This window comes from Tiliqua scincoides, chromosome 7 (genome assembly GCF_035046505.1).
Source record: "Tiliqua scincoides isolate rTilSci1 chromosome 7, rTilSci1.hap2, whole genome shotgun sequence".
Classification (NCBI taxonomy): Eukaryota; Metazoa; Chordata; class Lepidosauria; order Squamata; family Scincidae; genus Tiliqua; species Tiliqua scincoides.
Genome location: NC_089827.1, coordinates 59,799,094 through 60,022,470, shown reverse-complemented (window position 1 = coordinate 60,022,470; position 223,377 = coordinate 59,799,094). Strand labels below are relative to the sequence as shown.

The following is a 223,377-nucleotide window of genomic DNA, read 5'->3' as shown; positions in this document are numbered from 1 at the left end:
AAATCAGTTTCAAAATAGGTTCAACATGAGGCTATGTTTTTGAAAAAGCATGGTATTTAACAGCTTCCATTTTGCAATCCTTAAATTAAAACCTGGGGAAGGAGTGTGCAGTAGTCACCTTGTTAATCAGGACCCTAATGTTTAACACTGTACTTAAGATACAGTTTCTTGTCAAAGAAGTGAAAGGCGCATATTCAGAAGTGTTTCTTTGGCAAAGAAAAAAAGAATATCATTCTATAAAACGTGATTTCTGCTACTTTTTTGTATCTTTGGCTATAATAACAGTTTTCTATGTGCTTGAATTTGGCAACAGTTCTTAGTGCTTGACAATGGATTTAATAGCTCAATAATTTAATCACATTTGCAAGTAAATCAAGAAGAGTATGGTCCTATTTTCAGCTTGCTTTTTTATTTTGAGTCCAAATGAGGTGACAGTTAAATACATGATTCTATGACAATCCATATTCTATTACATTTCTGTTAGTCAAGCCCTGACACCAATCGAGTAGAAGGGAATAGGATGGTCACAAGCATTCCAGCTCTTCAGGGAATAAAGCTAGCAGGATGTTTTCAGTCTGGTTTCTGTGGGGGAAGGGAAAATTGTAGTTGCCTGAGATACTCATGATAATGCACTGTCCCCAATAACATAGCTATAGGGGGTGCAAAACACTAAATTTTGCATATCGCCTCACTGCAGCGTGCAAGCAGCCCCTCCCCCTCCCCTTTGGAGCCATACTGGACCACTAGAGTGAATGCTGTAGTGGCCCAGAATGGCTCTGAAGAAGAGTGGCTGCTTGCATGCTGCGATGAGGCACCAGGCAAAACTTAATGTTTTTCACCCCTATAGCTATGCTACTGGCTGTCCCCATGGGGAGTAGCTTTGTTGGGCAAATCGAGGATTGGGAAAAGGCTCCAAGAAATAGGAAAGCTATGGAACAGAGAGCTCTGGTGCAGGAGGTCCCAAACCAAGGATGCAGAATACACTGAGAACCAGGAACCTCAGAAAGGTTAGTTGGCATGGAAGATTTGAAGTAGCAGGTAGAGGAGACAGGAGTTTACTGCACAAGCGTATGCATTGACTCAGAAGTAAGTCCCGCTGAAATTCAGTGGGGCTTACTCCAAGGTAAGTGTGTATAGGATTTCAGCCTTGGTAAAGGAGAGGTTAATTAGCAAAAAAGGGGACAAACAAGAGGGTCTGAAGCAGGAGCTAGGCCTTGTAAAGTTGCTAGCATAATATAGAGTGTCAACCCTGACAGGGTAACTGTCATTTAACACTGGAGCAGAAAGGAAGTTTTGTCAATTGTGATTTCTGCTGTCATGGGAACATATTGAACATTTAATACACACTGCCTTTTTGAACTGCTATTTCCTACTGTGTTTATAATATATAAACCTTTGCTTGACTTCCATGCTTATCTCTGTTTGGTAAAATTTCCCCTTTTTGCTGTTCTCCACTTGTAATAAATTAAGTCCCTGAAAAATATTGCATGCCACATAAAGAAGTTAATTAATCACTCTAAGTGCAGGATCCGGGAGATAATGCAGGCAATAATAATATGTACTGGCAATAGCAGGAACCATAGCTTAATGTCAACCTTCTGTTTTTCTTTTATTCTTTATTTGTTATGTCAGCATAACTTTAAAAATCCTTTTAAAAAGACGGGCAGCCCAATCCTGAGCTGCCCGCAGTGCCCAGGCTTGGCAGCTCCATGGAGGGCTGCCACTGGATCCTGTGCCTCCCTCACTACCGCGGAAGGCACCTTGGGAGAAGGGGATGTTCATCCCCTTCCCCCAGTAAGGGAAGCAGCCCTGCAATGGGGCTGCTCTCTTTAACGCCAACCAAAAGGTTGGCACTAAAGTAAAGGCACTCATGTAGGACGCGCAGCCCTCCACAAACGCCGTGGATCCTGCAGAGCTCAGCTCTGCAGATCTGCCTCTCTCCCTCCCCCCCAACACGCCTCCCGCCCGCCCCCTGGCATGCCTCTCCCCTCCCCGGAACGCCCCTGGCCACGCCCCTGCCTCCTGTTCTGCAGCCCGGGCGGTCCAGGAGATCGCCGAGCCACGGAACCTGGGTGGCCGCAGCACACTAGCCCAGCTCTGGCCGGCGCTGGGCTAGCTCCAGCAGGAGCCTGGTGGTGAGCCCCACAAATGTGCCTTACGGCATGTTTGCAACTGTGGTCCATGGCACGGAGCCATGCTGCGGACCACAGGATTGGGCTCTTAGTTTTCATTTGTATTTGTGTTATTTTAATGCATTCTGTTTTTTTCTTTCACCAATAAAGGATCAAAAAGATTTAGTTTTCATTTTTTACACACACGGAACACAACTGGAACCAATTCAACACAAAAAGGAAACTTCCAGATGTGCTCCTTGTGGTTCCAGGACGCAATCCTGAACACTTCCAGTGCCAGTGCTGAGCCCTAGTGCTGGTACTGGGTGCTGTAAATGTGCCGTAAAGCATGTTTACCACACAAGGAGAGTAGGGACCACTGGTGCTGAGCCCGCACCAGTCAGGCACTGGGCCCATGAATGCATCAGGAGGCTCTCAAAATAGATATAAGGCTATATAATAATAATAATAATAATAATAATAATAATAATAATAATAATAATAATAATAAACAACTTTATTTGTATCCCGCCCTTCTCCCTAAAAGGGACCCAGGGCGGCTAACATGTAAAAACAGATTTTTACTATACTGCAGTCTAGTATGGGGTCAGGCTGTCAGCTGCAGTGGGGTAAAAGACTGAAGTGCCAAAGGGGGCCCTAAATACCTGAAAGCCTAGGGGTCTGGCTATGGATTAATACTGCCCCACCTATTAGAAGTACCACTAGAAGTAACAGGTGATTACACAGGCCTACAAAATTGAGGGTCAGAAAAGTTTTCCCCAAACTTTATGGCGATTTGATATGAATTTGGGGTGCTGATTCCAAAAATGGCATCTGTTTTGCCATATCACATCTAGTTTTGGAGATATAGTATAGCCTCATTAGTGAATGGTTCAAGCAGCTTCGTCGTGAGGAAGCCATGGTGTAGGCTTCACCATTCACTAAAGAGGCTATGCCTATGCCGTGTCTCCAAAACTAGACGTGATAGGGCAAAACAGATGCCATTTTTGGAATCAGCACCCCAAATATACCCAGGAATTGGTGTAACGTTTAAGGAAGCAAAATGTGTGTCGGCCTGTGTGATTAGTCCAATCCTATGCCTAAAGTAAGTTCCATTATATTCAATGGGGCTTACTTCCAGGAAAGTGTGTTTAGGATTGCAGCCAATGTCACCACTCATTATTTCTGCATTTGGAGGTCAGATACAACATGACAAACACCAGTAAGAAGCTCCAGGTGGGTGGGAGAGGATCTTCTGAGCTTGTGAAAAGCACACGCTGGAGCTCTGCCCACTGAGCAAAGTCTCCCACTGCTGCTTGTCGCGATGCACTGCTGGTCTTGCTGCCAGGTGGTGGGGGTCTGAGGGTCATGCATGTCCCACCAGACACCACCTCAAGTACCGCCAGTACCACTGGCAGTACTTGAGGTGGTGTCTGGTGGTACATGTGGGACCCCCACCACCCGGCAGGGAGACCAGCAATGCAACTGGTACCACTGGTTGAGAACCACTGGCCTCATCCATGTCATGCCTCAAGTAATCCATAAGAACAAAGAAGAAGAAGGGAAGAGTGCTGGAAATAATCATAGGCCACGCCTGCGAGGGAATCAAATCTTCCACATTCAAGCAACAATCCTCCGGGCAGGCTGTGCAGGTGCCTTGGAGCCCAATCCTATGCATGTCTACTCAGAAGTAAGTCCCATTATAGTCAATCCCAGGAAAGTGTGGTTAGAATTGCAGCCTAAGAGCCCAATCCTAGGCAAGTCTACTCAGAAGTAAGTCTCATTATACTCAATGCAGCTTATTCCTAGGAAAGTGTGGAAAGGATGGCAGCCTGAGAGCCCGACCCTATGCATGTCTACTCAGGAGTCAGTCCCATTCTAGTCACAAGGCTGCACCTGCTCTGCAACAGTTCTCAGGCTCCTCCCCCGCAGGCCCCGCCCCCACTGCGTCACTGGCGGGCTCAGGCTTGAGGAGCTCAGCAGGGCGCGGGCGGCATCTGCGCCGGAACTGTGAGTGCGGGTGGCGGTTGCTGCCCGGTCAGGGTTCGATGCCTCCCTCGAGAGTCCCTCTCCCTAACAACCTCCCTCCCCCGCCCCGTTGCCAGGCAACGGAGTCCTTGGCGGGGCGGCGGCGGCTCCGGCCTGCGGGCGAGATGGTAGGGCTGGGAAAGGCGGGGCTGGCGCTCCGAGGGGCGGCCGGCGGGTCCCGCGCCTCACCCTCTCTCCCCCCTGCAGATGCTCTCACGGCTCAAGCCCGCCGTCGGAGGCGCCCCGCAGCCCGCGGACAAGCGCAAGAAGAAGGGCAGGCGCATCCCGCAGCTAGAGGAGCTGCTCGGCCAGCGGGACTTCACCGGCGCCATCGCCCTCCTGGAGGTGCTGGGGGTGGGCTGGCGCGAGGGGGCAAGCTCGCCCTGCTTCCTAAGAGGGTTGCTTCTCGACCGAAGGGGTTGCCCCAGGGACGTGGGGAGGCAGGGGAGGCGCAGCCTCCCTCAGGAGTCCTGGGGTGGAGCCGCCCACAACGCATGCGCAGGGAGGTAGGTGAGGCAGAGCCTCCCTCCAGGAGTCCTTGGGAGGAGCCGCCCACAACCCATGTGCAGGGAGGGGGTGGGCGGGTAGGTGAGGTAGAGCCTCCCCACTGCAGGAGTTTGAAAAGCACTGTGCGTCGCCTAAGCACCTACAACCCATGTGCAGAGTCATGGGTTGAGCCACCCACAATGCATGTGCAGGATCATGCACTGGGTGGTGAGGCAGAGCCTCCCCACTGGTGTCCTTTGAAAAGCCCCACCGTGTGAGGCACCCACCCTCAACCCATGCACAGAGTGAGGAGGGAGGGAGAGCAGAGCGCATGTGTTGTGGTTGCTTGGGTGCAGCAGCGCTTTTCAAAGAACTCCAGTGCAAAGGTTCTGCCTCACCTACCTCCCCGCCCACAGCACATCTAGGTTAAACAGAAGGGAAATTCAAAGTTGACTACCTGCCCCCTTTCTCAGGTCTTCAGGCTGGACATTGGTTATGGGGGCACCGCTGCTTCCTAATCTCCAGCCTGCTCATGCTGATTATTATAACCTGCTTTATGTGGTATCCAAGATTCTGAGCTCCCCTTGGTCTCCAGTCACCTTCAAATTTCTTTTATTCTAATGGGTACCACCAATGGTACTTGAGATGGTATCTGGTGGTACATGTGAGACCCCTGCCGCCCAGCAGTGAGACCTGGAATGTGATGCAATAAACAGCTGTAGGAGGCTCGGCTTGGTGGGCAAAACTCTACAGCATACTTTTCTGTACTTGAAAAACCCTTCCACTGAGCCTCTTACTGATGTTGGTCACATCACAACTGGCTTACCAACCCAGAAGTAACCGGCAGTTCTTCTTCCTGAAAATATTAAATTGATATTGTGCTTTATGGCTTCAGTCTTCAAAGTTGTTGTCATAAAATTAATTTTTGAAATCTCTTATGAGAGTATCTACAATTGAGCATCTTTTTATTTTTACTCTTCTCTCCCCCCCACCCCAGTTTAAGCGTCATGTTGGGGCACAAGATGAAGATACAGACCTCTGGATTGGATATTGTGCTTTCCACTTAGGTGACTACAAACGAGCACTGGAGGTGAGAGAAAATCTTTCTCCCTCTTTAGAGGAAGGGGACTGCTGTCCTCATGTAAACAGTAAAGAGAGGGTGGAGGTTTTATTGTGCAAAATGAAGAGTGCAAGCTTTAAATTTTGTGCATATTGTTGCACTATGGAGTAATATATTTCATCTAGCTTAGAAATAGAATTAGAGTGTATTGGTCTTTTTTGCCACTGCTGTTTTCCAAAACCCTTTGTCTGTATGAAAAAAAAAATGTCTGCAGGTATATGAGTGAGCTGGGAAAATGTGGTATGAATCTGCCCATGGCCTGTCTCCCTAAGCCTAGTGCTTTGCTGCATAGTGTCAGTAAAACAAGGAATTAAATGCCAAACTTTTGTTCAGAAATATGGAAACAAAGTAAATTTTGATGTTAAATTCCTCCATTTAAAATAGTTGTGTATCTGTTTGAAGTATTTCAAGGAAATAAGAAAACAATGGTAGTGCAAATTAGTTGATTGACCTCCAAGTTTGTCTTCAGTTTATGTAAATTAATAGAACTTTAGAATATTGAATATCTCCTTTGTCTGTGAGTTAATCTGATTGCAAAAGATCTTTTTAGGATTACTAGAAGAAATAGAATAGACTGGGAGCTATAAAAGCATTCCCACTTATGTGTTTTTTGCCACCAGGTGGCGGGCTTGATTTGAATTATTGGGTCAAAATTTAGTGTGCAAAGGAAGTCCTGTATCTCAAATCTTGCATTTTCAGCTTAGTTCCAGGTAGTACTGGTCCAGGATTTACTGGTGGGCACTGAAAATGTATGTGATGTAGTGGTTGAGAACCTGAGCTATGACTGAGAAAGTTTAACGGTTGAAACCTAAGTTAAAGCATGAATGCACTGGGTTGGATTAATCAAGCTGCTATCTCTCTGCTTTACTTTTCCATATGTAATATAGGATTAATAATATTGATCTGCTTTCCAGCATTGTTATAATTTCTGAGAAGAAAAGTGAAGCACTTACTATTTAGGAAAAGGCCATATAAATATTATTATTGGATCCTGACTGATAAAACATAATAATATGTTATAATAATAATAATAATAATAATAATAATAATATATTATTATTATTATTATTATTATTATTAATAATAATAATAATAATAATAATAATAACAACAGTATTTATATACCGCTTTTCAACTAAAAGTTCACAAAGCGGTTTACAGAGAAAATCAAATAATTAAATGACTAAAACATGTGCAGATAATGGCAGAAAACAATGTTCAGTGGTTTTAGGACAAGTGTGTCAAGTGTTCTTTGTTTCAGGAGTATGAAGCTTTGACTAAGCGGCCTGATTGCAATACTGATGTCTGGGTGAATCTGGCTTGTACTTACTTCTTCTTGGGGATGTATTCTCAAGCTGAAGAGGGAGCCTTGAAAGGTGAGGTGGATGACTGAGGATGCAGTCTAAAGCAGCCACTGAGCTAGTGCATGCCCTCCAAGCCAGCTCCCGAGGTTTGCAAATGTAACATAAGGCATGTTTGTGCCGAGTCCGGAGTTGGCTGGGCCAGTTAGAGGTTTGTGCTGGTGCAGGAGGACCAAATCCAGCCCTTGTGCTGGACGGATGGGGTAAGTTTACACCAGGCAGCGCAGGGGATGGGAGAGGGTGGCAGACGGGCATTCCAGGGGCGGGGCGCTGATCTCTCTTGGGAGAGGGCAGAATGGGAGGTGGATTGGGGCCAGGAGGGGGGGTGGGAAAATTGGCGACAGCATGCCCAAATCCTAACCCCCCCCCATTCCTAGACTAGTCAACCTTTCACAGACTGCTTGGATTTTGTGCCAGCTAAATAGCTGGTGAAGATCAGAGTAGCCCCATAGGGGTGACTGGGGCTTGACACGGGGTGAGGGGAAAATTATCCCCTTATCCTGAGGTGACCTCCAGCTGCCTCCTAACCTTTGCTGGGTACAGTGTAGGCCACTGTGGCCTGCTTGTTGCAGTGCATGTTAGAATTGGGCTGCCTGGAAGGTATACGTGAGCAATTAATAACAAGTAACTTGTTGTTGGCAACCTTCAGTCTCGAAAAACGATGGTATCATGCTCTGAATGGTGGTTCTGGAACAGCGTCTAGTGTGGCTGAAAAGGCCAATTCAGGAGTGACAATCCCTTCCACACTGGGAGCAAGTGCAGTCTGTCCCTGCTCTGTCTCAGTGGCTATGGGCCTTCCTTCTTTGCCTCTTAGCCTCAGACTGTTGGCCAAGTGTCTCTTCAAACTGGGAAAGGCCATGCTGCACAGCCTGCCTCCAAGTGGGCTGCTCAGAGGCCAGGGTTTCCCACTTGTTGAGGTCCACTCCTAACTACTTTCCAGTAAAAGAAAGAAGCAAATTAGTAAATAGTCTAAATAACATAGGCATGACATTTGGAAACACTGAACTACTTCCTATGTAAGCAGAAGATTTTTTAATATTCTGGATTTTGCTTTCAGCTCCCAAAAGTAGACTTCAGAATCGTCTGTTATTTCATCTAGCTCACAAGGTAGGCATGCTTTGTGATTACTAAAACAATAGTTGTAATTCGGAATCAAGTGTGCATAGTGCATCTTTTTTTGTTTTTCCCCTAAGAACCTGTGCCCTCATTCTCACCCCTTCAGTTTGGTGGTTGTTAGGAGTGCAGAACTGAGGTGTTGAGCAGGCACAGAGATTGACACCAAGTAGTGAGTGGTAAGATGAAAGGGAATTAAAGGGTCGGTGACCCATGGTTATGGGGACTGAACAGGGAAGTAGGATCTAAGGTAAAGACAAAGTAGAGGAGGTAGAAGCCTGAAGAAAATATGCATGGAGAATAAGTACAGAATGATCAATTAATTTGTTTGTGTGTGTGCATGAAGTTATTTTAAATGGTGTTGGTCTATTTTTCTGCCATTTAGGTCTTTAGCATGTTTGAACAAAATTGTTTTTGGTCTCAGTGGTGCATATTTTCACTCTTAGATTTTCTGTCCTAGAAAACCAATAGATTCATTTGCTAAACTTGATGTATGCGCCAGTGGGCCTTTGTGGCCCTCTAGCATTGCCTTAGCAGTGGTAACAGAACAATGAGCAAGTTCTCCCTGGAAGCACTTGTGTCCCCAGAAAAGCCTGAAAACAGAGCACATAACAGTGTCTGAATTGGAGTAGCTGCTGGCACACAGTTTTGCCCACAAGCTTGCTTGAGGGTTTGTACAGTGTATTGGGCACCAGTATAACATATTCTTTCTGATTATTTTTCCCTTTTAGTTTGGTGATGAGAAGAAACTGATGAGTTTTCACCAGAATCTTCAGGACATCACAGAGGATCAACTTAGCCTTGCATCTATTCACTATATGCGATCTCATTACCAGGAAGCTATTGATATATACAAACGCATACTTCTGGATAACAGGTTGAGTCATCTTTTCTGTCCCCAATTTGCCATTGTGTATACTTGCTTAACATTTTATTGGTACTAGTATTTAATAGAAGGGCTCTTTCACTTCTGCCAGTGCTGTGAATACATGCTTGCCAAGTGTCAGTGTATAGTTGTTACCTCCAAATTTCAGTACAATACACCTCCAAACAGTTCACGTGAAATGTGAGCGCCTAAAGAAAATGCACATAAGGGCTGCATTCCTAAACATACTTTTAGAAAGTATGTTTCTTCTAGAAAGTATGTTTTCATTGAATTTGCTGGAATTTACTTCCAAGTAAGCATTTTTGGACCAGACTGCAGCTTTAATGTATGTGTTGCATCAGTTTTTTTAATGAGATTTTGGTAGCCCAAATGTATGTGAGCTTGGACACTGGGCTGTATTTTAATTGGCTTCTTGATCCAGAGGTTTAGACGTAAAGCAGAGGAGAAACAGATATCTGCACTGATGTTTTCAAGATTTTCTCCATAACTATGTTGTTGTAACTTCCTTTTTTAAAATATAGAAAATAATACCCTCAGATCCTTGAAAAACACTTTATTTCTCTAAAATAAACAACTTGGGTTGTTTGGAAAGCACTTTTCTAACCTGCCTTTGCACATGTTATTTTTTGCTGCAAAAGGGCTCTAAGTAATGCTTTGTAATTTTGGGACAGACTACGACTGACTGGTTGCTAAAGGAACTTAATGCATGAAATGTTACTTGCGTTTGCATCTTCATTTTTAGGAACCCTCTGCTTTTTCTATTACAGAGAAAGCCCTGCAGGATCTGGCCAAATGCCCGTCTAATCCAGCATCCTGTCTTCCATAGTAGCCTACCAGTTGTTTCTGCAAAGTATACTTCTCTCCTGCCATTGCTCCCTTACAGCTGGTGTTCAGAGACATACTGTCATAAGAAATGCTTTTTGTTATTTGAAAACACATCAATGTCTTGCCTTCTTTTTAAAAATTCTGCAGAGAATTTCTGGCCCTCAATGTATATGTGGCCTTGTGCTACTACAAGCTGGACTACTATGATGTGTCACAAGAGGTGCTAGCTGTTTATCTTCAGCAAGTTCCTGACAGTACCATCGCTCTTAACTTAAAGGCTTGTAATCATTTCCGACTCTACAACGGGAAGGCTGCTGAGGTATTAGAATGTGCTTCTTACTCATATCACTCTCCCTTGCAAGTTTCAATTTAGATGTGAAATTCTTGTGTCTGTGCTTGTGGTATTCTAACAACATACAATCTTAACTACCTGAGCTGTTCATTTAACCAACTGTATTTATCTTGTCATGTATATGAGTTAGATCCTGATTGGGGCCTTGTGTTTCTGAAACTTGTGTTCCAGTAGTGCAAGGCCCTTTAAGGTGGTGAAGAAGCTGGTCTATCCTTGTATGCTCCCAGGCCATTGCCACAAATGAGCAGTGTCACGACACATGTAGCAGTGGCTCTAGAGGCCTCTGTTGATGTCAGTAAGTTGGTGATAGAGGTCTGTTGTAGGTAGGGAGAGCAAGGGGAGTTTCAGGGCAGAGGTGGGAGAAGGCAGGGAGTGGCGAGTGACAGCACTGGCATGCACTAGACCAGGGGTGTCAAATTCATTTCATACAGCTGGCTAAATAGCATTCATGATGCCTGCTGAGTGCTGGAAGTGATGTCATTAAACATTTCATAACCAAAAATAAGCACTTTTCTCTCTTGGGAACTCATTAGCTGCAAATGACAGAAGAAAAATATGCAAATCTTGATCATATTTAAAGTTATGGGACAGCCCAATTTTCATGTTGACTGCCCTTTCAGCAGTAACCCCTTAGCACTGCTCAGCAGCTGAGAGCCTGACGGCTGGATAAAAAGTTTCCATGTACTGTATCTGGTCCCCAGGCCTTATGTTTGGCAGTCCTGTACTAGATCCTATCTTCTCTTTCCCATGTTGAACAGTTTCTTTTCTCTTTTTGGACATATGTCAGCAAAATGACTGGCATATGTCTGAGAAGACCCTTAGGCAATTGGGCAACCTATCAGGGGGCAAGTAAAAATATTTCTTCCTGCTGGCTGTCTGATTGTCCCTCCCCCATTGGTTGCAGCGTTAACTCCACTAGCATGGCTGCATCAGCATCCATGGTGAGGGATAAGATTGGGCTGTTAGTCATATAATACAGGAATTCTGAAAACAAGGATCATGCCCCACTTTTGGGGGTGGTGGTGTTGCAAGCATCTTGGAAGAAGGCTGCACAGGTCTGAAGAAAAAGATTCAATTCCTGAAGTCTCCAGGTAGAGCTGGGGCAGACCCCTCTCTGAAAGTCTAGAAAACCACTTTCAGTAAGTACAGGAAACACAGAGATGGACCAGCTGTTTTACTCCAAAGGTTTTTAAATGTGGATTGCAACTGCTTAATAGCAGGGGGGAGGGGTCAAATAAATTTATATATTTCTGCAGTAACATATAGTTTGCGAACTTCTGAGGTTGTAGGTACCATGTACAAAATAAATTGCTTCACCATATGGCTTCCCTTGATTACCCCAATTGATTGATGAACTTATTATTTGCTTTTCAAAACTTTTTTCAACTTGAAGGCAGAGCTGAAGAGTCTGATGGACAGTGCCTCGACCTCATTTGAGTTTGCTAAAGAACTAATTAAGCACAATCTGGTAAGTAGCAACTATGAAAGCAAATAGCTTGTCTAGTGTAGCTAGTGGTGCTCTTCAGAACAAAGACTGTGCTAGAAAGAGGCAAGTGAAAGTGTTTGCTTGTGTTTACCCAGCCTTGCCTGCTGATAGGCTAACACAGTGGTGGTTTTCTGCTGCAGGTGGTATTCCGAGGAGGGGAAGGTGCTCTCCAAGTATTACCTCCTCTGGTTGATGTCATTCCCGAAGCTAGATTGAATTTAGTCATTTACTACCTCCGGCAAGGTGAGTGAATCTTCTGACTTTTCTGTTAGCAAACCTCCACTTAACCCAAGAGTTCCAAACCCATATTCAGTAGCCACCCCTCCCAATATCCACAGACTTGGTTTCCATGGTTTCATTTATCCACAGTTCACATCTCCCCACCTCACTCATGACTTATCTTTTGCTAACTGGAAGCAGATGGTGAGAACGCTTTAGCCTGAGGACAGATGTGGGGGGACAACTGTATAGGGTGAAGAAACTCCTGTTTGACGGTGACAATCCTGCTTTATGTTTTATATGCCAGAATCCCAGCCTGCCCCAGGAGGGAGAGAAATAAAAACCTTGGTTCCATATCACCTCAACCTGGCTGCCTACTTAGACCACAGCAATGTCCCCAAGTAACCCCCTTGAGGTGGTGCTGCCCCCTGGTGCAAGGAGGAAGAAACCTATGCTCGCAATAGGAACAACTCTCCTTTTCTTGAGTTTTGCTTTATTTAGTGCTTATTCTTTAAAAAATAAAGTATTTTTCTGTGATAGTCACAGTCCCTCTTTTGGTTCTATCCTCAAAGGATGGATAATTGTGGAAGAGAAGAATATGTAAAGGAATTATTATTTTGACCTTGTGTTTTGCAGACATTTGCTGGGTTATGTAATAAAGAAATGCACTAGCAACATGATACAGATTTACTCCAACTTGCAGTTCCTTTTCACCCATTTCCTTTAAGTGCTTTGTTTGGAAGGGGGGTAATTATGGTGAACATAGTCCTCTATAGTATGTCATGCACGGTAATTTTATTTCAGATGATGTGCAGGAAGCTTACAACCTGATTAAAGACCTGGAATCTACTACCCCACAGGTAAGGGAAAATGTATTGTTTAAGGCAGAAGTTATTATGGGGTAGAGACTGTTGTAACTGCAGGGCAGATCTAACCTGCTGTGTATGAAAGACCATTAGTTCACTTTTACAACTTCAAGGCATCTCATGCTGACTCTTAAGCAGAACAATAGAAACCCCCTCCTAATCTACAGTATTTGAATTCTGGAATTGTGTTTATTTGCTTATTTAACTATTTGAATCTTATCTTTTTTCAAGGAGTATATCCTCAAGGGAGTGGTGAATGCAGTCCTTGGTCAGGAAATGGGTTCGGTGAGTAGGATACTCTTTCTCAATAGCAATAATTTATTAGGGGTAAACCTGGAAGCATTGTATTTCAGCTGAAAAATTAAGGTTGTAAAGGTGCTAAATCTTCTTCATTCAATGAATAGATTTACAGATTCTCAGCTACATTTGAAAGTAGCTTAACAAATCATCTGCTTTGTATTTGCCATTCCTGTATCTGGAATGAGCTAATAATTTTCCTCCTTCCATATTAAATTTGTCCATTTGGAGCTAAAACTAGGCATTGCATGCAGATGTATGTAATGTTTTGTTTGGAACCAGTAAAACTCATGGACAATCAAACTGTAGTTGGAACTCAATGCAGTATTTTATTTTTATTTGAAAAATTTATGTCCCACCTTTCTTATACTGAGAAATTAAGAAAAGAACTTAAGAAATTAAGAAAAGAATAATGTGAAGTGGGGAAATAGTAGTTCCCACCTGCTGCTTCTTTGATGCCAGGCATCTCCCTGAAAGTAGCTTTTTTAGTTCAGAATGTACCTTCAGCATAATGTTACGCAGTTTTGTGTGTATCATTTAATTTTGCTTCAGTAGGTATACTTCAGTCATCCCACCCCCCTCCTCCAGGTTCACACTTGCTCTGCCCTTAGAGCTTGCCCAGCTCCTTGCAGTATATTTCATGTCTTTTCTTTTTTTCTCCTGTTCCCAGCGAGACCATTTGAAAATTGCTCAGCAGTTTTTCCAGCTGGTAGGCGGATCAGCCAGTGAATGTGGTATGTCTTTAAATTACCGGTACATGTGTTCTTTTTTTCTTCAGATGCCACTAGTTAATGATACCAATGAATGCAAACATTTGCTAATTCTTGTATTACCACAGAACTGCTTCTAATAAAATATTTAATAATATCTTTACCTCTGTGGCAGAACTATATATTATGTACTATGGGCACAAAAAAAAGCAGTCACATGTTTAGTTCTATTTCTTCACCCCCCAAACAACTTGCTTGGATTTTGATGCAACATTATTATATTTCCCTCTCACCTCTGTATATCATTGGCTGCTGTTGGTAGGGAATAGGGAAGCACAGAACATTGAGAGTATTTTACTAGTGGAAGAATGATGTTCTGAATAGGAAGGAATTAGGCATATAGCAGTCATTTTCTGTGGGAACTGTGTGTGTATTGTCTAGTTCCAACATAAGTGTGGATCCCAATCTAAGCAGAGATTCTGGCCTACAGAAGCTCATGCCACACTTGTTAAGGTGCTGTCAGAGGCTACTACTTTTGGAATGTTTTCCATGCAGTATGTGGAAAGTCTTGCTACTTCCACCCGCCCCTTTTTGACCTTTGGTTCAACCATATACAAGACTATTTTTACATTGGAATGTTTTCTTGTGTAGTGGAAGTACTCCAGGACTTAATTGGGATGCAGATGAAACTACTGAAGCCAACTTGGCTGTCCATACACTAGTGATATTTGTGAGTTCTAGTGATAGTGTTCCAGATATTAAAAATCACCCTCAAATTTTGTGCTATTCATTTGTGACAAGCAAAGCAAATAACCAGCTATTTAGTATGTGTTGTATCCAAATCCTGTCAAACAAGAGAAGGAGGGTGCAATTGTTTGTAATTCCCCCTTCTGTCTGCACTCTCTGAAAATCAGGCTGGGGGGACCCTTGGGAACAAGGTAGTATGTAGGATGGGAGCTGGAAAAGGGAATTGTTGAAGATTACACCCCTCCCCTTTCTCATGATCATGAGACAGTGCTTGTGCAACAGAGGATTTGGCTATAAGCCAGTATCTAGCAACAATTTTTCAACATAAAAATTCTTATAACAGTTCACATGGCAGAATGAGAAGTTTTGACTCTCCTTTGGGACAGTAAACCATCTAAAAATGTAACATGGGGGATACATGAGCAAAGAGCACTGTTGAGATGAACAAGAATAGCTGCTCTCCTCCTGCTAAGAATAAGAGAAATACCATTTTGCCCAATTGTTAGGGCATTCATCTAGTTTCCTATTTCTGATATAATGTGCAAAGCCAGAATTTCAAAACCTTGCCCTGGTTGACATCTTTTGCTTTTAGATTTCATTTACTGTAGTACCTTTGTGTAATGTAATGGTTATTTGCATATATTGTGTTGCTCTCTAGTAGCCATGGTGTATAGTATTTCTGGGCTAATACAGAGTGAGAAGTTAGAAAATATGATCCCTCAGCTCAGTCTTAACTAATTCCTATGCAGCTGCGTTGGCGCAGGCTCCACTCCATCCTGTGGTAGAACTTTGGCTGCTGGAGGTTTTCTTGGGGTAAGGAGACATTTGTCCCATTGCCCCAGGGTAAGCCCTAGCAGGTTCAATGGGTCAGTTCTGATCTGTGCCAGCAATATCAATGGTGCAAGTCCAAGTTGATCCATGCAGGCAAATCAGGCCCAGGAATGGATAGATACAAAACATACTGGCACTGCCAGTCCTGCTGCCTTCCAGGGCCCAATCTGCCCACCCCTGCCCTGTCACCATTATCCTGTTTCACCCCCTCTCTACCCTACCCCTGGACTTACCTGGTCTAGTGGGTGTCCCTTTGCTGGCGCATGCAGGAAGGTTTTAGTCTTTCCGTACACTTAAAATACTTGCTCATCCCTTCTGTTCTACAGATACAATTCCAGGGCGGCAGTGTATGGCATCCTGTTTCTTTCTGCTCAGACAGTTTGATGATGTCCTGATTTACCTCAATTCGGTGAAGGTCAGTACATTTTACTAGGGCTGGGCTAACGAGTAGCAACCCTTACCCTCACCTGTGAACTTTTTCAATGACACGATATCTAGCTTCTCATTGTACTGCAGCATGTGCTGACACTGTGAGCATCCTACTGTGGTCTCAGTGTCTTTTTCTATGTACCCTGCAGTGCAATTCTGTGCAGACTTACTAAGAAGCAAGTTCCACTGTGTTCAGTGCAGCTTACTCCCATGAAAATCTGTATAGGGCTTTAGCATTACCATATCACTATGCATGAGAAGTCAGGATTGTTTATCCTTCTGTGTATCACTTTATAATTTCGTTGAACATCATTTGCCATTGTGTTGGGCAAGCAACCACCTTGGATGAAAATTTTAGAGTTCTTTATGTCAGACTTTACCATTCTGAATAATTTTCTGCAAATTTGGCTGTTCTGCTCTTCAGAGGTGATTCCACATATTTCAGTTACTACGTTAAATAGTATTGGTCCTAAGGGCTTGGTTCCTGCCTCCTGCTAGTAATGGAGTCATAAGAAGACTCTTTGCTCATGAGCACTAAATTTGTTTAGGGTACTTACAGATCCCATCCATCACCTACATTGTCTTGCACTGATTCAGTTTGTCTGCTCCATGAAGGCCACAGGTGCTGTGCAGATGTCAGTACTGATCACTGCCAGTCCAAATGGCATGTTGGCTCCAGATTTGCTGTGGGAAATCTGCGGTCAGATCAAAGCCTTTAGAAGACTTTATCAAAAGCATTTTGAAAATCTACTGGATCTCACATATCTGTATGTTTTCATAAAATATATATCAGTAATCATATCAGCAGTATTTATTTCAGTATCAAATCTCATGAGTTACTGTTTTTAAACGTGTACAGAATTAGAAGAAATTGCATAATTTATCTTCTGCAGGATCAGGTTTTTATTTTTAGCATAGAATACTATTGGCCCAATATTGCTAAATTTATCAACGTCAAAAGTACCTGGTTGAATAATATCTAACAGCCCAATCCTGAGCTGCCCAGAGCTGCGGGACCTGGTGGCTCCACAATGGGCTCCCGCTGGATCCAGAGCCCCCTGCGCTGTTGCGGGAGGCTCCTCCGGAAAAGGGGACGTTTGTCCCCTTCCCCTGCGTAAGGGAAGCAGCCCCGCAATGGGACTACTCACTTTAGCAGTGACTGCTTGGTCGTTGCTAAAGAGAAGGCGCTTGTGTAGGGCAAGCAGCCCTGCCCGAGCACCCTGGATGCTGCGGCGCTTGGCTCCGCAGACCCGCTTCTCCCCTGCCCCAAGTTCATTAACCATGAAAAAAATATTTCTTTACCCATAATTAATCTGTGGAACTCTTTGCCGTAGAATGTTGAGATGGTCCCTGGCCTAGATCCCTTTAAAAGAGAATTGGACAGATTTATGAAGGAAAAGTCCATCACATGTTACAAGCCATAAACTATGTGAGCCTCCGGGTTTTAGACGTAACCTATCTCTGAATACCAGATGCAAGGGAGAGGCAACAGGATACAGGTATCTTGTGTGTTCCCATCTGTTGGGCCACTGTGAGATACAGAAAGCTGGACTTCATGGGCACTTAGCCTGATCCAGCAGGGCTCTACTTATGTTAAGCCTCATTAGGATTCAGACCTCCTGATGTCTGTCTGTCTGTCCTCATCATAAATTCTAGTCCAGCTTTTTTGCAAATCCAATCCCCTTTTGAAGTTTTCTGTTTGAGGACTGTTGCCTTGAGTTCAGCAAGAGAATGTCCATGTTTATTGAAATGCTGCTTCACAGACTTCAGTATGTTCCTATTTCTGATGTCAAATTTGTTTGTTGCAGGGTCTGGTTCATGTGTTTGTGTCTGTTATATAATTTGACATTGCTGTTGCATAGTGCCTTAAGCTTAGGGTCTGCTTTTAAGAAAGGACAGGCTTGTCCTCAAGGGACAAAAATATACACAAGTATGTGTCTGTCAAGGGTTTGGACAAAGCACAGAGCTGTAATTTAACTAACAACGGTTACTCCCTCACAGCCTTGTGCTGCCAGAAAGAGGAAGTATGTGGGCTCAGAGCACTTTTCATTTCTTGAACTATAAACACAAGTGTAGATTGTTGATTGTCTGAACTGGGCCATAAACTCACTCACCTGGGCATATAATTTGGAGTACACAAGTATTACATCTCAGTGGTAAAATGATCTACTTTTGTGTAGGACTTTCATACTCCTCTCAGTAGAGGGCAGCATATATGTGTTCAGTACAATCATACTTACCCTTCAGTGTATTCACTAGGCCTGTATTTGATATTTATATTTTCCACATATAACATTTGGAATAACTGTAGGAAAGCATTAGAGAGATGAAAACAGAAGCAAACTAGAAAACTGAAGGCATACAAAAACATTTTGCAAAAGAAAGCAGTGGGTAGGCTGTAGAACTGACCAAAATAAAAGTGTTGGGGTAAGCGACGGGTGAGGCGTATGTGAAGACTGATGGCACTGTACAAAGCCTGTTTCATAACCTGATAATGCAATTAATGTAGTGCTTAAACATTCCCTTCTGCATGAGGCTTAATGTCAGTTGGCATCCTGCCACTCTGTGTTGCAAACCAGTGTGCCTGGGTAATGCTTTGTTCTTCCTACATAGCAAAGAATTTCACCACAAAGGAGCTGTGATTCTCTTGCAATTGGAAGGGAAAGGGGCTTCTCTTTCTGGGCAAAGAATTGGCATTAATGTGGGCAAAACTATGTTCCATTCACACTTGTACAAAAGAGGCTGCTGTTTTGTAACTATTTTGCAATTTTTCATAGGTGCGGTCATCTTGGCCATGTTTATGTAACTGCAGAATCACATACTCTTTACATCCATGGGGGGAAAAAATCTAGGGGATTGTCCCAGAAAGGGACAATTGGAGTATTTTCTGATTTACTGGATACACTGTGCAAGTGCAGAAATCTGTATTGGGTATAGAGCATCCTGAGATGCTCTGTTTTAATTTTTTCAAAGGCAAAGCTTCTAGCTTTATGGTAGTGAAATGACTTGAAAATGCATGGGCAACTCTTGCTGGAGTCTTGGGAGTGGCTGAGAAGGATTTCTAGTTCTCTAGGAGCCAATTGGCTTCAGTGTATCATCTGACTCTTTGCTGTGCCTTGTTACTAGCAAAAAGAATTATAAATTTATATTGGGTGCATCAATTATTAATTTGAATAATTAATAATCCATTTAAAAATGGAAAGTTAAAAAATTGGTAAAAAGACAAGTGTAGAGTTCTAGAATTTTTAAAAATAGCAACTTGTTCAAAATAGACTTGAAGTTTTAGAAATATATATCTTTTGTATTTTTAATTAGGTTTTGTTGATGCTATTTTGAATTGCTTTATAGTAAGTTGCTTTGAAGGCTGCATGCAGTGAAAAGCAGCCTATAATTAGAAGCTAATACACATTTCAGAATCCATCTTCACTGGTTGCAGAATACGAGGGAGATTTTTTTTAAAAGCTCAAAGTAGATAGTCTCTGATATTAAAAAAATGCCAATTAACAGCATCTGTGACTATTTTATTATAAAATATTTACATACTGATTTTAAAACACACACCCCTGAAAACCCCCCACTTTGTCAACTTACCTAGCAAAAGAAGTTTTGAAAAGTTGCCCTGGCCCAGAGGGCTTGCAACCAAAAAAAAGACACCAGTGAAGGGCCACTGCACAAGATTTTTGCTGGGGAGAACTGGGACAGTTGCTATCCTCCTGTCAAATAACATTAAACCAGTTAAAATGTGCCACTTAGCTCCAATTAGCAGGGGCACTCTGGCTTGTCCCAAGACATGGAGCATGTGAGAGGGGGAAAAGGGTTTACCAAGCAGTATACACAGTGTTACTATTTCATATTTCAAAAATGCCTGCTTAAAAAACCTGGTGTCTTGTACAAGAAAGGTAAACATTGGATCAGACTTCACAGATGTATCCTCCTTGAGATTTCAGCAGCCCATTTATTTATGTTAAGAGATTTGAATCTTGTCTCTTTAATTCAAATAAGCGTTCAAGGCAACTAACATCAGTATTAAATGCCACCCCTTCATTTAAAGCTTTTATCCCCATCCCCAGAAATACCATATTATGGTACATTTATAGCCCAATCCTGTGGGCTTGTAGTGCTGGTGCAATTAGCATTCCGCCAGTGCTGCCTCCTTTATGGCTGCTGTAAAATATATGCCAACAGAGCACGAAGAAGGGCGCACCAGAGCCAGAGCTTTCTGTGCCTGTTGGAGGAGCGTGCAGGACCTGCCAAGGCAGGTAAGACATTGGAGGAGGGGGGAGGGGGAGAACAGAACAGAATCTCACTTTCTAGGAGAAACTGTTTCACTAGAAACATTTGATAGCTTACCCAAGTTATTTTTATGAATACTTGGTACAATACTGTATAGTAATGCTAAAGTTGGATATAAAACAGAGCTATTCCTCATTCAAAAATGAGGAGATGAGTGAAGCTCTGGAGAAGGAGGTGGCTATGTCATAGCAGGATTTAACATGCCCAGCAAGAAAAACAAACCAAAGAAAGCTGCCACCCTGCAATTTCTGACTTGGAACTTTCCCCAAATCCATTGTGGCTAATGCCATGGAATGTTTGAGCTATGTATGCAATCACAAACTCTAGCTGAAAAGGCCACTCTAATGACTGTTTGTAAAAGACTTGATGTTTTTTTTCTTCTATTATCTAATAAGGCTGACACAGATTTTGATTCTTTTTTTGTAAGTTTATGCTGCTTATTTTGTGCATAACTTATTTTCCAGAGTTACTTCTACAATGATGACACTTTTAACTTTAACTATGCCCAAGCCAAAGCTGCCACTGGCAATACTAGTGAGGCTGAAGAGGTATGTACCATTACCTTTAAACACCACCAGCAAAGAAAATATTTCCTACTTCTTTCAGTGTCACCTGAGTTCTTCATATCTGCAAGATAATTGAGGATGGTTGTAATCATCGCAGACTTGTAACTTATGTCCCATCTAGTTGTCATTTTGTTACTTGGTGTCTCTTATCACCAGTTGGCTCCCTCTGAAATGGGAACGCATGATTAAAGCAAATGAGTGGAGAGAAAAGATATCGGACTTTACAGAGGGGGAAAAACTATTCCAGGTTAACTGTAGTGAACACAGTGGATGATCAGTTTGGATGATCTCATGAATCTTGTTCAGGCTTGTTGGATCATCAACAGACTTATGAAGGCAAACAGCTGTGCTGCTTGGAGATAAGGATGATGTGGTTTTCTATTCCCACCCTGTTTGATTAGAAGTGCTTACCCTCCAAAAGACTTCTTTTTTTTTAAAGGGTCATGAAATAAAACAGACAGGGGAGGGGAAATTTGCTCCAGGGGATAGCATTTTTGCATTTCTCAATTTCTAAAACACATATAGTAGATGAAAATTTCCATAGAGATATTTTATAGAAGGGGAGTTCACAGCCTCACTCAATTTTAAAACCTTTTGAAAAGTTTTTGATAGTTTGGACATGAGGAGAGTTGTGCTTTTTACTCTTGTAGTCACAAATAATATCCAGTATCTGCTCTGGACATCTGCCCAATCACATTCCTCATAGTACTTTACTTGCTTTCAAAGACAATTATTCTGGAGAAACAATTCTTCTTTCAAATTATTGCACTTGGAAAATGTGATATCTCAGCAGCAACACTGTCTCTGCAGGAGAAAAGCAGTGTGTGTCTTGTCATAACAAATGTGCATGAATTGCCCAAAAAACAGTTCAAACTGAAAACATGAACCGTGCCTTTCAGATATCAGCTGGGGGCCAGAGTTTCACTGTACTCTCTGCATTCTAGGATCATTCTCAGGTGGCTATTTACTTTGGCCTTTACTTCACCCCATCTTTCTTTGTGCTTGGCTTGTTTAGCACCTACACCTGCTGCCAGCTGCGTACAGTGAGCCACTCCCTCCCCAATCATCCTTTTGCATTTTAGAGATGTTTTGATAACACAACTTACTACATCAGTTATCTTCCTGTTTTACAGTAATGTTCCTTGTATATGGCACTTTCACACACTAAACTTTTTGTATCCTCCTACTATTTAGTGTTGTCTTGCCTGAGATTTAGCTGTATGTTGGACTGAGGACATGTTTATGGAAGGTACTGCAGAGCAAGGATTAATGCAAACAAAAGCTTGTTTTTTTTGCTTTTCCCTCTCCAGGTGTTCCTCTTGATTCAGAGTGAGAAAATAAAGAATGATTTTGTTTACCTCAGCTGGCTAGCTCGCTGCTGTGAGTCAATGTGTTTTGGAATGTGAATCTTTCTCTGTTGCATCATCCTTGGCAATTGCCTCAAATTTATTTAACTCTGTAGGTAGATTTAATATTTTCTCTTTTTTGTTTTAAGATATAGTATAACATTTCTCCATAGCCAGGAGATGCTGGGAGTTTCTGCTTGAGGACTAGGCAGTGCCTTAGTATCATCTGCAAAGCATTTCAGTAGAACAAGAACTGGTAAACTTGTTCTGCTGTTTTTTTCAGACAAAGTGCTGTTGAAACAACTGCACTGCAATTAAAATTTCAAAACACTTGTCTACTCCCAGCCCTAACTGCCTTAATTGAATCTGAAGATATGATTACCTTTTGATGCCAAATAAGGTGACCCACTTGGTTTGTTAGAAAAGTCCTCTCTCAGCCACCTTGACAAAAGCCGCAGCATGGAAGTCAGCCAACTGGGCTCTTGCCAACTAAAGAGTCCTTGCAATATTTGGCTCTGTTTTTATAAAAGTTATTAGGGTAGCTGTGGGATTTAAAGTTATTTTGCATACAGGTGCAAAAATAGGCATGAGGAGATTAGAGCATTTCTTCCATAGGCTTCCAAAGCTCTGGGCAGGTAGCCCATATGGATATCCCAGGAGTCCCAAAGTTAAGGGGCACCCAAGAGACACATCCCCATCCAAAACATGGGAAGAGGTATGCCTGGATCTCCCAGCAGGAAGATGCATGTTTTGGATTACTCACAAGCAGCTGGAATTTTCCAGAAAAAGCAATTAGGAGCAGATTAGCTACATGTCACCTGTTCTCTTGGTAATGAAGTCAGTCAGGTACAGGCAGGCCTGTCCTCTTCTGATATGGTTGCTGTAATAAAGTGGATTATCCAGGGCACATGCATAGATTGATGTAAGAAGAGCTCTTGAGAGTAGCACAAAACTAGGAAATGTGCTCTAGATGCTATAGGTTTGACTCTGTTTATTTGAAATTGAAAAAAGTGACTGGTCAAAATAAAGGTAGTAACATGGCATCATAGCATATTTTGGATAGGAGGACCAAAAGAAGTGAACTGCAACCCATCATGGGTTTTCTGAGTTTTGATCGCCTGAAAAGTAAGGGATATTTGATGACTAGTTCACACATTGTATCTTCTGGCTTATTTACACAAAACTGCCCACCTAAGTGATGTACTCATTATTATTACTATTTGGCAACCTTCAGTCTCGAAAGACTATGGTATCGCACTCTGAAAAGTGGTTCTGGCACAGCGTCTAGTGTGGCTGAAAAGGCCAATCCGGGAGTGACAATCCCTTCCACAACGGGAGCAAGTGCAGTCTGTCCCTGGTCTGTCTCCCTGGCTATGGGCCTTCCTTCTTTGCCTCTTAGCCTCAGACTGTTGGCCAAGTGTCTCTTCAAACTGGGAAAGGCCATGCTGCACAGCCTGCCTCCAAGCGGGCCGCTCAGAGGCCAGGGTTTCCCACTTGTTGAGGTCCATCCCTAAGGCCTTCAGATCCCTCTTGCAGATGTCCTTGTATCGCAGCTGTGGTACTCATAAGCAGTATAATATTGTGGTTCTTTGATTACTTGTTGCATAAATATACTCACAGATGTTGCAGTGGTGGCTAGGAGCACTGGGGATGCAAAAATTCCTCCTGTTGCACAGAAGTTGCTGTTACAGATTTCATGAGGATCCTACTTGAAGATGCTCTTGCTTTTATGAGCAGTTATTTCACTTGACTCTGAATTCAACCATTTTATTCTTATTGTCATCTGCTGAAAGCATAACCAATACTACTGAACAGTTTGTGAACTTATTGTTTTCTCTTACTGGGACTATAATAACCCAGCAGGATAAGTACTCTGTTTCTCAGAGTCCCCTTAATATGCGCAATAGCTTTACATAATCCCCAAAGAGGAAAGAGAGGCTCTGAGTTGTTCTGCATTTTCCTTTTTCCTGTGGCAATTTTTTCCCCACAATATAATAAAAGTAGTTAATATAGTACTACTGCTGTTCCCCAAGGGCAGATGTGAACTCTTCCCCAAGTTTTCTTTTTTTTCAGACCCTTGCCAAGCTGCGTAAACTAAATAGTTGAAGGCTAGCAACTTGTATAAATCTGGAGTATATTTGGCAATTTCCCTTTCTGATCCATCATGCCTAGATTCCTGGATAAGAGTGCAGTTGGTTGCTTCTTTGAGATGATGATTGTGTGACTGTGGAACTGTCAACAACCCGGAGCTCTAGAAAGGAGAATAACTGCCAGACTGATTATGCTGACACCTTCTAGAGAATATTATCATCATAGCAAAATACTACAGGGGTACCAGTCACTGCTTTTTGGCAAAAGTACAGAGCTATTAGCTGCTGCAGCTTATACATATTTATCCATCTGAGATCTGGCTGTGCCTCTATGTTGGCTGCAACCTAAGACAAAGCTATGCTTTCTAAAAAACTTACAAAATGTGTAGCACCCACAATGTGCCTGTAGGTAGAGCCTATTTAGCCGTGATAGTTCCATTCCACTACTTTGTGCGATTAACAAAAAACGCGTTGTGCTGAGTCTATAGAGTTAGAGTCCTTAGAGCAAATAGGCTGCAGCCTGACACTACTGGTTGGAAGGAAACTAAGGCAGCTGTTCTCAATTCCCTCCCCTCTGTACTCAGCCCCCCTGTTACCAGCTATCCTGCTCCTTTCACAGTTGTACTGGTGAGCTTGTTTGGGAAGCCTCTGTGTCCCAAGTGGCCTCCCAACAGCACCATGGAAACTCCTCTGCCCTGGACCATTCTGGGACTTGTAGTCTGGCTCTGCTCACCTTCACCTGTCTCTTGAAGGTTTTCCAAGAGCCTGCATCATTGGGGGGGGGGGAGAAGAGGATTCTGCAAACACTCCCTGGGTTCTTTAAAACAATCCCCTCTTCCCTTTTAAAGCAATCCCCTCTGTTGCTACGGCACTTGCGAGTGAGTGAGTGAGCTCCACCTCGCTGCACATGTTCTGGCTACAAAGGTTCTGGCCCCCCCCTTCCCCTCTTCAGCTGGCTCAGGGGCTCCAGGAATGTTACTGTTCCTTTGCAAGGGGAACCTCTTCCAGGGCTATTCCCTGTCTGGGCGAGGTGGAGCCTTTTTGCAGTGTTTTGGGCTGCCTGGAAAGGGAGCTAGATGCCAACACAGGGCAAAGGAGGGAAAGGTGTGTGTGACATTAAGTACCCCACCCCATTCTCGTTGAGACAAATCCTCAGATAAAAAATTTGTGGATAAATAGGCTGCACCTGTATTTATCTGTACATGTTATTCCTAAAGCACAGTGGATTCATCTTTCTTTTGAAGAACACAATTGCAGTCTGTCCTGCACCATTACCTCAGGGAACGTCATAAGCAAAACCATTAAATTGAGCTGTAACGCTGTAAAATTACATATACCAAACTGGTGCTTATGCTAAGTTGCATATAGTGCATATACACAACTAAATGTGTATAGACATATGCAACTAAACGTGAACATAACTGATGTTATATGTATTTACATGATCTATAACTTAGGCAAGGGAAAACTAATGCCACCAGTTATGTTTGCTCAGAGTACATGTACTGTACACATTCCATAAGCACTGTAACTCTTTTATAGGTACTACAGATGGGGAAAATGTCAGTGGAGGAAGACAAGTAATTGCACATTTTTATGGGTCCCCACTTGTAGGTGGACAACCTGCCACCATTTGAGAACTGCTACGTGCTCAGTTGATAGTAGCATGATATATCTGCCATCATGGAAATTTCCTCCTAGTATAGTCTGGTTGCTAAATTTTCTTTTTTTAGTGCAGCATTATAGACCCAGTGGTTCTTCTATGGAAACTAAGACAATAGCACTTTAAAATAATGTTTTAACACTGTTTCTGAGGCAGAATAGACAAATCAGTGGAATGCTTCAGATGGAAACTGAATCCAGTTTAAATAGATAACTGTTCTGTTCAACTGTATCACCAATATGTTTGAACAGAGCAGTGGTAATGTGCTAATGCCACATGGCATGGCTTTCTCCCAGTTCTCCGATGGATATTCTTTGAACGGTGGGTGTGATTGGTATGGCTACAATACTATTGCATTATTATCCGGGCTGCACAAAGAACTGTTCTGCTGATTAGACTGTTTATCCGGGTTTTAGGGAGAACTGCATAGTAACATGTCTCCACTAGCTCTAGCTTTCTGTTAATTGCAGACATCATGAATAAGAAGCCAAGACTAGCCTGGGAGTTGTACCTGAAGATGGAAACCTCAGCAGAGTCCTTTAGCCTTTTGCAGCTAATTGCAAATGACTGCTACAAAGTGAGCCCCTGCTTCTTTCTACTCCCAAAGTTATTACTATCAATTATAAACCCTCCCTGCAAGATACTTTATCTGCAACTTTTTACCAACTGATTTCCACCCATTGCTGCTCCTTATGTAGCTCTGTGACGACTGGTAACAATAGCAACATCAGCAAGCCACACAAAACCTGTTTGAATTTTTCCAGCATATGATCTGGTTACAAAATGCACACATGAAAATGTCAATGTGTTGCATCTGTATGGTAGCATTTCACATATTTTTATAACCCAGGATGGGATTCTTTATATACTGTCTGTACTTTATATTCCACAGTTGAGAACAGGTGGTAAACAACTTGCTAAAACTGGGGAAAAAACTGATGACCTCTTTTTTTGCCTGTTATTTTAGGACACATCTAAGCTACAGGGTGAGCTTGAATTGGTTTACCTCATGCCTAATTGGCAAGTTGGTTAATTCACCTTGCTTAACATTAACTCAAGCATTAGGTGAGATGTTTAAGAGTGCAGAAGTAAGTTCCACTAAGTTTAATGAGAGTTACTCCCCAGTGAAGTGCTCATAGTATTGTAACGTAGGAAACATATTGTCTGTCAATGTTCCCCATTCCTTCCTGTTGAGTTAGTGAGGAACTGAGGTGAGATTTACCTCTTTTTTTTCTGCGTGAGACTTTTTGCCAGCATTGTAGTTGTAGATCTTTGGATGAAAATTTGGGTTTCTGTGTTTTCCTTAAACATATGCACACAGGACTATTCATTCTATTACATATGCAACACAATGCTGTGCATATTTACTAAAAAATAAGCACCATTGAGTTCAGTGGGAGTTATTTCTCAGTTAAGCATGTACTGGTCAGTGACCATAATAAATGATTGATCTCAGTTAAGCAAGTGTAGGATTGCAATCTGTTTGCATAAACGTTAGCTCTAAAATTCCACAAACACCTATAATTGCATCCATTCAAAAGCAGTCCTTATTCATCTACATCAGGGGTGCCCAAACTTTTTGGTAGGAGGGCCACATCATCTCTCTGACACTGTGTCAGGGGCCAGGGAAAAAAAATTAATTTAGATTTCAAATTTGAATAAATGAATATATCAGAGATTGAACTTATATGAATGAATGATAGTCTTGCAATAGCTCAAGGCCTATAAAAGGCCTTGCACACAGCAAGGCCATAATTTCTTTCACTGCTGTTGCTGCATTACAGACATGAAACAGCAAGTGGCGGAGGGAGCCCTCGTCTCACAGCTCATGCGAGAGGTCAAACAGTCACCCTCATGCTGAGAGGAGTTGTATTGGGTCAGTGTGGGCCCGAATTAGGAGGGCCAGAGGCTCACTGAAGACTGGGGGCTCCCTGAGGGCCGGATTGGGAGACCCCAAGGGCTGCAAGTGGCCCCCGGGCTAGGGTTTGGGCACCCCTGATCTACATGTATAGGTACTTCCTTATATACTTGAGAGGCAAGTATGCAAATAAAGCACATTAATAGAGATAGTTAAAGGACTGTCTCCTACATAAAATCCATTATGGGGTACAAGCCATGATGTGTATGCGCAACCTCCTGATTTTAGGAATGGGTTAAGTCAGAATGCCAGATGTAGGGGAGAGCACCAGGATGAGGTCTCTTGTTATCTGGTGTGCTCCCTGGGGCATTTGGTGGGCCGCTGTGAGATACAGGAAGCTGGACTAGATGGGCCTATGGCCTGATCCAGTGGGGCTGTTCTTATGTTAACCTAAAATGAACAAGTCAAACACTGGAAAAATCAGGATCTTCTTTTGACCCCGTAATTTGTTCCTCTTGTAAATGACTTGTATATTCTTTCAGCATGCAGTGCTGGTGCCTCAGACATGTTAACTTTCTCTCTTTTACAGATGGGCCAGTTTTACTACTCTGCCAAAGCTTTTGATGTCCTGGAAAGACTGGATCCTAACCCTGAATACTGGGAAGGCAAAAGGGGTGCCTGTGTGGGTATCTTCCAGATGATTATAGCTGGCAGAGAACCAAAGTATGTAAATTCAGTTTCTTCTACTCTTAAGCTGCAGTCTTATACACTCACCTAAAAGTCCCATTGAATTCAGTGGAATTATTTCTGAGTAAACATGCATAGGATTGTGCTTTGTGGTTAGTGCCTTGGTCCATATATGCTGTTGTTGCACCACTGTGTTCACTAATGCTAAATGCCTATAGAAACACCATGTTAATATCCTAAGGCAGCAATCTCCAAACCACATCCTGTGGCATGCTGGGAATATCAATCTGGGTGTGGTGGTGGAAGGCCTTACTGTTCCACCCTGCAGCCACCGTTCTTCATGCCGGATTGTTGCAGATCATAGCACCAGGGAAGCCGTTTCTGCTGCATGTCGCCTCAGAAGGCTCTGTGCCCTAATTTCCTGGGGGAAGTGGCTCCCTAGCATGAGTTTCTGCAACGATCAGGCACAACAAACAGTGGTTGTGGCGCAAAACAGTAAGACCTTGCCACTGCTGCACCATGCCCGTACTGATAATCCCTGCAGACTAGAGTTTGGAGGCCCATAGGCAAAGGTTCCTAAGCTTTTGTGCCTCATGCAATCTGAGGATGGTTTCAAACTGCTCACACCTCCTCAAAATTTTATTTCAATTATTATTTACTATTTTCCTGAAATTGCTTTGAACCTACATACAGAACAGACTTTAAAAATTACTTTTCAGTCATAGGAGAAAAATGTGTTCCTGGAATTTGAAGTCATTAAAACAACTAATGAGAAAAATTGAGAGGACCAGAAACAATATTGTGGTCAATAAAAAACATATTATTGACTTTTGATCCACAGTAGTCAGTTCCACACTCAAACCAAATTGAAAATGTTTTTATTAATTATCTAGACAAACATGTATCAAGGCAACTTTTTTTTCTTAACCGATTTCTGCCCAGCCCACAGTATGCGATGTTGGGCAAAAATGGCTTAATTCTGGGCATACATCACACATCCCCTGAAGCCCCTTTAGACATTCCCTAAGGATGCAGGCCCCACAGTTCAAGAACTTCTGCCTTAAGGGAAGATCCTTTTCAGTTCACATGAATCATAACTGATGGATTGAGGATGATGTTTATCTGCTTCATCTTCCCTTTGGTATTTAAAGGGAAGGATTTCTGAGAAATATAGGCATATTTACTCTGTACAGTAAATGAGAAACTTATTTCTTTCTGAAAACAGTACTGTGTTCAAGATCAGCGTGAGTTTAATTTTGATTAAGGGAAGTAGCTGCTGTTTGTGGTCTCTATGCAGTCACAGTTAATGGAAACCTGAATGTGCACAGAACTGGAAACTTCCAGAGCTTTGCTAAGCATTCTGCTCTTGCACCCAAGTAAGGGCCCAATTCTAATCTGGTTCAGTGTCGGTGCTGAGCCCTAGCTCTGGTGCTGGGTGCCATAAAGCACATTTACAACACCTGGCAAGTAAAGAGCACTGACACTGGGCCAGCAGAACGAGGGTGGGGGGAAGGCATTGGGATAGGAGGGGGGAGAAATCCATGTCGTGCAAAAAGGCCCAACATGGAGTCTTTCAAATCTGCACCAGCAAAATAGCTGGTGCAGACTTGAGAAGCCCCGTTGCAGGACTTGGGGCTTCCCTGGGGGAATGAGACCTCTGGCTGCTTCCTGGCACTCACTGGATATGGTGATAGCCACTTTGGTGCCACTTCTCCAGTGGGCACTAGGAAGCTCAGGATTGGGCTAACCAGAAATCCCATACACAGCTGTGTGCCTTGAGTGCAGGTAGAATATGCAATCCCCTAGTTCTTTTTCAACAACTGCTGAAGGATCACCACAAGGAACAATTTTCTTTATCTCTCCTAATTGAAGATAACTCTTATTACAGTTTTTGCCTTTATTGTAAATATTCTTGTTAGCAATTTTACAAAAATAAAAATGTTAAGTAGGTTCCTTAACCTTGCCTTATCATAGGGTGAGCAGGTTAACTTTGAAGAAGTGTGTGGGATAAATATCCCCTCCACTGTGGGCATGACACTTGTCTTCTGTGCCTGGGAGAGAACACTCCTGCATCCTTTGTAAAATTCTCCAGCCAGACAAGGAGTAATGGTGAACCTGGTTTCAAATCTGCGCTCTGGGAGATGGTTCTCATTCCTAATGACAGCCATGCTGGTGCCCACTGCAATCTCATCTATTTCTCCACAATTGCTAGAGAGGATATACCATGCATAAATCCTTATCAGAGATCTGTCAGGGCTGAGGCAATGCTGACAAGGGCCACAGCAAATGACATTAGCCCCACTCTGGGCTGGTACCTTACATCCCCCTAAAAAGAGGACATTGGTCAGAAGTCAAATCAGCAGGTAAGCCTTCTGAGCCCCCAACATAGTGGCACAGCTGTCAACACTGATGCAACCCTTGGACTCAAAGGCTGCATGTATCAGTGATTAGACTTTGGAATAAATCCACCAAGAGGAATTCAGAAGGCACCGCAGTTGGATTCCTCTCTGGATTGGACATTTTTAAGGTTCACATAATATCCCAAGGAGAGACCAAGAAGATATATAGATGCTTGTCTTCCTCTTCCTACCACTGAGCCTCAGCATGAAAGATGTAATGAGAGATGATGACATCTTTATGCAAACCAAAATATTCCATATGGTCTCTTTTACTGTGTGTCATGTGATTTGCAGTGCAGTCTGATGCATATATACTCAAAGGCAAGTTTCTCATATTGATGCCCTGTTGGGACTTTTTAAAAAATATACTCTTTCAAACGAGTGTGCTAATTTTGTCAATGTACAGGCTTGTTCTGTCTTCTAGTTGAATTACCATTTGAAAGTAATGTTGCTGTCCAGAAACATCCTGTTTTTAGTAAGGTGCAATAGTATATTACATTTGTAGTGAATTTTACTTTTTAAAACCTTTCCTTTTTACTCTCTTGTAGTTTTTAAGTGGTGTCTGATTCTAGCAATAGGATGAGTGCGTTTGGAACTAAACTTGACTGAAAATTAGCAATATGTTCTGGTTTATACAATTTTTCTTTAAATCTTTGTGCTTTTTTTCTCTTCAGAGATACCCTAAGAGAGGTGCTGCATCTCCTGAGAAGTACTGGTAACCCCCAAGTTGAATACATTGTCCGTATCATGAAGAAGTGGGCCAAAGAGAACAGAGTCCCCCTCTAAACCAGCATCACCAAGAGAAATAAGCTGCCATCACCGCTCCAGAATGTGAACATCACTCTGTGTTGTGCCTGGCTGGAAAAATGTGGACTGTTCCTACCTAATGCCAGCATTGAGTAGAATATAACAATATAAAATTGTAAGAAGAGATCTATTTTATTAATGACTCCTTTTTAATGAAAGCCATCTGTATGTCATGTATGTGCAAAGAGTGTTTTGTTAAAACAACTCAGGCTCCATTTTATTTTTTATTTCCTAGTATTCACATTGGCTTCAGTCCTCAGGGTTTTTAAATTGTGTACACTTCAGCAGTGCTTGTACTAATGAGGCACTTTTGAGAACTGGACTATCCAGATGAGCCTTAACCTCTCTTGTACCAGTTTCCACAGCAGAACATGATTACATTTAGTTCAGGGATTACATTTAGCATATTACAGCAAAACTGTTGACCATTAGAAAGATTTTTCTGAATCATAACAAAACACTTTTTTGTATTGGCAACCTTCAGTCTCGAAAGACTATGGTATCGCGCTCTGATAGTGTTTTGTCTGTAGAACAAAACACTAGAGAGCATGATATGAAGACGGTGACCTCATATGTGCTTTTAACTTCTGTGGCCCAAAGCACATGGGAAGAGGAGAACAGTCTCCTTATAGTTGTGTTATAACTATTCATGTCTTCCTCTGGTTCCACAAGCATTGCCTTTTGACTAATCTAAGGGCAAAATCCTAACCAGGTCTACTCAGAAGTAAGTCCTATTTTGTTCAGTGGGGCTTACTCTCAGGAAAGTGTGGTTAGGATTGCAGTCTAAGCCCAATCCTATGCATGTCTACTCAGAAGTAAGTCCCATTAGAGTCAGAGGGGCTTATTCCCAGGAAAGAGTGGATAGGATTGGGCTGTAAGTCATTAAGCAACTGTAGGTTCAGGGCCTCTACAGTTAGACTGAAAGATGTCTTCTAGGTTACTTTACCTTGCTCTTGAAAATGCATGTTAGCACTTTGAGAAAAAAGGAGAGTTCCTTTCAGGGAATACCATTTGTTAATTCTTAAAAGATAAATTGAAATTGTGAAAGCAGAACAACATGTATTAAAACATACTGTAGAATATGCTGTACATACTTGTACAGTTTTTATATAGATAGCTCAAAATGATTTTCACACTATTGAACTTTTTAAAAAATGTTTGTAACCTGTCCTAGGTTTAAAAGCTAAGGTAGAATAAACGCCTAAAAAAATAAACACTTAAAAAGTAAATAGTGTCAGCCCACATCTTTTGCAAGAGTTATGTTCCAAGGCCAGCATGTAAAATCAAAATTTCATACAGCTGAAGCTTTCTTAAAGCCAACACATACAGTATGTACTATCCCTTAAAAAAAACTAAATGCACAGTCAAGGGATACAGTGGATAGCAGCTTCGTTCTCCTGTTTCAGACTTGCTCAGGATCATAAACAGAGTAAGTGCACAGTCCTAACCAGGTCTACTCAGAAGTCCTATTTTGTTCAATGGGGCTTACTCTCAGGAAAGTGTGGTTAGGATTGCAGCCTAAGTGGAATAGTGGGTAGAGTTGCCTGTACTATTTAAACTGTTAATTTTTCTCTGTCCTGGGGGGGGGGCAGAGCATGTAGATTTGAATTTGCACAAGCCTATTGCACATTAGAGGTGAGCCAACTGTGTCTCACTGTACAGTATGTTTCTCCTTTACAAAAGTACAGTAAACTCATCCTCCAAGTTGTGTACTTGACTAATGAATATTGAATTGTCATGCATTGTGAATTCTTTCTTAAATACAGAGCTTTAACATGATGGAATAGAATCAGCATAAAATTAGAAACATATAGTTAAAGATAAAAATAGCTTGCCTCCACTATTTGCCTCCAATATTACAAATAAAATTTTATTATCAACATGAAAAAGGTAAAGGGAACTTGAAGACTTATGCTTCCAGCTTGCCTTATTTATTTATGGTACGTGTATCTCATCTTTCTTCCACACCAAAGAGGACTCAAGGCGGCAAATAACAGGTAACAAAAATACAATAAAAGCAATTAAAACATTAAAAACACCCAAGATCATGGCAATTAAAAATCATTAATTTTTGAATAACTATCTCCACCCACTTTTTTTTTGTAGCAAAAACAGTTAACACTTCAGTATTGTTAATTCTGCATCTTTTAGGTACAGTCAGACCCCAGTATCCATGCATTTGACTTACGATGGATGAAAGCAGATACTGGGGTCCAAATTTAAATAACTTTAAAACCCTTAATGGCTACAAGGTGGCTAAGAGATGAAGGTGTAAATCAGGCTTTCCTCAATTTGAATTTCACCTCTGCTAAATGTGATCCTAGACAGACAGAGCAACCCATTCATTACACGTACTTGTGGGTTCTTTGAAAATAATATTTCAAAACAAAACTTCAGGAGAGCACCCCAGGCTGACACCTCCTGCATCAAGGATGTCAGGCAGACTCAATAGAAGACCAAGAGCCCCATCCTGTACCTACCTACTCAGAAGCAAGTCCCACTGTAGTCAATGAGGCTTACTCCCAGGTGTGTACAGGCTTGCAGCCTTAGAGTTTCAGCCCACGCATGTCTACTCAGGACTAAGTCCCATTAGAGTCAGTGGGCTTACTCCCCGGGAAGTGGCTGGGCTTGCAGCCTTGCTAGCCAGGAGCCTGCAACCCTTCCCCAGCGGCCCTTGGGCTGACCTGTCAGCAGCGGCCCTGCGCGCGCCCCTCCTCCGGCTCGCAGGCGTCCGGCGCGAGCCAAGAGCGGAGGGCTCGATCTGGGACAGCCCACCTCCAGCATTCCGAGGGGGCGGTCTTTCCCGGGCCCTTTAAAAAGCGACCCGTGGGGGAGCGTGCGTATTGCCAAGGCAACTGCGGGCGTGGGCGCGGCGCGGTGACGTGCGGGGATCCTGAGCAATAACAACGCTGACGCGCGACGGTGCGTCCGTGGCGCCTGTGCTACGCATGCGCGCCCAGTGGCCTGCTTCTATTTACGTGGGGGGGCTCCAAGATGGCGGCGGCGTTAGCGGCGAGGAGAGCCTAGTGGGGAGGGAGCCGCTCTGACCCGTGGAGGGGGGTGGAGGGGCTGAGGGCGGCGCCGGAGGGGCCGGACGATGGCGGAGCCGCGCCGGGTGCCGTTCATTAGTCTGTCACCCGTGAGGCGACGCGAAGGCGAGGCGCCGGAGCCCGGAGTGGGTCGCGAGGCGGAGCCGCCGCCGGCGCCGGCGCGCGAGGCCCTCAGGCTGCCGGAGCCGCCGCACCACGACGTCGCCCGGGCGGAGCCGCTGCCCTGTCCCCAGCCCCCGAGGCCGCCCCCGCCGCCGCCTCTTCCTCAGAGGGAGCCCCCCAGGCCGGAGCTGCTGCTGCCCCCACCGCCTCACCAGCAGTCCCCGCGCGAGAGCAGCCGCCAGGAGTCGCCGCCGCCGCCGCGGCCCCCGCCGCCGAGGCAGACGGTCCGCCTGGAGCTGGTGCTGAAGGACCCCACCGAGGAGAGCTGCGTGGAGTTCAGCTACCCCGAGCTGCTGCTGTGTGGCGAGCCTCGGGTACGGGATCTGCGCCCCCCACTGCCCCGCTCCTCTCCTCTCCTCCAGCACCGTCCGTGGCCAGGGGAGTGGGGGCCGGGGGACCAGCCCTGGCGCTGGGGCAGGTGGTGTCTGCACCCCCAGGTGATAGCTCTGCTCCTGGGATGCCCCTGAAGGCCCTCTGAGTCAGTCCCTCTGGTGGTTCTCAACCAACCCTGCTGGCACCACCGGTGGTGCTTGAGGTGTGTGGTGGTGCCCGCAGGACACCTGCTGCCTGTGCTGATGCCAGGATGCAGTAGACAGCGGTAGGAGGCTGGCCTCGGCCTGCACAGCTCCAAAGCATGCTCGCCAAAGCCCTCCCGTGCACCCCAAGCCTCTTATGGGTGTTTGTCGTGTTGATCTGGCCTCCCAACCCAGAAGTAACTGGAGATGATGTCATTGCCAGTTACTTCTGGTGGTTCCAAATAGTTGGGCTGTGCAAAGTGGTATGGCAAAGGTCAGACCTTGAAAAACACTGATCTCCTCCAGTCAGATGAGAGAATTGTTGTCCCTTGCCTTCTGTGTATAAGGGAGGGAGAGAAAGAAGTTCAGGATTAGGGCCTGCTGGGTGGGAGGGAGATATTCTTGTCTCAGTTCTAGTAGCTCTAGAACGATTTTCTCCTATACAGATGAGAATTCTGCTTCTTTGTGGGTATTTGTTTGGCTGTCTGGAACATTCATTCAGTACACCTTGCAGACTGCATAGTGTAATGTCCAGCTGGTTCAGATGGTGGTGCAGAGAATCAACATCGGGAGGGCTGGTACTGTACCTCTTTATAGGCAGTGGTTCGCACACTTCAGATTGTGTTTCAATCAGAATCTTAGAGGGTGTTCTCTAAGAGGAGCTTCCCAAGAGGAGGATATCCTCTTAGAAGAGGCAGAACAAAGCTGGTGCAGATTTGTGAGAGGGGCCAGTTTGCCAAAACTGGTTGTAAATTGCTGTCAGACTGAAAATGTGTGGTTTGCAGTCAAAGGAAGTCAATCTGTTGAGGCCATTTACTTTATTGTTGCTGTTAACAGAGTGATCTTCACCAATGGATTTTAGTTTTCTTCAAAGTTCTACAGCAGTAGCTGTGCTAGTTCGTAGCACCAAAATCAATAAGGAGCATTGTGGCAACTTAAAGATCAACAACCTTATTGTAGCATACTCTTACTGTACAGTCTACTTCATTAGATGCATTAAATGAAATCTAAGTAGGCTGGGGTGCATGAGCGTGAGCACATACAGGCATAGCAAAAAGAAATTGAATTTAGGAGTGACGGGATGGGAGGAAATGAAAGTCGCTTAGTCTTGCATCAAGCTTAATAGTATGCATGCTAACATGGTGACAAAACACAATTGGTGATAACCTCATATAAGTGCTAATTATAAGTGTTAATTATCTATGTTAAGACCCCATATCTACGAGGGCAGTGTCAATACAGGGCCCAGTAATGTGAGCCACATGATTGGGAGCTCATTCCATGGTCAACTTTCAATCATCATGTTGGCAACCTTCAGTCTCGAAAGACTATGGTATCGCGCTCTGAAAGGTGGTTCTGGTACCATATGATATATGGTATTCTCAGTCTGCAGTGTGGTCTAGTGCTTGCATGGGACAAATGGTTCTCTTTCCAAAAAGATAAATCTGACACAAATCTGATCTCAGAAATGACAGAAACTATTGGGATAATATTTTGGCTCACCTGGGCTTTCTGCTGCAAATGTTAGGTAACAGTTATTCAATTTTTGAGCTGGTCTGTGACCAAAATAAAGTTTTATCTTTCTATCAATTATTCAGCAGAGAAACTTCAAGGGGAGATTAGATAGGCTCAGTTAGAGTTTATAACAGGCGTTGGTACCTTCCCAGAAGGCCTTGGGTTCAATTTTTTGTTGTTGTTGCCACATAGGATTAATTAGCTTAGCATTGCTATATCACCAGTTCTAATCTTGCATTTCATGTTTGACTGAGTTTGGTCAGGTAGTGGTGTGGAAGGTTGGCCATGGATCTGGGAAGCTGCCTTGCTAAGAAAGAGAAACAGAGACTTGAGAATAACCTAAAAAAAAATGTAGAGCTCTCATATATGACAGACTGGTCCTTTAAAATATTTTGGATTCTGCTCTTTTCTGAACTTTAGAAGGGAACAGAATCCCAAGATCTCTTTCAGCACTGGTGGAAAGATTTCAGAGTAGTTGGTGGAAATACTGAGTGAAAAAGTTGCATATAATACAGACAGCAATAATAGATTGAATAGCCAGCATAAATATCATGGAATTGTGTAACTAAAGTCAAATTTAAGCTATTTAAATAGCTAATTTACACTTTGCTGTATATTATCTGTGAAGTATTTTAGTTGCTACACCAGATTGAGTAATAGTCTAGATCGGTTTCTCAAACTGTGGGTCAGGACCCACTAGGTGGGTCATGAGCCAATTTCAGGTGGGTCCTCATTCATTTTGATATTTATTTTTAATATTTTAGACTTGATGCTACCATGATATGTGACTGTATTTGGGGAAATGTTACAGATCTGTTCTTTTAACAGGTTATTGTGTATATGATAGTAAATGGGACTTACTCTTGGGTAGGATTGCAGTTAAAAATTTTCCTGCTTGATGATGTCACTTCCAGTGGGTCCTGACAAATTCACATTCTAAAAATGGGATCCCATTGTTAAAAGTTTGAGAATCACTGGTCTAGAACAGTACTTCCCAAATTCCTACAAAGAAGTTGGGAGCAACGTAAGTGTGTGTGGGGAGGGGCAATGGCATCAATGCAATCCCCAGGATTGCGCTGTTGCAGGAGGGGGTGTTTCCACCTTACTTGAGGGAGTGCTGGCCTACGGGGGGGGGGGGTGTGGGGAGCCCTGCAGATGCCTTTGGAGAGCTCTCCAAGCCTCTGTAAAAGTGAAAAAAAGCAATTTAGAACCACTTCCTGTTTTTGATTGAAAACTGGAAGTGGTTTTAATTGCTTTTTTAAACTGTTAACAGAAGATTGGGGAGCCCTGCAGAGGCATCTACAGGGCTCCCCTACACACATACACAGACACACCCCCTGGAGGCCAACACTCCTTCGGGTAAGGTGAAACCCCCCTGGCAGTAGTATGATCTTGGGAATTGCATTGTTGCTTTTCCTTCCTCCCACCCTTAAAGGGGCAGGAACAAGTGCTTCCCTGGCTGGCGGGTCATGACCCACCAGTTTGGGAACCACTGGTCTAGAATAATAAACTCTAGGGGTGATATTATAATCAAATCCCTAAAAATTGTGAGTTTATGTAGTTCCTCTGTGAAACGGAATTTCACCCAGTCCCTTTTATGTTGAGTGTCTACAGTGGAAAGGAAAATGAAACTGTAGAGATCTAAATTTCTATGTTAAGTTATACTGTTTGCATAGACTTCATTCTTTGAGTAAAGAAGTCAGGAGTACAAATGCTTTCAGGAAGTATTACTAAAGGTATGAGATGTGGTAACTCTTGAATGCTGATTGACTACTGTGTTTGTTCATTCTATTGCTGTTTCCAAAATTATCTTGTACTATTCTGTGTGCATTCCATTACTAGAAAGGACAAGCCACTCTTTCCAGGTTCTTTCAGTTTACTCTTTTACAGGTACTAAGGATGGTTTATGCAATTTTTACAGGTATAGCCCACTGTATTATGAAGTGTGTCCAACAACTAGTTTTTTAAAAAATAATTCAAGCTTACAGAAAACAGATTAAATTGCAGCACTGAAACCGTTTTTTGCATATGTTTCACTTGGATGCCTTGCCAAAAAACATGTGTTTGTGTGAATATTGCAAGTTTTTTAAAGATACAGCATGCCTAAATGGTTAGAAGCATGGACCATCTTCTTAATGAGGAAATGCAACAACTTTGAGAGCTTTTTAACTGGGGAGGGGTCATGTTTGAGACTTGTATAATTATGCATGGCGTACAGAGAGGTTTTTCCCCCTCTCTGATGATACTAGAACCAATGCAACAAAACCAATTGGCAGGAGTTTAGGGTGGACCAAAGAAGCTACTTCACAAAACACATAATTCTTCTGGAATTTGTTGCTACATAATGTGGTGATGGCCAATAGTTTGGATGGCTGTAAAAAGTGACTGGTCAAATTCATGGAGGACAGGACTGTCAGTGGCTACCTGTCCTAATGACCACATGCTACTTCCAGACAGTGGATTCTTTTGAATTCGTGTGAATTTACCCTCCTTGCCTACAATGCTGAAATTACAGCAACTGCAGTAGGAGGCTGTTGATATGTAAATAGTTCCATTATCCTTGCATTCATGGAATTGCATCATGTAGATGTTGACTGGTAGCTTTTCATTTTTAGTGTAGTATCCTTAATGAATGCTTACTTACCAAAAGTGGGAATCTGTTAAGTAGTTATAAATGAGAATGTTAAGGAAGAAAAAAAGAGTGTTTTTTCCTTTCTTCCTGTAGGAATATTGATGAAACAGATTAATTCCCATTTTATCCTTGCAATAGCTTCTGTGTAGTTATTTAGGCTGAGAAACAATGAGTGGCCCAAGCTCTATCCAGTGAGCTACAGGATTTTGAACCCAAGTCTACCATGATCCAAATCCAGCACCCTTATCTGTTGTACCACACTGGCTCAAACTACCAACCGAGTTAAGAGCTGCTTATTACAGTATTGCAACTAAAAAAAACAAAACAGGGTAGGCTTGCTACTTTTAATCCATTCACCTGAGTTTCTGTCCCACTAGGAAAGGGAACTAAGCAGCCAGAAAACCATGCTGCATTTGCCTACCTTCATGAACTTGGTTTTTGTTTTTCTTGTCTCTTCCTAGGTGTACCTGGGCTTATCCCTCACACTTTTGCCTCTGCCAATGCATGGAATTGATCTCTTGGTCATTGTCCTGGGCCCAATACAAAAATGGTGGTGGTCTCAGGCTTGGTTAGCAAACTTCAAAAGTTTAGGCCCTCACAAATGCCAGATGTTGCTAGGTCCAAACACTGAATTTTTCCAGGAGACAGTGAAAGCCGTTGACCTACAACATATTTATTTAATTCTAAGGAAGTGGAATTCAGCATTCATTTTATTTACAGAAGCCGCTGTGACAGATTACTGCAGAGAGCTGTTTAGTTTGTAAATAACTTTGCCTCCTACACTTACAAGGAGTTTCCCTGCAGCTGTGTCCTAGAAATCTAGTATTGCACAATAAGTTGAAGAACATAGCAACCATCTTGCTATAACGGATGGGTCTGAATGCAACTCAGGAGAGAAATTCCTAAAGCCTGTTGATAGTACAAGTGATAAAGGAGCTTCTCTATTTATAAATATAGCAAAGATATACTTTCTATTGGTATTTAGAATTAACCTGAATATTTTAGCAAGACTTTTCCACATATGTTTTAGGCTGTAGGATTGAGTATTAGGTTGTCTATTACTAATTTTGGTATCTTGCAAAGAACTTAACATTCAAATAAGAAGTGTTTATTGCATGTGTGTTGCATACAAGATGAAACCTGACAGAATATTAAGATGACTACCATTCAGTTTGTAGGAAGGGGATCTTACCTTGATTAATCAGTAATATACCTGACTCATCATCTCAGTTTTGTAGCTCAACTTGTTCTGCCTGCTTTACAGAACTAGAATTAAAATTGTTACTTCATGGGGGAAAGCCTGGCTTCTTTTAGAATTATGGCTCACAGTCCAGCTTGATGATTTTGAACTGAAAATAATTCCCATTGATTTTTGGTAAAGAATAAGAGTCTGCAAATAGCTGCAATGTTTAGGAATGCCACATAGGATATTAGTCTGCATATTTAAGACTACTCCAGATAACTCTGTATTTGCAATGGTGGCACAATTATGCATCTGTTGTGTGATATCCAGAGTTTTCATCTAGTGATTGTTTACTGAGCAAACATTTTTCTCCAAGGTAGCAATTTTTTTGTGGGGAAATCTCATTTTGCCATTGCTTACACCTCAACTTCAATTCTATGAAAACATGAGATCGCAATCCAACAAGTGTCTTTGTTACTGTTTGGAGATCTGTGTAAAATATGATTTCCTGTATTTCATATATATATGTTGACTAGTACCTATGGCTGCACTAAGGTTCTTTCTCTTCCCTTCCCTAGCTATGCAGGCACCATTCAGATATTAATAAGACTTAGTATCCCTTTGTTGTACCATACAAGCTATCCTTGTCATGTTTTGTCATGCAATAAAACTTCTTATGTCTTGTAATTGTTTGGAAAATTTCAGCTCATTGTGGACTACATATCTTCTCTATTTAAAAAACAAAATGGGTGAATGACTGTGCCCTGCAGTTAGTCTTCTCACTCTGCAGCACACTACCACCCCCACAGGCCATTATGTTGGCCAGAATAAACTGTTGCTTCTGCATTTAATAGCCCCATTCCCTACCTATAGTAATCTGTCCCACTGCAACAGGAACCAAATGTGTAAACTTTGTGGGCCAGGCAAAAATGGACATGCCCGATCTTGCCTGGTTAGTACTGGGGTGGGAGACCGCTTGGGAATACTGGGTGCTGTAGGCTTATACCATAGACTTTCAAGACTGAAGGTTGCCAACCAACCTATATTCTCTTTGTGCACATACGCATGGACGCACATGAGATTCACAACTTACCCCTGTCCTGTTCTGAGAGAACAAGCTTCCATGATATTCCTGTATAATGTTAATTTCCCTAGGCCCAGCTTAATCTATCTTCCTGCCTTTTTTCCTTTACATAATCTAATTTCAGTATTGTAAAATAAGATTTAAATATATCAAAAGCTTAAATACCTGAAAATATATCAAACAGTTTCCCAAGTACTCATCAAAATTATTCGTTCCCCTTTTAGAAAACTGCTCATAGCACAATGGGCTAATCATAGCAAGAAGTTGGTTGTGAATTTCTATAGAAGTGTTGGTGACTAAGGATTCTGCTGGTTTCTGCTTCCTTCCAGTAACAGTGATTAGTACCAATAGAAGGATTATATGAATGTTTACCCTTAGAAATAATAGTTGTATAATTCAAAATATGTTGGGTTATCTGTTCTATGATTGGTCATAAAACACTTCAGAGCAGAGTGACTTGCTGTTTCACACTTGTCTACCTCAATTTGTAGAGAAATTATTTTAGATTGTGCAACTTTCTTAAGTCTAAGAAATTAGAGAGGGACTGTAGCTCAGTAGAGGTCCCAAGTTCAATCCCTGGAATCACCAGATACGGCAGGAAGAAATCTCTGACTGAAACCCTGATGAGCTGCTGCTGGTACAAGACAGTACTGATGTGGATGAACCAGTGGACTGACTCTATAGAAGACAACTTCTTGTGTTCCCTTTAAGACATAAACTGCAAACTGAAAAGAATATATTGCTGCATAGTTTTAAAAATATACTTTCTTGAGCCTTTGTGAGAGTTTATTATGGTAATATTTATGTACTGCTTTTCAACAAAAAGTAGGTCAAAAAGTCATTTATAGAATTTTGTTTCTGTAGCTATGTTATAGAATGTAAATGAATGCTGGACTGTTTTTAAAAAAAATCTCATGTTGACAAAGTTTAATAATGAAGTGGAAATACCTTATTTTCTTGATACTGGTATTATATTAGCATAACTAGATCACTCCCTTGTTTAACATTCTAGGCTGCTTTTAACATGTGTCCTTGAGCTGCTGTGTACAGAGTTGGGAAGGGTTCTTAGTTATGCTGACACCTTGATGTTATACATACATCTGAAGGCAATAATTCCATTGGGATTTACTTTAAAGCTGGGGTTCTTGATCTAGATTCATGGATAGGCTTCACGTCTGAACTGAACACAAAAAATTATTGTGTGTTAATGCATTTTCATGGAGAAAGGGGTCTTTCACTCTCAACAGACTCTCAAAGGGTCTGTGATGCGCAAGAACCACTTCTTCAAAGTAAGTTTCCTAGTAACGATATGTGAGATGTTAAACCAAATTTGTAACGTAGATGCTGCTTCCTGGCCAAAGCTGCAATTATCAAAACAGCACAGTGATAGCGATTTGTTTCCTCATTTGTGTATTGCATATTTCCTATAATAGTGACAATATAACTTAAAGATTTTTCTCTTTTCAGAAAAAATCCACTCTCCCTGAAGACCCCTTTAATGATGAAGAGCGTCAGCAGCAGGAAGTAGAAATGCTGGCTAAGAAGTTTGAAGCAAAATATGTGAGTAACAGTTGCTCTTGCTACAGGTGTGCATCTTGATGTTTTAAAAGTGTTATCACTGATATCACTTGACAGCTAAATCCTTATGAATGGAATCCACTTTTTTCAGACATTGTTCATGGTGGCACATTATTACAAAGGAGATTTTGACTGTAATCCTGATATCTTGAGAGCAAGATGAGAAAGAATGCCTCAGAACTCTAGTGAAACCCCCACATTGGGTCTACTGCATCTGTGCTGAGAATAGGACCATTCAAGGAAAACAAAGTTTCAGAGCACCTAGGGATTCTCTCTTCCCTAACCATAATACAATGGCTGTGTGGTTGTACAGGTATGAAGCCATGCATAGGGGCCTGGAAGAAGATGGGCTAATGCATACTACAAAGGTGGACTGCTGGGAGACCTAGATTGTTAGCAGTCTGGTGGGTTGTATCTTGCTTAGCATAACAGTGATATGCTTGTGGAGGGAATGTTACATTGACATCATATGAGGAGGGAAGTTGTAGCAGGGCCAATATTCAGTGTGTAAAAAGTGTAGTGCATATATTAATACAGGTCCAGCCTATTTATACACGGATTTTTTACACACAGATTTGACTCAACACAAATGGCCACTGCAAATGAGAAGGAATGTGCTGATCCCTGGAGAAGGGGAAAAATGCATCCCTTTAAAATCAGTTTAAAAAACTGAATAGTCCTTTAACAATAGCCTCCTTAATGAGAGAGAGAGTGGGGGCAGCTGGCTGACAATCCATCAATCCTTCTCTCTCCAGGAGACCCCACCCTTCCCCGAGCAGTGAAAGAAAGGTGATCACTTTGCATTGGTAAAGGGAGGGGCTGAGTGAAGCCTTTGGAGGAGGACTGATTGATGGATTTTCTTCTTAATGAGTCTTACCTTGCATCGCAAAGGTCAGGAAGGCTGTTTTTAAATCACCAGAGCAAAGAAACTTTGTTTTTTAAATTGATTTGCTATAGTGCATTTTTTTGCCATCCACATGAGTGCTTGGAATGGAACCCACTGCAAATAATGAGGCTCAACCTGTACAGACCATACCCTGAGTACTATATGTGATGTCCCCAGTGGCTGGGAAGCTTGAAACCTCAAGTCTGTCTTCCTGGAACCTAGTGTTGCTGTCCATTACTCACTCACAAATCCAGATAGTTTATTGCATGTTAATCCTTAATTAATGGTATCTGTCAGTTTCTGTGAATTCAGCTTCTCCTTTGGGGAATAAATTTATTCAATATTTTGATCCTCTAATAAACTTTATAACAAGTTGTTGGAGTTGCATAACTTCAACTGTGGAATTGTGGAAGTTGCATAACTATACTTGTGTGTTATGGTCTAGACAATCATCTGATCTAAGAGAAATGGGGAAAGCATGTGTAAGCAACAATGTGTTTGTATATCAATTTGCAGAATATTTAACATTTTGCTATACATTGGAAGCAAAATGTTTCAGGGGGGAAAAAGCTGTAACCAGTTTTCCAGGTTGGGTAACTACCATAAAAAATGTAAATGACAATTCCCGTAGTAAATCTTATAAGCAGCAGACAAAGAATATATTCTCATATAGCATTAGACTTCACTGATATGCAGGTGAAATGTGCCGCTGTTTTTCTATCTGATTTTCAACCAGACTAACAGTTATATGGAGGACTTCTTAGAAACATTTATTAGGGTAAATGATGTCCAAGAATCATTTTCCGATTGTATAGTATCTATCCTGCAACTTGTGTCCATCTCAGTATAGTTTTCCTAAAAACATCTGTACTCATCATGGTTGTGCTGTAATCTTTTCTGTTATGCTGAATTTTTCATTTAGGCTGAAACTGTTGGAATCTTATCTGCAACAGAATTATCTTGCAAGTTCTCAATGTGAGATTAATGTATCATACCAAATTTATATCTGATTCTAAACAGTGTACTAGAGTATTCAAGTCCTTATTAAATGGGAAGTTTAACTTTTTAGAACTAGTTTCTCTGACCTTAACCCCTAACATGTCATACTCTTTCATAGGTTAAAGATCTATAGAGTAATATTCAGTGGTCCCACTGAGCCATGTCACCAGAATCGGAGCCCTGGCCAGTTTCCTTTATGCTGTTGTGGAGCTTGGTGATGATGTCATCACCAAGAACTCCAGAGTTGCCCCCATGCAGCTCCATTAGAGCTCTGTGCAGTCCCTGTAATTTTTACAGGGAACAGTGTTGATATTACATCATTATTTGGTGATTATGTTTTTTGGGTTGTTAATCTTGGGAGAGATTACTGCTGCATTATAGTCCACAATCATACAAAAAATACAGGTGTGAAAATTTATATTAGATGTTCTTAAATATCTAGTATAAATTTTTACACCTGTATTTTTTGAATGATTGTGGACTATATGGACTCTAATATAGCTGTCAGCTCTCTTTGAACAAGTGAAATGGTCTTCTGCTTTAGTGTTAGGCCAATCTTGAAGCATTCTCAAAAATGCTCCTTTTTAATTTGGAATTAAAGACCCATTTGACTTAATCTCACTATGGTTAGCACTAATAGAGATTCAAAATTTTAAAATATTATTTTGCAGGGTGGAAAGACGCACAAGCATCGGAAGGACCGTGTTCAGGATCTGATTGATATAGGTTATGGCTATGATGAAACCGATCCTTTCATCGATAATTCAGAAGCTGTGAGTAAACTTTGTTACTCTTGTATGCTGCTCTTCTCCAAGCACTCAAAGCAGTACACACAGGGTTCTCACTTGGCCTCCCTTCTAGGTACTAGCCATGTGTAGACCATCTCGACTTTAGAGATGGAACCACATGAAATACCTTCACGCTATTTTACAGGTTAGTGATACAAACTGTCTTTCTTAAAGAGGAAAAAGATATTTCCTATATTGGCCCTTATAATCAGCAGATCAAGTCTTAATTTGTATGCTATAAATGCTCTAAAAGCAGGACCTTTTCTATTGTGATTTCTAGACTTTGGAACAACCTGCTAGCAGAAGTCAGGAAGTGTTCTTTGTTTTTCTTAAGGGTTATAAGATCTTTTTATTTTGGCACATGTTTTTCTTAAGGGTTATAAGATCTTTTTATTTTGGCACATGTTTGGCTGGTCATATTTTGTGAAATGTGGCTATGCTTTATTTGTGCAGGTTTTTGTCGTAATTCTTATTCTGTATTTTTGTGTTACTGTCATATGAAAATATAGCTATTTGGATCATGTTTTATGAGCAAGTTTCCTGGGCTTAGCAGTAAGCTCAAAGGACAAAATACATGATGTTTCCAAAACTGGTATACTACGAGTCTTGGTAAGTGTTAACATTTACTTGCAGAGAACTGGAAATAAGGGAGTTATACAATCATGACTTAAAATTAAATGCCAGGAGCAGTAGCCATGAGGCTTGTTGGCTGTTTGCCAAAGCAATCTGGTAACTGTTGACATTGGAACATTGGCTAGAGTTCCTTAAGAAGATCTTAAGAAAGCCACCTTATATAGAGTCAGACCATTGATTCATTTAAATCAGAAGTCAGTATGGTCAGGACGGCCTGGCAGTAGCTCTTCAAGGCTTCAAACATGAATTTTTTTTCCATTCTACCTAGAGAATGTTAAGGATTGAACCTGAGACCTTCCACATGTAAAGCAATGCTCTCCTACTGAGCTGTTTTCACTTCCCAAAGCACGTGATTTGCATTTTTTATGCTTTCTAACTGGCTTTACAAAACCTTGGTCATTGATAAGTACCAGCTCACAGTTCTGACATCTGTCCTATTATTATTATTAACAGTATTTATATACCGTTTTTCAACTAAAAGTTCACAAAGCGGTTTACAGAGAAAAATCAAATAACTAAATGGCTCCCTGTCCCAAAAGGGCTCATAATCTAAAAAGATGCAAAAAGAACACCAGCAGACAGCCACTAGAACAGACAGTGCTGGGGTGAGGTGGGCCAGTTACTCTCCCCCTGCTACAAAAAAAGAGCACTCACTTGAAAAAGTGCCTCTTACCAATTAGCAGGGGTAATTATTATTAGTATTTATATTCCGCTTTTCAACAGAAACTTCACAAAGCGGTTTACAGAGAGAATCAAACAAACTACTAATAGCTCCCTGTCCCAAAAGGGCTCACAATCTAAAAGGATGTAAAAGAACACCAGCAGGAAGCCACTAGAAAAGCAGTGCTGGGGTGAGGAGGGCCAGTTACTCTCCCCCTGCTAAATAAAAGAAGAGCACCCACTTAAATAGTGCCTCTTACCCAGTTGGCTAATAGTTGCACATTATGTCATAGCTCTGCTGTGTTACTACCAGTGCACTGGTAGTAGATTTTGGTAGGGATTGTATGGGAGACTGCAGGGTAGGTTGTATATGTATATGGGTGAAAGAATGTGTTTCTATGTAGTACCTTGTACAGCCCTTTCAATGTTTTTCCGCTCTAAGTTGGTGTACTCATTCTACATATTCAGTTCTACATATTAAGGCTTGATATTTTGTTCACTGCTGCATTGCAGCATGGCAAATGCATTATTTCATGTTATTAAAACAGCAACTATTGCCAAAAGTCAAAGATTGTTTATTGTATTAGCTAATAGCCATTACAATAAGATAAAACATGTAAATCCAAAAATACATCAAATACAAACAGTGATAAAATGATAAAATTAGGTCAAAATCAAGCACAAAAGGCACCTACACCCATCATATTAAGGAATCTCCTTTACAATCTACCCCTATTTCCACCAGGTAGTTGGCACAAATAGTTCTGGCAGCTTTAGCAAACAACGCCACACTATAGGTGACCGATGGGTCACAATCAGAAAGTAACCAGTACAATTTCGTAAGTGTGTTCTCCCCTTGATGGGTAGCCAAAATAGGCTCCAAAAATCTTACCCTAGGATTTTGATAAAGCTGACAATGAAGCAGGTAATGTACAATATCTTCAATCTGTCCTGCTCCGCAAATACAAAGCCTCAGATGCCTGGGAATGGACATATACCGTATTTTTCGCTCCATAAGACGCACCTGACCATAAGACGCACCTAGTTTTTAGAGGAGAAAAACAAGGAAAAAAATATTCTGAACCAAATAGTGTAATAAAATATTTAATAAACTATAACAGAATAACATTTGAACCATGTAAAGTGAACAGCAGTCAACAGTGGCATTAAGAACCATTATCACTGTCATTAACAAATGGAGAGACTTAAAGGTTTGAGCACTCTAGTTTTCTGGAAACACCAAGAACTCATCGCTAGAGTCAGAATTTATGAAGCTCACAAAAGCAGGTGCACACAAATAGGGGATCACATTATCTTTCTGCTACAATGATCACCAGTGCAGCAAGCAAAAGTGAGTCCAGTTCCAGTCCACAGATGCCAAGTAAATCAGTCCCATCAATCAGAGTTACCAAATCAGAGTCCAGAGCCAATAAGCCAAATTGCAGTCCAAGGTCAGGTTCCATGTAGGTCAGTTAAATCCATCAGGGTATCCAAGTCCAGTCACAATCCACAGTCAGATTCCAAATTCAATAAACCCAGTCTCCTCCCCTACCTCCAACCTGTACTCCTTCAAAACCCACAAACCCTTTCTGCCTCTGGTACTCCTTATATCCCTGAGGGCCCTATTGCCTTCCAGTGGCTGCAGCTGTGCAGCATACTCTGCTGGATGACCAGGCCTTACCCTTAAAGGGGCCACTGCTGACACCACATCTACCTCCTCACCAGATCTTCCTGGATTCCAATACAAGGGGGGGGGAGCAGATCTCTATACAGACCAGTGCAAAAACAGGGGAAAGGTGTGGGGGAGGGAAGATCTCTGTATAGGCATCACAGCAAGACCATTGCAAAACCCCTTGCACACAGAACCAACAGATGGAAGTGGGCGGGGGGTGCAGATCTCCATACATAGCAGTGCAAAAGCAGGGGAAAAGTGTGGGGCAGGTAAGATCTCTGTATAGGCATCACAGCAAGACCAGTGCAAAACCCCTTGCACACAGAACCAACAGATGGAAGTGGGGGGGGGCAGATCTCCATACATACCAGTGCAAAAGCAGGGGAAAGGTGTGGGGGAGATAAGATCTCTGTATAGGTATCACAGCAAGACCATTGCAAAACCCCTTGCACACAGAACCAACAGATGGAAGTGGGGGGGGGGGGCGCAGATCTCCATACATACCAGTGCAAAAGCAGGGGAAAAGTGTGGGGCAGGTAAGATCTCTGTATAGGCATCACAGCAAGACCATTGCAAAACCCCTTGCACACAGAACCAACAGATGGAAGTGGGGGGGGGCGCAGATCTCCATACATACCAGTGCAAAAGCAGGGGAAAGGTAAGTCAGCCCCAGTAGAGCCAATGGGGTTCACTCCCAGGGATGAGTGGACGGGAGAAAAGCCTGCCAGCGGCTCCTCTCCCAGGGAGGAGCCCGTCTTAGTCCCTGGACTCCCTGGACTCACTCCCTAGGCTCGCTCCCTGGGCTCACAAGCCTGCCAGGGGCTCACTCCTAGGGATGCGTGGACAGGAGAGAAGCCCGCGATTGACTCATTTCGCCTGGAGATGGACTGGTAGCTCGAGGATCGACATAATGAGCACCCCTGCTCTAGGGGCTTGCTCAGCAAGACTGCCATCCCACCCACGCTTTCCTGGGAGTGAGCCCCAGTGACTCTAAGACTTACTTCTGAGTAGACACGTGGGCTTTCTCAGCGAGCCTGCCACCCCCCCCTTTCCTGGGAGTGAGTCCCAGTGACTCTGAGACTTACTTCTGAGTAGACACATGGGCTTTCGCAGCGAGCCTGCCATCCCACCCACCCACCCCCGCTTTCCTGGGAGTGAGCCCCAGTGACTCTGAGACTTACTTCTGAGTAGACACGCGGCCTTGCTCAGCAAGACTGCCATCCCACCCACACTTTCCTGGGAAGCCGAGCAGAGCGGGCAGGGGACGGGGCCAGGGGCGGAGTTAGTTTCCCCCCCCCCACTTTTTGGGGGGAAAAGTGCGTCTTATAGAGCGAAAAATATGGTATCTGCCATCTAGAACTGCAGTTGGCATAGTTTGAAAACGCAGTTCAGTGAACGCCTTTCTCAAGGAGGCAAAGGTAAGTGAATATAAATATTGCACTATTGAGTGACTTGGTTTCAGGAAACAATACAGCTGGGAAAAATTTGAAGATCTTACTATATCTAAGTCCTGATCATTATCCAGTTTAAACATCCATTCCCTTAGCATTTGTTTTATTTCAGAAAAGACAAAAATGTCAGTAGAAAGAGCTTTAGATTTTAGAAGCATTTGCACCAGAGTGGCCCAGCCTCCTCTTCTCCACTGCTTGGCCAAACAGAGTTTAGGAAGACGATTTTCCGGCATGTCCAGGACTCTCTTGTAATAAGAAATTATAGCTACGGCAGCCCTGGCCTTAATAGATACCATACCTGTCTCCATTCTAAGAAAAGCTGCCGGAGTAGATAGTGGAACAGCTAAAATGTGCCTCAAAAATTTATTTTGGGCAACTTCGGGAATAAGCAACTATTGTTTAACTTGTGTCTTCTGTTTCCTTTCCAGTATGATGAACTGGTTCCTGCATCCTTGACTACTAAATATGGAGGTTTTTACATAAATACTGGAACTCTGCAGTTCCGCCAAGCATCTGACACTGAAGAGGAAGATTTTATAGAAGGCAAAAAGCATAGACCATCTAAAGTAAGTACTCCTAGTTTTTCCAAGACTCATATACAGCACCTACAACAATCACCCAATGCCATCCTTTTCGCTAAAGTAAACTTACTGTTCAGTACACAAATACTGCAGTATGCATGTTCTTTTAATTTGGTGGTTTCTTCATGCCCCTGCTGTTGGCAATTGGATGGTCAAGAAGGTCTTATTGCGTGTATGAAACTGACTCTGTATGAGCTCGCTCTGTTCAGCTAGCTCCATACTATCTGATTAGCAAGGGTCTTTCCCTGCTGATTCCTGAGGTACAGAAAGATTCTTGTTCAGTGGATTCAATCCCCACCTAAAGTATTGGGAAGAGATAGAGAGAGACCTTTGCCTGAGACCCTGCTGCCAGTGAAAAGTAGCTAATGCTGGACTGGATGAGCTAATCATTTGATGGTATAAAGCAGCCTCATATGTAGTGTTAACTGAAGATGCCAGGGATTGAACCTGCAACTTTTTGTATGCAAAGGTGTAGCCCCTCCCCAGTTGATCAACCATGATTGTAAAAAGAGGGCATGTGATCTCTGAGGCATGCAATTAAACAATTAGAGGCTGTATAAGTCAAAAACAGCACTTTGAATTGTGCCAGAAAAGACAGTAGGGAGCTGGTGCAGATGCTGCAGCACTGTTGTAATACAGTCTCTGCAACCTTTCCAAATGTAATTAAATCTGACTACAGATTGTTTATAAAATGATTGTATAAAATGAAGGTGTTTCTCTTGTCACTGATTCTATAATGGAATGCTATTTCATTCACTTGAGATAACTGCTCTGTTTGTTACTTTCTCCCCTCCCCACCCCTTTCACCTTTAGGTAACTAAACTGAAGGATGGTGAGGAACATGGAATGAAGAAGCGCAGACGGAAAGAAGAAGAGACAGAGAAAGAGAAAAAGCCTCGGAAGATGAAAGTTTCCAAGCAACTTGGGTAGGCTTTATTTATGTGTTTCTAGAACAGAGTGATCGATGTTGGTGAATGAGCTGAAAACAAATGTTGAATGACAGCCCAATCCTGTGCTCAGCAGCACGGCTCCGTGCTGCTGAGCACTGTTTCAAACATGCCATAAGGCACGTTTGCGAGCCTCACCGCCGGGCTCCCACCCACGCTAGCTCAGCGCTGGCCGGTGCTGGGTTAGCACGAGGCGGTCGCCCAGTTTCCGTGGCTCGGCGGTATCCTGGACTGCTGAGCCACGGCACAGTAGGCTGGGGGGGAGGAGGTGTTCCGGGGAGGGGGGAGGCTGGCGGAGGGGGGGGCAGGAGGCATGCCAGGGGGAGGGAGGGAGGCGGGTCCACGGAGCTCCGCTCTGCAGGATCCAAAGCGTTCATGTGGGGTTCGGTGCCCTACCCAAATGCTTTTACCTTAATGCTAAGCTTTTGGTTGGCGGTAAAGTGAGTAACCCCATTGCGGGGCTGCTTACCTTACTCGGGGGAAGGGGTTGAATGTCCCCTTCTCCCGAGGCGCCTCCTGCTGTAGCCCGGGAGGTGCAGGATCTGGCGGCAGCCCTTCTTGGTGCCCCCTAGCCTGGGCACCCTGGGCAGCTCAGGACTGGGCTGTTAGCTGATAAAAATTTCCCCTTCCCCCGTGGAGATCTCTAGTGGTTGCTGAGGTACTGCAGGATGCAGTGGTAGTTGCTTTGGCACTGCTGTACCCAGCGGCATGCCTTTAGGATTGGGTTGATAATTATTCCTAAATATGTACATGATTTTTTTTTTTGCAGTGTAATGGCCTTAAATTCACACAAATCTGAAAAGAAAAGAAAGAAGCTGTACAAAGACTCTTTTTCTCTGGCTGCTATGATCCGGAAATTCCAGAAGGAGAAGGACGCTTTTAAGAAGAAAGAATCTAACCTGAATCCCACAGTAGCAGTTGGCTCTGTACCTAATAAGCTTCCAGCTGCTCCTGTCACTGCTATAAATGATGTGTCTGACTTGAACCTCAGTGCCACAGATCCAGTCCTGTCCCTTTTTAGCAGCACAAGTGAGCGTGAACTCCTTCAGGAAACTGAAAGTGCCCTGGAGATGCTGTCAGACTTTGACTTTGATAGGTTGCTTGATGGCACTTCCAATGGCAGTCCGGTGTCTGAGCCATCAGGGGAGAATGGTAGTGCCACGCAGCCCTCCCATGCTTCTGAAGTCTTGGCACTGAAGCAGGTGCCTGCCCTCCCAGAAGGCCTGCCACCACATCTAGAAAAGCGCATAGAAGATCTTAGAGTTGTAAGTAATACACTTCTGGTGCTGCTTTTTGACAAAGAGTGGTTACTATGCAAATTATATATCATGAAGAAGGACAATGTGTTTAGAATTGAGAGTTACATTGGAAACATTGCAGCTGAAGGCAGTACCAGACTTGTTCACTTCTAAAGTTATGTAAAATGAACACAAGTTGTATCAAACTTATAAATGTTGCACTTCCCCATTAAGGCTGCAATCCTGTACACGCTTTCCTGGGAGTAAACCTCACTGAACACAATGGGACCTACTTCTGACTAAACATGCATGGGATTATGTTGGAATGTTATTTGTGTTTTAGTCTACTATCTGTAGTCTGTCATATGAATCTGCTTACACTAATCAAAGAATGCATGTAATTAGAAATATATGTACTACTAAAGAAAATTTAAAATTCAATATATGTAACTCATCTGTCTTTACTAGTGAAACATTAGTCCTTGTGAAACATTAGTCCTTTGCAGATACCTTCTTCTGAACATCTGTAACTAGAGCCTGGTGAAGTCATACTTTCAATTCAACAACAATCTCATCCAATGGAAGAGTTTAAACTAAAGTCTGATCTGCACATGCAGAATATATTGCTTGAAATATCATCATTTGGTGATTTGCTGTTGAATGTGTGAACTATTTAAAAATATGATGTGTTTGATAAGAAATGTATGTGCTGTTTAATTTCACACTTGCAACTTGAAGTTGCCTTTGCCTGATGTGCATATGTGTTGACAATATACCCTGCAGGACATCTCTTGCACTCTCTCTGCATGGCTTTTTGGAAGTATCTTGGCATGCTAGAGAATGCGACAGCTCTTTTACCAAATCATAGCACAATCCTAAACACTGACTCAGCAATTATTGCTATTCTGGCCAAGGGTGTCACAAACACACCATAAAGTGTGTTTGCTGCACCTGAAGAGCAAGCAGTTGAAGTGCGAGGTGGTGGGAGCATGGAATGGAGGAGGGCAGGGGGTGTGGTGGAATGGGGGCAGATCAAACCTGGGGCAGGATCAGCAGGCCTCCACTGTATCTTGTTGTCCCTCTAGGACAGCCATTTTCAACCACTGTGCCGTGGCACACTGGTGTGCCGTAAACGGTCCCTAGGTGTGCCACGGGAATTTAGGAGAGGGTCATTTATTAGTAGGGCCAGTTGGGCCATGAGCCCCCCATTGACAGCACAGTGTGCCTTGTCAATTGTCAAAAAACCGATGGTGTGCCTTGACCATTTTAATACCTTGCCAGTGTGCCATGAAATGAAAAAGGTTGAAAATCACTGCTCTAGGACCTGAAAGAGCTACATGGGGCAGCTCAGATTTGTGCCAGCAAATTGGCTGGCAGAGGTCTGAGTAGCCCCATTAGGCAGGCTGGAGCATTAATTGAGGTAAGGGAACAAATATCTCCTTGCCTCAAGGAGACCTCCAGCCTACTCCCAATGAGTGCTGGATACAGTGGAGGCTGTGCAGTCCCACTGCACCAGCACTAATTAGGATTGAGCTGTCGGCTACCTGACACAGTTCCCAATTGTAGAGGATATGAGATTTGAAAATGTACTTTGCTTTTTTATTCCCCTTCAAAACAATTTAGGGCAAGTTTTCATTTTTACATATTGTAGAGACCTAGAAAGGTTTTGCTAAAACAAAAGTGCAGTCTACAGGGCTTCAAAGAACGTATATTTCGTACTAGAATGGGTTTGATAAGAAACAAATGACACAAACAGTGTAAAAGTGCGCATACTTGACTTGAATTTTATTTACCAACATATAGTAAATCAGATGTGGAGAACACTTCTGAGTGAGGAGGAAGTAAATAGCTATAGGGAATTCTGATTTAAGCAGCTGGCACACGCATAACAATATATAATCTTTTTAAACAGTGTTGTGGTTAAGTCTTATGATTACAAATCTGTAGAAACTTATGATTACAAGTCTGTACACACTGGAGGAAGTGCATGTTGTAAATAGTATATATGTTAAATGTCTCTGGGATGATTTACTAAAGGTATCTGGGTTTTATTACTCTTTCTAGGCTGCCAAGCTCTTTGATAAAGAGGGTAGAAAGAAATTCTTCACACAAGACATGAACAATATCTTGCTGGAGTAAGTGCTCATCCTTTTCTCAATGAAAGCATTCAGCTTAGTGAAGGGTATATATAGCCAGTGAAAACTTGATGACTTTTTAAGCAGTTTTTAACCCATGAAACTTACACATTCTTTGCAGCTGCTATAATAGTTCACTTGCTTATCTTTTCAAATTGAAAAGAACTTGCATATTCCTGATGTGCAACTCTGACAACTCATGTGGTCATACTGTAACTGATATTTTTATAGTGATTGTCGGGCCCCTGGAGCAGGTGTGGGTGTCCCTCTCCATGGGGGGGGGGGGTGCTGGTGGTGGTGGTTGTGGTTAGGGGTTATAGGCGGGGTTCTCTGAGCCATGAGGGAAGCTTCAAACTTCTCAGGGGCAGGGGGTTACAGCACCCAAGTCGTCCTACCTGGCCTTGCTGCTAGCCACCGGGTCACAGGCAGGCGGCTGTTCCCTTCCCAGCCTCCCACCTCGCCATGCAGGCCCCGTGTCGTCATGGGCCTCTGGACACGGACCCCACCCAGCTCCTCCCCTTCCCCTTGGGAGAGGACAAAAGGGATCCCTCTGCCGGCCCTTGCAGCCTTCCCTGGTGTCTAGCGCCACCCTCTGGACTGCCCCCGCCGCTCCCTGCTCTCCTCCTGCCTGCCGCATCACCCAGTGCTCTAAGAACTTAAGAAGAGCCCCGCTGGATCAGGCCAAAGGCCCATCTGGTCCAACTTCCTGTATCTTCCACTAAATGCCCCAGGGAGCACACAAGACAACAGACACAACCTGTGGCCTAATGCCCTCTTCTGCATCTGGCAATCGGAGGCAGCCTGCTTCTAAAACCAAGAGCTTGCACATACCTATTATGGCTTGTAACCCGTAATGAACTTTGAACTCCAGAAATTTGTCCAATCCCCTCTTAAAGGCATCAGGCAAGATGCCATAACTACTTCTTGTGGCAAAGAGTTTCACAAACTGATTACACGCTGACTAAAGAAATATTTCTTCTGTCTGTCCTAACTCCCCAACACTCAACTTTCGTGGATGTCCGCTGGTTCTGGTATTATGCGAGAGGCACCAACTGCTGACACTCATGCCAGGGGCTTTCCATCATCCCCCAGGCACTCAGGGCCAGGCAGCCTGAGCCACTGCACCTTGCTCAGACCCAGCCGACTGAGGACAGGCAGCCTCATGCCAGCTGGAGCGTGGGTGGTTACCTCACCTCAACTGGAGTCCCGGATTGGGGGGGCAGGCCTTGGCCGGGTGCCATTGCCTCATGGCTTCTTGGCCCCAGCTGGACCAGTAGGAGGCTGGACAAGGGAATTATCCCCCTTCCTGTGGGTACTCACCTGCCTCCCAACCCCTGGTGTCCGAATCTGCCATTCCCAGGATCCTGCCCACCGATAAGTCGGGGCTCTAGGGGGATCAGTGATCTTTGTAAAATTTTCATATTCTAGTTTGTAGTATTTGGGGACATTTATATAGTTTCACAAAGGAAAAAGGGGTCTCTGCCCCAGAGAGCATAATAACTTAAAATTTGACCATGGACAAGATACCAAAGTAATGAAACTTGAAGTGTCAATGTGTGACTGATGTATAGTACCTAGACAGTCTAGTCACCTTAACAAGTGTTGGAAAAGGGGTGAATTCAATCATAGTTGGGGTAAATACGTGAACAGTGGGAAGTTGTTCATATCTTCAGAAGGGTCAGTGAGGTTCCCCTTTTATCAGATTAATTCCCACACTTCTGCCTCTTCCAGGGATTCTGACTGTTCTGTCAGAGGATGAAAGAAAATGATTATAGTCAAATTAAATCATGTAGAAAAATGTTCTAGAATTTTAGTTCCTTACTACAGAACTAAAATGTGAAATACCCTTATGGAATGTCCAGTAAACAGAAGCCTTGCATGGCCACTTACTTATTTAAAATGTTTCCACCTTTCCTATGCTCAAGGCTTCTCATGAATTGTGAATTTGTTTTCTATTTGTCAGTATTGAACTGCAGTTACAGGAACTGAGTCCTAGCATTCGCACTGGTGTGTACTCCCATCTTGAGGCTTTTGTGCCATGCAACAAGGACACACTGATAAAGCGTCTGAAGAAACTTCACCTCAATATACAGGTAAAAGTGCCTTTAGCAGTGGCATGCGTTCTTCAGAGTCATCTGTAGAATTTAGATCAGAGTAGGTTCCCTGGAGAATGAAACCTTTTGAGTCCTTTGATAATGGTCAGATTCAGGCATAATTAATAACTATGGTTTCCCCACCATAAGTGGTGGGGAGATGCCTGGGAGAAGTGATCCAAACCAGAATATTAAACCAAAGCCATTGACATAAACTCTAAATTTCAGAGTTGTTTAACTGATGACGACACAATAACAGGAAAGGGGCCAACCTAAACTCTCTCAGTAGGCAGTTGCATGTAATAGGCACTGCCACAGAAAATACTTTCTCTCTTGTTTCTGTCAACTATGCTTCTGACAGTAGTGGGATATGCCAGTGTCTTGCTTTTGTTTTTGTTTTTTTCACCGGCAAGGAGGGGGGCCTTCAGGAATTTAAGACATGATATTTAGGGCTTCAAGAGTAATAGCCTGTATATTGCATTGCACTCAGACTGGCAGGCATTGCAGTTGGTATAATAAAACCATTGCATGATGGTAACACCTGGCATTAGTTGGTGCCAATGGCTAAATCATCAAGCAGACGTTCTTTTGCACCGCCTTCTGGGGGAACCCTCCAGAAAATCGTTGAGCTGCTGCAGAACAGTGCCCCTAGTGGAGGGGGGGGAAGCACAAGAGAAATATGGATTACAGATGTCACAACTTTATTAGTTCATTGCAGCTTACAGAGAATAATAACACAACAGGCATCCTAGAGGGTAGCAATCCCCTCAAAGTCCCAGTTCAGTTACAGTGTATACAAACTAGCAGTACAAATGTAAAAGCAACTATTCTAACCAGTTAATAGCAATCACTATAAAAAGCACAGGCTCGGGGCCTTACAGGTTACAACTTAAGCCGGGCCGCCCAATGCCTTATAAGGCATTAAAACATCATTTCTGGTTTCATGGAGAAACTGGAAGTGACTTTTTTTAGCTCTAGGGCTCGGTCTGAGCCTGGTAGAGGCCACGGATGGACATCCATGGCTTCTGCTGGGCTCAGAGGATCCTCCGGAGGTTTGTGGAGCTGAGCTCCCCTGTGCTCTAGAACAGGGGTGTCCAAACCTTTTGGCGGGGGGGGCACATCATCTCTCTGTGTTGGGGGCCAGGAAAAAAAAGAACTAATTTATATTTCAAAATTGAATAAATTTACATAAATGAATATATTAAAGATGGAACTTTTATGAATGAATGAAGGTCTTGCAATAGCTCAAGGCCTATAAAAGACCTTGCACAAAGCAAGGCCAGCCTTTCCTTTGCTCCTTCTGCAGCATCACAAGATGTGAAACAGCAAGCAGAGGAGGGAGCCCTTGTCCCACAGCTCACGCAAGAGGTCGAATAGTTGGCCGTCACATTGAGAACAGTTGCATCAGGCCAGCATGGGCTGCAGCAAATCTCCAGAGCGCCAGAGTCTCACTGGAGACTGGGGACTCCCCACGGGCCAGATTGGGAGTCCCCGAGGGCCGCAAGTGGCCCCAGGGCTGGGGTTTGGGCACCCTTGCTCTGGATGGTGAGGGATCAGGCATTTGCCTGTATCCATGGTTTCAGTTAACCATGAGGAGTTCTGGAACAGAACACCTGCAGATACAGTAACATGCCTGTAGATGCATTCCCTGGACCACCTGTTAGCCATCCGTAGAGTTGATGGCTTGAAAGCCATCTTTCAGCCCTGTGACTCTAAACTTAATGTAGCTATGAGAAGTGTGACGTGTATTTAACCTTTCAGTAACATGCTCTTACTGCTGATAAACAGTGTGTGGATATGCAGGTTCACTAAAAATTAAATTCCAGTGGGCCCAATGTGGCTTATCCAAGTGTTTATTTGAATTGTATACTCAGCAAGCTAATTTTTATTCTGGATGAAAGCAGAGATACAAGTTGCTATTTTGATAGCAGCAAAAGCTATCTTAGAAGTAGTTGAAAGGGATAAGGCTATTCAGGGAGAAGTAGTGCTTACCAGTCAGTGTCTGAGAAGCAGTATATAAATCATTTGGCTAGAATGGTTTCATTTCTGTCTTAATGGTTTGTGTCTTCTCAGGATGATCGCTTGAAGGAACCATTGCAAAAATTAAAGTTGGCTGTCAGCAATGTCATGCCTGAACAATTATTCAAGTATCAGGAGGACTGCCAGGCACACAGCCAGGCCAAGAATGCAAAGTATGTACTTAACCCAAGAAGGGTGTGTTTGGTTATCATGGAAGAGAGCAGGAATATGAAAGTGCAGACACTTGAGTCCACTGACTGCCTTTGGTAGTTGTTTTGTGGTCACTCTTTTGCAACTGACTCTACTAACTGAACAAAATTATGGATGTTAGAAATAATAGAAAATACAGTTGAAGGACTTTAAGGGGGAAGGAGGCTACAAAATCATTGTTTTGTAGCCCTTTTTTTACTCATCATGGCTTCTCTGTACAGTTTTGCACAACACAGACTGGGAATGGCCAACCACCACCTTTATATATCACTTACTGTTACTTTTGTTCAGTTCTGTAAGGCTTTTTAAAGAGGATGAAAAGTATTGTAGGCAGGGGCTCCCAAACTCCTTATCTTGGCAACCAACGGCATTGTCCACAGTGAATTGGGTGCCTGCTGTGGCTAGGATTCTGCAGGGTACAAAAGCAGATTATCCAGAAGTTGCTTCTAGGAGTGCAATTTTGGCTGCATCATGCCTTATTTCCCAAACTGTCATTGCCTGCCTCATGCTGCATTTCTCAAACTGTGTGTGACAAGTTCCAGGTTGTCTGCCATTTTACCCTGCAGCATTTTGGCCTCAGTGGGCCTGAAATCCACCAGTTTGGGAATCACTGCTGTAGGATAGAAAGGGATAGAAGTTAGGAAAAAGGATAGAAGCTATTTTTGTGCTGTTTGGAATGGGCTACAGTCCTTAGGTAGGAAGGTTAAACTTGCATAACATTTTAGGGAAAGATGTGGAATACACCTTATGATCTCTGGATAGCCATATTTATGTGGTATGTGTGTGCTGAGAGCAAATTCTGGGGCAGTTTTTTAGAGCTCCTTTCAGGGAGCTGTCACACATAATCCCTCCCTTCAAAAGGACATTTTATGTATCTGCCCATGACTTTAACAGAATTAAAGTCTACTACTTTAGAGTCTTCTACTCCCTTTTCTGTGAAAAAGCACTGATAGACAACTTCCACAAATATTGTTAAGATAGCAAAGCAACCAGTTGTCAAGGGTCACTCACCTAGAAGTATGGCCACCTTCTCTTTTTCTCAAGAGGCTTTTCTGTTGCTGACTTGCATAAAGCTGCGCTGTGGTTGGTGCCTTCCACTTTTGTAAAACGTTATGCTCTTGCTCTGTATATACATATGTGGATGGATAGTTTTTGGTGGTGCAGTGCTGCCTATTTTGTTTTCTTGAGGACATCAGCACCTAGCTCAAGGTATATCAGTTAACCAGCAGTATTGAGACATGAAGAAAAGCAGGCTATTTACCTGTAACAATGAAGCCCAGCCTTCTTGCCCACTGAAGGTGTCTCTTGCATCTTTCTTTTGGTGTTCTTCATGGCAGTTGCAAAGGAACTAAGGGCAAGGATACTTACCCTGTTGCCCAGGGTATAGATGCTCTAAATCTCCTTTTAAGGTGAGGGTGTGTAAACACTAGCAACCTGACTGGAGTTCTAGAATGACTTTTTCTCATCTGGCATCTGATTAATGGAAAGTAACAATGGGAAGTCTGTGCTTTTTCTTTTGTCAATAAGGTAACTTCTCTATTTTAGACTGCAAGCAGAAGATGAGCGAGACAAAAATGGCTCAGAGGATGATGATGATGAAAAGCCAGGAAAGAGGGTTGCAGGACCAAGAAAGAAATTTCACTGGGATGATACAGTGAGGTACAGTGAGATATTATTCATCATGTTGAAAGAGGATTTTTAAGTGGGTTGTTGTCAGCACATTCTAGCACAACCTTCTTCAGACCCTGACTGTCAAGAAATGTTTCTTAATCTTTTTTCCAAAGTGTGCAAAATAATTTGGTGGTAGTCACACCATTTATACCTATGTATACCTAATTAAAGCAGTGCAACTCTTGAATAGAAAACTGCATGAAGGCGTAATATTGAAAGTTGTATTGATGTTCGCTAATAATATGCAAGTGTTAACTCTACCTTGTCGAATAACGAGGTGGATGTCTTCTTAATAGGTTTTTTCAAAATACTTTCCAGATGCTATGCAGTTTCCCCTTATAATGCCCACCCTCCCCATTGAGTGGTGCTGTCCTTGTTATGGCAGCATTGTGAATTCTAAAATGGTTTCTTTCCTCGAGGTCATGTAGCAGCCCTTTGGATCTTTGTGCTGCATCTTTTATGCTTCTTGGGGAAAAACGGGATCAGGGGAGTTCTCATACTGTGGCTATGAACCACATTCAATCAACCTGCACGTTTTGATCAATTCACTGAGCCCAGTGGCATTGTACTTGCATGGAGGGGGATTCCTCTTCTCCTCCCCCCACCTACCAGCACATACCACCTTCTTCCTGCTGGATAAGTGATTTCTGGATTGTGTTCCACTTGCAGAGAGATGTAAGCAATCCTGCAGCTGCAAATACAGGTGTGTGCCACTTAAAGACAGGGATACAGTCTCCAATTCCCATTGTTATGCGATTAGGTCATTAAGTGAACATTCAGTTCAGGCTGTCGCCTTTGTTATGTAAACAGGCACTCCCTGCCAGACACTAGCTGGCTGCCCAGGCCACTGGAGATGCATTGCCTATTCTTTGCATTAAGAGCCTCTCTGTTGTGTAAACAGACACTCTGCTGCAGGCTATGGGAGATGCAATTGCCTTATTAATAGCATCTTTATTGTGCTTTGACCAGCATCATATGCAATTTGTCTTTGAGCGAAGGTTTGTTAAGCGGAGCATACCTGTACTTTACAAACATTTTTTTCCTACTGTGACCATTGTTAGAATTATGTATGCACTTTCTGATTGACCTGCTCTGGCTAACAATTAGAGCAGCTATTTACGACCAGTGTGCCATGGCGCCTTGGTGTGCTGCAAATGGTCCACAGGTGAGCTGTTGGAGTTTGGGGGAGGGTAATTTGTTAGTGGGGCCATTGGGGATGCAAGTCCCTTGCTGTCAGTGTGGTGTGCCTTGTCAGTTGTCCAAAAACTGATAGTGTTCCTTGACCATTTTAGCGCCTTGTCAGTGTGTCATGAGATGAAAAAGGTTGAAAATCACTGGATTAGAGCATAACTGCATGATCTGGTGCTGATAGCTGAAAGTTTAGCGACCCCTGGCTTGGTTGTTGACAAGTTACAGCTCTCCCTAACAGTTTAACTTGAGTTGGTTTCTGTCCCTGTGATATCTTGCTGCTTACCAAAATACAGGCATAACTAATGTAAAGCAAGCTGCAGTGCACTATCGTTTGTTCTGGCTTTCCTACTATGGTGAAGCAATAAATCTGAAATCATTCAATATAGAGAAGAATCTCTGATCCTTTGGCTCTTGACGACTGCTGTGATTAGGTAATTGTCTCCATTTGATCATTCAGCAGCACTGAATTTACAAAGTTAATAGTAATCTGCTCTCCCCCTGCCCCTTTCTACTTTCATACAATTTCATGTCTTAGTGCCATATTCAGTGTCTCCATTTCCTAACCATTGCATCTTATCAGTTTCCACAGCAAGGTCCTTTTAAGGTGAGGGTTTGTAAACACCAGCAAGCTGTCTGGAGTTCTAGAATCATTCTGGACTTTGTTCTTCAAGCACACAGAAATACAGACAAGGAAATCATAATGTATTCTTAGACCACGTGGAATTTATATCTACCTTTGATAGGTTTTTTGGGATAACCTGGAAATGCACCTTCTGAATTTTAGAAACATGATTCCAGCCTTGCAAAACTGAAATGTCAGAGTTTATATAATGTGGAGTAGAACAGTTTAAGTTAAGCTGTACTTGCGTTAAGCCTCTTTAAGGAAGACAGAATATAAGACTTGGTGCTGCCCGGCCTGGGTGGACCTGGGCCCCCTGCCGGACTTGGTGCTGCCCAGCCCAGGTAGACCAGGGCTCCCTAGGGGAGCACTGACTTCAGGAGCCCAGTTCCACCGAGCACCAGGCCAGAGAACCCTGGGCTGGCTGTCCTGGGGTGCTGAAGACCCCATCTCCATATCCCCGGGAGGGCACGTCCAAGTGGGGTGTGCCATCTGGACATCTGGGGTCCGGCCCCTGGATCTGCCCAGCCTCCTGGAACTGCTTCCTGGGCACACGCATCAAATTCGACCCCATCAGGACTTCTGTGCCTATTCTTACAATGGGTAGACCAGGGCTCCCTGCGGGACACGGTGCTGCCCTGCGCAGGTGGACCTGGACTCCCTGTCGGACTTGGTGCTGCCCGGCCCGGGTAGTCCAGGGCTCCCCAGGGGAGCGCTGACTTCAGGAGCCCAGGTCCACCGAGCACCAGGCCGGGGAATCCTGGCCCAGCTCTCCAGGGGTGCCGAAGACACCGTCTCCATATACCTGGGAGGGCACGCCCGAGTGGAGTGTGTTATCCGGGGTCCGGCCCCTGGATCTGCCCAACCTCCTGGAACCGCTTCCTGGGCATGCGCGTCAAATTTGACCCCATCGGGACTTCCGTGCCTATACTTACAAAGGGTAGACCAGGGTTCCCTGAGGGACTTTGCTTCCACAGAGCCCAGGTCTACCTGGCTATACTTACAATGGGTAGACCTGTGCTTCCTCAGGGACTTTGCCTCCAGGGAACCCAGGTCTACCCATTGTAAGTATAGCCGGGTAGACCTGGGCTCTCTGGAGGCAAAGTCCCCACGGGAGCAGCAGTAATAGGGTGGGTTTCCAGGCCTAGAAGGATGTACAGAGATAGCTTAGATGCACTGATGGTGAAGTTTGTTAGACATAAGGATTAAGTTCATCTCTTCTTTCTCAACAGGACTTTGCTGTGTAATCTTGTCAAGATAAAACTGGGCTGTTATGAGCTGGAGCCAAATAAAAGCCAGTCTGCAGAAGATTATCTCAAGACCTTTATGGAGACAGAGGTGAAGCCACTATGGCCAAAAGGCTGGATGCAAGCTAGGTATGGTTCCTGCTTAGATTCAAATACTACTTATTCATTCTTCTTAGGCTGAATTAAATGGGCATGACTAATTTAGCTGTGTAAACTACAGTAACTTCAATTAGTCCCTTTATGACCCATTGTTAAGATCTAGGATACTTTGCAATTCAAAAGTAGCATATAAAACATCCAATCAAACAAGAGTAAAATCATACCATTAAACACTTAACCCTAGCCCAAAAAAAGTAGGGTCAAATGAAAAGTTCCTTAACATTTCTTGGACTTTGAGAATTCTAAGGGAACGGTGTATGTATTTCGTTTAGTATGTAGATGAAATAAGCAAACACCATTCTTGGCTGATCTGAAATAACTTAATAGGATATAAGAAAAGAAACTCTTGAGTGTACATGTGAAATTGAGGTAAATTACTATAGGCCCAACACAGCAGCCTGCAGGTCCAGGCATGGCAATGGATCTAAGAGCACCTTAAGACTAAAGCTAAGCAAACAGGAGAGGCTGACCCACATTAATTAAATAATTTTGTGCCCTGCTTTTCTAAAAAAGTATGTCCAAAATCACTTACAGTAAGGTTATGTGAATCTAGTTTCTCAAATCGTAGAATCAGCTGACTAAAACTATGTTTCCAAGCAATTTTGTTTTGGATTTGACCTTGGCTGGCTCTTGCAAACCTTTTCCAGTGAGAGTGAATTTTGGAATACTTATGATGCCATTTGCATATGCACCATATGCTAAATGTCTACACAGACATTTTCTACACTTGTTTTGTGTCCACATATACGTGCAGAAGTGGATGGAACAGTGTGGGATTCAATAGAGTTTCAGTAGCAATTGCTCATCACCACATTTTAGGACTACCCTTCCAGAAAAGGGCAAAGCCACTTGATTGTTTCAGAACACCCTCTTTTCATATTCCGTAGTCTGGGCATTGGCATATCTTGATCGGTGTACCAGAAAGATAATACAAGGAGACTGTTTCAGTGTCTAGATTTCAGTATTCTGTCTTGGCCAAAGGCAAACAAAGTTTTCCAGTTGCATCCAGGTCAACCTAAAGCTGCTGAGCAGCCGCTATCTGCGTAGACCTTGCTTTCTACAGGAGGCTAGAGCAGTGGTTCTCACACATTTAGCACTGGGACCCACTTTTTAGAATGAGAATCTGTCAACTCACCAGAAGTGATGTCATGACCAAAAGTGACATCATCAAGCAGGAAAATTTTTAACAATCCTAGGCTGCAATCCTATCCACATCTATCCAGGAATAAGTCCCATTTACTATCATTGTTAAAAGAATATGCATAGTAGCTTGTTAAAAGTACAGGTCTGTAGCATTTCCCCAAATACAGTCACATCCCAGAGTAGCATCAAGTCTAATATATTAGAAATAAAATACTGAAATGAATGGGGACCCACCTGAAATTGGCTCGCGACCCACCAGTGAGTCTCTTGCACCTCAAATCTTGACAATAAGTCAATTAAATTATAGATAATCTTGCCTCTCTGGGAAACTTTGCACTGGGCAGAAGATGACTTAAATCCCAGGTGGAGATTTAAGATGACTTAAATCTCAGGTAACCTAGGCTTACCAAGCCATTTATTATCCAGAACACCTGTGCTGGATACAGTATTGCTTTTGAACTTCTGGGTCATAGTTGAAGTTGATTATCCCAGTGCTTTCGTCTATTCTCCCATTTTACCTACTTCAAGTCCTCTAGAACAGGGGTGCCCAAACCTCGGCCCGGGGGCCACTTGTGGTCCTCAGGGGCTCCCAATCAGGCCCTTGGTGAGCCCCCAGTCTCCAATGAGCCTCTGGCCCTCCAGAGACTTGCTGGAGCCAATGCTGGCCCGATTCAACTGCTCTCAGCATGAGGACAACTGTTCGACCTCTCACCTGAGCTGTGGGACGAGGGCTCCCTCCACTACTTGCTGTTTCACATCTGTGATGCAGCAGTAGCAGAAAAGGAAAGGCTGGTCTTGCTTTGTGCAAGGCCTTGAGCTACTGCAAGACCTTCATTTATTCATATAAGTTCCATCTCTAATAAATTCATTTATGTAAATTTATTCAAATTTTAAATGTAAATTAATTCTTTTTTTCCCTGGCCCCGACACAGTGTCAGAGAGATTATGTGGCCCACCTGCCAAAATGTTTGGACACCCCTGCTCTAGAAGATAGAAAATCAGTGCTGATGAAATAGCCAGAGACACTGACTCTGTTATAGTTATAGTTTATTTGCTTATTTCTTATTTGTTATTTCTACTGTTTGTTGTCCTTACTGTCAGTTCATCAATGACTTTCAGAGTCTTTGGAAGTGGAGCAATGTTGGAATTCCAGCACTTCAGTGGAAATTGAGCACATCTGTAATATTTGCATTCAAATGCTATCTAATTATGCCAATAGGTGTAAATATCACATGCAAAATATCAGGTTCAAGGCGTGTTGAACTAGACCATGTGAAACAGCATCATGGTTGCTTTGAAGTTCAGAATCCTGAAGTGTCTTAAAAAAAATGTATACAGGCACACTCCTGTATCTATGGTTTCAATTTATCAGCAGATACGGGCCCCCCGTATCCTTTAGTTTTAAAGCCTTAACTGGGCGACAGTGTGCTTGGTTATACAAATTGCTATAAAACTTCAGGCTTATAGTGCACTGCAGGCTGCCTCCTGGCAGCCAGAACACCTGAAAAAAACTCTGAGGTCAACAGGAAGCAAAGTTACCATTTCCTGTTGACCTCAGAGTTTTTAAGTGTTCCAACTGCCAAGAGGCAGCTACAAGAGGAAATGTATAACCAAGCACATTTTTGCCCTGATAAGGCTTTAAAACACTTTAGGGGGTGTGCAGGTGGTGTCCCTGTATCTGCGGTTTCTGTATGCATAGGGGGGAGGTCAATGGAACAGATCCCCCATGAATATGGAGGCATGCCTGTATGTTGAAGAAATAGGGAGTAAATCCGGGTGTCCCAGATATCATGATTTGGGACAAAGTTCACCATCTTATTTGGGGAACTGTTGTGTAGCTGATTTATAACTTTCCAGGTTTCTGGGAATACACATTTTATGTTGGGCAACTTAAACAACATTGCTGCTGTTCTTGGTGTAGTGTGCCATCCATTTTGGACTAACACTTCTGGTTAGTTTCATGTCTGTTTAGTAGATTCAAATAATTATTGCATTACTGGACTATGAACAAAATGCCAAATTTAAAGTACAGTTCTCCCTTGCCATCCGTGGTCTTTACCATGGATACCATGACTTTGGCATCTCGGATTTGTCTGTGGATGGTGGTGTGGGGGACAGTCTCTAACACTTCTGGAAGCCACTTCTGGCTCATGCCAAGGCCTTTGACTCCCCTCCCTTTGCCCAGGCATGACTCGGAATGCATTACGGAAGCATTTAGGATACACTTCCATGATTAATTCTGAGGCATGCCAGGGCCAAAAGAGAGGGCCATGGGCCTCAGAGTTTGATGAATACAACTATCCTTGACGCTTGAGCCCACCATCTGTAATAAGGACCTGTTTCACAGGGCTTTTGAAAGGATTGCTGTGTGTGTGTATAAAGTGCTTTGAAGAGCTGAAATGCATTTATATGCCAGCTGGTAGTATAGATCCTCTTGGTGAATGTTGAAGAATGTGAAGCTACTCATAACAGAGGCTGATGTTTCTATTCTTCCTCTCAAACTAGTAAGTAAGTAGTAGTTTCACTAACTGTGTTCATAGCACTTTGGCAGTTTTGATGCAGATTGGAAAACTAGGACCTTGGTGGAAGTTTGGCACTATGATCAATTATATGGCATCATAAGAAAGGTCCTGCTGAATTAGACCAAAAGCCAGTTTAGCATTCTGTAACCCACAATGGCTCATCAGCTTCCCCTGGCAAACCTAAAAGAAAGGTATACTTTGCTTCTCTCCATTGCTCCCCTGCAACTGGTACTCAGAGACATGCTGCCACTTGACCTAGTACAAAACCACCATGACTAGTAACCACTGATACCTGTGCTTCATGAATTTATTCAATCTCCTTTTATAGCCAACCAAGCTAGTGGCTATCGCATCTTGTGGCAATGAATTCCACAGACTGTGTGCTGTATAAATAAATACCTACTTTTTTCTTATTCTGCCACCAGTCATTTTCTTTGGATAATCCCTGATTCTAGAGTTGCAAGGGAGATAATATAATATCCACACAACACTGCACAACATGTTAGTCTACCTATTTGAGAATTTATAGCACATACTTCTAGTGAGGGTTTAGGTGGTTCCTAGAAGCTGATTGACATGTCTTTTAGGAAAGTTGCTAGACTCTTAAGAATAAATGTTGGAGGAATTTGGAAGATGTAGGGGGATACAAAAGATAATAAAATATGAGCTTGATAAGCCCACCCATCCACACCCATAAATAAAAGCATTTCTTAAAAGTGATTCAGATACGTAGCAGAAAGGGGAGCTCTAGGGGTCCATTTGGAACAGTTGCCTAACTTAAAGATATAATTTGCACTAGTTTTGTAGTTTTGAAAGGAAGTTAGCAGTAACAAATACAACTGAAGTGAATATTAATTTGTAATAAGGCTTTGTGTTGTATGCATATTCTTGTACTCACTGAAACCACTTTCAACATATTGAGGCTTTTATTTCCATCAAGTGCTTTATTTTGGTCTAGCTCAAAACTATCTGTAATTAACTGATGTTTATGCAGTTTGCCTTGTGTTATTTAGTTCGCAGCTTGTCTTGTTCCAGGAAGTCTGACTGAATTCATTTTTAACCTTCACCATAAAACGGATTCACCCCCCCCCCCGTGGTATGTGGTATGCTAGTTTGAATAAAGTCAGCTTCCTGAGAGTTTGAAAAAAGATTGTTACTACAAATTAAGGATGGCTGCTAATTCAGAAGCTATTCAAACTTCCAAACAAATGTGGTGTTAAATAGTTTGGTCACAATGGCATGATTATTACTAAGTATTAATGTGTATATAGTGCTGTAAATATACCTGGCTCTTTATGAACAGTGACACTCCTTTCCTGCCTTGAAGAGTTTGCAATCTAAGATAGACAAGACAAAGACAAGCCACAGGACTTCAGCTTAGGTAAGAGAGGATGTGAAGAGTTTGAGGAGAGATAATTAGCAGCCTCGGTATGAGGGCATCCTTAAGATTATCAATCAGATTTTCCAAATGAAACATTGTTCTATTGACTTTCTGTAGGCAAAGGACAGGTTTGTTTTATTGTCAACAAATGATCTTGCACAGGGTAGATAAAGATGAGTAGCCTCTAATTATTAATCATACTGTTTTCTTAGGATTAAAGTCAAGCACCCCAATTCAGCAAGAGATCCATGTGCTTTTAGCAGCTTTTGCAGATGTACATCCTATACCTGTCTGCATTTTTGATGCTCATCCCAGCCCCACTGAACTGGCTGGATGCATCTTTTGTCGTGAATGAATGCATCTGTGGTCAACAAAGTGTAATTATTCTAACTACTGTAGTTGTCCTTGGATTCGGGCCAAAGTGTGTTCAAACAGCAGTTTTATAACACTGCATCCAGAAAAGATATGTAGAGTTGTAACTGTCTGTGCAAAAAAGTCAACAATGCTGACATGCTCTTTCTGCCTGGATTTCATATATATGTTGAAAAAAAAAAACAGCATATTCGTATTATATACTATATCAAATGGTGGTGGGGTTACTAGGACAGCCTTCAGGTGGGATGTTTTGTTGTAGTAATTGCTCACATTCTTTTTTCCTTAAAGTTTTGTTTTATTGCTGTGGTGTGTCCTGTCCTATAAATCACTTTGGGTTTTCTCTATTACAAAGGCAGAATATATGTTTTAAAATTCCTCACAAGTTGCTTATGGACAACTTCAGAAGCTCAGTGAAGTAATATTGAAAGGTGAAGATAATGAGAGACTTCATTATTTGTATCAGATACAAAATAGATAGACTTTTTGTTGCTGTATTCCAGGAAAATGCTGGAGCTATATGACTTGTCCCATTTAACAATTGAACTTTATGAGATTGTACTGGCACTGTTGTCAGACTCAGATACTATGATCTAAGCCAGCCATTTTCAATCTTTTTCAGCTCACGGCACACTGTCAAGGCACTAAAATTGTCAAGGCACACTCCCAGTTTTTTTTACTTACATTAAATTACATTAAATCACTACATTACAATTAATTTTTAATTAATCTAATTAATACAAATCATTGCATGACAAAGGGCACAATCCTAACCAGGTCTACTCAGAAGTAAGTCCTATTTTGTTCAGTGGGGCTTACTCTCAGGAAAGTGTGGTTAGGATTGCAGCCGAAGACTAGGGGGGACATTGGAGAGGAATGTGCCTGTGGGTCTTACTTCTGAGTAGACATGCCTAGGATTGGGCTTTTGGTTGCACTCTTTTTTCTCAAATACAGGAGCAGGCAATTGGCACTTCTCTCTCCTCCTCTTCCCCACCCACCCCCTCTCACAGGGACATTCCTCCCTCCTCTCATAATTGCAGTTAGCACCTCTCCTACTGTCCCTCCCCTCACTCATCCCCACCTTCCCACCTTTCGCTTTGGGGAGCTGCAGGCAACTGTGGCAAGGAGAAGGGACTTTCCTGGCCCCTGAGCCAAGCCAGCCCATTCTTAGGCTGGTGGCCTCAGCAGATGCTGGCTTCCTACCTGCTTGCATCCCCCTGGCTCCCTCCTCACTCACTCTGCCCAGACCTCCTCCAGGCTCCTTTGGCTGCCCAGTTGGCAGGCAACAAGGGTCTTCATACCCAATCCTAGGCGTGTCTACTCAGAAGTAAGCCCCGTAATAGTCAACGGGACTTACTTCCAGGTAAATGAAGATCGGGTTGCAGCCTTCCTCTTGCTCACAGCAGGAAATGCAAAGCAGCCTCGGCTGCTCCTTTTTCAACACTGCATGAGGGTCAAAGCAGCCGCTTCTCCCGCGCTCAGCTGCTGCCTGCCTCCTCTGAGGCTGCCTAGTGTGCCATGGCACAGCCGTTGAAAACACTGATCTAAGCTAATAGAAATAGAGTATATATGCATGTTTGCATTTCCACCTACTTACATGCAAGATAAAAGTGGAGGTTGTGTTGGTTTTCAACCCTGTTAATATGCTTGACAGTGCAAGCATATCAAGCAAATCACCCTTGCTTGATATGCTTGCACTCTCCCAAAGATGCGATACTTGGGTTCCAGTGCTGCCCTTAGATGTTATCAGCAGTAACCAGGAGTGCCTCTTACCAGCTCCTGTTGATTTGCCAGCTGTGACCCTATCTAGAGAAACTGAATCCAGCCTTGGAAATCCAAGCTCTTACGTTCAGACTTGACTGTGATAGTGTGCTTTATGTGGGTTTGCCCTTGAACTCTCTGGAAGCTTTAAGGGGTATAAAATACATCTTCTAACCACTGTGAGTCATTATGAATGCATACACCAATACTGACATCTGTATCAATTACTAGTTTGCTGCTGGACCCAATTCAGGGTTCTAGTTATTGCCTTTAAAGCCCTATGCAATCTGAGCCCAGGTTACCTGAAGGATCTCCTGCACCAGTATTTCCTGCCTGAACTTTAAGATCATGTTACAATTCATATACTCTAGGCTGCTGGAAGTTTTTCTGTTGATATGTTTGTGGGATTTTTTTTATTGTAAGCAGCTTTATTTGGAAAGGCTGTATAAACATCTAATATTCAAGAGGGTTCTCAGTCACAGTGTCTGTATTGGTTGCTTGTTGCCTTTAGCGACAGTTTTGGCAAGCAGTCAGATCTCAAATTGTTCACTTATCTGTTCTGTGGCAGAATTGTTAAATTTTCATATTTAGTTTCAGGGCAGTTCATGGCATCTTGAATAATGTCTATATAAATCCTGCTTGTCTCTTAAAAAAAACATTTGTGAGTTGTGTCTTATGTTTTGAGCTGTAGTGCGTTCTTTGTGCCTTTTAAACTATCTTCAGGAAGCATATAGTCTGATAAAATGTTAATGTGAGATTATTTTTCACCTGCCTATCTCCTGCCTATCTCCAGGTGAGTGCACTCAAGATGCATATTTAAAACAATTAGTATAAATAAAAACAATAAAACATAAAAAACAGACACTCGGACTTCAGAGAATGAAGATGAGCAGCACTGAATGTTTTGTGGAAAACCACACAGTAGTTTAGAAGGCCTGGTTTTACAATTGTAATATGTTGTTAAAAAGATAAGAAATAGCTTAACTTGGGTTGAGGCACTATTTGTTTTTTCAACAGTAACTATTGCATTTTTTTTGCTATTAGCACCCATACATTTTAAAACAAATGTCCCTTTATGTTCTTCAGGAACATTAAAAATGTCTGGGCAGTTATGATGTTGCCGTCTCAGGGGGTGTGTCTTGCATGCTGAGAGGTTTCTTCTCCGCAGCCCAGTTCTCCTCTTCCATCTGCCATAGTCCTTCTGTTTCTTCCCTGTCTCTCCTGCATCTGGCTCTTTAATCTCCTTGCTCTTCCCCTCCTTTCTGCCATTTCTCTTCTTTCCCTCTAATGTGCATCTTCCATCCCTAGGTCTAACATGCATACTTTAAAATGTTACCAAATCTTCTCCCCTCCCAGCTTACAAAGCTGACTAGAATGGCATGCAAACAGGTGTGAGTTTTCTACACTTGGAGGCTGGAAAGGGGAAGAACTGTTGCCACCCTGCCAACAATGCAGAGAGCACCTGAGAACAAGCCAGATTGATTAGTGAAGTGGAAGAAGGAGGAGGAAGTGCCCACAGTTCCCTGACTGCCCCCATCCAGTTGAACTTGCTGATGGCTGTTGGCTGCAACAAAGTCACAGAAGCTTCTAAAGTAGTAAGAAGCTAAAATCACATGATTCTACATTTTCTTCCTATTTTTCATAAGCAGCCACAACTTGTGTAGCAGCTCCCTGGGGCAGGCTGTGTGAGTACTGGCCCTGCAATACCCCATGTTTGGCACTGCCCCTTAGAATAGGAGTACAAAGGCTGAAAGTCCTGACTGAAAACTTGTAGGATTTATATGAATGGTGCCTAAAAGTTCATCAAGTAGAACTAAGGAGTAGTGAAATTGGAAGTTGCTTATACAAGATGTGTACAGATTTGTTCTTTTATCCAAAGAATGTCTGTGCCTACAGCTCAGAGAAATTATGGTGATTTTGATATTTCAATAGCACATTTTTTTCATGTACTACTGTAGAGTGAAAATTGAGTCCTGCTAATTAGGGTAAAGTGACATGATTAATGACTAGAGGTGGTTGAAGTTGCCAAGACTCTAATGCAATGCTTCCCAAACTTTTTAGCACTGGGACCCATTTTTTAAAATGACAGTAATTTGCAACCCACTAGACAAAAGAATCTAGAAAGAAATATTTTATTAATGATAAATAAATTATTGATTAATAATAATTAGGGTCCTGTGCTTCTGAGGTTGCCAGAAACCTTATGTATATATTTTGTGTGTGTGCGTGTGGGTGTGCGCACATGTGTAGACATTAATTCCCTAGAAATGTCCTTAGGACTGTTTCCCCCAAACCTTTACAGTCATTCCAGGGTACCCAAATCCTGAACTGGATGGCAAGATGTGCAGTTAGGGATTTCCAGGCCAGACAAAAGGCTGAAACTGGGTTCACATGTGATCAACAGCACTCCAATTACTAGAGAAAATCAGAAAATGTGACATTTTAATTTGGGGGTCTGAAGATTATCTCATACTACAACACTGCAATATTGCCTCTGCAATACCTCATGTAGTTCCTGCTAACAGTTTTTGTCTGCAAACTGGGCAAGGGTGCTTGCAAAGTGTGCATTTTTTAAATGTTTCAAAAACTTTTTGCAACCCACCAAAAATTGACTCTCCACCCACTGGTGAGTTTGGGAAACACCCATTAGTTTGGGAAACATTGCTCTAATGTGAACACAGCATCTGATAAAAGCTTGGTTGGCCAGCCACTTTGTTTCCTTGAACTCTAGGGCTGGTGTCACAATGCAGTTCCATGTCTTCCTCCTTAGTATGTTACATACTGCATTCCAGTTGAGGAAGTCTGTGTCCTCAAGTCTTGCAGTACAAGTGACTCCTGAAAGCAGGTTCCTACTACAATGTTTGGATCCTGCTTAGAGCAAAAACAACTGTTCTACATGCTGCAACACATCAAGGACTCCTCTAATTGATGGGGGGCTTTCCTACTCATTACTGCTATTCTATCCCAGTTGCCCCATATTCCAGCCCATTCCATGTATGTTCTTTATCCATTTTCACTCTGACACAGCAGAGCATGAAGGGAACTGGGCTGAGCAGTGCATCTTTTGACATAAGCCCCCAGTAGAAACCCCACCAAGCTCATTCACAGGATAAGTTACTCTGTGTCTGTACCTGACGCAGCCTGTAGTGGAGGAACCCATTATCGCACATTAGGCCAGTAGGAAGTAGTGTCACCGTGTACAGAAGATCATGATGTTTGGAGCTGTTTCGGACCTCCTGTCCCTCCTGAGGGACCTTTGTAAAGATCTGCAGTGCCAGGATGTCTGTAGTGTTGATTTGCTGTGCTTAGTTTTGATAAGATGCTTTAGTAAGTAATACGGCTGTAGTATAGCAATTACCTGTACTGAAAATGCATATTGTTGTTTCTCATAATGGTTGTTCCTTTCCATCTTGCTCTGCTGAGTTACTGGTTTAGGGCACAATCCTAACCAGGTCTACTCAGAAGTAAGTCCTATTGTGTTCAATGGGACTTACACCCAGGAAAGTGAGGTTAGGATTGCAGCCTTATTTGCACAATTGACTTGGTGACTTGATTCCATTACCACATACCCTCTATTTGAATCTAGTTCTGGATAAATTATTTGTAATTAACAGCATTTATATACCGCTTTTCAACAAAAAGTTCACAAAGCGGTTTACAGAGAAAAATTAAATAACTAATGGCTTCCTGTCCCAAAAGGGCTCATAATCTAAGAAGATGCAAAAGAACACCAGCAGACAGCCACTAGAAAAGACACTGCTGGGGTGAGGAGGGCCAGTTACTCTCCCCCTGCTAAATAAAAAAAGAAGTACCCACTTGAAAAAGTGCCTCTTACCCAGTTAGCAGGGATTACTGGTAAACTTCTTATCATGTGTGATCAAGTAGAATCCTCTCTCCCTTCACAGGATGCTCTTTAAAGAAAGCCGAAGTGTTCATAATCATCTCACATCTGCTCCGTGAGTATAACACATATTCTTCTTTTCCCTGATAGTTTCTGCCTCAAACTCCAAATGATTTGTGTTTATTAGAACAGCTGATCTGCCAACACTTGTTTCTCCTGTTCGTGATGAGATCTAGAGTGCCCCCATACACAAAGGATATCAAAGGGAGAATTTGTGGGAATGTGATGTTGAAATTCTTTACTTAGGCCAGGGTGGCCACCTGTCAGTCAGTCTGGCCCCTGGCAGCCCTATGATATGTTAATCATGATGATGACGGTAAAATAGTTGCCTCTAGTTTCCATCATAAGGAAAAGAGAAAATGTTATCAAGTTGTAAGAAAAGGTTCTCCACATATTTTCATGTCTGCTATTCTTTGAACGTTGCACGATTATGTACACATGCATATTTCTACCATCTTTATAATGGATCGTAAATGTTCCCTGGTCAATCTGAATTGCAATATACGAGCTGGGAGTGGTGGAGTGCCTAATTTGCATGCCAGTAGTCCCAGTTTTCTTGGCCAGGAAGAATAGGTATTGGATGATTTGGAAAGTTGTCTCTTTGGAGTAACTTATGCCTACAAGCAGAACTTTTCAATGCTGAATATTGAAAACGTTTGTTAGGCATTAACTATCTAGGTCTTGGGAGGTGGTGGTGTTGGAATGAAAAGTGTGAAAAGTCAGGACACATTCCATTTGTGTGTAAATGGAATGTAGAGACACTGTTTTCAGATATCTGTGGCAACTTCATATGTGTGTGTGCACTTCCCAGCATTTTGGTTCATGAAGTTTACTGGTGGCCAAGTTCTGCAACTTCAAATTATGTAAGATTTTACAGGAATACATTACTACTTCACAGACTGTAGAGTAAGCTTGTTATAGCCTGCTCTTAAATTTAGTTCTGTTACAATTTTAAAGTCATAAACAGAATGCCAAACTGCTAGAAAATTCATAGAGACTAAAAACTAGTAACACTGACTTTCAAACCAGCGTATTGCTTGATATGTACATGTAGACACTTTTTATGCACATTTACAATTTGAGCAATGGAATTGCTAATAAATACAGTTAAACATAAAAAGAGTTTTGCCAGAGTATGAGCAAAGGAACTGTTATACTGTTTTGCAAAGAACTGTATGGGTATTCTGGATGTTAGATTTCAAATAGAACAGCTTTGCAAGGGAAAGCTGCCAACCAGTCATTATTGCTTGCAGTGTTTTGCAAAATCTCAAGAGAAGGGTCATGACCCTTCTGACCACATTCATGATCCTTGGGTGCACCTGATTTCTCTCAATTTCATTCTCAGAAGATGCCCCTCTCTCTCTGAAAAAAACCCTGAACTTCGAAAAAGTTTTGGAATTATAGTGTGAACTTCTAAAATTTGAGTTTAAAAATCAAATTGTGGGTTCTGTTGGAATTTATTTTGTAGGAAAAAAACATTGACTGCACTCTGTGTGTGTGTGTGTGTGTGTGTGCGCGCGCACGCACGCACGCACGCTTGTCAGAACTCTTCTGGATTTCATTAAAGAAGTTTTCACACTGTTTTCCCTTGAAAATTGTCTGCTCCATGCTCACGTCCTGTATGTTTGCCCAGTACACTTACCATTGGAACTGAGGCATCTGGTGGTAATGTTGGAACATCGTTTCAGTTAAAAATGATTTGGCCTCTAACTGCAGATCTCTGCCTTCTGTCATAGGGCAAAGAAAAAGGTGATTTTGGCACCTAAACCCAAAGTGAAGGTATGTAATGGAATTGCAAAAAAAGTCTAATAGCAATTCAGCTTCAAGATGCAGGCTTTGATTTAATACCACATGGCAACTATGCTTTTTATTTATAATGCTTATATTGCACCAGAGGAGCTCAGCACAGTGTATATGAAGTTGTCACTTTTAGCACAACCATCTTGTGAGATGTGTTAGGCTAAAAGTAGAATGATGTGCCCAAGGATATTTTGTCATCAAATGGAAAAGATTGAGTATCTGTGACTTCTGCAACAAGCGTTTCATGATGCGATTGCCACCTAGCTTTTAAATTATGAGAAGTTAATTCAGAACAGAATGTTGACTTCTTTCTTGCCAGTGGGGAAAACAAAACTTTTGCTTTGTGCTGTATGGTTATGGTACATGTTTTCATGAGCACTGTAGGAAGGAGTGTCATAGTTTTCTTCTCCATTCAATACAATTTATGTTCTTAGACCTAAACTTATGTCGTCATGGGAGATCCAGCTCTGTAGATGTCATTGAATTAGGTCCACTTTTAAGGCACCAAGAAATGTGTGGTGAATTATCACTGCAGGTTCTTTCCCAGGCATTTTTCTCCCAACTAGGCTTACTTTTGTATCTGATTGGGATGGGAGAGAAGTCTTTGGGGGATAGATTGATAGTATAAAAATTGAAGGGAGATTTTGTTGTCCCTGCTAGCATTCCTTCTGAATTATATTCCTACCCCACTATATAAGTTCTGATGGGGACAGACCCATCTTTAAATACATAGTCTGTTGATATGACTTGTAGTTTTGGCCTTCTTTTCTTAATGGAAAAATTGATGCTACTAACAACTTTGAAACTGTAATGTGTACTCTTATATAAAGTGTACTCATAGCAATATATACCAATAAAACTTAAAACAAACTGAGATTTGAACAAGTAGAATTAATTTTTAAAACAAAGACTTAGCCTAGTCTCTAAAAGAATACAGGTTCATGTTCTGGGAGCACGTTCCTTTTCCACAACAGAGAAGTTCTTATTTAGGCTGTTATTCAATTTATTGTTTGTGTAAATGGTAACTAGATCATGGCATCTGCATTGTATTGGGTGCAGAATTCGTTCATGAGTAGGTACTCTCTTGCTTTACACAAATCGGTATCCTGCTATTTACAATGCAATTTTGTGTGTTTTTTGTAATTTTATTTTTCTTTTAAGTGTGCCCATATTTTGCAGTTAACAAAACTTGAATGGTAAGCGACTGAATATGTATTTGCACCTTTATCAAATACTGAAATTCTCTTAAAGAAAAACTGATTTACTCATTACTGCAAGCATGTAAAATGCATGCTTTCCTTGAAAGTTCTGCCTCCCTGTTTTCAGAAGGGCATTTTAACTCTTCTTTTTTTCCCCTCATTCAAGGACTCTAGTCCAAAGAAGGAGCAGAGAGCCTGTACCCCTTTTACTTCAACTTGTGTTCCTGCTTCAAGTACCAGCACCCCTATCAGCACCCTAGCTAGTTCTAGCTGTAATCCAATTCCAGAGACGATCTGCCTGGATGACTCACTGGATGAAGATCTCTCCTTCAATCCTCCTTCATTGGATTCTGTTTCTGAGGTTCTAGCTGTTATTAACAGTGGAGCCAAGAGTTCTTCTGTAGGGCCCTCTTTAGAGACACCAACTTCAAGACCTCGGCCTGGTCTCAGAGAAGAGAAGTTAGCAAGTATAATGAGCAAGTTACCTCTGTCATCCTCAAAAAAGGTAGAGGCTGTTCAGACATCACATTCATCAAGTCTTATTGCTGGGCACACAGGTCCAGTACCAAAGAAATCCCAGGATTTGCTTCAGACCGGCATCTCTTCAGGCCTTATTGCTGGATCTTCAATTCAAAACCCCAAGGTTTCCTTGGAGCCCCTGCCAGCCAAGCTTCTGCAACAAGGATTACAGAGGTCAAGCCAAATTCAAGCTGCTTCCTCTTCACAAACCCATATTTCTTCGTGTAAGGTCCAAGCCGCTGCTTCCCCCACTTTGCAGAGGTCAAAAGAGACAGCTGTCCTTGTCACTTCTTCAGAAGCCCAGGTTTGCAGCTCTTCAACATTACAAGCAACAAAGGTGCACCAACAATCAGCTGCCCAACAAAAATACGTGTCTCCTCTACAAGCAACAATTAGTAAATCTCAGACTAACCCTGTGGTGAAACTAAGTAGCAATCCCAAACTCTCTTGTTCTTCCCCAGTTACTAAAACTTCAGATAAATCAGTAGTATACCGCCTTCCTTTGCCTAATACCACCTCTGGGAATAGTTCCCAAATGGCTCACCCACTTGTATCTCGGACCACACCTAGCACCTCTACCTCTAGTAACTATTTAGCCAAGGCCATGGTATCACAGGTTTCTGCCCAGGGTTTCAAGCCTCCTTTCTCCATGGCTTCCTCTCCCAAACCTGCTGCCTCTCCCAAGCTCACAGCATCCAAGCCTTCTGTAACACCCAAGCCTATTGCATCACCGAAACTGTCCTCTAAGTCCACCTCAATATCCAAATCCATATCTCCTAGTTCTTCCAATTCAAGTGCACTAATATCCCAGAGTAGTCACTCCAGCAGCAACAATTCCCTTCATAAACAACCCAGTGGCATAAATGTCAGCAGGCAGTCTCCTACAATTAATTTACTGCCCTCTAATCGCACCTCAGGCCTTCAACCAGCAAAGAACCCTCAGGCCCCTTCAAAGTTGTCCAACTCTTCTGCCTCTGGAACTATTGGTAAAAATAATATGAGTGGAGTTGGAATGAATGTACCCATCAACAGGGGCAGCAACCTTAATTCAACTGGAGCTAGTAGAACTAATATGTCTGGGGCAACAGGAAGTGGAACACAGGGTGCTACAAAACAATTGTCAACTCCACATAGGCCATCTTCTGCCTCAGGGTCTACTGTTATACCAGCCAGTGTGCAGGTATGTATTGAATGTGAAATTTCAGTTACAGGCTTAACATGAGACTTACTAAGTTTTGGATATTTATCTGTCCTATTTGAAATATGTGAAATATTTGTTGAATTTGACACAAATGAGATTGAGAAGGGACAAAGCCTGCCCCCTGAGGGAGAACTGTCTGTTTTTGCAGCTGATTGTCTCAAGTAGCCACTTCCACTGGGAAATAGGGGGCAGAGCCTTGTGGGGTGATGGGAAACAGAAGTGGCTCCCTGGTGTGAATTTCTGAGACAATCAGCTGCAAAAACAGAGGGCTGCGGCATGGATCAGAAAGCCTTCACCACCACTGTGCCTGGACAAGTAATTCGGAGACACATCAGGCTGCAATTTGGAGACCACTGTTGTATGTGATCCAAAAACTCACTCTGCCTTAACTGTCATATTTTTCTCCTACTGCCATTTCTTTGTGGTTTCGCATTGTATCTCATGCCATAAATTATCTTCCAAAGGTTTTCTGAATTGTGTAAATTCACATATTTCTACTTCCTTCCTTGACCAGTTTTAATTTTTTTCTTCAATTATGAGCTTGGACTCCCCTGCCAAGAGATGTTTCACATACCTCACTTTTCTCCTATTAAATACAGGGGTGCCATGCCATGCAGGTTGTACTCCCCTCACATATCTGCTAGCAGCCTCTGCAGGTCCCAGAATGGCCTTTAGGCTGAAAAAAAATCACATCTGCTTTTACAAATAAACCAGAAGTGATTTTTTCTGCCTCAGCAGCCATTCTGAAGCCTGTAGAGGCCATGGGCAGATGCACACAGCCTCTGAGGAGCTCAAAAGACCTGAAGGCGTGGGGAGCCTCTGCAGGGCTCAAAAGACCCAAAGGTGAGGGTTTGGTGCACCCCCAGTATCCAGTTTCAGCTGACCATGATGTGTGTGTGTGTTCCAGAACAGAATCTCCACAGATACCAGGGCATGCCTGTACTATATTTTGAAAACTGCTGAAAATGTAATTAAGCTTCTGATAGACTTTGACTATGGAATAGTTCAGAATGTTTATAAAGCAAGAAATGTATTGAATTGGCAAAAGGACAAGTTAAATACCCATGTTATTTACACAGCATGTGCACCATCAGGCATTAATGAGAGATTATTGTTTAGAATATTTTATATATGGTTTTTCAGCAGAAGCAATTCTCAAAGTGGGTAATAATATACTCTAAAACAGTGATTCTCAAACTTTTTAGCATTGTGACCCACTTTTTAGAATGACACTGTTGTCCCACCAGAAAGCATGTCATTAACCTGGAAGCAATGTCATGGCCAGAAGTGACATCATTAAGCAGGAAAAAATTTTTTATTCCTTTTTTTATTTTCCAAAATAAAAACAAACAACAAATATAAACAAACACATAACAAACCCAAATTCAATACACAACACACACAAAAACACACTGTTGGAAGGTGCAGGCAATCATATCAATACATCTAATCTTGTTCCTCTTCTAGTTTAGCCTCTTAATATCATTTATCATTTCATATCCTGTATAATATATCATGTATACAATACATTCACCTAAATGCCCTATCTTATACATCTACAACTTCATTTTCAACCAAGCATAAAATAGTCTCCATTGCTCTATCTGTGTTGGTTTGTGCTGTTGATCCAAAATCTCTAAGTCTATCCATTTCCACCACGTTCATTATTTTCTCTATTAATTCATCTTTCGTTGGAATTTTAATATCTTTCCAGTATCTAGCATATAAAATCCTTGCAGCAGTTAATATCATAATAACTAAATACACATCATTTTCTTTATCTTTATCTAAGGTAATATTAAGCAAAAATAACTGGTTTCAGCGGTATCGTAAATCCAAAAATCTCTTGTATTAGATTCTTTACCATTTTCCAATATACTTGCATTTTTTTACATGTCCACCACATATGATAAAACGTCCACGTTTACACTTCCAACAATTTTTTGATATGTTCTGATTCATTTTTACCAGTTTTACTGGTGTCATGTACCATCGATAAAACATTTTATATACATTTTCTTTAAAATTTATTGCTCTAGTAAATTTTATATTTCCAAATCTGTTCCCATTGTTCTAATGTAATAACATGGCCTGTATTTTGCGCCCATTTTATCATACATTCTTTTATTGTTTCTTCATGCATCTCAAAATCCAATAGGAGCATATACATTCTTTTGATATATTTTTCTTTTCTATCTAAGAGTATTCTATGAAATGGCATCTGTTCTGAATAGAATCCTTCTTGTTTCTTTCCCAAATTTTGAATCAAGTTGCAAGCGAGTCCACGAATCCATCACCACGTCTTGTCTTAACAGTTCTTCTTTTGTCTTTAATTGCCCATCTTTCTTAAATAAACTTTCATATCTAAGCATTTTTGTTGTGTCTAGTAAATTCGGCTGGGTACATGCTTCTAGCGGCACCACCCATCAGGGGATTTTGGTATACATCTGTCTTTGTATTTTAGCCCAGATCCATAATAAAGATTTCCTTAATATATGATTATTGAATTGCTTATATTCGTTTGATTTTCCATACCAAACAAATGTATGCCACCCCCATTCAAGATCATGTCCCTCCAGTTTTAGTATTCTTTGATCTTCTAATATATATTGGCAACCTTCAGTCTCGAAAGACTATGGTATCGCGCTCTGAAAGGTGGTTCTGGCACAGCGTCTAGTGTGGCTGAAAAGGCCAATCCGGGAGTGACAATCCCTTCCACACCAGGAGCAAGTGCAGTCTGTCCCTGGTCTGTCTCCCTGGCTATGGGCCTTCCTTCTTTGCCTCAGACTGTTGGCCAAGTGTCTCTTCAAACTGGGAAAGGCCATGCTGCACAGCCTGCCTCCAAGCGGGCCGCTCAGAGGCCAGGGTTTCCCACTTGTTGAGGTCCATCCCTAAGGCCTTCAGATCCCTCTTGCAGATGTCCTTGTATCGCAGCTGTGGTCTACCTGTAGGGCGCTTTCCTTGCACGAGTTCTCCATAGAGGAGATCCTTAGGGGGAGGAGGAGATCTCCTCCATAGAGGAGGAGGAGGAGGAGATCTCCATGGAGGAGATCTCCTCCATAGAGGAGATTCTAATATAATCCACTCTTTAATCCATAGTAGCGCTGCGGCCTTATAATATAAAAACCAATCAGGAAGCCCCATGTCTCCTCTTAGTTTCATATCTTCCCCCTTCTGTTCTGGTACATTTTGTTTTCTCACTACTCAAGCTGCACTTTCCATCTGAATTTCCATTAAAGTTGCCTCTCCATCATATTGGTTTTGTTCTATCTCCAGTATTCTAGATTGAGATTTCATTGTCTTTTTTCTAATTTTCTAATCTTTTGTGTATTCTCATCTGCTTGGCCTTTAGAAGCTTTCAGTTGCACATTAAAATCATTTAGTTGTGTAGTTAAAACATCCAGACTAACTTGAACCTGCAGAAATTGATTTGCGTGCTGCTGTCCCATCGCCACTAATTTTTCTATATTATCTTGTATTGTCTGCTTCCAATCTTTCTCTTTCGGTTCCTCTTGTGTTAGTTTTCCCAAGTTTGACTCCAGGGCGGGAGAGCCCCTAACTTTCGCTCCTTTTCCTGTCATCCTTTTTCTTCTTTCTTATATCTTCTTTCCTGTAAAACTCAAATATCTGTTATCACATATACCACTATCAGTTACCCATATATCACATCATATCATCAAGAAATCAACTGTTCACCCATAAAAACCAACACAAGGAAGTTTTAAGTCAAATAAACCTTTGCCTTGCAATATTTTTAATGCCACTAGATCGTCCTCCTTACTTCACTTGTCAAGTCCTGTTCTTATCCTTGCAATGTCTTTTTATATCCACTAGATGTCCCCGATGTTCTGTTCTGTTATTCTATTGTTTTGATTCTATTGCTTATGTTTGTTGCAATATCAACTGCATTCTGTTCCAGGAGATAGTCAAGGAATTCAAAACAATGAAACCACTTTTGCAAAACAAAGAAATGCAGATCTCCAGCCCTCTCCACAGGCACTCCAAGATCTCCACAGGAAAACGAAATTGAGCGTTTCAAAGCAAAGTTTATATTCCAAAATGATTAATTTGTAATCCAACAAATTTTAGATTAGTAAAGTTAGAGCTATGTTCTCATATTTCTATAACAAGCTCAGCAGGTCTCCTCTAAAGCTTCTTCTCACACAAGCAAACAAATGAGTGGAGAAAGCCTCCCCCCTCTTTAAGCAAGAAAATATTTAACGCCCCCATACAACAAAATCAAATTAAGTAAATTGAAAGTTCCCAATAAGAACAAGTTGAAAAAATATATTTAAAATAAAGAACCGTCCTAACCCTTCCAATCAGTTGTTGATCTGTTTAAAAAAAAAAAAAATTCCCAAATATCTCAGACTGCAATCCTATCCACATTTACCTGGGAGTAAGACCCTTTGACTAGCATTGTTAAAATCATACACACAGTAACCTGTTGAAGTACAGATCTGTAACATTTCCCCAAATGCGTTCACAAACCATGGTAGCATCAAGTCTAATACTAAAAATAAAATACACTTTGAAATGAATGGGGACCCATTCATTGGCTTGTGAAATTGGCTTGTGACCCACCTAGGGGGTCCCAACCCACAGTTTGAAAAGTTGGCATCCTTCAGTCTCGGAAGACTATGGTGTCACGCTCTGAATGGTGGTTCCGGAACACAGTGTCCTCTCCAGTGAGCGAAGCCTGGGTAAAGTAGGTATGGAGGATAGGCTGTTACCCATGCAGCAAATCCTCCCTCTCCACGTCGCTGAAATGGTCCAATGGAAAGGCAGAAGCCAATATTGTTGGTTCCAGCGGCGTCGCAGGAATTGCAGAACGTGACTGTGTTCAGCCATGAACTGCCTCAGGGACTCCGGCTCCAGATTTTGCCTCGAGGTTGACTCCTGAAGCCTTTTCCATAACTGGATGTAGCCACAAGGCAGTGGAGGTTTGGGATCAGAGTTTTCCTTCTCTCAGATGAGCTGCCTTCCCAGGCTATCGAGTCCCATCTACCCGGTGGCTGTTTAGTTGCCTCTTACGACAAGCACAGCCAAACTGAGGGCCTATTCTTATCCCCAGCCCCCAGGGGATAGTTTGAAAAACACTGCTCTAAAAAAGATTCTTTCTATAGGTGTCATACAGAATGTTCTGATAATTAGTTTCTTGGCTTCCTGTGCATAACTGTCTGAAATTCAGAGAGGAAAAGCTGAACTATTGTGCTCAAAATGTTTCTGACCAATGAACTGTTTTTCACATTTTTATACTGTCCTTCCTCTAAGCAGCTCAGGGTAGTATACATTGTTCTCCTCCTTCTCACAGTAACCTTGGGAGGTAGGTGAGGCTGAGAGATAATGACTGGCCCAAGGTCACCTAAAGAGCATCTTGGCTGAGCAGAGATTTGAATCTGGATTTTCCAGGTGTAAGTTCAATTCCTGAACCACTACACCATCCTGGCCCTTACATATCCCTTTGAATATGCGTGAGAGTGATGCTAAAAGTGTATTGAAAGGGGGGTTCTTATGCATAGCTTGGCAAGTGCACTTATGTTGAAATTGATACTCTTTTGTGTGTACACTACAGTTAGTATCCTGAGAACTGCGAAGTCTTGTCCATCTTATAAGCACTTTTACATTTTAGTCAGTAGTCAATTAGGGTTCTGTGAACATGTGATCAGAGAATAATATATTGGTCCAACAGTGGTGTGCAGGCTTTGTGAACCACACTGGGTGATACATTCAGGGGAGGTGACACCACTACTGACCAAAATTGTGAAAATCTTGGTATTTTTGAATAATACCATCATGTTATATATCATTTGATGAGTAATTTAACGCATAACACATGCCCAATCTCGTCTGATCTCGGAAGCTAAGCAGGATCAGGCCTGGTTAGTACTTGGATGGGAGACCGCCTGAGAATACTGGGTACTGTAGGCTTATACCATAGTCTTTCGAGACTGAAGGTTGCCAACCAATGCAATGAAACTTCGTTGAAAAATCTGTATCCTATCAAATATTATAGCCCAATAATCAGAAACTGAAAACACAATTATGTAACAAAAAGTTGATTTCTTTGATTACTCAAGACTGATTGTTCTGAGAGCCAATAAGGGGTTGTTAGGACACAGCAGGGAACCAATAAAATGTTAGTATGAGTTGTGTGAATGTAACTTATACTGTTATATATTAAAACAAATAAAGTTAATGGGGGTGACACCAACCCTAGTGATGCCACTGCATTTAGTTTATGCATATGATATTGTAGTTCCGTATGGTTTGGTACTGGAGGAGGTCCATCATGGGGGGATGCAATGAGCTCTTGGGCTGGGTGACGCAAACCTTAGTTTCTCCAGTGGGATCTCCATTTCCCCCCCCCCCCTTGTAATAAGCTGCAAAACTGCCTCTTCTGAAAAAGTAAAAGATTAGGCTTTCACTATGTGGCAGATAGTTGGTTATCATTTAGGATGTAATATCAAAGTATAAAAAAGCACCCTACAACTAAACATGTAGTTGTATGGACCATTGGATGCATGCCAATAAATGTAGTTATGCTTCAGATCAATTGAAATTGGTGAAATGTGAGAATTGAGGTAGACATACCAAACCTATTCTAGATTCTACCCCATGTGTTCTGTATTATCAGCATTTTGTCTCAGCCTACTAAGTGTGTTCTGTATGCTTGAGTTACTTTTGAGAAATGCCTAAAGCAATTTTGGAACAACTGTTCAATACTTGAAAGCTGTATCTAATCAAGAAACATTTGTTTTCAGTGTGCAGTTTCAAGTTACCATGCAGTTGAATATGGCCTTCTATTAACAGAAATGATCCTTGGGTTTGAATCAGTAGGGCTTGTTACCGCAGGGGGTCCTGGGAGCAGGCTGTGGCTGCTACACAAGTCATGGCAACCTAGAACTGGTGGTTATGACATTGTATATTTGCACTCTGTTTTCATAATGGATAATTCTGGTAGTTCTGACTTGCTCTGTTCTGGGAGGCTGATCATCCCCATGTGGGCACCTGTATAGGGATGAGCCATGGAATGTGCCCTGTGTGTGGCACCACTGTTGATTCTGAATATTTTCTTCCACAACCAGAAGAAAGGAGAAGAAACAATTTTTACTTATATTCCCCCCCCCCCGCTACAGTCCCTTCCCATGCCACAGGCAGAGGATCCCCTAACTATGGGAGCATATTTTCAGGGTACTGCAGAGGGAAGGGAAACCGGTGAAAATTCCCTGCCCCCACTCTGGTAGTATCTTCAGTTCACAGAAGAAATACCTGAAATCCAACTCCTTGTTTTAAATCTGCTGAGTTAAAGCATGCACCTGGAGGAATAATGTGGGAAGAAGCAGCTGTAGGGGATGCAGAAGATTTAAAGCATTATGAAAGCTGTTAAATTGGGTGTGTGTGGACATACCGGACAATTATGGGAACAAGTAATTTACACTGATGGCACAAAAAAGAGCATAGTGCAGTGGACCTTCACTTTTCAATCAAATAACTTTACAGTGAATTCTTTATAGTAAAAATAAAGTTCACTGTACAATAAGTTAGTCACTTTACAGTGTGCTCTCAACTGTCCTCAACAAGACCTTATGGATAAGTCAATCAGCAATGCAAATACAAGCATTTGGTAGCTTCAAAGTCCATAGGGCATTTTTAGCATCATGGCTGTGTGTACAGAGGGAAGGATATAGCTGATACAAACTCCTGGTTCTAGAAGTAGGCTATATCTGAATGCCAGGTGCAAGGGAATGGCAACAGGATGCAGGTATTTTGTTGTCTTGTGCTCCATGCAGCATCTGGTGGGCCGCTATGAGATGCAAGAAGCTGTAGATGGGCCTTTGGCCTGAGCCAAACACAAACCTTCTAGATAGCATCTCAGCCAATAACCATGTTCTTAACATCACAGCTGCATGTATTGAGGGAAGGAAACAGCCTTATAATTTGCCTTTTATAATTGCAATGTTGTGTCAACTAATAAACATGGCCTCTAAAGAGCACAGTAGGCCTCTTTTTAAATAATCTTCCAAGCTCTTGGAACAAGCTACCAAAAAGCAAAACAAAAATGCATTATTGGGTCCATGTTACAATATTTGCACAATAACAGTGGTGTCTCTGGAATGGATTACCATTGTAAAATGAGAGATCCACTATAGTTGTCATTACCTCAGTTTCTGATAAGTTGAATCAAGAGCTCTGTTGCAAATAATATGGAGGAATGCTTGAGCTTTGTTTACCAAATGTTTAAAACTTAATGTTGGTGAAAGTAAGATTTAAGGCATTTAAATGCTTAATTCATTGAGTGTGTGTCAGGAAAAGCTATGAACAGATTCAAAAATAACATGTGTCTATACAGTCAACAACAGGTGCATCATTACTGGCAAATGCTTCACCTTTGACTCTCATGGCATCACCCCTGTCTGTAACCAGTCAGAATGTGACACCTACTCCACTGCCTCCTTTTGGAATGCTGGGTAGCCTTGTTCCTGTGACCATGCCCTTTCAGTTTCCATTGGAGCTACTTGGCTTTGGAACAGACACTGCTGGCGTGACAACCTCCTCAGGATCTACCTCAGCGGCTTTCCATCACAGCCTTGCTCAGAGTAAGTAGGAGTAGATCTTTTCCATATTACAGCACAATCCTATGCATATCTACTCAGAAGTAACTCCCATTATCTTCAGTGAAGCTTACTCCTAGGAAAGAGTGTATAGAATTGTAGCCTTAATTATTTTCATGTGAATGTTGTATTTTGAAAGAGAAATGGCAGGATTGTGTATATAGTTGTGTTGCTTAGTGACAGGGATGCCAACCTCAAGTGAGGTTTGACGCTATATGAAGCCTCTAAAGACAAGGGGAAGATGCGCTCCCCTCGCCTCTGGAGCCTTTCTGAATCTGAGGCTTCTCTGAGGCTCAGAATGCCCAAATCGTGTAAGAGATATGACTTCAAGGAAACCAGAAGTCACATATCTTGCACGATTTGGGCATTCTGAGCCTTCGGAGATAAGAGGAGTTTTGGCGGCTGGGGGGCATGTGTGCAGGGCCCATCAGCAGTGTTGCATATGCAGGCCGTCGCTGGTCTGAGCATTGCTTTGCAATGCTCACCTGTAATACTTTGTAGGCAAGGATTTTTAATGGCTATTTTCCTTGATGTTAGTGTCTTGCAGCTGTGTGAGTGAGTTTGTATCTATGTTGATTTTTGTATGTCTTATTTTCATTTTGCAGTTTGTGCATTATAGTAATCTTCATATGAAAAAATGTGTAATAAAGATTAGCATCTACAGGTGGGACCTCAGTATCCACTGATCTGACTCATCACTAATACCAAGGTCCACCTTGAAATGCCTTCTAACAAGGAAAATAAGCACCAGAATCCAATTTCCTACCTTCATGTTGTTAAATAATTTCATTCCATTATTCACCCCATCTAGTGGCTGAATGCAGTATAGTGTCTACCAGTGCATTCTGGGATGACATAGAGGAACAAGAAGCCTGTAATGGAATCCCAGTGAATGAGTCATGATCTGTATTTCAGTTCTTATTCAGATGAACAGCACATCCTTTGCATGTGATGGGATCTGAACTTTGCTTTTCATACCACATTTCATTTCTTTTGGAAGAGGTTGTTCTGTCTGTAAGCTCCAGATTTTATGCAACTGTATGCAGATAGTAATGATAGGGCGCAGTCCTACCCTGTGCTGGAACAGACAAGCCAGGAGGCTTGTGCTGTATACAGCACAGGATAAGGGTCAAAAGCAACTCAGCCAGAGGCAAGGGGAAACTTTTCCTCTTACCTCTGGGACAGGCGCCCTTTCCCCTATGGGTCTGTTTTGCCAGATTCCCAATCCAAGCTCTGCCTGGAGAACCTATGCCCACATTTAGCTAATTAGCACCCCTTTTTTACCCAGGAATGGCCCTAATTCTGCCTTGCAGTCCTGCTGGACCCCACCACCGGGGTAGCTCGCCTGTTCAATCTGCAGAGGTCCACTCTCCTGCCAGCAGCCTCCCGCCACTACAGCAGCCCCTTGGTCCTCAGCAAGTCTTGGGCACAGCAACCACACACAAAACTCCAGTGTCTCCAGCAGTCTGTGCTCCAGCAGTCTCCAAAGTCCATTAGTCTGCTCCAAAGACCATCAGCAGTTCCGTAGTTCCAGTTGTCCTCAGAAGTCTGTCAGCCATTAGTTTCTCAGTCCATCAGTCTCCAGTCTGTCCTCAAGCTTTCCTCCTTCTGCTACCCACACCAAACTCTCCCTTCTTCAGGTGCTTTTATGCCTGAGGGCCCTATTGTCTTTAAGTGGCTGCAGCTGTGCAGCACACTACCTGCTGAATGCCCAGGCCTTCACCCTTAAAGGGGCCACTGCTGACACCACATCCTACCTTCTCGCCAGATCTTCCGCAATGCCAATACAGGGTCTCCTATTGAGGTGGCGCAAGTCTGAGGAGAGTGAAGCAGCTTGAAGCCACTCTGTTCTCCCCAGGAATGGGGGTTGGGATCCAGCATAACTGCCAGATCCCAGCTCCGCCTAGGAACACCTCTCTCCCGCCCCCACCCCGCCTTCCTCAGAACCTTGCATCGGCGCAGCAGAGCCAACACAAGACTTGGAGCCTCCGTCGGCATGGAGGCTTGTTGCAGCCTCTGCAGGCCAGTGTGCCTCTGTGTGCCAGCCTAGCCAACTCCTGAGGCAACTCCAGACCCTCCTGGGCTGGCACAAGGGACTTGTTCCAGCTCAAGTCAAGGGCTGAATTGTACCCATAGTTTCTTATACTGGTTTTTGTGAAGTTGATATTAAAACTGGTACTACTTGCTGACCCACCTTATTAAATTGTATGGTCAGATTGCATCATATGTGTGTTTTACTTGCGCCAAATTCAAGTAGACGTTCTTGGCAACGAGAGAGAGAGAGAAAGTTAAAATAGTGCAGGCGGTTCTATATGCCCGAGTGAGCATGAGATGGGAGAATGAATCTGCTGCCCCATAGTTGTTCCGGTTACTATATGTGACTCTCTTGTTGTGGTGTTTTAGTTTTTAAAAGAGACAGTAGGTATTTTGGGGATTTAAGGTAGTTTCAGTGATATGCAATTTTCCCCTTACATGCTGACCCTAGAACCCAACCCTCAAATGCAACCTGACTGTATTTCTTGCTCCACCAGAATTAATTTTCCTAGAAACAAAACCAGTACCACAATCCGTTCCTTAGTTACTTCAAAATGCTATGCATGTCAGTAATATATCCATTATTGTGTAGGTGATCAGTCTTGAAGATTGTTTGCACCATCTCTGTATATTGGAAAAATACGAATAAATTGCTGTCTGTACTTAAGGCAGATGGTTTGCATTTGTTGTATCTTAATTCTTATGTTTTTTTTCCCTCCAGCTGTCTATGCCACTTCAGATTTACTGAAGGGTTTACAGCCAGGAGCTCCACATGCAGCAACTCTATCCCATGCACCTCTGCCTGCTCACTTGCAACAAGCGTATTCAGGTAAAGAAAGTTTGTTTTCTTTGAGAGTGCGGAAGGGCAGTTTTCTGTCTTGGCTTCTGTTTTGTAATTCTAAAGTGGTGAACATTTTTAAAAAATGGAATATTTTACCAGATTTTTCTGAAAGTTGCTGAACTGCTTCTGGGACTTGCCTATTCGTTCGTTACATTCTGATGAGAATTCTCATCCTGGGATGACTCCTGGCCTTTTGCATGCCCCTTCCCTGTTACTGTCGGGAGAAAGTACTGTAACACGCGAACTGGCCTAAATTGTGTTAATTTTGAATTTGGCATCTGGAATGGAAGAAACTGGAATGAAATGTTGACGAAACAGAAATTGTGTTACTGCTTGGGGCAGCTGGATTTTGAATGTCTTTTCAATATACCGTCCTCCTTTCCTTCCCTAACATTTTTATATCAATTTTCAAGACTTTTTTCCCAGGCGTAACCCAGAAGTAAGTGCCAGTGACATCATCGCGTCACATCATCAGCATTTACTTCCGGGTTCCGCAACAGGCACTGTCAGAGGAAGGGCTTTGCAGGTAAGTTTGGGGACCACTGCTATAATGGCTGCTGAAAGAATGCTGGGTTCATAGCATTCCCTCTACTACCCACTAGGAAGCGGTGAGGATGGCACTAGATGCCAAGGGAGTGAGGAAAGCCCCCAACTCCTGCCCGCTTCCCTTTCTTCTCCCCAGTGTTCAGTGCTGCTGGTGTCCAGTGCACTGCTGCTGCTTCCTCCAATGGCTGCAGAGGGAATGCTGGGCGCCTGGCATTCCCTTCTCTGGCCACTAGAGGAGCTGCAAAGCAATAGCAGCACCAGATGCCAAGGGAGAGAGGTAAACCCTCCCATCCTCCTCTTATAAGCTAACACTCGAGAAGAGGATGGAGTTGGTCCAGACTCTATGAAGCCAGGTGGCTGGGGAAGGTAGTGGATGAGCATTCGGTACCCCTGCCAGTTTGCCACCTGTTGCTTGATGGATGAATAACCCTGTGGGGCAGGGGTGTTACTGGTTTATACATGTTCAGGAATGCATTCCACTCTGCATCCCTACCTTATTCTGTTATTCTGAGAAAATTCCCCTCTATGTCCCTGTCCTACACTGGATGCAGCCTGATTAACCCTAATCTATGTTTTCTTATTGGGGGGGGGGGAAATTAGGCGTACCTATCTGGTCTTTGACTTATAAAGGGACACTCCACTCCACCCCCATCTCATTCATGAATATAGCTTGCAAAAGTATGAAAACTTGTCTTTTATACTTCTTGTATTCTCTTTATCCTCACTCCAGATGGAGGCCAAAGTAAAGGGGACACTAAGTTACAGAGGAAAACCCAGTGATATCCTGATGAGCATGGGAGTTAAAGTGCTTCTGCTTTGCTGATGGAGACTAATTGGTTTGGAAAGTGCTTACATGGACACAGAGCTGCTGTTTGTCAATGTTTACATATTCTGATCCCAAGCACTGTGGTGAGAGGAAGAAGAATAAGAAAACAATACTTGATCAAAGAGAGAAGGAAAAGGAGGAAGGTTTTCATGTTAAAAACAACTCCTAGTTTGATATCACTTAAAGAATTCCCAAAGCCTTTTATCCTTTCTGAGTGGCTCAGAGAGGGTTGGCCAGATAGGTTCAGTTGTCAAACCTACAGCAGCACAAACCTTTCAGGCTGATACCTATAAAAGGATCTGTGAAAGGAAGCCAAAATAGATTTCTCCATCCATCATGCAAGTGAGGTCCTCTTACTGGCACACTGAGGGTTCCAGGGTCTACAATATATGTGAGGAACATTCTGCTCAACTCTGAATAATGTGTAGTACAGACTAGAAATAGTGATTGTGTAGAAATTGAAAGGAAGAACGGTTTTTCTCATTACAAAACCAAGGCCACTTATCCATTATTTCTTAAAGATTACATATGTCTGCTGGTGGGAGTCTGAAGCCATAGATAAGTGTCACTAACCAGAATGTTCACGTTTGTTCTTTCTCAAGGAAAAGTTGTAGGGTTTTCTGTAACTGACTTTAAACCCCACATTTTCAAATAGTACTTAAATTGGACACTATTAACTTCAAATAGTTAATTGTAATTTGACTTCATCAGACCAAACCTTTAAATATCTCCTGAAGAAAAGTGGTTTTGGTTTTTGTCCTTAGGTTTGCTGTACTACTTCAGAGTTGCCTTGTGTTTTAACAGAATCCTCCAGTTTCCATCCTTTGTGAAGATAGTCTTGTCTCGGGTTCTTCTCCTGATAGCTCTGAAAAGTCGCACACTGTATTGACTTCCTAGCTAACAAGAATTACATGTAGCTTGCTTCTGTGCACAATCTTGCCGTTTTTCAGTACTGTTCAAAGCTTTCTCCAAAGAGCGGTTGAGGTGCCTTCTGCCTAGACTTAAAATTCATATCTCCAGCATTTCTAATACCTGCGCAGTGGTGAGGTGTAAAACCTGAACCCTGTATAGTAACACACAGGCCTGGCTGAGACCAGACAGGCACCTGAAGTGGTACCAGAATTTCATGCCCTTGCCCTGCCCCCCTATTTCTCCACAATTTTTGGTAGCAGCCCTGGAGGAAAAGAAACTGTGCCCCCATTCTCCAAAGAGGAAGAAGGGGATGGGCCAGCCGGTGGGGGAGGCTAATAGGTAGGCATGGAGCGTGGAGCACCCACCTGCCAGCTCATTATCTTCCCCAGCCACCACTTGAGCTGCTACATCACCCTGTCTCATAGGTGACTGGCCCTGGTAACAATTTTGAGACGGACTTTGTTTTTGATAGCAATATGTTAGATGTTTGGCAAGTAAATGTAAGAAACAGTATTTTACTGTAATCCATAAAATAGTGCAAAAGGAATAAGTGGGTCAAAATATAATTAAGTCATATTTTTGTAAAATCAAGAAGGTAAGACACTGTTGTAAAATCTTTCATGATTTTCCAAACTAGAAACCAGAACCCTCGTCTGAAGCCTTTTCTCTAATTTAAATCGGATATATGTCATGTTAATATAATTTTACTAGGTGCTTTCAGTTTTTCCCACGAAGGTCATGATCATACAAAGGTATATGCAAGTGCAGGAGAACATGTACAGCTGGACACTTCCTGGAAACTTCTGCTGCAACCACTTGCTGAAGAACAAGCCACCTTTTAAATGCAGAGGGAATGAGTGACTACAGTAGAAAGTTCAGAAAATTATCTGGCTTTGTGTACAGTTCTGCTCAACTTGCATATTTTTTTATGGCATAATGGCCAAATATCACAGTTCTGTTGTCTTTGTTGAACACTTAGTTTTTTAGAAAGGTATGGTATTTCATCTTATCCAGATAAACTTCTTTACTACTTATAAATCTGATCATAAATGTAAAAATATACATATATTTAAATAATATATAACAGTAACTGAATGTTGGGTTGAGACTGTTAATAAAGTATTTTGCACAAAACTGTGGAAGAAAAAACTCAATTTAAATCTAGATATTGATCTCAGTTACAAGGCAAACTAAGGGCTTTTCTGATAAAATTTTTGTAGTTTGGTTAGAGGAAACTACAAGGTTAAATAGCCACACAGCTGAAAAGATCCTGGCTTTTTGTTTGGTGCATTATTCAAAGCCTTAGATTCCCTTCCCCCCATATATATATTTGATTTCTCTTTTCCTCAACTCTATTGCCCATACAAGTTTATCTTTCATGCATAAATAGACAAATTCTTCCTTTCTTGAGTATGATGCAACATTTTCAGCTGTTGCCTTGTGGCAGCATATAGCCTGGGTTACCAATTAAATTTATGTTTTAGATGGTGGATATTGGTTCGAAACAGGCTCAATAAAATCATAAATGTTATGGATAAGGCTTGCAACAGAGAAGTGTATTTGCAAGCCATAATTGGAATGCAATAAAACACAAAGTTATGTCTGCTGACTTTATACAAGAAAATCTGGCACACTGTGAGCCTGCCTTTCAGGTTGTTTTATGAAAACTAAAACTTAGGTATGCGATTGCCACTTTCTCTTTCTTACCATTTCTTACAAACAAAGGTCTGATAGGGCAATTGTCTTTTGGCAGAGGCTTCACTTTATCAGAAATCATGCACCAGGCAGATTAAAAATATTGAAGCCAGCACAGAATGCTATTTGGAAAAATTCAACCTCCCCCTGAGAGTTCCATACTTCAGGATGAAATTTCTTGTCAATTCTTCCATATTTTTAAATAAAACAATGTGTTCTGGTGCAAAAGTTTGCTGTGTTTTAAGATACTGGAGAATTAAACTTTTTCCCTTGGAACAATATAGCACCAGTTGTCTTCTCCTGCCCTAGGTACTGTTATCGGTACTATAGTATATTACAGGGGTGTCGAAACTGTGGCTCATGAACCATGTTTGGCTCTTCAGCATATAATGTGTGGCTCTCAGAAATATGTTGGCTGAGCTCCTTTTTGCATCACAATTAATATAAAAGGTAAAAAAAATTGAGCTTTATAATTTACCGTGTATTAACCAAGAGCCACTGGATTAAAACATTAAAGTTCATGTGTGTAAACACATTTAAGAATTTAAATGCTTCTTAAATATTGATGCTTTCAAACATCTCTCTTGTGGCTCTCAACTGAAGTTTATCATGCTCTTACGTATGTAGTTCATGTAGTTCTTACATTAAGCAAGTTTGGCCACCCCTGAAATATTAATTCTATGACTAGGGTGATTGGGCATGCCCCACAATTCAACTGGCTAAATTGGAATGTTCTTGGCATGTGATATGAACTCAATCCAGTTCTCATCAACAACCAGCTTGGAAATATCTGACAACATTGTGGAACTAGTCAGATAATGATGGGTGTCACCTCTTCCTATGTGCTCTATAAATCAAGAACTCTGAGATTGGAATGAATCTAACATAGTGATTCCCAGTGCTTTAAAGGCCTGGGGACTCATGAGGTGGCTAGAAAGGGATAGGGAGTATTTCAATGCAAAATTTTAATTTAGTGTGCTTCCTTCACAGCAACTCTTCATTTTGGCAGTATTTTCCAAGAGTCATACTTTTTCTTTTAAAAATCTTTCAAAATTTTAAACAGCATATAAACCCTCACCTCCTCAGTATTCATAAGCAATAAGAGTCGGTTGTCATATTGAGCAGCTGGGCTGACCTAATTTTTGGGAACTGTGAGTTAAAGTGGCAGACTCGCACTCAGTCTCAAGTGGAAGCAATAATTTTCAAATACAGGTTTTGAAGTTAAACCTTTAAATTATGCCTTCTATGTGTGTTTAACCCTATTAGGACATAGTAGCAATTTCTAGGTTTTCTGATATTTCCACCAAGCATGGAGGAAAGGATGTAGGCATTGAGAACAATAAGATGGAAACTTCAGTTGACTTAAACAGTGCATTGCTTTCCTCTGTCCCTGAAAGAGGAGTTAGTCTAACCCATTCATTTGTGCTCAGCTTTCTTATTATCTTATCTCTAGGAAGATGGATGGGAATGCTAAGTCAGTCCCAGGAGCGGGTGCTGTGGGTTTGACATCTGTTTTCATTAAATCAAAAGTTACTGTACTTCTGATTTATCCAATAGACTGTGAGCAGGGCAAGCAACCAAATATGTGCCCTTCTATTCATCTTATGACTGATCCATTTTCCACATAATCTCTCCTCTTGGTCCAAAGCAGTTGACATGAAAGTACAGAGATTCTGCAACTCCCGAGCGAATGTCAGTTCTACTGAACCATAATAATCTAAGGGATTAATCTCTTAGGACTCCCACTTTATCATGTTTGCTGCTACAGTCATGAAAATAATTTTTGGCTATATTTATAAGAAAATTTAAAAATATAGTTTACAGATTGGTTTTGGAGTTCTTTGCCCACAGGGGGATTAGATACTAAGGGTGTTTTGTCTTGTTTTCTCAGAGTGCATCAGCAAAAGAGATAGTAAATTATCTTTTTATTTTTGGACATTTCAGGATAGTATTGCAGGAAAATAAAACAAAACCTGCAATCAGGCTAAACTTTGGAAGGATTTCACCCGTCTCCAGACCACCAGTGCTTTCCATGTTGGAGGTCATTGTAGAGTCACTTGCTTGTTCGCTTTTTTTCCAAAATCTAAGCTGAAAGTAAATAACTGGTTAATCAACAGTTTATGCAATTATAATTTTACAGCAATATTCAAACATTTTAATATAATTTACTTCTGTCTCTGAATGAATGGTGTTGCCCCTCCAAATTACTTGATTCAGGCCTTGTCCTTTGTTTAAGTGCCTTTTCTTTGTTTTGTTCCCTACTTTCCCCACAAAGTATACTCAGAAATCCTAAAGTGCTAGGAGGCATTTGGGAGAACCTTGAACCTGCCAAGATGACTTTATGCTGTTAAATTGTTTCTTTTCTGTAATTAATGTTAAATGTGTGTAATGTTATAGCTGCTATACCATGGCATTCATTCTTATGTGCTTGCTTTCATGCAAAACAGTGATCCCAAGAGTCCTAATGTTCTATCTGTTTTCTGTAGCTTTGTCTACTTATGAAGGTGAGCATTGACACAGGTGACTATATAGTAATTTAGTTGTATTTGAGCAACTCTAAGGAAGTTATTAGTGGGTACCAATTGAGCCTTTCCCATTGGAATTTTAAGTTGTAAATGAAATTAATATGATAGCTCCAGCGTGTTAATGTGTAAACACTTTGAATAACTTCCAACAGGTCATCCTAAAATTTGGCATAACTCCTTACAAACAAGAACAGAAAATAGAACTACATAAAATTTCCACAGGCTGTAGGTTACACAAAGAAAGCAAGTACAACCATTTTCGCTGTGGTAGCACAAACAATGGCTTTCATTGTTTTAATGAACAAAAAATCCTTTATATTTGGCTCTGCCATGCCAGAGACATCTACTACCTATGTAACTCCTTTTTATTTGGAAAGTCATGTGCCTACTTATGGCTCTTCTGAGTTTTGTAGGACTGCATGCAGCAGGGCCATCATTTTAGGCTTGTATTTTCCCAGTTTCTATTGTCCATTCACCCCTGCACTGAGACAACTGAGCCATAGCAGGTAGAAGAGAGGAGAAAGCAACAGCACTATTAACTTCTATACAATTTCAGCAAAGTCCAAGTTCTAGTGTAAATGTACCTGCATTGTCTCTATGCTAGAGCTGGGATATTTATGCTTACTATCTTAGGCGCTTTGTGCCTGTTCAGTTGCTCAAAGAATTAGATCACTAAATAGCTGCCTAGTGACTGAATCTTTTAAGTGTAACCAAAGTTGTAGTTTCCCATGTCTCAAATACAGCGAGAGCTTCCTTGCATTGCTCAGATACATTTCGTAAAATCTTTGTCAGAACTGGGCCTTCTTCAAATGTTATCCCCTCTGTGTACAGCCAACATGGCAGGGCGGGGAAGCACACAGCTAGCCACACACCCCATGCTGAAATGCTTTCTGGTTATACCTCCCAGGCCTTTGCATGTTTGGATGCCAAGGCCAGCAAATGCATTGGCACGGGGCATGGCTAGCAGTTGCAATCCATGCTTCCCACCATGTGTTTGTAATACATGGCAGGCATGACGTCTGTATAAGGCTTTAGTCACAACAGAATTTTGCTATAAGTAGCAAACTTGCTAAATAGTAGCAAAATGGTTTTATGCAAAGAATCGCAGCAAGAGTTCACTTCTTTGTCAAGACTTCTTTACAAAGCCTACTACTGTAAGTTAATGAACTGTGAGAATGGGAAGGATGCAAACTAGCAATCAAAATAAGTGATCATGTATTTCAAAGCTTGTTATATATTTGCAAGTTTTTAATCTGGCTTTCTTTTAACAGTGTACTATTTAACATGGTTCTACTATATCTTGATTTGAAACAAAACAAATTAAGTTGCATTCTGTCTGTCTAAAATCAATCTTGAATGGATGACTGGGCACTCTATCTAAAATGACTATCTTGTTGTTCAAGCGAATGGTGTTCAGATGAAGTGTGGCTGAGGGAGTTTCTTCTAGTTGACATTGTTCTGGTGGTGGTGCAAATATGAGAAGGGATTGTCCTACCTCCAGCCAAGAACATGTTTTAATACATTTCCATTTAGCAAGGAAAAGTGTGTTCAAGGAAGGAAAACACAAGTTGTCATGCTGTGGTTTGGGGGGGGGGGGCAGCCAGAGCTGTGGCCTAAACCTGACTTTTAAGGGCTTCAAATTATTTGGAAAGAATGAGCACACTTTTTGCTAAATCTTATCAGTTCAAAGAAGCCCCCAAAGATCATATTCTCTGTGGGGTGGAGGTGGTAGGAAAATTTTATTATATAGAACCAGTGTGATAGTCCATAAATAACCATTCCCCTTTCCTGAATCTCTCTCAGGACCCTTTTGCACAATTTTTGCCTCTAATGGCTTCTGTCACCCTTTGGTGGTTGAAGAAACTTTGAGACTAAGCTTAGGGAAGCAGCTGGACTCCACCTGCTCCAGGAAATGCGAAGTCTATGTTCAGACTGTCTCCAAACTGTTCCCCTAACTGAATTATGTTTTACTATGTCATAGAGGAAAGTTAGGTTTCTCTATAAGTGGTGTCATACAATAAATGTTACATTGTGGAGCATTTCCTGTGCAAGAGAGAGTCTTTGTTTCATGTAACAAAACCAATGTCTGAAGCTTTTTCTTGTCCCCACTGGAGTCAGTCATTTTTTAATGCTCTCGAAACAGTATAAGCAGTGTACACTATAACGACTAATATTTAGTGTATTCAGAACAGAAGCTTTTTCACTTAGTGTTCACATTTTACAGTAATGATTTGTATTCTTGACTGCCCAGCATGAAAATTGGGAGAAACCAGTAAACTGAAACAAATGGCAGGTATAGTGCTCAAAGGTTATGTAAGAATGACTTCTTTCAGCACTAGTGGGGTGAGTTTATGCTTTACCCTTCCCATAAAGCCTTAGTTTGATTAGCAGGCAGTTAAATAAACTATGCATATAGACTTCACGTTCCAGTACTATGTATACTTTGCCCTTCCACTGTAATGTCTGCCCAAAGAAACATGACATAGTTTTTTGAATGTGTATACTACAAAATTATTTTTCTAACATGGAAACTCTAAAAAAAGAGCAGAAACACTTTCACCTAGTACGAAGCTCATGTCATGAGACTGCATGGCTTTAGGAGGGATACTAAAATGTGATAATGCCTCAACTGGCATAATCAAATACACAGGCACAAAATAATAGTCCAGGGAGTAAACATTCCCTCTACTTACCATCAAATTGAATTTATTAAATCTGCAAGTGGATGAATGCCTCACCTGTATACAGAGAAATGTCAGTTAAAACTGAATCTCTCTAGGCAGAACTTTCTTTAAATGGAAGCTGACATCAGGATCTTCATCTTTCTGCCTTCTCTTGCACCCTTCAGTGTTGAATTGTCTACAGATTAGAGAACCCAGAACACTCCATAACCTAAACTCCTTAATGTGGAAAGCGGTGCACTTTTTGCACACCTTCTCAATGTTGGGAGTAGATTTAAATTATACTTTACAGTATTTGGACTGAGCAAACTTGATTAACCTTAAATAAGCTCATTTTTCTGAAAAGCTGCTAAGAACTATTATGTTCGCATTACAGACTAGCCACCTACCCATTCTTTTTCTTTTAACCGCACTAAGTACCTGGATATTACATTTCATGGTTAAAATCTTAATATTGCTTGTATTTTTCTAGGTTATAAGATGCTTCCTGTAGCTGGGCATCTGTGTGGTTATAGGTGTGGAGCAGTAAATTGAAACTCTGCATTCCAGGATACAAGGATAAGATGCTTTTTTGAATAAAGGAATTCAAGTTGACAGTAGAACTTCTAAGTTTAAAAGCTAGCTATTCTATTGTAAACCAAGTCCTTCCAATAAAGGATTCAGGCTTACAGTATTGCCTGTGGGAGTTTTCTCCTTACCTTTTGACTTAACAGTGAAGGGTGGGGAACAGAACTCTACTTTTATTATCTGACTGGCTAGACATTTGAAAACAAGAGGGATATAGAAAATGAAGAGCAAGGAGACTTCTACATGGCTAGCTCACTACTTTGACAAAATTGGTGCTAAATATTTAAAACAAAATTACTACAGATTGTGTATGGCCGTCCTTAACAAACCATCCTTATCAGGTAATGGTGCTATGGGAAACCATACTTGCAAACTCATCTGAAGCAGCAATTCTGTTCTGTATATATAACTTGGTTCCACACGTGGGCTTCCTTTTGTGAGTAGGAACCTGAATATTTCCTAGAACTGGTACTGCCATCTTAGAGTATTCCCCACACATCTTTCACATGATGCATACTCTTCTGCAACAAACATAATTAGCTTCCTCAAGTGAGAAATGCTTTGAGTAGCCACAGCTACTTAATTAGTGATTGGTGCCAACTGCTTTTGGTTTGACTTTTTAGGGAGATGTGTTCTACTAACATGAAGGGATATCGGATTTTAAAGACATGATTTGATCTTTTCCTCCTCTCTCAAACTGAATCTGAACACAATATTTGAATTAACTTTTTTTGTAATAATCTCAGGACCTGAAAGATTGTAGCATAGTGTGTCTTAAATGATGTACTGTACCAGCCATGAATTTTGTAAATACCCGTCACCTTCCTTTTTGTATTTTTGTTTTTTTACAAAAGTATGTGAGGCTCCTTACGGAAGAGCTGGTGCCTGCTTAGTTCCCCCAACATTGGAGGAGAAGAAGGGGAAAGCCGCTGCCACAAAAAGCCTGCACCTGTTGTAAGTGTACATTCAAACCTGCCCTGATCTTAATGATGCAATTTATTTAACCCGGAAGCAATTATTTACCCTCCTAGCACATTTGATCATGGTTTACACCTGAGGAATAAAATGCAAAAGAAATAAGGTGTACTGTCGTTAGTGCAAAACATCATTGTTTCAGATCTCTAGCTCAGAGGGCTTGTGCTTCAGTAGCGTGCCTCTGGGCTCCATAAGTGATCCTCCCAGTTCTACTTTTCCAAAAGGTGCAGAAGTTTATTTTTTTTTGGCAGCAGACTTTCTCTAAGGATCCAACTAAAGCTAGCTAACAGATTCTGATCTGAATCGGGAGCCTTGTTCAACTGAGTATAGATGTACCTGTCTTTAAGTGTGGCAGGGCCTTCATGAGTGTTTTTCTTTTGTATGTGTCATGTGTCTGTGCTGTATTAAATAAAGAGGAATGTAAATAAGTGTCTCTGGTCAGCTTAAGCTATTTAAAAACACTCCCCTTTCTGTTAACTAAACCGTCAAGGTGGCAAACAAATATACATACAGTACATACTAAAAACCCAATAGTAAACATATGCAAATCATGAAGAAAAAGCCTCTAACAGATCAGTTGTAGAAGACAAACTAAAACTATCACAGCAACAATTGATTTATCCCAAACCACATGTTCTCCCTAATACTTTTCATAGAATGCAAGGTGTTACTGGGCACCAATGGTAGTGGGGGGGGGAGGAAGAAGGAGTAAAAATGTATTAAATATATGCTATCTGCAGTAGATTCCTACCTAGAGCTGGATCAGTATGTGATCCATTCAGGCAATTGTTAGTGCCTCAGTGCCAGTGGCTGCCCAGGCTTCTGGGAAGGATTTGGCTCAGCAACCCATGGCTGGGTAAGGGGTCATTTTCCCTCTCACCTTTGCTCATTTTTTACTCCTATGCCCTTATTTTGACCTCAGTCTAGTCACAGGTTCCTGGCTGTCTTTTCTGTGATGTTCTGCAGTACAAACTGGGCATTCCCTAACAGATGGCTCTGATAAATGGCTTGATCTGTACACATGCAGCAGATTGAGGTATGTAGTAGAGTTATTAATTGGTAGAATGGGCTGTATAATTTCAAGCTGCAGCAGGGGAGTGCCCTTGCTTAGAGTTTTTCCACCAATGTGCTAGGTTTTGTTTTTTTAACTAGCAGTAAGTGGCAGGGATGGATAGAAGGCTTTGTACATCCTTAGCCAATAGTGTGGATTAGAGCCAATGGAAGTCAGTCTGTCTAACCCAGTCCAGACCACAGATCAAAACACAGGAAGAGGCCCAGTAGAAACTAAAGTAAATGATTGTCTACTTATGTTTATGCTCTCTCTCACTTATGGCCAGACTAGATGTGTGCCTAAATGAGCAAAGTGATGCAAGGGAGATCTTATTTATATGTGTGTGTAGAGAGAGAGTCAGCCATGTTGTGTATTTAAGCACACATATGTTTACTCTGGTCTTCAGAGCAGCATCAGCATTGTTCAAACTTACCAACAACTGAAATTGTGCCTTTCATCTAGCAAATGCAAGTATAGATACATATGAATTTGAGTCTGTCACTTTTTTTATTTTAAAGGAAGGGCTCTAGAAGATCTAGGGTTGATTCCCCATTGAAACTAATGGAAGATGTGTTTAGTCTTTGAAGCCCCCCCAGGGGGAGGAGTTTCAATGTTGTTGCAATAAGCACAATAGAGATGTTTCAAACAGGAGTTATTTCACTCAGAAGGAAGCCCATTGTGTTCAGTAAGACTTGGACTGTAATCATATCTTACTCACCAGAAACAAACACCTAGAGCAATAAGGAAACTGGTTGCAATCCTACACATACTTATCTGGGAGTAAGTCCACAGAACTCAAGGAGGCTAACTTCTGAGTAGACCAGCATAGGATTGGGCTGTGCTTTATATCAGCTGTCAGACTACAGCTGCAATTCTATACTTATTTGGGAGTAAGCCCCCTTGATCTCAGCAAAAGGAATCCCTGCTTCCCACCGCCAGCCAGCAGAAACCATGGATGGGAGATGGAAGGGACTGGGAAAGGGCAGCTGACAAATAGACCCTGTAGCCTAAGTCCTTCACAACTACTCATTGAACCAGACTTGTAACGAAAGTGGGATGGTCTCAAATTCCAACCGGTGCAGCAAATCAGCACCAATGGCCAGTGAATGGAAGAAGAGCTGTTCTTTGGACGTTGCATCAGCAGTGCTCCTAAGGAGAGCAGGGTATGTGCGTGCATCATATTGAGCTGATTCAAGGATGCAGCTCTGCAACCCATGCCTGTGGTGAGTGGCTGATCTACTATTTATTGCCTCTGATTTGACAACATGCCACTGTGCCAAGGTGTGACTGCACAATTCTAGGCTTGGTTCACAGATCGCTCACAGCACTGGAAGGTTTGTTGCTCTCTCCCTACCAGGACTCCATGTAGCTGCAGGTGCACAGCCCTTGATGGATAGCATTCTCAGACACAGCAAGGGCACACAAAGCACCCAAAGGCATCGTACGTTCTGGATGTAGGGTCCTCCTGCCACAGTCTGCACTTAAGTAAAGGCTACCTGGACAAAGCACCCAAGCGGAGACCCCCCCCCCCAATACAGAAGCTGCACCTGCAGCCACAACAGTGGCAAACAAATCAAGGACTAGAGCAGGACACATCTGCAGCAGCAGCCACGCCACACCTATGCAGGTGCCTGGTGGAGATGCACTAAACAGGTACACGTGGAGGGAGGCCAGGTGATGCAGAGGCAGCATGTGGTTGCAGCTCGGCTTAGTCCAACTGAGGGGAGGGTCTTGCAAGGGTAGAGCAGGCTGTGGATATGTTGACTCCAACACAGCAGCCTGGTGCATCCCTGAAGATGGGACAGCAGCACCTGCAGTAGCCCTTGGCATCACCAGCACAAGTGCACACACTGTTGCAGGAGCTGATCTGGCTCTAGGCCATCACTGCTGGAGTCCCACCACCAGCTGGGTAGCGCTCGGTGGCGTAGGTAGAGGGGGTGCAAAGCAGTTTTGCAGGGAGCCCCCCTCCCAGAATGGCTCCGAAGGGGAGGGGCCACTTGCACACCGCAGTGAGGCTCCCTGCAAAACCGCTTTGCCCCCCTTCTAGCTACGCCACCGAGCTATGCTGCATGTTACTTCCACGCACGCTGATTCTGTGTATTGGAGCAGCTGCAAAGCCTGAGAAAGGGGTGGGGTTTGACGACGGAAGAATGACTAGCTACCAGCAAAGGCTTGATTGGAAGAACAGAAATTGTGTCAGCCCCAGTGGCCTAATGGATAAGGCATTGGCCTCCTAAGCCAGGGATTGTGGGTTCGAGTCCCATCTGGGGTGAGATTTTTTACTCCCCCCCTTTTTGACTGAGTTGCCTTATGTTAGGAAGACACTTTGAAAGCCACTCAGGCGTATAGATACCCTCAGCCCTACTACTCACAGAGCCCAATTCTAGGCATTTCTACTCAGAAGTAAGTCCTATTATATTTAATGGAATTCACTCCCAGGTGTGAATAGGATTGCTGCCTTACAGGTCAATCTTAGGCATGTCTACTTAGAAGTAAGGCCTATTAGAGTCAATGGGGTTTACTCCCAGGAAAGTGAATAGGGTTGCAGCCTTAACTATGCATTGGATATGTAGGAACAGTATTTTTTTTATTATTTGCTGTTATTTCATATGCATAATTGTGTGGATGTGTAAAAAGACTCGTGCTTCATAGGATGAGCTGAAAGTGCCCGCCAGAGCACTTGAGCCAGGACGGGCTGCACACTCCATCCAACCCTACAGCTGGCAGCATCTTGGAGGCTGGAAGGAGCAGCACTGTCCCCATCAGCTGCCAGCCTAGATGCCAGTAGATAGAGATGTGGTAGCAGCAGCAGCAGCAAGTGTGGCAGAAGAAACCCATTAAGAAGGGGGATTGAGGAAGAGACTGCCTCCAGTTTACCTCTCACTGAACAATCCTATGCCTGTCTACTCAGAAGTAAGTCCAATTGGACTCAATAGCATCTGCTGTCAGCGCAGGAAAGGAGAGGTAGAAATATTGTAAATAAATAAATACATTTACTCCCAGGTAAGTGTATAGGATTGCAGTCTCAGAGTGGCTTTGCTGAGCAGGGAGGGGGCCTTAAGAAGCCAGTCGTCAGGAATCCCTGAAAAATGGTTGTTCCTGGCAGGGAGAAACTCGCTCCCTCTAAAAGGAACAGTGCAGAGCAGTGATTCTCAAACTTTCAGCACCAGGACCCACTTTTAAGAATGATATTCTGTCAGGACCCACCAGAAGTGAGGTCATGGCCAGAAGTGACATCATCCAGCAGGAAAATTTTAACCATCCTAGGCTGCAATCCTACTCACCCTCACCCAGGAGTAAGTCCCATTGCCTATCATTGTCAAAAGCATATACTGTATGGAGTAGCCTGTTAAAAAGACAGGTCTGCAACATTTCCCCAGTGCAGTCACATGTCATGGTAGCATCAAGTCTAATGTGTTAAAAATAAAATATTGAAATGAATGTGGACCCACCAGATAATGGCTCATGACCCACAGTTTGAGAAACACTGGTGTAGAGGGGAATCTCCAAATCTTTCCAAGTCAGGGACAGGGAGGAGCTGATCCTTCATTGCTTTGTGAATGTAGGTGAGTGTTTTATTTGTTTATGTAAATGGAGAAACAAAATAAACGAATAAGTAATTATGAAATGACTTTTCCTGCTTTCACAACTACGGGGAGTTTCTTTCAAACTACTTTCATACTCAGCGATGCTGGACGTGCAGTGCCCGGCACGGCCACCAGGGGCCGCCCTTGGGTGGAACAAGGAACTGCGCTCAGGACGCCGCTGATCGCGCCTCGGTATTCGATTGCTCGCTCTGTGGATGGGCTCGAGCCCGCGAGGCTTCGCCGCAGCTTGCCGAGTTCGGTCGACCGCGGGTCGTTTGGTCGAGCCTGGCACGCGAGCAGGAAAAAGGCGTTGGCCGCTGGCTGAAATGACGCGCCCTTCTTATTGGCTGGGCGTGGGAAGCTGCGTGTTGATTGGTTGAAAGACCTCGCTCCCCCCCCAAGCGAGGCGCTCAAGATGGCGGCGTTGGGGTCGCCGCTGAGCACTTTCCGCGGCCTGTTGCGGGAGCTCCGTTACCTGAGGGGCGGGGTCGGGCGCTCCTCCCGAGACGCGGCGGCTGCGCAGTACCTGCGGGAGGCCTTCCGGGCGCACCGGGTATGCGGGCGGCTTGGGCAGGGCTCGCTGTGCGAAGGGCCCTTTTCTCCTGCCTCTCAGGGGCCGCCCGGTGCCTCCCTCGCACCTGGCCTTGCAGGCAGTCCAGGGCAGGCGCCACCCACGTCCTGAGGCAGGGAGTTCCGCAGGGCGTCTAGGCCACACGCCACGCCGTGGCAGGGAGTTCCGCAGACACAGTCGTTCCCCCTTTAAAGGCGTCCAGACCAGGCGCCACCCCCACACCCTGTGTCAGGGAGTTCCACAGGCACAGTCGTTCCCTTTTAAAGGCATCAAGGCCGGACGCCACCCCCACGTCCTGTGGCGGGGAGTTCTGCAGACACAGTCGTTCCGCTTTTAAAGGCAGCCAGGCGCCACCCCCACGTCCTGTGGCAGAAAGTTCCGTAGTTTCTCCTAGATTTGTTTTTATTTGAGCAGATGTTTGTGTCTGAGCCTAAGTAGGCACAGAGTCAAATTTAATTAAGATAATGTGTTTTTAAATGAGATTATCTGTAAAATTCACAGGTGTTATTGAAATTTGTGGTTACTAGCCTATTTCCCCAAACCCTCAAGACGAACTGTTAATATCCTTTCTCTTCCCCCTTTCCTCAGTATGAATTTCCTGAGTTGAACTGTAACTTTGCTTGTCTATAATAAACTTTGTACTAAAATTCACCTAGACTCTTGAGTAGGAATCTACAGTAAAATGTATACAGGTCACATCTTGTTATCTGTTAGTGTTCCATTCCAGAACCCCAGTGGATAAAAAAATCCATGGCTAAAAATACAGTGTAAAATTAGATTTAAAGACCCACTTCCAGGTCTTTTGCCCGTCCATTGCTCCTAATGTAATAAGGCCATGCCTCAGCAATTGCAGGGGTTTGGTTCTGTGTTAAATAAAAGCAAATTTTAAAAAATTTAAAAGTGTGTCCCTTTACACTTGTGGTTTAAAAACAGCTTTTTTTTTACTGTTGTAGAGGAAATGCAAAGGACCCTTGGCTCAGCTTGCCTGGCTCAGCTGAAGAATAGAATGATCACTTGCATGACTGTCTCTCCACAACAGTAAGAAAAGCAGTTTTTTAAACTGTGATTTTGAAGGGGTGCCTTTTTCCCCTTCTCCAGGGATCAGCATATTCCTTCTCATTTGCAGGGGCTATTTGTGTTGAGTCAAATCCGTGTATAAAAAATCTGTGTATAATAAGGTTGGACCTGTATGTTGTGCTTGTACTAAATGTCTTGTATTTCTCTGTCTCCAGGTAACCAGTGAAAAGTTATGCAGGGCTCAGCATGACCTACATTTTCAGGCTGCCACCTATCTCTGCCTCCTGCGTAGTGTTCAAAAGCACTTGGCACTCCATCAAGAATATCATGGACGTGGAGAGCGCTCATCAGAAGAAGTGGCTGGGCTTGTGGGACTTAAGCTACCTCAGCAACCTGGGGGGAAAGGATGGGAACCATAAGGATTAATTATTATTCAACAGAGACATTATAATTGTTTTTCAGGCTCTGTCTGTTTAAACATATCTGTTTCATGTTTTGCATGAAATGAAGAATTTCTCACCAGGACTTTGTGTTGCCCATGATTTTCATATAGTTAGAGCAGGGGTGTCCAAAGCTTTTGGCAGGAGGGCCACATCACCTATCTGACACTGTGTTGGGGGCCGGGGGGGGGGGAAGAATTAATTTACATTTAAAATTTGAATAAATTTACATAGGTTTACATAAATGAATATATTAAAGATGAACTTATATGAATGAATGACGGTATTGCAATAGCTCAAGGCCTGTAAAAGGTCTTGCACAAAGCAAGGCTGGCCTTTCCTTTGCTGCTGCTACTGCATCACAGATGTGAAAGAGCAAGCACTGGAGGGAGCCCTCATCCAACAGCTCACTGAGAGGTCAAACAGTCGCCCTCATGCTGAGAGGAGTTGCGTCAGGCCAGTGCGGGCTCCAACAAATCTCCAGAGGGCCAGAGGCTCATTGGAGACTGGGGGCTCCCTGAGGGCCGCATTGAGAGGCCTTGAGGGCCGCAAGTGGCCCCCGGGCCGGGGTTTGGGCACCCCTGAGTTAGAGCATTTGCAGCAAAGTGTTCTTCTCGTGTATTATTGGATTGTTCATTCAGAAGTTGGTTTTCAGTTTGGCAGCATCACAATACTGAAGTGTTAACATGTGCATTTAACAATTGGCTATAACAATTGGCTATGTACTGCAGCAAAATGGGGTTTGCTATGCATACTTTGGATTGCACTGATAGGCTTCAGGGATAGATAGCAATTTGCATGAAACAGCCAGCCTTTACCTTTTTCTCATTCAATCTCTGGTTCAGATGTTCTCATTGTGGGTATGTATGTGTACACACTATCTGTCCTTCTTCCTTTTCAATTTAAACTGAAAGTTTAACTCTGCCCCCTCTTGCACCAGAAATAGGAAAGACTCCTATAGTGGTGTTGCTCTGCTTTTTCCATTAACCCTTGGGCTTCCCAAGAAGCAAAGTGTATTTTCTTTTAATTTCAAATTGCTAGACTTCAAACCTCTACCATTGGTAGTGGTCCTATTTTGGCTACAATCTGATTGGCATACAAGTTGAACTTGCTATTGTAGGGAATGATGCTATGTCAAAAAATAAAATCCATACAGTGCATGATCTTCTGGTAAGTATCTTTAAACAATATACTGCAATTCTGCCCCAACTTCTGGCAAAACATGGGAAGGGAGTCTCCATTATCCCTCAAGTCTTTGTAGAAAACAAGGCTTTGGTAAACATAAGGACAGCCCCACTGGATCAGGCCATAGGCCCATCTAGTCCAGCTTCCTGTATCTCACAGCGGCCCACCAAATGCCCCAGGGAGCACACCAGATAACAAGAGACCTCATCCTGGTGCCCTCCCCTACATCTGGCATTCTGACTTAACCCATTTCCAAAATCAGGAGGTTGCGCATACACATCATGGCTTGTAACCCATAATGGATTTTTCCTCCAGAAACTTGTCCAATCCCCTTTTAAAGGTGTCTAGGCTAGATGCCAGCACCACATCCTGTGGCAAGGAGTTCCACAGACCGACCACACGCTGAGTAAAGAAATATTTTCTTTTGTCTGTCCTAACCTGCCCAACACTCAATTTTAGTGGATGTCCCCTGGTTCTGGTATTATGTGAGAGTGTAAAGAGCATCTCCCTATCCACTCTGTCCATTCCCTGCATAATTTTGTATGTCTCAATCATGTCCCCCCTCAGGCGTCTCTTTTCTAGGCTGAAGAGGCCCAAACGCCATAGCCTTTCCTCATAAGGAAGGTGCCCCAGCCCAGTAATCATCTTAGTCGCTCTCTTTTGCACCTTTTCCATTTCCACTATGTCTTTTTTGAGATGGGGGGACCAGAACTGGACACAATACTCCAGGTGTGGCCTTACCATAGATTTGTAAACTAGGTACAGGTGGCAGCGGAAGAAAACCAGGCAGGTAGTCCTTGATATCTTGGGTTCTGGGTTGAGAACTACAAGACTAGCACAGTTGTACATATAAAGAACATAACAAGACCCCTGCTGGATCAGGCCAAGGGCCCATTTAGACCAGCTTCCTTTTGTTTCATGGGAGTGATTCTAGTGAAATAAAAACATGTTTGAATTGTAAAGGGTTGTGTTTGAAAGCTTTGAGGAAAATGGGGGGGGGGGAAACAGGCCTGTAATTTCAGGCCTATGCTGTTTTGAGTTTTTTTGTTTTTGTTTTTTTTACGGTGAGCCCTTTGGGATAAGGAGCCATTTTATTTATAAGACATTCTTATTCTGCCCTTACTAGGGTGGCTCACAACAGCAACCGTTATTTCTGTTTATATTGTGCTCTGTCTCATAGGCTTCAAAGCTCTTTATTTTTTTGACATGTTTGTGAGCCCCTTGTGGATATGTCTACTACCTTTTAAAAAAAATTTTATTAATTTTTTAAATCAACACACACAGACATCACACAATACAAAACAATACAGATAATACAAACATATAACATACATTTAGGAGTGCTGAGTATACCATTACTAATTAATCCTACTATACCTCCTAATCTACTTGCTCATCTACTTCTACCTCTTATTAATTTATCCATTTATTTATGTCATGTATGATAAGTTCTTCCAAATGCTCTATACTATTGTCTACTATCTTAAAGAAAAAAATGATTGGAGAGCTGAAGTCAAATGGACTAAACCAATTTCATTATACATGTAAAACAAAAATTCAGTCCTAAGTACAATAAAACTTTGGGCACAAACCGAAGCAGGTCTACTCAGAAGCAAGTCCTATTTTGTTCAATGGGGCTTACTCTCAGGAATGTGTGGCAAGGATTGCAGCCAGAGTCTTTTGGAGATGTGGTCTCATTTTGGATGTAAATTGTGATATTTTGGTGAATGAATATATTAATAGTGAACATACTATTAATGTTCACCATAGTGAACATACACATTTATACAGAAAGAATCTCAGGGAACCCAGTGGCAGTTCTGTGTAAACACTAGAATTATACTTCACATTGTATTCAAGTGTTACTCAGAAGGAATGGAGTTCAAAGGAGATTCCTTCCCCCCCCCCCCAACTGCACAGAACTGTAACTTTATAATTTAAAAAGGCAGGGCAAGAAAGGAGCTGTTCTCCCTCCCTCCCTCCCTCCCTGTGCCTGTGACTCTGGGTGTGTGTGTGTGTTTGTGAGCGCTGTGTGTGTGGTGTCTGAGTGTGTGAGCGTGTTGTGTGAGTGTGTGTGGTGTCTGTGAGTGTGTTGTGTTTGTGTGTGTGGTGTCTCTGTGAGTGTGTTGTCTGAGTATGTTGTCTGTGTGTGGTGTCCCTGTGAGCGTGTTGTCTGTGTGTGTGTGTGTGTGGTGTCTCTGTGTGTTGCCTGTCTGTCTGTCTGTCTGTCTGTGTGGGGTGTCTCTGTGAGTGTGTTGTCTGTCTGTGAGTGTGCTGTTTGTGGTATCTTTGTGAGTGTTGTTTCCACAGCGCGAACGCCTCGGGAGGGCTGCGGGCTGCCGTCCTGTCCACACTTTCCTGCGAGCAGCCCCACTGACTACAACGGGGCTTGCTTCTGACCAGACCCGCCCGGCTGGGGCGCTCAGTCTCGTCGCGACGAGCAGGAGCGCCTCCCCTCAGCCGCGGGACACGGCGGCCGCTGGGCGGGGGCGGAGCGCCTGGGAGTCGCGGAGCAGGCGCCGGCCGGGCCAATCAGCGGGCGGGAGTCGCCGAGGCGGGCGCGGATGTCCGTTGCCGCCAGGGGCGCGCGCTCCCGAGCGAGGCGGGCGTGCGGGGACGAGCGCGGGGAGCTCTCGACCCGAGGCGCGGACGGGACCGCTCCGCTCTCCGGCGAGGACCGGGCTAGGCGCCCTGAGGCTGCGCGGCTCTGAGCGGGGAGGAAGCGCCGCTGCGCCTCGGCCTCCTGCAGGCCGCGTGGGCGGAGCCTCGTCGGACTCGGCCGCCAGCGGGCCTCACGCGCCTTCGCGATGTCGGCCCAGGCCCAGATGCGCGCGATGCTGGACCAGCTCATGGGCACCTCCCGGGACGGTAAGGAGCGCCGCCTGCGCCCGCCCGCCCGCCCGCCTGCCTGCGCGGGGAGGGCGGGAGCACCGCGGCCGGGCCGGGCCTGCGGGCTGCTCCCCCCTGGCGGGGACAGAGGGGTCGGGGATGCCTGGCCCGCTGAAGGCAGAGGCGGCGCCTCCCTCTCCGCAGCCGGCCTGGGCCTCGCTCGCCCGGAAGCACCAAGTTCCCCCGCGGAGTTCACCTGCCCCGGTGAGGCCGCATCCTGGGAGAAAGCCCCGTTGGCTGCAGTGGCACTTACTTCCGAGTAGACATGCCTCGGCCTGGGCTCTGAGGCCGCCATGCTGCCCACACTTTCCTGGGAGGAAGCCCCATTGGCTGCAGTGGCACTTTCTTCTGAGTAGGCATGCCTAGGATGGGGCTCTCAGGCTGCAGTCCTATCTGCAGTTTCCTGGGAGGAAGCCCCACTGCCTGTGATGAGTCCTACTTCTGAGTAGACATGCATAGGATGGGGCTCTAAGGCTGCAGTCCTGTCCACACTTTCGTTGGAGGAAGCCCCATTGACTAGAACGGGACTTACTTCGGAATAGGCATGCATAGGATGAGGCTCTGAGGCTGCCATCCTATCCACACTTTCCTGGGAGGAAGCCCCATGAGTATAATGGGACTTACTTCTGAGTAGACATGCCTAGGATTGGCCTCTGAAACAGCAGTTCGCCTTATTCTGACTGCAGAGAAGCATCAGCTCTCTTTCGAATCGTGGCCTCTGCTTTTTTTAAAGGATGGAATGGAAACCTGACCCAAACCAGCATTTCAAGTCCATATGTGAGGCTGAATTGCGGAGAAATGTTGGCGCAGCTCTAGACTTTTTAATGTGGTCAAAAAATGCAGGATGAAGCAGGAAATGAGCGTGTGATGCGTTCTTTGCATTTGGGAATGTGAGAGTGAATTTTAGGTGTTTGGTCTTTCTTTGAATGCCAGTGGCTTGAAATTTAACACAGAAACTCTCTTACAAGAAAAAAAAACCTGTCTTGAGGACCACTGGCAATATGCCTGATGCTACACTGTAAAAATATATCCTGTTGGCTCATTCGCATTTACATACAGAATTCAAAACAGTGTCAGTGCTGTGCTTTTTGGTCCATATTGCAAATCTTAATCTTTTCTCCAGCTACATTTTGATTAAATTTATTAAACTTATCAGCATGTATCCAGTGAAAAAAAGGCTTACAGTATACATTTCTCTGATATCCTGAAAATGTCAAGGGGGCTCTTGCACAGGCAAGTCTATTCCATCTATGAAGTGATCTTATGAAGTGCTCATACTGTTTAACCTAAATCTGCTTCCATTTAGTTAATATGTTTTTCTCCTTGTCTAAGGAATCTAGTCATTGCCGTCTCATCCTGACATTTTGTTTAAATATGTCCCTCTTACTAATTTCTTCTCCTTGGCAATGTGACTGCTTAACTGGTTATTGCCCCACTTATCCTATTGCAACTGTGTTGTTTTTTGTGTGAGTATACACTTGTCTTTGATTTTTGTTATTACCTTGGTTTTTCAAATTTAGAATTTTTTTTGGTTGAGGAAGTGTGGTGAGGGAGGTAATAGTGAGGAATCATTTGTCAATCAGGAATCAGTAGTGAGGAATCATTTGAAGTGTAGTGAGGAATCCATTTGATCCTCACAGTTAAGAATGAAATCAAACTGCTTGTCTACCAGTTATGTACCATGTTTTTAAGTGCCTTTCTTACCATAAAGGGTTAGGGGTGTATATAGGTGGAGAACATTTAGTCTGTGTTCAAATGCTGAACACTTACACCTTTAGAAATAATTGCTTGTAAGTTTTAGAAGCAATATTTGTTAGTTGAAATGGAGTGGATAGGTAATGTATTTACAGTGATACCTGAAGCATAATAGTGCCAAGTGCATCTCTCTGGGGAGAGAGAGGACTGTATAAGAGGATGTCACCACTAAAAAGAACCTATCCCCCATCACTGGCTGCCCTCACCTCAGGAGGCAGAGATATTCTGCAGAGGGCCTCTGAAGCAAACCTCAGTGTCTTTCACATGGGAGTAAACTATTTCAGGTATCTCAGTCTCAAGTAGTAAAGGGCTTCAAAGGTTAAACTAGTAGTTGGCAACCTTCAGTCTCGAAAGACTAACCCTTTGAATTCTACCCAGAAAGAGACAGGCCAGTGGAGCCTTCTCAGTCTGACCTTGGTGAGATTCACCTAGTAACCCCCCATCCTTACATGTTGCACCAGTTGAAGCTTTTGGGTAGTCTTTAAAGGTAGTACCACGTATAGCAGGTTTCAATAACTAATATGGATATTGCAGTGGTCAGGCTACCTTTATCCAGGAAGAATTGCAGTTGATACATCAGCATAAACTGGTGAAAAGCACAATTTACCACAGTTGTTGCCTAGGCATCTAAACTTACGTTGTTGTTGTTGTTATTATTTTATTAACAGTATTTATATACCACTTCTCAACTAAAAGTTCACAAAGCGGTTTACAGTGAAAAATCAAATAACTAATGACTCCCTGTTCCAATGGGGCTCACAATCTAAAAAGATGCAATTGTGATTGTGAACTTACCATGAGAGTAGAAATATTGAAAAGCAGAATATTTTTTTAATCTATAGGAGTTGCCAGATGTATCTGCACCCAAAAGTTGGAAATGTAGTCGTTAGGAAGCCCAGACCCTGTCCAGAACAAGTTGAAAGCTACCTCTTTAGTCAGGCAATCTACTTAATCTATTTTGGATTGAGTTCAATTTATTAGTTTCCTTTTTGTCTCTTACAGTTACTTAGGCCAGAGCTTCCCCTACCTTACCTGCACCTGATGAAAAGGAGAGATTAAGTTGGGTATTATCACCATACTGGTGAGAATTCTTCTTGGTGACCTATCACAGTGCAGGAGCATCATAGCATAAATGTCTTTGTGCAGAGCTAATCCCCTAGCACCATCTGTAATCAAGCTGCCAAAAAGAAATAGAATCACCAGAGCATGATGCCCTCAGGACTCATCTCAGATGGCTGTTCCAGAAGGGTAACATCGCCATATGAAGCTGCATTATACTGAGTCAGACCATCGAGCTCAGTTACTGTAGGTGGCTCTTCAGGATTTCTGGCAGGGATTGTACCTGGAACTTTCTATAACGGATGTGATAATTTTTATTTATTAAAAAAAAATTATATCCTGCCTCTCCCTTGTCAAAATAAATGTCCAAGGCAGATTACAAAGTCCCTGTTCCTGCAGGGGGTGTGCAACCCTTTACCTGCATCAAATATTTCCTGACCAGGAGGATTTTCTGGATTTAATCTTAGTTTATTGGCCCTCATCCAGACCCAACTGCCTCCAAACAGTGATCCAGGGCTTCCAAGCTTCCCTGGAATGAGATGGCAAGGAGAGATAGAATTGGGTGTCATTAGCATACTTGTGACACAAATCCCTGGATGATTTCCCCCAGTAGTTTCATGTAGATCTTAAAAAACATGGGGGACAGAATAGATCTAAGGCTCTTCCCTAATGTTCACTGTGTCCAAGGTTGGTGAGAGGTCAAGGAGAATTGGCAGGGTTGTATTATCCCATCTTTTTTCCTAATCATCCAACAGGGCAATCAAGACCATTTCACTTCCAAACTCAGACTGAACTGGATATAGATCAACCTTTTTCGACCCCTGTGCCATGGCACACTAGTGTGCCATGAGTGGTCCACAGGTGTGCCACAGGAATTTGGGTGAAGTTATTAGTAGGGCCGGTGGGGGATGTGAGCCCCTCATTGGCAACATGATGTGCCTTGTCAATTGTCAAAAACCTCAGTGTCATCCAATTGTGTCAGGAGGAAGTGCCACCACTTGCTCAAAGACCTTTCCTTCGAAAGGAAAGATTTGCAATTAGCACAGTCATCTGGGTCCAAAGTGAGTTTCTTTAATTTTTAAAATTTTTAGTTCAATATGTATATATTCAGGTGTGCACAATTGGCTTAAGATATAATTCTCAACTAGATTAACCAAAATTAATGGCTAGTATCCAAACAATTTCAGTGAGCTTTTTAGGCAGATTAGCTTTTTAGTTTCATTCAAATGCTGAGATAATGAAAGATGTGCTTTGAAGCATAAACATGTGTACCTGACAGTTTTTAACTGCAATATTAGAATTGGATAAGACGTCTGTTAACTACCTGTTGATGTTGCCATGGACAGATAATTCAGCAAGACAAAACTTTTGAACCTTGCTTGATTTTGGAAATTGACTTCATTTAAAAAAAAAAAAGGATTTTGCTGTCATCTCCTAGGAAGAGCATTTTAATTTAATTCTTTGATTAAGTTTAAAATATCCAAGTGATCCTCCTGATGCACATATTAACCTTTGCAGAGCTTTTGTTGCATTTTGACTCAGTGAGGGAGGATCTTTGTGCAGAAATAAGTTTCGCTATGAAGAGCACATTGCATGTAAAGGTATACTATTGAGGTAGTCCCAGTCCAGTATCCAGAAATGATCAGCTGAAATAACAATTATTCATTTCCTGAGATCAGGGCTTGTATTTATTCTAAACCCAGGTCTTCCTTTCCTTCAGGAGATGAGTCATGAAATGAGAACTGATAATGGTTGTTGGAAGGGAGAACAGTCCTTACTTGCAGTCACAGGTGCATGGGCCTCTGTGTCATTTTACAATGTCTGGTGAAGGGTGCTCTAGCAGGGTCACTTGAACCCCAGCCCAGGGGCCAGATCCAGGGGTTCAGGCAAACACGCCCACCCGCTGAGCAGGCCTTTCCATTCCACCCCTGCATGGCTTGTCATCTGGTAGACCTGGGCACCAGGAAGCTCTGGGCAGTCATGTCTGTCTAGATGCCCTGTCACGCAGCCTTCTGGGACACTTGGCAACAGCTGTGACTGCCTAGAGTGTCTTGGTGCCCGGGTCTATCCAGACGATGAGCCGCGTGGGGGTGGAACAGAAAGCTGTGATCCGGACAGGGACTGCATTCCAGGTGCACAGCAGTCGCGAGTTTGAGTGCCGCTGTTCTAGAGTGAGTTCCATGTTCATGGTCCTAATGAAGTTTGCATTCCTGAGCAGTATTGATTTACCACTTTGGGCTATAAAACTAAATTTTTGACTATATTACCAAATTCCAGTTATTTGGTGGCAAGGTTATTTCTTTGCCTGAGGCTTATTGCTGTAGCTTCCTTGAACAATTAACATCTCATTCCACCTGCCTGCACTACTGCTCAGTGTCAACTTGCAATATAATTGTGACCTCTCTAAATGCCTGCCCACCTGCATATGCTTTTTTCTAACCCTGCCCACTGCAGGGACAACATGATGCTTTACTGCTGTTTTCTTTTGGCTGCTGCTCCTTATGTAACTCCACCATCATCCTCTCCATCATTGGCCTGGAAGAAGAGGGTAAGCAGTGCAGTGGTGCCAGTGAGAAGAGGAGAGAGATCAACTTGTTAGCAGCTTTGTGTTCTTACTCTTGTTCTTGCTTACTTACTCTTGTGCCATGTTGGCCTGCAGCAAAGCAGTGCCCTTGTCCAACTGGGAAGAGCAGAAGCAGCCATCTGCTACTTGCCCTCCCAGCCTCCTCCTTCAGATCCAGCAATCAGCCAACTTGTTTCCTTGTGGTCAGGTAAAGGGGAGGAGCATGCATGTGTGAGTCCATTTCCTGTGATGTCACAAGCCTCTGATCTCCAGTATGGAAAGTGAGGGTCAGGGGTGAAGGAATTGGAGAATGCTTTCCTGGTGGTTGTAATCGCGTCAGTGCTGGGCTTAAAAGAGCATTGCTGGTTTGATGATTGCTGGAGGGAGTGGATTCATGGTGTTGGCATGCTTCATTTTGCCCTGCTTGTTCTTTGGAGTACCCATGTAATAATAGTTTCCCATATTCTTCTAAATTCAGAGAGGAGAGGGATGTACCTGTAATGTTTTCTATTTGGTTGCCTCTTCCACCCAACTTTTCTTTCCAGAAAGTATTTGACTTTTGAATCTGTGTGTTGCATCAATGTAATTGGCTATAATAAGTTTAAAACATTCTGCTTTCTCTTCAAAATGAGTCCTGAACAAAGAATCTACTCCTAAAACCACACAGTTATTACCTCAGCAGACTCAACAAGGTTCCTTAACATCCAGTCTTGCTCTCTGTGTCTGAAATAGTTTGAATATGCATGGCTTTGCAATGCTACAGGAGTTTTCTTTTCAGGTTCTCCTGTGCAGCTTGCACTGTGTTGCTGAACGCTATGTGGCTTTAAAATGCAGCTTTGTCCATGGTTCCTCTGTGCTTGTTGCTTTGCTCTGTCAAAATAATAACTTTTGTTAAGGTAAAAATGGCATGGCTTTAGAATGTGACAGATTTCTTGCTTAGTGTTTCTTTGCGGGAGGGAAGCAAAATATTGCTTAGATCACTGTGTGGCTTCAGCATTATCTGAGTTACCATACATTCTCACAAAGTGGTTCTTGTGGCCCTGTGGCGTCACCAGGCCCTGCCTCAAAGTCTTCAACTGTCAAATGCTTTTGACTTGGCAACCTTAATTCATGCTTCTGTCAAATGCTTTTGACTTGGCAACTTTAATTCAGCAGCATCTTGTCTTAATATAAGGATGGTCAATGTGGAAGTGCAAAAATGGCCTGCAGCCAAGCTATTAGGCTCCTACCTTATTAACACATTTGAGACTTTTAAAAAGTTGTCAGTTAAATTTTCATTTTCTAAAACATTAAGGGTTTTTGTGGTATAAGATTACAGGTGGCCCCTGTATTCACAGGGGTTTGGTTCTGTCTTGTCTGTGGTGGATACAGAAACCATGAATGGGGGGAACCCTATATAAATAGCAGTCCCCTGTGCCTGTTTCCTTCATCTTCCATTAGAAGCTATGAAAGCACAGGTATTTCTTGGTTAACCAAGGAACATTTTTGTTTAACTGAAGGCTTAACAACCAGCTTGCACACTACAAGGAGAAGACTAACCAAATGTTAACAGGAAGTAGGACAAGTACAATCTAAATGTATTATACTAGGATTACTGTGTTTCCAACCCTGAGGCACCAAGCATCAAAGAGTGTTAAATGCCTTGGGTGCTGTAGAATACAGTGTGAACAAGAGGTATCTCTTTGGGAAGGTTTCTCTCTTGATCACCAGAATAGCTTTTCCTGAACTACGCTACTGATCACAGTCTTGCTCCAGTAAAGGTGTCACCAAGGCAGGTTACAATTTTAGCAAAAAAAAAAAAAAAAAAAAAAAAAAAAAAAACAGCTAAGCAAAACACCTTAACAGTTTAAAACAAACAAGCAAATAAAAAAATAACAATCAGAAACCAGCAAGCAGCATGAAGAGAAATAAAACTGGAGCAAAGCCAAGTAACTTATGGTCAAAGGAAAGTCAAGCAGAACAGAAACATCTTTACCACCCATGTAAAAGCCATATATATATTTAAATAAAGTTTTGCAGATGACATAATTGGCCAAATAGGGGAGTATTATTTTAGCTTGCACATAATTTATTGAATGTTAAATTTGTAAGTAATGAATGAACTTGATTGTTAGAGGTGGAACAGATTGTATGCTAACAGTGTGAACAAGAGGTATCTCTTTGGGAAAGTTTCTCTCTTGATCACCAGAATGCTAGAGGGGAATGTACCCTCTCAATTTTGGAAAAAAATTATGCTGGTAAGACTTAAAACCTGAGAATCCCAGGATATCTCACAATTCTGAAGCTCTCTCTAAATAAAATTCCTCTATGGGCTTTTTGGAATGAGACATCCTATTTTGTTAAAAAAAAAATCCATAGAGAGAATAAATTCTCTTTTCCCCTACACAAAGCCTAATTCCTGATTTAGATAGTCAGAAGAGGCCAAGAGGACCTCCTTCATGCTGTTCAATATGGAGCCTGGGTGCTGATTTTGAATAACATTCCTCCTGATTTGTGTGGACTTTGTAAGAAATACAAGCATTGTAGGCAGGAATATGGTCTTTCTTGCAGTGTTTTCCTGCAAAATGTGGTTTAATTCTACATTCTGATGTTTAGAGAGCTATTTAGATATTTAACTTCAATTAAATAAACATATTTTATCATAATTTTAGTTGTAGTTGGGAGATATTTTGATTCGGAAGATGAAAAGTGTGGGGGTAAATGGATTAGGAAGAATCCTGATGCCTCAGTGCAGAAGGAATACTACTAACTTTGTGTGACTCGTGGTGAAGAGATAGGAAAATGGAGTGTCTGTATTTTGGTAGTTTCAGAAGGGAGTGGCTCATACTGAGCTGAGGCTTGAATTCAGTTATTTATGTTTAGAATTTTGGCTTTTGTTGCTGTATAAAATTTCTAAAATTCAAGGGTTATCACTAATGTTAATAGGATTTTTCTAGAAACTAGAAATGAGAATGTGTGATAGGGAATCTGGGTTTGACCTGAAACTAATAGTTATGAGGTGGTTAAACATTTTTGTTGTTGTTGTTTGTCGTCCTCTTTAGTTATGTTGTGAATGCATGTACTTGTATTAATATCCTCAATAGTGTTGGATAGTTAGTAACATGAAAAATAAATTGTGAAATATTTATTTTGAAAAAAAAAGATTGTGTAGTTTACATTTATTTCCTATCACTTAACCTGATTTAATAATGTCTTAACATTGTAGTGAAAATGAAAAATGGGTATTGGGTTGTATCCAAAGAAAGTGAATGCTGATTATGCACCATTGAATTTAATAGGACAATCATAACTAACTTGTCATCTTTTATTTCAGTGCTGATTAGTCAGAATTCACTTCTTTGGATACAGTGCGTTACTTATGGGTCATAATGGCTCCCACTGTGTTATGATCTGGTAGAGTATGACTTATTTAGCCCTTATTGGGAACTGAGTTTTAATATCCAGGAAGGATGTAATGCATATACATAGCTGTTATCATCAGAGAGTATGTTTTTTCCTGGAGGAGATATTATGTATAATTGCTTCTATCCATACCCAGTAGTATATTACATGGAAATATGGTTTGGGCCAGACACCATTGCAGAAAAGGAAGCTGCTGTTTCCTAAAGATGAACTTGGTTTATAATTGCATACATTCATTGTTACCTTTGCATACCAATAATAAACCTTTCTGAGAACTTTGAAATATGTAATAGTAGAACAGTTGAAAGTGATTCTTGTGTCACCTATAATTTTTAAAAATCCCTAGTATCTGTTAGTCTAAGTGGATAAGGAGTATAAAGAGTAGCACCAGATTTTATCTAAACTTGCCTAAATTTTAAATAATGATCAAAATGTTTTTTCGTTTGGCACTTTTCCCATGAAATAATTTTTATTACTGATTTTCATTTTGAGATGTGTATGTCACAATTGTTGAAAAGTGGAATGGTCTTATGAAACAGCTAAATTCGTAAGCCAGAACTGGAAAAATATTTCAATTTCTAAGCACTAGAATTTCATTTTTAGGGCCAACCAAATTCTTAGGTACCTGGATAATTTTGAGGGAAGAAGAAGGGGAATAAGAAAATTATTACCTAGGAATTAAAATATTTTTCCACCCTCACCCTAAGAAAAGGTGGCTACTTTCAATAAACTCTCCTCAAATAACAGGCTAGCACACTGCTGTCAGGCATAGCATAATTCAGGCTTCCCACCATTCTTTGCATTCAACATGTATTCTAGATGCTGTGATGAAAATGCTGGCAGAGTTTATTATATACAAACTGAACAATCTGGCCCCTTGTTTTATTTATAAAGGTTCAATGTATCTATGCCTGCCTACTTCATTCTGCAAGGGAGTGTCAGAAAGGCCCCGCATTCGCCGAGCCGTGAGTTACTGCTAACTTTTCAGATGTGTTAATTAATGTGAAACCAAGGACTTGTGTCTAAAAGGCGAGACTGGGGGAAAATACCCCAGGCCCTCAGATCTTCCATAGTAGCAGGCATGACTTTTAAAACAACTCTAAATTTGCGCTAGTATCAGTCTATTACATGTAGAGACCTAGCTAACGAAAACCTATGGTTGGGCTGCTCTGAAGCTGTTTTAGTAAATGAACAACTGCTCTAATTATCTTGTTGATAAACTTTGATTTTTGAAACATATGTTTCATTTAAGTGGAATACAGCTCATCTGAAAATGTTTCATTTTAGTTCTGCATAGGGCAGATAGCTAAAACTGGAATTACACAGTGGAATGGTTAGATCAAGGAATTACAGTATAGAACTGCTGCATAAACTTTAAGTTGCTTTTTTCAAGTTTATTGGAATTGGGTAGTGACTACATTTGTGAGTTCTCCACCTTCTGAGGTGAAGTTGGGATAAAGTTGGAAACATCCTTTTCCCCCAGCAGCTCTTCCTTATTTCTCTGATTCACCAGTAGGTTTTCGTAGACAACTTAAGGAGTATATAAAAAACATGAATAACTTGAGTTGTATTACTACTGCTGCATCTTTACACAAAAAGTACCTTTGAGGGGACCTCATTTCCAAATCTGAAATAGTAACTATTCCATTGTCCCTTTTCTTGAAGGAAAATAAACCCTGCAATAAATCAGTGGCCAGGTGTTGAGTTTACCATTTAGACCTAATATTTCCAGCGTTCACAGATGTGATTGATTAGTCTTGCAATTGGACTTCAATCTGTGGTAAGCAGGCTGATGCTTTTATGTTTATCAAACTCTCAGTTAATGCAGATGCAGCGTGTTCAGTTCATGGCTTTTTTAGAGTGATGCTGTTTGTAGGCATTCATATTTCTTCCAGTATTCTAGGTGTATAAATAATCCTATCTGTATTCAACCTGCCCAAAGTAAAGCTCTTTGCATCCATGCCATGATTATGAGGTCTTGAAGAAATGGCAGCTAATATTCAGTTAAATGCTCAAAAAATGTATCAAATGCTTCCAAGGCTGTTGGTGTGCTCCATCTTAGTTGGAATCTGTGATATATGTAGATGTACTTCAGAGTCAGTGACTTTTCCTCAGATGTAGTCTATTAAGTTTTCATTGCATTATTTTAATGTCTTGAGGTATAAATACAGGGTATCTCAAAAAAAAAACAACACACACACACATTTTAATGAGCTCACATTCATGCATCATTACAGAAAACCTGCAGCACTCAAAAATCTAAGGGAAGCAATTGAAGAGATTTGTGGAACTATCCTAGCGCACACATTGGGGGATGTCTGCTGATCCCTTAGTCAACAATGGGGAACATTTTGAGCCCTTGGTCTAATTCATTAACCCATTTTTGCCTGGCCTACAGGTGTACACATTTTGTCTCTGTTGCATATATGCAACATTGGGCAGAAATGTTAATTAACTGGGTCAAGCAACTACTTCTGTGTGCATCAAATTCAGTATTTGTGTGAGTTATAGCATAATAAATTTTACACTGTAAAGTGTTTGTACATTTTCTTGAGACTCCCTGTAGTTGCTGCATTTCATAAATGTTAGAGTTGAAAAAGACGTTGGAGGTTATCACAAGTCTTGCTGAGGCTGAGGTAGTATCAATTCTTCAGAATTGCTTTTACTAGATTTTTTTCATATGAAATAGGGAAACAGTTCTTTGAACACAAGTAAAAATATACCTTGAATGTTCTATGCTTGTCTAACCAGAAATGTGTGTTTGTGTTGCAGGGGACACTACCCGTCAACGAATCAAATTCAGTGATGACAGAGTATGCAAAAGTCATCTCCTCAACTGCTGCCCTCATGATGTCCTCTCTGGAACAGTGCGTATTTTTTTAAATACTTTGACAGGAGCATCTCCACTGCAGAAATGAAGTAGTAATCCTAAAATTTCCAGTAATGTATTGTATCCTAGATTTATAGGACTAGACAAACCAATTTTTTGGGTTTCTAGTTATTCATATATACCTTTACTTTCAACAGTTTGTTCAACAGTTCAGCTTCAACAGTCTCGGCTTTTATTAAAGTTGGTGTTTCTTTTATTAAAATTACTGGAAAAGAAACAAAAATACCATGTTGAATTTTCATAAAATGTTTGTATATTGGGGTTCTAGTCCTGTCCGTCCTCCCGGCAAAATCCTGCCCACACAATAAAGCACTGTAATCTGCTCTTGAATTTACATTGATTTTATGAACATGATATGTTTGCCTTCATATAGATTCCTATATATTTTCTTCTGTTGTGGTGACTCATTCTTGCTTCTAGTTTCCCGTATTATGACATTGTCATATATTTCCAGGTGTTTTGCTGTCACTTTCTGTTCTGTATCCTGGTTGTCGAAGATCTTTTCCTTCTCAGCGTCTTTGTGAAGGAGAAACAAGTTCCTAAGAACATTCTCTAGCCTTGTTCTGTTTCATGTAATGTTGCCAGAGTTAGAAGTCGCTTCAAGCCTCAGCTCAAAGCAACATTTAATTCTAAAATTTTTGGCACTCTGAACTCTAGTCTGAGTAGTATGTTTTTATTCTTGATATATACCCTGTTTCGTAGCTAGATTTTCCTGCTTCAAAGGAAAAAAATAGCATGTGTCTAAATTAGGGGTGGCCAGTTCTTGTATTTTCAGGACCACTTTTCTTTCCAAACTGTAATCTAGAATCCATAGTTGTGTGTTAGTATACAAACAGAATGCTGCACAGTTTCTGTAACAAAGCTGGCATCATTTAGCAAAAGGATCTCACAATTTTGGATCACATTTCTATGGGCATAGATAGGCCATTGCATGTAAAATCCAGATTCTGAAAATCAAAATTTGGACTTCCTCTGTTTCTTACAACTTTTTTGGACTTGTAATGCCGTCACTTGTAAAGAACTTTCTACCAAATTGTTTTGACTATCTGAATTCTAATAATTGTAAGTTATTTATATGCCTTTGGTTTCCCCTAAAGCAATTTTTCCAGAGAATTTCCTTTTCTAATGGGAATTCTGGCAGCAATCCAAGATAAAATCTATAGGTGTTTGTCTTAAAGTTTCACAATTCAGACTGAAGTGTTTGAGGTATAAGAAGTTTCCTACAGTAGTGTACTCTTGTCAGCACAAATTAGCAAGGTGGACTTGAAGGCAAACCACTGATGTCTCCATTGTACACATCAGAATTCATAAGTAAAAATTCAGATACAGCATCCTTTGATAATATCTTGATAAGTAGAAAATACACAGAATGTTGTAGGACCTCAGGGTGGTAGAATGAACATTAGAAAGAATATTGATCTTTGATTCAAGCTGTTGAGAACTTAGCTGTAAATTGAAGCCAGTGTGTCTTGAGGTATGCGACGATAGCTTCGCCTTCGCTGTTTCATAGTGAGTTGAACTAATGTATCTTGCAGCACACGTCTGTGAATGTCTACTCAGATGTAAGTTACATTGTGTTCATTTGGGCTTACTCCCAGGAAAGTGTACATAGAATTGCCATCTTAGTTCAGTTGGGAGTCAGCTGTTGTCAAGGTTCAGATTAATTCCTGTTTGACAACTGGCCAGATCGGAAAAGAGCACACTCTGACCACAGTGATTCTCAGAGTGAGTAGACAAGTTCACATTGCTCATTTGTTTGTAAATCACTAACCATGTCTACCCTCTGCAAGATTATTAGACATTTGCCATGCTCTGTGCTACCTGTAAATCTTCAGGAACCCCCCAATCTCCATATCACTGATCCATTAGAGCAGTGTTTCTCAAACTGTGGGTCAGGACCCACTAGGTGGGTCATGAGCCAATTTCAGGTGGGTCCCCATTCATTTCAGTATTTTATTTTTTATATATTGGACTTTATGCTCCCATGGTATGTGACTGCATTTGGGGAAATGTTAGATCTGTTTTTTTATTAAGCTATTGTGTATATCAGGGGTGTCCAAAGTTTTTGGCAGGAGGGCCACATCATCTCTCTGACACATCATCTCACTGGCACTGGGGGCTGGGGAAAAAAAGAATTAATTTACATTTAAAATTTGAATAAATTTACATAAGTTTACATAAATGAATACATTAAAGATGAACTTATATGAATGAATGAAGGTCTTGCAATAGCTCAAGGCCTATAAAAGACCTTGCACAAAGCAAGGCTGACCTTTCCTTTGCTGCAGCTACTGCATCACAGACGTGAAACAGCAAGCAGTGGGGGAAACCCTCATCCCACAGCTCACGCGAGAGGTCAAACAGTCTCCCTCACACTGAGAGCAGTTGGGTTGGGCCAGTGCTGGTTCCAGCAAATCTCCTGAGGGCCAGAGGTTCATTGGAGACTGGGGGCTCCCTGAGGGCCGCATTGAGAGGCCTCAAGGGCCGCATGTGGCCCCAGGGCCGGGGTTTGGGCACCCTTGGTGTATATGATAATAAATGGAACTTACTCCTGGGTGGGATTGCAGCCTAGGATTGTTTAAACTATTCCTGCTTGATGATGTCACTTTTGATCATGACATCACTTCCGGTGGGTCCTGACAGACACTTCCCCTCTAAAAAGTGGGTCCTGGTACTGAAAGTGTGAGAACCACTGCATTAGAGCTTGTGCTCTTCAAGTGTCACCTCTTGGCTCTCTTGCAAGCTGATTGCTTAGAAATTACAGTGAACAGCCTTAAGGCATTAGATCTTCTGTTGCTGTTTGTCAGATTAAACGGATTGTAGGCAGGTCTAGTAGATGCAGAAATCAACCGAGAAATTTGTTTTGAATATGTACTGATGTACATTTGAAAGGAAAGAGTGCAGTTAAGACTCTACTGTTTCTGTTTTGACATAGTAACAAAAACTGTCATTTTGTCAAGAAAAATAATTTGGATTGGTTTTGGTTTGACTTGGTTATCGATGTTCTTGAAAGTCAGACCTGTCCTCATTTTCTTCTAATGAAATACATCAAGAGTTACAGCTTGACATGCATGGCATTAATTTAAAAAAAGTTTTCCATTGGTGCAAATATACATGGAAAAGAGAGCAAGGTGTAAGTAGAGAGGAAGCAATGTTAGTAGTCTCACTGCCCGTTTTATTCAGATAAAGTTAGTTGGTAACGTATGTTCTGTTATTTGTGGGTCTCTTTTCACACAAAGATGGCTTGCAGACTAGATTAGTAGCATGGCTGAGCATGCCCTGCCACATTTTGCGCGCACGCACGCACGCGCACACACACACACACACACACACACACAGAGTATAAAGAAGCTTACTTCTTGTAACAGAAGTAGCAAATAGGTTACCATCTCAGTCCTTTGCTCAGTCAGGTATTAAAATTTTCAAAACCTCTTGTCTAACTTTTTGAATGCCAGCATTTGCAGAGTTGGTTAAAAATTATCATCTTTGTAGGTTCATGGTTTCTAGAATTTCAAGCAGTGCAGAGTGCAGCAGTCCTTAAGCATTTAAGCTCTGAGGTTGTTAGGTCCCAGAAACTAGAAAGAGTGATAGCATAAGAGTGAATAGAGCTTTAGTGGGCCAGAGAGTGGCTATGATCTTTTAGTACTTTACGTGTTTTTTTTAATCATATTACATCTTTAATATCAAGTAATGTGGGATCAACATTTTTGCTGTGCTCATTCTCAATTTCCCTCTTGCTCATGCTTTTTTTTTTTTTTTTTAAAAACCTGAGTATCTAGTTTTCCTGTTGGGTTATAGTATTGTAATAATGTTAATCAAGATTTTACAAACTTATCTGATCTTGGGAACCATAGTAGGGCTTTATCCCTGCAATCATTCTGTCTGTTGGAGGTACTTTAGAGCATCTAAAGAGATACATGACTGCCGAGTTCCATTCTCAGAAGGCCAGGGGCTCATCACAATTGCAAATGGAGAGATATTCTTGCCTTGGCAAACTAATTTATGAATTCCTGATTTTAATCGCCTCATGCACAATTCAACATTGTTATCTAAGGTTTGTATCTAGAGAGACATGAGATTACTTCTGCTTGCACATGGACTTCTCAGCATTCCCCTTTGACAACAATTCTCATGTGTTCATTAGTTTCAGGGAAGGGGAACTTTTACATGTAAGTCTTCTACCCTAGAACAGTCAGAAGTCTTTCCTTTATTTTGTGTCTATGCTGGAGGGCCATGCAAGCTTAATGACTGTTAGGGGGTGGGGTTGATGAAGTGCCCTCCTCCCTTCCTGATGTCAGTGGTGATTCTAGGTATTTTGATGATAGAGCAAAGAGCAAGTCCTGCCTGGAAGCATCTGCCCCTAAACCAGACTGGGCAGAGCAAATCACATGCTCAGATCAGGCAGGCAGGAATTGGTTTCAAGTACTGTATTGTATTGGTAGTTAAACATTAAACAGTATTAGTAAGTTAGGAAAATAGTAGTGCTAATGGTATTGAATGATATGTTTGACTAAGGGCATAATCCTAAACAACTTTCCAGCACTGGCATTGCTGTGCCAGTGGGGCACGTGCTGCATCCTGCAGTTGGGGGAGGGGGAAGTCATGGAGGCCTCCTCAAGGTAGGGCAATGTTTGTTCCCTTACCTCGGAGTTGCATTGCCCTTATGTCAGTGCTGGAAAATTGGTTAGGATTGCGGCCTAAGTAAATTGTGACTATCTGATATATTTATCTCATGATGTATTGTTAATATATGATCAGAAATGTTTTGGCCATCCAGGTGTGCATTGCTTTGCGTGGTCTGATCAACAACAGACTGCATGGTCAGTTGGTGGTCTGCTCTTGAGCGAGCATGCCCAAATAAGCCCACTGAGAGCGCTCCGAAGCAACCCCACTGCCACCTCTCGTGCACCTGAAAGTGCTGCTCGAAGCTCTTTGAAAGCCTTCCATGCTACTCACTGGCTGGAAATTGCCCCAGCATTTCCATTGTGTGGGGCCAGCTGATAGGCAGCATTCTGGCTTGTTGCTGGCCCAGCATGTTGCCTGCTGGAGTGATTTCTGGCCAGTGAACAGCAAGGAAGGCTTTTGAAGCACTTTTAGCAGCACTTTCAGAGGCAGTCAGTGCGTGGTGGTGCAGGGCGGTTTGGGAGCTTGGTCAGCTTATCTGGCTTATTTGTCAACAACACTGCCAGTTACCAGTGGGCTTTAGGAAGTTTATCTGAAATGTTATGCACTGTATACCTGTGTATGATTTTAAGGATTAATTTTGTTAACTAGATTAGTTAGGTAATCCTAAATAATATATTGTAACTTTTTGTGTTTCAGCTTTTAAACATTATAAAAGAAATGAAAGTTTTTAGATTTTTATCATTTAGTATAGTGCAGTGGTTCTCACATATTTAGCACCAGGGCGCACTCATTAGAATTTGAATCTGTCAGGCCCCACCGAAAGTGATGTCATGACCAGAAGTGACATCATCAAGTAGGAAAATTTTTAACCATCCTATCCTGCGATCCTACCCACACTTACCCAGAAGTAAGTCCCATTTACTATCGTTAAAAGAATATACATAGTAGCTTGTTAAAAGTATGTTTGTAACATTCCCCAACTACAGTCACATATAATGATAGCATCAAGTCTAATATATTAAAAATAAAATACCCATTGAAATGAATGGGAACCCACCTGAAATAGGTTCACAACCCACCTCGTTGGTCCCGACCCACAATTTGAGAAACACTGGTGTAGTGTGTAAACTAGTGGGGTAACATGGAATGCATGGCTGAAATATTATGTAGAGAACATACATGCTTGCTGTCCAACTGCTTTTATAAAGTGAGATTATATAGGTTTTATTAGATTTCAGAGTGTTTTTGCTAATGTGGTCTTACTAATAATTAGAAAGGTATGCGGCTCATTGCCCTGCTTTCATATGTATAATTTTCTTGCCTTAAAATGTACCAAAATACTTTAAAATAAAAATACCAAAAAAGTATTCATGCTTTTCCAAGACAATTAGTATCAAAAATCTTAGCATCCTTAAATCTCCGCATACTGGAAATAACACATGACTTTAAGCTTCTTTAGCAACTACCTCAGTATGCATTTGATATTGTGATAAACTGTTTATCTCTCCCTGGACATGTCTGTTTTTTGCTTTTCATGGTACACAGAAATCTGCATTGCCATAATTATGCTAATTATGGAGAACTTTTGCTTTCAAATCAATGCAGTAACTATCTCCGGAGCCCCCTGGTAGAACATTGTTAGAAAGGCAAGTTATAAATATTTTAAATAAATAAATCTGATAATGAGAGCTCTGAGCTGCCCTTATTGAACATACCACTGAAAGGTGTACTATGTCATGTTGTTTGTTAACATAACATTAGTTATGTATTTTGGGGGGAAGGGAATTGCCAAATGTAAGTAGCTGCTCACTTATGGTGTGTAACAATTGGCTCCAAGTAAATAGAACACCTCTCAGTTCTCAGGATCTGAGCTGAAGCATGTTTCTACCTACTCCACCTTCCTTCCCCAACAGCCAGATAGTGCAGTCTGAATTGTCTTTGAGTAAAAACATATACCAAAGCAGAATGTAACTTTGCGGTTTTGAGCTGGTAAGAAAGGAAGGAAAAAATGTCACACTTTTGATAGGCAACAGTGAATATGCTAAAGGCAGTTCAGCCACAGAGAAAGCAAGATAAGAGAATGCAGACAGCTTAGTTCAGCAATTTTCAACCAGTGTGCCATGGCACATTGTGTGCCTCGAATGGTCTGCAGGTGTGCCATGGGAGTTTTGAGGAGGGTCATATATTCGTAAGGCAATTGGGGAGTGTGAGCTCTCTGCCAGCAGTGTGGTGTGCTTTGTCAATTGTCAAAAAACGGTGGTTGCCTTGATAATTGTAGTGACTTCTCACTGTGCCATGAAATGAAAAAGGCTGAAGATTGCAGGCTTAGTTGCTGGAAAGAGAAACTTGATGTAACAGGGAAGTGAAAAGCACTCCCCAGCTTCATATTTGAGTCTTGTGTGCAGCATCTCCAATCTTTATTACTCTGGATGTCAAATCAGTAGACTTTTAACCAAATACAAGCACATAGGAAAAGCCCTGCTGGATCAGGCCATGGGCCCATCTAGTCCAGCATCCCGTTTTCTACAGAGGCCTATCAACTGTCCCTGGGACAACCACAAGCAGATATTCTGTTCTATCATTGCTCCCCTGCAACTAGTATTGAGAAGCATACTGCTGCTGAATGCAGAGGTAGTGCATAACCATCATGGCTCATAGTCATCAGTTAGTCCTTTAAGGTAGTTTTACTGGAAGATGGCTGCTTATTTTGAATATTTCTTGAAGTATATAGGCTGTACTCTAGTTTTGAGTTCATTTTTAACCTCCTAGTTCACAGTTTTCTGGAGCACTGTGTAGGCTTAATGTGTTCAAAAAGTAATTTCAGGGAATTCTAAGGCTTAAGCTTCGAAGTCTGCATATATCACTGGATGTTAATGCTTAGCACTCACTGCCTCTGGTATTTTTTAAAATAAGTTTTCTCTGCAGTTCCACTCCCAATACACCACTGGCAGAGACATGTTCAATACCATTTCGTGAACTTGGACTTCTTTATAATAATAGAAAATGCCACTATTTTCTGATTATGTCATGGTGAGTGCAGGGAGCATAGTCAGAGTTGCATAAATGAAAGTAAAAGTGCCATGGGAGAAAAATGTAGCTTCACCAAAAAAAAAATTGTAATCCTTAATTCTTTATTTAAGAGATCAGTTATCCAGTTTGTATTAACGTTTGGTTCCTTGTTTGCATCTTTACATAGCAGATATACTCGTCAGAAAAATACCCGGGGGAAAAAGGAGGAAATCTTATTTTGGATTTTTCAGCTTTAGTGTTGCTTTATAGTGTTGCTGATAAATGACTGCAGTTCAAACACATGCTTTCTGTTATTGTTTATGAATATACTTTTACTGTGATTCTTGGACATTTTGGTACAGACTGTATCTAATCACTTCTGGTAGAAATAAGTCTGGCATGTTCTATTTCAATTCATCTTCAAATCATGCATTGTTAAAACTTAGATAAATTAATAAAACTTCATTAGGATATGATTAAATCCCCTTCTTATTTAATGTTTCTGGGTAAAAATGTGCTTTCTGTTTTCAGAGAATGGACCTTGGAGAATGTCTGAAGGTGCATGACTTGGCATTAAGAGCAGACTATGAAATTGCATCCAAAGAACAAGACTTTTTCTTTGAGCTTGATGTATGTTTTATCTTTGAGCTATGTCTGCTGTGTGGGGGAGGGAGAACAGGAAAGGCACTGATCATTGCATATGGCAATGAATTTAATAAAAACAAATCCTAACACCAAAGTGCCAGAGTGTTTCCAATATTGTTTTAACTGGACTATGCAGCGTTGTGACATATTTTCAGCTCGACATCCTTTTTTTGCAATTGAAACATTTTAGCAGATAATTTTGGGTAGAGGGAGGAGTTAACACATTGGCAGTGTCATTTTGCCTATAAGGACGGGGCTAATCGTTCAATTCATTTTTCGTAGAATAATATGTACATGTGTGGAGAAACTATTCCAAAGGGTTTGCTTTCTGTACTTCTGGCACATTAAGATAAAAAATAATCTTCTCAAGAGAATGAATGTGAGTTAAGGTTTAGAAGGGGGAATATCAGAGTTCTCTTTGACTCTTCTTCCTACAGTAGAAATAATTTTATTTCTGATAAGCGGAATTGTCTTGGGAAGAGGAAGTCTTACTTCTGTGGCATCAACAGTATGAGAAGCTAGGGTACTGCTTCTTTATGTAAAGTCCTTATTCTTGCTCCTTTCTCTCTTTGGCTTGTCCATTCTTGCCAATTCAAGTTCTGTCCTGGATGTGGTTCAGTCTTCCCATATAACTGTACCATTTAATTGGTTGGGTTTTCGAACTGGCACTCATTGTGATCTTTTCAAGACTTTAAAATGTGCTTAGTTACAGTGACACAGTAAATATTCATGTATATGTGGCCTAAGTTGATTTCACAGAAATCCTATCCTTGGCAATTAAACATGTCACTCAAACAGAAAACTTAGATTTTTTAGTAGAACACTTGAGAAAAAGTGGGGGGGGAGGAGTGGGGGGGTTATGACTGTACATAAATTTACTCATTGTCTAATGAAAAATGCTTATTTCTGGCAGTGATAGTCTTTTGTTGCCTTAGGCAATGGATCATCTCCAGTCATTCATTGCTGACTGTGACAGAAGAACTGAAGTGGCAAAGAAAAGACTTGCAGAAACCCAAGAAGAGATCAGTGCTGAAGTTGCAGCTAAAGTATGTAATTGCTCTTCCATGGAGCCCTCCTTAGAGAATTCTAGTTTGTTATTTATTTTTGTCATTTTGTTCAATATCTCTACAGTAGCTCTGCATAGTGTGCCAAAAATTTCACTGTAATTATTCCACTCATCTCCATCATTTTGTTACCCATTGAGATCATGTGATCTGTTTTACAGGTGTTGAAATGTAATTGGAAGATTATAAACATGCACAAGGTCACTCACTGAACAGAGATTTGAACTGGTGCTTCCCATATCTTGCTCAGGGTTTCATGGCACTCTTGCTTTTAGCAACTTTTTCATATGGGTTGCAGACTTTCTTGACTTGAACTGAAATTGAATGCATGCTTTTGGAAGAAAAAGCAGTTAACCCCCTGTGAAAAATCAGACCTTGTGATCTTCTATGCAGTTAAATTTTCCTACTTGTGGAAAAGAGAAATGAAAGTATTTTCTTCTAGCTTAAACTTACAGGTGTAAGAATGTATTTTCTCCCTTTTCTGTCTTTTGCAATTGACATGACATGAAACAGAGCACCAACCCCCAAGCTAGAGTAAGCTTAATTACTGGAGAGTTTTTTTAATTTTTACTACGTGTTGAATATTATTAACATGTTTTCAGTATTTTATCCTGACTTGCAACAGTCAGTTATGTGTGTGCGCATTTTAAAGTATGGTAATACCATATGAAAACCTATTAGAATGAAAGCACATGGTGAAAGTTTTGGAGTGTCAGCCTTCCATTTTAAGTGTAATTAAACTTTTCTCTCTCTGTTTCTTGTGCTGCAGGTTATATAGCTTAGGAAATGAGAGGCTGGCAGCCCCAGCCCGTTGTTGTTCAGGAAAGCCCAGTTATCTATGTAATCACCTATGAGCAGCTTTATATTACAATGGTTTCTGCATATTATGTAGTTATATTTCTTTTGGTTTTCTCCCAAAGGCTGAACGAGTTCATGAATTGAATGAAGAAATTGGAAAGCTGCTTGCGAAAGTAGAACAACTCGGAGCTGATGGAAATGTGGAAGAGTCGCAGAAAGTAATGGATGAAGTAGAAAAAGCAAGGGCAAAGAAGAGAGAAGCTGAGGTAGTCGGAGAATCTGATTCACTTTAGCAGCTTTCAGTCGGACTTTGGGAGGGGAGATTAAAACAGTAATCCTAATCTAACTAATCTTCTAGTCCAGGTTCTCAAACTTTCCTACCCTGAGATCCACCTTTAGCAATGATGTGATGACACTTCCAGGTTGCCAAGCTTTTGCATTTTTTTAATGCAAAAAGCCTGCCTCCAGAGAGTATTTTAGCTGACGAGCCCATTTTTGTCACCGTGAATATGACTTGACTTGGACCCAAAAACAGCTCGCCCCAGAGCAAGAACAACAATTTTCAAAAGTCCTGTAAATCCACATATGTATTAAGTGTTGGGAAGACTTATTTCCAGCATTTGTGTCCTGCCTGTGTTTAATAAAGATAATGAACAATGCTCAATGAAAAATCACAGTAAAATAATAATCACAGTATATCAATAAAATTAATCTAAAAACATAATAAAAATTTAAGGTATGAAACACAAGTTATTCTACTCCATTGCAATCTGTTACTCTTATCAGTTGCATTTAACAGTTGCATTCAGCAGCCTAACTTACTCTTCCATAATCGGATGTGTATGCAGCCATCTTTCCCCCATGCCTCCCCCCCACATGTAATATACCACATATTAGTTTTGATCAGTTTTTAAATGAAAAGGTCTGCATGTCTTGAGGGGAAGAAAAAAGATTGGGTCTCCAGGCCAGAAGGAGCTTTATAATACCAGCTGCCATAGAGACCAATCCTAGCCTGAGATAACTACAATTGTATTGTACTTTAAAAAGGTGTAAGCCATTTTGGAGGCAGTAAAGTAGAATATAGATGCCTGGGTAAATCAACAAATTTAAATGCTTTCAGATTTATTTTGGTCCAGTGTGTGGTTTCATTTGCAGCTCTTGCACAGTCTCCAAAAAGGTAGCTTCCCTCAAGTTGTTTGCTCCCCCCTTTTCCAGACCAGTGGGCATCATGCATCAGGGTGAAAGCAAATCAGGTAACTGTTCCACTGTTTCCTAAGCTGATCCTGATAAACCATTCTGAAGTAATGGCCAATATAGCTCACTCACTAAGGCTTCCTTAGTCTTCATTGTATGAGAAACATGCGGCAGTGGAATGTACAACCAGAGCAAACGCTACACACACAGTCTAAAATCTGAAGCAGCAATGAGAGAAGATCTGGGAGCTTGGAATTTTAGCCTGGAGTTTGTACATGGACCACCTCAACCTTATCCCTGCTTGGGATCGGGAAAGGCTGTTTTAGCTAGCTGTTTTCTGTGCCTGTTGAATCCATGTATGTATTGTGATGTATGTATTGTGTATTTTCCAGGAAGTGTATAGGAACTCCATGCCTGCTTCTAGCTTTCAGCAGCAGAAACTTCGTGTCTGTGAAGTGTGTTCAGCCTATCTTGGCCTACATGATAATGACAGGCGGCTTGCAGATCACTTTGGAGGAAAACTGCACTTGGGTTTCATTGAAATAAGAGAGAAACTTGAAGAACTTCGGGTAATTACATATTCCTTTCTTCAAGCTACTGGTGACAGCTGGTACTGAACAGACCATTTTAATAGATTTCCGTTCATTGGAAGTTTTTTATATGGCTATCTTCACTAAAATAGCCCTTGTACTTTGGAAAACCTTTTGGTTGAAAACCAACTAGTACTGAATAGAGTGGCATTGGTTTTTCGGTGTGGGGTGGGAAAACTCAAAAAACCTAGTTAGAAAAACAATAAGAATAAACGTTTACCAGACATTTTGAAAGGGGCCCCTATATCCGTTTATCCTGTATCCACGATTTCAGTTAACTGTGAATTGGATCCACAGGGCTCCCCTCACCTCCGGAGGGTGTTCAGAGCCTTCTGCAGAGGCAGAGCACATCCACCCATGGCCTCTGTGGCCCTCAGAATGACTGTTATAGACTGCAAATCTTTTTTCTCCTCTCTAACAATTATTCTAAGGCTCAGGTATTCAATCTGTGTGTCCAGGGGCATCGTGAGGCATCTGGGTGAGAGAGGTAGCCGTAGCTGCTCAGCTCAGCTGCACGTGCTTCCTCCTGACTTGCTGCTTTTCTTCAGCTATGAATGAGGTGGGTGGGGCAGTGTGAGGTGGGGAGGTCATGTGAACGATGGTGGGGGGAGGTGGGAGAGAAGGCTGGCTGGGCAGCTGCGGAGGTGCTGCATCTCATCAGCACAGGGTGTGCTCCTGGCAGGCTTCAAACTGGGAGGTAAGCCTGACCTAGAGAGAGCTCCACCAGTAAGTACAGGCAGTGCAACACTTTCCTCCACTTGAGAAGAAGCGAGCCCAGCCTGCTCTTGGGGGGGGGGTGTCCAAATACCCCAGCCTGCATTCCTCCACCTTGTCTGGGGGGAATAGGGTTGGCATCTGCATGTTGGGGTGTATGTGTGTGAGTATGCCCCCATCTACTTTGGGGGTGAGTTGTAATCTTGCTTTGTGTGGCTGCAATCCTATTCACACTTTCCTGGGAGTAAGCCCCATTGACTCAAATGGAATTTACTTCTGAGTAGACCTACATAGGCTTGGGGTCTGTGTCAGGTTAACCAAAGATCTTCACCTTTCTCTTTTTCCTCCCCCTTCAAAAAAGTAAAAAAAGCCACTCTTGATGGCTTTGTCTCCAAAAATTGATTAAAAAATAAAAATACCCATTCCTTTTCAGTCATCCCCCTTTTTCCTTCTGCCTCCTTTTGGGGGGGGGAGGGTACTTCCCATGTTGGCTGCTATTATAAGACAAAAGGCACAATCCTAGCTAGGTCTACTCAGAAGTAAGACCTGTTGTGTTCAATGGGACTTACTCCCAGGAAAGTGAGGTTAGGATTGCAGCCAAACAGTCTCTGGGTCTCAGTTTCACATCAGTTTGCAATTAGCAGATACACACAAAACAAAGTCTTCCCCTCCCCCAGCAAATTCATCACTTCTCTCTCCCCCCTCCCTTTCCAAAACCCTCCAGGTGTGCTGCTAACAAACTCAGGGCACAATCCTAACCAGGTCTACTCAGAAGTAAGTCCTATTTTGTTCAGTGGGACTTACTTTCAGGTAACTGTGGTTAGGATTGCAGCCTCAGAGTGCCGGCTCTTGTTTTTGGTTTCTAGTGTATAATTATAACACCTTCTTCCCCATTTTGGGGGTAACTGAGGTGAGGTGATGTGATGGGGAGCCATGGCCAATGGTCACAAGGATCAGGCGTGCCGCTGGCCAGAAAAGTTCGAGAACCACTATTCTAAGGCCTGCAGTGGCTGTGGGCGGACGTGCATGGCCTCTGCAGGACTCAGAACACCCTCTGGAGTGCTCCCCTCTCCTCTGGAGGGTGAGGGTGCCCCCATAGGTGCAGATTCAGCTATTTGCAGGGGGTTCTGGAGCAGAACCTCTGTGGGTATGGAGGCACGCCTGCATTACAAGGGAAGCAGTTTTGAAGTAGTTTTTTTAAAGTATGAATATATGAGTTAAGAAAATAAACTCGTGTTTTTCATTGTAGCCAGGCACCAAACTAAAGCAATATGTAATTCAACTTTCAATCCATCTTCTTGTCAAGTTTCACCTTTCTTCTTTCTGTCAGCAATCTTTGTCTTGGTTATATCTTTGTCAAGTAGCAGCTCTCTAACTCTTTCTTTCAAAACAGTTTTGTAGTCTTATTCAGCCCAGGTTATACAAGAACACATTGACCTGTCCTTCTGATCAGATGACGAGTTTTAAATTTCATTTCTCTTACCTGTTTTTAGCCTACTATTTTCTCCAAAACCTGTGTGTGCATTTTCTGAACTTTACATTTGGTTTCTGTTTTTTTGGCATTGCTCACTTTGGTATGTCTTCTCAAAAAAGATCTGCCTGTCCATTGTTTTGCAAAGTAAAGTATTCGGTGAACTTCTGAAGAATGTTTTTAGTAGTATGTATCTTGGTTAGGTTATTTTTTTATGACGTTCTGTTATCCTACCTTTTCATTTTTTTAAAAAAATACTCATTGAAAATGTCTTGTTTTTCAGAGAATTGTGGCCGATAAACAGGAGAAACGAAATCAGGAACGTCTAAAGCGGAGGGAAGAAAGGGAGAAAGAAGAAAGGGAAAAGCTGCGAAGGTAGAAATGTGCTATAGTTGTCAACTAGCATAACACATAAACCGCAAGTGCCAATATTATAAATAACAGTGATGCAACACAATCTTGTACATGTCTCCTCAGAAGTAAGCCCCAGAGAGTTCAGTGGGCCTTATCCCAGATAAGTGTGCAGAAGTGCAGTCTAGGTCTAGTCTGTATGATTTCTGCACAGTTTGGATGTGGTCTCACAACCTCAAGGCTGTCAGGAAAATAATCTGAAGACCAGTAGAGGACTAGTGCTTGAAAGCTAAAAAGGAATTGTAAGGTGAAATGTGCTAGATGCATCTTACATTTGGCATCTTAGAGAGGAAAGAAGTGTTTTCACATTCTCCCCTTAGAATATTTCACATCAGGAATGTTCTGTTCATTTAAGCATTAAAATTCTTTTTTCCATAGATTGCATGTATATTGCTAACAATATTTGCGGGATAAATTTTAATGTACTTTGAAGAACAACAGTTGTGTGTGTTTCATTTACAATTACAAGTGGAATAGGTAGGATATAGTAATTGGACTTCTGTGTCCTACCTATTCCATTTGAAACTGTTAATGAAACAAACAACTATTGTTCTTCAAAGTACATTAAAAATATATCCAGCAAATACTGCTTGGAATGTCTCTGACCTGGATTTTATTCTGCTGTTCTAATTGTTTGCATCAGTTTTACACTTGGATTAGAATGCATTCTTTTACTGATGTTTTTTTCCAGTCAGTGTACTGTGTGTGTTGATTTTTCAACATAAAACTTACATATATTTTACACTTGTTTTCAGATCTCGGTCCCATAGCAAGAACCCCAAAAGGTAGGAAAACAACTTTTTTTTTCCCCTTCAGATTTTCATAAGATGAAACCTTTAAGTCTGTCAAATATAATAATAATAATGATAATGATAATAATGATAATAATAATAAAACAGGAAGGTCTTTCTCCTAGAGACCAAAAGGTACAGTGCTGGCAACTTCACACTCCCTTAGCATTTCATCACCAACCATGAAGCAATCCCACTGGATTAGAACTGTGTGTTCATTGCATTTATATCTTGTGTATTTGTACTTGGTTTTTGGAAAACTGGCAATCCTTAAACATGTTCCTGTTAGTACTGGGATCAAGGATACACCTCTTGGTTTGTCTTAAGGTGTGAAGTTACCTCTTTTGTCAAAAGGTACATTTGCTGTGGAATTGGTCTTTGATGAGCTACCTTGGATACTATAGAACCTGCTGTGAATGTTGACCATTTTGAACTGAGTATTGAGCAGCAAGTTTAAGATATGAGGAGCACTGAATTGGCTGCTTTCTTCAGATTAGTAAAAAATGCTTGTTTTACACTTGGGACTTAAGCTTTCATGACTTTTTTAGAATTAGAAGTTCTGAATTCCTACATAACATACCCTAGCATCGCCATTGAGTGTTCCTTCAGTTGTCTCATTGTGTGAAACAAATATAAGAGGTAAATGCACTTGACTGTTCTTAATTAGCGCAGAGATTCTCAGGCACAAAACTACAGAGCTGGTCATTTGCCTCAAATTTCTGTTAAACTCCAAAACCAGCAGACTCTTGCCAATAGACATTAATCCACAAAGGGCTGTGCATAGGGCTGACCCAGTAGATTCTGGAAATATAATCATTGGCCTTTCATCCATGGTAAACCTTGTTTCAGATCTAGATCCCGAGATCGCCGTAGACATCGATCTCGTTCCTCCTCACGTGAAAGAAAGAAAAGAACCCGTTCCAGGTCCCGTGAGAAACGTCACCGTCACCGATCCCGTTCCACCAGCCGCAGCAGGAGTCGCAGCCACCAGAGGAGCAGGCATAGCTCCAGGGACAGGAGCAGAGAACGCAGCTCCAAAAAAAGGTACGGTTGATCCTGCAAAAGGAGTATTTCTAATACTACGCATTTCTAATTTTGCTAGTATTTCTGGGTGAAGATAGGTGCTGCCTCGACCATCACCCAGTTGTGTCAAAGGAAACATAATTCTCTTTTGGCATAGGCAGTTGAAAAATCTGCACCAGAAACATTACCGTAGATACTCGCCTATAACTTATGCCTAAAAATTGATCCTGGAAGCCTGGGTTGACTTATACACAGGTCAGTACAGTGAATGGAGCAGACACTGATAGGAGCTTCTGGGAAGCTTAGCAGCTGTCTGAATTGGGGGTGTGGGACTGGGTTGAGAAGCAGGACATGGGGTGGCAAAAAAAGAAGAAATTTTAAGAGTAATTACGGTATTCAGAAGCAGCCATTTTAGCTTTTCTCCAAACAGGAAGAGAAGGGACTCATGGGAACTATAGTCTGTATGAGTGTTGCTGCTATGGAAGTGCAGCACCGTACACCTCACAAAGCCTACAACTCCCATAAGCACCTTCAGCTCCCTTCCAGTTTGGAGAAGAAAGTAAAATGCCGCCTTTTTTTTCTTTTTGCTGCTACCTCAGAACAATTCCTGGTAAGTCATTTTCAAAGAAGTTCACACCCCGTTCAGGGGTCTGGTTTTTAAAACACCAGAATGCAGTTCTCATTTCCATCTGAAGCAAAGTCCCAGGCTACAATTCAGTGCACCATTACTTAAGAACACCTGTGGAAAGCAATGGGTCTGTTTCTGAGTAAATAGGGTTGCAATTATGTGCAGCTTTACCTGCTCACAGTCAGCTTGTTGCCTGTCTCTCCACTGTGAATTGTATTGCACACTCCCAGTAACCTGTTATAAGTTGTACGTTGAGCCTCAGGCTTAGCACACCAGGCACCTTAAAGAAGGATTTGATTAATGGTTCTACTAGTATGTTGTTCACAGTGCACTTACTCTGATAGTATTTACAAAAAGGTGAAGACTAGAATTTAAAAAGTTAATAAGTAAAATGTATCTTAGGATCTTTTACTAATTTTTAATGAATTAGTGACTGTACAGTTCTTAGGTAACAGTTACCGGTAGGTTATTTTTCAGGATCTGGCCTTGAGTAAAATCAGACAAAATTATAGTTGGGCACCCCCCCCCCCAATAGTCAATTTGTAAGCAAATCATTCAGCACAAATGCAAATTCTGAATAGCCTGATAATTTACATGAGGAAAACATTGTTTTGAGTTTGTCTCAATAAGTTTTTCTCCTTTACATGCTGCATGTGTATGTGTGTGCTCTCCTTCTTCAAACAGTTGCCCAGTAATCATTTTGGATTGAAATACATTTAAAAATATTTTAGGCAGCAACATACTTATTTGATTGTTTCTCCTAAGATTTAGAATGTCACAGATTTAGCAAGTGGTTTGATCTGACTCCATATAAAACTACGTTTTCTTATTCAGGACCTGAAAAGTTTCATTATCTTTTTGCCTTTTAATATTTGGGTATTCTAGGCTGTAGCTAATAAACAGTTACCAATGCAGTAGTGTGCATTTGAAAACTTATTGCATTTTTTCAGGTCCTCGAAAGAAAGATCTTCCAGAGATAAAGAACGATCAAGAGACCATAACAGAACATCACATGACAAAGACAGGAGCTCCAGAGAAAAATCACCTAAAGATCGAGATTGCAAAGACAGGAAGCGTTCCTATGAAAGTGCTAATGGCCGATCAGAAGACAGGAGAAGCTCAGAAGAGCGTGAAGCAGGGGAAATATAACTGGCTGTACATTCACTTGATCCTTTAGCTTCCTATGGAGTTGCATATTGTGGTTTAGTTTACAGTTATTCAAAGGGACACCAGTGAGCAGTTCCACACACAGATCCAGCTAGGGTAGATGTACAGTGTATAAAAATGGTTATAATGAAGTCTGAATTGTCCCCTTTCAATTGATGACAACTAAAGCAGTGTCCTTTTCCCTCCCTTCCCCTCCAATAAACTTGTAAAACATTATTTTCAAAAATCTTTCTTCAAAAAAGACAATTTTATGTACCAGGATGTAGGTCTCAGTGTTTTATTCTCCTTTTTCAATACAAGTTATAGTGAACAAACTATATTGTGCTCTTCGCCTTGGATGCTTTCAAACCTTTATAAAAATCTTCTAATTTTGCTCCAGTTCAAAAAGCAGCACTGAGTGGTTTTTAAAGAGGGCGGGTGGGTGGGTACAAAGCTTTTATTATCACTGTAAGGTTGTGTTCTCAATTGCTTCTTGAGAGCCCAAGATGTTTGGCAGTATGTTTAGATTGGAGACATGCACTGGAGAAAACAGTTTTAATTTTTTTTTACAGTGCCTATTTAGACTTGGAAATTGAACAGCTGTTGCATTTCATTCTTTTTTTAAATTTCTGTTAACTTTGAAATCAAAGCCAGTCCCATATCTCTGTACCATTTGATTGGTATGTGTTCAGTATACTTGTTTCTTTTTTTTTCCATAAGACTTTCTGCTTTTTCTTGTGGGGTGTTAACTGCACATCCTTGTAAAAATAAATAAATAAATCAACAATTTTGTCCGAAACAGTTGTGTGATCCCTATTCCTTCTTTACAACTAGACTACATGTCTGTGTTCTCTGCTAGATTAGTTGTCTGGAAGCCAGTGGCAATCTTGGCCCCAGTACCACCTGGGATCATGACTGCAAGCCACTGCAGCCACCAGCCTCCTCAACCCTCTGAAGGCCTTGTGAAGCCCTTGGAGGGCTGAAAAACATGACTTCCGATTTCACAGAGGAAACAGGAAGTGACTTTTTATGCCTTTAGAAGGCATTCTGAGGGCTAGGGAGGCATTCTGAGGGCTCATGGCTTAAAACCTCACTTCTGGTTTCAGAAAAGAAACTGGAAGTGATTTTTTTTTTGACCCTCCAAGGGCTTTACAAGGCCTTCAGAGGGTTGGGGACGCAGCACTCTACTTCCCCAGCCCTCAGAGCACCTCCAGGCAAAATGCGCTCAGGAGGCAGCCCTCAAATTGGTGTGCAGGCTTGACTGAATGCTGCGGGGGGGTGGGGTGCCACAGGGGTTTGGGTGACAGTTGTGTGCTGCCACCCCCAAGCCTGGTGCTCAGAGCATTTGACCCCCTCAGGTACAGTACACAACTGGAAATTGTATGGTGATAAATTTTAGTTGAAAGGTCACAGTTGAAGTGCAGTTTTATTAAAGATGTTCTTTGTATGAAACACAGTCAGTCCATTCATTGGGGAACAATTTGGCTACCATCTTACACATATGCAGTGGCATCTTCAACTGGAGTAGAGATTAGCTGCATAATTCAAGAATTTGCATTGTGAGGTATTAGCATTTCAGTGCTGCTGGTCTGTAGACAACTGAGAAGTGTGTTTATCTCCAAAGAGGTCACTAGGTGAGCATACATGAGTTCACAGGTATGAATGTGTGTACTGCTCTCCCTTCATTTTCACACAGACACAATATCAGATCTGTAGCGGGGACTGTACTTCCACTACATTCTTTGCAAAATTAGTGCAATTTAGTAGGCTGTGTGAATGTTTGGGCATTGTTTTTCTCAGGGCTAGGTGAGGGTATGAGTGAGGTTTCTGGAGACTTCTCCCCTTGGCTCACATTAGCTAAGCCCAGCAGGAAATCATAAATCCTTTTATTTATTTATTTTTGGCAGAAAAATCTCTTGGTAAGTGCAACACACATTGCTGTAGAATAGAGGTGGACTTATGGTCTACTTTTTTTACTAGAATCCCTTTGGACTTTTACAAAGCCCAAAATTTTCAAAGAAAAAATGCACACTTTGTTTGCATCTTATCCATCAGTCCTAGCTGTGTTAGTGGTTCTGAGGACACCACTCTTATAAGGAGTGCCTTGCTGGCTCGCACCAACATCCTTCTAGGTCAGGGGTCTCTAAACATTTCTGCTAAAGGGCCGCATCAAATATCTGGCACAGGGTCAAGGGCCAGAATAAAAAATTTAAATAAATATATTAGAGATGGAACTTGGATGAATGAATAAATGAATGGGCTCAAATGTCCAGGACTTCTCCAAGCACAAACACAGCCCAAGAAATAAAACAGACACTTAAATGGACCCTCATTCCACCACCCCACAAGCACAACTCTGGTTGTGTTGGTCAACTGGGACAGATGCTTTCAGGGGATCAGAGGCTGGCCGCTGGCTGGTCACAGGCTGCATCTGGCCCCCGGCAGGGGTTTGGAGACCCCTGTTCTAGGTCAACACTATCTGCAAGAATCCTTGCAACATTTTTATTTGCAGCATCAGGTTGCGCATGAAACAAGTACATTTGCATGATGATCTTTTTCAACCTCCTTCATTTAAGGAAGCGACCACACCATGCATAGTTGTTGACAGGCCATGTAACAAAACATTAATAAAACAAAGCTTGATAGAGCATATTTGCTGTTGCACCAGTTTGCTTCTCTCTCCGCTGCTCAGATGCAACATGGAGGCAGTATGTATTGAGCGAAAAAGTCTACACCAGCTGCTTTTACTACCGCTGATAGTCCGGGCAGATCAAGCACCCAGGCATCCCGCTAAGTAGGCGGGTCACCACGGGGACAACCTGTACCCGTTCAAAAATTCCTCTCACATTAGCAGTGAGGACCCGGGCGTCACCCCGGATCGTTATTTTCCTTACTCATAAGTTTAAGGCATACCTCTTATTAACAGACAAAGCCCTTGTGGTGAAACACAGTCAGTTTCTCAGTTAGGGTGAACACGTTGTGCCAGGGACAGAGGCCTTCAGAGGTTCCAGGCTCTGACTAGACGACGTTGTGGTGCTTGTCGCTCGCTCAACAGAGACAAAAGCGACCCCAAAGTGGCAGAAATTGCCGCGCGACCCGTATGCAAACGAGATTTTCCGCCGCAAGTCATTGTGGGACGCCCGCTCCCGCGAAGTGCTACGGCCCCTCTCGTTGAGCGCGCGCGCGCCCCTTACTAGAGTCGCGAGAGGAGGAAGGGGGGCGGTGCGAGACCGGAAGTGGTTGCGTCTCATGTCCGGGCTTCGGTCGCTACGACTTATCTGCAGGTCTAGCGACAACATGGCGGACTTGTCCCTGGACGAGCTGATCAGGAAGCGCGGCGTGAACGTGAACCCGAAGGGGAGGTGAGCGGGAAGGGCCGGTGAAGCGCGCGGGGGGGGGCAGAGGCGCCCCCGTCGATGAGGAATCCGCGCCCGCCCGCGCAGAGGACTCTGTTCCGGGAGAGCCCGCCTGCTGGCCGAGAGAGAGCTGCTGATTGGCTGCCCCTCCTGTCAGTCATAGCCCACTGGAGCGTTCGGTTCTGTTGAGCCGCCCTGAGTGCGAGGGCCGCGGGGGGTGGTGGCGGTGCGTGGAACAGCTGGGTGTGGGGGGCTGGTGGCTGCGGCCTGCAGGAGGAGACGGTGGCCCCGCAGGGCCCTTTCTCGCAGCCCTCGCGCTGAACCTTCAGGCTGGGCTGGATCTCTTCTGCTGTGGCCCGCCTGCCTCCCCCTCTGCTCCTCTGCCTCCAGGGCTGCTCCAAAGTGCTCTGTCACTGGATGGGGTCTTGCCCTCCTGGGATGCTGTGAGGCTTGTCCAGCAGGGGTGTGGGGGGGGGGCAGGTGAGGCAGAGCTGCCTCACCAGAGTCGGAGGTGCCCAAGCACCCCCAACCCATGTGCAGAGCTATGGGTTGAGCCACCCACAATCCATGCACAGGGATGTGTGGGGAGGCAGGTGAGGCAGAGCCTCCCTGCCGGAGTCCTTCAAAAAGCACTGCTGCCATGTGAGGTGCACCCACAAGCCACACGCAAAGCTTTTCGAAGGACTCTGATGGGGAGGCTCTGCATCACCTACCTCCCCACACACTGCACATCCCTGATGTCCAGGGTTATAGATGCTGTCACAGGCACCTGTCACCCCCTGGGTGGTTGAGCCCATTCTCATGCTTCGCTTTCCCCGCACTCCTCCATCCTTTCTAGGGGTTGAGCTATCCCATCTCTGTACGGAGCCCTTTCCTTTCCTTCCCACCACGCCCTCTTCTCTTCATTCTCATCTCCTGTCAACTTCCTTTTTGTTGCTCCTCTTGGTTAGCGATAAAAACTGGGGAAAGAGGCACTTTTTGATTGGTGCTTCTCTTAAGTGTGCACCATTTAATGACAGGGATTCATTCTCTGATCCTCATTGTTATGTGATTAGGTCATTAAGCAAACATACAACCCAGACACTCACTGCCAGACACTAGCTGACTACACAGGCTGGAGACAGATTGCTTCTTCTTTGCATTAAGAACTTCTTTGTTGTGTAAACAGGCACTCCCACTGCAGGCTATTGGAGAACCGATTAAGAGCCTCATTAAGAGCCTTTTTGTTGTGCTTTGACTACCTTCCTGCATGCAGTCTGTCATTAAGTGAATGGTTGTTAAGCAACACACACCTGAGTTTAGAAGGAGGGGGACTAACTCCCTCTTCACTGTGTCTTTTCTAGTAGCAGTTTGCCAGTGGTGTTCTGCATTTTTTGAGAATGTGAGCCCTTTTGAGCCATTTAGTTACAGTATTTGATTGTCTCTGAAAATTACTTTGGGAACTTGTTTGTTCGAAAGCAGTATCTAAATCATGGGTGTCAAACATAAGGTCCACATGCCAGATGCAGCCCCAAAAGCAATTTATCTGGCTTCCGTTATAATTGGGCTCTCCCGTATCTTGAAATTATGAACAAGATCTACACATTTTCTCTTCTGTCATATGCAACTAAGGAATTTCTATGCAAGAACAAAGTGCTTGTTTCTGGCCATCATCTGTTAAAAAATGTCATGTCCTGCTTAACGATGTCATGTCCGGCCCTCAGAAGGCACCATGAATACTATTCAGCCCACTATGTGAAATTAGTTTGACACCACTGATACAAATATTCTTAATGATATTTACGCAAAACAAAGGCTGGAGATAGAATATTGTATAGGTACAATAGCACTAGGAACAGTGCTGGGCCAGAGTCTTGCCAAGTAGCAAGGAGATCTGACCCCATATGTAATATTCAGACTTCTTCTTATACCATGTCAGAACAGAGAAAAGCATGCTTGTCAATCAATCACCATAAAACTACAAACATTTTACATGGTTCCAGCAACACTCAGTGTCATGTCTGCATAAGTCAGAGCTCTTCTAAAAGAAACAAAAACAAGTGAGAGCTCTAACCCCACAGCCTTGTTAGGCTAAAGGGTCTTATTCTATGGTATAGAGATCTAAATTTCAAATTTTGGAAGCCAGAAGGTGCAAACAATGTGTTCCTGTTTCAGCCTTGTTGTATTCCAGAATAACTCATGTAACACTCAGCTACCTATGTAATAATAAATGGTTGAATTGGTGGTTGTTTCACAGTTCCCAGCCTTTTCTCTTCAAATATTAATAATAATAAAAATAATATTTAGCATGTATATATCAGTTTTGAAAGTGCAAAGTGATTTACATGTATTGATGTAATTTCAGTCAACAACACTGTAAAGTAAATATTATTTATTTCCATATTACTCTGGAGACTGAGAAGGAATGCCTTGCCTTAAGGCCACCTAGTGCAGTCATAGCAGAGACACAGTTCAAATGGGGGGGTGCCCTTGATTCACAGCTCAGTTTTTACCCACTGTGCTGTCATCAGATCTGTATTCTACATGTATAGCAGGACTTTTCTATTGCACTTCTGATTTCCTAATTTATGAGCGTAGCATTTAACCTCTGCCCCATAGTTTGGACTCAGCTCTCTTTCTGTTCTCTTTTTTAAAATAAAAAACTCACTTTTTAAAATCCTGACATCTCTGTTCCAGATTGAACACCAGGCCACTCTTTGGAGGGATCAGATCTCGAATTGGAGTCCAACGAACTTTTCTAAGCAGACCAGCACCAAATGTTGATTTCCAGCGGACATTTGATGCCCGGCAAAAGATTGGCCTTACTGATGCACGGCACAAAATTGGTGTGAAAGATGCCCGGGAGAAACTGCTTCAGAAAGATGCCAGGTTCAAAATCAAAGGGAAAGTACAGGATGCCCGGGAGATGCTGAATTCTCGAAAGCAGCAAAGTGTTGAGAAAGTGACCAAAGTTGTTGATGCCAGGGAGAAGATCAGTTTGAAAAGAAGTGCTCCTCCTTCAGCCTTAGTGAGCACAGCTGTAGAAACGGTGGCTCCTGCTATGAAGATCACAAAAACAATTCAAGTAAGTTACGGTTATCTCCTCTGCAGTGCCTTTTAGTCTGCCTGTAGATTGACAGCTGTTGCTAGGGAGACAATTCCATGCGCTTCAAAACAACATGAGGAAAGCAGTCATGTAGCATAGATTATAACAGAGGAAAAAAATTCATTCATATGAATTCTGCATTTTTGCAGAATAGATTACTCTGACTGTGCCTCTCACTCACATCAGGCAGAAGTGGCTTGAAAGTGGAAGGGAGGAATGGTAAGCAACACCCACACCCTCTCCAGTGTAAGTGCCCTAAGGCAAAGATGATTTGGCAAGGCATCTTTGCCTTCTTGCCCACAGTCTACCAAATATGTACAAGCCATCATATTTCCCAGTGGTTCCTGGTGACTGAGCAGCAACTGCATGGTGTTTTTGGGGCAAGAGGGAAAAGATGCAGAGTATAGGATAGGAAATGTAGTTACCAAGCCAGGAGGCTCACTTTGTGAGCATTGTTTGTTTTAATAGATATTATTGAGTTAAGACTTTGTGTGTGGTTGGAAAGTACAATGTTACTTTGAGGAACAACCTAATCTGGCCTCGCCAATCAGGGCAGGACTGGGAGCCACAGTGAAAGGGTCAAGCAAAACTGTTTAGTGATTCTGCAGAGCAGGGAAGTTAGTAAACCAGTGAGAAACTATAGAATAGAATAGTGTTTATTGATACAGCACTGACAGTGGCTGTTGCAATCCTTTGTATCTTTTCCACCTGTGCATAGTGTTGAACTGCAAGAAAGCCTGTTTGTACCATTTTGCCCTGCATTTTCTAATAACATTTTAACCTTTAAGTGAAAGTTGCAAATACTTGAAGGAATTGTCAAACAAATGGGGTGGGACCAAAAAGTGGGTCACGATGGGCTGCAACACCCAGCTTTTTGGAAAAGGCCACAGTGTAACAGATTTTGGGAAGTTCTTTTGGCATAAAAGGGAGGGGGAACCAGAGAATTTTTCACCACAATGCATAAGAAATTATTTGGATACTCTAGTCAAAAAAGGACAATCATTTTAGCACCTCTGTTTATAAAAATTGAATTGATAGGAATACTTGCAATAGGACAGCTCTCTCCCTTTGTGCTTCTCAGTCAGCCGACATGCCTGCCCGTATTGCATGAACTGCCTGCCACCAATATGGATGCAAACAAGCCACCTGTTGCTGCCTCTGTGGCAAGGTGTGTGCCACTGTTCTTGTATGCATGCTATCTGATAGGGAAGAGCAGAAATGGTACAGCAGGAATAGTTGCCAGATAGTCCACAAATAGGGTGAGGATGAGGTGGTGAGTGTCTAATGCTTCATGGATTCAACGTAGTAGATTCTATGTTGCAGACTGGAGTTTCAGGTGGGTTCTGGCTGTTGACAGGTTGAAGTCCATGATTGTAAAATTGTAGGTTGCAAGACTCAACAGTCTTGTAAATGCTGTACACATTAATGGTTTATTTGTTAACATGAATACTGAAGGACTGCTCCCATTTTCATATCCTACCATAAACTAAGAACAGGAAGTGTTGTGCACTGGTGTTAATGGCATCTTTTTCCTCTCATCACAGCAGAAGGCTGCCACTTCATCACATTCTCACCCTACAGCAATGAAGATCAATGTTGTGAACAATCACACACACAAACAGGTGAGTGTCATTTATTTGGATGGTACTTGGTTTCTGTAAAACACTAGCAATTAGAAAAGCCAGTTGGTCAGTGAGTGTCACAGTAGTGAAACTGATGAGCATATAGCTGTTAAAGGTATAGCTAGATGAATGGAAACCAAATAGAAGCCACTTAGCAGCCTACCTCATGGTAACTTTGCCTCTTTGAAATGTCCATTTCACATTTGAAAACCAAAGATGTCAGGTCACTCATGTTTATAAGTCAAGTTATATTTTTTTTTCTGTCTGCTTTTAGTGCCTGTATGACATGGAAGATGATGAAGAATCCATATCTCCCCTTTCTAGCAAACAGATGAAAATCACAACCACAAACAGCTTTCTTCACAGTGCAGTAAGGGTCTTCTCATTGATTTACCCTTCCTACCCCCAATGTACAAGGGCAGATGTGCACCTGCTCTGAGTTTATATTAGATTATCATATTGGTTCCGGCTTGATGGCATTTGTATTCTTTTTCAAGTTGGTAACATGGTCTCATTCTATGCTATAAGCAACCATTCCCTTGAGCTTTTTGTTGTACCTATTTGCACAATATAGTCAGAATGGCAGTGGTTTGCATTGCTAACACAAAAATGAGTCTCTTCCATTTAGGTGTGCTGTGCACCTATCTCTTTATTGCTTGGGCAAGCCAGTAACTTAAAACTCTTAGTTTCTACTGGCTTTAAACTTTATTCTTTTGAAAAATTATTCTAGCAGCAGACACCGGCATTTTGGAGAATGCTGATGATGAGAAAAGGGTAAGTTGAAAAGGGAGCAGGCCTCCTTTTGTAGTCTAGGCCAGCTTACATGTGTCATTACTGAAACCATAACACCATAATTTTTGAGAAGCAATACCATACTTCTTACTTGAAGACCTCGAATGTGAGTTCTGATGATGTATGGCCATTAACAACATCTGGTCCTTTTGAGGAAGGAATTCGCATTCCAGGATTGACTACTGCCATATTGGATCATGACGTTTTATCTCAACCATGGAGGGTGCTTTGCAGGTCAGTTGTGAAATGATGGAACCTGCATTGTTAGTTCACTTTCACTTCCAAAAGTCTGAGCATCAGAAAGAATGTCCTTTGCAGGATGTCACTGTTGGAATGTCACTGTTCATTTCAGTGTAGTGTCCCTCCCTGGAGCTGTTGCTGGTGTCTCTCTTGCAGTTGTTTTAAGGTTTTGAACTCCTTTGTAACAGAAAGTTGCCATCTTATTTATTTTGATGAATACAAAATGAGTTTTGCAGCAATGCTTCTTTATTTTGGGAAAAAAGGAAGACTTGACATCACATAATTTGTGATCTAGCTGAACATATTGTCATCACTCCTGTTCTAAGTCAAGGAGGCTGCACTTTTGCTTACGCTGGAACAGTGCCACTGAGCTTAATAGGATTACTCTGACATAAATAGGCTGTGGATTGCAACCTATTGCATGTACTGAAGTTGTTTCAGATTTCTTTATTATCTTTGTCCACTTTTGTGTGCATATGTTAAATCTTTGCAGTAGTCAGCCAGAATGGCATGCAGCAGTCCAGGATGGACGTATTTTGTGCATTATGATGTATGTGGCATTTTGTTTTCTTTTGCAATTAGGGCAGCAAATGGAAGTGAACTATCCAGCATATTAAATACATGCTGGGATACAGAAATATTTTCTTTTGTCTCCTCTGTTTCTCCCAACATTCAATTTTAGTGGATGTCCCCTGGGTCTGGTTTTGTGTGAGACAGAATAGATTATCCTTCTACCCATTGTATCCATCCCATGCATATGTCTTAATCATGAACCCTCTCAGGTACCTTTTTTCTAGACTGAAGATTCCCAGACACTGTAGCCTTTCCTCAGTAGGGTGGTGCCCCAGCCCACTAATCAATTTAGTCATTCTGTTCTGTACCTTTTCCAGTTCCACTACACTGTGCTGTCAGTATCCACAGGCGGATACGTTCCAGGACCGTCCATAGATACCAGAATCCGCGAGGGGAGGCCACAGCAATTGCTCATCTGGAGGCCAAACCTGACGATCTGGAGGTCCCACTGTCGTCCCCATGCCTAAGAACACCTCCCAGTTGCAGCCAGAAGTCACTGATGTGAACCAGAAGTGATTTCCAGTCATGTCTGGGGGGCCCTCTGTGGCATGGGCTCAGCATCCACAGATGCTCAAATCCATAAGAACATAAGAACAGCCACACTGGATCAGGCCATAGGCCCATCTAGTCCAGCTTCCTGTATCTCACAGCGGCCACCAAATGCCCCAGGGAGCACACCAGATAACAAGAGACCTGCATCCTGGTGCCCTCCTTTGCATCTGGCATTCTGACGTAGCCCATTTCTAAAATCAGGAGGTTGCACATACACATCATGGCTTGTAACCCATAATGGATTTTTCCTTCAGAAACTTGTCCAATCCCCTTTTAAAGGCATCCAGGCCAGATGCCATCACCACATCCTGTGGCAAGGAGTTCCACAGACCAACCACACGCTGAGTAAAGAAATATTTTCTTTTTCTGTCCTAACTCTCCCAACACTCCATTTTAGTGGATGTCCCCTGGTTCTGGTGTTATGTGACAGTGTAAAGAGCATCTCTCTATCCACTCTGTCCATCCCCTGCATAATTTTGTATGTCTCAATCATGTCCCCTCTGAGGCACCTTTTCTAGGCTGAAGAGGCCTAAATGCCGTAGCCTTTCCTCATAAGGAAGGTGCCCCAGCCCCGTAATCATCTTAGTCGCTCTCTTTTGCACCTTTTCCTTTTCCACTGTGTCTTTTTTGAGATGTGGCGACCAGAACTGGACACAATACTCCAGGTGTGACCTTACCATCGATTTGTACAACGGCATTATAATATTAGCCGTTTTGTTCTCAATACCTTTTCTAATGATCTCAAGCATAGAATTGGCCTTCTTCACTGCCGCTGCACATTGGCACTGTCATCCACCTGTCCACTTTCATCGACACTTTCATCGACCTGTCCACCACCACCCCAAGATCTCTCTCCTGATCTGTCACAGACAGCTCAGAACCCTTCAGCCAATATGTGAAGTTTTGATTTTTTGCCCCAATGTGCATGATTTACACTTACTGACATTGAAGTGCACCTGCCATTTTATTGCCCATTCTGCCTGTTTGGAGAGATCCTTCTGAAGCTCCTCACAATCACTTCTGGTTTTCATCACTCAGAAAAGTTTGGTGTCGTCTGCAAACTTAGCCACCTCACTATTCAACCCTGTCGCCAGGTCATTTATGAAAAGGTTGAAAAGCACCGGTCCCAGGACAGATCCTTGGGGCACACCACTTTTCACCTCTCTCCATTGTGAAAATTGCCCATTGACACCCACTCTCTGTTTCCTGGTCTTCAACCAGTTCTCAATCCATGAGAGGACCTGTCCTCTAATTCCCTGACTGTGGAGTTTTTTTAGTAGCCTTTGGTGAGGGACCATGTCAGACGCCTTCTGAAAGTCCAGATATATAATGTCCATGGGTTCTCCCACATCCACATGCCTGTTGACCTTTTCAAAGAATTCTAAAAGGTTTGTGAGGCAAGACTTACCCTTACAGAAACCATGCTGACTCTCCCTCAGCAAAGCCTGTTCATCTATGTGTTTTGAGATTCTATCTTTGATGAGGCATTCCACCATCTTACACAGTATAGATGTTAGGCTGACCGGCCTATAGTTTCCCGGGTCCCCCCTCTTTCCGTTTTTAAAGATCAGCGTGACGTTTGCTATCCTCCAATCTTCTGGCACCGTGGCCGTTTTGAGGGACAAGTTGCATATTTTAGTCAAGAGATCAGCAACTTCATTCTTCAATTGCTTAATAACTCTTGGGTGGATGCCATCAGGGCCCTGTGACTTACTGATCTTTAATTTATCAATGAGGTCTGAAACATCTTCTCTTTTAACCTCTATCTGACTTAATTCCTCAGTCAGGAGGGGCTGTTCGGGCAGCGGTATCTGCCCGAGGTCTTCTGCAGTGAAGACAGATACAAAGAACTCCTTCAATTCCTCTGTCATCTCTAAGTCTCCTTTTATCTCCCCTTGCCCTCCCTCACCATCCAGAGGGCCAACCGCTTCTCTGGCGGGTTTCCTGCTTCTAACATATTTGAAGAAGCTTTTATTATTCCCCTTAATGCTGCTGACCATGTGTTCCTCACAGTCTCTCTTGGCCTCCCGTATCACCTTCTTACATTTCTTTTGCCACAGTTTATGTTCCTTTTTATTCTCCTCATTAGGGCAAGACTACCATTTACAGAAGGAAGCTTCCTTGCCCTTCACAACCTCTCTAACTTGGCTCATTAGCCATGCGGGCACCCTCCTGGATTTAGTGGAGCCCTTCTTTCTTTGTGGTATACACCCCTGCTGGACCTCTATTACTGTTGTTTTAAGCAGCCTCCATGCACTCTGGAGAGACTGGACTCTTTTTACCTTCCCTTTCAACCTCCTTCTAACCAGCCTCCTCATTTGAGGGAAGACCGCTCATCAGAAGTCAAGGGTTTTTGTGAGAGATTTGCCTGGTATTCTTCCCCCAACGTGCACGTCGAAACGGATCGCAGCATGATCACTGTTCCCCAATGGCTCCGTAACATTGATATCTCTAACCAGGTCCTGAGTACTGCACAATATTAAATCCAGAGTCACTGGTCCTCTGGTGGGCTCCATGACTAGCTGCTCTAAGGCACAGTCATTTAGCATGTCAAGGAATCCGGTCTCCTTTTCGTGACCAGAACACAAATTGACCCAGTCAATTTGAGGATAATTGAAGTCCCCCATGATTACAACCCTGTCCCTCCTTGCCACCTCCCTGATCTGTTTCCTCATTTCAAGGTCCCCTTCTGATTTCTGGTCTGGAGGACGATAGTACGCCCCCAGTATTACATCGCTCCTTATGCCTGGTAATTTAACCCACAGAGGTTCTATGGTGGAGTCAGACCCACCTTCAATCTCTACTTTGCTGGATTCTATCTCTACCTTAACATAAATGGCCACCCCACCTCCAACACGCCCCTCCCTGTCCCTTCTGTAGAGTTTATAGCCTGGGATTGCGGTATCCCACTGATTCTCCGCATTCCACCAGGTTTCCATTATGCCCACTATGTCAATGTTTTCCCTTGTCACCAGACATTCCACTTCTCCCATCTTTGCTCGGAGACTTCGGGCATTTGCATAAAAGCATTTGTACATGGAATGCCCCAGGATGGGCTGCTTATTTGCTCCTTTGTCATGCTACCATTCCCAATTTCTTCTCCTACTCTGCCTTTGTCTTGTTGTTCTCTAACCACCCTGTCCTCGTCCCATAGGAATGAGGAGTCCCGAACCGGATGCCCCTCGGCTCCTGTCGGCCTTCCCCCAGGGATCAGTTTAAAAGCTGCTCTGCCACCTTTTTAATGTTATGCGCCAGCTGTCTGGTTCCATTCTGGTTCAAGTGGAGCCCGTCCCTCTTGTACAGGCCCCGCTTGTCCCAGAACATTCCCCAGTGCCTAATGAATCTAAACCCCTCCTCCCTACGCCACAGTCTCATCCACGCATTGAGACCCCTGATCTCCACCTGCCTAGCTGGCCCTGGGCTTGGAATGCTGAGCCATGGGTGCTGAGCCCATAGATATGGAGGGCCTACTGTATAACCTTTTCCAAATGTGACGACCAGAACTCTACATAATACTCTAGATGTGGCCTTACCATTGATTTGTACAATGGTATAATAATATGGATGGTTTTATTCTCAATCCCTTTCTCAATAAATCCCAAGTATTGAATTGACCTTCGCAGCCGCCACTCACTGGGTTGAAACTTTCATCAAGCTCTCTGCCAGCACCTCAAGATCTCTCTCCTCTTCTGCCCAACAGGATCAATATATGCAACAATATATGCAACAGGGATCAAATGTGTACGCCTGTAGGCTGAGCAGAAATGGTTAATATTGGCCTATGCTTTCTTTATACAAAATGAGAAATAATTTAGTTTTCAGAATGTTCTAAACATGCAAGTACATCTGATCTAGATGACTGTTGTTTAAGGAAACATGGTGAGAATCTTCTAATGCAGCAGTTCTCAAACTCTGGGTCTGGGATCCAGTTTTTAGTGGTTTGCGAAACTGATAGGGCAGACGAAGCTATGTGCATCGAAGGTTAAACAAGTTGCTACTTGGGGGAGAACACTGCTGCACAGTCCCTATTACAACCACACTCATAAACCAGGCTGCAGCCTCTAGGGCCTCTACAACATTTGAGAAACATTGTTCTAATGTATCCTTAAATGCTTTAGCTGACTTCAGTTCTTGGAGGTTGAGTAGCTGCCTCCCGTATTGACTTTGTGAATCTTTCTGGAACAGGCAATTGTGCTAATTGTCATTGCTACTTGATTGATTGCTCCAAAATGATTCTGGCTCTTGAAACATTCAGAGATGTTTTGTTCTCCATTCCTATAGGCTGGGCTCAGTGGCAATAAATTTTCTCTAGCCAAGACTGTTCCCCTCACGAAAGTGGTCCAGAATGATACCTATACAGCCCCCCCAGCTCCACCTTCCCCCATCCGGACAAAGGCCCTGACAAACATGTCCCGAACCTTGGTGACCAAGGAAGAATCCCTGAAAGAGCCAGTAGCAGTTGAGGTGAGTATAAAAGGAGGTCTCGTCTGTGGCAGCTGCAGAGCCTCTGCTCTTTTTTTCCTTAAGCAATCTAAATACAAGCTAGATGAAAACATTGCTTTGCCTTGTTCTGATACTGAAGAGAAGAATTTGATGTGAATGTCAGTGTAATTTGAAGAAATAAGAGTGTGAGCCTTATCTGACAATCACATGTAATCATTTGAGATAGGAAGGATCTTCCAAAACAGTGAAAATTATTTGTGAAACCTGTGCTTTGCTGAATCTTACCCTGTTCCTAAAGGTGTTTGGACAACTGTGTTATTTTACTCGAAAGTAAGCCCATTGTGTTCAGCAAGACTTAGGCTGTAATGCTCTCTTACTCACCGGAAACAAACACCTCTACCTATTCCCTCTCCTCCAGAGTCCTGTTTACTCAAATCTGTTTCTCTGTCCTCATCTGTCATCTCTGAATATTCTGCATATGTCACATTTGTATTTCTTGCAGCCGGCCTTCAGCCCTTTAGAAGGTACTAAGATGACTGTGAATAACTTGCATCCTCGAGTCACAGAGGAAGACATTGTTGTGAGTATTATATATCATTGGTTGGTATCCAGTCATTTCTTGCATGTAAATTAAGATATAATCTCAGCTGGAAGAAATATGAAGCCATGGAGCAGTCTGCATAAGTTCCAAGACCCCCAAATCACCTCAGGTGAATTGATGACTACTTATGAACAGAGAGCAATCCAACAGGTCCAAAGAGACCCTAGTCCTTTTGTATGCCTCAGCTACTCTTTTGCATTGGAAGTGACCTCTTTCAGTAGTCCTGGAAGTCTTCACAATATTCTAGACACACAGTAGAAAGGTTTCTGAAGTTTGCAGAATCTGGAACAATATACTGACAAGGCTCTGACAGCTTTACTGATCACCTCCCTCTGCTTGCGTCATTTCCCTCTACATCAGGGGTCTCCAAACTTTTCGGCCAAAGGGCCACATCAAATATCAGGCATGATGTCGTGGGCCGGGAAAAAAATTAAATATAAAATTTAAATAAATGCATTAGAGATGGGACTTAGATGGATGACTGAAATGAATTAATGAATGGGTTCAAATGTCCAGGATTTCTCCAAGCACCAACACAGCCCAAGAAATAAAGCGCACACACTTAAATGGACCCTCATTTCCCCACCCCATAAGCACAACTCTGGTTGTGTTTGGTCAACTGGGCCAGAGGCTCTCGGGATCAGAGGCTGGCTGCAGGCCAAATAGAGGCCCTCCGTAGGCCGGGGTTTGAAGACCCCTGCTCTACATAATGAAAATTTGATGAATGCAACTGCAAATTTGATGAATGCATAATGAAAATTTGAATGCAACTTTGGTTAATCTGAATAATCTGTTGCTCCAGATTTGTCTTTACTGAGAATATGCATGATATTAGGAACATAAAAATACTTTGACACAATGTGCATGTAATTGAAAGAATTCACCTGCCCTAAGATATGGTGGTGATCATCAGCTAAGGTGGCTGTAAGATAAAGAATTGGGCATATTCATGTGAAACGGGCTCTATCTTAGCTATTAGGTATGGTAGCTGAACAGAGCTTGCATGTTCAGAGCTTGCCCAGTTAACCAAGGGAAGCCATCACCTTCATGCCTTGCTTGCAATCTGAATACTTAGAGACATCTCACTGGCTGCTGTTGAAACAGAATGTTGGATGGGATGGATATTTGCCTGCTCCAGCAAGACAGTTTTTACATTCATGATTTTTTTAGCATAATGCCTCAAAAATACAGTTGATACAGTAGCCTTGCCTACTCCATATAAAATATTGTTATTATGGTAATCACATACTCCTAAGATTTATTAAATTTGGGCCCATGGTATCTGTGGGAGATCCATTCCAGTACACACATACCCTTCAGATACCGAATTCCATGGATAATGAAATCCATGGCTGGATGCAACCTTCTAGTTGCATCTAGGAGGTCCTCTGAGGCCCTCCAGCTATGAGCGCGGCCTCTACAGATATTGAAATCTGTGGGTACCAAGCCCATGGATAAGGAGGGCTCACTGTATTTGTTGTCCACATGCTGTAACAATAAATACCCCTGTCATTAAATCCTGCTGCAATTTCCTCTTTCCCTAGGAGTTGTTCTGTGTGTGTGGTGCCCTGAAGCGAGCCCGTCTAGTACACCCTGGAATGGCTGAAGTGGTGTTCGTGAAAAAAGAAGATGCTATCACTGCTTATAAGAAATACAACAACAGGTGCTTGGATGGTAGGTGTGAGCCTTGTGTAGAAGGCAGAGCTAGGCTTTTTGTCAGATAGTGCTGAACGTATATTTTCTATTTGTTGGACAAATAAGGAGCATTATGACTGCTGAGAGCAATTCAAGGGATATTGCTGGAGGCATTCTTAAACATTTTTATTTCTTGTAGATTTTGTGTTTCCCAAGGAGGAAAAGTGTAGAAAGTGGTGTTGTGCATTTGTATTCCAAGGGCACATTTTTCTACATTATAATTATAAATTATAATCCCTATAAAAGTGTACTAGGTAGGTGGTATAGTGTCAGCAGATGCAACCACAGTAATTTATGTTTTATAAGTACAACATTGTGTAAATGGATAACCATGGCCCCTAAAGAGCACAGTAGGCACCTCTAAAATCAACTTTTAGACAGGGAAATAGCTTAAGGCCCAATCCTATCCAACTTTCCAGTGCCAGCACAACCATAATGCAGCCCTGAGGTAAGAGGTCTCAGTGACTGCACCTTCACTGCAGTATGCAGCACCTATTGACATAGCTGCATCAGCACTGGAAAGTTGGATAGAATCAGATCTTTAGTTTTGTAGCAGAAACATCAACTTCCTAGGTCTTGGAATGAATTACCAAAAACAATCTATTATTAGGTTCTCATTACGATGTTTACATTAGGCCATGAGAACAGTCTCGCTGGATCAGACCATAGGCCCATCTAGTCCAGCTTCCTGTATCTCACAGTGGCCCACCAAATGCCTCAGGGAGCACACAAGACAACAAGAGACCTGCATCCTGGTGCCCTCCCTTGCATCTGGCATTCTGACGTAGCCCATTTCTAAAATCTGGATGTTGCACATACCCATTATGGCTTGTAACGTGTAATGGATTTTTCCTCCAGAAACTTGTCCAATCCCCTTTTGAAGGCATCTAGGCCAGATGCCATCACCACATGCTGTGGCAAGGAGTTCCACAGACCAACTACACTGAGTAAAGAAATATTTTCTTTTGTCTGTCCTAACTCTCCAACATTCAATTTTAGTGGATGTCCCCTGGTTCTGATGTTGTGTGAGAGGGTAAACAGCATCTCTCTATCCACTCTGTCCATCCCCTGCATAATTTTGTATGTCTCAATCATGTCCCTCCTCAGGTGCCTCTTTTGTACATGGCATTATAATATTAGCCGTTTTGTACTCAATACCCTTTCAATGGAATACAGTGGTGTCCCTGTAACAGATTACCGTAGTAAAATGGGTCCACTGTATTTAGCCTCTGCCATGAACTCTCAACCTGCTCTTCCTCAGTCCCAGCTGCAGTACAGGGATAATATGTTCTCTACTTTGGTATATACTTACTTTTTTTAAAGGGTTACATCAAGATAATACATGTGAGGCACCAGAATATCCAAACTAACCAGATTATTGTGTTGCTGGAATCATGATTATTGATTGGTTATTTAGGGATGTAGTCCTTTATGTGGAGAATTTTCTTTATCTGCTCTTTTTCCCAGACCCCCAAACTGATCAGTGTCCCTATAAGACTGGTCAAGCAGACAGGATGGCCCCAGAATAGTAAAACTCCAAGAGGAACAGCATTACACCAGCCCATTGGTAGTTAACAATCTTGTTTCCTTCCCCAGAATATACAACTTGCATGAGAGTAGCAAAGGTCAAGAGTTTGAATGACTGATTTAAGTTTCAGAAGAGGCAGTGTCCATAGTTGCATTCAAGAAAGTAGTTCATAATGCACTGCTAATAGGATATATGAATATGAGAGATTAATACAAAATATAAACACCACTAGTCACTTCGTTTCCCTTGTTTACCCTCACCAGGGCAGCCAATGAAATGCAATCTTCATATGAATGGAAATATCATCACCTCAGACCAACCTATCTTGCTGTAAGTGTTTTTGGGCTTCTGTTAATAAAACTGTGATGTGACACGTAGTTCTGTGACAAGATGTATCAAGACTGCTTGTTGAAATGGAGATTAGAGCCCTCTGTTCATTTACTTATTTACTTTACTTGATTATCCCGGCTCTGCTGTGGAGAATTTCAACTGCATACATGGTTACTGTACTTGCAGCTGAACCCAACAGGCTTCTTTCAATCTGTAATTGCTAACTTGAGAATCTGGAGGAGGAGTTTGGTTTAAGCCATTTCTGCCCAACGTTGCATATATGCAACAGGGACCAGATGCATACACATGTGGGCTGGACAAAAATGGAAAATTGATCTCCATTCTTCCCTCCAGGATTTGTGAGTAGCAGAGCTTTGTCCAGTTCCCTATTTTTTATATTGTTCTCCTATTCCCTCTCTCCAGTGTCAGATAGCTTAAATGAAAAACCTGAAAGGTACTTTTGCTTAAGTTAGCTTCCCAGTGGCATGGATGGAAAATATTGATGCTTGGTTCAACATTCAGCTAAGCCTCTCTTCTTTTGTATTCCCCTCAGTCGATTAAGTGACACCCCCTCAGTGAAGAAGGAAGGTGAGCCACGTCGGACAAGCACAGGAGCCTCCTCAAATCCGCCAGCTGAGGTGGACCCAGATACCATCTTGAAGGCACTCTTCAAATCCTCGGGGATCTCTACTTCTGTGCAGCCTACAGAGTTTAAAATCAAACTTTGAGGAGTGGAGGGTTAGGAGCGGACTGGAAAACTTGTTGAGCGTGGGAAATAGGGAGAAAAGAGCAGGAGCACAACTGTTGTTGTGTTTTGACTGTGCGGATACCGATGTTTTTCTACAATTGCTACCTTTCTGTACAGTAGTGTTCTCCCTAATGTGTGTGTTCTGTTTTCATAGTTGGAGTTTTTGTCCACATATTTCTAATGGAATAAAAATTTCCTTCCTCCAGGTGAGATATATACATCGCCAAGCTTAGACCATGTAACTCCTTCCTTTGTTCCAATCCCCAATCCAACCTAAAGTGCACCTAGCAATGGGTGTGATGAGCATCTCTGTTGGGCACACATTATTTGAGTAAGCAATGGTGTTTCTTTGCTTTTGACTGGTAAACTACATGTCATTTCCAGTGCAACTGTGGCTGGGGCCAAGGTCAGGTGTGATGCTGGACTTCCATGCATTCGATATTGGCTTTAGCTTAGTTCTGCAGTTGTAAAAATAGTGAAGGACAAATAAATGCTCTATTTACACAGCAGCTGATAGGAAGAATTGCGAAGTCAATTGGGATATATATAAATATAAGAACATAGCATGTCCTATACTTCATCTTTTGCCATTGTCATAGTGATCATTTGTTAGTTCACAGAAAGGAAAGGCCTGAAAACAGGTGCAGGCATTGGTCCACTAAGATGTCTTACAGATGCACCTACTGCACTGAAATGCAAGACATTTTTGGGACAGCAGTAAAATGTCTCTTCAGCACCAGATAAAGTTCTCCCAAGCCCCTTACTATGACATTTTATATTGGGAGGGAGAAAAGTGCTTCTAGTTCCACCCCATTCGGTTTTACAGGGTGGAGGAGGGTAACCACCTCTCCAGCATAATACAGGCACAGTGCTTTACAAGAACTTACAGCAAGGTTTGACAAAATAGGATCCATGCCTGTGTTTGGTTGAACCTGGACCTTGCTAGGAGAAAGTGACATCAGAACTCATTTCAGTGATAGATCACTTGGAATTAATTGAATAGGATTTATCACAGCTATTGTTATTATACGCTACCCTCTCATCCCCCAACAAACATTGGTCATTCTAGCTAGTGGTGGGCTTAGTCATGTATAATGTGTAGGAAACCACCGCCACTACCAGCTCAATCAATTATCAGTTGTAAAATGGCCTCTTTGTAACACTTGGCTATATTTGGGCAAGAGTTTGCTGCTACTGTGCAGCCCCACTGGTTACTTACTGGTCCGAAAATGGCAAAAGCCCCTTGTAATTTATATTGAGAGGCACCTACCCCTCAATGACATTGAACAGGAAAGGGAAGTAAAAGAAGTTGCCTATAGAAAACATTGTATTTTTGTCCATACAGAAACTTCTCTGGCATGTCGGTCTTCGCTAGCAGACAGACACACTCTTTCCTGCTAACCCCACATTAATCCAGTGAAAATGGGAAACTGACAGTTCAATTAGTTGTGTGTATGGTAAGTTAAATCAAGGCACAGAATATTGAAAACGGCCTTCCAAGTCTAGTTGGGGGCTCCAATTTTTATCCTTCCATCTACAAGATTTAACCATTTCTCTTCATTGGAGCTGAAATCTTGTAGTGTAAATATATCTCCTTACTTCCATTTTAGGCACAGCTCAGTAACTTCTTCCATCTTTTCATTCTGTACAGTTTTCTAGTTTCATCTAGTACACATGCACCAATTGTCTCACTACGTAACTCTCCAGGACATGGACGGAAATTTGTTTCCAGTGGGATTTACTAATCTGGTTTACTCATTTTTTTTTTTCTGATCACAATTTCACTGTTACTGGGAGTGGCTGCTTGTGAAATACAGACTTTTCTTTTTTGTATAGAACTAATTCCCTGTAACCAGACACCTAAATCTCCTTAGAAATGGTTGGTTACAGGGAACAGAATGGTTGGGGCTGGAGGACACAATGTATTATGTTTCTGAATAAACATTTGTTATACAGAGACTGGATTCTGCCCAATTTGTTTGGACTGCAAGAATTGTCAGTGCAATAGGACTAAGTTTTCCTTTCACTTTGGAATTCTTTTGTTTGGGCCAGCAGACTGTATTTCCTGGATTGTACTATACTTAAGGCTACTAGTTCAGGCTTCCTTATTTGAATATTTCCTCAAGGGTGAGCAAGAGAAATATTCATTATTACCTAGAAGGGGGCTCCCTACAAATGAAAAACTTGTCAATGTGATGAATTCAGCCTAGCTGTCTCCCAACGTGCTCTTTTACTGTGTATAGTACAATGAGGATTATTTAATGGCAAATATTTGTATACTGGAGAAAACTTGCAGGTTTTTGCACACAGATGAAATGAGAAGTATAAACCAGTATGTATGCTCTTGGTTTGATTCCTGTTTTTACAAAAGGGAGCTGTATACACCCGTTTTGCTTGCTTCTGTCTCAATGCTTATAGCAACAGACTTTTTGACAGTTATGCCATATGTTCAATCACCCATCTCTACCCCCCCCCCCCAAAAAAAAACTCTTTGGAAGAGGCCTTTTATGATGCTTTGTTTTGGTTTAACAAAAGGCCCAGAAATTATAAAGGTTTACATGTGTGTAATGATGTACAACAAGGTAAGGAACCAAATTTGGCTGACATTGTATTTTGCATCCTAAAAACCAGTCTGTAAGTAAACGAACCACACTGAATACTGGTTGATAAAGATTTCTCTCTGTTAAAGGTGCTAAGAATATGTTCCAAGTTGGGAGAAAAAGGTGACAGTGCAAGCATAAGAAGAGCCCTGCTGGATCAGGCCATAGGCCCAACTGGTCCAGCTTCCTGTATCACACAGTGGCCCACCAAGTGACCCAGGGAGCAGTAGTTGGCAACCTTCAGTCTCGAAAGACTATGGTATCGCGCTCTGAAAGGTGGTTCTGGAACAGCGTCTAGTGTGGCTGAAAAGGCCGATTCGGGAGTGACAATCCCTTCCACAATGGGAGCAAGTGCAGTCTGTCCCTGGCCTGTCTCCCTGGCTATGGGCCTTCCTTCTTTGCCTCTTAGCCTCAGACTGTTGGCCAAGTGTCTCTTCAAACTGGGAAAGGCCATGTTGCACAGCCTGTCTCCAAGCGGGCCGCTCAGAGGCCAGGTTTTCCCACTTGTTGAGGTCCACTCCTAAGGCCTTCAGATCCCTCTTGCAGTCTGGGAGCAAGCCTCATTGAACACGGAGGGACTTACTTCTGAGTAGACATGCAAAGGACTGGGCTCTAAGGCTGCAATCCTAGGCACATTCACCTGGGAGTAAGTTCTATTGGCTAGAGTGGGACTTTCTTCTGAGTAGACATGCATAGGATTCGGCCCTGAGGCTGCAATCCTATCCACATTTACCTGGGAGTAAGCCTCATTGAACACAGTGGGGCTTACTCCTGAGTAGACAAGCCTAGGACGGGCACATCCCCTGCAAGGCCCGGGGAGGGTCTGGCTCCCTTCCGGGGAACGGGGCTGCTCCAGGTCGGCGCAGGGCGGAAGCTTCCGCTCCCGAGAGCCTCGCGGTGCGCAGAGCGGCGCCGACGCCACTTCCTTCCTCGCAGCCGCGCAGATGGCGACCCGCGGGGCGAAGCGAGGGAAGAGCGCGGAGCCTCCGGCCCCTGCGGGCTTCGCGGGTGAGTGGAGGGGCTCCTCTGAGCCGCGCGGAGCGCCTGCACTGCGGGGCTCAGGGGCCGCTTGTGCCCGGGGTGCCCTTCAGGCTGCAGCGGGGCGCGGGACTGGGCGCCCTGCCTTTGCGTGTCTGCCCGGAAGTCAGTCCCATTGTGTCAGTGGCACTTTCTCCCAGGAAAGTGTGCGCAGCGCTTCCTTCCAAGCCACAAGAACCGCAGAAGTCTCTGCCCAGGGAAAACTGGGCCTTGGGGAGGAGCCTGGAGCAGCCTTGCTCGGCCAGCGGCGCGGGCACCACCAGTGGTACTTGAGGTGGTGGCTGGTGGTACTCGCGAGACCCCGGGGCACCTGCCACCCGGAACGTGGTGCATCAAAGAGCAGTAGGAGGCTCGACTCAACTCCAAAGCGAGCGTTACTGCACCCAAAAAGCCCTCTTGTCCACCCTGAGCCTCTTACTGGTGTTGGTCGTGTTGCATCTGGCCTCCCAACCCCTGGTGATGTCATCACCAGCAGAGGTGTATCACTTGTGCGGTGAAACATGGCACATGCCATCAAGGGGGGCACCGGAGCATGCAGTCCAACTGCAAGCAGTGGGAGCACACGCGACTTGTTGACAACTGGTCAGGTGAAATTCCCCTGCCGGTTGTCAGCCCTGTGTTGGGAAGCAGTTGGAGTGTGAGCACGCTGATGACGTCATGATGCTGCATGTCATCGCCATGCACTTAACGCCAGAAGCACTTGGGCGCACCAGTTACTTCCAGTGGTACTTTGAATAGGTGGATCGTGTGAAGTGGTACGGCGGACAACAAATCTTGAGAAACACTGGACTGGAACCTTTTCCTGATCTCCAGTTTTCTTCTTGTGTGGAGAAGTATACAATCATGTGAGCCCCCAATTGCAGTCCAGACCAGACACAATAGGAGTTAACAGGTTTGTTGTTCGCACAAAGTGGGGTACTTCTTTCAACACACACACAACTTAATCCTCCATGGTGCTCAGGACCTAGTGCAAAATGTGTGTGTTGAACAGTATTGTTGGGGAACAGTAACAACCGCAGTATACAGTTCAGTGACTGTGTAGTTGGACCGTTGTCAAACACATGCTGTATACTTCAGAAGGGGAGACTTCTGAAAAGTTAGGGGACTAGCAGAAAAGAAACGTCAAGAGGGCCAGATCTTTCCAGAGTGTATGGAGGTTATTTAAATCCACAGTGACATGGCTCAACTAGGAAGTATACCACTATGTAAGAAGGCAGCACCGGGTCCAGGAGGATGCCAGCATGGCTCATGAGTACAGTGAAGGAACCTATAAAAGACTTTCTGTTGAAAATTTTTGCCTAAATGAGAAGAGAGGGAAATCAAAAGCTCACAATAAGGGATGCAAAAAAATAAAAGTATGAAGTGTGCATACTCTGTGCATGGCGTGACAGAGCAAGGCAAACAATAGAAGCAACCTTTAAGCCATTTTTGCCCGACATTGTGTATACACAGTAGGGATCAAATGTGTACACCTGTGGGTTGGGCAGAAATGGGTTAAAAACACTAAATCTGCCAGAGAGGCAGTTAGTTAAATCATATGAAATAATGAGGGAATAAAAGAGAAGCATAATGCGTATAGGAAGACTGTAGAGAAGCTAAATAAATTATTTGCATCTGTCTTCATAGAAGATGCCAAGCTGAAACCCCTGCCTAAACTAACCTTTTTAGGGAGGGAGTCTGAGAGCTCAAGCCTATGCATGTCTACTCAGAAGTAAGTCCCATTATAATCAGTGGGGCTTTCTCCCAGGTAAGTGTGGATAGGGTTGTAGTCTGGAGAACTGAGTCAGACAGTCTTGAAAAGGGATGAGGTTCTAGATCGGAACGTCTTGACACCAGGTCTGCATGACTTCTACCCAAGAATTCTTATGAAACTCAAATGTGAAATTGCTGATAAACAGCACTAAATAACTTATCCTTTATTTCAGCCTTTGTGCCTTAGGACTTTTAGGTAGCCCATGTAACAGTGATATTTAAGAAGGGATCTGGGAAATTACAGGCCGGTCAGTTTAATGTCTGTTCTGGGTTAAACTGATGGAAAACATAATTCAAGATAAAATTATTAAGTGTATAGTAAAACAAGTCTTGCTGCAGAGAATCAGCATAGTTTCTGCAAACATAAGTCCTGTCTCACTGACCTTCGTAATCTGAGAGTGTCAACAGGCTTATGGGTTGAGATGATGCAGTTAATCACTGTATACTTGGACTTTCAAAGGACTTTTAACAAAGTCCTTCACCTTAGGCTCTTGAGTAAACTTAGCTGATAAAAATTCTGGATTGCTAACTAGTTAAACAGGAAGCGGGGAATAGTAAAAAAAATGGAGGGAGTAAGAAGTGGATTTCCTCAAAGTTCTATATTGGGACCTGTGTTTTTTGTTTTGTACATAAATACTTTGGAATTAAGGGTAAGTAGTGGCCGAGTTTACATACAACAAGTTTGTGTATGACATCAAACTATTCGGGGGGGGGGGGGGAAGCAGAATGTGAAGCTTTCCAAAAGGACCTCTCCAAACTGGGAGAATGGGCAACCAAATTTGAGGCTGTAGCTTTAAAAAAAGGTAATTGAGAAGGAAGATGCTTGAGATTTATACATGATGTGAAAAGAGACTTTTTCTCACAATACTAGAATAAAGGATCATCCAGTTAAACTGTCTGGTGAGAGATTTATGGTGGCCCAATGAGATACTACTTCATACAATGCATAATTAGTCAGTGGAATTCATTGACACAGGATGTGGTGATAGCCACTAGCTTGGATGGCTTTAGAAGGCAATTGGACAATTTGATGGAAGACAGGTCTAGTAGTGGCTACTAGCCATAGTGACTATGATGGCTCCAGATCCAGTGGCCCTGAATACTGGTTGTGGAAGAGAAGTACGCTTTTCTGTCCTGCTTTTGTGCTTCCCAGTGAGCCACTGTGGGAAACAGGATGCTGGACTAACTGGGCTTTTGGCTTGATCCAGCAGGGCATTTCTTGTGTTCTTAGACGTACTAGTAAGGGGTGGGAAGCCCTCCTGCTGCTTCAGGCGCTTTATCCCAGTCCACTTTCAATGCTGGAAGTGAGCCAGGCTGGGGAGAAAAGGCCTGAATGCAATGGAATGTATGGGAAAGACAGTTTATTTGTTAGTACCTAATGATTAAACAGTGTGGATGTTGTCTGCTTATTTGATGTATCATAGATGTTCTCTCTGGGTTATAGTTCTTGCTAAAATGTGTTGTTCACAAATTGCTTTTTCTTTTTAGCTATTCCTGTGAAGTTCTCTGAGAAATATAAGTCGCCTCACTATCTCTATGTGAAGAAGCACCAAGTCAGAGAGGACGCAGATACTAACAGGCCTCCAGATCGTACCCTTTTTGTCCTTAATGTCCCCCCGTATTGTACAGAGGTGAGTTTACATGGGGAAGGGAAGGAGGGTATACAGAGACTTGTGTACTGAGAACAGTAGAAAAGGGCAGTGGTAATCAGTATGAGCACTTAACTAGAATTGCTTCAAAGAGAAGCTTACTGAGAAGTTCTGATACAAGATGCTAAGTCTTATTATTTCTTTTTAAAAGTACATTTTATCTATCCTAAAACCTACAGCATTAGTTTAAATACTGGCATGGAATTTTCATACGGGCTTATCCTGCTTCCTTGATCTGTGACCCATGAGATTATCACCCTGTTCTGAAGGGGGTCGCACTCCCCTTGAAGGAGCAGGTCTGCAACTTGGGAGCACTCCTGGACTCGGCTTTTGTATCCCAGTACCCAAATGTCAGCCATAGCCTGTGGGGCCTTTGCCTGGCTTAGACTGGTGCACCAGCCGCTTCCTTTCTTTGGTCCATTTGGGCCTTACCAAAGTAAGGTACCTTATCCAGGTATCTGTAACATCTCATTTGGATTATTGACATGCACACTGTGTGGGACTGCTGTTGAAGACCGTTTGGGAGCTTTGTGAAAACTGCTGCTGCATAATTGCTGACAGGCACAGGATATATGGATCATGTTACATCAGTACTTTACTGTCTGTGCTGGTTGCTGGTGTGTTTCTGAGTGTAGTTCAAGGTGCTGGTTTTAGCCTTTAAAATCTAGGCACAGGGGAGGGGGGGCAGATCAGGCCTGGGAGAGGGGTGGGTGGCAGAGGCTGCCATCCTATCCTATTCCCCTTCCTGAGCCGTGAAGCCCAACATGGGTGTCCTTTTGTCCTGAACCAGCTCAAGGGCTGGTGCAGATCTGAGTAGACCCATTGGGCCAGCTACGCTCAACCTTTATCCCAAGGAAAACTGCAACACCTTCCCTGGCCCCACAGGATACAGCAATGACCATTTTGGGACCACTGTACCTCTTGGAGCTGGAGAAGGATAGGATTAGGCCCTAAGGATTCAGGACAGGTACTTGGCAAGCAAGCAGGAAGGATTGGTAGTGGAGACAATTTGAGCCTTCAGATGAATGGTGCTGAATTCCATTGTCCTTTTGTTTGAAGGAATGTTTGTCAAGGCTGTTCTCTGGCTGCTGCTCTGTACAATCTGTGGAGATGTGTGGAAAGCCAAGTCCGGGGGAAAAGCCAGAAGCACCCAAGTCCAAGTTCTTCCATAATAAGACAAGTCAGGTAAATTGAGAGTGCTGAGCACAGGTGGGGTTGTGTGTCTAAGGGTTGGGAGGGAAGCCGACAACTTGCTGAGTTGAGTTTCTCTGCAACTTTAGCCACCCTTGCCATTTATTGCTTGCATTGAATCAGGATTCCTGAAATGGGATGTGGCTAAGAAACTGCTGGCCCTGGCTTGGTGTGCATGTCACAGAGCCATGCAGTGGGGCCTAAACAGATGATCCCACTTTCCCCAAGCACTCCAGTGAACATAGCCCCTTAATACTGGGAGTGAGGGGAACACTTAAGGTCTCCGATTATGGCATTGTCTTCATTCCTCACAGAGCTTGGCTTATGCAGGCTGCATGTGGTCCTCTTTCTGTGTCTCCCCCCTGTCCCCCTTCCCAGTGTTAAAGAGGAAGGGAGAAAATACACTCCCAGTTTAACTAACTGAGCCATAGAAGCTGTGTGTGTGGCTGGCTCTCTTTTCATATTGAAATTGCTGATCAGCAGACCAGAGGGAGCTTTATTTCCATCAGGGCAGGTAAGGAGAACAAGCACTAGGTGACTGTCCCCTTGAGTTATTTCCGTAGCTAACTAACCCTTTTTGTTCTTTGAGGCATATGTGTCTGAGAAACACAGTAGTCTGTAAAAATGTTCCTTCTGCTTTTTAGGGGTTCCAGGTTGCTTATGTGGTGTTTAAGAGTCCAGCTGGGTTGCAGGGAGTCAAATCCTTATCAACACAGGGGCCACTAGTGATATCTTCTGACACACATCCTGTCCAAACTGGCATCCGAAGTAAGTCAGCTACAGGTGTCTAGAACCTCTCTCTCTCTCTCTCTCTCTCTCTCTCTCTCTCTCTCTCTCTCTCTCTCTCTCTCTCTCTCTCTGGCTTATGGGGATATGTATATTCCGTGTCTGGCAGTAGCCTTCCCTAATTGGGCATAAGTGCTGGGCAACATGAGGGAGACATTGAGTTCAAATCCCCACTCAGTCCTGCAGCTCACTTGGGCCACTTGCTGTCTCTCAGCCTAACCTGCCATAGGGTCTCTGTGAGGATAAGGTGGTTGATAGAACAGAACAGTATGTGCTGCCCTGAGCTCCTTGAAGGAAGAAGAAAAAAAATGATAGACTGATGTTGATGGAAGCCAATATGGGTGCTCACCTCAACTAAATACATTAGTTCCTTCATACTTTTTCCCTTTTCAGTTTCCTAGATACCTCCTTTTGCCTGCAGGGCACCTTGTCTCTCTCAAATACAAAACTGTTGCCAGATGACTTTTAATTCCAGCTATTGCCTGTTACCAACCTAACTAGAACAGAACTTTCCCTTGTCTCTTTAATGTATTGTTGGATTGCTTAAACTGGCATTGTGCAACGTCAATAGTGAGTTGTCATCCATCCAGTGTCCCGGAGCATTATTGCATTATCAGGACCTGCAGGCCTCAGGGACCAGTTCAGGCAGTACCAGGATGATCTGGCCCAATTTAGATAATCTGGTAAAACCTGGTTTTCCAGAGCAAGGTGGCAGTGTGAAGTTTGGAGGAATTTGGGCCTTGTTGCAATGATAGGATTGAATTCAATAGCCAGGCCACCAGGTAGTTGGTGCAATGGCATTTGGAATTTCTTAACCTAACCTCAAAGGTGCCCAACACACCACTGCCAGTTGGCCTGTGGGGGAGAATTTTGCAGGCTGGCATTCATGTCACGCAAGCTTCATTCCTGTTGTCGCTGGTCACTGGGGTTTGGGATGGAGAGCAGAACTCCATTTTGGATGTGTGAAAAGGGGCCTCTCATTCTCAGAGTTTGGTTTTTCTTTGGATACTTGGTTGAGTGGTGCCGTGCAAGAGTAACTCATGGATCTTCTTCCTTCTCTCAGAATGGATTTCCAGGTATGAAGCTTCTGTTGTGGATCCTGCCGAGCTGAAGACGGAAGTGGATGCTTTCATGCAAGTCTATGACCAGAAGGTTGTGGAGGTAGGGAGTCTTTGGAAATATGTTTTCTAGCCAGGTGCCTGCTTCTCTTGCAGGGGCCTCTGGATTCAGCATCTACTGTGTGAGTTGGGATGAATAACAGCTGGACAAAACAAAACAACTGGACTTGCACTTTTCCCTGCAAGTTGCAAAGTTACAAATTGCAAAGTTGCAATCTTTCAATATATTAATCTATTGTCGGTGTTTTGTCCCTGCATCATAATGGACTTAACCCATTTCTACCTGGCCCACAGGTGTACACATTTGGTCCCTGTTGCATATTGGGCAGAAATGGCCAATGTTGGACTGAAATGGCTTAAGCTAGGTCCAGTTTCTCTCTAATGTTGATGGGGTGAATCTAGAATGGAGAGTCTTGAAGGATCGCATGATCCTTTTTTTTCTGCTTTGCTTTTCTCAGCAAGCGCCCATTCCCCATTGTAAGCATGGCAGAGGGCTGGTGTTTGGATTTCTTCGCTCACAGCCTGCAAAGTTTGGGTGGAACCAACCACTAGATCAGTGATTTTCAACCTTTTCCATCTCACGGTACACTAAGGCATTAAAATAATCAAGTCACACCACTAGGTTTTTGACAGTTGACGAGGCATACTATGCTGCCAGTGGGGGCTCACATCTCCCATTGGCCCTATTAGTAAATGACCTTCCCCCAAATTCCTGTGGTACACCTGTGGACCACTCATGGCACACCAGTGTGCCATGGCACATTGGTTGAAAATGGCTGCACTAGATTATAAACAATATTGCTGTGAAGTCAAAGCAGCCCCTTCTCGGCAGACTTAGTTGTATTATTTCCTTTTCCACATTTTCCAGCTTTTCCTCTTTTTCCTCCACTTAGGAAGAAGCCAAAGCTGAGAAGGAAGATGGTGTTCCCGATGAGGAAGGGTGGGTGAAGGTTACAAGGAAAGGGCGAAGGCCTGGACTCCCCCGGACAGAGGCAGCCAACTTGCGGGCACTGGAGAGGGAGAAGCGCAAGAGGGCACGCAAGGAGCTGCTGAACTTCTATGCTTGGCAGCATCGTGAGAACAAGAAGGAACGTGAGTACCTTCATCTTCACCTGCAGTCTCAGTGCAACGGGACTGAACGCCACTGAAATTTTTAAAAAGGCTGAAACCAGGGAATGTTAGTGGTTATCTTGTGAAGCTTGGCAGAAGCTTCAGCAACTGTTGCACCCAAGCTGCAGTCTTGCCAAGACCCTTCAATATAGTAATGTAGTAAAGTTTTCTTGGCAACCAAGGATTTTATTTTGAGCATTCTGCCATGTTTCTTGTTTGCACGTAATTGGACTGCCTTGTCTTAAGTAGTTGTATAGATCAGGGAGCAGGGATGACTTGAAACATAATAAAGGTAAAATGCAATCTTTTTAATTTTGTACTAAATTTATGGCTTGTGTTTGTAGGGGAGAGTCTTTCTGTTCTCCTTGCTGGTAACACAGCAGTGATGAAGTTAGGGACATAAAACTATTCTCTCTCTTTACTCCCCCCCCCCCACACACAAACCCCTTAGCCTATCTATTTGTTTAGCCTTGGGGGAATCTGCTCTGGGTAGAAGGAACCTGCTTGGATGGTGGGTATCCAAGTTTGAGGTCTAATTGCAAAGGCAAGGTAGTGTTTAAATCCCTCCTTTCCCCCAAGGATGGTTTCACAGCATGCCTAGTACAGAATAATAACAGATTGAAGGTCTTCTACTGGACAAAATCATTCCTGTACCAAAAAAGTTAAATGAACACTTCTTTGATGGATGGTTTGCCCTTTGAAAATTATTTACAAAAAAATAAACTAACAATCCCATTTGCCTATCTTTTTCCTGTTTGATCAGTTGCTCCTTTCTATATCTTTCAGACATTGCCCACTTGCGGAAAAAATTTGAAGAGGACAAGCAAAAGATTGCACTCATGCGGGCGCAGCGAAAGTTCCGGCCTTACTGAATTGACTGCTGTTTCCAGGAGGATCCTTGCCACAGAAAGGAATTCATGAGCAAAGGAGATTTTCGTGGGCTTCTGAGAAGCACTCCCAGACAAGAACTCTTGTCAAGAACAAGATATATGAATATCTTCTGAACTGAACCATGCTGGTTGAAATGGCAGTTTGTAGGGTCTAGATATGAAACCATTTTGTCTATATTGGTAGGTCATAAGTGGGACTTCATATGACTGCTTATTGAGTCCCAAGCAGTCCCATAAGTTATTCTTATGGGAATGATTTTATAGGAGCTTGATTTTGCCCAACAGCTCCTTGCCTATATACATCATGGTTCTGATCAAGTTTTTCAGATTGCTCTACTATGTGCCTATGACTGTAAATATATCTTTCTAAGTGTTGGTTTCAGACTTTGTTGGTTCTTATAGATGTGGTGTTACTGGATAACTTGCAAGTTGAATGTCAAGCAACCTGCAACTGAGTAGCTACTCTTTTGACTCTAGGCATAAAACTGCCTGAATCTGTTGAAATACTTAATTGGCATCAAATATATTTGGCAATGAACATTGTTTAGGATAGCATTGCAGTTTTCAGAGAATAATGGGTATGGTTGGATGGACATTGCAACAGCACAATAGTGGCTACTGCACAGTAGCTAATACCCACAATCTTGCCTCCCCTTCCTTCTGTAGAAGGAGGTGAGTTGCTTGCTCTGTTGGTTGAGAGTTTTCTGTGTAGCATTCATCTGCCCCCTGAGTGGAGAACATATGTAGGAGAAGGGATTAAACAGAAGCTTCCTGCTTTCTCTTAAAATGGGCCTAAAATGTTTTGGACCTATCATAGTACAAAATTTCACATTTGAGTCACTGAAGAGTAGGAGTGCTGTATCTGCCTTTTAAGTTAGATCATATACTGCAGGCAAGTGCAATTCTCAAATCCCATCACTTGACACAGAGTTCACATGGAAGGAATCTATTGGGCCTTAAGATTACTGATAGCATTTAACACTTCTTTCTTAAGCTGGAGGCAGACTGTAATTATGTGACAGATGAAAGCAGTCTGCAAGAAGGAATGTTGCTTATAGGGTGTGCATTCATCCCACTGTTGTCTCCAGTAAACTAGTGTTGTCAATATTAGAAATAGAACAAACATTAATTTGGAGAGAAGCCTGTTTGTTTTCAGTTCAGATAATTTTAAAAACCACATCAGTTTTCTTTACAAAGGTAATGTTCATTTTGTTTTTTCCCTGCTCACATAATTAGCAAAAAGAAAAAAGTTTAGAAAATTGGCTGCAGCAGATGCTCTATTTCATTCTGGCTCTAGTGTAATTACTGTTTTTTAACAAAACTCAGGCATTTATACTTCACAATTTCATAAGTATATTACATAATAGTTAAAAAAGTTTAGCTCTGATAAGAAAATATTGTATATTTCAATTTTTCCTGGCGTCACAGTTTACATTGCTAGGTAGGTATGATAGTACAGCAGCTATCTTTGGAACAGAATATGCAAAGATGAACAGCCAGTATTGTTGCTTTGTTGCATGCCTGTTTTTGTATAATCTATTTCTTGTCTGTGATTGACAGTAATGACACTCTCCATCCTGCCTGCAATCTTTCTTAGGATGGCTTTAAGGTATGCTAGCCCTGACTTCCTTTGGGCTTCAAGGGTAGACCTAGGTGGGGGTATATTTACTGCCTGCTGTTTACAAAAAAAATCAAGATGGCAGATGCTTTTTTGCTGGAGCCCACCACAAAGGGCAAGAACAGGCTACTAATGACACAAAAAGGAAAATGTGAAATTAAGCAGGTTCCCCCATATCTGTCCCTTCATAAAGCTGAAGTGCATATTTTCTAAAATCCTAAAGCAACTCTGTTAAAAAAATATTTTAAGTTATTGCAAACCAGTTTTTTAAATAAAAGTTATCCAACACTAGAAGCTGACACTTTAATTGAAACAATTGTTGTCCATTTAGAATATCAAGGCTTTGATCTAGCAAAAACATCTGTTGCAGTGAGAACCCCAATAGCAAACACATGCATAAGAATTCACAGATGAACATGAGCAGCTCCTGTGATCCCACCAAGTCATGTACATAACCACCCCAAAGCATTAGAAAAAACAGAAGCTGAAACACCACAAAGCTACTTGTGCCAGTCCTTTATTACCAGTCAGTAGTAGATGAGAAGCAAAGAAGCTTCTCTGAGTTGAAGGCACATTCTTAGCAATAGTAGAGGTGGCTCTAATGGTCCTTCTGCCTCTCTTCAGGAATCTTAGGCTGTTCCCTCTGCAAGCAGTCAGCACCACTTTGCACAGTTTGCTCTTGTAGAAAGTTCAATGGCAACAATCTCACCCAAGCAGAAGTAAGGTCTGGTTCTTCATAGGGGATCCATTTGCTGGAAGGCGAGCCGTGATATAAATACTGGTTAAAGACTGGGTTTCGGATTCTGATGCTTGGTTAAAAAGGCACTGATTATCCCAGCCACAACTTCAGGTTCATTCAGGTGGACAAAGTGATTGCCAGCAACTTCTGTTAGCTGGAAACGCTAAGGATGGGAGAAGATACAGTGAGAAACTGACGTTCTAATGAAGAAGTTACTAAACATTGTTGGTGAGTTTATACTGGGTAGCATATTGCCGGACACCACTACACCTTTCAACGCAGAAGCATCTGTATTTGAAAGTGCGCAGTTTGATGCAATTTAGTTGTATGGAACTCTTAAGCTGGGCATACAACTGAAGAAACCTGAATTTTGTTATTGTTACATTTGTAGATGTCCTTATTTTACATAATTCTGGTTTCATTAGTTGCAGAGATAAGCAACTGGAGCACTATAGCTGCTCAGCTGGCTTGGCAACCTCCTCCCACTTTCCTCTCCACAGTTAGTGAAAGGCCTACAGCCCATTGCTGTATAAACAGTTAGCTTAATTTTTACATTAAAAATGGTGAATGCTGCATGCAATGTAAAGTTTTGTGCAATCCTACAATGCAAACAAGTCTATTCCCATCGCCGCTCTCAAAATATATGCATGGCAAAATGAGAAAAGTAGCTATACACAAGGTGGCCAACACACCAAGGCAGTGGTGGTCATGCAAGATCTTCCCAGTATGTTGTGTGGTAGCTCAGTCCACTGGAGCTGGACTTGCTCTCACCTCTTTTAGGGTGGTCTTGAATGCTTCTTTGAGTGGTTGTAAGAAGTGCCTAGAGTCTTCAAAGTCACCAGTGAAAATCCCACCTTGTGCTCTGGAAAAATAAACCCCAACACTTAGTTGGTTCTGCTTGAAAGCAGTGACAGAAGTCAACAAAACAATCTGCATGTTCAAATTATTCAGCCTCTAGAACAGTGATTTTCAACCTATCTCATGGCACACTGGCATGGTAATAAAATTGTCAAGCCACACCATCAGTCTTTTATCAATTGATAAGGCACACTGTGCTGGCAATGGGAGCTCACATCCCCAGTAGTCCTATTAATAAATGACCCTCTCCCAAATTCCCACAGCCTACCTGTGGACCATTCACAGCACACCAATGTGCCATGGCACAGTGGTTGAAAATGGCTGCTCTAGAAGGTGCCTGTTGGCGATTTCATTGGATTTCTGGGTAGTTTGTATTGAACCTTGTTCTTGATAAAGGACAGGCTAACATATGAACAGAACCATACTAGGGTGTCATAATGATAATCAGCCTGATAGGTCCATGATTGCTAACAACTGTGTGCTGGAAGAACAGATACAATAGTGCCCTAAAGGGTTTACTGAGCCTTCATTTTGGGACAGACCAATGAAACAGTGAGCTTCCCTTAAGACTTTTCTGCCTGCAGAAAAGAGGAAGCAGTGTGAGAAAAGCAAGGAATATTAGGCATTGGTTACACCTGTAAGTCACTCACATGATCATCAGTATTTCAGCCTGGATTGTTTTCAAGAAGTTCAAACTGTGATCCAGAGTCACAAGACTGTGGTTGTGCTACAGATGAAAAAGCAAAGCAAGTCAGACAAGGTTGGTGAGCCTTCTGTGTTTTTGCCCCTGTGAAACTTTTTAAAGAACTTGATAATGTGTATAGATTCTCAAAAAGCAATTTATTATATACTTTACATTCCTATTCCTCAAAAAAAATAAAGGGGATAAATCTGAAACAAAGCAAATGGTATTTACAAAAATCAACCACTAATTCTGCCATTGGTTCATCTCCCACCTAGCAGTATCTAGACAGGGTTTCAAATACCTTTCCCAAGCCTACATGGAGATACAGGAACTAAACTGGGTACCTTCAAACAGGTGTTCTACCACTGAGCCATGGCCCCATTTGACAAATGAGAAAATAAGGCTGAGCAGAGATTTGAAGCAAGGCCTTGTTCCCAACTATCCAACATGCCATAATATGCTTTCGGCAGCAACTGTTACCCTACACATGCCTGATCTCATCTGATCTCAGAAGCTAAGCAGGTTCAGGCCTGGTTAGTACTTGGATGGGAGACCACCTGGGAATACCGGATGCTGCAGGCTTATACCATAGTCTTTCGAGACTGAAGGTTGCCAACCATCATAATATGCTTTGGCTGTATGAGAAATAGGAGAAGAGAAAAACTAAGGCAGAGCTTACCAGAAGGACTCTCATATCTCTGTTATAAACCAAACCTGGAAAAAAGGGGAAAGATTACACCCTTTTGTGGCATACAAACATACCCACTCTGCTGTCTGTCAGAGAAAGAACTACTGAGGAAGAACAATAGGTGGTAAACCAGACCCCGCTATTTATTTGTCCTCTGTCCCACTGAGCATTAAGAATGCACATTTTATCACAGAATTCTCGAGTCACCTGGGGCCGTGAAGCTCCACTCCTTAAGCAGCTCCTCCAATGCTGCAGGCAGTGTCCTCCCCAGCCCTGCTTCTAGCAGAGCCTTTAGCTGGAGATGCCTGCTGTTAAGTCAGGGCCCTACTACATGGGGTAGCGCGTGCTCTGCCACTGAGCTTTGCCCCACCACCTTAATATCAGGTTTAGTACTGTACCATAGCCAACCCACTACAGCGATTCCTTACCTCCTGGCACTTCAGTAGTTCCTCTCTGCAGCAGTATCTTTCCACTCTCTTCTGTGAGGTGTTTGTTTGCCTCCAATAGCCTAGAGAAGTCAGGGAGAAACAAAAGTTTGCCACTGAAGAAAGAGGTGGAGAAGATGTTCTTGGGAGCATCACGATCTAGTTATCCCACTTCTTATCCTAGTTGTTGTGTAACATTTGTAGTATGTGGATCTCATTTTTTCCATAATCAGCCCAGCTACCTGTTTTGCTTGTTTTTAACCTTTAGCCTTCCTTCAGAGAATCTGTAATTCCCCTTAATGTTGTTGTGTCCAGATATTTGACAAGTACACTCATGGTACAGTAGCTTTGGGGAAAAATATATACACTGGGATATGTAAATGTAGCCTATGAAGATCATATTAAGGTAGGGGAAAATTCCTAATTCATGGAAGTAAATCTCATTAAGTTGACTGGAACATACCCCCCAATGCAAACAGTTTGTTTAGACTTTTAAGAAAAAAGCTTTTTAAAAGGTTTCTGACAGAGAAACAGTCAGACTCTGTGCTGAAAGGCGAGCAAAATTTCCCTGCATGTTCTGTTTTTTTCAACAGCCAGAAGTATATTCTGAGAGGATCTGGATGGTGCTCAAAAACCACACGTGTGTCAAGACATGCCCTATCCTAGCCAATCACAAGAGATGAATGCCAATGACTGCAGTGTCCATAGAGACTACTCACCTCTGAAGTGCTGCTTGAGGGCTCCGTACTTTTGAGGAATGTTGCTGCTTTTCCTCAAAACTTAGAAGATCCTCTATCAGTTTCCTTTTGGACAGCAGCAGTTGATTAGATTCCTAAAAAACAAAAGTAGTTAACCTTTCTGTAGCTTCTTGCCCCTAAAGCCCCTTACAGAACACCTAAAACACTGCCCCCACAATCAGCATCTTCTAAGGTAAGCGCACACAACAGCACAGCAGAGTAATGGAATGAAAACATGAAGAAGAAGAAGAATGACTGACAACGGACCTCACTGCTCAATGCCACGACACCTTGAGCCTCACCTCTAAATGTGATCGGTCATCTCTAGGAGTGGGCAGGGAGTTTGACTTCTTTTGTTTACTTAATCCTGGGCCCCTTTCAAAACCCTGCCAACAAGAGAGCCAATGAACAATAATGGATAACGGCCTTTACAAATAGCGGCCTTTGTGAATGGAACTCCTGTCCTGCTAAGAACTAGAACCACACAGGCATGTGGGGCTTTTGCTTGAGTGTGTTTGCTTTGGAGAAACAGCAAGTAAACACCTGATCACAATCTTTCTGAAATCCAAATGAGACCCTGAGCTACAACATGAACTCCTCATATCCCACTGATGATACATGCCTTGAGAAACAGATTTTTGGAATCACTGTTATCACAGCTAACTACTATACTGATGGCCCACTCCTATCCAACTTTCCAGCACCAGTGCAGTTGCAATGCAGCCCCAAGGTAAGGGAACAAACATTCCCTTATATCAGTGGTTTTCAAACTCTCAGGGAAAGTTTGAGAGCCACTAAGTCTTTGCTGCAGGCAGTGGGGGCAGGGGGGAAAGGCAGAAAAGCAATTCCTAGCATAGCACCTCTGATCAGGGCACAGGGGCAGCTGCCACTCACTGCCGCCTGCAGCAGCCTCCTGGGGGTCAGGGGAGCCTGACACCAGCCTCAGCAGGGCTCCCCACGCAGCGCAGAGCGCTCCAGAAGGCTATCATGACCACTTCCTGTTTCTCGATCGCAAAACCAGAAGTGGTCGCGATCACTTTCTGGAGGGTCTGCACTACAGGGGGGAGCCCTGCTAACGCTGGCACCAGGCTCCCCTGACCACCGGGAGGCTGCTGCAGGTGGCAGTGAGTGACAGCGCGCCCCTGCGCCCAGATCAGAGGCACAATGCTGGGCACTGCATCTCTGCCTTCCCCCTCTCCCTGCCCCTTAAGGGAGAATTGCCCAGGGCTCTCAGGCTGGGATGTCACGATGCCCCAGTTTGAAAACCACTCCCTTACGTTGAGGAGGCCTCTGTGTCTGCTTCCCCACCACAGGATACAGTGCATGCCCCATTGGTACGGCTGCACCAGCACGGGAAAATTAGATGGGATTGGGCCCAAACTCATCTAACGGTTGCCATGAGAGTCAGCTAGATTAGCCATATGAAACTTAATTATCTAGATACATTCCATTCGGACATGCTCAGACTCAGCAATCACAATACACCTTTATCCAGAAAGGTAACTGCCCATTTAAAGGATATCAGTAAGAAACTTCATGCTCCTGATGGGGAGGAATCTCCTTTCCTGCTCCATGAGCCTTAGTTCACACACACACACACACACACACACACCCCTCTCTCTGGATAGGGCCAGGGCAAAATGATACACCATGTGGGCTGTCCTAACTGCAACTGCCACTAAGCCAACCCTCATTGCTATACCACATAGATTTCCAATTTCCCTGGCAGCCCCCAAATTCCTGCCCTACCAATCAATGCCAAAATAGTCAAAGCTACCCAGGGGGCTGCAGGTTATGAGCTTCCCTCCTGAAGGTCTTCCACTCCCAAATCTCTTAATGCTGGAATTTTACAGAACTAAGGAAAAGACATCACTGCTAAAGGGTTCATCTACTGGGTTAATCTGATGGTGCAAATGAGCAGAACTCCACACAGCAAACGCTATGTATCTGTCCAAATGATATGGGTGACTGCTTACCCAGAACTCCTTCTGCACTGAGAACAGCCACCCACATGACTCGGTGCCTTACAAATTAGTCCCAGAATAGGGAAGGAGGTGTGCAATTAATTGATTTTGCCAGTAAACCACTATGTAAATTTTTTTTGTTGAAAAGTGGTATATAAATAGGGTTAATAATAATACTCTGCACTGTTTTGAAAGTCAAATTTTTTATCTTCAGCAATAAAAATCCTATGCATCTAAATGAGTAGTTAGTTGTGCTGTAGCTTCTAAAGCAGTAATCAGGTGCAAGGTAAGGAGTGTGACATTCTGCTTCAACCCCTGTAAAAGCAGGCAGTGGCAGGACCATCTTCCACCCACGTCATCCCTGGCATGCGTTCCCTCCCTCCCTCTCGCGCACGCACCCCCTGCATAAGCATAACAAAATTTCTATCATTTCTTCAGGACTGCTAAGTCTCAATCATACTGTGGAGGTAGAAAAAGGTTTTAGAATCTAACCGTAGGTGCTGGGTAAAAGCCATAGGATTCAACCAGGATCAGCTTGTCCACCAGTTCAGGGAAAACACATGAGAACTAGGAAGACACAAGGACAGAAAGGAAGCTTAGTTCATACGGGGTCATCCACTGAAACTGACAGGCAGGAGATTGAAGATGGACAAAAGATACTTCTTCAGACAGAGCATGACATGAGGTGGCCCACCCCTCAGGTCACTTGAGGGGACCCTCTTCCAAGGCTCAACTGGCAGCAGCAAGAGGGAGGGTTTTCTCAATAGCAACAGCACTTTAGCTAAGGAACTCCCTCCCCAGTGAATTAAGAACTGAATCCTATCTATTGACCTTCTGGTGAGAGCTTAAAACCTTTTTATTCCAGCTTGCTTATTCCCTTTAGAAATTATTAGTATGGCTGGTTGCTTTTATTATTATTATTATTATTATTATTATTATTAATAATAATAATAATAATAATAATAATAATAATAATAATAAAAATACTGGTATTTATATACCACCTTTCTGGTCATCGGATTACTCCTCTGACTTTATCCAAGGCGGTTCACATAGCCTGCCTATCTCTACACCCCCGAAGGGATTTTTGTAATAACAGAAAGCTTCTATCTTTCAAGAACCACACAACATTTCAGATGGATCTTTCATGGTCTAGTATCACTTCTGGCCCCAAGTTGCCTCCCACGCTGGCTGACAAGCAACTCCTTCATCTCTCACTTGAAGGGCAGCCAAGACGCTTCTTCGCTCACACCAAAGAGCAGGTGGAATAACTCGGCTCAGCTTGTCAGCTGCTTCAAGGTCTTGCCATTCACAGAGCTGCCAATGGCCTTTATGGCTGAGTTTTCTTTTATGTATGTTTTATTGTATTTATTAATGGTTTAATTGCTTTTAAATATTGATTGTTAGCCTCACTGAATCTTTGGTTATCCAAAAAGAAAGAGAGAGTATGCATGTTTTACAACAGAAAATTCATGGAGGGAATGATCTATCAACAGCCACCTCCAGATCAACAGTAGTATACCTCTGAGTACCACCTGCAAGGGTGGGAGAAAAGGAGGCCTGCTTGTGGGTTTCCCGGAAGCAGCTGGTGAGCCCCTGTGGGAATCAGGATGCTGGACTTAAATTGGCCTTTGGCTTGATCCAGTCAGGCTTTGCTCATGTTACAGTTCAATCCTATGATTGCCTACTCAGATGTAAGCCCCATGGAATTCAATAGGATTTACTCCCAGGAAAGAATGCACAGGATGGCAGTCTTCATTTCTTTATCCCAAGCTCATGCAATTTCTATCACATCTGTAAGACCAGTGGTTTTCAAACCAGACCAGTGGTTCTCAAACCAGACCACCACTGGTCTCAAACCACTGGTGGTTCTCAGCACCAGGACTCACTTTTTAGAATGACAATCTGCAGGGACCCAATGGAAGTGATGTCATTAACCTGGAAGTGATGTCATGGCCAAAAGTCACATCATCAATGTAGGCTTCAAACCTAAGCTACAATCAGCCAAAGGTTCATTTGGCATTTGGCACTCATGCTTTCTTTGGCATAGCTCTGACTTCAAACATTCCAGCTTGGAAGTCAAAGCAGAACACACACTTGGTTTCTTCTCCAGTCACACAACCCTCCCCCCTTTCCAGAGTCCCATCTTCCCACCTATTCAGGGCAAAGCACTCTGCCTCTCTCCCACTGGGAGCCCACACTTTCCAGCAGCTCTGTACCCTGTATTTTCAGCTCTGTATTTTCAATGACAGCTGAGCCAAGTGCATCGCAACCCACCAGAAATTGGCTCGTGACCCACCTAGTGGGTCCTGACCCACGGTTTTAGAAACACTGGTTTTATCCCTTGTTCTTCCTGACTTCCACAGCCAGAACTATGCTACAAGGAGAAAAGACAATTAGTGCCCTAGGAAAAGTATACAGGTATAAACTAATTATCCACAGATTTTTCACCTATGGTTTTATCTCAGCAAGATGAGAAGGGCCCTTTAAACAAAAGAAAAAAAGACTAACAATAGCCTTGTTAATGGGGGAGAGGGCAGCCGGTAGACAATCCATCAATCATTCTCTCTCAAGGCACTTAGAACAGCTTCACTCCCAGACCCCTTCCTTCCCCATGAACAAGTGAAAGAATGCAAGTCCTTATTACCTCCTCCATTCTTTTCCTGTGCTGGGCTCCTGGGGGAGGGCAGGGTTGCTGCCTCAGAGTGAAGCCTGTCTAAGTACCTAGAGAGAGACTGATTGCCTCTTTGTGAGCAGAAGGACATTGTTTTTTAAATTGATTTGCTTTAGTGCAAAACAAATTTAGATTTTTGCCATCCATGTAAGTTCTGGGAACAGAACCCTTGCAAATAATGAGACTCAGCCTGTACTCACCATGCCTGCAACAGTTCCACCTATATGAAACAGAAAGGGAAATGCAATTTAAGCACACAGCATGAACTCAGTACCAAGACAGGTAGTACAATCCTATGCATGTGGTTCAGTGGAGCTTACTCCCAGGAAAATGTGTCTGGATTGCAGCCTAAACTTCCCCCCTAGGGTAGACGCTGACTACTAATGAGATAGCAAGGTCAGGTTCCCAAGAATGATCCAAAAAACAAGAGGAATTCCATGAAGTAAATATTGCAATGATTTCCCAGTGGTTGGGATGGAAGTTAACCATTACTCACATCTTTTAAAAAATTCTTTGGGGGGAAAAAAAACACTTACCCAAACTGTGACCCATTAGTGAAAATCGATTCCATTTCAATTCTAAAGGCAGAAAGAGAAAGAAAATTCAAGGAACTGAGAATCTGGATTAAACTGGATAGTCAGATTTTCAAATGCAGCACTCAGGCAGGATCATAAATAGAAACAGAACAGTCGGCATTTGTAGAGGGTCAGAGTGGAACACTAGAGAAAAACCTATAGAACAACCAAGTGAATTATTTAAGAAGCAGGGGGCTGACAATGTGCTGATTACTAAGAAATCGCTTCTTCTGGGTGAAAAAAGGGATTGCTTAGGAAATGGTTAAGAGTCTTCAGGCAAACATGCTCTCCATACTATAACCTCCCCTATTTATATGCTACAATTTCAAAATACTGTAGTTGCGAAAACCAAACAGCCATAGTTGGCACCAGGTGTCACATGAAACCAAGAAGCAGGACAAGTATACTGTACATTTAGTTTCAAAATCTCTACTCCCACTTACAAGCTGAGTTATTCAAAATTTCAAAAGACATCATCATTGTCAACTCTTCTCTAAACCAGAGACTGGGCTGGGGAAGGAGGCTAAAGCTGGAGGACAGCCTGAAGTAGCAGACTGGTCCAAAACCCAAGCAATGCTCTGAGTTTCCCCGAGTTTCATCTTCTTTGAGTAGTTTAGGTTTCTTGCTTTGGTCTGGCCCAAGACATTTTTCCACCCCATTCGAAGGATCTTTTGCAATGCTACAGGGAATGCTAGGGGACATGTGCTACTTCCCTGGCCAGCACTAAAATACTGCTCAAGCAGCCTAAGTGCTCACCTGGGTCAGCAGCTGAACTAGCCCTGCCTTGCTTCTGATAGAAAGATTTTGGGATTCTTTTTCTGACACACTGCTACAACAATCAAAGGTCTTCAGGAAGGTTGGGAGGCTTTATTCTTTACAATTGCAATTCAAATTACAAGCCAATTACAGATTTCTCAGGATACAGGAGTTCCATCTTTCTGCCACCTTTAGTCTTGCAAATCCAATGACCAAAACATTTGCAAAATATTTAAACTCTGTAGTCGACAAGTTACCCATGTGACACTATATGCCACTTCCACCTCCTTATTGGGCCCATTATGACATTTTCGCTCTCGGTCCTGGACGTTTGCACATTATTCCCATATTAGGAGGTCACTCTGTCCTGAACATTTCCATCAGCATCCTGCCTTATCGGACATGTCCCTAGAATGTCCCTGGCCCACAGCCGACTGAGACCTCGGTCATAAACATGTTTACTCACTTTATTTTGCTGCGCAAGCAGGCTGAAGCTGAAGCTCTGGCTGCAGCCATGACACAAGGCCTTCATTTTATGTCTGGAATAGTTATGTTCATTCCTGGCCCTTTAGCTGGACCTGACTGACTTCCATTTAATGAATATAAGACTGTGGATGTAAGTGTATAAGAAAGGGGTGAAAACCACTAATTTCTCCCACACTTTGAAAACATCACAAAAACTTCCATGCAGGGCTGGTGGTTTGCTCAATTCTACTACAGGAGTCAACAGCTTTCGCCTTCCTTGCTTTCCACACAAGGCAATTGCTCTTGAATGTCATGGGGATTGGCAATTTATGTGTGTACTGCATTTCAGGTCCAAGTCCCTCCAAAGCAGTTTGCATACAATTAGAAACTATGATAATCAGTTTTTCTCCCCTTTTGGGCCACAGATGCAAGAGCACCCCTGGTTGCCACTTCTGCTTCCTCACATATCAGTTCTAAGCTGTAGCAAGGGATGGAGAACAAGATGGTAAAAGTGCTCATCCCCAACTGCCCAGATGTTTTGTTGGCCATTTGTTTCTGAAACAGACCTAATGTAAATGGCCCCTTGGGGAAAAAAAGATGCTGGCTCCAGTGGGAGGAAATGAGCAGGTTTCTTCTGCCCCAGTTTGTTTAAACTAGCACAAAGTTTTGTTTCATTGGTGCCTACATGCAGCTTCATTTGTTTCTGCTTGTTCTCATTTCCCAACTTCTCATGCAAAGACACAATATAAGTTTTCTTGAGACCCAAAGAAGACTACGCCCCACACACTGGGACCATACTCAGATGACTGAGAATGGCTCTCACATTCTTGACTGTGGAACTCTTTGTCTTTCACAGCAAACAGTGAGAGTGGTTCCTGGATCAAGGCAGGATAGCTGGTCTCACTAACCCAGCTGAATGCTGTTTTGCCTGCAATAAAGCTGTAAAATGTATATAGACACTGATCAAATTTACTTAGGAGAATCCGGGGCCTGTCTAACTACAGTTAGGGCAAGAAGTTTTACATCTGACCTTGAAAGTGGGTGGAGGAGGAATCAAATTAGAATCAGGAGGGTAACTCTGGCTACAGTTCAAGAAGTGTGAGAAAAACCTTACTGTTTGCAGGCAAGACAGCTATGGTCTTATGGATATAGACTATCAAAAAGCTCAGACTCTTTGTGCCCAAAATGCCCACCTGCTACTATCCTGCGCACATCAGCCACATAGTCAAAGAAGTGATATGGAAACCCAACTGGCCGGTGGGATGATAGGCCATGCCCGGGAAAATCTATTGCCATATAGAAGCAATCTGAAAGAGAACAAGGAAAAGAACAGGTCACACATCAGTTCTCAGTCCAGTACAGCAGAGAGACCCCCCTTTAAATGAATATAATACTTAAACCTACCTTTAGGGAGTAAGGGAATGAGCCTGTTGAAAGTGTTCGCATTGTCCAACCACCCATGCAAACAGAGCACAGGGCGGCCTTGTGGCATTCCCCACGCTTTGGCTGCGATGTGGCCCCAGGGAACCAAGAACTTCAGCTCTGAAATCATGCCTGAAAAGAAACAGCAACAACTCATCACCGTGCAGAACAGTCACCATACCAGGGTGTGTGCAATGACAGTTAGTTAATAACACAGCATGGAGAAGAAGTTTTTCTAGCTGCCACCTTAACTATGCTTAACTTAACTATGCTGTGTAACCCGAGGAGGAGACTTTACTCGGGTCTAGCGACCACTTGGACCCAAACTCTAACCGAATAAAGTGTTCCTGCCCCAGCCTCCCACCCCTTCAGGAGCACGGACAGCCAGAATTGACATTCCTTTTTCTTACTGTTTTCCCCTAGATCCTTACCAGTGGAAGGAAAAGACAAAAGAGAACTAAAATAATTCAAATATGCCACCTCAAGTAATACAGCTTTAATGTGCAGCTTTAACCCTTTAAGATGCTGCTTTCTCCTAACTGTGCTTGCACATACAGTATTCCTTATCAAAGGGGGAAACTGCAAAATTGTGCAAACCCTGTTGAGAGAGGACTTTGGAACTGAAGCGGCCACTGGTTTCTGTCCTATCTACCAGAGACCATCCTGAGTGTGACATTACAGGCCTGGACACTCCAATTGTAGTGGGGATTCTGAGCAGGGAACAGTCTCCACTCACACCAAAGTTGCTCTAGGAGAAGTCACTTTTTGTCTTGTGCAGTAGTGAGCTGCTTCTTGTCTCAGGTATAGACATGCATGTACCTGATATAGATAAGTAACTTGTACCCGCTGTGAATGTAGCACTTATATCACTGCTCTTCCAAGCAAAATACAAGGAAGAAGAACCCCTGTCCTGACTTGGATGCCATTTCTCTTATTTTGCCAAGAACAAGCAGCAGTTTAAATGAATACAAGGCATTAAGAAGATAACATGAGTCTGGCTGGAACAGACCAAAATCCCATCTAGTCCCACATTTCATTTCCAACAGTGGCTGGCCAAACGCCTCTGAGAGGCTTACAAACAGAACATCAATGCAAGCAGCCCTCCTCTATTTGTGCCCAGCGCCTGGAATTCTGAACATCTGCACTTGCAAGTGCCACTGAAGCTAACATGGCTGCTAACCAGGGTTTTATGAATTTTGCCCCCTAACACTGCCAAAGATTGGGCAACCAGCCTCTCATGCCATGCTAGGCAGAAAGACAGAAGTGAGCACATGCGACAACTCACTCTGTCATGGGTGTATCTGAGCTCCCTCTCCCAAAAACTGTTTAGCGTATGCCTTCAGACATGGCAACAAGCCAAAGGCTGACCCTGCCCTCTCCCCATGAATTTTCTGAGCATGCCAGAGGATGTGGAGAGGGGTGGGAACTCACTAACTAAGCTATCATGAAGCAAGAGACATCCCCCCCCCCATGTACTCATCCACTAAAAGAAGTTGCCCAGAAGAGTTTCCTAGTTGTGGCAGCTGATGCCACCTGACACCTGATGTGGCAGCTGACAACAAACAGAGTCACACCAAATGTAGTTCCGTTTCATAGCAAGGAGTACCTGGGAACTCTGGATTCTCAGAGGATTATTCTCAGCATGTGTTAGTTTTCTCCAGACCAGATGCAATGTCTGGCTAGTGAAGCATCTGAGCACTTTGCCAGCACGCCAGAGGACAATCTACTGCACAATCAGTCCTTTGGCAGTGCTTTCAGGGCTGCCACAGATTTCAGTTTTCCACCTTGTGGTGGAGCCCTCAGATGACTGTTCACCACGAATAAATTAAATCCTGGCTTGAACAGACACAGGGGGGAAAATCAACACAGATGGAAAAAAGGCCCCAAAACAGATTGTGAAGAGCAGCTCTGAGCAGTAGGAGCTGATGTCTCTGGGTTAGGACAAAAAAATAAATAGGCCAAACACAGCATAGATTATACCTATGTGCCCTGTTGTTCTCCTCCTTTAAAGAGCACACAGGATTGCCTGGAATGCCACATTCCTCAACAGGTGTTTGGAAACAGTTTTATTTTACTCCGAGATAAGCCCATTGTGTTAGGTAAAACGTGGGCTATAACCCTATCTTACTCACCAGAAACAAACACCTCTGTAAGGTTACCAGCTCAAACTGAAGCTATTTCAGGGATGTAATATTGGAAATTCCGAGAGGCCCTATTAAAAAAATTTCCAGGGTTGCTTTCAGTAGTCCTTCGATTTCTGGAGATTTCAGGCCAATCCTGAAGTTGTCAGCAACCCTCATCATCAAGGGGAGGAGCTAGCCTTTCCATTGATTTTCTTTCTTTCTAGCCTTTCTTTGATTATTCTCAAAGTTGGGGTAAGTAAAACTAAGACAGAGCAACGTACGAGCATTGATGCTTTCATTGCAGGGGGATGCGGTGGGGAGTAAGGGACACATAGGGACAGGGCCGGCCTTAGGGCAATGTGGCCTATGTCATGAAATCAGGTCCTTCTCTCTGGGGGCCCCTACACTGGGGTGGCAGGTGGATCTCCCCATTGCTGCAGCCAGTATCTGGTACCCTGGGACAGCAGTGCAATGAGCGGATTTGTGGGCTTGCTTGCCCTCCCCTGGGACTGTTTGGCCTGAAATCGGCCTCCCAGAAGTAGTCGGCGATAACATTATGTTTTGCGCACAGCACCACAGGTCTGACTCACCATGGCTGCAGCTGCCTGGCGAGTGGGGTGGGGCCACATGAGCATCCCACATTGGGCCCTGCCAGTACTGGGACTGGCCCTGCATAGGGATATGCATCCAGCAACTTCCTGGAGCCAACTGCACGTGCAGTTTATTTATTTATTTAGCGTATAGCATATAATGCATGGATATATATCAGACTAGATCAAATGTCAATGTCCAGTTCATGCAGCCATTCAAGGACAGAGTAACCTTCATAGAAAAAGTCAGACCATGGGCCAGTATACGCCCTCAGTTTGCAGCCAGACACAAAGTGGTACATGGTTTGGTGGGAGAACCCGCAATCACACTGAGGGGTAGATTCTAGCCCCCATTTGAACACTGAATCCTGACAAACACCATGTAGCGTACGGATCCCATTCAAAGTTTTCCAGTGCTGATGAGGTAAGTCGGAAACCCGGCACCTGAAGTGTAGGATTGTCTATATATCTACCTGTTTCTGGGCATTCGACTGCCCATTTAGCTTTCCACTGGGCATGTGCATGCAGTACACAGGCCAAAAAAACCTCCAGGAGCTCAAGTGTGCCAACCCTTTTTGGAGTTAAGCGAAACTTCTCCAATGAAGCTTTCCAGGTTCAAGATACCCAGCGGGCCCACATCTTTTGACCTTCTCCCCACATGGCTTAAGGAGTCCTCCCTGATCAGAACAGCAGAGACACCCAAAAGGCCTTCATGAGAGCTCAGGGCTGGAGCCTGCAGTGGAATTCTGAAGGTGAGATGTGGGAGTGCCCTTGACACTGCCCTGGCCTGCCTCTTTACCCCAAGTGGGCACCTCACACAGAGATGTCCAGGGTGGAGTCAGCATAGAGATCCCGAGGCAGAGAGGTCCTGAAGGGCTCCAAAGAGGCTCTCCAGGATCTGTGTCTGCTGAACAGTCACAAGGGACAACTGGAAGGGAGGCTGAATCAGGACAGAGAGGATGCAAATGCCTTGGAAGAAGCACAGAGAGCCCCAGCCGATGCATAAGTCTCATTCGAATCAGTGGGGCTTACTCCCAGGAAAGTGTGGACAGGGTGGCAGCCTGAGAGCCCCAGCTAGGCATGTCTACTCAGAAGTAAGTTCCATGACAGTCAATGGGGCTTACTCCCAGGAAAGTGTGGACAGGATTGCAGCCAGAGCACGCGGAAAGCGCAAGGCACCTCACCTGCTGCTGCTGTCAGCCCCAGTCGCCGGCGCCCCGCTTGCCACCGCACTCCCCCGTTTCCGGAGCCGGAGAGGCAAGCCCTGCCTCTTGCAGTGGGGCGGGGGAGCTCTTAAAGGCGACGGGCACGAAGCTGGCGTGCTGAGCCTGTGGCCGCGCAACGCGCTCCAGTCTGGCTGGAGCCCTTCCTGCAGAGGCGCGCCTGCCTCCTCCCTGGGGTGTGAAGACCCCCCCGCGGGCTGCCTGGGAAGGAGGAAGCAGGCGCGCCCCCAAGGCCCCGGCACAGAGCAGAGTGCGACTTACTCGTGAGGAAACCCGAGAGGCTGGTTGCAGTGCTCACAGTGGCGCTCGGGGGGGGGGGCGCAACGTTTCTTTAGGCGCCTGGCCTGGGGGTGAAGCCACCCTCCTCCTCGCGGCTGCCAAGCAGAAGGAACTTAGGCTGCAGCCCTAGCCACACTTTCCTGGGAGTAAGCCCCATTGCCTATCATGGGACTTACTTCTGAGTAGACAGGCAGAGGCTCTCAGTGTTTGGCCCCCCTCCAGGAACGCCCCTGCTGCCTCCCCCTCTCTCCTTCCTCGCGCGAGGCTGCTGTGAGCCCTGCGGAGTTCGGGGCTTTCTTCTGGTGGAGGCTTTTGTTTCTTTCTGGCCCGGTCTGGGAGCCTTCCATGCTGCCCCTGGAGAAGAGCCTTCCTTACCCTCCGCTGGGGCCTCCATGGCGGCTGTGCCAACCTCGGGGGAGCAGCTGGGCAAACATTAATGAGAGGCAACGCAACATCCGCCTCACCAGGCCAGTGGGGGGACTTTTAACATGGAAATACTTATTACTTTGAAAAAAGGTAGCAGTTGATGGTCCTGCTGGAATGCCACTGCCCTGCCACCGCAGGACCACTCCTTTGGACCCCTTCTAAAGTGCCATTTCTTTAAAAGATTGATATGCGGCCTTTTGGTCCTAACAAGGGACCCCCAGGGCAGCATGCAGTGTTAGTTACATTTTTAAAGGAAACCAATACAAATGCAAATAACCAATCAATGAAACTACACACATAATTGTCCTCTACCATTTGTGAACTTAGTTTTTGTAGTTTTGAGTTTTAGTTTTTGAAGCAGGGAGGCTGGCTCTTGAGTGACCACACCAAGAATGACTGAGGGCGGGCAGGTTCTCCTACAGCCATTCTCCCCATGGTTGCCTGCCTCTCAAAGCCAGGCCAGCTGCTTCTCTCAAAGCAGGCAGCCTGGTTCCAAGTGACCATGCTGAGAATGACTGTGGGGGCAGACAGGGAAACCTGTACACCCCCCATAGTCATTCGCAGCACCGTCATTTGGCCTGCTCAGGGCAAGGCTGGCAGAAGCAGGTGGCTCAGCTGCAAGCAAGGGGGCAGGATCCTGGCAAGGCCGGTGTTGCCTTCCCCCATAGAGTGCCACCCCAGGATCACAGCATCCCTGTGACCCTCCCCCCCAGTTATGCATCTGGGCAGAGCACAAGGTTACTGGGGGGAAACTGGACTTAGGGGTTGGGAACATGGATGGGAATGTCTCTTAATTTCTCAAGACTTTGTAGAAACTGAGACCCTGACAAGCTAGACCAGTGGTGGCAGCAGAATAACTGAGGGCCCAGTCCTAACCAACTTTTCAGCACCTGTGCAGTCGCAATGCAGCCCTGAGATAAGGGAACAAATGTTGCCATACCATAAGGAGGCCACTGTGACTGCCTGCCCACCACAGGATGCAGTGCACGCCCCACTGGCACAGCTGCCCCAGCACTGAAAAATTGGATAGGATTGAGCCCGGAGTCAGCATTCAGCACTCAGCACTCAGGGGCCCAGGTCAGGAACCAACACTCCTATACATTGTCCCCAACTTAAGTACAGGTTAGGTTCCAGGGGCCTGTACTTAAACTGAAACATCTGAATCTTGCCGGCCCAGCACTATTGCACCTGCACAAAAGCACCACCAAAGGACATACAGTACTGCACTTGCACAAAAGTGCCAGTGCAGCCATCAGATGTCTGTAATTCAGAGAGCCAGTGTATAATGGAATAGTTCCTGTTCATCCCAAGGAGAAAAGTAAAATGATTTTCTGGTGAACACTGTCATACTGTAGACAAAGTGGTCTTCCATCCTGACTGTGGGTAGTCCAGTCACCTTCAAAGGGATTCTACAGGGGAGGGGGGGTTGATGCTCACAGTGTATCACTGAGAGCCAAACCACAGAACTGTACAGCACCAAGGACTCTGTGGGCACAATCCTGTGCATATCTACTCAGAAGTAAGTATCATTGTGTCCAATATGTCTTACTCCCAGGAAAGTGTGCATAGGATTACAGCCTGTAGCTCTTGTTGTATACAGTCTTCAGTGTCTGCTTCAGATTTGGGGGGCTGCCAGGTGCATGATGCCCCATGAACTTCCTTTTGTGAGCTGGTTCACCTCCTCCTCATCCTTGTACCAGTGCTGTGTGTTTGGTTGTCCTCTCCTGTTGGACCCAATTTTCACCACTGCCCAGAGGAAGAAAGCACAGTGAGTGGAAGCTGTTGCTCTTTCTCTTCTTTCTTCTCACTGATTGTGTGCTTGGAGGGAGCAGATAAACAGGCAGCATCAGCAAGGAGCAGCAACGGGACTGCTGTCACTCTGCAGAGTTGCAGTGGCCCCTTGTGGTGGGGTTTGGTAGTTGCTCAAGGATCTCAAGGCTCATGCTAGTCTTGCAAGTCTTTCTGTCACAACCACATGCCTGTGACCCATAGAGATGTCAAAACAAGCCCCCTCTGCTGTCCACTATAGATAACTTCAGTTTTGAAAGCTGTGAATGAATGCTGCCACCCATCACTAGGGATCACCATGAATTACAATTGATGCATATCAGAATGGAAAGTTCCCACTAATACAGTAACAGTCTCCATTTTCTTGTCTGTAGCAAAAACCACTGTTAGCTATTCAAATGTTTTCACTGCCAAGCTTGAAGTTGGGTTCCACCATTCTTCTGGCAGCACTCATGTACTTGTGCATAACACCTGTGCTATAAACAGAATCTAACCAATTAAATTGTGTCATCACATCATCTGCATGCCAGGAAAAGCTTCTGCTTTGCAGCAAGTCCGTAACAACTAAGGGCCCAATCCTATCCAACTTTCCAGCACTGGTGTGGCTGCAGTGCAGCCTGAAGGTAAGGGAACAAATGTTCTCTAACATTGAGGAGGCCTCTGTGACTGCCTCTCCACCAAAGGATGCAGCACACGCCCCATTGGCATGGCTGCACAGGCCCTGAAAAATTGGATAGGATTGGGCCCTCAGTTAGAAAACCTAACTGAAATGCAATTATTTTCCTGTATTCTCTTTCCTTTAACACAAAATCATGTTTCCCCACAAATTATATGGGTATATTGTAATAGGGGGACCATCTGGCACAGACAGCTTCCTTTTCTAGGCAAGCATTACTTGTCAGATAGGCTAAGCAGGCAAGAAGGTGAAAGGCTGAAAACTGCAAAGAGATTGACACTTATATAAATAAATAAATAAAAATTAAATAAAGGCTCTCTGACTTAATGGAAGTAGGATCTTACTGTAAGCTGTGAATACCACACTCCATTCAAAAGAATCCACCTAGTAAATGAATTTTCCTGTACAAGCTTGATGATCTAAGCCTCACATCATCACAAGAAAATCAATGTTCATTTAAGGGAAAAGGTTCAGAAACATGAATGTTCCGTAATGTACTCAAAAGAGCAGTACAACAGGAACTGAGCTGTATACTGCAACTCTGTTTGTGTGTGTGTGTGTGTGTGTGTGTGTGTGAGAGAGAGAGAGAGAGAGAGAGAGAGTTAATAGTACATACAGTAATATACTGTACAGGAATTTCAATTTCCTAACTGTATTTCCACATATTAGCTTCTTTGGGGCTTCATAGTCAAAGGCAACTAAAGAAAAAGAACTTCAATACATACATTTTAAAAGATAACTTTCTACATAATTGTTCAATGAATAGTAATGTTAGTTTAAATGCTGTTATAAACTGTTCATTCATTATTTTAGTTTAGCCATTTAGTTATTTGATTTTTCTCTGTGAACCGCTTTGTGAACTTTTAGTTGAAAAGTGGTATATAAGTACCGTTAATAATAATATTTTGTTCTGAACAAATAAATTTTTGAAAAGTGAGCTAATTTGCTACCACCTGTGGAGAAAAGCCATCTGACCACATGAGAACCTTTAGGGCAGATGGCTGTTACAAACAGAGATCCTGCGTGGAAGAATTGGGAAAAAACTTTTGTGAACATTTTCAAGTATAAGCATGTTTACTTGAGGTAGGTTTCACAGCTGTCTATGGGAGTTACTCCTAAGCAAGTAGACACAGGGATCAGAGCCTTATTCTAAACCAGGGGTGTCCAAAGTTTTTGGCAATAGGGCCACATCATCTATCTGACCCTGTGGCGGGGGCGGGGGGGGGGAATAATTAATTTACATTTAAAATTTGAATAAATTTACATAAATTTTACGTAAATGAATATATTAAAGATGAACTTATATGAATAAATGAAGGTTTTGCAATAGCTCAAGGCCTATAAAAGACCTTGCACAAAGCAACGCTGGGCTTTCCTTTGCTGCCACTACTGCATCACAGATGTGATACAGCAAACAGTGGAGGAAGCCCTCATCCCACAGCTCATGCAAGAAGTCAAACAGTCGCCCTCACACTGAGAGCAGTTGCTTTGGGCCAGTGAGGGCTCCAGCAAGTCTCCAGAGGTCATTGGGGAGTCCTTGAGGGCTGCATTGGGAGTCATCGAGGGCTGCAAGTGGCCCCAGGGCCGGGGTTTGGGCACCCCTGTTCTAAACCATTCAACTAAGTGAGGTTAGATAGTGAAATAAAACTTGAATTTTGGAGTCATATGTTTCAATGGGAACATCAGTGAACATTTCCATGTTTACAGTCTATTCTCTAGGATTATAAACCATAATAACTAAGGCTGCAATCCTATACAGTACACTGTCTTTTGGGTAAACCCCATTTAAAACAATGAGACTTACTTCTGAGTAGACATGAATAGGCTGTCTTAGGCTAAGTAAGACTAGGACTTCCACAATTAGAAGCAGTTTGCCTCTGTTTTACAGAGGTTTTGGACAAACAACAAGGGGTGGCTAATCCCTACCATAGTATCATGCCCTGCTTATGACGCTTCCCAGGATCTTCTGACATGAATGTTTAACTCTGTCTGGGAAACAGTGTTAACTAGCTGAATCTTTGGTTTGATAAAACAAGGAAATTCTTATGCACTTATTCTTACTGAGGTGTAGTGAGGGGGATGAAAGGCAGGATCAGAGCTCTGGGACTTTTCCTACAGAAGGAGCAGTGATGTCATCAGCAGGATCACTCAGACAGTGGCATAGCTGAGGGGTACTGTGCTCCCTCTCAGCACTCCTTTGGGGCAGCAATGATCACCCCTGTGGTGATCAATTGTGCCATGTGAACTGTCTGAGTGGTGGGAGGCTGCTGGCAGGCGAGAGGACCTCTGCAGGTTGAACAGGCGAGCTACCCTGGTGGTGGGGTCCAGCAGGAATGCAAGGTGGTCATTCTAGGGTCATTCTTGGGTAAAAAAAGGGGTGCTAATTAGTTAAATGTGGGCATAATTATCCAGGCAGAGCTTGGACTGGGAATCTGGCAAAACAGCCGGAAAGAGGCTTGCTGTAGGCTGCATCTGGCTCCTGGGCTGGGGTTTGGAGACCCCTGCTCTAAGCAGGCATTTGTCACCATGCCCCTGGGCAAGCCACTATCTGATCCCAACTATCCCTCTGCCAAAGCACATGTATGTACATCCCTAACACAGCACTCCCCTCACACATCCTGCTCCTGCTCCCTTGCTGCTTTGTGTAAAGGGACTCAGTTGGGCCCCTGAGGGGCTCAGCTCTACCTCAGTTGAGAGCAAGATATTCCCTGCCTGAGGTGAAGGGTTCAATTGATCTCATAGCTGGGTTGGTCCTGGCCAGGTGTGGTGTCTCTTGGAAAGGATGCAGTTGGCACATCATCCTATGTAGGGCAAATGCACTTCTGATTACTAAATTTAAGGTCTGTTTTAAGCGCACCCTTGCACTGCGAACCTGTTTTATTTGCGTAGCATGGCCTGAAATTGCACTAGAAAGTATAAAAAGGAGCAACAGCTTCTCCTTTCCTCTTCTCTTGCCTTAGTAGATTCATAGGACACTTTTGCTAAAGGAAAAGAGACTTGAGAGGCAGGTCTTGAACATGTGAAAGGTTAAGTAAGATGTAGCATTCTACTTAATTTCTCCACAGTTATGGTCGGAGGCCCAAGAGCTGCTACTGTATGTTAGATACATTGGCCATGCCCTGTGCATTTTTAAAATTTCTGTTCTTTACATAGCAAATCCTTATGTCAAATAAGGACCTACTTTTGAAAATCCTCTGTGGGTTCAAAAGTGATTTGGTATGTGACATGGGGGTGGGGTCACTGCTACCTGAGACACACAAGTCCAAAACCCTCTTGGGTACATGGAACTGCACTGTCATTTCTGGATGCTGGCACATTGATTGACATTATGTATTTATATAAAATGCCATGTTTGTTTACTGTTTTCAGTTCAGTAAACCTTTATTGGTATACTACATGTAATGGAAGATCAGAAGATCATCAGGTGGATGATGTGGTGTTGACAGCGATTCCCTGTTTTGACAGCTGGTTGACAGCTCTGGGAAGGGCAGGGCTGGCTCCACAGCTGTAATCAATCAAGGCCAATGGAGACCTGGATGGACACCTGAGCTTCATTTGACCTTGATGGGACTTTGAATGGACATGGGCTGAAGGGATGGCTCACCTGAGCCTAATTTGGAGCTAATGAGGTAGCTCACAGCTGAGCTGCATTTGGATCATGAGACATCCAAGGATAAAAGGCAGCTTTGGAAGGAGACAGGGCTACCCTGACCCAGGACCAAGAACGGGATGCTGACCCAGCTGGAAGCTGGACCCTGACCCAGAGGGAAACCCGGATGGACCCACACTGGGAGAAGGGGACTGCCAGAACTCTGCTGGAGGACACAGAAGAGAGGACTGCCAGGACCCTGCTGGAGGAGACACTCTGCTGGAAAGAACACTACTGGAGAGGAAGAACTCTACTGCAGAAGATTGGACTGGGAATACTGGACTGGGAAGACTGGACTGTGCTTTGGAGACTGGATTGGACTTCAACTGGCGGCTTCAGACCTTTATCCACTAAGTTAAGTGGAGTTTTGGGGAGGGAAAGCCTCTGGACAAGAGGACTTGCAGGGAGTGTATGTGTTTGTAGCAATAATTCTTGTTAATTGCTATAGATAAGAAGTCCTGTGTTTATTCCTTTGCACACCACAGCTGTTGTTCTTGGGAAAGGGGGTTGTTAATTAGCCAAAAAGCAGGCATTAGAAGGGAGTTGGGATATTTGGACAGCACAAATTGCCGTGGTCGGCAGGAGTCGAGAATTTGGCAGAACACTACAATGATCAGAGATAAGCACACAAAGATAAAAAATATCAACTCAAAGAATCAACCATATTCATACCTTTCTACCATGCCATCAATTTCAAGAAGCTTGCAACCCTCCCAAGTGTCTTAGAGCCTAATCCTGTGCTTGGCAGCATGGCTCCATGCCGCTGGGCACCGTCGCAAACGTGCTGTAAGGCATGTTTGCGAGGCTCACCACTGGGCTCCCGCCCGTGCTAGCCCAGCGCCAGGGGTAGTGAGGGGTGGTCACCCAGCCTCCATGGCTCAGCGGTCTTCTGGACCGAAGAGCTGAACAGCAGGCGGGGGTGGGGATGGGGAGGAGGCATTCTGGGGAGGGGGGAGGCTGGCAAGGGGCAGAGAGAGGGCAGGGGGACGCATGCCAGGGGTGGGCTGGAGGCGTGCTGGAGGGAGGGAGGGAGGCGGGAGGCGGGTCCGCAGAGCTCTGCTCTGCAGGATCCAAGGCACTCGTGTAGCGCTCCGCGCTTTACCTTACCACTGACCTTTTGGCTGGCGGTAAAGTGAATAGCCCCATTGTGGGCTGCTTATCTTACTCAGAGGAAGGGGACAAAAGTGCCTCCCGCGGTAGCCCAGGAGGCGCAGATTCCAGCGGCAGCCTTCTCGGTGCTGCCGAGCCTGGGCACCCTGGGCAGCTCAGGATTGGGCTGTTAGCATCCACTATAAAAATGCAACGTATCTTATCCTAATTGGGCTGCCCACTTATCTTTGCCAAAATCAGATCCAGATATGGTAAATGCAAATCTTGATACAATGGGCAATACAGGATCATATATACTAAAGTTTCAAACAAACCATCTCTCAGGGTAAGCAGAGATCCATTAAATCTTGCATAAAAAATTGCTGACAGCATCATGTTACACCTAGCTAATGAGAATGCTCTACGGTTCTGAGGACAAGTTAAAATATTTATTGTTTTTATATTCTGCAGATTTTAATTAGGAATTGTAAGCTGCCTTGGGCATGAGCTCCAGCATAGGAAAGGCTGCATATAAATCTTTTAAATAAAAAAAAAATAAAATAAGATGACAGGTCTCTGCCCCAAAGAGCTTACATTCTAAAATTCAATAGACAGCAGAGCTTGGGCATCCAACCTGGAGGAAAGCAATTCTGGCTGCACGACAGGATAATCAATATATATCCAATGCTGGGCAATGCCAATGCAACATCTTGATGTAGTATGCGTCTACGAGGACATCCATCCAGTGCCCAAGATTTGGATAATGAGAAGTGTGCCTCATGGATTCTGTTCATTTCTCTGACAGCATCAGTCAAGCATCATTTTCTGGGAAAGCATGTGTCACAATTCTTTAAAGAACTGAGCTGGTCCTAGAAAGGGAGAAGAAGAGCTTAAGCACAGCTGCAGTACGAAGGCCCACAGTATGCTTCCTGGCAGAAGTAAAATTAGCTCCATCTTCTAGTTTCCAGAGGCTCAAGCAGATAAAGTTTCATATTCTGAAAACACTTAAATAATGGTTTTCTTGGGTTTACTTTTGATAAGAGATATATAATTCTACTGTGATGCTGAAGATATGATTTGCGTGAGGTTGGTTGCTAGAATTAAAAGTGCTTTTGAATTTTAAAAAGCAGATTCTTTTTTAAAATCCATTGGACAGGATTGCACTCTGTAGTTTACAATAAGCTACACAGGTTTAGAATGTAACAGCAAGTATTGTATTAAACATTGACATTTACATTGGTCCTATCTTCAGCATTGCCCCCAAATTATAGAGGAAGAGCTACATACATGCCAAGTTCAAACAATGCAACATGCCAAACACAAATAGTGTGGCAGCATGCAATGTGCCATAACATGACAGGCACATGTCACACACACACAGGTGTCACATGCAAATATTTACCATGACCTGATTGTGCAAAAACACATAGTGTATCATAAACTACATGTCACACATAGGAGCAAAATGCCTCCACTTTCCTGCTTATATGATAAGGCAGCTTCATACGCATGTGGTCAATCATTCTATATGGGCCTATTCCAGCATTTCTCAATGTTTGTCCCCCAGTGTACCACTTTGCACAGTCCACTTATTGGAAGTACCACTGGAAGTAACTGGTGATGATGACATTGCCAGTTACTTCTGGATTGGGAGACCAGATGCAATGCAACAAACACTGGTAGGTAAGAGGCTCAGGGTGGACAGGAAGGCTTTTTTGAGTGCACAAAAAGGGTATGCTGGAGCTCTGCCAGCCAGCTAAGCCTCTCACTGCAGCTTGTCCCATTGCATTGCTGGTCATGCTGCCAGGTGGTAGGGGTCTGGGGGTCCACCACACACCACCTCAAGTACCACCAGTGGTATCACTGTTAGGAAAAAACACTGGCCTAGTGTAACCTGTGTGAGTAAGTTTTAGTTTTCCTTCCAACACCATGCATTTAAAATGCAAAATGCTAAGCTTCACACTTCCTTCCACATCTAAAAACATTGATACTGATGTTTTGGCAATATGCAATAAGAAACCTTTGAAATGCAACTAATCACTTGATTGATCAATGAATTGGCTAAGTGAGGAGGAATCAATTGAAACTTCTTCAATTGTTGTTGGCTTCTCTAAGCCTGAGCATCTTTGGGGGATTTTGGCTACTGTGTGGTGGTGCGGTGTGAGCAGAAGGGCCTGGTGCTGGGCAAGAGTTCAGAGGTCAGTCCAGCCATATCATCCACTGGGTGCCTTTAGGCCAGTTACTATTTAAACACCTTATTTCCCTGATGCTGCCTTTCACCTTCCCATAGGGAAGCGAGTGCCCAGCCTGGCTCCCAGGGGACTGTGGCAAGGATTCAAGGGATGGGTGGGAGACACTCTGCAGAAAGAGAGAGGCCGAAAAGGCAGCCAGGAGAACTTGGGTGGAATGCCTGCCGGCACAGTCCTATCCGTGTCTACTCGGAGGTAAGTCCCATTGGGTTCAATAGGGCTTACTCCCAGGAAAGTGTGCATCGGATTTCAGCCCACAACAGTGGAGGGCAGTCCTAGGCAAGCTTTCCAGAGAGTGAAGCAATAGGACTTACTTCTGAGTAGGACTGGGGCTCGCAGTTCTCTGCTGCTGCTCCAGTGAGCGTCAGTTCCAGCCTTTCCCTGCACTCCAGCCACGTTCTCCGAGAAGCTTTGAGGGGCTCCCTGGTTTAACTTTGCGGAAGGGCGCCCCAGTGGAAAGCAAGAGCCAGGCGGGCACCCACCCTCCCCCCGCTGCAAACTTTCCGGACACTCCGCCTGCCTCGCCCCCACTGCGCGCTGAGGTAAGCCTGCAAAGTCTCCTTTGTTCCTTCCAGGGCTTGAAGCGGGGCGCGGGGCAGAAGGCAGAGGAGGGCAGCTGGGCCCCCCTGGAAATGGCTCTCGCTCTCTCTCCTGGAAACTTTCTCAATCCGCGCAAAAGTCCCAGCGGGTGTTTCTACCTGCAGTGCTAAACTGTTCCAAAGAAAAGATGGAGACCCGGTGGCGTAGCCGGAGGGGGGACAAGCCCCAAGTTTTGCAGGGAGCCTCCCCGCAGCCCTTCCCCTTCGCAGCGTTCGCCTCCGTTTTGCTCCCCCACCCGGAATGGCTCTGAAAGGGAGGCTCCCCGCAAAACTTGGGGCTTGGCCCCCCCTCCGGCTACGCCACTGGACCCCCCTTTGGCGAGGCGTCCGGGGTCGTGGCGAGTGCGGGCTCCATCCTAAGCAATTCTCCAGTGCTGGTGCAGTTGCGCCAGTGGGGTGTGCGCTGCATCCTGCGGTGGAGGGGCAGTCTCTGGGGCCTTCTCAAGGTCTGACTGGGAACATGCCTTTCCTTACCAGGGGGCTGCATTGTGGCTACACCAGGGCTGGGAAGTTGGAGAGGATTCGGCCCTGAGACGGCAGACAAGGCACAGTGCGCTGGAAGGAGCCACATCTGCTTCCCATTAGTGGCCAGGCTGTTCTTAGGAGCCTCTTTGGCTGCGGGGAAGGGGGGGGCACCAGCTTGTTTGGTGTCCTTTCTCTCCTGGACAAAAGATGTGCAGCAGCTCCTTCCCCCTGCCTACTTCAGACAGGGTGTTTGAGTCACACCTCAAAAAGGAAACAGTGGCTAACCTCATGGGGTGTTTTTTTAAAATAGCTCCTGGAGATGAAAAGAATGCAGCACAAATAATGAAATGAGAACAGATGTTGATATTGCTGATGCTCCTCTCTCTCCCCCCCATAGATGTTGAAGGTCCAGCATTGAGACTGCAAGAAGTTCTCGCTTGAATGACTCTCTCTACTGGATGAGTCTGTGCACATTTACTCGAAAGTAGGAACCTCTTTGTTCAGTCGGACATAATACTGCCAAGTAAGTGTTCCTAGGATGGCAGCTTTGGGCAAAGGGATGGAGTGTGTGTGTTGTTCTGTTGTTGGCAACCTTCAGTCTCGAAAGACTATGGTATCGCGCTTTGAATGGTGGTTCTGGAACAGCGTCTAGTGTGGCTGAAAAGGCCGATTCGGGAGTGACAATCCCTTCCACACTGTGAGCAAGTGCAGTCTATCCCTGGTCTGTCTCCCTGGCCATGGGCCTTCCTTCTTTGCGTCTTTGCCTCAGTCTGTTGGCCAAGTGTCTCTTCAAACTGGAAGAGGCCATGCTGCACAGCCTGTCTCCTAGCGGGCCGCTCAGAGGCCAGGGTTTCCCACCTGTTGAGGTCCACTCAGGTCATCAGAGGAGCCAGGTGTCATTGTCCTTACGTTCCAGGTGCCCAGCTTTAGGGCAGGAGTTCTCTGTTTTCTGTTGCATGGTGCAGAGTTGTCGATCCGCTTGTCGGTTTTCACCCTAAACCCCACGCACCCTGTGAGGTTAACGGACTGTGGCAAGGCAACACCTTACTGGCTGGGGATTGCCCAGCTTAAGGTGGGCGGTAGCTGCCCAATGAGATGCAGTGATCTCTCTCACTGTCCTTGTTGATCGTCTCCCACCGTTTGTTGTTCACATTCACAGCAAACCTGGAAAGGTGTGAAAATTTAACTCCTGTTCTCCAGCAGGTCTCTTGGTTGAGCCCTGTCATCTGCTGCTGCTAGGCCCATGTGAGTTTTCCGTGAACTCCTTGGAAGTCCTTTTTCAACCATTGGCATCTCTTGCTACCTCTGTCACCTTCTATTGAAGCCACCTGTTGCTTGGTTAGCCCTCTCTCCTCAGTTCTGATTAAGCAGAAAAATTGTGGCTGCTGTAATATTGTAGGCAGCTTAAGTGATTTAAAGTGTCTTTGATTAAAACTGTATTTGGAAATACTGACATTCCTAGATTACCACTGAATGCTTAATACTTATGTTGTTTGTTTGACCTCCTAAGTAGTTGCTTGATTTTGGTGCACAGGATAGGAGCATCTTGAGTATTCCTGGTGTAGGACTTATGAGTTAACAGTCATTTTCAAAATGGAAAGCTCTTTATTTCATATGGACATGTTGACATTTGAATTTGTCCAAAACATTCCTTTCATTGGCTAAAAATGTAGCATAGTTTTATGAGATTTGTATTGGATTTTGTAACTGGGTCACCATTAGTGCCTTATTTTGATGAGTATTGGAAAAAGATGCAAAGCTAGGGAAATGTAGTATATGTCTGTGCATGAGTTTTAAGTGAGCTTCCCCTTAGCAAAATGTATAGCTGGAAGTTACTGCTTTATATAAATAAAGTATAATAATAAAGTATAATACTATTTTATGGTGCTGTGTGAAAAAAGTAAGATGAAGAATGATGGTAACTGGAAAAACATGCAATCATTGCCTGTCTTTCAGCCTTTTTTGGTTTTTGCAAGATGACAGCAATGAATGGATATGAACTCCATCTATGTTCTCAGTGTTGTAGTAACATCGCAAGTCTTCTGATTGTTGACCATAATTTAATTCAGCTGTTTAGCCAGAAAAGATGGGTGCAAGGCCAAGCTTAGTGTGCTAGTGAAAAACTCTTTAAAAGAAATACTATACTCCTGTTAGTTTTATGGGAGGAATGTCCAGTAATTTGTAACGGTGAGAGCTACGTTGTTCTTTCTACAGTAGTGTAGTAGATCTGAAGACTTGCAAGGTTACAAGGACCTTCTGATGGAATCTGGCTATGCTGACTGCAAAATAAAACTCCTTATAATTTGTGCTGCATTCTCAACATACAGTCTGGTGAAATATCCACAATACTCTTGGATCCTAACATTTCAGAACCACTGAATTGGAGCATCAATCCAAAAGCATAAAGTCACTTTTATTGTGTACAGCTGTAGACCATGATGTACTTTCTACAAGTAACGCACAGAGCAAGGCTTCATCAGTGCACACAAGGACTTTAAGCAAAATAATCACCTAAACAGAACAGAGTCTTTATTCAGAGTTTTTGCATGAATTTTTGTAAGTTCAGGCTTACATTTGTGTCTTTGTGGATTCATGTATTAGAGGATATATGAAAACACAAAATACAAATTGTAGCATATAATCTATTCAAGTTTAATATTTTCAGCTTGAAGTCTGTTTGCTTTTCTTTGAAGCACAAATGATTCCACTGTGAGATTGAGTTGATTGTGCAAAACAAATGCTTCAGAATAACCATGATTAGGTATGTCAGTAACACTTTAACATGTGCTGTCAAATTTCTTCAGAAATGAGAAATTTAAAAAAGTTTGATCTAAATTGTAATAGATTATCTATTTTAGCATTGTAATAAATGTGTAGAGTAAATAACAAAAAATAGAATGTAGGAAGAGGTAGTTTTTGTCCTCTTGCGCTCAGTATCGGAATGTGACCAACTTTTTCTGGTAGCTTAATGATAATCTGGTAGCCTACTTCAGCTCTACAGCTTTACTTTGTTGGAGAGATGACAAAGTCTGTTAACAGGAAGAATCTCTGATATGAGTCAGCTTACTTCCAAGAATTGCTCTCAAGGTATCTGGTAATTCATGTTGTGTTTGTGTTCTCCTTTGCCTCCACCCCCACCCCCACCCCCAGTCTCTCTTACTGGGGTGGGATGCTCCAGTTTTTGAACTATTATAATTATAATTTGCTAGCTAAGCTTCTTAGTCCACACAGCTTAGACTTTTGGTCTTTTGGTCTTATAATTGCACAATACAATGCCTGTAAAATGTTACTTTTTTTGTTTTACTGATTTAGAGTGAAAACAATCTGCTTTCAGGATTCAGAATTGGGTTTGATGTTTGTAGAAAACTGTCGTGCAAAGCAGTCCTATATGTCTGTAGAGAAAGACCAGAGAAGCGCAGCCATCTCTTCATTTGGCGTGTCACAGTAGCATTCATAACTTCATACTTCCTTGAAGAATGTGGAGTTGGCCACTATGCTAGGCAGTCTGATCCTGAGAAGCTGCCCTCTTAACTTGTACTCTTTACCTTGTACACTTTACTTTTAACTTGTACTCTGATAGGATTCATTTCCTGAGGATGCCAAATTTAATTTTGAGACAGTATGCTAGCTAGTGGGCCAGATTTCCATCTTGGCCCAATTTGCTAGGACTAACTTATGACCCAATCGTAGCCCCCCTCTCCACTGCTGGAACTAGCATTCTGGTGGTAGGGTTTGCTTTACAACCATCATAAACGGTCTTACAGAAGCATGCAGCTGGATAGGCTGCAGAGGTGTCGTTCATGCCAGTGGGATCTGGAGTAGCTGCCACTGGTAAGTAAGCAATGGAGCGCATAGAGTGGCAAAAGTGGATAGGGATGGGTGAGGAACAGGGAGGTGTTGGGAGAGGATAGATCCAGCAGCAGTGGTATGCCCCAATTCTTTTCCCTCCTTTTCAAGGCTGCCAGCCTTTTTTTCTCAGACTGTCCAGGAGACCCACTGGAGGTTGAGAGGCTTATGAAGGGACCCTCCATATGGTTGAGAGGCCCTCCCCAGTCTTCTCCCTGGATGCAGCACACACCTTGCTGCAGCTGCTTCAGCAGGGGAATGGGAAAGGATAGGATTGAGCTTCTAAAAATACATTCCCTTTTAGTATATTCTAGCAAATAGGGTAAGAGGCAGGTGGTTTTTCCACCTTGAGGCTTATTCTGTTGAGATTGACTTGTTTTTAAAGTTACAGATGAAAAACTTTTATGTTTGATTTATAGCTGCTGTGATATATGCTTGATTTCTGTTTCTGCTTTGTACAGTCATCATTTCCTGTATAAGAAGACTGGTAGACTCTGCTTGCTTCATGTGGTTTGAGTATTCTTTTCTAGGAAAAAGCACACATCTCTTTGGTTCTGCAACAAACAATGCGTTAATAGCTGCAGTTCTGGTTCATCCCTCTAGCCAACCCAAAGAGATGAAGACATCTGTCCTCTAGTCAGTTTTCTGTCTCAAACGGTGGTCACTCAGATACTTTTATAGAAATCTCATAAGCTACGCATGCTAGACGTGGCCATCTCCTGTTATTTTGACTCCAACTTGTAGCACTCAGAGAGGTGTGCCAGGTTTCAAAGAATCTAGAATAATTTTTGGTAAAATTTTTTGTTGTTGTTGTGTTTGTCTTGTAGCAACCATGATATGAGACTTACTAAGTTGTATTCAAACATACAGTGATTCTTGAAAACTTGGAAAAATTATTCCAAGTATACTTTAAAATTTCAAAGGATGATGGAAAATTCCATGTCCATGAGACAGCTATGAACAATTTTGGTACTGTCCGTATCCTTTCTCCATCATCCAGTGCTCTGGAAGAAACCATGTGAAATACCATACTTTCACTGTTGCCATTTGGAAAGCGATACCAAAAGGATTGAAATGGCTTAGATTTGGACTTAACTGCTTTTGGTGTGTCAAATACAACATACTTTTTAGTACACTTGGACTGTAAACCTGTAAACCTTCCTGGGAGTAAGGTTTTGAATATAATGAAACTTCTGAGTAAATATGCATAAAACTGTGCTCTTAGCTGCCTACAGAAAATATGTGTGGAAAAAGCATATGGACGGATTCAGCACAGTTTCAGCAAAACTTTAGCTATCCTTGGCTGCAGGGTGAGGCCTATCAGCAGTCTTTGTTGGAACTTGAAAGAAGTCAAATGGATCAGACTGCAGTCTGGCTCTTTTACCCCCCCCCCCCAACTAATGTAATCCCATCACCAAAAAAGCACTAAACTGTTTTTGGAATACTGAGTGTGAAACTGGGAGGTGACTCGTTCCCATTTATCTGTGACTAAGCAACAATTATGCAATGATCTGAATGTAACTTTTAATTTATTTTGAATTTGGCTAGAACTGGAAGTGCAGTACACCTACAGTAAAAATGCCATGTAGAAGTCAGCAGAGTAGTACAATAATACCTCTTGTACCATGGGGGCTCTGTCCTGGAAAGTTGAGCACTGGATAAAATAGCACTATGGCAGTTCTGTGAGGCAGAACCGGTACAGATTGGCCCCCTGCTTCTCAGTGTGTGCTCCTTCTATAGGCTAGAATAGCTGTCAGTGGTGCTGGGACAAAGTGCAGAAATGAATTGGCACAAAAGGAAGCAGTGTTATGGGAGATAATACCAATACTGTTTGTTATGTACTGTAGTCCTTAAAGCTATTGCATGTAGGGTCTTGCTGCTTTGAATCGGGAGTAGATCTTACTTATAATCCTCAAATTTTGAGTGGAGTCTCATTATGTAGAATAACACTTTAAAAAAATCTTATTTAAAACCATGTAGGCAGGCTCAATCTGGATTTAAACTGGCTTGGTCATCCTGATGGATGACCTGTGCTGGAGGAGAGATGGAGGATGTGATCTTCCTCATTCTCCTGAACATCTCAGAGACTTTCTGTACCATCATCACCGATGGTATCTTTCTGGATAAACAGTCTGGATTGGGGGTTGGGCTGCTGTGCTTCAGTGCTTCTGCTCTTATTTAGACAGCTAATTCCAACATGCTGGTGAGAGACTGCTGCTTGGTCCAGTGACATTTACACTCTCAGGGTTCTATCTTATCTCCCATTCTGTGCCGCATCTGTATGTTGAGTGTGCTAATCCAAGGATTTAGACTAAAGTAAGGTGTCATTGGTATGCATCCCCTTATCATCTGCTTCATTCAGGTGAAGCTGTGAAAGGCTGAAATGGTGCCTGGAATTAGTAATGGATTGGTTTAACTTCAGTACATGAGGTTCAATCCAGGTGAGACAGTGGTTCTGTTGGTGATGGTTTATGTGACCCAGGAAGTGATATTCATTCAGTTTTGGACTGAGTCATACTCTCCCTAAAGAATCACATTTGTAGCCAGCCACATTTGTAGCCACATGTTGTTGGACCCATGCTGTCACTAGAGACCCAAGTGGGCTAGAGAGAGAGAGAGAGAGAGAGAGAGCCTGGTCACTCTGACCTGAGTATCAGCATTGTTATGTGAGCTTCATTGCTGCACCATTTGTTCTGTTCTGCTTTATTTTGGGTTTTCTACTTTTTTATTATATTTTGATTTTTCTTGTGTGCCACTCAGATAATCTCACCAATGGATAGTTTAGAAATCTAAAATAAAAAATAAGTGCACTATCAAGAGAATATTAAAACGTAATAATGTAGAACGGATGGTCACATCCCAACTCAAAAGAGAAGTGAGGCCTAAAGTTTTTTTTTTAATTTGGAAAGTTGTTCTTGGCTGGTTAAAAAACAGTCTTAACTGTGTGTAGGAAAACTCACCTGAAGGCACACAATTCAGGAAAGGTAGAATAATGGACCAGGGCAAGTTTAGGCTTGTCTTAGCAGGTCAAGACACAATTGGGATGATTTGTTGTTGCCCAGAATGAAAGCTACGTGAGCCTGACCCAGTAGAAATGAAGGCGCTTTGACCAATATTCAACTTGGACAACTTAAAGCAGAATATTCCTAATGGTGCCTGACACTGATATTCCTCAGGTCTCTCCTGGCACACCTGAGAGAAAAGCATGAAGGTGTCAAAAGCATGAGGAGGATGAGAAAGCAAAGCAATTACTGAGGCTATGTTGTTGCACAAGAGGGAAAAATGAGTAATGGAACATAACAGAGGGCAAGGTTTTTGTGGTGAATTTAATTTCTAGAGGAGTGTTATAAAACAGCATGGGCTCTTGCACACAGAACAAGCCGCTGGCTAATGTTGTGGTTTTGTCTTGTTTTTTTAAAAATACATCTCTGTGTACTTTGTGTCCTCTCCCAAGTGCTCTGCAACCAGCAATGACAACTGAAGGTGTTAACAGTGTTAAATTCAGTCCACCTGGGTAAGAATGTGAAAGGCTGAGAAAGGAAAACTTAATATGAGTGTAAGCAAAATAGTAGTACGGGGAAGATGAGATCAGAAGGAATAATCAAATCAAGCAAGGTCATTTATATTGGCAGGGAAAGCATATTACTTTACTCAACCCCTGCTAATTGGGTAAGAGGCACTTTTTCAAGTGGGTGCTCCTTTTTTAGCAGGGGGAGAGTAACTGGCCCATCTCACCCCAGCACTGTCTGTTCTAGTGGCTGTCTGCTGGTATTCCTTTGCATCTTTTTAGATTGTGAGCCCTTTTGGGACAGGGAGCCATTTAGTTATTTGATTTTTCTCTGTAAACAGCTTTGTGAACTTTTAGTTGAAAAGCGGTATATAAATACTGTTAATAAATAATAATAATACTTGAATTTTCCAACAGAATTTACATAGCTGGGAAGGTGGGGAAAACCTCAGTGTTTGATATTAGGCTTTCTCAAACTGTAGAAGGGGCAGCACCAACTCCAAATTACTGGATGTCAGCACCAACTCCAAATTACTGGATGTCCTCCACTGCCCCCATCACACCCTTGCTGCCCCCTGATGCACTTGGAGTGTTGGACTGGTACTGGGATTAACCTGGCCAGATCAAGCACTTGGCCAAAATCTGACTTGGCCGACCTCTGATGCCACCTTGAGAAAGACTCACATTCCAGCCTTGTAGTATCGTTATGAACATGTGTTGTGTCACATTTTAGGCCCCATGCAGCCCTATAGCTTTGTCATCATTGTGATGTGTGTTTGTGTGATACCTTCTGGAAACATTTTGGCTCAATCCTATCGGGCTTTTATGCCAGTGGAACATGCATCCACTGGTGTAAACAACTTTACAGCTGTTGCAAATGTGACTAGGCCAGTGTGTGGAGCTTGGCCGCTGCCATTAGCTGCAAGAGGCTGGGTCCACCTGAAAATGGATGATGGACATCTGTCAGTCAGTGCAGGGGGTTGGAGAGAAGAAGGGAGCAGGTTGAACAGAGTGGAAGGTAGGTAGAACAGAGATGGGGTGGGCAGGAGGGTGATTGGACCCTGGAGGGCAGTCGGATTGGCCACAGTGGTGCATCTGAATCCTGATCCCCTTCCTGGGCTTGATCTACATTCACAGATCAACTTGAACTTGTGCCAGTGATTGAGCTGGCGCAGGTCCAAGTTCACTCATAGGGGCTGCTGGGGCTTACCCTGAGGAGGCCTCCAGTGGCCAAAACTCCTGTGTGTGGTACAGCAGTAGCTGTGCTGGTACAACTGCATTGCCATGCAAGGAGTTCATATGGATTGGGCTGCCCAACTTGCTACTTTTTAAGGGCTTATAGGATATGTAACCTTGTTAGTGTTGTGTTTGTACTTTGCATGACCAACTGTCTCCCTGAAGCCATTTTCAAGGCTAACTTTATCAGAGTGGGTGGTAGTTGCTTAGCATCCTTGAGGACCATTGAACCCCAAACAGCCATTTACTGGTACTGAAAACAATTTTCCAGAGTAGGCAGCCATTGGAAAATAATAGGCCCACCCAGACAGGCAAAGATAAAAGAAGAGCCACACACCAAATGAAAGCAGAGGGCAGTGTGCTAAACCTTGTGTGCCTTGCCTAAGAAAACGTCTCATAAATGTCTTCTTGTAAAGATCCTGAAATGAAGCCAAATTCTGTGTAACTTCTAAATCTAGTTGTATGTACTATATTATTCTTTGGTTTTTTCTTGTTTGCTTTGATAACTGCTGAGCCTTTATTCCTAACCCAATAGTTTGCTATATTCAATCTTCTTCATGAATTTTGCACTTGCCAGTTGTGGCAGTTCTTAGGATGTTTTAGAAATGGTAATGCATTATCTGTTCTTGTCTTAATGTACTTATTAAGGTCCAGTACTGAATGTTTTTGCTTATTTATGTACATAATAAATCCCTGTCTTGGTAACCCAGCTCTATCTCTCTTTTCCAGGGTGGCCATCAAAGTGCTGGGGCGCTGCCTGGAGGCAGGTAGGGGCCTAGATGAGGGCTAAGAAACTGAAATCAAATCCGGACGAAACAGCGGTCCTCCTGGTTCAGAAGACCACAAGGCACGTACTAGATGTACAACTTGTTCTAGATGGGATAGTGTTCCCTCTGAAAGAGCAGGTTTGCAGCCTGGGAATTCTGGATCCACAGCTGTCTCTAGATAGCCAGATGGCAGCTGTGGCCAAGGGTTTTTTTTTGCCCAGCTTTTGCTGGAGCACCAGCTGAGACCATATCTGAGTCAGTTAGATTTGGCTATGGTGGTCCATGCCCTAGTGACTTATTGTCTAGATTAATGTAACGCATTCTAGGTGGGGTTGGTTTGGAAGCTGCAGTTAGTGCAGCATGCAGCAGCCCGGCTGATCACTGGGGCTCGACAAGCTAATTCTGCCATGCAGTTGCTCCAGCAGCTACACATACCACCCCCCACCCACAAGGAAAAGCCATGCATTGCCCCAGGCTTGAGCAAAGAGGCCAGGATCTTCCCTGTGTGCAACCTTAGACGTTTCAGGTACGTGCCACATCTTACTTTGTGATTGGAACTAGTTTTCCAGTCTTGGAAGATTTGGCCTCCTGTTAAGAATGTCACTAAAATTTCAGCTGCTATTAACAAATCCCATACTAACTTTATGTTCTTTCCTCGCATTACCATTGAAAAATCCTAAAAGCATCATCACTGAACTATAAGAAATATCATATCCTATAATGAAATTAATTGTATAATCAATTTTCTTCCAGAATCTCACCGTTGGTGGGCAGCTGCACCATATGTGCTCAGGCTCTGCCTTTGCTCTCATACTTCAGCAGTAGTCATTCATGTAAGTATGTATGTATTATCAAATAACATTGATATGACATTTTATAATTTTTTTATGGTTATACAAGGCAAGAGGGCTGGATCCTTTGTGTATACTTTGCAAAGAGGCCCTTCTACAAGGAAGCATGTCCTCGTTCTTTTTGCTATGCACTGGGGAGTATTTGTTGAAAAGTAGTATATAAATAACAAAAGTTAACAAGAACAGATGTGTCCTTCCCCAGTCTATTACCTTTATCTTGGCTTCCTTTATGGCATTTCATTTAATATGAGAAATCCCTATATTTAGGAAGTTATGTGACTAACAGCGTTCCTAGCTCCGTCTTCATCTTGTTCCAGTATCTTGGTCAGTGGTGGTCTACTCTCCCATAGCACCTGGAAACCCCCCCCCCCAAATTCTGCCCCTGTGAATACTTGCACACCATCCATAGATGAGGGTAGAGAGCAGATGGGGGTGAGTAGGCAGTGGGTGGGAGCTGCTGGAGGAAGAAGGGGAAAGAAAGAGAAATTGCTGGCACAACTTCAGATCATGGGTCTCTGCCCACATGGTACTTACAAAACACTGAGTGGGCAGGGAGAGGCAATGTAGAGCCCGACCACCTGCCCACTTTTCCTTTAACCAAGGATATGGTGTCCAGCCTCTCTTCTGCACTGTGAACCCAGAGTTAATTACTCATCTTCATTGGGAACAGAAGCAGAGCATGGAGGCTGTATGCTCTGTTCCTGGTAAGTGAACGGAAGGGAAGGGACGTGCTTTGTAAGAATCAGGTGAGCAGAGAGAAGCAATTCAGAACTTTTTTCCTTTTGTAAATAGGGTTGGAGCTATCACAGCTGCAAACACTGTACAGCAAAGTGTTAGTTGCCTACTCCCCCACTGTAGTCTTGCTGCATTTTGGTGTTCCCACCCCAGCGTGCTATTTTAAGAAAATATCCTGAAAATCAAAACATGAATTAATGTAACACGCAGTTGCCCCTTTCCTTAATTTTGCTCATATTCAAAACTCCCTTCTCATTTGTTTTGTTTTCTCCAGCACTGAATGAGAAGATGATGATGGCTTGAAGGTAACAATTTTTTTGTAGTCCATGGGTTCTCTGAGAGATGATCAGCGGGAGGACCAATGAACAAGCTCGTACAGAAGCAAAATCCGCATGCTTCTCAGACCTCAGTTCCAGCAAGATTGCTGTCTCACTACCATGTGTTTCGTGATCATGAATGGAAGGTAGTAGAACGATCACTCAGCCTCCTGCAGACCAGTGGATTTTACTGGGGGCCTCTGTCTGTGCGTGAGGCTCATGCTAGACTACTACAAGAACCAGTGGGGACCTACCTGCTGAGAGATAGCTCTCAGGGAAATTGCCTCTTCAGCCTCAGCGTGCGCATGCCATCTGGACCTGTCAGTCTCCGGATCCCTTTCAGGAAGGGCTACTTTTGGCTGAAGGACTGGTTTTCAGACTGTGTGGTGAGGCTGCTTGAACTGGTGGTGGCAGGAACGAAGGCCAACCCTCTTCACTGTGATGAAATGGGAGACGCTCCTCTTGTGTTTTCTGAGCCTCTTTGCAGAGAGTGCAGGGTCGTACCAAAACTGGAGGAGCTCTGCCAGCAAGCCTTGGCTGCCTCCAGTGGCATTGGGCAGAATGGTTCGTGGGATCTACTACCTTGTTGGCATCGGAGAAATACCAGCCTGTATGTGGCAGACAATAATATGCAAATAGCCATGATGCCAACATACTGAGTGGGCCATTGCTTTTACTGCTGAGAAAATGTCTGTAAGAAATATCTTTTATGGGTAGACAGGAATATCCCATCCCTTTGGAACTTCCCCTGCCTCCTAATTGTAGGCAGCCTCTCTACCTAGGCAGCTTATTTGAGCTGTGAACTGGGTGCAGGAACTGTATCCAGAACAAGTATAAATAGAATAGTGTAATTAGTACACTAAAGAAGAATGGCACAGCTCAGTCAGTGAGTAAGCAGATATATTCTGATTAAATATGTCCTGATGAAATATTTAAACCATTTCAGAGACTGATGCAGAAATACTCACTCAGCATCTATGCAACAGCAGATTGTGAGAGAGAAGTATGTGAGGCAGTCTGCAGTTTTATTCACCTACAAGGTAGTAACTCCCACTGAACAGAGTGGGGCTTAGTTTTGAGTAAACTTTCATAGTATTGCCCTGTCAGACTGACAGAAAATCTCATCAACCACAGAAAGATTTGATTGCAACACACAAGCAATGCATAATCTCCTAGATCAGTATTTCTCAAAAGTATGCTCCTAGGAGTCCTGGGGCTCCCTGAGACCCTTTCAGGGGCTCAGTGAACAAACCATCAGTGGCTGCCATCTGCCCCCTCCCTCCTTGCCTGGTTTGTTCATCTGTCTGTCTCGCCTTCCCTGTTAATGGCTCTCCTTCATTCCCCTCCTGTTTTGGCTCTTCACTGATATCCAGTGAAGATATGCACCATGCATGTGCTAGTGGTCTGGGGCTCCTTGAGATTCTGTGCGTGTGCCAGCAGGACTCCCCGGACACCTTTTAGGAGTGTGAATTACTCCAGAGACCAAAAGGTTGGAGAACCGATGTCCTAGATCAGTGATTTTCAACCCTTTTCATCTCACTGACAAGGCACTAAAATGATCAAGGCACACCACCAGGTTTTTGACAATTGACAAGGCACACCATGCTGCCAGTGGGGGCTCACATCTCCCATTGGCCCTATTAATAAATGACCTTCCCCCAAATTCCTGTGGCACACCTGTGGACCACTCGTGGCACACCAGTGTGCCATGGCACAGTGGTTGAAAATGGCTGTCCTAGATAGAGAGAAGCATAATTCATAAAGTTTCACCCGCTCCTGCATCTCATTAACTGTATATTAGAATGGCATGCAGTATCTGCTAGCTCTCATGTTTTTGTACAGTAAGTATGGTACTGGTTCAGTCATACCTGAACCTGTCTCCTCTTTTATTCTTGATTTGTTTTAGGAGAGGGGCTGTAGGTCAGTGGTAGAACAGTGCTCTGCATAGAGAAGGTCCAAGGCTCAATCCTTGCCAACTTTAGGTAAGACTAGAGAAGACCTCTGCTTGGAACTTGCAGAGAGCCACTGATGGTGCATGCAGACTATACTGTGCTGTATGGACCAATGGTCTGATTTGGGAGAAAGCAGCTTTATCAGTTTGTATTTTCTCAGATAATATTTTCCACTGTGTAGAATTACAGCCATAAGCTAAACAAAATGCATGTCTGCATAGTGTTGCGATAGGAGAGGATAGGGAATGGAAAGCTTTTATTTAGCCTAGTCTATAAACCTGTAATCTGGCCTAAGACTAGCCCCACTGAGCCCATCCTATGCATGTCTACTCAAAAGTAGGTGCTGCTTTAGTCAATGGGACCTACTTCCAGGTAATTGTGGACAGGATAGCAGTCTTAATTTATTTGGGGAAAATGCTAGCTCTGCTATAGCTCCAATGTCAGTAGTCAAGATTGTTGTACTTGGCAATTGCACTAAAGTGAAAAAAGAAATGGCAGAGTGTAATTTAACAATTCAGTGTGCTTTCTTTGGCAAAGCTCTATCAATATACCAGTTATTACAAACTGAGGGACTTTTGGGTGTGCACTGCAAGATGTTACCTGCACACTGAAGGGCATTGATGGGTAACAAATCTACAAGAGGTGCCAATTCAGAGTAAAAGTGTAGACAGAGATTCTCCTCCCAAGTATATTGTCATGTGTAGAAACTGTCCTAGTCAACAGTGGTTAAAACATTTGCTTGAAAGAGCATTTAGATTGCATTTATTTGCTTGTGAGCCAGTATTATGAAAAACTGTGCCACTGTTACCCGGTGGGAGATATGTAGTAGTCTTTTATTTGATAAAGCAGCATCTTTACCAAAGGTAACACAGTTCCTGTAACTGATTGACCTGTTCTTAAGTATTGTCCATCCAACCTCTAGCTGACACCATTATTTTGTTCAGAGGTTAGTCAGGATTTTAGAAACTACTCTATGGCTTGATACTTTTGATTTATGAACATAGATTAAAATTAATATTGCTGTTTGTGACTTGTGCTCCTTTTTCTGCTAGGACTGCGGTTTTCAAACTTGCAGGGAGTTTGAATCCATCAGTAAGTCTTTGCGAGGGTGGGGGGGAGGCAGCAGCGCGATACCCAGGATCGCACCGCTCAGGGGGGCTGCAGGGGCGCCCTGTGCAACCTTCGGCAGGGCTCCCCGGGTCAAGGAAGGTGACAGCAGAGCAATTGCGCCCTGCTCTGCTAAATCGGAAGTGGTGCGCAATTGCCCCACTCTCACTTTCCCTGACCCGAGGAGCCCTGCAAGCGCTTGCGCCCGGCTCCCCACAGCCAGGGACAGCTACTGGAGGGTGCACCCCAGTACCTGCAGCCTGGTCAAAGGGGAACAAGGAGCGATCGCGCACCGCTTCTGGTTGAGCGGGGCGTGATTGCTCCACTGTCACCTTCCCTGACCCGGGTAGCCCTGCCGAAGGTCGCACAGGGCTCCCCGCACCCCCGAGGGGCTGCAGGGGGCTTGGGCAAGTGCTCCAAGCCCCTGCAGCCCCCTGAGCGGCACGATCCTGGGGGTTGCGCCGCTGCCTCCTGGCTGCCCCCGCCTCTTAAGGGGAAAGGGACCAGGACCCTCAGGCTGGGGCATCGCAAAGCCCCAGTTTGAATACCACTGTCCTAGGAGATGGCATGCACAACAGCTGACTGGGGAAAAGTATCTGTCCTGATGAGAATTATTCTAGAATAGCCTCTCTGATTCTGTTTTGGAGGTCATAGAGTCTTGGAATGGAACTTGGATTCCAGCTAAATGGTTTGCTTGTAAACTTGAAGTTGTACTGCAGCAACTTATTACAGAAATAGACAAAATCTTTGACATTTTCAAATAAAAGCATGAACAGAAGCAAATTTTAAAGTCAAATTTACAACAAGTTCTTTGCTAATTCATCTTGAAACTGTGAATTAACCCCTGTGGTGTGTTTTTTTCTAGTATGAGCCACGAACATGGAATTCTTCTTGAAACCTGGAAGCCATAGATATCTTTTTGCATGGGTGCTATCAGTAGACACGGTTCAATCTTCAAAATAAAAGAGACATGTAAGGACTACTCTTGGATTCAGTTTCCAATATTTGTGGACACTGAGCACAGGACACTGGATACGCATCCACCCACCTCCAGAATCACTGCCTGAACTTAACTATAACACCTTTTAAAAAAATCTTACAAACCAAGTTTTTTTTTACAGCTGGGGGGAAATCTTCCTGTCATGTAAGCTAATGAGGCTACTTTGATATCTGTATCAAAACCAGGTCAGGCTGTCAGTTAATTATTGTATGTGTTTTTTTACTTACAAAATAAATATAACCATTATTGATTCAGGTTTTGATGTTTAGATCTGAAAATCATGGTGCTGAAGTGGTGCAGTAAACCAGAAAATTTAACAGGCAGTAGCACCAAAGAGAACTCTCCAGATGGATTTCCTACCTTGAGGATGGGCAGTTCTTGTGTTCTCAGGGAGCATCCTGATATCCAGGCAATGCTCTGGGCACCAGAAATGCATTTTGCTTCAAGAGTTGTTGGACTCTATAATAAAGACACTGGCTAGATGGAGCATTACACAGAAAACCTAAAGAGATGTTATTGAAGTGTTAATCCCTTCCTTGCCATTTTCTAAAATAAACATTTCATATGAGTAAAATGATCTTTTCCGTACATATGAAATTATGCCCAAATTCTTCTTGAGAGGAAAAGGCGTTACTGAAGGGTCCCTATCTACCCTCACTCCATGAAATCAATATCTACTACCATGGCATTAACCATTCTTATAGCCTGGTATGCTTGACTTCCCAGCAGGGTGGAGTAAAAGGATCTTAATTTCTGCCTGGGATGTTTTTATCTCCCTTGCTAGGTCTGGGCTATTGGTGCATTTGGAGAGAAGATGAAGCTGAGTGAACCTGCTTGCTAAGGTTTCATTCCTCCCCAACCCTATGGGGTCTAGTACTAGTACCCTTTCCCATAAGAAATTTCTTCCAGGCTTGGAGAAGGTAATATAGCAACAGATGGGATACACCTGTTTGGAAATTGGCTGCTATGGAGATGCTGGGAAGTTACTTTGAAAAGTGGCTGTTGTGTATCTGAGTCCTGACTGAGCATTCAAATAATGTATTGTAGTAATAATGGGGTTAGAAATTACTGCATTAAAACAAAACTCTGAAACAAGTTTTGACAGTGAGTAGGTAGCTTTAAAACATCTATTTCTACTGGGAATTGTCAGTGATAACTAAAGACTGAAGTGAAGGCAAATCACACTAGCTGTTAACATATTCTTGAACTCTGCCAGGCTGGCCTTTTAAAAAGGTATTAGTGTATTGGGGTCCCTGTGGAACAGGACCATAGCATTCTGTAGCCCTGCCATGGTCCCAATTACCCCATCCAGCAGCAGCTATCAAGGAAAGAGATGCTCTAAATGGCATGCCCTGGATCAGGTCATGTGGGGGTGGATGGGTGGGGTGGGGTTAAAATGTTCCTGGTTGAACCTCAGTTTGATTGCAATTTGTTGGCAACCTTCAGTCTTGAAAGACTATGGTATCGCGCTCTGAAAGGTGGTTCTGGAACAGCGTCTAGTGTGGCTGAAAAGGCCAATCCGGGAGTGACAATCCCTTCCACACTGGGAGCAAGTGCAGTCTGTCCCTGGTCTGTCTCCCTGGCTATGGGCCTTCCTTCTTTGCCTCAGACTGTTGGCCAAGTGTCTCTTCAAACTGGGAAAGGCCATGCTGCACAGCCTGCCTCCAAGCGGGCCGCTCAGAGGCCAGGGTTTCCCACTTGTTGAGGTCCACTCCTAAGGCCTTCAGATCCCTCTTGCAGATGTCCTTGTATCACAGCTGTAGTCTACCTGTAGGGCGCTTTCCTTGCACGAGTTCTCCATAGAGGAGATCCTTTGGGATCCGGCCATCATCCATTCTCACAACATGACCGAGCCAACGCAGGCATCTCTGTTTCAGCAGTGAATACATGCTAGGGATTCCAGCACGTTCCAGGACTGTGTTGTTTGGAACTTTGTCCTCCCAGGTGATGCCGAGGATGCGTCGGAGGCAGCGCATGTGGAAAGCGCTCAGTTTCCTCTCCTGTTGTGAGCGAAGAGTCCATGACTCGCTGCAGTACAGAAGTGTACTCAGGACGCAAGCTCTGTAGACCTGGATCTTGGTATGTTCCATCAGCTTCTTGTTGGACCAGACTCTCTTTGTGAGAGATTGCAATTTAATATTTTAAAAACAAATGCTCTGAAGTAATGTGTCTGATCCCCACTTGCAAGTCCAATGGATGGGAGATCAGGGCAGCCCAATCCTACCTAACTCCTTGTTTGCCAATTTAGCTGTGCAAACAGGATCTATGCTGCATCCTACGAAGGAGTTTTGAGCCACAAAGGCCTCTTCAAGATAAGGGAACACTTCCCCTTTCCCAAGAGCCCCATTAGGTTTATTCAGCCCTGTGCCACTCCTATAGCTGGCGCAAGCCCATGTAGACCCAGATTGGTGGATTGAGCCAGGAAGGAGGTAGGGGTACTGGTGGTGGTGCTGCCCCTGCCAAAATGGCCTCCTTGCCAGCATTGCTCCACACCCCCCCCCACACTGAGTTACTGGTGCCAGGGGATATAGGCAGACTGCTGGCGCATGGCCACTTGCCATTTTCAGTAGCAACCCAGCTGTACAACATGGCATGTCACATTTTGCAGCAGCCATAAAGGACCTTATGCTGCTGGCCATTAGTTTGTTGCCAACTATTAAAATATTTAAAAAAATTGTGGCACTTGCAGAGGAGTGTGGTTAGAGTGGAGGTAGAGCCTGGGTTATCGGGACAGCCTGCTCATCGAAGGTCTGCAGCAGTTGCAGGTTGCACTGAATGCCCTGTTTCCCCCCCGCACTTTCCATGTGCACTGGTAATTCAGTAGGTTGCCATGTCTGATCCCTTGTGGGCCCTACTGTAATTGAACCTAGTCACTGGGTTCTGTGCTGTCTTGGGCAGGGAGGTTTTTCAGACTGTTACCAAAAAGGGCAGTTATGTTTTAAGGGGAATTAGTATATTACCCTTTTTGGAAACCTCAGGGTCACAGGCTGGATAACAAAACAGCGTAATGCAAAGAAATTCCCTTGTAGCTTAAAGAGGAGCCTGGGAAAAAGGTAATGTTCAATCAAAGATTATATTTTATTACAAAACACACAAAGGTAAACATAATACATTTCTTGGTTCTAGTACTTGAAAAATGTACCTAGCTTTTATGGTGGTTGCATGTGCTATGTATTTGGTGTATCTGAGAAGGAATCAGAAACAGATAGGTTGTAGGGAAGGATTTTAGGGGTCCCTTAATCTGCTAAACCCAGTTTGCTAACTAAAGATGGGGGAAGAAGGGAGGAATAGATGGGGAAGAAGGGAAAGAGTAACAGAAACGCAGGATAGTTACCTGTCCTGGGGAGCAGTTGTGGAGGGGAGAGTCCCATGGAGGACCTTTGCCTTGGAGGGGGCAGCCAGAGAGAGAGCCATGTGGTGGAATTCTCTCTTAAAAGGGGCTTGGCTGACCTGGAAGCTGACCTAGAATGACCGGAAGTATCCCAGAGCTGTGCACATGCTCAGTATACACACAATGGTACATGTGGAGTATGTAAAAAAGTGGGAGGGTCCAAAGATCAGCTATCAGCAAAGGCTGACGGGGGGGGGGGGGGGTAGCTTGCTTCCTGTTGCTATTGGACTTTGGAGTCAGGATGTAGCTTAATGGCTGTGATTTAGTTAACAATAGGTGGAGGCTAGGTATTTAGACTTTTCTGCCAAGGTCCTCTTCCCTTAAGGTGTTTGCATATTCAGTGATTGACTTAAAAAATAAAGACATTTCCAGTGTCCCTAGAGAAAATGAGTCTTTCCAGACTGAAGGTGGCCAACAACATGAGAAATGAGTGAGCTTATGATTTGACTCCTTTTGTGGCTTGTAAGAGAAGTTTTAGGCCTGCATTTTAATCCAAAATACATAACCAGATATAAAACCACAACTTGGAAGGGAAAAGGGGATTTTCATGTAACAAGACTGCCCCCACTGTTGCTTTCATCACCATCATTTGCTTTCCTCAGTCAGGGCTGGTGGCATTGGCTATTTACTCCCCTCCCTCCATTGTAGCTACTGACCCAACTAATCAGTGAAATAGGAGAACAGGGAGGGGTACACTGGACACTAACCACTAGACTTTACTTCTTTTGATCAATCTCTGGTTCTCCTACCACATGTGCTTATGTCTCCTGCCACTGAATGACGACATTCCCATGTGCTATCCGTTTGTTCTAGATTAGCCTAGCCTAATCCAGACCATGTTCATGCGTTAATCAACAGGAAATTGATTATTTCCTGCACATTCCTGTGCATTTCCTGCACAACCAGCACATCAGAGCAGAAAAGCCACCCATGGCAGGTTATGTCTCACATCTGTTATTTGGTCAAGGAATTAAACACGTAGGAAATGCAAACACTGTCACTTTGAGTCTCAACAGCACACATGTGCACAGGACAAGACCCAGATGTGCCCCCATATGCTGTTTTCTTCTCTGTTGCTGGCCAAGCAATACTCTTTCCTAAGCCTTTACTCAATGGTCCATTCCCTTTAGTCAATTCATAGCTGGGCTCAGCCCTTCTGGCTCCAGTATAGAAGGGT

General features: G+C 43.2%; 7 protein-coding genes, 2 non-coding genes and 1 pseudogene across 19 annotated transcripts; 8 read left to right on the top strand and 2 right to left on the bottom strand.

Moving 5' to 3' along the window:
- The first annotated feature begins 4,072 nt into the window (after positions 1–4,072).
- Positions 4,073–31,780, top strand: IFT56 (intraflagellar transport 56). 8 transcript variants are annotated; one of them, XM_066633364.1, is made up of 18 exons: positions 4,073–4,121; positions 4,347–4,484; positions 5,623–5,715; positions 7,007–7,121; positions 8,164–8,213; positions 8,951–9,096; positions 10,078–10,249; positions 11,676–11,750; positions 11,909–12,011; positions 12,792–12,847; positions 13,085–13,138; positions 13,821–13,884; positions 15,765–15,853; positions 20,625–20,708; positions 22,037–22,106; positions 26,296–26,402; positions 28,273–28,406; positions 31,444–31,780. In XM_066633364.1, the coding sequence occupies exons 2-18, from the start codon at positions 4,347–4,349 to the stop codon at positions 31,553–31,555; spliced, it is 1,662 nt and encodes a 553-aa protein (XP_066489461.1). In that variant the 5' UTR covers positions 4,073–4,121; the 3' UTR covers positions 31,556–31,780. The 8 variants fall into 8 exon arrangements, 6 of the variants coding, with proteins under 6 accessions (XP_066489461.1, XP_066489460.1, XP_066489463.1 ...); XR_010794725.1 differs by lacking the exons at positions 4,073–4,121; positions 28,273–28,406; positions 31,444–31,780 and adding exons at positions 4,221–4,267; positions 20,053–20,126; positions 21,626–21,682 and having other exon boundaries at positions 26,296–26,324; XM_066633363.1 differs by lacking the exon at positions 4,073–4,121 and adding an exon at positions 4,221–4,267.
- A 2,893-nt stretch (positions 31,781–34,673) lies between these two features.
- Positions 34,674–102,938, top strand: UBN2 (ubinuclein 2). Its single transcript, XM_066633372.1, has 17 exons — positions 34,674–35,102; positions 43,185–43,277; positions 45,852–45,953; positions 50,813–50,950; positions 51,779–51,891; positions 52,682–53,177; positions 55,215–55,285; positions 57,249–57,378; positions 59,452–59,570; positions 61,153–61,266; positions 64,321–64,464; positions 75,579–75,629; positions 77,311–77,353; positions 78,740–80,272; positions 88,647–88,893; positions 91,664–91,771; positions 93,060–102,938. The coding sequence occupies exons 1-17, from the start codon at positions 34,674–34,676 to the stop codon at positions 93,107–93,109; spliced, it is 3,981 nt and encodes a 1,326-aa protein (XP_066489469.1). The 3' UTR covers positions 93,110–102,938.
- A 2,822-nt stretch (positions 102,939–105,760) lies between these two features.
- TRNAR-CCU (transfer RNA arginine (anticodon CCU)) lies at positions 105,761–105,833 on the top strand. The gene has a single exon. It is a non-coding gene; the product is annotated as a tRNA-Arg (tRNA).
- Positions 105,834–107,528: 1,695 nt separating this feature from the next.
- Positions 107,529–109,261, top strand: FMC1 (formation of mitochondrial complex V assembly factor 1 homolog). The gene is made up of 2 exons (XM_066633879.1): positions 107,529–107,701; positions 108,952–109,261. Exons 1-2 carry the CDS (start codon positions 107,564–107,566, stop codon positions 109,153–109,155), a joined length of 342 nt encoding a protein of 113 aa, XP_066489976.1. The 5' UTR covers positions 107,529–107,563; the 3' UTR covers positions 109,156–109,261.
- Positions 109,262–112,897: 3,636 nt separating this feature from the next.
- Positions 112,898–143,828, top strand: LUC7L2 (LUC7 like 2, pre-mRNA splicing factor). 2 transcript variants are annotated; one of them, XM_066633878.1, is made up of 11 exons: positions 113,146–113,229; positions 123,695–123,809; positions 124,802–124,896; positions 133,086–133,184; positions 134,135–134,245; positions 135,184–135,327; positions 136,648–136,824; positions 139,314–139,405; positions 140,197–140,226; positions 141,082–141,276; positions 142,834–143,828. In XM_066633878.1, exons 4-11 carry the CDS (start codon positions 133,089–133,091, stop codon positions 143,030–143,032), a joined length of 1,044 nt encoding a protein of 347 aa, XP_066489975.1. In that variant the 5' UTR covers positions 113,146–113,229; positions 123,695–123,809; positions 124,802–124,896; positions 133,086–133,088; the 3' UTR covers positions 143,033–143,828. The 2 variants fall into 2 exon arrangements, with proteins under 2 accessions (XP_066489974.1, XP_066489975.1); XM_066633877.1 differs by lacking the exon at positions 123,695–123,809 and having other exon boundaries at positions 112,898–113,229.
- Positions 143,829–145,791: 1,963 nt separating this feature from the next.
- Positions 145,792–145,940, bottom strand: LOC136657959 (U12 minor spliceosomal RNA). Its single transcript, XR_010794769.1, has one exon. It is a non-coding gene; the product is annotated as a U12 minor spliceosomal RNA (small nuclear RNA).
- Positions 145,941–146,256: 316 nt separating this feature from the next.
- Positions 146,257–164,553, top strand: POLDIP3 (DNA polymerase delta interacting protein 3). 2 transcript variants are annotated; one of them, XM_066633539.1, is made up of 9 exons: positions 146,257–146,391; positions 149,062–149,449; positions 151,018–151,092; positions 151,367–151,462; positions 157,531–157,713; positions 158,195–158,272; positions 159,838–159,967; positions 161,780–161,846; positions 162,400–164,553. In XM_066633539.1, exons 1-9 carry the CDS (start codon positions 146,279–146,281, stop codon positions 162,572–162,574), a joined length of 1,305 nt encoding a protein of 434 aa, XP_066489636.1. In that variant the 5' UTR covers positions 146,257–146,278; the 3' UTR covers positions 162,575–164,553. The 2 variants fall into 2 exon arrangements, with proteins under 2 accessions (XP_066489636.1, XP_066489635.1); XM_066633538.1 differs by having other exon boundaries at positions 151,015–151,092.
- A 1,571-nt stretch (positions 164,554–166,124) lies between these two features.
- RRP7A (ribosomal RNA processing 7 homolog A) lies at positions 166,125–176,640 on the top strand. Its single transcript, XM_066633889.1, has 7 exons — positions 166,125–166,202; positions 169,473–169,615; positions 170,693–170,818; positions 171,469–171,592; positions 172,674–172,771; positions 173,622–173,820; positions 174,625–176,640. The coding sequence occupies exons 1-7, from the start codon at positions 166,139–166,141 to the stop codon at positions 174,708–174,710; spliced, it is 840 nt and encodes a 279-aa protein (XP_066489986.1). The 5' UTR covers positions 166,125–166,138; the 3' UTR covers positions 174,711–176,640.
- Positions 176,641–176,847: 207 nt separating this feature from the next.
- SERHL2 (serine hydrolase like 2) lies at positions 176,848–192,990 on the bottom strand. 2 transcript variants are annotated; one of them, XM_066633887.1, is made up of 12 exons: positions 192,925–192,990; positions 188,317–188,466; positions 188,106–188,219; positions 185,653–185,694; positions 185,317–185,336; positions 182,935–183,009; positions 180,461–180,573; positions 179,745–179,824; positions 179,308–179,342; positions 178,594–178,670; positions 177,857–177,947; positions 176,848–177,248 (listed from the first exon to the last, which is right to left on the bottom strand). In XM_066633887.1, the coding sequence occupies exons 1-12, from the start codon at positions 192,941–192,943 to the stop codon at positions 177,129–177,131; spliced, it is 936 nt and encodes a 311-aa protein (XP_066489984.1). In that variant the 5' UTR covers positions 192,944–192,990; the 3' UTR covers positions 176,848–177,128. The 2 variants fall into 2 exon arrangements, with proteins under 2 accessions (XP_066489984.1, XP_066489985.1); XM_066633888.1 differs by lacking the exon at positions 192,925–192,990 and adding an exon at positions 192,232–192,334.
- Positions 179,091–179,210, top strand: LOC136658004 (5S ribosomal RNA; annotated as a pseudogene).
- Positions 192,991–223,377: the final 30,387 nt, after the last annotated feature.

Coding starts and splice junctions, on each gene's coding strand:
- IFT56 (XM_066633363.1), top strand. Junction 12,848..13,084: donor TGGAATCTACTACCCCACAG/GTAAGGGAAAAT, acceptor TCTTTTTTCAAG/GAGTATATCCTCAAGGGAGT. Junction 20,709..22,036: donor ATACTAGTGAGGCTGAAGAG/GTATGTACCATT, acceptor TTCCCTCTCCAG/GTGTTCCTCTTGATTCAGAG.
- UBN2 (XM_066633372.1), top strand. CDS start 34,674: ATGGCGGAGCCGCGCCGGGTGCCGTTCATTAGTCTGTCACCCGTGAGG. Junction 64,465..75,578: donor AAAGGCTGGATGCAAGCTAG/GTATGGTTCCTG, acceptor CTCCCTTCACAG/GATGCTCTTTAAAGAAAGCC. Junction 88,894..91,663: donor CCATCACAGCCTTGCTCAGA/GTAAGTAGGAGT, acceptor TTTTCCCTCCAG/CTGTCTATGCCACTTCAGAT.
- FMC1 (XM_066633879.1), top strand. CDS start 107,564: ATGGCGGCGTTGGGGTCGCCGCTGAGCACTTTCCGCGGCCTGTTGCGG. Junction 107,702..108,951: donor AGGCCTTCCGGGCGCACCGG/GTATGCGGGCGG, acceptor CTCTGTCTCCAG/GTAACCAGTGAAAAGTTATG.
- LUC7L2 (XM_066633877.1), top strand. CDS start 113,169: ATGTCGGCCCAGGCCCAGATGCGCGCGATGCTGGACCAGCTCATGGGC. Junction 133,185..134,134: donor ACTTTTTCTTTGAGCTTGAT/GTATGTTTTATC, acceptor TTGTTGCCTTAG/GCAATGGATCATCTCCAGTC. Junction 134,246..135,183: donor GTGCTGAAGTTGCAGCTAAA/GTATGTAATTGC, acceptor TTTCTCCCAAAG/GCTGAACGAGTTCATGAATT.
- POLDIP3 (XM_066633538.1), top strand. CDS start 146,279: ATGTCCGGGCTTCGGTCGCTACGACTTATCTGCAGGTCTAGCGACAAC. Junction 149,450..151,014: donor AGATCACAAAAACAATTCAA/GTAAGTTACGGT, acceptor CTCTCATCACAG/CAGAAGGCTGCCACTTCATC. Junction 161,847..162,399: donor TCAGACCAACCTATCTTGCT/GTAAGTGTTTTT, acceptor TATTCCCCTCAG/TCGATTAAGTGACACCCCCT.
- RRP7A (XM_066633889.1), top strand. CDS start 166,139: ATGGCGACCCGCGGGGCGAAGCGAGGGAAGAGCGCGGAGCCTCCGGCC. Junction 172,772..173,621: donor ATGACCAGAAGGTTGTGGAG/GTAGGGAGTCTT, acceptor TCCTCCACTTAG/GAAGAAGCCAAAGCTGAGAA. Junction 173,821..174,624: donor TCGTGAGAACAAGAAGGAAC/GTGAGTACCTTC, acceptor TATATCTTTCAG/ACATTGCCCACTTGCGGAAA.
- SERHL2 (XM_066633887.1), bottom strand. Junction 185,695..188,105: donor TGTGCGCAGGATAGTAGCAG/GTGGGCATTTTG, acceptor TTCTGCCTTTAG/AATTGAAATGGAATCGATTT. Junction 177,948..178,593: donor GCTGAAATACTGATGATCAT/GTGAGTGACTTA, acceptor TTATTTTTCCAG/AGCACAAGGTGGGATTTTCA.